Source organism: Nylanderia fulva, unplaced genomic scaffold, assembly GCF_048542155.1.
Source record: "Nylanderia fulva isolate GAGA-0341 unplaced genomic scaffold, ASM4854215v1 Scaffold45, whole genome shotgun sequence".
NCBI classification, from domain to species: Eukaryota; Metazoa; Arthropoda; class Insecta; order Hymenoptera; family Formicidae; genus Nylanderia; species Nylanderia fulva.
In genome coordinates this window covers 117,256-362,108 of record NW_028190532.1, presented here as the reverse complement: position 1 = coordinate 362,108, position 244,853 = coordinate 117,256, and the positions used below count along the sequence as shown (strand labels likewise).

General features: G+C 35.7%; 19 protein-coding genes and 2 long non-coding RNA genes across 37 annotated transcripts; 12 read left to right on the top strand and 9 right to left on the bottom strand.

Annotated features, from left to right (window-relative positions):
* The first annotated feature begins 1,415 nt into the window (after positions 1-1,415).
* Positions 1,416-10,488, top strand: CPR14 (cuticular protein 14). The gene is made up of 4 exons (XM_029306718.2): positions 1,416-1,527; positions 7,211-7,344; positions 8,181-8,461; positions 10,051-10,488. Exons 1-4 carry the CDS (start codon positions 1,513-1,515, stop codon positions 10,053-10,055), a joined length of 435 nt encoding a protein of 144 aa, XP_029162551.1. The 5' UTR covers positions 1,416-1,512; the 3' UTR covers positions 10,056-10,488.
* A 2,404-nt stretch (positions 10,489-12,892) lies between these two features.
* On the top strand, positions 12,893-15,435 carry LOC114934090 (endocuticle structural glycoprotein SgAbd-8). The gene is made up of 2 exons (XM_029306719.2): positions 12,893-13,111; positions 13,571-15,435. The coding sequence occupies exon 2, from the start codon at positions 13,572-13,574 to the stop codon at positions 13,968-13,970; it is 399 nt and encodes a 132-aa protein (XP_029162552.1). The 5' UTR covers positions 12,893-13,111; position 13,571; the 3' UTR covers positions 13,971-15,435.
* Positions 15,436-17,308: 1,873 nt separating this feature from the next.
* Positions 17,309-19,589, bottom strand: LOC146721578 (uncharacterized). Of its 4 annotated transcripts, none has more exons than XM_085486578.1 (3): positions 19,346-19,539; positions 17,959-18,299; positions 17,309-17,643 (listed from the first exon to the last, which is right to left on the bottom strand). In XM_085486578.1, the coding sequence occupies exons 1-2, from the start codon at positions 19,361-19,363 to the stop codon at positions 17,994-17,996; spliced, it is 324 nt and encodes a 107-aa protein (XP_085342704.1). In that variant the 5' UTR covers positions 19,364-19,539; the 3' UTR covers positions 17,309-17,643; positions 17,959-17,993. The 4 variants fall into 4 exon arrangements, with proteins under 4 accessions (XP_085342704.1, XP_085342703.1, XP_085342705.1 ...); XM_085486577.1 differs by lacking the exon at positions 17,309-17,643 and adding an exon at positions 17,650-17,889; XM_085486579.1 differs by lacking the exons at positions 17,309-17,643; positions 19,346-19,539 and adding an exon at positions 19,547-19,589 and having other exon boundaries at positions 17,650-18,299.
* A 1,080-nt stretch (positions 19,590-20,669) lies between these two features.
* LOC114934100 (uncharacterized) lies at positions 20,670-23,304 on the bottom strand. The gene is made up of 3 exons (XM_085486571.1): positions 23,248-23,304; positions 21,633-21,942; positions 20,670-21,217 (listed from the first exon to the last, which is right to left on the bottom strand). The coding sequence occupies exons 1-2, from the start codon at positions 23,260-23,262 to the stop codon at positions 21,643-21,645; spliced, it is 315 nt and encodes a 104-aa protein (XP_085342697.1). The 5' UTR covers positions 23,263-23,304; the 3' UTR covers positions 20,670-21,217; positions 21,633-21,642.
* A 1,070-nt stretch (positions 23,305-24,374) lies between these two features.
* LOC114934099 (endocuticle structural glycoprotein SgAbd-4-like) lies at positions 24,375-28,099 on the bottom strand. 2 transcript variants are annotated; one of them, XM_029306742.2, is made up of 2 exons: positions 28,018-28,099; positions 24,375-25,134 (listed from the first exon to the last, which is right to left on the bottom strand). In XM_029306742.2, the coding sequence occupies exons 1-2, from the start codon at positions 28,030-28,032 to the stop codon at positions 24,754-24,756; spliced, it is 396 nt and encodes a 131-aa protein (XP_029162575.2). In that variant the 5' UTR covers positions 28,033-28,099; the 3' UTR covers positions 24,375-24,753. The 2 variants fall into 2 exon arrangements, with proteins under 2 accessions (XP_029162575.2, XP_085342701.1); XM_085486575.1 differs by lacking the exon at positions 28,018-28,099 and adding an exon at positions 25,785-26,392.
* A 13,165-nt stretch (positions 28,100-41,264) lies between these two features.
* LOC114934103 (endocuticle structural glycoprotein SgAbd-4-like) lies at positions 41,265-49,293 on the bottom strand. Its single transcript, XM_029306746.2, has 3 exons — positions 49,138-49,293; positions 43,050-43,087; positions 41,265-42,387 (listed from the first exon to the last, which is right to left on the bottom strand). The coding sequence occupies exons 1-3, from the start codon at positions 49,178-49,180 to the stop codon at positions 42,004-42,006; spliced, it is 465 nt and encodes a 154-aa protein (XP_029162579.1). The 5' UTR covers positions 49,181-49,293; the 3' UTR covers positions 41,265-42,003.
* A 1,041-nt stretch (positions 49,294-50,334) lies between these two features.
* Positions 50,335-51,973, top strand: LOC114932940 (larval cuticle protein 65Ag1-like). The gene is made up of 2 exons (XM_029305346.2): positions 50,335-50,417; positions 51,274-51,973. Exons 1-2 carry the CDS (start codon positions 50,406-50,408, stop codon positions 51,679-51,681), a joined length of 420 nt encoding a protein of 139 aa, XP_029161179.1. The 5' UTR covers positions 50,335-50,405; the 3' UTR covers positions 51,682-51,973.
* Positions 51,974-55,461: 3,488 nt separating this feature from the next.
* On the top strand, positions 55,462-56,638 carry LOC114932941 (cuticle protein CP14.6-like). Its single transcript, XM_029305347.2, has 2 exons — positions 55,462-55,547; positions 55,936-56,638. The coding sequence occupies exons 1-2, from the start codon at positions 55,536-55,538 to the stop codon at positions 56,362-56,364; spliced, it is 441 nt and encodes a 146-aa protein (XP_029161180.2). The 5' UTR covers positions 55,462-55,535; the 3' UTR covers positions 56,365-56,638.
* A 1,333-nt stretch (positions 56,639-57,971) lies between these two features.
* LOC114934093 (larval cuticle protein 65Ag1-like) lies at positions 57,972-60,766 on the top strand. 2 transcript variants are annotated; one of them, XM_085486572.1, is made up of 3 exons: positions 57,972-58,889; positions 59,638-60,085; positions 60,700-60,766. In XM_085486572.1, the coding sequence occupies exons 1-2, from the start codon at positions 58,878-58,880 to the stop codon at positions 60,079-60,081; spliced, it is 456 nt and encodes a 151-aa protein (XP_085342698.1). In that variant the 5' UTR covers positions 57,972-58,877; the 3' UTR covers positions 60,082-60,085; positions 60,700-60,766. The 2 variants fall into 2 exon arrangements, with proteins under 2 accessions (XP_085342698.1, XP_029162564.1); XM_029306731.2 differs by lacking the exon at positions 60,700-60,766 and having other exon boundaries at positions 57,974-58,889; positions 59,638-60,311.
* A 197-nt stretch (positions 60,767-60,963) lies between these two features.
* Positions 60,964-66,038, top strand: LOC114932939 (larval cuticle protein 65Ag1-like). Its single transcript, XM_085486573.1, has 2 exons — positions 60,964-61,025; positions 65,228-66,038. Exon 2 carries the CDS (start codon positions 65,239-65,241, stop codon positions 65,635-65,637), a length of 399 nt encoding a protein of 132 aa, XP_085342699.1. The 5' UTR covers positions 60,964-61,025; positions 65,228-65,238; the 3' UTR covers positions 65,638-66,038.
* Positions 66,039-71,218: 5,180 nt separating this feature from the next.
* On the bottom strand, positions 71,219-74,835 carry CPR17 (cuticular protein 17). Its single transcript, XM_029306745.2, has 2 exons — positions 74,630-74,835; positions 71,219-71,983 (listed from the first exon to the last, which is right to left on the bottom strand). Exons 1-2 carry the CDS (start codon positions 74,639-74,641, stop codon positions 71,537-71,539), a joined length of 459 nt encoding a protein of 152 aa, XP_029162578.1. The 5' UTR covers positions 74,642-74,835; the 3' UTR covers positions 71,219-71,536.
* Positions 74,836-83,802: 8,967 nt separating this feature from the next.
* Positions 83,803-85,847, top strand: LOC114934096 (endocuticle structural glycoprotein SgAbd-3-like). Of its 3 annotated transcripts, none has more exons than XM_029306738.2 (3): positions 83,803-83,884; positions 84,448-84,934; positions 85,799-85,847. In XM_029306738.2, the coding sequence occupies exons 1-2, from the start codon at positions 83,873-83,875 to the stop codon at positions 84,901-84,903; spliced, it is 468 nt and encodes a 155-aa protein (XP_029162571.1). In that variant the 5' UTR covers positions 83,803-83,872; the 3' UTR covers positions 84,904-84,934; positions 85,799-85,847. The 3 variants fall into 3 exon arrangements, with proteins under 3 accessions (XP_029162571.1, XP_029162570.1, XP_085342677.1); XM_029306737.2 differs by lacking the exon at positions 85,799-85,847 and adding an exon at positions 85,655-85,782; XM_085486551.1 differs by lacking the exon at positions 85,799-85,847 and having other exon boundaries at positions 84,448-85,134.
* Positions 85,844-87,371, top strand: LOC146721577 (endocuticle structural glycoprotein SgAbd-2-like). The gene is made up of 2 exons (XM_029306736.2): positions 85,844-85,899; positions 86,715-87,371. The coding sequence occupies exons 1-2, from the start codon at positions 85,888-85,890 to the stop codon at positions 87,276-87,278; spliced, it is 576 nt and encodes a 191-aa protein (XP_029162569.1). The 5' UTR covers positions 85,844-85,887; the 3' UTR covers positions 87,279-87,371.
* Positions 87,372-88,888: 1,517 nt separating this feature from the next.
* Positions 88,889-90,057, top strand: LOC146721576 (uncharacterized). Its single transcript, XR_014925611.1, has 2 exons — positions 88,889-88,958; positions 89,334-90,057. It is a non-coding gene; the product is annotated as an uncharacterized LOC146721576 (long non-coding RNA).
* Positions 90,058-93,915: 3,858 nt separating this feature from the next.
* On the top strand, positions 93,916-105,802 carry ine (solute carrier family 6 member inebriated). Its single transcript, XM_029306753.2, is given in 12 exon segments — positions 93,916-94,238; positions 94,240-94,779; positions 98,663-98,850; positions 101,927-102,061; positions 102,382-102,607; positions 102,801-103,068; positions 103,141-103,369; positions 103,579-103,691; positions 104,016-104,156; positions 104,248-104,448; positions 104,808-104,984; positions 105,222-105,802. Coding segments are annotated over 12 exon segments (2,646 nt in total). The 5' UTR covers positions 93,916-93,984; the 3' UTR covers positions 105,396-105,802.
* Positions 105,803-107,819: 2,017 nt separating this feature from the next.
* On the top strand, positions 107,820-115,019 carry LOC114934107 (1-phosphatidylinositol 4,5-bisphosphate phosphodiesterase). 2 transcript variants are annotated; one of them, XM_029306749.2, is made up of 19 exons: positions 107,820-108,239; positions 108,342-108,401; positions 108,509-108,649; positions 108,926-109,005; positions 109,167-109,302; positions 109,726-109,826; positions 109,911-110,077; positions 110,176-110,386; positions 110,458-110,716; positions 110,811-111,002; positions 111,127-111,274; positions 111,723-111,880; positions 112,126-112,528; positions 112,702-112,872; positions 112,948-113,088; positions 113,409-113,583; positions 113,677-113,880; positions 114,008-114,272; positions 114,579-115,019. In XM_029306749.2, the coding sequence occupies exons 1-19, from the start codon at positions 108,069-108,071 to the stop codon at positions 114,645-114,647; spliced, it is 3,252 nt and encodes a 1,083-aa protein (XP_029162582.2). In that variant the 5' UTR covers positions 107,820-108,068; the 3' UTR covers positions 114,648-115,019. The 2 variants fall into 2 exon arrangements, with proteins under 2 accessions (XP_029162582.2, XP_029162583.2); XM_029306750.2 differs by having other exon boundaries at positions 107,821-108,239; positions 114,008-114,254.
* Positions 115,020-117,013: 1,994 nt separating this feature from the next.
* Positions 117,014-119,392, bottom strand: AQP (aquaporin). Its single transcript, XM_085486600.1, has 5 exons — positions 119,172-119,392; positions 118,641-118,825; positions 117,989-118,263; positions 117,592-117,730; positions 117,014-117,495 (listed from the first exon to the last, which is right to left on the bottom strand). The coding sequence occupies exons 2-5, from the start codon at positions 118,819-118,821 to the stop codon at positions 117,293-117,295; spliced, it is 798 nt and encodes a 265-aa protein (XP_085342726.1). The 5' UTR covers positions 118,822-118,825; positions 119,172-119,392; the 3' UTR covers positions 117,014-117,292.
* A 352-nt stretch (positions 119,393-119,744) lies between these two features.
* LOC114934091 (uncharacterized) lies at positions 119,745-132,470 on the bottom strand. 7 transcript variants are annotated; one of them, XM_029306725.2, is made up of 21 exons: positions 132,232-132,470; positions 129,490-129,863; positions 127,695-127,813; positions 127,378-127,526; positions 126,703-127,290; positions 126,355-126,609; positions 125,651-125,844; positions 125,538-125,577; positions 124,235-124,390; positions 123,705-123,831; positions 123,429-123,635; positions 123,164-123,322; positions 122,909-123,085; positions 122,671-122,822; positions 122,488-122,576; positions 121,961-122,293; positions 121,382-121,649; positions 121,176-121,252; positions 120,862-121,081; positions 120,336-120,751; positions 119,745-120,020 (listed from the first exon to the last, which is right to left on the bottom strand). In XM_029306725.2, the coding sequence occupies exons 2-21, from the start codon at positions 129,729-129,731 to the stop codon at positions 119,891-119,893; spliced, it is 4,098 nt and encodes a 1,365-aa protein (XP_029162558.2). In that variant the 5' UTR covers positions 129,732-129,863; positions 132,232-132,470; the 3' UTR covers positions 119,745-119,890. The 7 variants fall into 7 exon arrangements, with proteins under 7 accessions (XP_029162558.2, XP_029162554.2, XP_029162555.2 ...); XM_029306721.2 differs by adding an exon at positions 131,912-132,165 and having other exon boundaries at positions 126,355-127,290; positions 132,232-132,469; XM_029306722.2 differs by having other exon boundaries at positions 126,376-127,290.
* On the top strand, positions 131,829-133,189 carry LOC146721574 (uncharacterized). The gene is made up of 2 exons (XR_014925619.1): positions 131,829-132,107; positions 132,395-133,189. It is a non-coding gene; the product is annotated as an uncharacterized LOC146721574 (long non-coding RNA).
* On the bottom strand, positions 133,049-136,046 carry Tif-IA (RNA polymerase I-specific transcription initiation factor RRN3 homolog Tif-IA). 3 transcript variants are annotated; one of them, XM_085486598.1, is made up of 8 exons: positions 135,670-135,959; positions 135,244-135,450; positions 134,874-135,093; positions 134,682-134,787; positions 134,441-134,593; positions 133,888-134,367; positions 133,625-133,800; positions 133,049-133,532 (listed from the first exon to the last, which is right to left on the bottom strand). In XM_085486598.1, exons 2-8 carry the CDS (start codon positions 135,448-135,450, stop codon positions 133,222-133,224), a joined length of 1,653 nt encoding a protein of 550 aa, XP_085342724.1. In that variant the 5' UTR covers positions 135,670-135,959; the 3' UTR covers positions 133,049-133,221. The 3 variants fall into 3 exon arrangements, with proteins under 3 accessions (XP_085342724.1, XP_029162563.2, XP_085342725.1); XM_029306730.2 differs by having other exon boundaries at positions 134,682-134,790; positions 135,670-135,957; XM_085486599.1 differs by lacking the exons at positions 133,049-133,532; positions 133,625-133,800 and having other exon boundaries at positions 133,910-134,028; positions 134,259-134,367; positions 134,682-134,790; positions 135,670-136,046.
* A 399-nt stretch (positions 136,047-136,445) lies between these two features.
* On the bottom strand, positions 136,446-146,661 carry LOC114933239 (diacylglycerol lipase-beta). Its single transcript, XM_085486597.1, has 14 exons — positions 145,681-146,661; positions 141,812-141,910; positions 140,709-140,921; positions 139,632-139,948; positions 138,968-139,111; positions 138,707-138,875; positions 138,340-138,463; positions 138,119-138,262; positions 137,924-138,035; positions 137,762-137,854; positions 137,473-137,627; positions 137,241-137,378; positions 137,019-137,137; positions 136,446-136,676 (listed from the first exon to the last, which is right to left on the bottom strand). The coding sequence occupies exons 2-14, from the start codon at positions 141,904-141,906 to the stop codon at positions 136,499-136,501; spliced, it is 2,001 nt and encodes a 666-aa protein (XP_085342723.1). The 5' UTR covers positions 141,907-141,910; positions 145,681-146,661; the 3' UTR covers positions 136,446-136,498.
* Between the last annotated feature and the right edge of the window lie 98,192 nt (positions 146,662-244,853).

The window sequence follows — 244,853 nt, the reverse complement described above, 5'->3', positions numbered from 1 at the left end:
TCTAAAAGCATTCAATAAATATACAATCATCATTAACTTTTAAGCAAGACAAAAATATGCAAATTGTAATAATAATGTGTAATGAAACTTTCTAGCATGTAATGAGGTGTAATGAAAAAGATATGGAAAAAGGATTTGTGTGTAGATTATGAAAATATATAAAAGATAGAAAAGATGGGAATAAAAATAGTTAATATGCAATTACATTCATTACATTCAAATGTACATATGTTAAATATATACGAATAGACACGAAACGTCGCGTCGTCGCGACGACAGCTGAATTACGCGCGCGGATCGTGTTTAGGATTATCCTAACGTAGGTTAAATTCAACAAGCGGCTTATCAACGACTTGACACGAGCGTATAAAGTATAGGTTTCCCGCATACATGCATTACTCTAATGCGCTATCGGGCTGCGTGTCGCGGTGTTATGAATGGTGTGAGGAAATCGCTGCGACGCCATGCCGATGCAACCGTAATCGACCTAGACATTGCATCCCTAGACACGCATCCAATGCTGGAGCGCGATGCACTTTGATCCACTTCGGAATCGCGATCTTATCAGTCGCGTCGCAAGATTTCGACGCGAGATTTCCATCGCTCATCTCCAATTTGAATAAAGAAAATATTGATCCATTCGCTAATAAAAGCTAAGAATTTAATATGTTGAATGTTGCAATTTTGTTTGATCTCTCTTAACGTTTTTATCGAGGAAAAATTAATTTTAAATTTGATGATCTTTTAGAAAAAAGATCTGTATATGTGAATAAATATTATAATATATTCCAATATTAATAAAAAAAATTTTTTTCAATTAGGAAGAAACTCTGAAAGCAATTGAATTTTATCGTAGATTTGCATGATTCTATAATAAAGAACTGTATTACATGTGCATAGTTTAGAAAGTCTTATACATTCTGTATACCTGGCTAAAATAAAAAATAAATTTTTTCTTATTTTGCTCATTAATAAGAAAATTGACAAATTGAATAACAAACAATAATGACATTCTAAAACAAGAAATATTTCTCTCTACATTGTTTCTATTGAGAATTATGAATTTTTCATTTAATTCTTGATGAGAAAAGAATATATTTATGACTTATGGGGCGGGAAATCCTAAACGATATCTTGTGTATCCCTTCTCGCGAAGGATGTGGACCGGATATCCGATCGCAAGGAATGTACCGGAATCAATCTCCACCGTTTACGTGTCCGGTTGGAGAGGGAAGGGAGGAGACTGACGTGGAGTGAGTGAAAAAAAAACGAACGGAGTCTCGACTCCTGATTCATTCCAGGCATTTTTCCGAAGATGCACTGGCCAGAAGAAGAAGAAGTGTATTGTGAAGAGAGGGCAGGGATGACCCCTTTCACTGCACCACGTTAGCATCGTCGTGTATATAAAGAGCCGAAGCATCTGACGAAGAAGCACAAGTACCACCAACCCATCTGCATCTCAAGCAAGAAGACTCTTCTGATCGTCGGACACCCGTGTGTGACAGAGAGATTATGTATACTATTAAGGTAGGTACAACACACTCGTCGGGCGCGGCTGTCCGCTGTTGAATCACGTCTCGTCAAGATCGCACCGTTTTCCCGCGAGCTGTCAGATATCATCATGTCGTCTTTCACCGTGATGCGATAGTTAGACGTGTGCAAACTAAGGGAAGAGAGCGAGAATTGGGTCTCGGAAATTCCGGGTCATTCATCATGCGCGGAATCGCGTTTGCGTTAAGTAACGACGAATGTCAGGTACCTCGGGCGAGAAGACATTTCGAGATTAGTTTAAGCGGAACCGGACTAGAAACCTTCGAACTTCACGCGCGATTTGTCGCCGGCGATACAGAATGACATTACGACGAGACGTTCAAGTTGCGCAAGTTTCACATCGCAACGTCTTTGACGTTATGCACTTGTATAATTAACCGTCGAGTTGAGAGAGAAAGAGAGAAAGAGAATGGTGTCGCAATAAGTCTGCCGCGATAAGTTTTATCGATTACTAATTACTTAAACTTAAATAAAGTGTCTCGGTCGCGTGTTTCTTATAATCCGGATCGCTAAAAAAATAAACTGCAAACTGCGCATTTACATGCTATATGTTGCAAGATAATGAAAGAAGATTAATATCGGTCATTTATTATAAACATGAGAAAAATATTTTTTATCTTCATTAAAAAATTCGATATCAGCTACAAACGAGAGATGTAAAAATTAAAAAAGAAATGAAAAATTGAAATATTTTTATTATTTTGCAAAGAAATTTATGACAGATAGTAGATAGTCAGTCGAATGATCCGTCAAATCTAAGGAAAAAGTCATCGTGCATTGAACACGATCAATGCTATGACTCGCGTAGATTTCGTTTCGCACTGAATACAAACGCGAAGCGAGCTTATCGATAATGGAGGGAACGTTAGATAGCTTTTTCAGCGAGTTATTATAAGGAAGACTTTCGTGCTTGCATTTACTCCGCTCGGGAAAATAAATTCAAACGCCATTCGGGATCCTCTCTCCTCCGACGCGAGCGTCCGATATCAGCAGAATTTTTCACGAGGAGCCGTTCGCGGAAATGAACCGATAAACTTTGTGCGACTTCGGCAATTTTTCCGACACGCTTTCCGTATATTAATAAATATGAAATACGCGTAGCTGTTAGCTGCTCTCGCGATAGCGAAAGCGACATATTCGTATACGTATGCATCGTGTATCTCGCACAGACGAACCTTCTCCCCCCAGGAAAAAAAATTCTTAAAAACTCTAAAATATCACTGTATCCGAAAATGCGCCCTTGTATCTTATAAGTTACATGCCAGAAACACGCGCGCGTCCCCTTTTGCCGTTTACATAAAAATGTGTTATCTTCTAGTTTTGAAAGTAAGGAACTTCGCTTGTATAGAAGCTTTGATATTCAATACAACGCGTTTATATCGCTCAAGGATGGCGTAAAAGTACAAAGACGTATCGCGAAAACCCGCGAACCTTCGTTCCTATATATAGATACAATAGAGCTTATTCTCACCTTAACGCCAAATCCGGCTGTCTGGTTCTAGATGCCACATGCGATGCACAAAGCGTTAAGATTCATAATGGAATAATACGGACGTTGCAATGCTCTTTGTAATTTCGCTTACATAATGCGAATTATAAATAAAACACGCGTTTTCGTAACAGTAGATTTTTGAAAAATAAAAAGAAATAATTAAACGGGGAAGAAAAATATATTTATTCGTGTCGCGATGCTCTTATGACACTTGCCGCACGTGTCTATTTACAGTTTCTTCATCCTTTTGTAATATCGTTGTGTTTCTTCGTCGTCTAATTCGAGGGTCCGCGTCACTCTGCTAATGATTCTATTTTATGCTAAAACGTCTGCAATGTATTCCCGCGTCTTTGTTTCCTCGCAAGAGGGTTGCTCCGCAACGCTAAAGTATTGTCAAGTATTGTCGGTCAAGGTGAGATAATAATTTTAACGGCCATTTTAAGTATCATTCATATATTACTCGTGACGTAAGTGTCATCTGTGATGCATGTGGTGCATACATACCGAATAAATACAGAATTGCGAATATAATTGTCATAATGAATGGGACACTCCATGAAAATTGCGTCATACGGTGCATACTTGGCGACACTTTTTTCTTTATAAATGATAATGGCACGCACTCTCTCTCTCTCGCAAAGTGCATTCGTCGGTATACGCATATGTATGGATATTATTTTTGATGATCCGTTTCGTTAAGAAAACGAGCTGACACAATTCTGCTGTACGTCATTTGTACGGTTAATGATCTGTTAATTATGATTATTTGCGGGAACGTTACGAAATTCGGAACAGATACAAACTGTTTGCTTATAGATAATTAATGCAAATTTTATTATTTACATCGCATTTACATGTTAAAATGCAAATTTCAAATATGTGTATTTTATATTTGCCGTAGATTATGTAGATAAACGATTTTACGATTTTAAGAGTTTTGAAACATACAATTTAATTCAAATGCAAAAATATTTCGACAAGTTTCGGACATGGGCAAACATTTGTATGGTATATGTACGCGTAAATGTATATTTTCAAGGTAAATCGTTTGATGACTTGAAACGGAAGTGCATATTCTGCTTGCTTGCAGAATGTCATTGAAATTGGAATCCTCAATGTCAGCTCGTCGAGCGCAAGGTATATCGGTTTCCCGGCAATCTTCAATGAATATAACAGCATTGCCTTCATAGAGATGAAAAAAAGAAGATTCCTATCTTATATCTCGTTAATCAAATTTTATTACCGTTCTTTAGCACAATCGGCTCCTCCGAGAGATTGTTTTCAAATTGCAGCATTGCAGCCTTACGTAACGTGAATCTGATTACCGTAGTTACAACGTAATCAAGCTTGTTACAAAGATCAACATTGTTAACAATCTTCCACCTAGAGGTAAATGCGAAACTTCGATCTCGTAGCTAGTTCTCTTTGGTCTTACGAGCAAGATCTAAGGAATACTTACCAACTTGGCATGCAGGGAAATTCGAGTGTCGCTTTTCGAATATTTTTCCTGCCGGCGAACACAATTTAAACGGTCCTATTTATATAGAAAGTCTCTCTTTGGTGAACTCAATTTTCCCCTTGAATTCACATTATCATGTATATATTACAATATACGTAACTACACGATGTTTGCTGTATCCGTTAAACAACATTATATACTGAGAGCTGTTATACAATGTCGTCATTAATATTAAAATCAGCTGGAGAGAATTCAATATCAGACGTTTCGAAGGAAGGTTTCCCTGCGTGATCCTGCGACCTTAGAAGGTATATAGAAGCGTTTCTCCCTCTTTCATAATCCACGTCGCATATTATATGTTACCCAGAACCGGTGCTTCGACACGATGCTGTCATTACATGATAATCCTTGCCGCGTCGTCACTCGCTTCAACAACGAGATTTTCCGCACTTTGTCATTTTTCTCGATGGCTTAATAACAGGCTCGCCGATCAATTAGCATTTTAAATAACAATTCCGTTCGCTGAGGTAACAATTACACGAGCGCGAGGCGTGAAGTAATCATCTCGAGATACTTGTAACCGAGAAGAAAAGGGAGGAGAGGATCTTGCGCGAGAAATTTAGCGCCTCGAAATGCGCCGTTACGATCATTAACGACGCCGACCTTCAGCCTCCCTCAAAATTACACGTATCGAAAGGTAATTAGCAATCTCCGGTTGACTGGTTAACGGGAAAGCAAATGTCGATCTTCGATATACAAGCGTAGGTAGTTTGCATAAGTAGTTTTTTCGATGAAAATGTCTGGCTCGTTTGCGAATATCTCGAATGTATCCTCAAAATGAAAGGTTTAAGCTTTGTTTTTTTTTAACTCTTATATAGTATAGGTATATATACTTTTAATTAGAAACATTTGCAGAGTTTTATTTTTGTTTCGGAGAAGAGCAAAAAATATGGAATATGTTTTGATTTCAAATTTGAATTAAAAGCTTTAATTTTGATATAGTGTGTTTTGCAAGATTTGGGATGACTGAACAAATTTGATAATTCTTTCTTTTGCTTGTTAGGATTAAAATGCACATGATGTCGCACAAAAATCATGATTGTAAATTACACGTGACAGCTTCGTTAATCTACAGGCTTTACTGGGACGGCTCTTTAATCGCTCGTTGCTCGATTAACGGGAAATCAATCGAAACGATTCTCTGATGCGCATTTCATTGCATGACAGTCATGTGTTTGAATTGGAATTCAAAAATCCAGCTCGGTTGAAATTTACATAGGAAACGAGAAAAGGGGACAAAGAGATACGCGCCAACTATTATTAATTGAAATTAACTGCGGGAGCTTGAAATTTACGAATTCGCTTTGCGCGGATATCTTTCGTATATTAAGCTTGAAAATAGTTTGTCAGTCATAGTATTAGCACAAGCCAATTTTGTCACTATTATTTCTAGTAGAAAGTTTAACAAGGTATTATTTTGAAAATTTACAAAAAATTAAAAAAAAATAAAAGTAAAAAATCATGTGCAACACTTATAACATCTATTAATATGTTTTTATCCATCAATTTCAATTCTAAGTAACTCAAGGAGAGATACGTGTGATGTACTATAGGTTTTTAATTTTAATTTTCAAAAACAAAGCAACAATGAGATGAGTAATTAATTAAGACCGGTTGACATTTCTGACACGATGATTTGTGGTCGTTTCCAGCTAGATTGAAGTCTGATGAAGTTCGTGAATGAAATTACACGTTCACTTCGTGTTCGTGTACAGAAAAACGGGCGCGTTGCTCGGCACCACTTTCGTCTTGTCATTACATGCTGTATTTCATAATGTCATTTGCAACTGACGTAACTGCGCCTTGCAATTTCTAAGCATTATCATCCTTAGTTGCCCTTTGCAACCGTGCCCCACATATATACATATACCCTCACACACACACACACACACACACACACACACACATATATATATATATACATGTACAAACAGACACATACACGATCGACCTAATTCGCATATACCTACTTTTACGAATTCTATGAATATTTGAGCGAAACCGAAAGATTTTGCTGACACGCGGTATATCGAGGACTGAAATTCCATTGTCCGAGAATCTTCCCATTTATCTCGCAAAAGTAACCGGGGATTCCGATTACCACAGTTTGGCATCAAAGGGAATCACTGTCATTGCCGAAATTCACATCAATTTTCAGAGGAATTCGCAAATTTAATCCATCAATCGTTTAATAAACTTGGTTTTTGTCGAAAGCGACTAACATAATTACGTTGTAATCGTTTTTTCTTCTTGGTTGGTTAATCTTTTTGCGCGAAAATTCCACCGCGATGCATCGTTATTATGAGATCGTGAAAATTATTTATTCGACGCGATAATAAAATAACACGCTCGCGCATTTACGGTCCGCCGGCATTGAGACATTAAAGCGACATTACGCGCGCAACGTGAGGCAACAGCGAATTTTCCACGCTTGCGAAGCGCGATGAGTTCGAATTCCGCAAGTTCCAAGCTAGCGATGACTTTCAACGAGGCACCGCTTTATCTCACTCACGTATATGTCGTGTCGTTTGACAAAAGTATTCTTTTTTTTTCTTTTGTAGAATACTCCATTCTCTTAATAGATAATAATTTGTATTCTACAAGATTGCGGTATTGTTAAGTCACTGATATAAGATAATTATTGACAGGTGTTGGTGGCAGTCGTACTTTGTACGACGGGCACATTGAGCGCACCACAAAGACCGTCGGGTGGCGCGGACAAAGATGCGGTAATCACATCTCAGCAGCTCGAAGTCGGCTTCGACGGTAATTACATTAACAAGTAAGTTGCGCCGCCAGAATTCTCCATTACGAATTTCTCAAAACAATTTTAATAACTAATGATAATCAAAGGAATATCTTTTCATTCGATATAAAGCAAACGTAAGATGTGTAAAAAAAATTTTTTTTATTGTAACAAGTTCGTCCGTCATAGAAAATCCATGTTTTGGACAAAAATTCTCCACAAACATTCCGCGCAACCCACGCTTGACATTCGCATAGGTATCCTTTTCGCCTACCGATCGCATACACGAGGAAGACAATAGATACGGAGAAGGTCGGCAGATGCCTGCATATATCAGGTACCTGATGACACCGGTTTGCTTGGCACAGCTGCCAATTGTCGCCCACAAATGATCTGCCTTCTGCATAACTCCATTGTTATGCGCGAGTGGGAGCAGTCGCTACTGTGCCGAGGACTTTTCTCCTCTCTCCACGACTGTTTCTATTTTCTTCTTCGTGTATCGTTCTGGGACCATCTGTGGTCGCGTGACGCCTCTCGAATTCACATTTTGCCCTCATGTGAACCGCGCTTACATTCCTCCCTGACGATAACATTTAATTTCTTCTCAACCTAATCGTGTAATTATTTAACTACCTGTTAAACTTATTAGTAAGGATGTAAAATCTGGTAAATTGTAGGGATAAGTTTTCCTGGGTATATTTGCAATTATTAAATTAACAAGGATGTCTTCGTATTTATACATGTCTACACATCTCTACATTTAAAACATGATATTAAGAAAATCGACTTAAATTTTCTGTGAGCATAAATATAAAAAAATTATGTGATATTATTATGACACTATTGTTACGCTAATTGCATTGTCATGTCAGCTTCGAGACGAGCAACGGGATCAGTCATCAGGAAACAGGTCAGCCGAAGAATGTGGACAACGAGACGCCGGTCGTCTCACAGGGTTCGGACGCGTACGTAGCTCCGGACGGCCAACAGGTCAGCATCACGTGGCTGGCGGACGAGAATGGTTTCCAGGTGCAAGGCTCTCACATCCCGACGGCGCCGCCCATCCCTCCAGAGATCCAAAGGGCGCTCGAATGGAACGCCGCTCATCCCGAGGAGGACGACGGAGGTGACCGCCCGAGACCACCACCAAGAGGTAACAGACTCTCGTTGTAAAGTCACTTCAATAGGACGAAGACTTTGGAATTTTTTGTTTGCATGTTTTACCTGCGGATTATCTTGCGGCGATGCATCAATAAAGATGGAGATTATCCTGCGTTTCGGTGATGCAATAAAAACATGATCTTAAATTGCGAATATAACGTATATAATCGTGAACGTTTTAATATTTCGACATTTAATTAAAATTGTAAGATTTAACAGAAATAACTAAATCTGTTAAAATATTTGCGTAAATAAGTTACAGTGCGAAAAAAAGCAATAGATTTTTAATTTGATACGAAGATACGAAATAATACATATATACCTATCGCGAAACGTTCGCATACGAGATTTATCGCGAGCTCGAGAATATAATTAGGGGAGATTAATAATCAAACGTGCGACTTCAAAAGGTACGGGGCGTTTGAAACGGCATTTCTACACCCTCGAGGGATATCACTCGTGTGGCTACGTGACGCTGCGTGGTAGAAATGAAGTTTCTTTGTGTTCCACAACCGGAGGTTTAATTAATTTCATAATTGGAAAAAGCGCCTCTGTCCCAGAGTTTAATCACGCAATTTTCCTTTCTCGTCGCGATCGCATTTCGGCTGAAATTTGATCGTGTGTGCGATTTCTCGTGTACGAAAAACGACAGTAATCGAATTCTGTTCGCAGGACAGAAGACACTTTCGGATAGGTAGAATAAATCGGTGGTAAAAATCCCGCGATGAAATTGATTTACGTCGGACAATCCTGATCATAGTCGGTATAGTGACTCGTTTTGATCAAGCAGCCGTTTAAATTTCTCTTTAATTTAAGCAACGCCTCGTTCTCTGTGTTTCGAACACACCCGGAGTAAATCAGTTTACTCAATCGCGATTCGGCAGTGGTTCACGAGACTCGCTCGTGACATCGTTTAATTCACTTCAGTCCTGAACTCGAAATTGAAATTGGTCTAATTGTAAATCTGGGCGCGTCGGTGAACCAGAAATATATCTTTGTGGCGAGGAACGAAAACAATTTCGGCGTACGTTAATCACTTTTACGGAGCGAAATCTGGTTACTCCGTATGTGGAGATACGCGCCGGAAAAGGCTTCATATTCGCCAATAATAGACCTGTTCAAAACAGACTCATCAAAAGTTACGATGCGGAAATGTAATCGCAAATCGCCATTTTCCATCGCAATTTTCCATAGATTGTTCTCAAATCATTTATCCTATATACTATATACCTATAAAAATCGACCTGGATATATTTGTGTAATTATTTTATTTCTCATTTCAAATTTCTTATTTTAAGTTTCTTATTTATATATTATACATATATTTTTGCTTTATCTATATATATTATTCCGTATTCCCATATTCTAAAAATAAATTTTCTCTATTTTTGATTATATTGTATCATTTCGCCATCTACTGCTATGTCCACGCATACATATATATATTGACCTGGAACACAATAAAGCGTCTACCTATGTATGTGTAACTACGTTAACGTACATGCTACCGTACTCTGTAACTTGCCTCCGTTAAATATTTCAGACACCGTCCTCACGCTCCCGGTTTACCTTCTGTTGCAGGTTAATCAGCTCAACTTTACTTCAAACGTGACCTGATTCCGAGCCAGCTTGCCATGGATAGAACCCGACCCCGAGCTTTCGACGCAAACATAAAAATAAATATAGTGTGGTATATTAATCTAGAGGATACAACGTAACACGAAGACAAGGCATGAGACACCGGTATATAATAAGCAATATACTCTCCCGAGATGATTCTTTATCTTACTTTTGTATAGATGGAAAATAAAGCGCACTGTTCAGCCAGTTTCACCACCCGTGGAGGGACGGCGCCGTGCCGAGATGCACACGCGTCGCCTCCGCACGCAAGAAACGAGAACGAGACGCGCGCGCGCGCGAATCGTTTACGCGCGCGCTCGTCGATCGTTAATTAGTATATACGTATACTTAACTTGTGATTTTTGTATATAAATAAAAGCGTTTTGCCCAAGTTGAAAATCTTGTTGCAATTCTCGATCGCTTTATCCTTCCCATCCTTGGATTCGTATTTTCTTCTTCTGCTAGAAGTTAAACCAAGTTAATGCATGTATGCCATATATATGTGCCGTAAATTGTTCAATAAATAATAAATGCGGCTTCAGCAAATTTTATTTTTCCAGTTATATTTATTTATTATCTCTTTACTAATAAATTGCGATAAAAATATACAAATTTTATCTTACATTAAAGTTGCATTTGTATTATTTTTTTAATGAGATGTTATATTATATCTATATATATATATATAACTACAGGTTTCTTATTGCTTATTGCATGATAGAATAACATGTAGACATATTATATAAAGGTCATGAAAAGTTAGAAGGAATATTAGAAATAGTTCTTAAAGTACATACTTCGATGAATTACTTTTCATCATGTAGATTTTTATTTTTCACAATATTATTTATTTTTCTCATCGCGTTGCAACGAAGATATTCATTTTCCGACTCTGTTATTTAGATATCAAGCCATCAGAGAAGACTTGCGTGCACGCGAATAATTTTATGAGAAGATAGAGAGAAGCATTCTCGCTTTACATACGCATTGGTTATAAACGCAAAACACGCGGCATAAATACAGCGAATGCTAAATAATTGCAGGAGGGCTCGCGTTTATGTCGCTAAAAAATATTTCCTCCTCGTGTCTCGCTCTTCCTTCGTTAAAAAGGTTAAAAACTGCGGATGCATCTTCGACCTCGCGCGTTATTATACGATTTATCGCTTCGTGTACATTTTTAATTTGCCCATTATTTTCGGAGAATGAATGTTGCTTCGCCTAGGGAGCAGTAACCTGGCGTATCTGACAACGAATCCGTTTCAACAATGAGTGCTAAATAAAAAAGATTGATGACTCGCACGCGAACGTATACTATTGTATTACACAGAGCGTCGCGGAAAATCTCCGACTACGATTTCAATGACGCGTCCTTTTACGAAATGCAGTGCTTTGTGATTACTGTATATGCGTGCATACGTATTTCGTCGAGTAAATGCATTTATGGAGATTGACAAGATGATTCAATAGTCAATAATGAAACTGCATTACGCAAGTAAAGCTAGAGAAGCTCACGAAAATGAAATGTCCAATGAACACAATTCTTGGTGTGATGTGACAACATTCGCGCGATGCTATTTACTTATATCACTTGCTAATAAATAAATATATCGATCGCTTTCATCAAGCTGATGTATTTTTTGTTTCAACTGGCTTCGATATATGCCTCATGTTTAAAGATCTGTCTTAATAACATTGATAAAGAAATGGAAAAAATTTTATGCAAAGACTCACTTCCTCGTTAGAGATAGATTTTTATGTACGTTATAAATAATGCTACATATTATAAATAATGGTTTTTACATCCACAGCATTACATGAATTACTTCGTTCATTGCGACATTTTAATCTCTAACTCATTTTAGTCTGATTATATACACTTTTCTATTTAGTTTTTTAATCTCTATCTGCTATTTCCAATCTTTGTATAACTTACGTAATTGTCCTTTTTGAATCCGCATAAATATAATCTTTAAACATAAACTTCAAAGTTAATTGAAGCTTAATCGCGTTTATTTCTAGTAAAATATGACGGGGAGAATCACGTGGGAGGTGAGAAATAAATATTAACTAAATTATATATTTACAAGAACGATGCTTAATAATTTCATCGCGCTATAAATATGCAAGAAAATTTAACATTGGATGCAAACAAAATATATTTGAAAAATGTCAGTTGCGATATCGAATAATTAACGCTTTATAAAAGAGGCATGGCTATAAATGAGCAAAGCTACAAAAAGCTGGACGCGTACATGAAAATTGCCACAAAAGGATTCGAATGGATATAAATGTTCCAACGACCCGTCGTATACGTCGCAGCTGTCGGGCGTTAATAATAAAAAATTACCCGAGTGCAATGCACATCGATCGCGAAAGGAATCCCGAGGAAAAACGAATGGATACACAAAGTGCGTTTCAAAGGTTAAATCACTGTATGTAGTATTTGCAACACATACTTGAACTCTATCCGTTTATCTACTTCTTTACAGAAATGTGCACAGACAACATGGTAGTTATATACTGAATTTTTCATTCCCTTTCACAAAGATTCGCGGATTAAAATTTCAAATAAATTTTACATTCTAATCACACATGCAAGATTTCGTTATATTGCATTTGTGATTTCTTTTCGCGTAGATCTTATATAAAAATAATCGATATTATTCAAACGTTAGTGATAAATATTGATGATAACGAGACAGTTTTGTGTATGTGTCTGCAACGTGTATGTCGAAAGCGCAGTGGCAGAAGTATAAAATTTCCGATACGTATTCGGAATCGTGATATAAAAGTAAAAGAAAGCGTTTCTTTTGTAGCGTGTGCATCAGTCTATAATAAAGTTCGAACCGGTATCATCGAGTGGCATTTGAAGCAACGTCGACGATAGCATAGGATACCTCGATCTATAAAAGGCGAATGCAAAGATAAACGCTCGTCAGTAGCATCGCGTTCGTAATATCTGGAAAACGAAGTATTACTTGAAATAAGAGAGTTCAGAATTGCCTGCCGGTTGAATCTCAAAGTACGTTGTCGCAATTATATATAGTTTGTATAGAATTTATTTTATATTTAAGACATTTTTTATACTAAAAAATGCTTTTTGCTTAATAAATTCCGAAATTATTTAAAACGTATATGCGTATAGGTATATGTACATATTTCTTGCTTATATTATACGTTTATTGCAGCTGTAGTTTTTACAAGAGAAAATTCTATCTGTCAGATAAATGTGCGAGATAAAAGCAAAAGTTATTGAGATCTTTATAAATTACAAATTTGTCATTTTTATATAGTTCTTAATTTTTCCCTATTATATATATACGAATTTTTTAATTAACACTTAATATAAATCCGCTCGATATAAATCGAGTATTGTAGCCGCGAGAATATTTGCATGAAATTACAAATGAACGGCGCAATACGATTGTGATCAGCAGTCAAGCGTTAGACAAGTCCCTAATCCATCTCCTATCCCCCTCAGGATGAATCCGCACGTAATTATCTTGCTGAGCCTGGCGGCAATAATATCAGCGGCGAACGAGCCGATAGCTATCATCAGGCAGGAGCAGGACGTCAGCCCGGACGGTAGCTTCTTCACGAAATGGGAGAGCGCCAACGGGATAACCTTCGAGGAACAGGGGGTGCAAAAGAATTCCGGTCAGAAGGACAAAGAGGCCGAGGAGGTGCGCGGCTCGGTCACGTGGACCGCGCCTGACGGACAGAAGATTAATCTCGGCTGGCTGGCGAACGAGAATGGCGCCACTTTCCAAGGGGCGCATCTGCCGACTCCGCCACCCCCGCCGGAAATTCCGCCTGTCATCCAGCGCGCCCTCGAGTGGATAGCCGCTCACCCTTACAAGGAGGAGATAAACAGAGTGTAATCGCTGATGCGGTTTTGCTACAAACAAGCTTTGACCGATCATGTAGTTGTACATGTTTAACTTGACGTCGTATGTGAATAAAATTAAAAAGAAAAAAAAAGAATTTATTTATAAAAATCTCTTCTGTATACTCTAAACAAACCTGTCATTTCATTCCTTGTGAGTGTATTCAACGACTTGATGAAACAATCACGCGTGCTGTGTACGATTAATTGGAGTAATTGTGATAAACTGGGATAAATATGTGATATTGAAACGTTTCGCCAGAGGGATAAACTCAGTTACAAAATTATTGAAATTGATAACAGCTTGTTTAATATATATTATCAGATTATTAAGAAGTAATTACGCTATCAATTATAACGTTGCAAAATATGACGTTATACACGCAGTGTTTGCTTCGATATAACATAATTATCTTGTTTGACTGTATAATTTAAACGATTCTATCTTCCATCGGCTTACCGCAGAGAATGGAGTATGCAAGGATAAGGGAGGGGGAGGGGGAGAGGAAGAGAGAGAGAGAGAGAGAGAGAGAGAGAGAGTTATTGATTTAAGATCAAAACATCTTGTAAACTTTAGACCTAATAATGCATATGTCTGTACAGGTCCAAGAATATAAATGTATCCATCGGTCACTTCGGATGTATTTTATAGAATAATTATATTATAAAATATTTTATAGATTTGTAATTATAATTATTTATTCTTCTATCTAATGCAATAGAAAGAAAATATTTGCCAATGCATTTGAAAATATATTGCTATCTCTCTCGAAGGTGAAGGCACTTTTGATTGTTAAGTAATTGAAAGCGTAAACAATCGATATTTACCCTTTCGACATACATTCTTCACCTATCTCATTAGAGAATTTGCGTTCTGTGAGAGACTATCTGACGTGAGAATAGCAAACTCATCAAGTTAGGTGTGGACACACGCCTCTGTGGTAATAGAAAAATCCGGGTCAGAAATGGTCATTGCGGCTAAGGAGAAAGACGAATCGTTATGTAAGTGAGTGATAGCGAGAGTTTCTTGCTGCCGCATTGTCAACCACATCGCCTTTTCGAAACCAGATATACAAATAAAGCGGTAGCTCGAGCAATTAGACTGCGGGTGAAATGTGCATCACTGAGAAGAAGAGAGAGAAACAGGTTTGTTAAGTTGATATATTACTAACATTAAAATACGAAGGTAAATGAATAAATAATAAAATAACTAAAAATGAAGAATATAATATTACACAAATGACCAAAAATGTATAAATTGTAGAAAGTATTGTAGGCTTTCTGTTCTACATAGCTTGAAATTATGTTAACAAGATGTACATATATATACATAGGGTTTACTTACGTATAATTAGAATGTTGCATATTATTCTATAGTAATTATACACTAATAGATGTTGCTGTTCATTTTAGTTAAACGAGCAAATATAAATAAATATAAATCAATCTCTTTTTCACAATTTTCCACCGTTTATTTTTTAATTTGCTTCTCCTTCATTTTACTTTTTCTTCTTTAATTTTCTCCCTTTTGGCTAAAATGATTATCATCAAAATGAATGTGAGCGTAAACAAGCACGGATTGCTCGTCTGCGGGAATATTCACATACGCCAATTATTTCGCTAAATTGTTTACGGAGGCACGCGTATATGTGTTACGTTCGTGCGCCACCGCGTTTAATTTGATAATTAATACCAAGCGGCCGCTTCATAATTCGGTTATAAATTCTGCGAATCATGTTTCTTGATTGCGGCAGTAATTTCGATTCGACGGCACGATCATAATCGGTATTTGTTGAATTGCGAGCGCAAATAAGACTGCGATAGGTGGAATTAATCGAGGCCGGATAATCGAATTTATGGAACTATTAATAAACATTATGAGTCGCGTTGGCGGTATCGCGCCGATGTATCGCCGATACATCGCATCCTAATGCATATTCAGATTAATATTTTGTCAAACGTGAAATTGTTATAATATTTGTAAAATACGACGGTACGAATATTATAATATAATACCAATATATATATATATATATATATATATATATAGTAAAAACGACATTCGTTTTGCGCAATGAATGTACTATACATATCGAAATGTATACCGGAGAAAAGAATTTCACTTTCTCTAACCACAGATGATAAAACTCATGTTAAGAGAAATGCTGTTATGTTAATAATATGGAATTAATATCTGATAAGTCAATTTTTATTGAATTTCAAATATCAGAAATAATGTGTAAATATTAATCGTTTTCCTCAATTCTTGAAATACATTTTAACTTTAAAAATATTTATATATTTATCCATCAATTTTTTATCTTAATTCGATCACGATATTAATTCAAGTTCTTCATATCTTATATAAACGTATAATATAATTTAATGTTGCATCAAAAATTTTTATTAAGAAATCAGACTACCAGACAAATTCTTGGGAAACTGCGCTTTTGGGAAATACGAAGCTTGTACACAATTCCTTTCTTCTCTGTGGGAATAAACTTTTCAAGAGATTCAACTACAAAGCTTGTGCGCCAGAAAGATTTATGTAAGTCGCGGTTACGTGATGCTGCAACAAATTTAGAACACGATTCACGCGCTAAACGGCTATACATGACGAATGTCATACCGCCCGCAGTGAAAGTTCAATGAGAGTACCGCGAAATGTAATCGGTTCCGGTTCCTCCACCTCCTTCTTCTCCTCAAACAGCCATCGGGTGTCAACGTTGACAGATCGTCGCTGGATGACCTTTTAGAAAGTCTCCGGATAGATGACCGGTCTGCGAAAAAGACGTCGCATGAAGATTATCGCAGTATCATCGTGACAACTATATGTCCCACTAATCTGATATCGTACGAGTATTATATCGCTCGATAACAAACCTTTTATACAGAGGCATTCATTGATTTGATCGTTAGAGAAGATAAGAGCAATCGAAGATAGAAGAAATGTGTTAACGCTGTGCATTTGTATCCCTCATCTTGGCACGACACGAAGTGACAGCTTCGAAGATTCCATCGCTCGGGACCATTCTTCTTGAGAGATAGCAGATCTCTTTATGTAGACGAATGTTTGATCATCGATAATAACTAATAGCGTAAATCATTCGGGATGAAAAGATTCATGAGGGGAACATCTCGGAGTTAATTTATATTTGTCATGCATCGACGTGAAATGGCAACTCTTGGAAAGAGAATTAAAAAAAAATATTTTTATTAATTTGCACCAACTATAGCCTACTCACTCAAGCAATATTATTAGAAAATATAGAAAGGTATAATCTCTAAATTGCTGTTAAAACTTCTTGAATCAAAAAGTTTATTTATGCATTAAAAATTTTTATCTGCTCTAATAGTCACTTTATTAAAATTTTATTATAACAGAATTATTTAAGAATTAATATAGATTGTTAGATTGGAATAGTCATATATATATATATATATATATATATAAATATTAATTGAGTAATTATATGTGATTATATCGAAAGCGGTTAAATAAGTTGTCCAAGTGCTCATTGAATCAAACGAATGTAAAAGAAAAATACTTGCAGTTTTCATAATTGCATTTTTTCCTTTCTTTCTTTCTTGTTAAAAGTAGACAGCATCATGTAGATATTTTCGCATATATCTCGAAAGGATCTTAATAGGATAACAGTGCCTATCTCCTGCAATGCAATATTTATTCTTAATACACTGTGGCATATACCTGACGATGAGCTGATTACACAGTATAAATATACATGCTCATGTCTTCATACGCTTATATATCGTATATTGATACAATACAATAACAAAATATGTGTATGCATATAATATATATCCGATAAACAAGAAAATAGGAAAACAGAGCAATCCATATTGGCTTTGAGGGCGAAAACAGAGCAAGATGGCACAGCAACATTCCGAGTACCCTATCAAATATATAATGGATCTCTATTCGTGTTAACAAAATAATTACGTGAGAGATAGTGAAATCATACGTATATGTCGGATGGTGATGGTCGTAAACGGATATTTAATTCTCGTTATCCTCGGAAATAGCCTCTGTGTGCTTAATTGCTTTGTCAATCAATAATGAAGGTACTGTGATGTTATAATGGCGCTGAATATCATCGAGGTAATCGAGATAATAGTCGTCAAATTCATCGTATTTCGCCGTTATATGTCGTGCTCCAGCATCCTCCAGGTGATCTTTTTTCTCGGCCTTGTGATTCGATTTGGATCCATCTGAATTGGGATCCTTCTGGTTCTGGCCAACGATTAATGTCACGTTGTCAGCGGGTGCTGTTACAGTGCACGCTACCAACGCGAGCAAAATTATCTGGTAATTAGAAAAGAATGAGGAGTTTAAGAGTGATCAAATCAATGGCGATAACGCGTTTATTTTGGTTACAAAAAGGTATTATATTTAATTTTGAGCTAAAAGAATCGGAGCTTAATTGATGTAATTAATGTTACATCATATTACATAAACATGATATTAAAATATTTTTTAATAATAAAATTGATTATGTTTAAAAAATTATGAAGAATAATGACATTCTTATTCGTTCAATAATTATCATTAAAATAATGAGTGTTGATTCATCATTGGAATATATTGTAGATAATAGAGGTTTATTGTCACAATTATATTTTAAATTGATTTTATTGTCACGATTATATTCTTAATTAATTTTGTTTTTAGGTCAGTATTTAATCAATGTACAATACTTTCTGACTTTATATTTAAATTTTCTTATATTTTCTTTATTATCGTTATTTATTATCACTATTTTTTTGCGCACTGAAGAGGAGCAAGTAGAGCTCGAAACGTTTGTATAATTATTATTTCAAATTAAGAATTTTCTTCTCAATAATAAAATAAGATCGTATTGCTCGTTACACATGACCTTAATTTAATAATTTATCATTGTTTAAATTTTCTTTATATTAAATGTACCTTTTACTCTAAATATTCAGCCGATAAATAGAAATCTTCAATATTGATTAATTGAACTCAAGTTGAACGTGACAATAAGTTACGAAATCATTTAAATATAGCATATTATGGCTATCATTGCATCAGAGTTATAGAATCTACGAATGATTTAACGTAAGTGATGAGTTGAAAGTAAAAGTAATATTTAGCCTTGAAGAGATGACGATCAATTAATTTCGTAAAATTATTGATTGATCTATCCTTCGATATCAGATAGAATTTCGATGACAAAATGACAATTACGTGAATGAGAATGCATCGCGGCTCAAATGTAATTTAATATTAATGTACAATAATATATATATATATATATATATATATATATATATATATATTATGTGATTTATTGCAGTATCACGAGGTAATTAGAAACAATGCTTACATACCGATGTATGTAGAAGCATCTTCAAAGTGTCACTTACAACAATGTAATTCACAGAACGCACACAGAGATTCGCTGTGAAATACACCGCTGAATTCAAGATCTAGCTACGATTGTCAGTATTATCACGCGACTCCATCGGAGTGCATAAATTGACTCTTCTTTACTCTATATTCGGAATTTTTTCTTCTTTATTAACGCTTACCAATGGCGTGTACATGCTGAAGCAATCGTTGATGAACAAGTGTTGATCAAGTCCCGCGACGCTCGTCGTATATATATCCCGGAAGGCATCAATACCGTCGATTTGATTCATCGATGATTAAAATGTCATGGGTAGGATACATAAGAAAAGTACAGAGAGGTCGGGATTATTTAAAAATTAGTAGATTATTAGCGAATGTAATAAATATTTTGAATCGTGATTATATTGAAAGCGATTAAATAAGCAGTAGAAATGCTCATTCCTTATAGAAATTTATCACTAGTAAGTTCAATTAATCACTTATTTCGAGTACTTAAATGACTGATATACAGTAATGTCTAGCAATTGAATTATTGAGCCTTTAGTAATTACAGTATTAAATTTCCATAAGGGATTACAGCAAATCAGCAATCAAAGTGCTCACGATCTTCGTATAACATTCGTTATCACTCTACATAATTGATTGAGATAGCGAGTTAAAACAATTCTATTTTATTTACTTACACTGAAAAAATCCATATAGTTCAATGGAATATTTTTAATCTTGAAAATAAGAATATATTTCATATGGAATTACATATAATCTGTAATCTTCCATATAAATATAATCTTCCATAGCAATATTAAATGATTATGCTTGGTTGGAAAAAACCAAGCATAATCATGTAATTTGCACAAATATTTTTTTCAGTGCATATATATGTGTGCACGTGAATGTATATGTGTGGGTATGTGTATGTATGTAAGAAAGCCACATGCGGCAGTTGTATTGTACTTATTGCAATGTATATAATATTTTATAATAATAGCTGACAAATCAACTTGACTTACTCATGTAATGATCTTAATATCTACAATATCTATTGAATGCTGAATATCTATCTTTAGCTGCTATGTATCTCTAAGATATTAAATTTCGAAAATAATCATGACAAATTCAAAAATATTTTCGAGCAAATTTAATTAAAATAAATGCGAATAACTTTATTATGTGTATGACTTTAAAAAAAATTTGATTTTAAAATTTTAAGATCACATTTAAATTCAACAAGCAAGTAAGAGCCAGGCGTAAATATTAGTGCGTCACTTCCAAGAAAGAATTAATTTTTCATTAAAACTAATGTACAATTTTTTAGTATAATATAAAAAAATTACATAAATGTCAATAATTTGAGATTTTATTTTTAGTAAACCCTAAAGAAGCGTAGACGAGAAAAATATCGGGAAATCGCTAACTCGAAAATGGAACGCGAATCTTTCGCTCTTTTAAATTTTAATTTGCATTTAATTTTAACGCTATTATACTAGCCATAAAATTTCCTGCATCCTTCCTTTCTGAAAATCTCAAGGTAGAGGGAATCTCGCACATATTTCGTCGAAAGGATCGGGCGTCTAATAGGATAACGGCGCCTCTCTCTTGGGATGCAACATCTATTCTTAATGTACCGTGGTTTATACCTAACGACGAGTCGATTGCATAGTCGAATAGGTGCATGCTTTACATATACGTATATATATATATATATCATATATTAATACAATACAATAATAAAATATTTAAATGCATCCGTAATCATAATATATATCCGTAAAGACATACGTAGTAAATATTTACGACAATTTGAATTAGAGCAATTCGTGTTGGCTTATTTGAGGACAGAGCGAGATGCACTGAAAAAAAAATTATTGAATTCGAATAAATATTTATTTCAATACTGTTAAATGAATCATTTATTTGAAACTAATAATATTTATTTGATATGGAAAATATTTTGATATAAGAAAATTCTTTTCAAAACAAATGAATATTTATTTATCGTTTATTTTCAACAAAAAATTAATTTTTGTTGGAGATGTACGCAAGAAACATCCGTGTATGACTCTTAGACCTTTTTTATTTGTATTTAATATTTATTTATTTCAAATAAATAATTCATTTGGCAGTATTGAAATAAATATTTATTAATTTAGTCATTTTTTTCTGGGTGTGACACAGCAACACTCATCGTTCGATATATCATCGAGTATTATCGTGGATCTCAACTTCAATTCACATATATGCTGGACGGCAATGCGAGTCTTTCACCTAGTTATCATCATCCTCGGAAGTAGCCTCTCCAGTCAATTGCACCCTTTACCAATAGCGATGAAGCGTTAGCATTGTCCTCATAGAGAAAATAATCATAATCCGTCTCGCTTTCTTTCGTCTGCGCCTCTTTCTTATTGCTACTGACGTCCTTCCGGTGACTTTTTTCCTCGGTCTCGGTGCCGCTGCCAGCCTCGTGATTCGATTTGGATCCATCCGGATTGGGATCCTTCTGACTCTGACTGACAATCGATGTCACATTGTCAGCAGGCATTGTTACGATGCACGTTGCCAACGCGAACAGAATTACCTGGTGGAAAAGAATGATGAGTTTAAAAATATGATCGGAGACTAATCACGCTAACGTATTAATTTTGATTACAAAAATGTACGTATTTAATTTTAAACTAAAAAAAATTAAGTTTAATTGATGTAATTGATGTTGATTATGTAAATGTGATATATTATAATATTTTCCTAATAATATAACATTAATTGTATTTAGAAAATTATGAAGAATAATGATACCTTTATCCATTCAGTAAGTTATTTATCATTAAAATAATTATTGTTGATTCATCATTGGAATATATTGTAGATGATAGATTTAATCACAATTACATTCTACATTTATTGATCTTATATTGGCACGATTATTCTTAATTATTTTTAGTTTTTTTAATTTAATTTTTAACTATATATTTATATATTTAATTTTTAACTTGTTTTAATACAGTATTTAATAAATGTGCGTTGCTTTCTGCAGTTTATGTTAGATGTATCTTTTATTAAATATGTAATTGATAAATAGAAATCTTCAATATTGATAAATGGAAATCGAGTTAAAACCTGACATAACGTTATGAAATTATTTAAATATTATGGCATCAACCACTGACGTCAATGTTACAGAATCTACGAATAATTTAACGTAAGCGAAGAGTTGAAGGTAAAAGTAATAATTATCCTTGAATATGATGATCAATTAAATCTGTAAAATTATTGATTGATTTATCATTTATGGGTATCAGATAGAATTTTGATTAAAGTGAGAATTACGCGAACGAGAATACAACCGCAACGCGCGAATATAATTTAATATTGATGTGCAACGTTAAAATCTCTATATCCGAACCACTGAAAAACACGCATTATATCACGGTTTAGAGAGACCTAAATAATCTTAATTAATCATCATCCTGTGCAAGTTTCCAGATGCATAAACATCAGACGAACAGACGAACATTAGCCTTTTCGTCACCTTCCTCGTTTGACGTTTGCGTCGTTGTACAAGTATTTATGCGAAATGCATTAATGATCATCGCTTAGATATTCAACCGTCTCTTACGATGCGATTTGCACGACGGTTAGCAAAAACGGTGATTTAGCTACGCCGGTGTCACGAGATAATTAGAAACAATGTGTACACTCCTATATATATAGAAACATCTTCGAAAATAAAGTGTCACTTATAACAATGTAATTCACAGAATGCACACAAAAATTCGCCGTAAAATGCTACGATTGTCTCGCGTATTATCACCAGCTCGGAGTGTATGAGTTGACTCTTTCTTACTCTCCACTCTAAATTTTTTTCCTCCTAATTAACGCTCACCATTGATGCGTACATGTTGCTGGACTAATCGCTGGTGAACAAGTGTTTCAGCCAAGTCCAAAGTCCCGCAGCGCTCGTCGTATATTATATACATATATATATATATATATATATATATATATATATATATCCCGGAAGGTCATCTGGTTGATTCATCTATGATTGAAATACTGTGACCAGGATTAGTAGATTATGTACTAGGGAATGTTACATAAATATAAGTTGACTCGTGATTACATCAAGAGCGATTAAATAAGCCGTCGAATGCTCATTGCACCAAAACGTAATCAAAGTGCTCGCGATTTTCGTATGACACCGTTACTACTCTATGTGATTGATCGCGTGCCAGACAAGTCCACTTTGTATGCATATATACATGCGCGCGCGCGTGCTGTGTAATAAAGACTCACGCGGCAACTGCGTTTATTGCAATATAATATCTTACAGTAATAGCTGACTTTCTATCGTAAATCAGCTCGACTTAATCCTGTAATGACCTTAATATCTACTACATTTATTGAATACTGAATATCAGATCTGTCTTTAGCTGCTATGTATCTCTGAGATATTAAATTTCGGAAACAATCACGAATAAGTTAAAAAGATATTTTTGTCTAAAAATTGATCAGAAGGAATGCGAACAATTTTATTTTGTGTGTTTCTTTAAGAATAGAAATTTGAATTAAAAATTTTAAATTTACATTTAAATTCAACGGGCATATAAGAACCAAACGCGGGTCATCGGTACATCAGTTTCAAAGAAGAATTAATTTTTCGAAATTGATTCGTTGTACAAAGATAACTAATATTTTTTGCTATAAAAAATACATATATATTAAATAAATTTCTATAATTTCAGATTTTATTTTTAATAAATCCTAAAGAAGCGTAAATGAGAAAAATATCAAGAAATTGTTGAATCGAGGATATAATCCGAATCTTTTGCTTCTAAATTTTAATTCATATAACACATACTATAAGATGGAAAAGAGACAACACTATCATGTTAACCGCAAAATTTTCTGTATCCTTCCTTTTTGAAAGGCTCAAGGCAGAGAAAACCTCGCACATATTTTCGCATATATTTCGTCGAAAGGATCGGGCGTCTAATAGGATAACGGCGCCTCTCTCCTGGGATGCAACATTTATTCTTAATGCACCGTGGCATATACCTAACGACGAGTCGATTACATAGTCGTATAGATACATGCTCGTGTTTTCATATACGTATATATCAAATATTAATACAATACAATAATAAAATATATATATATATATATATGCATATAATATATATCCATATAGGCGTATAATAAATATTTACAACAATTTGAATCAGATCAATCCGTGTTGGCTTCGAGGGCGAGGACAGGGCGAGGTGACACAGCAACACTCATCGTCCGGTATATCATCGAGTATATCGTGGGTCTCGTCTTCCATTCGTGTTGGCGTAATAATTACATGAGAGCTCGTGAGATCACATATATGTTGAACGGTGGCGCAGGTCTACACCTGGTTCTCGTCATCCTTGGATGGATGAGCCGCGATCCACTCGAGTGCCTTCTGTATCAGTGGCGGGATTTCCGGTGTAGTGGGTAGATGAGCACCCACCGGTTGGAAACCGTTCCTGTCGGCCTTGTACGTCAGGGAGATCGGTTGACCGTCGTCGCCAGTGTAACTGAATCCGCCCTCCGCCGTCATCGCCTCGTTGTCGGTGCCGGCGTCCTCCAGGTGGCCTTCCTCCTCGGCCTTGATGCTGTTACCAGCCTCGTAACTCCACTTGTAAGATCCATCCGGGTTGGGACCCTCCTGGCTTTGGCTGACGATCGGTACCACGTCATCAGCGGGCGCTGCTGAGGCGCACGCTGCCAACGCGACCAAGATTACCTGATGGTACCGTAGGAAAAGGTATTAATTCAAGAACGAATTGGTCAAACGCGATAATTTTATTGCAAAAACGTACGCATTTAATTTTGAGCTAAAAAATATATTATAAATTTTATTGATGTAATTAACGTCAATGACGTAAAAAATGACATTTTACGATATTTTGTTACAATAAAATTAATTGCGTTTAGAAAATTAGGAAGAATAATAATATTTATTTGATAATTATCATTAAAAATGTTTATGATTATTTTTAATTAATTTTATTTTTAGTTTAATATTTATTAAATGTGTTTTTTGCGTTTTGCATTTGTATTAAATGTATCTTTCACTAAATATACACACGACAAATAGAAAACTTCAATATTGATTAATTGAAATCAAACTGAACGTGACATTACACTACGTTACGAAATCACGTAAATATTATGGCATCGACCATTGCATCAAAGTTATATAGAATCTGCGAATGATTGAATGTAAGCGCTGAGTTGAGATTAAAAGTAATAAATTCATCTTTGAAGATTACGATCATTTAATATCGTAAAATTATTGATTGACCTATCGTTCATCGATATCAGATGGAATTTCGATTAAAGTGGCAATTACGCGAACGAGAATGCATTTGCGGTGCGAATATAATTTAATACCAATGTACAACGATATAAAATGTACATCCAATCCACTGATATAACACACATTACATACAACATATTACATCGCGGTATAAAGAGAACTGAACGATCTTAGTCAACCATCACACTGCGCAAGTTTTCACGTGCATAAACGTCAGACAAACATTAGCCTTTTCGTCAGCTTCCTCGTTTGACGTTCGTGTCGTTGCACAAGTGTTTATGCGAAACGCGCTAATGGCTACCGGCACTTAGATATTCAACCATCTCTCACGACTTGCGATTTGCACGACAGTTAGTAAAAACGGTGATTTAACTACGGCGGTTTCGCGAAGTAATTAGAAACAATGCGTTCACTCTGTAAAGAAACATCTTTGAAAATATTGTTAAAATTTATGAAATTATATGTATAATATACGTTTTTCCGTCGTGATCGATATCGTTAATTCAATTTTAAACAATAGCGTCGTCGCCGTTGTTAAATCGAGCGAGCTGCGGCGGAGAGATAGCTCCACGAGAATCAGTGGAAACGGGCGCCGCAGTAGTGATACCGTTTTGAGTCAGACGCGACAGGAGTCGCGGTAGTAGATCAGCGTTATTAGATCAGACGCCGCGCCTCGAACGAAACGAACGATGTTAACGATTACATATTAATGTAATATTATGCTACAATACAATATATATGAATTATTATTACCTTTATTGTCCCAATTGTGTGACATGTTCAATGATTACAAATAAAATGATATTTCGAGGTAAGCACAAAACAATATATTGTTAGAACGCACGAGATATTATTGCGAGAATGTTAATTATATTATTATTGTTATAAAATTATATACAATTATATTATTATAAATTTAACATATATAAGATAGGCAATAAGAGCCAAATCGCGGATGACAGTGCGTTATTCTAAACGAAACTAAAATTTTTTCGTTAGAATTAAATACCTGTGCACAAGGCACCAAATTTTTACTTGGACACGGCCAAGATATAAAATTGGAATAATCTCTACAAGAGATTTTTAATTCCATGTATCCCCTATTCCCCCTAAAGAAATAAAGTGCGAGAGAAAAATATAGATCCGAAAGTCGCAGAATCGGGAACCGAACCCGAGACCTTTCGCTTGCCGGGCGACTGCTCTTCCAACTGAGCTATTCAGATCCTTGCGATTCTATACTTTTCTCTGTTATATATATTAATGTTGGTAAATAAACGCCTTTAAGCCAGCGTGTATAAATTAAGAGTTTAACTAGGCTCTGTAATATATAAATATAAATTTAACATATATAAGATAGGCAATAAGAGCCAAATCGCGGATGACAGTGCGTTATTCTAAACGAAACTAAAGAGAAGAGAAAGGTCTCGGGTTCGATTCCCGATTCTGCGACTTTCGGATCTATATTTTTCTCTCGCACTTTATTTCTTTAGGGGGAATAGGGGATACATGGAATTAAAAATCTCTTGTAGAGATTATTCCAATTTTATATCTTGGCCGTGTCCAAGTAAAAATTTGGTGCCTTGTGCACAGGTATTTAATTCTAACGAAAAAATTTAGTTTCGTTTAGAATAACGCACTGTCATCCGCGATTTGGCTCTTATTGCCTATCTTATATATGTTAAATTTATATTTATATATTACAGAGCCTAGTTAAACTCTTAAATTATATTATTGTTAAATATTGAAATAATTAGTTCTTGCGCTAAAAATGACACATGAAATTTAAAATCTTTCTTAATTGTTTCTCCCTTTTTCTAATTTCTTATAACGTAAAATTGATTGGTGGCTTAATATTTTTCCGTGAAATGACAAATTATTTTAGTTTAAAACACGTTGCACCGTATTGTTCGCCCAAGGACTTTGCATATATAAAAACGTATGCGCGTTACACGAAGATGACAAATTTCAGAGTGTATCCCCGACGGCAACGATCGATATCCTTACCGCCGATCCTCCGGGAGACGCTACTTACCCTTCCCGGTCTCCCGCCTCGTTCTACCTACCGACATCCTAGTCCCCCGGAGCTCTCCCGGTACGCTATACCGAATAATCGCGGAGTGTCACTTACAACAACGTAATTCACAGAAGGTTCGGGAGAACGCGCACAGGGAATCGCCGTGAAATGCACCGCCAAATTCACACGATCTGACTGCGATTGTCTCGCGCGGCTCTATCGCGGCGTGCACGAGAGTTGGCTCTTCCTTATACCATTCCGAAAATTTGTTTCCTCTTAATTTAAACGCTTACCAATGACGTGTACATGCTGCAGCAGTAATCGCTGATGGGCAAGTGTTTATCAAGCCCCGCAGCGCTCGTCGTATATATACCCCTGAAGGCATCACCAACACCACCGTCGGTTTGATGCACCGATGGCTACCATGTCACAAGTAGGATGCACATAGGATGCACATAGAGGGGCCGCGATTTACACGGATTTACGTTTAACACACGTAGACCTGTATAGATGTATGTTTAGATACGTGTGTATGTTGCCGCCGTAGGGAACTCGTACGGAGGGAACGTGGAGAGACGACACACTCTACATCGACATCGTGGAGAGACCATCTTCCCCGAGATCACTATGTCACATTGCGCTAAATGTCATTGGGTCCCCGTTAGAGAATGCTTGCTTAATTATCATCTTTAACGATGTGCGCGGCAAATCTTTCCTTTCTGTCGATTCTTTTTATCCGGAAATGGATTGTGTGTATGTTTTCTCTGGTACAGTATTCATTAGTACGTTTGAATATACATGTATTTGCTTTATTATTTTATTGATTAATTATAATTAATTGGAAACGTGATTATTTTTTAAAAATTTGACTATTGCGCAAGAGATGTTTAATGCTTATATAACTTTCCTTATGTCTCTTTAAGTTTTCATCTCTTCCACTATTTTTTCTCTTATATCGAATTTAAGAAGGATTCTACTGAATAATGCTTTCAGATATGAAGATTCTATTTTTAATAAATAATTTTCTACATTGTTTCTCAATTATTTTTTTAATTATTTTTAAGTACCGTTAATGTTGCATAGAGATTAAAAGTTCGAGAGTAAAAATTAAATGCTATGTTTAGAAATCTATTTATCATTATCGACAGCTTTATATTATGCATATTTGTAAAATAAAAACAATGTTTTTCACTCGAACAAACGGACACGCGATACAAGTATGGGAATAGTTTAACCTCGTATTTTCTATTGAAGGCTTATTAGATACACTGCTCATCGTTTCGTTATTTTTCTTTAGCAATACACGAATGCAATAAAATTGAATTGTTTTTCCACTATTTCCCAGTCATTAACCGGCAATTCTTCTGTTCCATCATTCGCGTAAATATTGCGTAACGTTACTCGCGCGTCATTATTAACACGCGTTTCGCGATTCTAATCGATAAATCACGGCATCATTAAACAATCAGTCGAACGTTTGTCAAATAGCTATTTACCACGATTTTTCTAATCGTAGTGGAGGCCAAATTACTTGGGCGCTCGCTGGAATTTAGCGAGGCAAAATGAAACTGAACACTCGCGCATCAACGTACGACACATGCAGCTGCATCGCGTCCGTTCTAATCAATCGAAAGCGACCTGACAATCTCTCATTATCGAGTGATAATTATATGGAGTTCGCACTATATCGCATTTACATTGTCATGAATGAACTTTCCGTATAGGAAAATAATGAATTGGGATTACATTTGTTGCGCAATGGAGAAATTTGAAGAAAAACCGAGCGGAAATCTGTGTTTTTAGCGCAATAAATTACTTCAATTTTTTTGCCAATTGTAGAAATGTTATTCTTTGGTACTCAGGTATGCAACAATTTCGTCTCTGCATAGCAAAATAAGATTTTTCTTTTGAATTTTCAACGCGAAACCACGTAACGCGCGATAGTACCTTGTTTCTTATTATGCAACATGATATGCACGATACGTCTTGATACGGCTGATTTAAAGCGATGCATGTGCCGGAAACTGCACGGGATTATGCATGTACCTAACATGCGTATCTAATTAATAATCAATGCTATTCCGTCGGGATGTTTGAGATTGTCAGTAAATATCCTCGATCAGCCATATTAATGTCTCTGCATAATTTCCAAAAGGCTTTATATCTGTCTTGCAAATTCTGTATAAAAATGTGGCTATCGAAAGATACAAAGAGAGAGAAATATAAGATATTAATTTGAAAAGTCAATCTAGGGACATATACACTCAAACGTAGCATAAGACTGCTTAGCTGTCAAACTCTTCAGTGCCAATAAAATGATAAAATAGAGCTGAAATTACGTAAATTAGAGTAGCAGAGCTTATGTCAGAGAATCTTTTTTTTTCTCCTCTTCTTCGGAGGAACTTTGGAAAAGTGGGATGAAGGCCGTCCATTTTCTCCGTACGATTATTGATCGTGGACATTACCGGCGAAGTATACCGATGTAACATTAGACAGAATCCGTCGGGGGGAACAGTGAATAATGCCTCGATAGGCGTTAGTTTTCTTCTTTTACGGGAAATGTAAGAAGCACGTAGCACAACAATAAATTCTCCCGTGTCTCTAGAAATGCCAGCTGCTCGCCGTGTAGCCACGTCGTGTACCAGCGTGATTCACAAAGTCACGTCATCGATATATTTGAATGATTTTCTCGAAGTCTGCGCATTTGCACTTTTAAGTTGCTTTAGAATGCATGAAAAGTCGCGGTTGATTTAAAATAATTCATCAATCGGAGCTAGGAAGGGAAAGGAAACTAGGAAGAGACGAGTGTTGTATGTTTCTCCTGAAAGTCGAGGACGCTCGACATGATAAATGCTAAACTGGCGCCTCGCGATTGTTCATTGAATATTTTAACGTGCCGTGGATAATAATGAAACGTCTCGGTTCACGGTAGAGTAATATATTACACAATATTTTCACGGTAATGTAATATTCACAAAATATTGTGCAGAGACTGTCCAATACGTACAATTGTGTTACGAAATAGTTGATATACATATTCAAATCAAAATTTTTTACTTTGATCAAAAATATTTTTTTCAGATTTTATTAAGAGAAATAAGAAAGAAAAATTTTTTAAATTATACAATTCCTTTTAAATATTCTGGAATAATATTGCTATTATATAAACCTATAAAAGATTGAGCACAAAAATAGTGTAAATCCTTTTATAAAAGAAAATTGTATTTAACTTTTTTCAATTTTTATTTGTGACTCAAGTTCACATTTTTACCGCGAATTTGTAAGATCTTTTGTGGAACGATCGTTTCAAACGCATAAGAAATATTAACTGAGGAACGGATTGTACGGATCGTTATCTGATTGATCACGAGATGACCGTCTGGCAAATATAGGGGAAAGTTAGCGCGATATGCGCGCGCGTTTGGGCATTTAATTAGCTGTATTACATAACGCGACCGCGACGCGAAGGCAGGCACATAGAATGAGCAAATAAATATCAGTCGTGAAAGCGGCTAACTGGGTAACGTCTGCTATCTCGGGATTTACGAGTGCATCTTTTTCCGAAGAGGCTACACCTCGAAGAAATCCCGAAGAGAACACTGCGATTATGCGATCGTAAATGCAATAAATTTTTTTTATCGTCAGATTCACTCTCATCGCATCATTAATTTCTTATATTTCTGAGTAACATTTACCATTTTATCTAATCGTTTATTAACGCGCACATAGAGTCTTTCGAGTCGTTGCGGATGTCACATTGCTTTATAGACATCGATAAAAAAAGAAAAAATAAAAAAAATATATTTTATATATAAGTTTTATCACGTTTTTTTTTTACCTGCGTATTATTAAAAATGGTAATATTATAAAACTTGCAACTTTGCGCTTAATATACTATATATAAATTATTATTTTATTCAGATGAAAAGATATCAACTTTTATATTTTCATGTACTTATTCTTGGACATCATGCAATACGTCTCGTTATTCAGTACAATTTAAAATATTTACAATTGGCAAAACCTGTAATTACGATTTCTCGAGCAACACGTCGCTTCGCTGACCAACATCGCGGACGATGCACTCTCGATGCTTCTCATTTATTATTCACTTGACAGATCAAGTACCATTTCGGTACGGACATATTACAACTGGCCGTATTCCCACCTCACTTTATATTGTGCGAAATTTATAATTATAATACAATTGTCATTTTCTTATACGAGACGAACGCGATAATGAGAAAGTTATATCACATAACAATATTTCATTGCTTTAAAAACGATGCCCTAATATCGTATCGCGTTCTTGAGTCTGGTCGATCGTGCCATAATAGGTTGCGTCTTCAAGATTAATGTTCGATCTCCGGGATCTTTTCGCGAGATCTGAACTCGCGGCTTATAAGACATATCATTCTGACGACCGTGATTCGAATGTATTCAGCGGAGTTTTCTGGTATATGCATCTTCAATTGCTTCACACAATTCCTATATTTACCAGAAACTAAAATAATATATAGATCAAACATTTTTGTGTTAAAAAAAATTGTATCTCAATTTTGTACCTAAAATTAAAAACATTAATTTTTAGAAGATTAAATAATCAAACGAAAAGGTTTTGACATAAATACAAAAATTCAGGTATAAAATGGGGTAATGTAAGAGTCAGGTGCAGACGGTAGGCGCAGCGAATTTTTCTTTAAAATCTTCTTTAATTAACTTGAACATCTCAGTCCTTTCTTTGGACCATCATCTTCAGCAAACTAATTAATAAAAAAATTACAGAAAACATTTATGCATCTTGATCTTCATTTTCGTTTTATGTCTTTAGTAAGTACATATTTAATTAAGCAAACAAAAATAAGATAAAAAATGAAAAGCAAAAAATGACATTCTGATATCCATGCATGATATGCAAAACAGTAACACACATTTATATAATAACTTATTATAAATTTATAATATATATATAATTTCATTTAATTAAATTATAAATAAATTATTAATATATAATCCATAAATAATTAATGTATAAATTAAATAATAAATTATTATATAATAACATATAATAATATGAACAATTTTAGAAAAGTCATTAAATATTGTTTTGCTTATAAAAGAGTAGTGAAAAATGGAGATAATTTTATAAAAAAAAGAATTATAAAATGTAAAAAGGAATGATAAAAAAGAGAGAAAGAAAAATGAAAAATTAAAAAAAAGAAAATGAAGAAATTAAAAAAGATGAAACATTAATGATTTTTAATAAAGTAAATTTTTTAGAGTTTTATATCAAGAATTATTTTATAATTTTATTTGATTACTTAACGCGATAAGATTTCTTTATGATGAAGTTTTAAAATTACAAAACCGATATTGTAATTGTGTGTTGTTATACCGAAAGCTGCCAAGGCCTATGCAAGGATCAATTTTCATAACGACGATAGGCACTGTCGAATATGTACTCTCGCCAAATATTTTAATTGGTGATTAAGTTCGAATCGCACATGTGTCTCGTTATCGTACGGTTCGCTCTTTTCACTTCCTTTTTGGCCGACAATTTTGCACCGAAAAATCGTCTCAGCATATATCAAATTAAGCGTCATGACTTTTTTTTGCTATTTTGCTACTTTTGCTCCACTTCCATAATTAAATATAATTTTCTCAACGTAAATTTAATTATTTCAGATAAAATTGATTGTATTTTTGAAATTTATTATTTTAAAAATTAAAAAAAGATATTATTTAATCTTTTATACATTTTTTGATATTTTAATAAAGTATGCATATACATATTTTTAACATTTTTAAAATTATATTTTATAAATAAATTCTGTAAAATAATATAATCAGTATAATGGAATGAAATCAGTGATAATTATAACAATAATTTTAATGAGAATTTTGTTAATGTGATATTTTCTCGCAAGAATTTAGTTCAACACTAAAATGTTACACGTTTTTTAGATACATTAAGTAACATCGCGCTTTTGTGTGAATGATTCAGTACGTATATAATAATATACTTTATGTGCTCTAACTTGCGCAAGGATTTTACTAAGTGATATCTGAAATATCAAAAACTTGACTATATATGTATGTATAATCCAAAAGGTTATACATATGTGTACAAGTAATCGTATAATACTTGAATGTCCAATGACGATCACTGACGCAATCATTCGAGCATTATCTTGTCTTCTAGCGAGAACACAGACACAAGAATGTACAGAATGATCAAATATACGAGTAATTGCGTCACTATCGGCCGTTTACGCGTTTCATCAGTTCGCATGCTGATATGTGTTTCACGCAATCGGTAAATTACATGCACATGACCATTTTTCGCGATCTTTACAAACAATATAATTAAATTGACATTATAACCGCGCTTTTCTAGCAAGTCGGAAAATTTACATCCTTCTCGCGTATAATCTCTATATTTGCGCGATCAGGAATCGCAAATAAAATGTACAAGTTTTCAGGATGTGTCAATCGTGTAAATGACAAAGCCAGCTTGCAAACATCTTTAAGGGAAGAGAGGATATATATTTTTTGAATAAAAAAACGATATAACGTATAATATACTAGAAAGTCATGCACAAAGATTATTTTACGTTTAATTTGATTTATGGGATCGGCGTCTGACTCCGTTACATTAATCGAGCATTAAACCGATCTTGTTGACCTGTCGATTTCCGGCGCCGCGTTTTTCGCACGAATAAACCTACCGACAAGCTCACGAAACTAACAACGGTACACGAAGTTATTGATCATTACTCGAAATGTCAGCGATAAACGCAGCTACTTCGGCGCCAGGCACTTGGTTTCTTCTGCATGAACGTAAGCGGATAATTTGTATTGTCGACAAGTGTCCTTCGCAGGTTTAAAAAGAAAAATGTACAGACTGCTCCAAAAACTCTCTCCAGTTTTCATTTTTTAACACTCAATATTTTAACAAATATATTACTTATATCTCATAAGAATTCGCGTGGGGCAGATATGAATTAGACAGCTTCATTTAGCTGTCCTAAATATGTGAGATTCTTGTTTTCAAAATCAATCGCCAATAAGTTTGCCTCCTCCATTCACATAGTCGTTTGCGCATCCTCTTCTTTGCTCCATTCTGTCACTTTCGTCTTTCTCCGTCATTTCTCTCTCTCTCTCTCTCTCTCTCTCTCTCTCTCTTCTCTCTCTCTCTCTTTCTCGTGGCCGACAACGTAACCGGCTTTCATTCAAGCGTGCATTCCTCGAGATGCGCCGCGACTGGTAGGCGCATCCGCGTGCAACCTTTCCTTTTCGACACGGCCTTAGGAACAGCCGGTGTGAGACGACGTGCCTCTAGATTGCGACAACTAGTCGTCACTGCTATATCGTACTTATAAGACCACGGATTGCAACGCGTTCTTCTGCCAGATGATATTTCGAGTCTCTTGCGCGAGATGCATCTCCTCATCGTTCGAACCCCTTGTAGATTTTTTGCCCTTAATCTATCCGCCGTCACCATTTCAATTAATCGTCGTCTGACTTTTTCCTATGCAAAAAATTGTTTAACACAGATATTATTATCTATGTAGAATCTTGTAATTTAACAATATTACATATATATTTATTTATCTATTTATTTAATAAAAGAGAATGACTGTGAATTTACATATGTCTCTAAATACAGAATTAATCTTAATGATTTCTTTATAAATTGATAATGATTTTTTAAAGCGTAATAAAGCTATTTAAAGAAAATACGTGTTTCTATTAGATAACAGTTTTTTATCGATTGTTAGTATTTAACAAAAAAAAAACTTAATAGAATTTTATCCAGTGATTAGTTTCTTTTTACTTAGTTAATTGATGCAATTATAGAAAATACTTTAAGTATCGCTACGAATAAAATATTCCAAGCGCAAACAATCTATCTCGTTATAATGTCAATCTGATTATATCTTTCCATTAATAGGCAGTTTCCTCAAAGTTTAATTAATTTTTAATTAATTGCTAGAAACAAAGTTGATGACTTTTTATCGACAATGATTACATTGTATTTTTTATTTTAATTGCATCAAAATCGAGGATATTAAAGATATTATCAATTATATTATCAACGATTAACATGTCTTAATTTTATATATTTGCAAAATAAAGAGAGTAAAGACTAAATATCATTAAAATTATATATCATATCATTATTTATATGAGTACAATTTTTTTAACAATTTTTATTTCTAAATATACTATTTCTTATTTTTAAATATAAAGTCTCAAGATGTTACTCTACGTAATTACATGAAATACATTTAAGTGCGTCTTAGATATGTACGTGATTATTACATCGTTATGAATGATTAATGAATTTTCTTACAACATATTATTTCTACCTTAACCCAAGATGAACTACTAATTGGACCTCTTTATTTTATTTCTTTTCGCGTTATTGCTCGAAGCTATAATTTAAAAAATATCGTTCCAATGACTCATCACCCAATGAACATAATTACTCTAGCAATAATGTTAGTAATAATCCCGAGGTCTCGAAGCAGAGAGGCGGAAGTAATGCTAATATAATTGTTAATTGATCTGTTGTTGTGACCTTGCAACTACTTGCTCAACTTGCTTGAATGTTTTTCGTCCGAAAATGATGTAAGAAAATATATTCTTCGTCGCTCTTCCCAGAATATCCATAATTTCTCTGGCGTTTCGTGCACGAAACAGTCGTCATACAGATTTGTATCGGGCTCGGATGAAGAACAGTACTGTCTCACGAATATCAAACGAGCCACCATCGGGGGATTGAAAAGGCGCGCAAGTACTGGAGGAAGGAACAAGCTGGTGTTCTCATGTTAATCGGACTCCTTAAAAGTCGGTCGCGGGTCGCCTCGCCTCTCACGAGTTGTCAAAGTAATTTTCGCAGAAGAACACGTCTCCGAGAGAACGTTTCGCTCGCGCGAGATGAAAGTAAAATTGAATTTGGCGTGCACACGTTACGTCTTCTCGCCTGCGGGCAGGCGCTCTCTTAGAACGTTCGTGGTATGTACTTATATGTCAAGGTCGCCTTCTATACACGCGCACGCGCCTCTCTTCCACTAGTTTATCGGAATAAGTTCACGCGACCCATTAGCGAGAGATTACTTTCGGAATACTAATACGAAATGAGATGAGTCCGTAATGGAAATCTGATATATATGTATACATTAATAAGCAATATCAATCAATTTCAAATTCGCCGAAGAATCTGACGTTAAATTTTAAATTGATCATTCCGAAACAAACTCTACACTAATCGTACAATTTTTCGTCAAATACATATATCTTATAATTATTTTTTCGCGTTTGAAATATTGGAAAAGGCGAAAATTTGTAATATTTTCTCTATTTTCACGACTAAGTAATTTATTCTTCGTACACAATAATCGAATGATCTATGACGTTATGTCGCAAGAAATGCGTGAAGATCGTCTCGCCTAATCTCATCGAGGCAAAACTTTTGCTGTACAAATTTAATGTTCATAGTTCTTTACGAGCATTGAGACACACGTCGTTTATAATACTTTCGGCATAAAAGATGTGAAATGAGAAATTTATCAGCGATATAATATTATGTTATAATGTCACCGTCGTTAATTAAATGATTAAAAGCATAATAAATTATTTTGCAAATAATATAACTATACATATAAAAGAATTATTTAAAAGAAAGAACATTTTATTTATATACACTATTAAAAAAGGCATGTTAAATTCATTACTCGGATGTATCAAAGTTCTCTCGAAAGTCTCGGAGTTTATCCTTGCTTCTTTTTTCTAATACTCATTGATTTTTTTATTGTAACTGTTATTACATAATTTTATTTTTCTTTTCGAAAATTTATTTTGATAAATATTTATCATTTTGATATGCTTGTGGATTGTTAATAGTAAAAATTAATTTTTATAATAATCTTATTCATTTTTTTATATATTCCTAAAAATAAATTTAAGTTTATTTCTTTAAGTTTATCATTTTGAGATTCTCTCTTTCCTACTTAAATAAGTAAATTAAATAAAGAAATTCCTACTTGAAATAAATAAATTGTGCAAGATATGCGCTTCTATAAAAAATTATTGTTGCGCGTCATTTCACATCAAAAGTTAATAAAGTAATTATAAATTAATCAATGAATAATTACCATAGCAAATTATCACCTATTGTTACATTAATCGATTTCGCGATTCTTGTCTTATTGCGCATGCTCAGTCCGACTAATAAATTACATTTAGATTGATAAAAAGTTTTAAATATATAATATATTTGTTTTCAATTATACTGCTTGAGCGATTAATGACAAGGTCGTGTAAATAATAGCATGTTATATTGATTAAACACAATATATTCGTTATCAAAATATTTGATGTATCATAAAATATATGTATACAAAATACTATGTTTCTTAAATTATTTATAGTAATTATTAATTAAACAATTAATATATTAGAAGAAATTTCATTATTATTTTGATATGATTTTGTTATAATAAAACTTCGAGTTTTTTAATAGCACTTTAATTAATAATATATAGTGAAAAGAGAAATAAATAGCGCGCGTTTTGTAATATTCTAGATTCTAGTACAAATATATATAAATTATATGTATATGTAAATTTAAAAAATTATATTAAACTATTAAACGCGGAAATTATTAAAGTGTATTTTATTTAAATATATTCTAGATATTCTTTTGGCCTGTTGATGTGCTGCATGGCATCATAATTTTCATTCCATCATCATTTCATTATATTTATCGTTTCTTAAGTGCGCGATCGTGACTATGCGATCGCGCAAATCGATATGGGAATCAATCGGGATCGTCAAAAAATCTATAACTAGCACAAAAGGAGCATGCTGAGATGTCGTGACAAAGAAAACTTTCTCCTTGGCGAGGGCGCAAGGCAACGAGAGACGAATGAAACCTGGGAGGAACCGATATAGTGTGGTAATCTCTTGAATTTGATAGTCTAATTTTGCTAGTTGCATAACACACTATATTACATGATTCAACATTAAGATTTAGAGCCGCTCATAAGCATCGAAATTATTGGAAGTCTTGTCATATTAAACAATCTGAAAACAGAGGTACAATTAATTAATTAATTTTTTTAAAGAAAGGTACAATTAATTATTTAATCAATTAATTAATTTTGTCAACTTAAAATAATTTTTGTGTCTATACAGAAAAATAGTATAATTAACGAAAACAGAAATATCAAGTCAAGAATACTTCTTCTTTTATCATATCCGTAATAGACAAACATTTAAAAAAAAGTTTTTACGTAATAGTTCGTTCATAATGGGGTCTCCAGAGGAATCTTGAAATTCATTACTTTGTTTGTTCATTCCAGAAGACGCCATTGGATCGATCTTTAAAACTGTTTGGTCTGCGCGGCAATTTAATCTGTAAATTCCTGCGAATCGCGATAAAATGCGAAAAAGAGAACGGAATGGTGTACGGAGGATGATCGGGATCAGCTGATATCTTTCGAACATGCAGTCAGCTATTGTATCCAGGCGGAGGCGGACTTTAGATTCGTGTAGAGATATTTCGCGCATTTAATTGGCGGTGCTAGTAGACCTTCGTCGACAACAAGACGGTTCTTACAATGAAATATTTGATAGTTGAGTAACGCGATTTCCACACGAGCGACGATTGTTAAAGAATAATTGTCGTTTTGCTCTAAATATAAAAAGAAAGAGATCATTATAGATGAAACGTCAAATTAAATATCGCGTCAACAAATCGTTCACCTTTAGACAGTGCATTCAAATAATTGATCTCGATTATTATATCGCATTATATAAAAAACAGTATAAAAAATACCGTGGCAGTTTCTTGAAGCAATTGTCTTAAATCGGGGAACATCCACGATAATTAATCACGATGCAATTTTTGAAGTGACTACCTCACGGTATCCGAAACATCGATCAATCCAACGTATCTAGAATTGTCAATCGCAAGCAGCAATTCGGTCGGGGCGTGATTTCGTGGCGGAAGTGCGAGAGATCTACGATGATCGGGCTAGCGATTAGATATTTCCAGGTGCATTCAATCGTTGCATCCGCCTGATTGCGAGACTCGTATGCAGATTCCCGCGCGGATATCACGCGATACGGAGACTTTGGGCAATTTTGATCTGCCAATGTATACACAGATCAAAGAACACGAGAGAAAAGTTAAGAAAAATTTAATGAGATTTACATTTAAAAAATGTCATTCTGCGATATTTCCATTTATATAACATATTTATATTTAAATTATGAGTCAAGTGTATTTCTCTTATTATTGTTTTAAAATCAATAATTGGCAGATTATATATAACATGGGATTAAACAAATGCGTTAAGTAGCCGTGAATTGGAGCAAGTGAGTGGAACGAATGCCACATTTTCTCGTCCAACGTGGATTCCTCAAAATACGTCTCTAGGGTAGAGTGATTTACGAGAGAGGAGACGTCAGTCCGAGATTGAAGAGGTTTGTCTTGCGCGAAAAATATTTTCAATTTAACGTAAAGAGAGAGAAAGAGATGGAGACGAAAGTCTTTTCGCTCCGCAATTTCGTACTATTATCCACGCTATTCCTGGAAGCGCGGCATCACCGACGAACTGTGTGATTTAATCGTTCCGACCACGGAGAGATATACACGTTGAATATGGAAAATACCTCAGGAATAAATTAATCTCAAGGACCGCCTCCTCCCGAGTAATTTGTAATCGCACGACGCTCATTTAATTAACACAACGTCGTATTTTACGTTTCTATTAATGCAAATGGATGTAGAGGCATCCGAGGTACGAGGCTCTCCCTCTCTCTCTCTCTCTCTCTGTCGCTCTTTTATGTCGTCGACGCTGGATCGATACGCGATTTTGCGACATAGTATTTATTAATACGCAGGCATCTCTCGTCCTTTTTCGGACGCGCCATATGCATTGTCCTCGAACGCGGCATAAGAGCTTCTGAATGTAACGGACACCAGCTAATGCGATGTCGTAATTCTCGTTTTTATACCCGTGGCACGTCCCGCCGTAAGATGCGCGCATTTATCTTATTTAAATCGCACGCTTTTGTGTATCCGCGAGGATACGTGCCACATGAGGATTGTGTCGCGCGTTTTGGATTAGCACGTGCTCCGTTCCCTATTGTGCTCGCCTAGAGAGTGTTATTTCTCAGTCAGAATTGCGAAAATCTACTTTCGAGGATATTCCCTTGGATAGACTAATTCGGTAATTGTATATATAAGAATAAACGATGCTCATAAAAAAAGTTTTATGTGAGAAATTCTTTTCGAAATTTGCATAGTAATTATACGTAGAATATGTGTATAAAAATACGTACAGCTGAGGAATATATGTATAAATTTTACGCATCACAAGATACTTTCGATATAGCGCTGATAATTACGCATATGTCTCGTTATTTCGCCATGTCCATTATTACGTCATCTACACATGTGGTTTGTCATTAAATATCGCCTCGCGCTATTCGTGAACCAGCCAACCGAATTCATTCACCGACGTATTCAAATCACCAGCGATTTGATGTTTCAATGAGCGGAATAGTCGCGACGTGTTTATGACACAATCAAGTCAGATAAATCTTTCGATCGACAAAAAATATGACTGAATTTACATTTCAGCACTTTCATTTTATTGTTTAGAACAATGTTTAATATAAACATTGTCGTCACAATGATTCTGTACACAGGATTTCTTAATTAACATAATAGTACTAATCAGTTGTACAAATTTGACATCCTGATGTTCTTCGCAACAAAAAGAATTTGTCTAACATAAAACTCGCATTAACTGAATGTAAAAAACTAAAACATAGAATTCGTGAGATATAAAGGCATATAACTTTAATCATATTAAATGGTTTAGTGATTGCTCTTATTTTAAAAAATTTAAGAAAGGAAAACAGGTAGTCCTTTAGAGCAAAGCGAAGATTTTAGATCGCAAGAGTTTTTTATTGCCAATACGTTTATCGCGAACGTTCCGGTCCATTTTTTTAAACCATCTTCAGCAAAAATGTACAAAAAAACCAATTTAGGTCATAAAGTGATCCGAAACGTATTAGTAATAAAAAAAAACTCTTGCGATCTAAAATCTTCGCTTTACTCTGAAGGCCTACCTGTTTTTCTTTCTTCAATTTTTTAATCATATAATTTTCTGGCACTATATAAACTGACGAAAATTTCGAATTCACTATAATTAATTCACTGTAATTAATTCACTGAGCTGAATATAATGATGAATCTGTTACAAATTATCCTCCTCGGGATGCAGAGCGATATACTCCAAAGCCTTTAGGATAGCGGAGGGAACCGGAGGCCCAACCGGTAGATGTTCACCAGCAGGATGGAAACCGTTCTCGTCGGCAACATAGCTCAGGGCGACGAGTCTGCCGTCGGGGTCGGGATAGCTGAAGGATCCCTGAACGAGGAGAGCCTCGTCCTTGCCATCTGCAGTTTTGACGAGCTGTCCCTCTTCGCGCGCCTGAATGCCGTTTCCGGTCTCGTAATTGTAGCTGTACGTACCATCCGGGTTTGGTCCGTAGATAGAGAAGGCCAGATTCGGAATCGGAGTAGTTTGCTGTTGTACAGGAAGCGCAAACACTGCGGACGCGCAGAAAAGTATGGCAGTCTAGAAAAAAATATTACAAGTCAGAGCAAGAGAATTTTATCACAGTTGGAATAATACGGAATATACAGAGTGTATCTAAATAAGTACGACAAATTTTAGCAGATGATTCTTTGCCGAAAATTAAGGAGAGGTTTCTTATATGAAATGGAAAATATCCATCAAGTTTCATTTTTTAAATTTATCTGAAATGTGAGAAAAAAAATAAAAACTTAATTTTTACCTTTTTTAGAAAAATGTAACTCCTCAGGGAGAGATATAAGAGTATAGGTTTATGTAAGAAACTCTCCTTAATTTTCGACAAAGAAAAAATCATTTCCTAAAATTTTTCGCACTTATTTAGATACACCCTGTATAATAGTTTAATTGTAAAACACGTTCAAAATTCAAATTTTATATACTAATATATTTCTGTTTTTATAATCAATATGATATTTAATTGATTTGTTATAATTATTTTTTTTTTTACAATCTGAGACTAAAAATGTTACAGAAATTCGTATATATAGACTATTCTTTTCAACTTTTTATGAACAAATCTGATATTTTTCAAATTATAATAAAAGTACAAAAAAAAAAGAATAATTGTATAGATTAATTTTTTGTATAGATTAAATTGTGTAGATTAATTTTTTATTAATTATATTAAATATATACAGACTCACCAAATAAGCGTTCATGATGCTGATCACTGTTGTTTGTTCTGTTGTAAAGTGAAAAAAATTAAAGAAACGCTTTTTATATATAGTATTGCCCAAACCTTGCTAAAGTATTCTCCCTCTCATTGATAAATTTTTGGCCACCGTTTGGTGACACACATTAATACATATGCGCGTTGTGACATATTTGATGAAACTGATAGTGGGGACGAGATGATTGCAAAATGGCAATAAAGATAAAATCCAGTAAAATATTCATGTTTATCAAGTATTCGTTGATTTTACTCGAAAATCGAGTGTAACGCATATAAAAACATTGGAAATAATTTTTCTATTATTTCAAATTTTTCCAGCTCTTTTTTGCCTAGATTTTTATGACTGATTAAGAGTATGCTTTTTCATTCGTTATAAAAATTAATAATCAATAAATTAATCTCGTTTTTATTCTCTCTTTCATTTCGATGATGAAATTTTTTTAATATTTACTATCTTTTTCTGAGAAATTTCTTACACGTATTTCGCGTGCTATACATGCTCACAAAGTAAGCACGTGTGGCATGCATTTACCTAAGGCTATCAAATTTCAAGATCAGTTTAGCCAAGCTAGCTTGAAGATATAAACATATTTGTGTAGTTAAATTAAACAATCCGTTTACTAAAAATTAAAGACTATCAAAAGACTATGTGGAAAAATTAAGATAAATTCTTTTGTTAAAGAATTTGGAACTTATAAATTATAAAAAAAAATATTAAATCCATATTTGTAAAGTAAAAGCGCGTTTGAAAGATAGCTTCTTTCTTCCGTCCGCGATGTAAAATCGTATCGTGCTGTAAAATATTAAAAGCAACAAAGTAAATATCGTCAAGCAAACACGTTGGTCACGAAGGATTATCCTTCGTGTGTTTCAGAAGAAAAATAAAAGTTTGTCTATGCTAAGTCGATTGTAAATTTTTCTTGGTGAAAGAAACGCAGTACCATCTAAAAGGGCGCATTTTTTGGCCGCATTTTGCGTTGACCCGATGATCCCGTTATGTGAATTTTCGTTACTTTACGCGCGTTATAAATTCAACCAACGTGTAACAAATTCGCAGAGCCTTGGTGAGTACAACGCAAACCGAATACGAAAGTTTATTTATCATTTTTCCTGCGACTTGTCGCACGCGGGATGATGGCGAAAGCTAGTGTTTCTCGACCATTTTCTTGAACCTTAAGAAAGTAAATAATTGAATATTTGAATGTTTAACAATCAGAATATCTCTCAAATACTACAAAAATTGCTCTAGATAATAATATATGTGATATTTTATTATACATGTTGTATAATCATTTTACAACAAATGTAACAAATTATGGATATATATAACAGTATCTTTGTTTTTAAATAATTTGTAATATATCATTTTTAATTTCTAATAATCATTTATTTCAATTGTAAAAAAGATCGAATATCTATCACTTTACTCGAAAAACTTTGCAAGGGAATTATTTAAGGGTTTACCATCAATATAGAGCTTAAGTAATGTAATTTAAATGTCGCATTAAGGAATCAATTACAGAATGATGAAACGCGCACGCGATCTCGTGTCTTCTTCTTTTCGGAGTCTATAAATTTCTCTAACTCTAATATCAACAATTGTAGCGCGCGTCATTAATCTTTCAGTGAGAAAAAGGTTATAAGTCGAAGGACTTGCATCGGCACGATCGTATCCTTTTAGCTGATAGTCCCATTTGAATTCCTTCTTCTAAGATGGATAAACGAAAGTCTCTTTAATGAAACCGATTCTACACAAGCGCACGCAAAGCAATTGCAAAGAAATGTAAATTCAGTAATAGAAATCAATGCCTGCTCCACGACGATGCATTTGGAAAATGTCTGCTGCAACAGAAATTGTATTGGTACATGTAATTAAATAAAAAATCGCTAAATTGTTTATTAATAAACCATAGCTGGAAACGTTTTGCGTATGTATTTCGTGCCTGCTAAACAACGCAATATTTCTCTGTCGAGTGGAAGGACTTTATCTTTTTTTATCTCCGAAAGCAAAACTTATACACAGGCATCATAATTTTTCGCAACTTTTAAGATTTAAACATTAAATTTACCTTGGTAAATACATACACATATAAATTTCTCTACTCAAATCGCGCAAATACATTTGAAATTAACAGGAAATCAAAGTTGTCCTGTCTGTTATCCTTGAAAATTAATTTATGAGAATTTCAAGGTTTATAATTTTTTATGACTCAGGAAACGCGTGTGTCGAGAGATATCAAATTCTTATTCAGAAAAATAATGTATAAATCAAGAATTCGCGAATCAAACCTAAGAACGAAAGTTTTCGAGATCTTTCGTATAGTGTTTTTAGCCCAAATAAAAGAATTTCTCATTAAGATTTTATGACGTGAAATTTTTCCGATACGTCATTATTTTTTCACTTGCAATTATAAATGTTATATTAGTATGTTTAAATGCCAGAGACAAATTATTTCCTCAAAAAATATAAAAATTAATTTATCCTGCTTTTATGTGTTTAATATTTATAAAATCAGGATAAACGAGTAATCTTTAATTAAAAGTAATTTGCACGTTAATTATGTTAATGTTATTTTAGTTGTGTGCAAAAGTTGCAGTGGAAATGTCACTTTGAGTCCTCTAGCTGACTTTGCGCAGGATTCTTCGTCGATTTCTTCTCATACTATCGATAAAGCAGAATTGGGACTTACAATTTTCTCTATGGGGCTTTATTATATTTGAAATAAAAAAATTAATATAGCAAGAATAAGTATAACAAGATAAATAGAATATGTTAAATTATTAATAGAATTTACAAGTTTTTCTTTTTAGAAATGGAATATTATTTGAAAATTCTAATATAAATTATTGTGTTTATCTCTCTCTTTTTCTTGTTTGTAGTACGATTGAGTAAATATTAATGATGTATTATATAAGTATTCAGAGAGTGAATAAAAGATATCATAGATTGCGCTACGAGAAAGAAAATAAAAGACAATTTTAGTGTACATAAATTTTTGCAATAGTAGAAAGCAATAGTTTACAAATAGCTTTAAATATAATTTTGTATATTTAGAATAATGATTCACAATTATCTAGAGTATGCACATCAAGAAAATGTCTAATCTATCTCAAATCAATGAAATAAATATATGTTGAATCGTTTCCTCTAATGATAGATTACGAATTTGATTTTAGTATTTTTAAGTATTTTTAATATTTTTAAATATTTTTAGCATAATTACTATAAATTGAGAAAAATGTTGAAAACAGAATTAAATAGGCAACATTGTATTCATTAAATTGGAAAACTTAATAAATTTACATTTCAGTTTAAGAGGATTATTTTTCTTTTCTTTTCTTTTTTTTTAATTAAACCATAGAGATTCTTTTATTTGTTGTATATATTCAACAAAGATTCAACTATATATTCAGCGAATATTCAACGGTATGTGAAGTGCAATTTTATGAAATGCAAGTTATATGCATAATGCATAGGCGCCGGATTAAAATTGCATCGAATTATTTGAATAACGAGGGACCTTTTCGCGGTACGATTGATTAGCTTGCGGCTTCGCACAAACGGGCTTTATGCCATAGGTATCGGTAATTTCAAGAGGTATCATTTTTCATTTCGATCTCTGTGCGCGCGTTTCCAATGAATACGCATGCTGAACGTGTCTATCCTTCTGCAAAGTACAGGTGATGAATTGTCATAATCTGTCGTTCGCAGTCCGCGGCTCTTTAATCACCGATTGCATAACATTTCGTTGAAGCAACTCAAGCGAGCTGGGCTCATCTGCTACGTGAAAGTAAAAATGCTGTATATAGTGTTCAGACAGAGGGAGGTGGAGGAGTTAGTGGAATGAGATGAGATCTCCATGGGTACGAATTACGGAATTATCTTACTTCATTATCGCAGGAGGCGAACGGGATCATCGAGAGAAATATTGGTCAGTTAAAATTAATAGGCCGTGTAGCGATAATTTTACATAATTTGTGACAATGCTGATAATTATTCAAATATTTCGCAATACATGATTATTTTACATGTACATAGTAATAAAATTATTATAATATATGTACCATATACGCTGGAACTGTTACATTAATTTTAACAAAATTGTAGATTCCATTTTTTTCAATTATTTTTATACATATATAATTTATTCTTTAATTTAAACTTCCGTGCGGTTGAAAATTTTGAATAAAAAATATAAAATGTTATTCATATGAAGAAATATACATATATGTCATTTATACGATTTGAAATTCATTGTAAGCAATCAATACCCAGAGACATGTTGAAGTAATTACACACGTTCGTCGTAGGTTTGCGTTACAATCTACGCCACAATCCACGGGACAATTCCAAATACGGTATTAAATTAATGTAACAAGTGTATCTTGAAATTCGACAAGATAAGATTAACGAGGATACAAGGCGAAGGTGCATAATTAATTTGAAAATTAGAAACCCGTATACGCATGAGTTTAATTTTATTACGAAATATACATATATATACATTGTGTGACGGAAGAGAAGAGAGAAAGAGAGAGAGAAACGGATCGGCTTCTCGAGATTCATTATGAAGTGACGATGTGTCTAACAAAACGCTGCTCGCGGCGGATCCTGACCTTCGGCGATTCAGCGAGATCGGAGGCTTTCGCGTTTCGAACTTGGCTGAAAATTACACGATCGTAAAGTTTTGCCGAGTGCGAATGTCGGATGATGAATGTTTGCCATGTATGACGACCTCGACGTAAATAACTAGGAGATGCAAATAAATAGCAAATATGCGCACAATTTTACTTAGACAGCACAAACTTGTCATCTGACATAACAGCCGATTGATTTAATTTAGACAACTCGTATGTGTTGTTTTCCGCCAATTTTATTACGCGACTCTATTCAATAGGATCGTTCGAGCCTTTGATTTATGTAATTGTTCCTTTTTTCTATTTTTTAATGGAATTTTTGCTGGGTTTTTTGAGATGGCGAAAAGAACGATTTGTTTTCCTTCTCTGTAAATCGAACATGTGTATGTACTACTGTGTAATATCCGTAATACTGCTTAATAAGAACTTGTTACGAAAACTGTTCACACGTGTCCCAAGGTTGCCCGCGAGCGATGTTACTCAAAACCGAAAGTTGCCAACGCAAAATAATATTATTAAATTTACGATACGATATTGGTACATTGTAATTGTATATAATAATGCACGTTGTAAATCTTTCGAGATGAACATATCAATTTGTATATTCAGATAATATAGTTGATTCTTCTCAAGTAACTTCACTTTTAAATTGTCTTTTTTTTTAAACGATTACTATCTGAGTGTTTATCACTCTGTCATATTAATACCAATAAAGTTAATGTGTTCTCCATTATATTATTTCAATTTTCATGTTCTTGTATCGTCGATTTTCTTGGTTCATATGAGTACAGTATATAAATAAATTTTTATATCGTTATTTTATTCTTTTACATACCGCCACTAATTAATTAAAAATACTTCTATTATAATATAACTTATGTAAAATTAAGTATTAAAATAACTCACATATCTTTATTATATAATTTTTATATATTAAATAAGTCCTTAAATAATTATTTACTATAATAATAATAATAACAAATAATTATACAGTTTATAGAATAAATCCAATCCAGATAATTTAATAAAAAATATCAATAATAATTATTAATTTCTATATGAACAATATCAAATATTGATTAATATATTTTTGCATATCTGGGAATATATTTCATGTTTTCAAACAAAATAAATAATATATATTTATTTATTTGCACATGTATATATATTCAAAAAATTATCGTTTTCTGCTATAACTAATTAGCATTCTAATTTATACGAAATATATGCGATCATTAATTCAGCCGCTAAAAAAATGCGCTAAAAAATCATCTAGCATTAACAATCTGTGAAACTAGTGATTAGATAAAATCGTGAACAACTGATTGACAACTGATTTGATAAATCTAATGATTCTTCTTTCATTCATACCAAGCATAAAAAACATGACAGATTATTTGCAAAAAATCAGTGATACTTACTTCTATCTGCGACGATACCCAGAGACAATAATTTGTAAGACATTCGCCGGAGAACTTCAGAAATCCATCCAAGTAAACTCGCGCTGAACAGTGCGATAACTAATATTTGAAGAAAAAGATCACGATGATATAGTGGAAGGTTCGGCGATTCGACTACGATAAACATTACGTCAATCGCATTCGGTATCTTATGCGTTGCTTTTAACATAATATGAATGTTTGTTTCTCTGATGGTGATGAGTTGTCCTTTAGCACAGACATCTGCATCTTCTTTACATCCCGATGACGCGTTTATCGTCGCTACTTCTACATCATTTTCGACAAAAAACAAATCCCGCTGTGATTTAATGTTTTTAAAATTATAATTTTTCCTTTCTTTCTGCTCATTTTATCTTATTTGCTCATTTTTTCATAGTTTAATGGGCGCGATCAAATATCTTTCTTAAAATAACAAAGTTATTATTTTTCATTAATAAAATTTTATTATTTTAAAAAAATAAAAAACTTGTACAATATATTATATAAAGTTTTTATATTACAAACATAATTATTACATAATTATGCAATATATAATAAGATTCTATTTAATATTTACTATATTATATAGATTATCTTTAATCTTTTTTTTCAGTGATACTTTTAGTACTGCTGTGATATATCTTGCACTATGTGTGAATATTTCTGATAGCAAATATATTTACCATATTCTTATATAGTTGAGATTTTATTTAAGATATAGGTCGATGTATTCTGTTATTTAAAATAAGTGGGTGCACTATTTTTATAATAGCTTTTAACATCTCAATCTGCATCAAGTCTAATGCACGTCATTTGTTTGGCTGCGATTTTCACTTGTACTTATTAAACATGGACTGCTAAAAAAAACGTGTTATTTTTTTCCTTTTATATTTATGATATGATTTATAACTTTGTCCATCAGATTTTATATGGGTGAGTTCACTTCTTTATTAAACTCAGATTCATCCGACCTTTTGCAATTTTATAAGCACAAGTATATGACCAAGTGCTATATGCGTGTGCGTGAACGCGCGTTTAACTCATCCGAAAAATTTGGATGTATGGTATTGTTCATTGGAGTGGGGTAACAGGACATAGAAGGTCCGGAGCAAGGGGGGCTTAAATAAGGCATTACCAGAATCTTCGGGTGGCGGATATATAAAGCGGAAGGCATGCACGAGATGTTAAGTCAGTGCAGTGAGAAACTTTCGAGCAGCAGCTAGGAAAAATAATATATATTCCTTTTCAACATGAATTCATTGGTGAGTGTGAGTTTTTGTGCGAGTAAGAGATGTTACGTGACGCAGTGGCATGAGATATTTATATGTGGTCTCGCATCTGCGGCATTTTTGTAAATAGAGTGATTCTTACAAAATCTGTATAAATCATTTATATCGTTGAGACAATCATGTTACATGAGACAATTTTTTTTAACTTAAAATTATAAATTGAACATATTGATATAAAAATCAAATAGTTATGGCAAACTACCTCTAATATTTATATATACCTGTACTATATACATTGATAAAAACGTGTAGTTTAAACATTTTAATTAATTAATAAATAAATCTATACAAAAACAATTATAAGTATTACAAAGTGCATAAATATGTAAGTACATTTTGTTACACACATTAAGCTGTTTCCCCTTGAAAAGTTTTTTTTCCGAAAATATAGAAATACTTTAATTATAAAAGCAGGATATCAGGGTTTTAGATAGATTAATTAATATATTTTATATATTGCGCAATTTATATTTTTAGCACACACTAATTATATAAAAATATAAATTATAATATATACAAGAGAAAATAATATCGTAAAATGTTTCACTATGATCTTAAATTACATATCCTATAACACAAGAGAAAATACCTTGCGTTAGCAATAATTTTTCTTATCAATTGAACTAATTTTGACATTTATCTATTTATAATGACAAATATATTTCCAAATTTATTGATTGCTTAAATAATCTTCTTTGTAGAAATGTTTTGTTATTCGTGAATCTTGTGTCCTCTTTCAGTACAATTTAACCGCGTATTGGGATGTTTAGTACAATTTCAAATGTAAAATATATGATTCAAAATACTACATTATTTACTGTCTTTATAGGCAAGAATATTGTGCGCCCTCGTAGCAGTGGCAGTAACAATCGCAGCACCGGCATCCGAGCCTGTAGTTGTCAACGAGCTAGCTAGATCTCACAATGAAATTCCTATTCTCAAGCAAGCTGTAGATGGGCCCAATCCTGATGGTTCCTATAATTACAACTACGAGACCGGTAATGGCATCCAGGCTCAGGAAGACGGTCACCTGAATAATGCGGGCACCGATCAGGAAATTCTGGAAGCGCGAGGCAGCTACAGCTACACTGATGCGGAAGGAAATACCTTTCAGGTCTCGTACGTAGCCAACGAGAACGGATTCCAACCGGAAGGTGCTCATTTACCTGAGGTGCCGCCACAAATTAAAAGGGCCCTTCAATACATTGCTGAACACCCCGAGGAGAACGGCGAATAAACATACTGAATGTAAATATGGACAAAATCGACAATTCGCAGACGAGTCTTGACAAGATGATATCGAAAAGAACCTAGCGCAGACTCGATCACGGTCACTTTGAGGATTGACAGATACATTCGATCTTCGTAGAGACCGTTAATCTCGAGAATCCGCTATTCCCGTCGTGATTATGTTTGTATTTGTATAATATTGTTAATAAATTTATACAATATTTGCACATAATATTAATTCTATGCCATCGGCACATTGTAAATCTTGCAAAATAAATATATCAATATTTGAATAATAATCAATTAATTCTTTTCAAATAATTCCTCTCAAAAATTACGTGAAGAATGAGCCCTTTATCACATATAATATAATATATTTAACTTTTTATAACATCTATCAGTTAATATTAAATACATGCAGTTATATATATATATATATATATATTATACATGTATAATTACATAAAATTAAAGTATTTTTTATTTAATTATTATATTATTCTATTCTTAATCTTCTTATATTCTTTCTTTCTTTTCAAACTATATAAATATTGTTTATTTTTTCATATATTATTATTATCTTATAAAAAATATTTTATTTATAATATAATTTATATAATTTGTTTCTCGTACTTTCAATCGTTTGACTTTTATATAATTTATAGTTTAATAATTATCGACAGTATTACTAATATAAAGATTTAATTTAATGATATATATTGTAAGTAATTTTAGTTTATTGTTTCAATTTTTGTCATATATTGAATTGCGTATGTTAATAATTATATATTTTATTGTTAGTGTTCACTTGAAAAGGACCACAACCACATGGTCGAAACGTAATGAGTTTAATAACGAAATATACACTAGTTTGGTCGATTATTTCTACTATCCTATTTTAATAACTAGTGACAAGGATTAATAATTTAGGAATTATAATATAATTCGTGTTTTAATATAATTTTACAAAATTAAACATACTTTTTCCTTATATAATTTTGATATACTAAACAAGATATATTGTACAAACTCTTATTACACATATACACAAAATCACATAATGCAAAGATATATCAGTACACTTATATAAAATTAAAATTTTTTTTTATGTAAATATACTAAACAGAAGTTTTTGCTACATGGTTGACTTATGTGAATCATGCAATTATAAATTCAATCGAAAAAAAACATAATGCTATTAGTAAAGCAATTTGTGAAACTAATGAGGTGATTTTACATTTGTAAACGATAGCAATTATTATTATCATTATTCGTTGCAGCTTGTTTAACAAAAAGAAAAGAATTCCGTTGTGACTTTATCTGCTTTTAACGGCAGTAAAATCTTCCTTTCTGCATTTTTAAACAACATTCGATAATTAAGAAATAAATTTTTACGATTAAATGTATTTCTATAAATAATTGAATAATTATTTTGATAAAGAGTATTTAAAAAAACCTGTTTAGAAGAATTATTTGTATAGCATTCTATAGAATTTATTATATATTAAGTAGGCGAATTCACATTTCTTTACTAAATTTAAGTTTAGCTGACTTATTGTGATTATGCACATATAAGATTGATTTCAGATTTAAAATATTGTCAAGGAAATCAAGTTTTACATGTCTGTACGTGCATGTGCATTTGACTCTTTCCACAAACGTGATTCATTGAAATGATAAAAATGACGAGAAGAGAATCTAATTTAATAAGTTCCGAAATCTTTGAATGGCAGATATATAAAGCTTCCACACGATATTAAATCAGTATAGTAAGAAATTTCCGAGCTGTAGCTAGTATATTTTTTTGAAATGCATTTATTAGTGAGTTCAAATTATGTTCAAATTATGAAAAAAATTTATTTGTTAATAAACAAGGCCCGGAAGAGTTCCGTTTAACGAGATGTTTATATATATGCGCACAAATTTCTGCGTAGACGTCTAAATACTCGTTTAACAATTTCCCTGCATGCAAAAAATCCAGGCAAAGGAAAGGATCCAAAAAACAAGATATATATATATGACAAAAAATATACATTAAATGAAAATCAATAAAAATCTCGACAGCAATTGACGTGGCGCAAATATGGGCCGCATTAGAAGTCTGGTCAAATCCAGACTTGCGGCTGTTTAACTTTATAATGAATACTACGCCATTTATATATCAGGCGCAAGGATGGCCCTGATGAAATACAATTGATTATGTGTACATAAAAATGCAATATTGCAAAGCACTTTGCAAGATTATATAAGACAAGAATACATTGTATCAATAATAAATTATTCTTTATTATAAACACATTATAATTTAATTTGAACACATATTTACACTATGATTTTTCAAGAGCAAGCAAAGCCTGCAATCATGAATTCAGCCGAAAAAACATGTGGGTGTCTAATATGTATATAAACAATCTGTGAATCTAATGATTAATATAGCAATTGATTTGATAAACTCTATGATCATTTGTTCACTTATGTCGAGAGCAGCACTTATATTGTTCGACGACACGCAGATGAGACACACAATCGTGATGTCAAGTTTAAAATCCCCTAAGAATGTAGTAAACATGCATTGCATGTACGCATTTGATTCATTTAGAAACTTATATATGATTCATTAGAATGATGTAATAACAAGACTAAAAAGTCTAAGATATTAAAAAGTACTGAAATCTTCGGATGACGGATATATAAAGATTGCAAGATAATAATAATTATATAATGATAATATTCCAAGTTATTATCTTTTTCAACGAACTCGCGCTTTTCGAGAAATATGTATATAAATAGTTTAATTTCGTATTACAATAAGCACATACAATTAAAATAAATGTGCTTTTACATAAAAGTAAGATTTTTAGACATCAATGTTGTAAAATCACACTAAGAATATTTGAAATATAGCTGAATATTATTATACTATTATACTATCTTCATGAACAGAGTCTGTATGTGATACTAATTAGGATCATAATCGGTTCAGAGAATTACTACGTTAAAAAAATGTAATCGCTCGAGTGTTCAAGAAAATTTAAAAAATCGTAAAATATCTTATTGCAAATATTTTCCAATTAATGGCACTTTAGAGTACTAGTTGCATTGATATCATATTTGTGTTCTTGATATTAATTATATCTTATTATTCTGTAAATTTATAGGTTTACTTGCGAAAAGTAAGTCGCACAATTTGTTTTTACAACAATTACATTTAAATACGAAATTGCAATCAAACTATTATACGTCATTATTTGACATGTCATCAAATTTGTTTTTCAATTATTGCAATTTTTATTTTAAAAGTCAAATGTAAGTACACATTATAATATATATTTTTTAAGTATATATATATATTATAAATATATTTTTTATATATTTTTATATATTTTTTATATATTATAATTTTGTCGAATCTTAAATGAACAAATTCATATTTGTTCAATAAATTAAATTTTAGTCAATTTTATGCGATTTGAAACACTTAAGTCTAATCTTCAAGGAGATCAGGTTCTGTATGTGTGTAAATGCATGATTCGTTTAGCTCATCCGCAAACGTGATTGTAATAATGAACAAGTGATTGTAATAATGAAAATGACAAGCAAATAGAAGAGTTTAATGCGGAGTATACAATAGAGTCGTCAAGTTGTAAGTCACAAGAAAATGACCAATTACAGTTGAAGTTTAGAAAAATAATCGACTATGATTGGTTAATTTCTTATGACTTTATGATTCTATTGTAGACGCCGCATAACATATATAAAAAATTCTAGAATCTTATTAGCATGGGTATATAAAGCTTATACAAGATGTAAGGCAGTGTAGTGAGAACATTTCTATCCAACAAAAGTTTATCTTTTCTTAACATGAATTTATTGGTGAGTCCGAGTTTTGTCTGAAATGTTAGAAAATTATACACAAATATAATTAACTGTATATATATATATATATCACGCAAAGAGAAAATATATATAAAATAATAGCAAAATAAAATATTATTATATATATTATTATATGTATTATTTATATTATTTATAATAGTAAAGTGCTTTAACAAATATGTTAAGTATATATGTTGTAAAATATATTGTAGTAATAATAAATTATTCATTAACAATTATATGCATAATTAATAATTAACTGATTTTGTTAATATAAGAATATTCAAAAATCTCTTTTTTATTTTATAATGCAATTAAAAAATCAAATTTACAATATATGATTTATATATTATGTAGTTCTTTATTCAATTCTTTATCTTTCTAGACAATCACTTTGTGCGTTCTACTGGAAGTGCTAATAGCGAAAACGCAAAGATTACCTGCCGATTTTTTCAACACCAATAAACTTGTAGTTAATGGCGCTCCATCTGCTGCGCTACTTCCAGATGTTATTTCAAATGATCCACAACCAAACAGCAAGCCTCTTTATAATTACAGCTATAACACTGATACTGGCATTCGAGTTCAGGAGGACGGTCACATCAACCATATAAATACCGAGCAGGAAGCCTTGGAGGCACGAGGTAGCTATAGCTTTACTGATGCGGAAGGAAATACCTTTCAGGTCTCGTATGTAGCTAATGAGAACGGATTCCAGCCAAAAGGTGCTCACTTGCCTGAAATACCACCACTAATCAAAAAGGCTCTTCAGTACATCGCCGAACATCCTGAGAAGAATGCAGAAAAACACTAGATGTGACAAAAAAGTGAGTAAAATCAGCAAATCATAGGCAACAGCAACCGGTCTTGACAAGATGACAGATCGGAAAAAGCTTAGAGTGGTGCTTAGCTCATCAATGGTAGATGCTTTGAGGATGATTGATATTTTCTTGAAGAACATCTACCAATCTTGAGACTCGACGAGAAAAATAAAAAGTCTAAGATATTAAAAGAGATACTGGAATTTTTAAATGACGGATAAACTATGTGCAAAATGTTAATAAGTGTAATAAGAATTTTCTCTCCAAGTTATTGTATTATCTTTTTATCGACAAACTCGTTTTTTTAGAATAATACATATAAATAATTTGATTTTGTATTACAAACATTCACATATTGTAAATATTGCAATAAATTTGCTTTTATAAAAAAGTAAGATTTCTCGACTTCCAAAACATAAAAATTGTATTACGTATATTCGAGAATATTTTCATACTCTATAAGCGGACTTTGCATATAATAGTAAGTAGAACTATGATCAATTCGCGCAGGAGCATTAAGTAAAAAAACAATGGAAATTACCTAAGCATTTTCAAAGTGTTAAAAATTGTAAAATATTTTAGTGCAATTTTTTCTTAATTAGTAATACTTTAGAATACTAATTGCATTGAACTCATATAATTTCGTTCCTTATTATTGACAATTGTGATTGATAAATTAGTAATTTTGTAACGAAGCACCTTTCCCGACGCCACGGATCGGCTCGTCGGTGCCAGGATTCGGGAAGAGGGGAGACTCAGATTTACAATGACACACGGTTGCTCTGGTAAAAGTAGAGTTTATTCGGGGCCACCTTCCTGTGGTTCTCCCGTGATTCAAATCATTATACACAGCACAGTATAATCGGACGAAACGCGACCAGATGATACAGACGCGTACACGACTTATTGCTAGGATTGACAGATAGAAATATTACGGACGAGACGCGACCAGATTATACGGACGCGGACACGACTTATTGCTAGGATCGACGGATAGAAATATTACGGACGAGACGCGACCAGATTATACGGACGCGGACACGACTTATTGCTAGAGTTTCCAACGCGGACACGCGTACGGGCGCCCTGAGAAGGGCGAGCTCCGTCGGGCGCCGGTGACTTTCAGGTAGGACCCGGTGACCGAGGACGCTCGGCCTGCACGACGAGAACGCTCGTCGGCCGGGGTGATTTACGGACAGGACCCGGTGACCGAGGACGCTCGGCCTGCACGACGAGAACGCTCGTCGGCCGGGGTGATTTACGGACAGGACCCGGTGACCGAGGACGCTCGGCCTGCACGACGAGAACGCTCGTCGGCCGGGGTGATTTACGGACAGGACCCGGTGACCGAGAACGCTCGGCCTGCACGACGAGAACGCTCGTCGGCCGGGGTGATCTACGGACAGGACCCGGTGACCGAGGACGCTCGGCCTGCACGACGAGAACGCTCGTCGGCCGGGGTGAGTTACGGACAGGACCCGGTGACCGAGAACGCTCGGCCTGCACGACGAGAACGCTCGTCGGCCGGGGTGAGTTACGGACAGGACCCGGTGACCGAGAACGCTCGGCCTGCACAACGAGAACGCTCGTCGGCCGGGGTGATTTACGGACAGGACCCGGTGACCGAGGACGCTCGGCCTGCACGACGAGAACGCTCGTCGGCCGGGGTGAGTTACGGACAGGACCCGGTGACCGAGAACGCTCGTCGGCCGGGGTGATTTGGAGTGTGGGAGTTGAGGAGTGATCCCTGAGTACGCTCGAGGGACCAGGACGGGACTGGTGTCGAAGTCTCGGCTGCGCCGCTCTTTATACCCGTCGGCCACCCCACTCTAAGACTAGTTTGGAGGGGGTCGAGTGACGGGTGGGGGCGAAAAGGCGGATTCCCAACGTATTCGTGTGGTGGCCCCGAAAGGGGCCGTTTACACGAGCGCGGGCGACTAGTGACGGCTAATCGGGTCGTCACAATTTAACTGTGCTGGCATAATGTAATTTTATTTGTGATAATCATGTAATTTATTTTTACAACAGTTTTTAAAATATGAAATTGCAATCGAAAATATTTCACGCGTTATTTAACACTCATCAACACAATAATTAATCTTGTAAGCAGCAATTGCTGCAATTTTTGATTATAATTATATTATCAAACGTAGATGCACGTTATTTTTTCTTTTTACAATGATGTGATTAACAATTTTATTTTATTAAATTCTAAATAAATAAATTCACATTTTAAGAATTACTTTATTAAAATCAAATTTAGCCAATTTCTGTGATTTTATACGTATAAGATTGATCCTCACAGATTTAAAATCTTGTCAAGGAAATCAGGTTTTGTATGCGTGTTCATGCATTCGACTCATCCGCAAGATTTATTGAAATGATGAAAATAACAAGGAGTATAATTTCCGGCATCTTTGGATGGCAGATATATAAAGTTTGCAAAGAATGTTAAATCAGTATAGTGAGAAATCTCCAAGTTGTAGCTAGGAATATTCTTTTCGACATGAATTTATCAGTGAGTTTATAAAATTTTATGCAAATAAAATGCATGTTATTTGTGTGATGTAGTGTCACGAGATCTGTACATGAAGTCATACATCTACTACTTTTATAAATCGAATATTTTCGTGAATCGACAAGCAATTTTTCTTAATCAGGCAATTATAATGAGAGAAAAAATTAATTTAATTTAAAACTAATTGATAATAAAATAAATAGATGCAAAAATTAAATAGTTATGCCAAATTATTTAGTGAAGTATTGATACAGTTATAAGTTATAAAATTTAAACATTTTAATTAATAAATAAATAAGTTGTATATATAGAGCAGTGACGCTAACAATAAATGTTAGAAAATGCATTAATAACCTACATATTTTTATAAATTTTCAATTACTTAATTACATGTAGACAACTTAATATTTTATTGTGATTTAATAAATCATAATATATTAATTATTTATAAATATAAAATTAGTTGTTTTGCTCGTCATACAAAGTGTTTTATCAAATTATATACTGTAAGACGAGAATGCACAGTGTAAAACGATAATATATTACTTTTCAGTATTAGATACATTATAATTTATATGTTAACGCGAGCACATTATACTCGTATTTACACTACAGAGATATTTCGATGTTCATATATTGCTTGTTAATCAATTTTATCAATATATAAACAATCAAAAATTCTATTGTATTCCATAATATATAATTTAAATTAAATTTATAATTTTAAAAACTATTCTTGGTTTTTTAGACAATCACATTGTGTGTATTGATAGAAATGACAGTAGTAATAATAGCGAAAGCAGAAAGATTACGTGCAATAAACTCTTCTGAAATAGATGATTATGATGATCTAAATCTTAACAAGTTCATTGATATACGATCTCCAACACTATTACGCCAAAACCATTATCCAAGGCCAAACAAGTCTCTTTACAGTTATAACTATAATACTGATACCGGTATTCAGGCTCAAGAATACGGTTATCTCAATAATGCGGGCACCGATCAGGGGACTTTGAACGTGCGTGGCAACTACAACTATACTGATAACGATGGCAACACTTTCCATATTTCATATATAGCCGATGAAAACGGATTTCAGCCAAAGGGTGCTCACTTGCCCACAATGTCAGCACTGATTAAAAAGATCCTTCAATACATCGCCGAACATCCCGAAGAGAACGGAGAATAAGGACGTAATATGCTAAAAATATGAGTAAAATCGACAAATTGCAAGCAAACTTTGACAAAATAATAGATCATAAAAAGCTTAGTGCATACCGTTGCAGTCGCAGCAAGGTTCGACAGATATTTAATCTTTGTCGAGATCGACTATCTCGGACTCGTCTATTTATGTTGTGATTGTTTTTGTGTTTTTATATTTGTATTTGTATCAGTAAATTATGTACGTAAAACTATTAATTTTTTGATTCTATAGATAAAGGCACATTGCATGTCTTTCGAGATAATCATGTCAATACTTATGTAATCAATTGATTTTTCTCATATATTTTTTTTTCTTTATATTTTTTGTTAAAATAGTCTCTCTTTCACACATTCATTAAACTAATTTTTACTATAATATAATTTATAAATTTATAATTTTGTATAAATTTTAAAAATTATAGTATCGTATTTATACATTTTTATAATGTAATAATGTAATAATTATATATTAAGTAACATTTTTGAATAATAAATTTACAATAATTAATAAAAATTCTATAATTTTTATAATTCAGACCTGTGATCCTAAATAAGAAAGTTATGTCTCTTGTCTAAATTCAATTTCAACTTTCTGCGATTTTAGGCACAGACATCGTCACAGATTTAAAATCTTACCAAGGAGAACAAGTTCTGCATATGTGTGTGTTAATGAGGCTCCATAATTCTCGAAACATGTTATTGCCTGTTAAAATGATTGGCAAGGAGATCTGAGGGATGAAAGATTTCAATAAAATAATTAGGAACAGAAAGAAATATTTAGAAAAAAAATAATTATAGGAAGTTCTACAAACTTCTCGAATGGCAGATATACATATAAAGCCTGCACAAGATGTTAGAAGTCAGTATAGTGATAAATTTCGGAGGAACAGCTATGAAAATAATATATATATTTCCAACATGAATCAATTGGTGAGTTTGAGTTTGACAACCGAAAAATTACATAACGCATTGTCACGACTTATTTATGTACATAAATGTGTAATTTCTTTAAATTGTTCCGATTGTTTAATTTATTATTACAAACAATTACTTTCTATATAAGAGTTTTAACAAGGCTCTGTAATATAAATATAAATTTAACGTATAAGACGGGCAACAAGAGCCAAATCGCGGATGACAATGCGTTATCCTAACGAAACTAAATAATTTTCCGTTAGAATTAAATACCGGTGCACAAGGCACCAAATTTTACTTGGACACGGCCAAGATTTTTAAAATATGAAATAATCTCATATTTGAGATTTAATTTTAATACCCCCTTAAACCCCCCTACGGAAAATAAATAAATGAATGCAAGAGAAAAATATAGATCCGAAAATCGCTGAATCGGGAATTTTTCTCTTGCATTCATTTATTTATTTTCCGTAGGGGGGTTAAAGGGGGTATTGAAATTAAATCTCAAATATGAGATTATTTCATATTTTAAAAATCTTGGCCGTGTCCAAGTAAAATTTGGTGCCTTGTGCACCGGTATTTAATTCTAACGGAAAATTATTTAGTTTCGTTAGGATAACGCATTGTCATCCGCGATTTGGCTCTTGTTGCCCGTCTTATACGTTAAATTACTTTCTAGATCTAGATAATTATAAAGAACTATCTTTAGTTTAAAAGTGTAATTAATAATATTAAAGAATAAAAATATATATTAAATAGCGCTAAATTTATATGGAACAAATATTTATAATAAATGTTACAAAGTACACAAATAAGTCATATATATATATATATATATATTGTTGCGCCCCCGTGTTACGCCCCTGGATCTACATCTTTGTATCGGGTGATACTTTTCGCGGGATCAACTCTTTACGCTTCCGGGAGATCGTCGTCAAGGGAGTTGTTGTTAAACAACTAAGGGTCTTCTTCTGTTTTCGGGAGACATGACAGTTTTGGTCTAGCGGTCGCATCGTGCGGACGTTTTCCGAGACCGGAGCTTCTTTGCATTACGAATGCACTATTTGTTATATTTCATTGGTTTCGTGTATTGGTTCCTCATATTAAAGTTCATTTCCCTATCATGCGAGTGTCTTTATTTCGCGCGCGAGTGAGAGTGACTGTGTGTGAGTGACTGAGCGAGAGGCGTCCCGAGGACGCAACATTTTGGGGGCTCGTCCGGGATCAAAACCGAAAGAATCGCATCTTCCTGAGAGAACGCCAAAATGACGACTCAACATTCGCCGAAAGCGACGCGTTCCCGAACAACGATGAAGGAGATAGACGAGACGGATGCGTTGCAGACCGCACTGCGAGAACTACGAGAAATGCGGGCCGAACGAGAACATCAGCAAGCTCGCTTTGAGACTCTTCTCCGAGAGAAGGACGAACAGCTGCACCAGCTCGAATTGAGGATCTCCTCGCAGCAAACTAACCAGCTAAGTCCTTCTAATATAAGAGCTTCTGGGGATACACGACTGAATTTAGCTTGCGCGAGTACCGCGAGTGCCGCGATAGCCGCGAGTGCCGTGATAAACGCGGGTGAGACGACCGGTGACTTTCGTGCGAAAACGGGCTTAAAACTGAAGCCCGATACATTCGATGGAAGGGTTCCGCTGCGGGAGTTCCTCTCCCAATTTCTTTTGATAGCCGTTGCGAATAATTGGGATGAGAAAGCAAAAATGATTACTCTCGCTGCAAATTTAAGGGGAAAAGCTCGGTCCGTTTTAGAAAATGTCGAGAATTTTGAAGAATTAACATTCGCGGAATTAAAATCAAAATTAGAGTTGCTTTTTGAAGACGGAAACTTGACGCAAAATTATTACTATCTTTTTACGACACGGAAACAAAAATATGGAGAGGATTTCGCTTCCTTTGGAGCCGAACTTGAGAGACTGTCGCGTCTGGCTTACCCCGAATGTCCATATACGGTCCGCGATAAAATAGCATGCGCGCAATTTGTCTCGGCATTAATAGACGGGTTTGTCAAAAGAACCCTTCAACTGGAGGGAATTACATCCTTAAATTTGGCTATAGAAAGAGCTAAGGCCATAAAAATAATTCAGGGGGATAGTTTTGATAGAAAAAGAGACAATTTTAGTAATAAAGGAAATTACGGCAAAATAAGTCAAAATTATCAAAAAGGAGAGAGGAGCGACGCGCGAACCGATTCCGAAAAAAAGAAAAGCGAACGGTTTGACTCGAAAGGGGAAGCGCAAGCGAACAACTTTTCGGCCAAAGAGAAAGAATGTTGGTCTTGCGGGAAGATTGGGCATTTGCGTTTTCAATGTCCTGAGGCGAAGGAAAACTAGAGGTAGTTGAATTTTTCGGGGAAAATTCAATTCTTACAGAAAACGCCCCGACGTCCAATTTTGTTGATCTCATTGATTGTAGTGTTAGAAGGACCTTTCTCTATTGTAAAGAAATTCAACGATGTGGTGTACTGCATTCAGAAGACACCCAGACATCGGAAGAAAGTAGTGCATGCAGATAGATTAGCTCCATTTTTAGATAGAAATATTGATTGTTAATTAGAAATAGTACAAAACTCAAATAAAGATTGCTAGAAATTGGAGAGTTGTGTTTGTGTGTATATTTGTAAGTGCATTTTTTTTAATTGGTGAATTTATTCTGCGTATGGAATGTTTTCTTTTCTAGTTGGAAATTTTTAAGAAGAGGCTTGCCTGAGTTTTTGTTACAAGAGAATTCTCTGAGGAAGTTCCTGCGACCATTACTCATCGAGGGCAACTGGCTCCTTTCAATTGAGAAGACCGTCTTATCTTCAGAAGATTGGTCATTTGGTTCATCACGTTGAAGACTGTCCCTCTCGTGGTTTTTGATCCGTGGTTTTCCCACGAGACTGAGGGCAATTGCCGGGACAGAGACTTAGGGTGTTCACGAGGAACGTTGGGTCCACGGAAGATATTCCTCCCCTTTGTCTGAAGATTTATGGACCATTTCGTTATCCTTCCGGGAGACGGCGAGTATAGTGAAACCGCGAAGACAGCAGGGATATCTTCTATCAACTCGACTGTTATAGGAAAAATCTGGCCAATTTTTCTTCAAAAAAACAGTTCGAGTACGGAGAGGAGGAGGGCGAAGCTCGGTAACCTGTAGCAGCAGCTAAGGGAGAGCAGGATTCGTCCGGACAGTGTAGACGCAAAAAGAGAGGGACCAGGCGTTTCGTTCGGTAACCTGTAGCAGCAGCTAAGGGAGAGCGGAGTATCGTTGGTGCCCTAATAGCAGCGTCAGAGTCCTGGGTCTTCAATCTCCGTGAGAATTGTCGGGACGACAATTTTGAAGAAGGGGGGCAGTGTTGCGCCCCCGTGTTACGCCCCTGGATCTACATCTTTGTATCGGGTGATACTTTTCGCGGGATCAACTCTTTACGCTTCCGGGAGATCGTCGTCAAGGGAGTTGTTGTTAAACAACTAAGGGTCTTCTTCTGTTTTCGGGAGACATGACAGTTTTGGTCTAGCGGTCGCATCGTGCGGACGTTTTCCGAGACCGGAGCTTCTTTGCATTACGAATGCACTATTTGTTATATTTCATTGGTTTCGTGTATTGGTTCCTCATATTAAAGTTCATTTCCCTATCATGCGAGTGTCTTTATTTCGCGCGCGAGTGAGAGTGACTGTGTGTGAGTGACTGAGCGAGAGGCGTCCCGAGGACGCAACAATATATATATATATATATATATGTAGCACTTTACATTTGCTACATATGTTGTCCGTGTTTCTTGAAAATTATTTTATATGGGAAATATAGAGCTACTTTAATTTTTGATTAAAATTTTAAATAGATCAATTAATGTCATATTGCAATTTGTAACATATTATCATAATTACTAATTGTACGAAAATATTATTAGTTATATACAAAAAAAGTATAATTGTAAAGTATTTTAACAAATTATATATATCCTAAGATAAGCTAAGAATAATATTGTACTAATAATAAATTGGTCTTTTATGGTTATATGTCTAATTTGTAGACACATATTTACATTACAAAAATATTTTCGCGTTTGTATTACTTGTTAATTGATTTTTCAATATAAGAATATTTAGAAATCTCTTTTCTTACTATATAGTACAATATGAGTCAGATTTACAATTCATGATTCATGGACCATATATTATATGCGATCTATATAATTCTATATTTTTATATTCCAGGTTATCACTTTATGAGTAAGAAAGCAGTACTGATAATAGCGAAAAGATTACCAGTCAATACTATAAATTACAATAAAATAGCAGTAGAACAATTGACTGCGAGACCAGAAATCTTGGATTATTACCCACCATCAAGCAGTAAGCCTCTTTATAACTACAGCTACAACACTGATAGTGATATTCAAGCTCAGGAGGATGGTTACCTTAATCATATAAACACCGAACAGGAGACTTTGGGGGCACGAGGTAGCTACAGCTATACTGATGCGGAAGGAAATATCTTTCAGGTCTCATATGTAGTCAACGAGAACGAATTCCAACCGGAAGGTGCTCATTTAGCCGTAGCTCCACTAATCAAGAAAGCTCTTCAATATATCGCTCAACATCCCGAAGAGAACGAGGAACAATAAAGACACTGATTTGGAAATATGAGTAGAATCAGTGACGAATCCTAGACAAAATAAAATATCAAGAGAATTCGATGTGTTCGCGATTGCATTAAAACAGGGTACTCAATTTTCGAGATCGATCTCTAAATTTTAAGATGCTGTTTCCTTCTTACAATTATTTTTGTATTTGTACGTATTCATACATTTTTATTTTTTATAAATTAACAGCTGTTGTATAAAAAGAAAATTTTAATGATATTTCCATAAATATATATCATCAATTTAAGCGTATTTTTATAAAGGTAATAATCTATAGAGTTTTTAATTATTGCATTAATTGTTAACAATATTTTTAACGAAAAGAGCATTAATGGTATATTAAAGTATATATAATCTATTAAAAGTTATCGATACGCAAATTTCATGTGTGCATAAGCATTATTTATTTTTAAAAAATGTGATTTATTATCCTATTATCCTCTTATATAAAAAAAAGTCATTGTACTGAGAAGTGTACATTTGGAGTAAATGTATCGCGCGTATTGTTGCAGCTTTTCCGCGTATGATTAGTGGTCGATTCCGAGCGATCAAGACCGCGGTTATGATAATGACAGTACGCACAGCGACAAAATCGTGAAAGAAATTGTATTTTTTAATATAAATATGGGCTACTGGTTATATTATGACAGTTCTGTTTTTTATCAAACAGTTCTCGTGTAGTTCTGGACCTGAACATGTACAATTCTCTTCCAAAAAGTTCTGATAATGGAAATAATTTAAAAAATTTTTAAACAATTATTTTATCCGAAAAACTCATATTTTCGAATAAAAATTTAAGTTGCAGATTGTATTACGACAGTTCTGTTTTTTATTAAAAAGTTCTCGTGTAGTTTTGGGCATGTACAATGCTCTTCCAAAGAATTTTGATAATGGAAATAACTTCAAAATTTTTTAAACAAATATTTTATCGGACCATCAAATACAAATTTAAAATTTTGCATGCTTGTACATGTACAATGTATTTGGCTCATTCGCAAACATAGTTTATTGGAATTATGAAAATGTCAAAGAGATAGGGAAACTCAAGATATTATTAAAAACTTTCGAAATCTTCGGAGGATATATGTATAAATCTTGTACAAGATGCTAAATTGGTAAAATAAAAAATTTCCAAGTTATAACTAAGAAAATAACATATCTTGGGATGAATTCATTAATAAGTTCGAATTTTTATGCGAATAAGATGCGATCCGTAACGCGCAATATCACGATATACTAAAATTTGTATCAATCACGGTATACATAGTTTAAAATCTACAATCTTTTTAAATCAACATTATTTTTATAAATCGAATACTTTTGTAAATCAATACAATTAATTTTTCTTGATTAAGACTATTATAATGAAAATTTTCTTTAATTTAAAACTAATTAATATTAAAGTGTACATATTATAATAAAAGTGTGAATATTAAAGAGACAGTGTAGAAATTTCGCACTTTAGATTATATTGTAAGACAAAAATATATCAATAATATAATTTGCACTTCAATACTATTGTATGTTTAATTTAAACATATATTTACTATATTTTGGTATCCTTATTGCTTGTTAATTGATCTTACAATTAGCAATATTTATGAATATTTAGGAATTTTTTCATATTCAATAATAGAATTTAAAAAATATGCTTTATACAATTTATTAAAAAAATTTATTATTCTTTGATTATCCAGACAATCAGTTTGTACGTGCTGATGGAAGCAACAGTGATAATAACGAAAACAATAAGATTATCTGTAACAAACTCCCCTGATGTAAATCAGAACAAACTCGCAGGTATTATACACTCTACTATTTCAGTACAATTACGTTATTTTAGTTAAGCAAGTCTCTATATAACTACAATAATTACAACTATAACACTGATACCGGCATTCAAATTCAAAAAGATGGTCATCTTAATTATGTGGACACTGATCAGGTCTTGAAAGTATCACACACACTGTATGTGGCTATAATTACACTAACAAGCAATAGTATAATAATAACAGTGGGGAGAAAATCGTTACTTCTAGAAATTCAGATCTGTTGCTCGATGTCTAGAAATACTCGAAATAATATTTCTAAAGAAATATTATTTTGAAATAATATTTATTATGAGTAGAATTTTGATAGTGAGTTTGAACATGAAAAATCAGAAGAATTAAATGCATTTTTGAATGCAATCACATTGAGACATAAACTCGATTCCTGAGTCAACAATGTTTAATTCTTCTTGCAATAATTTTTATGTTTTTGCGCTTATATAGATTTTTATTGTTATTTTTTATATCGATGTAGTCCTTGTGTATAAGAAAAAAATCTTGATTACATGCGCGAAGCGAAGTTATATTATTCTTTGATAAAACCTTTTGATAAAACAATGTAACGCATGTATAAAATTACTATTGCAATGCATGCATAAAAATATATTTATTAATTATGTGGTTCATATAAATTCATTATATAAATTTTTAACAGATGACAAAAAAATAGAATTTTCTACAAGAATCTTTTGATTCAAAATATCTACACTTTCATTAGATTCGCGCGTCTGTGCGCGTCCGCTACGCTGCACGGCTTGTGCCAAACTGACCACGTGATCATCAGTTTCGTACTCGCGATATCTCGCACGAGAATCAGTTCCGCGTGAAATGCGCACCGTGACGGATGTGTGGGATGTGGGCCCGCAAAACTCTGAACAGTAACGGTGTTGCCATCTAACGGCGAAACCTCCCATACGGCACAGGACCTTGCAGCAATATTGCAGCAATATTGCAATCTTGCATATTGCAATATAATATTGCAGCAATATTGCAATCTGAAATATTGCAATGCAATATTTCAGCAACATTGCTGAAATATGAATATAGAACATTGCTATAATAATGTGGTAATAATGTTGCAGCAATATTAAAAATATACTGTTATAATTTTATAAATAGTAAAAATAATATGTATTTTTTGTTCTTACATGATTAAGATACTTTAATGCAATTTAAGTAAATTTTTAGTTTTTATTAGGTTTATAAAAAATTATTATATATCATATGTTGTGCACGTGTACATATACGTGTATATTATATACGCAGATTATTATATATGAATATATAACGTGTTATATATTAACATATTTCGTATATAAAATTTTTATATAATTTGGTTTTTTTATTGCAATATATAATAAGAATAAATTTGAATGTTGCGTATATTTTATTTTATGTAACTCATATATATACATAAATATTAAATTCTGAAATATTCTCTTTTATACTGCATGTAATATATATTTACAAACACGCACATTCTAACAATCTATGAGATATATATATCTCAGATTTAATTAGAATGTAAAAATACTACTTATAGGTCTGTTCGCGTTGACTGAACTCGCTGCATTAGTTCAGAAGTTGTCTTTTTTGCTCGACATTGTTGGAAGGAAAAAGATAACTTCTGAACTAGTGCAGCAAGTTCAGTCAACGCAATCTTACGTCAATACAAAGCATTATAATACATATATATATACATATATTATATTGCAATATTGTTGCACTATTGCATTGTAATATTGCTGCAGTATTGTATTGTAATATTGCTGCAGTATTGTATTGTAATATTGCTACAAGCGGACATTTTACCGTTGCTGCAATATTGCTGCAATGTTGCAGCAACATTTTGCAACATTGCTGCAATGTTGCAAGTTTGCAAATAAATATTGCAGCAACATTGCAGCAATATTTCTGTGCCGTATGGGCTAACTTTACAGCCAAGAATAAACCGGGCCCGACTAAAGCAACTCTCTCTTTCCATTCTTTTCATCAGATTAATACATCCCACACGTCTGTCATGCTGCGCGGCTCGCGCGAGACTGATTTTCGTTTTTCGTGCGGAGTATCGCGAGCGCGGGACCGATGGTCACATGACCAGTGGGCACATGACCAGTAGTCACATGACCAGTGGGTCTACTAGTCACGTGATCTCGGTCTCACGCTCGCGATACTCGCACGAGGCACGAGAATCAGTTTCGCGCGAACCGCGCAGCGTGATGGATATGGGGTATGGAGTTTCGCGCGAATCTAATAAAAGCGTAGATAAGTATTTGATCACAAAAGATTCTTGTAGAAAATTATATTTCTTTGTTCGTTATTTCTGTTAAATATTTAAATATTGAATTTTTATGCGTTGCATAATTAATATATTTTTTATGCATTGATTGCAATAATAATTTTTGCATGCATGCGTCGCAATTTTTGAGATTTTATTATCAAAGAATAATACAACTTCACTTTGCGTGCGTAATTATATTCAGTTAGATTAAATGAAATGATATACATATATGTATATACATATATATGCTACATAAATTTAGTATTTATAAGCAGATTTGTTATTACAGTAGAAAATTACAAATAAATATAATTGTGTCATAAATCAAACTCAATTTTGTTATCAAGTTTAATTATGAGAGCAAATTATTGTTAGTATAGTAAACTGATAGTAGAATACTAATACCAATTTGAGAAATACAATTCAATAACTTTCATTAACAAATAATGCAAGTATAAATGATGCTACAGTATATTACATTAAACAGTTATATTTTAATTTTATGTTTTGTTATATATTTTATATTTTAATTTTAATTCTCAAATGTTAATTTTTTATTACGTAGGTACATAATTTTAATTTGCTGAATTTTAATTATGCATATAATTTTAATTTCTGAATCTTTTTTATGTACCAGACAATACAAACATGCGTTTCGCGCACATTATTGATATTATTTTTATTTTTTATTTTACAATTATCAAACTATTAACCCTTTATAATGGTAGTTGTTTAATGCTATTAATATAATACACAATGTTAATCAAGACAACCCCAATTAGCATTGCGGAAAAGCAGTAACATTATTTGAGGTAATCGACTTTGCATGTCTTTTTTAGAAAGAAATTCATTACTTTATAAAAATACTACAATAATGATATTTAGCGTATGAATGAATTGTCGAATAAATAATAATCATATAATTAATGTCTCAATGTCGAATAATAATTGTGCCTTTTAAATTTTTACTTTCAAGATATATCAAAAAATAAAATTTTTAGTTATACAATTCCACAATTCGAATAGTAATAATTTAATTTATTAGCAAGAATACATTCTATCATTATTCAAGTGTATGAGTGATTATAATAAGGAAAAAAAATTACATGAATAATTTATAATGTGCGTGTAAAAAAAATTGATAAATTGTATGAATATAGTATTTTCATTGCATTGAATATCGATAAGTTCTTAAAGATAGCGTCGTATTTATATAACCGTAGATCAAATTTGTTTAAACTTGTATTACAAAAAGAGATCATTATTTTGTTAGAAAAAGACATATAAAAAAAAAAGAACCATATATATAATTATTTATATATAAATTAAATAATCTCAACGTATATATACTTACTTGTTTATACTATTGCTTGTATATTCGAATATCATATCTAATCGAATATTCATATCAATTTAAAATGACAATAACAAAAAAGTAACAATAAATGAATATCTTAGGTAACATAAAAAAACTGTTTTCTCCCTACTTTTATATTTTAAAGTGTTGTGCTGTTTGCGTTTAATTGTAAGATTATGCGCTATTCGAAGTATAATATATGAAAGAAAAACGAGAAAATATGTTCTTGTCTATCTGTAAAAAGATCACTGGATATCTGTTCTATCATAATCTTTATCATACTCTGCACTCCAAGTCCATCCGAATCATTGAACCAGTAGTCTAGAGGAATTTCTATAAAAATACGAATTTATTGAGTGTCACATTTTACGATGCAGTAAATATATGGAATGTTGCGTGGGCGGACTTAAATCTTTAGTTTCGTTTATTTGCGAATAATCTCTGCGAGCGATTGTCGCGAGGCACCGCGTTCTGCGTCGGATTGTCCTTTCCGATCGGCTCCGGAGTTGTGGGCTGCTTGGCGATCCACTCCAGGGCACGTTGAATCGCTGGTGGGATGGGCGGCGGGGTGGGAAGATGGGAGCCGGCGATCTGGGTACCGAATTCATCGGCGGTCCAGCTTATGGAGATAGGGGTTCCATCCGGCGCGTTGTACTGCACGGAGCCCTGGATCAGCTGAGACTCGTCTTCGGTGCCGGCGTATTTGCGACTGCCAGTCTCTTGTTGGACGATTCCGCCCGCCGTTTCGTAGGCGAAGGAATAGTGTCCGCGGGTGTCACCGAGATCGCGTGAATAGCTCAAAATCCTCTCGGGCTCAGGGGAGAATTGACCGTGAACCAATCCAAGAAGGGCTATTAACAACTGAAAAATTTAAAGGTAAAGTTATCTTTTTTTCACATTCGTCAAATCTTGAAATTGTTACATCCATTTATATATATATATATATATATTTATGTATCTGCCGTTTATTGAAATTTATATTGAAGGAGAAATTTCAAAATAAGCGACTATTATTTGTGGATTGATATGTGTTTAAATGTCACGTCGATAATTGATCGATAATTTTTTTTAAAATTTATATATTCATGCTTTATATTGAAATCTAAAATATCTCATAGTGCTTGATTTATTCGCGAGAATAATGCGTGCGCGATAGTTTGCATAATGGGCCGGTGATTAATAATTCATCATAAATATCGAGTTAATTACATCACCCACCCTAATGGCTATAACGTCGTTTCTGGAATTTAATGGGACGGCAATGACACCGGGCGTCCTTCTCGTAACGAACTCTCGCTTTATCGACTAAATACATTGACTTCGCATGACAAACATTTACGATCGCACTAAATTTGCTTTCATAGACTTTGCAGACTATTAAAAATATTAAAAATATAAGCCGCATTATCGCGCGAATATCTTAATGGACAGATTTAGCGTGTGGTAATCAAGACGATGATGTCTAGGCAGGAGTAATCCATCGAAAGGTTGAAATCGTCTGATTGCATGTTTCTATCGCTGGAGAAGGATGTTTAACGGTCGATATGGCACCAAAACGTGAAGAACTGACTACGCGCTTTGTTAATCCTCGTCTGTCCTATAAAGTGACGCCGGAGAGATACCTTTCCCCGCGAAAGGTCAGCGCAAGATGAATGTGTTGGTAGATATGGTAGGTAGGTCACGGTATATTCATTGCGATCGGTAAGAGAAACGGGAGGGCATCGCACGCTAATGGCACCGTATTACGTTACAATCGCTTCGCGAACGTGACTTTTTCTTATAACCATAGTCTCCAATTAGCATCCAAGACCGATTCGTTTTGTGCCTGTTTAACAGGTGCGCTTGTTGTCACCGTTCACCGTGCAACACCCGACCAATCACATTCGACGTAAATAAACGTATTCTCTTTGATGAAAGAGACAGCAAGAAAGAGAGAAAAATGAGTTTTAAGAAACATTAATATTAATATAATTATAATTTAAATTTAAGTAAAAAAAAAATAGATGGAAATAGTAATTTCTTGCTTTATTTTATGTAGAAATAAAGTATTGTACTCTCTTTTTCGAGAATCTTTGTTTTCAAAACTTTTAACACTTGAATCTCTCTTAATTAATATTTTAACATTATATTCTTTCACAATCTACCTGTTTTATCTGCTATTTTAAAATGTATTCTTTGTGATAACACTATTGATTAATAATAATGTTATTACTAGATATTGAGCAAATTTTGGGGATAGGCGGGACCAGTTTGTTTTTTTTTTATACTTTTTTTATGCGAGAAAAATCAAACGTTTAGAAAAATATATGTATGTAAATTAATGGTTTAGAGCTTGTTGACTATAGTGGACCATGGCTATCCTATATGCAAAGCGCGCGACAATGTTACTGTTATGTAGCTTTATAATTTAATGAAGTTATGTAATTTAATAGATTATGTAATATTGTAATGATCGTTTTGTACCGCGTGACTTTCATGCGATGACGAATAGCCCTACTATGTAACATTAAATCATGCACGATCGTTTATGAATATGTACAGGTGACCAATTTCAATTTCGTAATTTTGAGAAATCAATGATCGGATTGTTTATTGTTATGGAAATTTAATGTACGACTAATATGGAGATATATGTGGAAATTCAATACGTATTCTATTTTTCAGGAATTTTCGCAAGAAAATTTATGCCCGAGTTTTATCGACATTTTTATCAGGATGATTTATCATAACTGCGTAACCGTAAAATAAAGAAATAGATGACATTAATAAATAATTTTTAAATAATAAAATTTATATATTAGTTGATAACATCAATTTAAAATTGCACACGCTAATGTAAAAGCAGTTAATCTATTTTATTTATATTGCTTAAGCTTAATATAATGCTTAATCTTACACCAAAAAACATGTAATAAAATATATAAGTATAAATAAAATATATATTATATATATTATATCTATAATTTATGTGTATTTCTTCTGTCCTAGATACATGAAGCTCGTAAACTTAAAAGTACAATGGCACATCATACTTTATCTGCGTTACACGTAAAAGCTTCTTCCACAAAATAGTTTCCCTTATAAAATTATAACTTATGTTTATATACATATATATATATATATATATATATATATATATATATATACTGCACAAAAGTTATCCTTATATGAGTAGCTGACAAAAACACTTTTTGTTAAACTTTTTTGCATAAAATATATATATATATATTTTTTTTTTAATATCCAAGAATACAAGATAAACTTAAATAAAACAAATTTTAATTAATGTGATTTTACGTTTTAACATTTGCATTATTTATATATAAAAATATTATTGAATCTTTGATTTTCTCTTACTTTTTCTTATACTCTTCCTACATAACTTATGAATTATTTCTACATAATTAATTTTTTATTCATAAAACAAACCCCTTGTTTGTCAGTAATTACTGTAAAATAAATTCTATTCCATTAGCTCGTATAAGATTGAAAGAAGAGCGCACTTACCAGGGTAAGCATGTTGTCGGACGAGAGAGTCGCGCGTTTTACGATGCACGTGGGCCGAGAAAGCAAAGCGCCTCGAGAGGAGTACAGACGCTTTTTAAACGAAGTACTTAATATTGATAAAAGTACAATAAGGACAAACAAACGCGACGGGCAGCGTCACACGTAGAGGGTCGCGCTTGCCTCTCTCGATGATCGTCGGCGTGGAGTTCGCGAGCAACTCTTGGATCGTTGGAGGCAGAGCCGACCTTTATACCGGCGGACTCCACGAAGCGGAGGCGCCGGTCTTTACATAACCCGGGAAAGTTTATTTCGGCGTGGCCGCTGCCCCTGAGAGAACCTCGGAATCGGGAGCACCGTCGCCCGAGCGTCGTCATCCCCGCTCGTGTCATCTTAGTGACACCTTCGCGGTCGTCTTCTCCAGCTGCCACCTGCGACGCCGCATCGCGTACATTCGCGCACCGGGATTTTCCTCCGAGATTCGAAGAGTCGAGACGAGGTCGATGTCGGCTCGTGCAGTTTTCGCGCTTACGTAACGAGACGAGACATGAGGCAAACGACGGTTCCCTTGCGCAACCTGCGAAGGCGACTTCTCTTTTTTGATCGCTGCAGTGGACTCCGGAGATCGTGTTTTGATGCCTGCACATGCGTCGATGAAGAGTCAAAGATGACTCTTCGAGAGAAACCATATGCAGACCTCGTTTCTCTCTCGCGACGTTTCGATGATCAATATTAGAGATTTTAATTGATGCAGTGAGAGTCGAGATTTAATAATATGAACACGTATAATTAATATAATATGTACCTTTGACTGAGAGACATGTCCTGATGCTAAAAGGCGATGATGACTTTATCTTTAATCGTTAACAATTTTATGCGCAAATATCGTAACATACTTGTAAACGTATACATTTATATACTCCGTGTAATATGCAAAAATTCGTGTGTTTATGCATTAGTGATTTTGCGTGTACAAATTAGCATAATTTAATGGACAGCGATTTCATCAATGTTTTATGATCTTGTTTGATTCGAAATAATTAGTTGCAGCGTCTAGTTGTAGCCATGGTTGAAGTAAGTATTTACGAAATACAAACTTGCATAGTTTTGTATCACATATTCTAAAAGATTCTATGAAGAAATTTTCTACAAAGAGACTGGAGAAATGTGGTCACGCGAAAATTCTTGTGCGATATGAGGTTTCAGAAATATCTGAGAAACTCGGAAAAACAAACTTATTTTTACATTAAATGACGTAAGACAGCATTCCGTTGCTCTACGAAAACTAAATGTCGTGACCTTTATTATCATATAAATTTTTAAATGAATAATCGCAAATTTTGGAATGGAGATTTTTATTTTACAATTTAAGTCAGACGTGCGGATGCATTTGCGCAAAGAAGATAATAATTAAAATTATTTGACAAGAAGTTATATAAACATCTATGTGGATTTTAATATCAAATGTAAATGAACGCGTATAATATTTCACTGTGAAAGGTGCGAGTATCTCGCAGGAATCTCGCAGGTTCTGCGATTCTAAAAATTGGAATATCTCCATCGATCAGTATGGAAATAAATTGAGTAACGATTAGTTCTAATGATCGACCCTGACCATCGTGAAACCCATCCTCGTGTCGTTGTTTACGTCATCGTTCATAATTTCTAATTTCACGTGTATATTATGGTAGAGATTTTTTATCCAACTCGACGAACTTGACGCATATTTTGAGCGAGAATTGCTCAAATTATAATCACGCAACTCGTATTTGCGCTGATATATTTCCCTCTTTGCAATAGAGAGAAAAAGATTACATTTGATTGTACGTACCTGTTACTTAACAGAGGATAATGACACCAAGTCTTAAGCACCGGTTACCCAGTCTTCCGTGGGAATTGTGAGCATAATTGCTGCCAAGTTGGTCCTTGGCCCAGTGATCTTACCGCTATATTATGTACGTACTCGCGTAAATGCATGCACGTAAATGAGAGAGTATTACAAGATAATCAATATATTGTATTTATCGCAAAAAGAGAGAGAGAGAAAATGTGAAAGGAAACGGAATCTTACCTATCGTTTTAAACAGGATGTGAGCCTTCCGAATAATTATGAATATAACTGATTGTGAGTCATTCAAGATATCGCTTAATTTTCCTTTTTTTATATATAAGTATATGTAACTAATGTAGCTTGTAAACTTTCGAAAAACAAATTTCTTTTTCTATAATGAGAATTATTTTGTATATAATTTTATTTATTTTTTTGTTAGAGATCGTCCTTCTCTGATTGGATTACGATCTCGAGTGCGTTCGGTAATGACATCTTGCTGTCATTACGCCGTTAGGTGTCGCTATCTTTTGGGAACGGGACGTTCCCCTCTTCTTTTTTGTTTCACTAACGTTGTTACTGTCTGTACCCCGCGACTCGCGTGTGACTGTCTCGTAATTCTTTTCTATTCTTTCTTGTATCTTTGAGCCAGAGTAACAATTAAATAATCTTACTTGAGACTGAAACGCATTCGTTCTCTCGATTAAGTTGAGTACCTGTCCTACTGTCCCTCTCAACAGGTTATGGGCCCAGGACACACGACTTACGTACGCGATTAGTGTGATCGAAGTGGACATTTTTTCTTTTTTTGTGTCTTCGTCCAAGCAACGTTACAATCCGGCAGAAATGATGAGCTCTACCCACGTTTCGCGATTTGAACCTCTTAATCGCGAAAATTACGACACGTGGAGGATTCATATGGAGGCGCTACTCATCAGAAACGACGAATGGGATTACGTGAACGGGACCTGCGTCAAACCCGAGCCCATCGAAAATAACGCCGAAAGAACCACCGCCATTGCAGCCTGGAACAAAGGCGACAGCAAAGCCAGGTCCGACATCGTCTTGTCAATCAGTGCATCGGAACTAAAACCGATCAAAGGATGCAGTACATCGCGAGAGGTCTGGTGTAAGCTACAATCCATATATCTATCTAAGGGACCGGCGAGGAAGGCGACTCTCCTAAAACAACTCATGTCACATCGAATGGAAGAGGGCGACGACGTGCGCGAACACATCGCGAAATTCTTCGACGCGGTCGATAAGTTAGGAGACATGGAGGTAAACGTAAACCCGGATGTGCTCGCGATCGCGCTGCTGTATAGTTTACCATCGAGTTACGAAAACTTCCGTGTCGCGATCGAGTCGCGCGACGAGTTACCCGACCCCGAGTCCCTCCGCATAAAAATCGTCGAGGAGCACGATGCTCATCGTAACGAACGTTCCGCGTCTAGTGCAATGTACATTAACAAAAAGAATCCGTTTTCGAAGAATCAACAAAGTGCGAAATCCGACAGCTCCGGAAACGACAAAGCACAATCTAAGAGGAAAAAGAGGTTACGATGCAATAAGTGCAAGATGTTCGGACATAAATCCCTGGAGTGCCGCAACAAGAGCGTCGCAAGCAACGAACCTACCAAAACGAGCGATCAGGTATCATTATGCGTGAGCCAGGCATTACTCGTTAGATCCGCGGGACGCGAGCAAAAGTGGTGTTTGGACAGCGGTGCTACTTCGCATCTGTGTAACGATTCCGCGTCTTTTTCGAGCATCGATCCTTCGAAACGCGGAAAACTTAACCTCGCAAATAACGAGTCCACTCAAATAGTCGCCGAGGGCATCGCGAGTTTAAAGGCGGACGTGTTCGGTACCACCGCGGACGTATCGTTGAAAAACGTCTTGTACGTCCCCGATTTGCGCACAAATCTTTTGTCTGTGGGAAAGATTACAGAACGAGGTTTCAAGGTCGTGTTCGACAAGAGCAGCGCCACCGTTCTAGATCGCGACGGAAAACTAAAAATCGTCGCGGACAAAATCGACGGACTGTACTTCGTGCGCGAGGGGTCGAGACCCGCGCGTGCTAAACCCGAAGAGGAGGTATCTCTAGCGGCTACATCTAAATCGAACATCTCGTGGCACCGACGTCTCGGACACCTCAACGCATCAGATCTTCGTGAAGCCGAGCGTAACGGAACCGTACACGGCATAACCCGAAAGGACCTAGGAGACGACGTCGAATGCGATGTGTGCGCAAAATCCAAAATGTGTCGAAGCCCCTTTCCTAAGAAATCAACGCGCGAATCAGAACTACTCGACTTAATTCATTCGGACGTGTGCGGCCCCATGTGCGTCGCATCCATCGGCGGAGCGAAATATTATGTCGAGTTTATTGACGACCATTCGCGCTGGTGCGAAGTACGTTTTCTTAAGACAAAAGACGAAGTGTTCAAGGCAACAATGGAATACATCGCTCTCGTCGAAAATCAAAGGAACCGAAAAATTAAATGCCTACAAACCGATAACGGCGGGGAATATCGGAGCAATAAACTCGAAGATTTTCTGAAATCACGCGGGATCGCGAGACGTTTCTCCGTGGCTTACAATCCGCAGCAAAACGGCGTCGCGGAACGTAAGAATCGTACCTTACTCGACACAGCGCGATGTCTCCTTATTCAGGCGGCTCTACCACCCCGTTTTTGGGCCGAGGCGGTAAACGCGGCGAATTATATTAGAAACCGTTGTCCGACGAAGAGTCTCAACGGCAAAACCCCTCACGAAATTTGGACCGGAAAAATTCCCGACGTCGGCCATCTTCGCGATTTCGGTAACCGCGTATTTTGCCTTGACACTAGACCCGACAAATCGAAGCTGGAACCTCGCGGCAAAGAGGGCATCCTAGTAGGCTTCTCTGAAGAATCCAAGGGCTACAGAGTCTGGCTGCCACAGGAGAAAACGGTTGTAATATCTAGAGACGTCAAGTTCTGCAACACGTCTCGTTCAGAAGCCGGCAAATTTCAAGAATTCCTACCGGAAGATTGCGACTTGAATCAACCCGCCGACAAGAACGAACTCGGACAGGATTACGTCGAAGTGACGCTGGACCCTCATATTGATAATATCAACGAGAATGGAGAACCAGCGGAGGATGACGAAGATCCGCCTGACATAGACGAGAATATTCCCAACGCAGAACTGCCAGCCATGAGACGAGGACCGGGAAGACCGAGGATCGTCAGAACCGGACAGCGCGGTCGGCCAAGAAAAGCATACAACGAGGTGGTGCAGCACGCTGATCTGGATTTGATGGAAAGCGCACTGGTCTCCGAAGTACCAATACGGCACGCGCTAGCGGGTGCCGACTCAGAACAGTGGTTCGAGGCCATGTCACAAGAGATTCAATCGATCATCAAAAACGACACTTGGGAGCTGGTCAATCGTCCGGAGGGCGCTCAAATTATAGGAAGCAGAATGGTCTTGCGTAACAAATTCGGACCCGACGGTCACTTGGAGCGGAGAAAGGCTCGGCTTGTAGCGCAAGGATTTGCGCAGAGACCGGGAATCCATTTTACGGATACCTTCGCACCCGTTGCCCGTCTAAGTTCTATCCGTTTGATTTCAGCTTTGGCCGCAAATTACAAGATGACCATAAAACAATTTGACGTAACCACCGCCTATCTCAACGGAGAACTAGAGGAGAAGATTTTGATGGAACCTCCGAATCAACTAAAAAACATCTTAAACGCTATAATCAAGACCGAAGGAGATCACGCAATTAAAATGAAGGCGGAGAACATGCTGAACAAGCTGATCCAAGGCGACAAAGTGTGTCTTCTCAAAAAGTCTATTTATGGGCTACGTCAGGCCGGAAGACGATGGCACGAAAAGCTCCGCGAAGTCTTACTCAGTTTCGGAGCTACGGCATCCAACGGCGACCCGTGCCTATATTACAAAGGGCAAGGGGAAGATACCATCCTGATCGCTGTCTACGTCGACGATCTCCTCGTCGCTTCAAAGGATCCGAAGTCGATTGCAGAATTAGGACAAGTACTCTCCAGTCGCTTCGACATTAAAGATCTCGGATCTGTGAAACACTGCCTGGGAGTGAAGTTTACTCAGGAAGAAAACCGGCTGACACTGAATCAGCGCGGATACATAATGGATCTCCTGAGACGTTTTAACATGACTGACGCCAAACCAGTCAGCACTCCCATGGACATCAACAAGAAATTAACCAAGGAGCCTGAACCGTCCGAGCTTGACGAGGACGTTCCCTACAGAGAACTGGTGGGATGTCTTACGTATTTAGCAATAACAACTCGACCAGACATAAGCTTCGCGGCGAGTTGTCTGGGACAATTCAATAACTCTTACAACCATACCCATTGGATCGCAGCAAAAAGGGTACTCAGGTATCTGAAGGGAACTCTAGACCTTGGCCTGAGCTACACAACCGGAACCGGAACGCTGAAGGGATTCGTCGACTCCGACTGGGGAAATTGCAGCGACGATCGGCGATCTTACTCCGGATTCATATTTTTGCTAGGTGGCTGTCCAATATCCTGGGATTCACGGAAACAGAGGACCGTAGCCTTATCCTCCACCGAGGCAGAGTACATGGGACTCACCGAAGGAGCCAAGGAATCGATCTATTGGACGGCTTTTCTCAAGGAGTTGGGTTTCGGCCACCTGGCCGATACAATCATCTACAGCGATAACTACGGGGCCCTTAGGCTTGCTGACAATCCAGTATTTCATGCTCGTAGTAAACACATTGCAATACGACACCACTTCATCCGAGAGACACTGACAAATAAGCAACTTCGTATCGATCATGTCTCTACCGACGACAACGTGGCCGACATGTTCACTAAGAGCCTCCCCAGACCTAAATTGGAGAAGTGCATACAACTGTCTGGAATGCTGGATGTCAAAAACTAACCATTGACGGTCGTACGCTCTCGTATCGAGGGGAAGTGTTAGAGATCGTCCTTCTCTGATTGGATTACGATCTCGAGTGCGTTCGGTAATGACATCTTGCTGTCATTACGCCGTTAGGTGTCGCTATCTTTTGGGAACGGGACGTTCCCCTCTTCTTTTTTGTTTCACTAACGTTGTTACTGTCTGTACCCCGCGACTCGCGTGTGACTGTCTCGTAATTCTTTTCTATTCTTTCTTGTATCTTTGAGCCAGAGTAACAATTAAATAATCTTACTTGAGACTGAAACGCATTCGTTCTCTCGATTAAGTTGAGTACCTGTCCTACTGTCCCTCTCAACATTTTTAAACATTGTTATAATAGTTATTATAAGTAAATATTAGTTATAAGTAAATCATAATATTTATCTTATAAAAATTATTGCATAAAAAAGTTTATATGATAATTAGAAATGAAAGGTAAATTTTTATTTAGACTAAAGTTAAAAATTTCATATGTTTTATTTTCTCTTGTCAATAGAACTTAAATTATATTATTGTAATATTTATATTTTATATCTTTTTTTAATATCGTGCTGGAAGATACTTTAATTAAAAAAATTAATCAGAAGAAATTTTTTTTAATCTAAATAATTTTTACAACTCTATAGGTGTTTAGAAGCGTCTTTTTACTATCGTATTTTTTAATTATAAGACTATAAAAAACTGGAAAAAATAAAAAAATAGAAAATAAAATAAAGATTAAAATAAAATAATTTTCTGCTTGCGGAAAAGTGCAATTGAAAGATAGAAATAAACGATAGAAATAAATCTCTGTGTTTGTCTCCTGCAGAAACTTTAATCATCGCAGTAGATCCAGTTGCTATTCGCCAGGCAAACGATAACGTTTTACTTGTTGCGTATATTCAAGACAAGACCAATTTGCAATCACTCTCTCTCGGATGATTAAGAAATAAATTTTTGTTGAAGGATATCTTTCTATAAATAATTAAATAATTTTTTTCTAATTATTTTATTCTATAATCTTTATTTTATTTTATTTTTTAATTTTATTCCACTTTTTTATAATCTTATAATTAAATGCGATAGTAAAACGACGCTTCTAAACACCTATAGAGTTATAAAAATTATTTAGATTAATTGTATTTAAAAGAACTGTTCAAAAGAATTATTTGTACATATAGCATTCTGTAGAACTTTTATTCTAAATAAAGTAGAATAATTACTATACATAATTACATTATTATGCATTATATATATGAAAATATTCCATTATATTTGTCAGATTTTAAATTCAATTTTCTTTATTTTTTATTTCTTTATATATTTTCTAAATTCAAATTTAGTTGTTTTCTGATATGTTACACAGATGTGATATTACCTTTAAAATCTCTTATTAAAAACAAAAATACTAGATTTTGAATTATATGTACGTACGCATTTAGCTCATTCGCTTTGTATGATTCATTAAAATGACACAATTGACAAGAGAAATAAAATCCTAAGATATTAAAATTAATGGAATTTTTGGATGAAGGATATATAAAACCTGTACAAGATGTTAGGTTGTAATAAAAATTTTCCAAATTATTATTATTCTTTTTGTGGATAAACTTGCGCTTCTCGAGTAATATGTACAAATAATTTGATTTTATATTACACAAACATATCCAATAACATGTTATTACAATAAAATTGCTTCTACAAATAAGCAAGATATCTAGATATTTCAAAGGTATAAAACTGCATTAAAAATATTTGAGATGTGACTGAATATCACACTAGTCGTAATAAATATCTATTATTGTTATTCTTTTTTAATTAGTGGTACTTTAAAAAAAGAACTGATTGTATTAATAATATAAATCCCAGTAAGAAATGATTGGTCGAATCGTTATCGATTCGACGAATTTGACATCGATTCGACAACGAATCGACGTCGATTCGATCATCATTTCTCACTGGGATGACAACACATCGCAATACATAAACATGTTTGTACCTCATATTAATTATATCTGTCTATGCTTTTACATATTTATAATTTTACTTGCGATAAATGAATTGCATAATCTGTTTTTAAAGCAGTTCTCAAAATACGAAATTGCAATCATATTACACCTGTCGTTATTATTAGACTTAGGTACAAAGCTATTTTCCTTTCTTTTTTCAATGACAGGATTTGTTTGATGATTCTAATAATTATAATGATTCATTTTGTTCTGTTGAATTCTAATCTATTGATTCCAGGTTTATAAAGTTGCCAAGGAGATCAGGTTTTACATATGTGTGCGTTTGCCTATATAATTAAAATTTATTGTAAGGATGAATATAACAAAAAAAATGAAGAGAGTCTAAGATATTTTTCAATATATTGGAATTTTCAGAGGTGTCGGATATATAAAGCTTGCACAAGATGTTGAAGACAGCACAGTGAAAAACTTTTTAGCAGCAGCAGCTAGTAATATATACTATTTTCTAACATGAATTTATTGGTAAGTGAATTTCTGTGAATTTGTGCAAAAAATGTTATGTGATGCAGTAATAGGAGATCCGTGTACATAAATAAGCGATATATTGTCATAAATAAATCATACATTGTCTCTGTTTTACTTGAAAAATATCTTCTGAAAATCTAGAATTTCTAATCGTTAATTATACATATGTAAACAAATTAATATTTTATTAATTTAGTAAATAATTTAACAAATTATAATTACTATTTTTTTAATTACTATTAAAATTTTTATATACTTAGTGTGTATGTACAGCACGCAAAATATTTATTGCAATGCCCTTTATCAGATTATATGTCGAAAAGACGAAGATATATTATATTGATAATAAATTATTCTTTATTACTGTACACATTACAATTTTATTTATTGTTAGACACATTTTTGCACAGAGATATATTTTAGTTAGTGCAAAGATAGTCAGTGTCCCTATAGTATAAATTGTTAATCAATCTTGACAGTACAAGCATATTTATGATTTTTTTCCTATTCTAAAACAGAATCAAATTTATGATTTAAAGAACTGATTCTTTGTTTTTCAGATAATCATTTTCTGTGTTCTAATAAAAACGATGATGATATTAGCGGCAGACAGATTATCAGCAAAGTCAACCACTAATATACAGCAGTATGTTGCGTTCGACCCAACTCCTCCACCAACAACACATCGTTATACAACTTCTTTTTCACCAACAACACGTCGTTATACTACATTACGTGGCCCAAGATCAATCAAGTCTCTTTACAACTACAACTATAATACTGATACCGGTATCCAGGCGCAGGAAGAGGGTCATTTCAATAATGTAGGCTCTGATCAAGAGAACCTGGAAGCGCAAGGCAGCTACACTGACAATAAGGGCAATACCTTCGAGGTTTCATATATAGCCAATGAGAACGGATTTCAGCCAGAGGGTGCTCACTTGCCCACAATACCACCATTAATTAAGAAAGCTTTTCAATACATCGCCGAACATCCTGAAAAGAATACAGAATAAGGACACTGGGACAGAAATATGAATGAAATAGGTAAATCGCAAGCAAACTTTGATAAGATGATAGATTAGACAAAATCTTAATAGAGTTGATCGCAATAACTTTGAAGCTTGACAGATATTCGATCCCTATAGAACAGATATTTCCAATTCGAGGATTGGGCTATTCGCGTCGAAAGTATTTTTATATTTGTATAATATTATTAATAAATTTTATATAAAATTTGCACATAATATTATTAATTTATTTATATTCACATAATATTATTAATTTATTTATATTCATATAATATTATTAATTTATTTATATTCACATAATATTATTAATTTATTTATATTATCGGTAAATACACATAAATATTGCAATCATATATCAACAATTGGATAATATTCGATTAATCATTTTTAATTATTCACAAATTTTCTTTTAATTTATCTCAAGCAATTACTGCACGTATAAATGCGCTTTTCATATATATAACATTATTTAACATTAATTACATGTAGTTATTATGGTTCTCACCTAAAATTTGTGCATTTTAATTATTTTATTCCTTTACACATTTATTGTGTAATTGCTGCAATTTTTGACTGTAATTATCAATGTGAATGCATATGTTATTTTTTTTTATCTCAATAATAGGATTTAAAATTTTGTAGCCTTGTTGGATCCTAATAGGCGAATATACATTTCTTTATTAAATTCAAGTTTAGCCGACTTTCAATGATTTTACGCGTATAAATTTGATTTTAGGTTTAAAAGTCAAGGAGATCAGATTTTATGTGTGTACATGCGTGTTTGTAAATTTATCTATAAATATAGTTACATTATTGTAATGATAAGCATAATAAAAAAATAAAGAACCTAAGATATTTTAAAAAGTGTTGAAATCTTCAGATGTGTCGGATATAAATAGCTGCACAAGATGTTAAAGTCAGTGCAGTGAGAAACTTTTAAACGGCTATCAGCTGGTTACCGTTTTAAATATGAACTTATTGGTGAGTGAGTTTTTATGAATTTCTATATAAGAGATATTATGTGACGCAGTGGCAATATTTATACACATGCAATCAAATTTTTTTGTAATTCCAATATTATTATGAATTATCACAAGTAATATCTTTCAGTAAAGATTGTTTTTAATTTAAAATTAATCGATATCAATATGCAAAAATGAAATGTTTACGCCAAATTATATAATTGATATACAATATTAACACATTATAGATTTAAATTGTTTAATTAAATAATAAAATATAGAAAACAAATTAAAAAAATATATATATAAGTACTTACAATAAATATTCTAAAATACATAAATAAATCAAATGTTCTTATAAATAAATCATATATTGTCTGTTTTACTTGAAAAAATTCTTCTGGAAATCTGGAGCTAGTTGAATCTCTCTAATCATTAATTAATACATATGTAGACGAATTAAAAATAATGTAATTTAACAAATTATAATTACACATTAATTATACATGTAAAAATATAATTAGTGTATATGTACATTACGCAAAAAAGTAATATTACAATGCGTTTATCAGATTATATGCCGAAAAGACGAAGAGATATATTATACTGATAAATTATTCTTTATTACTGTATACATTATAATTTAATTTAGAAACATTAAATTTACACTACAAAGATATTTTAGTTAGATAAGATAGTTAGTATTCCTATAGTATAAATTGTTAAACAATCTTGACAGTATAAGCATATTTGTGAATGTTTTCCTATTCTAAAATAGAATTATGTAAAATCAAATTGATGATTTAAAGAACTTTACAATTCTTTATTTTCCAGATAATTACTTTGTGCGTTCTAATAAAAACGATGATGATATTAGCGATAGACAGATTATCAGCAAAGTCAACCACTAATATACATCAGTATGTTGCGTTTACCTATACAACTCCTATTCCTACTACGCCAACAACACGTCGTTATCACCCTACTATATTACATTACCCAAGATCAACCAATTCTCTTTACAACTACACGTATAATATTGATACCAGTATCGAGGCGCAGGAAGAGGGTCATTTCAATAATGTAGGCTCTAATCAAGAGATCCTGGAAGCGCAAGGAAGCTACAACTACAGTGACAATAAGGGCAATACCTTCGAGGTTTCATATATAGCCAATGAGAACGGATTTCAGCCAGAGGGTGCTCACTTGCCCACAACACCACCATTACCACCATTAATTAAGAAAGCCCTTCAATACATTGTCGAACATCCCGAGAAAGATGGAGAATTAGGACATAATAAAAATATAAATAAAATCGGCAAATTGCAAACAAGTTTCGACACGAAGACAGATCAGGAAAAATCTAACCGATTCGATCACGATCGCTTTAGAGTTTGACAGATATTCGATCCTTCCAAACATTGTCAATTTGAGAGAGAGAGAATTGGGCAATTCACGTTGAGATTATTTTTATATTTATAATATTATCAATTTTATATAATATGTATACACAATGTAATGAATTTTATATCATCAATAAAGGCACACTATAAATCTTAAATAAATGTATTAATATTTGATAATATTCAATAATTTCCTTCTTTTCAAAAAATTCTATTCAAACAATTACTACATATGAATGCTTTAGGAAAAAGCGGTGAACTATCGTGTCGCTTCTTACGATCAGGTACGCGTTTTTATAAACTCTTATGGTTCAACGTGCTCGTTTTGGTCATTTCTCTTTTAGCATAATCCATATATTTGTAAAGCTTCATCCCCGGAGGTGTTTGCCGTATAGGCGGCAGGAAACAGAGCCCTCGTGATAAACCATAAAATTAAAAAAAAAAACTATACGATTCTTTGTTCTTCAGATAATCACTTTGTGCATTCTGTTAAAAACCACGGTGATATTAGTGGCAAGAAGAGCATTCACCTATGCTACATCAACCACTAATAGATTTAAGATACTAACCTTCCCTCCGTATTTCCTACTTCTCTTTACAGCTGTAAGTATAACATTCATACTGGCATCAGGCGCATGAAAATGATTACTTCTCTCATATAGATACTGATAGAGAGCTCTGAACGTGCGAGATAGCTACACTGGCACAATAATATATACGTTCAAGGTCTTATATATAGCCAGTAAGGCCGGATTTCAGGGTGCTCACTTGCCCACATTAATTAGTGGTACCACCACTAATTAATAAGAAGGCTTTTTAGTACATCGTCGAACATTCTGAGAAAAAAATGGAATGAGGACACCGGACATAATAAAAACATGAGTAAAATCGGCAAATCGCAGACCAGCTTTGACAAGAAGATAGATCAAGAAAAATTTAAGGGATTCGATCGCGATAGCTTTAGAGTTTGACAGATATTCTATTCCTATATACAGACATTTTCAATTTGAGAACTGGACGAATCACGTCGAAATTATTTTTATTTTTATAATATTATCAATATATAATATTTGCATACAATATCATTAATTGTATGTTATTGATAAAGACACACTGTAAATCTTGCAAAATAAACGTATCAATATTTGATAATATTCAATAATTTCTTTTCAAAACATTCTTTTCAAACATATTACTGCATGTGAATGAGTGGTTATCACATTATAACATTATTTAACAATTTTAATAGTTTTATATCTAATTATTTTATATGCTTCTCACATAAAATAAATAAGTGCATTTTATATTTATATTAGTTCCTATAAATAAATAAATTTAGATTTCTTTATAAAATTCAAGTATAATCGACTTTTTGATTTTACGCATATAGATTTGATTTCAAGTTTAAAAGTTTGCCAAGAATGTGATAAATACAGGTTTTGTATACGTGTGCGTGCATGAGCATTCAGCAAACATAATTTATTGCTTAATAAGAATGCATGATACAAGGAGAAAGGAAAGCCTAATGTATTTAAAAATATTCCATAATCCTTGGACATATAAACAATATATATAAAGTCTGTACGAGATGTTTATTCAGTGTAGTAAGAGATTTCGAAGTAATAACTTCAAAATAATAAAAAATAGTATATCTATTCTCAACATGAATCCATTGGTGAGTTCAAATTTTGATAAAAAAAATTACGTAATGCATTGTTAGAACGTACTTGTATATGCAATCATAAATTTACAATAGTTTATTTTTCTAAATCGATTGTTTTCAATCGCCACAATTTTTTTGGTTAAACAATCATAGAAAATTTTATTTGATTTAAAATTATAATTATAATAATATTAAAATATAAAAAATTAAAAAATTAAATATAGTTACGTTAAACTCTATTATCTTTATATAATATATTTATTATTTATATATAAAACTATCTATAAGTATATTCACAAATCTTTTTTCTTATTCTACATATAAAATTTAAATTAAATTTACAATATAAGATTCATATAATCTATAAATATATCTTTATTTTTCCAGGCTATCTCTTTGTGCATTTTAATGCAAGCAGTACTGATAGCCAAAACGGACCAATTACCTGACAATACTGTAAATTTCAATAAACATTTTAAGATTAGAGGTATTACTACTAACAATACATTTACTACTACAGAATCGTTATATGATTATCATCAACCAAGCAACAAGCATATTTACAGTAACAATGATTCTGGTATTCAAACTCAAGAGATAACGGTCATCTCAATCATACGAACAGCAATGTAACCAACGAGAACGGATTCTAGCTGGAAGGGTTTTAGTTACCTACAGGACCACTAATTAAGAAAACTCTTTACTACATTGCTAAACATCCCAAAGAGAACGGGGAACAATAAGAAAACTGTACTGGAAAGATGAATATTAATTAGTGATCAGCCTGAACAAAATAAAAGATCAAGACAATTTGTATTCGATCGCGATTAAGATATTGAGATATGATATATGATGAGATATTTAATATCTAAAACCAATTGCGCAATCTTAAGATTCGGTTCTTTTCTTGTGACTATTTTTGTATTTATACTGCATTCATATAAATTTTTATTTTTTTGTACGACATTTCTTGTAAGAAAAAATCTTGATAATATATAATTAAATATCATTGATTTAAACATACATACACACACACACACACACACACACACATATTGTTCAATTGATATTTATTCAAGGTGATGATAAATGATAATGTCTGTTTCTTAAATTATTTAATTACTTTTATAACGAACCGCTTACGATACTTTTAATAAGAAGAACGTTAATGATACAATAAAGCGTCAAAAAGCTATAAAGTTGCAGAAAGTTAGCGTTACATAAATTTCTTCATGCGTGAACGCTGTTTTTTCTTTTTTAAAAACTTTTTGTGATTTTATGATTATTTTATAAAGAAATTGTTATTGCATTATGAAGTAATTAATTACAAAAGAAATTGTACAAATATATTACCAATCTGCGTTTTATCATAAATTTATATCAAAGAACTGGATTTACAAAAACTTAAAAATAATTTGTTTATAAAAATTTGAGTTCAATTAATTTAATTTGAATTAATTTAAACAACATTCTTTTGGATTAGAATGATTTAATTGTTAAGTTTTACATCGTTTATTTAAAAAATCTTTTTATATCTATGGTGTATATAAAACCTTTTAATAATGGATAAAGTTTGTGTTATTCAATGAATCAAATGATCATTAATTATGTTGCTTAATCGGCATTAAGAAATCCTAGAGACACAAAAATGATCTCATTTTTACATTAGATTCTATGCTATCTATAAACTTCATAAATCTCTTTTAGTCTATACTTTTTATGAAAAAAATAAACAATGTGATAACTGTGTGTTTAACTGTGGCTAGATAAATGTTTTAAAATGGATTTAAAAGTGACCTTGTACCGAGAAGAAAAAGAACGAGACTGTCAATCATTTACATTAAAAATTGTTCGATTGTATTAGTATAGTGATATGATATCATTCTCAAGTGCAGAACCTCAGATATCGCATGTTTCCGCAGTCTCAATTGTAAGGTGAAGTAAAATACAATTCTCTTGAAATATTAAGTGTTATTATTTATATGCAAGAATTAACGGCATAGCTTTCCATATTTAAACCCAATATTTTAAATCAAATTTAGATGGAACGAATAAATATAAATGAATATCAATTAACAAACCCGAAGAGGCGTATACTTAATAATAAAATTAATTTATAAAAAAAAAATTTTATAAACTTTTATAATTTTTGTATATTAATTATCAATAATGACTCTACTGATATTTATTCGCTTAATTTTGATTCTGCCTTATGATGTCAATGGTAATTAACATCTGTTCATACAATGGTCCATTAATTTGAAATTTCTGTATCAATTTTTCTCTCTATAATGATTAGTAAATATTGTAATTATCATCGATGTTATCTTAATTTTTATATTTCTCTTTTATTAACACATATTTCTCGTTATTTCTTTACATTCCAGCATAATCCAAGTAAATCTCTAAACTATCTCTGTCGCTCTTAATCTATACATTCTTTCTCTTTCTAATCATATGATTGAGCGTACATTGATACCTCCTCCTACTCGCTAAATACTCATCGATGCGCCTGCTACATGAGAGAAGTGGACACACATCCAGAAGGGGATATCACTGGTTCCAGCTAGAACCGGTCGAATGTGCGAGTCATACATACAATTCACACAAGCTTGGAGTCTCTCTCCTTTTTTCTCAACTATATACACACGTCACGAGTACGGCGCTGACGTCGCAGTGTGCGGTAATAAATGTGTGTCGCGTGTGCGTGATGCTCGTGCGTGTGCGTCACGATTCGCGGGTGATCACCACGCACGGGCGCACATACGAATCTGGATCGTCGTGAAACGCGAGTTGACGACGACGGTGTCGTGGATGCTGCTTCGCAGTTTGAAGATCATCTCGCGCTCGGTCGGAGAAAAAAAAAAGAGATAAGGAAGGAAAGAAGGAAAAAAAATAGTGAAAGTGCATAGAGAACAAATACGCGATCTTTTTACGTCGATAATACACGTGTGCATATAGTGAACACATGTGCGTGTATATATGTATGTGTGTGCATATGTGTGTTTATGTGCGTATCGGTCTCGTTATCACTTGAATGATACGCGGATGAGTTTTGCTCGATTCGTTGAGACTCGCCCGATTTGCTCGAGACACGCCGTGATCTGACAGGTAACATATGACACGTGACGCGCATGGAAGTGTCATTGAATGTGACGTTTACCCGCGACGACGTGCTCCGAAAAGCGCGCGCGTTCCGATCGATCGATCGATCGTTCGAGCAGCCCTGATTGTTCTTTCCTGTTAATCGAAAAAACAAATGCTTTCTGTAATGAGCTTGCGCAGTGATGCTGAGTTTTACAAAATGTTCCATCATGCGCCTTAAATTGATATTTGCTCGACCTCTTAGATAGCCCTCTTAGTACAGTCATGTATCGTGTTTGTAAAGTTAACACAGATGTACATATATCTATCAAAAAATAATGTATTGCTCCTTATGAGTATTACAAGTATTTTTCTAACGTTTGTCGAGACGTCGATTATTAATGATGTGTCGCGAAAAGAACTTTGTAAATTAATGCTGAAGATGGAATATTAATTTGTAAAAAAATATAGGTACAATATATTTCACATGACAATTATTCAAAGTAACAAATTGTATGAAAATTGTTTGAACATCGTAAAACGTGTGCAAATAGCGTTGAGCATAGGAATTTTGTAACAAATATTGAATTGATAGTCGTACACACCTGTGATGACGTTTATCTCCAGCTATCAGAAGAGTTGTAAAAAAAGTCGTAAAGTCGTGCAACGTGATAGATCTATTTGTACGCGTATTGAGCACGTGATCTTTTTCGTCATTGAGACAAAAGAAAGTTGTCTTAGCAAATTTGAATTATTTGAGTTAATAGAAAAAAATTGTAATACAATGATCAAATGAAAAGTATAATAACAGTAAAATTACATAAGAAAAAAATAAAACACTTGAAATAAATTTAAGTGAACTAAGAGACATAGGCTTTTAAAATTTGTTAAATCTTAATACATTCGCTGATCTCAAATTTTACAATATCTATATAATAAAAGAATAATTTTTGAACGTAATACAAACGTTTTACTTTTAATGATGATAAACGTAATAAATATTTACATTTATAAATATTTTCTATTTCACACGCGATTTAAGTTTTATAAGCGATAGTGAATCATTCGTAATAATTTAAATTATCAATTCGTACGATTCTCAAATTGAAATTTATTGCAGGACGATGTCTAATATATCCGACAATTTATGTTAATCAAATGGATACATTATATTGCTATTCGCTATTCAAAGTTACTTCCATCAATAAGCGAACAATAGCGGGTATATGTGTGTAAATTTAATATCTCGAAAATATTGAAACGTAGAATATTTAATGATGTTTTCGCGGGGAATAATCAATCGCAAGTTATAAAACCAAACGTGATAGCTATAGTGGCGTGCGCGCATTCTTCTCGTTTAAAATCCCACGAGTATTCTATCGCGCCTCGCCCGCCCACTATCACCTTCTCGATAAAATCAGCGGAAGCCCGCTCGAACACCGTCGTTTCTCTCTGTGGTCCATTTATATAAAGTTTCGTCATGTCACAAAATCGAGTGTTTCTTCAGCTGCAAACTCCAGAATTAATTTTTCCTTTGTGAAAACTTGATGGATGATAAATTAATCGTTTCCGCGTCTTTCTCTCCCCTCAGGATATGTCTTTGAAAGGCTCACATGTATAGTTACAGTTATATGCATTGAACAAGTTGGATATTTTGACATCTACATTTTTGCGTTGCTCGAGAAGTGTCAGACGAGTTGAGAGATTTAAATGAATTTTTATTCAATATTCTGATAAAGTCTAGCGAGAGTAACTTTAGTCTAAAGTATCAAAGTAGGATGTATACGCACACATATACGAGTCGAGCAAAAAATGGATTTGTATAGAGAAATTAAACATATTATCTACAATTACACACATACTTCCCTCTTCCTATTATTCTAAGACTAATAAAGATCTTCTTTCCCCTCTCAATAATATCTCTTTCTCTGTCTACAGAGGTCGTCATGCGATCATGAACACCGAGAGCGGCAACAACACTGACAGCGGTGTCAGCGGCAGCATCAGTGACGAGCCGCGTGACAGCGCCAAACTCATTCAGCCTAGGCACGGCAATGTCGTCCACGTGCGTAAAATGAGCGCGATGCCGGAAGAGGAGGATGTCGCGTCCGACGACACGGAGCCGGACCGTCAGAGGCCTTCGGAGATCGAGTCCGCCGAGTGGTCCTCGGAGGAGAGAGGTCGCTTGCTGCATTCCGCCGTGCGGAAGGATCGTCGCGTCTACGGAGGGAGCGGACAAAGCTGTCAGAGGGACGACGAGTCGCGATGACAGTCCCGAGCGCGTGCTACGGAACAACGGTGGTCAACATCAGCATCATCACCATCATCATCGGGGGCCGCGATGCCGGCCGTTGATGCTCGACCGGACCGAGTCCGGATCGAGTTCGAGTCGCGACAACGGAACCCCGCAGAGTCCCGGCGGACTCAGCATCAGGAGCATCGATCAGCCGTACCTGGCGCGACATCATCATTGCTTTAACGCGCGTTATTCGCCGAGGATCCCCAGCTCCGTCATGGACGAGAGTCAGCAGCGTTGCTCCTGCTGTCAGCAGTCCTCGCCCACCTGGCAGTCCATCCTGTACGCCGAATCCAACGGGAGTAATCAGCTCGTTAATCGCTCGTTCCCTGATACGGTCTCGATCAAGTCCCTGGCGTCGATCGGCCTGGGCTCCTCGGACGGCCGGAAGCTGACAATACGTAGAGTTCCCACTTCGCCGTCGGAGCTGCTTAACGTGATACATCCGCCGCCGTAAGTGAGACATATTACCTACGATCGTGTGCTCTTTCGAAGAAGCGAAACGCGAATCACACGTGATCGCCCGCAAGCGTGAATCTGTTTTTGCGTGCTCCGAAAGTGGAGTCTTCACTGCAATTAGCACATTCATATTATTCATTGTATCTTTCTTTCATAATGTGATGATGATTTCATCAAATCAGATGTTAAAGTTCGATGACAAGCAAGATGTGACGGATTTATTCTCGTGTCCCTTGAAATTCATTCTCGAGTGCTGAATTGTCTCTTTCATTCTTCGAGAGAACAAAATTACACTTCTGAAAGGTAAATTTAATTTTTAGAGATACAATAGAAGGCTCTTACATCATTTTAATGATCTAATTAAAAATATAAAAGAAAGACGTAAGGGTCCAGTCTTTGTGTTTACACAGTGCCAATAAACACGTACGACAGAAATAATACTAGGTCAAAGATAAGATTTATTACAAGAAAAATTATGGCGTATGCATTTTAATGTAATACACCTGTGCTACTTTAGAATATTAAATGCAACACTTGTGCTACTTCTCGTAGCCAGTAAATCATCGAGACACTGTCTTATCTTCAAACTTGATAAAACAATTAAAGTAGTCGACGACCTTCACGTTTGAAATCTTTTTTGTTACGACTAAATTCTATTTAAATTATTTCTTTGTTCTTTATATTTTCAAATTTGAAAACTTATTATCACATTATAAACTAATCATGATGAAATTGAAATGCATACAAAACTGTATTCGCCATATGTTTTTCTCATGTGCAAGTTAATATGGCGTAAATATCCTAAGCAAACTATACTGCTGAACACATCTGGGATATAAGAAAGCTACATCCCAATGTGATCTTCAGTAGAAAAGATCAACGAGAGCAATTTACCAGCAAGTTATAACTTATATCGATCTTAGTGATTATCTATGAGATAAGATTAACGTAAAACAACATTTTTTAATTAACGCACGTTAATTATATCTCGAGTTACGAAGTTCGAGTTGCATTTAACGCAAATAACGTTGCAAATTTCTTCATATCATCGAAGGTTAATTGCATCGACTAATGCTTAATAATACATCTGTTCCTTTCTAGATCAGAAACTTTTAAGATAATTTGAGAAATTAAAAATGTAGGATAGAATAAGATACACTAAACACACATTAAAAAGGATTTTAAAAAAGTAGAATAAATTGAAATAAATTACATTTCTGTTGTGTAAGTTTTGTCAGATCAATTTATATAAAAGTTCAGGCGTTTGTGTAAACAAAATTAAATTGAATGTGCATAAAAGTCAAACTTTTACTTGAAAATTTTTCTATATCAAAACCTCTTAAATAAACAATTTTTCGAAAGATCGATTGTGCTATTAATTAACGCTGTCATCGATAGAATTTCCTAGCTGTGCATACCTGCATTGTAACCAGGGCTGTGATCTAGAAAGGAGCAGAGGTCAAGTTAGTTAATTAACGACGTCGATGAAATTGGTTCTCAGTTTACCATATGGATAGCTCTAATCGATATTGTTGCGCGGTAGGCTCGATCAAAACTAAATTAGAACCGGGGATCAAAGTCGGCGTAATTTTCGTTAATAATTTGAACAAGTTCACAAATACATCTTAATACATCAGCTGCTTACGCACAAGTGATCACTGTTCGTGCGAATCGCGAAATCGAAAATCCGCCCAAATTAGAATCCGACTTGGATTATCCTGATCAGAAACTTATCCCTTCCGTCGAAGGAACTGCAACGAGTTTCTACGTGACGATGAGAGATGCGTTACGCGTCTAAGCTCGACGCGAAGCCGTCAGGTTTCGTTATCCAGGGTCTGCAATTCCGGCGTATCGTTTCAGAGACGTAAGTGGATAATAGATGCACGTACAAGACCGTGTCGTTGTTCGTGCGAGTGTCGGTGTGTCCGTGCGATACGGCATATTGTTGCAACTCCGCTGTTCCGTTTCTTTCATTGAAACGGCGTTGTCAGACGATCCGTAATCGTCGTCCTACATTTAGACCTCGTTCGCGTTTCATTTTTTTAATCGAACACGTGAAAAAGAACACACCGGAATCACGTCGCCGCTTACGTTTTGTTAATAAAATCGGAGATCTCGAACGTTAAACGTAAATCCGCGCGTAAATCTATTTTCGATTTTAATAATCGATTCTCACGCTCGAAGTGGAAAGAGATTATTGACAAAGCCGTCAACCGAGCGAATCGACACGTTTTCTTTAAATCGCTACGCTTTGTAAAACGTTCATTATTATGTATCTTAGTGCTTATTAATAAAGTTTCATATGTGTAAAGTATTTTTTGTTGGCAAGCTTATCGTGACGTACGACTTTGTTTAAAATGTTCTATACTACGATGAGTTTAAAACAGAAAGTATAGTATTAATATCGCTCATTCTTATAGAGAATTTCATCGTAAAAAAATAGTAGCTTTTAAATTCAAAAATAGTAATTAGCTTGCATTTTTTCTGTTTTATTTAACGCTTTTGAAACTCGCGAATAGTTCAATAGATCAAACTTTTACACAATATTTAGAAAAGATGCGAGAATAATTTGATGCTTGAAAAGTGTAGCGAAGAAAAACGGTTTTGGTTTGTTTTGAGCTCTTCAAAATTCAGAAATAGACGTTTCTCGACCTGATTGACGATAATTGAAATTACACGTGACAATAGATAAGAGATAAAAATTATCATCACATGCTCGATGCTCTTGTTCTCGTCATTATTCGGAGGGAACAAAGTCGCGCGTCGCGCATTTTTAACTTCATTTTATTTTTATTTTTTTTTCTTTTAAAATACAGCGACACTACGACGAGTAACGGCGTGCATTATCGTATCCGCGGTATATTAGTTTTCCGTTGTGAAACGAAACGGGAATGTACACAGGTGCGTCGCGTATATATCTTTCAGCATTGTCGACCACCCCTTTCCTGCCCGTCCGCCCCTCCTCTGGTCTGACACCATTTTTGCGTTCATCGCACCGTAAAGTATGAATTTATGCGATAAACTGCATAAAAATTCCTGCCCCAATCGCGATTCTTATGTAGATAATGCGATACGCAAGACCGATTTTATACTCCGCGACAATTTATTCATGATATATATATATATATATATATATATGTATACGATTCAGATTATATTCTTCCATTTGGATTTATCGGCAGGAGATTTTCCTCTCTTCCCTTTTCCCCGTTCCCGCAAACGAGATCAATCTGTAATTAGCAACGCATGATATCGCGTAATTCAGAATTGCTGTCATCGTTAATCGGTGTCGATGGTAATCGAATTCGATGACTACTGCGTATATTTCGTATTCTATACTATATAACAATAACGATGAATATTTAATAGCTGCTACTGAACTTGCTCGCGAGCGCGTGTCATGCAAATTGCACGTCCACGCGTAATACAGCGACTGACGTATGATCGACTCATGTATGATTTCCCATCAAATAAAATTCACGATGCATCAAATAGTTTCTATACAGATGCGTAAAATGGTTTTCAAAAAATTGAAGAAAATTGGTAACGCGTTAACAGCATCTGTCAATCTATTATTGTTGTCTCGACGAAATTTGGCGACGCTAATATCTTTTGAAGACTTCGCTGTATACCTACCTAGGAATTACAATTATTCGTTCAACGAAATATTTAATAAAATGTTTGTTACACGGTTATTCGCTCTTTCGCTAAAACGTCAAATCTCATAACGTCGTAAATTTGACTCTCGCAACATTTTTCCGGAGGATTTGTCTCAATTTTTCTTTCACATTCTTCTGCACCGTAGATATCTTTCGTTCTTGCTCCGCTTTTATTTGCAATATAAAGGCTTATACGCTCGCGCGTCGCATTTTTGCAGTTTCGAGGATGACGTTTCTACGTGTGCCAGCTATGACGACGGGGATGCGGACGATTCTGGTGATTATCGGCAACCCAGGAGGCCCCATTGGGCGAATAAAGTGCAATTTGTGTTGGCCTGCATAGGTTACTCCGTTGGTCTCGGCAACGTTTGGAGATTTCCTTATCTATGCTACAAGAGTGGCGGTGGTGAGTCTCGCGATAAGAATTAATCTATTAATATTAATCTATTAATTCACATACGTCAATCTTGTATTCGTGTCTACGAAATTAAATGTCTTATATGAGAAGCGGAAGAAAAGATATGAAAGAAAAGAAAAAGAAAAATTCATATATTCGATATACGAATTTAAAATGACCTGTATATACATATATTTAAAATTATGACCAAAAGTAAATTTGTAAATGTCAAACAAGCAGACGGCACAGTTGGAATATGTCGCCGCGATTAGCAAGAGCGTGATAAGAGCACGCGGTTATTTTGCGCGTTGCGAAATACGTCAGTGGCGAAACAGCTGACGAAGCAACGCTCCGAGGTATCGTCCTCTAATTTTTACGAGTATCAGAGACACATTATTATGGAATGATTTAAACCATGAAATGGCTCCTTATGTTTTTTGTTCTTTTTAAAGCGTTTTCAAATTATCTCTTTTTATCCTTCAAGTACATATTTTGTCAGAGATAAAACACACACGACGTTAAAACATAACAACTGTAACGCTTAAATTGTTACACTAGACGGTCAGTTACGTTGAAGAGTATCATTATTGAATAAAAAGCGCGTGCTCTCATAGTGAGGGTAAAATTATTACGTGTCGCGGAAGATCGAATTAAGGCAGATTTTGTAAAAAAAAAAAATAATAATTGCGACGTCTTGCGTAAGTCGAGTTTCGGATTCAGGGCAAGAGCAAAGCTACTCTTACAATCCCTGCAACGTGAGCGCGTATCGTGTTGCCGGCAATTTTCAAAGTCTGGAAGCATCCGGAGCCCGGATGTGTGGCGCAATTCTTCTCGCGGAACTTGATACATGACCTTGTCGGAACGCGACTACTCCACCGGGCATGGTAAATGATTTCAATGACACCGGTGGAAATAATCGGCCGGGAATCACCTTGCCGTACTGCCGGTTTAAATTGAAGAGCCGGAAAACCGACTTGCGCGATCCGATTTACACAATTTAAACGATTCATATCGTTTCGTTCAAAAATAACGTCGACTGGAATCTATGTAAAACATTTAGGAAACAATGAAAAATCGCTGGAGAAGCAATCAAAAAATTAATCCTCGAAAGAACAAATTAGCTGTTTGCTCAGGTTTTATCAATTATTTCAAAATAATTTTAACGCTGGGGGTATTAACTTAAAATTTTCTATGATAGAATTTTTTATTTTGGTTTTAATTAAACTTTCCGTATGTGTAATGATTGCAAAATAAAAATTGCAAAATTAAAATATTTAATAAGAAAACGAAAGAATTTTTTAGGCATTTAAATAAATAAATCAAATTAATTAAATCATACAAAATACATATATCTCTAAAAATTATTTTTAGGATAGGCAACTGAAAATAATAATTTTATTTAATCGTAACTTTGTGTAAACATGATCTCCGCATATACAATATAATGAGTTAGAAACTACTTTATAATTTCAACAATCATGTATGCACAAGTTAATTTGTAAATAACACGCAGAATCGTTGTAAAAATATACGTGTATGTGCGCATGTAATTTTGCAAAATCATATATTAAACAGGGGGACCGGAAAATCAGAGGAAATAATATGGCTCTACTTGCACGAGATGCATGCTCCGATATTCATTGTGCCGCAACGCCAAATTGCATTTTCGTGATAAAGACGACATTGTTGAAAATAACTGTAACAACATTAATGCGAATGCGTGTCATTATCCGCCTTGTAATTCGACGCGATTGGATTTTCGCCAGAAATTAAATCGCTTGCAATCTCCCCATTGATACGTCACGTGAAATCGGCCGATTGTTATCTCTCCGTGCGCATCCCCCGTTTAATATCCGGCGATATAATTTATTTGAAGTATGATCGTAAATATATTATTTGTATCGTCGGTTAAACTAAATGAAAACTGTCATCCGCACGTTGTTCGCTAGATTGAAGCGACGAGGAAACAGATCGGATAACGTCGTATGAATTTATGTGTACGACGCGATATATAGCATTTTGCCGAGTGGGAATTAATTTACATCTTCCCGAAATGTGCGAAACAAATTGCGTACGCATAATCGCGCGCGATTATAAAATAATCTGTATGAATAAAATATATTTCATCTTTCTATAAAAGTAATGCCGCGAGCTAAACTCTATTAAATAAATAAAAAGTACGACTTGTATTTTTGTGAGAAAAATACAAAAATCGATCTTTTTCAAGAGGATATTTTAGCCTATTAACGACCAAATACATATAAAATGTGTCTTTTATTTTAACTTACAATTAGACTACAACCCAATATTTAAAACAGCTTAATATTTAAAACTCATCAAAGTCCAAGAGGGACACTTCCCCACCTTTTCATGTTAGATTAATTTGACTTTTCCTTAATTAAAATAGAAGGAAAGAGAAAGAGAAAATATTAAAAATTTTTATGACACTTTTCGATGAATAATTTCTTTAAAAACATAATAGAGATGCACCTTGGAGGGTATTTTAATTCTATTACTGACGGTTTTATGTTTTTCTATCTGCGCGCATTTTTTTATTATTTAATGACGAATTAAATAATTTATTATTATTTAACTATTTATAATTTTAATTATTGTTAATTATTGTTCTTTACATTATTCCTGTCATTTTAAAAAAGACTTTTACGTAAGCATTGATAAAGATAAAAAAGAATTGCCGTAAATGAACGGACAATTTGACAATTGAGAAAACTTATCAACAGCTGACTAATCGTGGCATTCACTATGCGGTGACTAAATGCTCAAATTAAGTCATAATCCGCGACACTACGATCGTCGTTTATTACGAATAAAGAGTTACATCCAGTGACCTTGTCACTGCCCACAGTATGATTAACATCGATTACGTGCACGCGGGTAACCGTGTTTAGCGAAAACGTATTTGGCAAACCCACGTGAGTCTCGCGTAAACTGGATCAACTTTTTTCTCCTTTTTTATACTAGAGAAGAAAGAGTTCTCGACATTTTCTTCAATAAAAAATTGTACAATTTTAATATCGAACGCTCGATGGGATATTTTGTTTATATGGACCGTTTCATCTTTCAGGTGTGTTCCTCGTGCCTTACTTTTTAATACTCGTAGTATGCGGAGTACCATTGCTGTACATGGAACTCAGCATCGGACAGTTCACTCGTCGCGGCCCAATCGGCGCTCTGGGTCAAGTGTGTCCGTTATTGAAAGGTAAACGAATAAGTCATCGAATGATAGATTGTCGATAAAATCCGATGGTCGTTGAAAGCTTTTGCCCGCTCATTTTTATCGCAAAGCGCTAACTTGAAACATACATTTAATTTGGAAACTATAATTGGAGGACGTTCGAATTGTAAGAAAAATTGGCGTCGTGTTCTATTCATTTATTTATTTTTTAAATAAATGAACGTAAGCGACTTAAATTCTTAATTTTGACTCTTGAGTCTTTTTGAAAAATGTATATTTTAATTAGAGTGAGAAATCTGTCTTTCTCATGCTATTTTCTATGATGTATATTTGTATCTCTGTAGGAGCTGGTCTGTCGTCGGTTGTGATATCGTTTCTGTTGTCTACCTACCATAATGTGATAATAGCCTACGCAATTTATTATTTCTTCGCGGCATTCCGACCGGATCAACCATGGTCGCGTTGCGACAACTCGTGGAATTCGCCGCGCTGCTGGTTGCCCACTTACGGATTCATCGATAATCGAACTCGACCGAATTCGACAAGGACGCCGTCCGAGGACTTCTTCGAGTACTCCTTCAAATTCATTTAAAATTTTTATTCAAAATTTAGACATCAATTTATATGATTTTTTAACAAGTTATCCACGCATTATTTCTATTAAAGAATTGATTGCTATATTATTTACTTATAATAAATTCCATAAAAAATACATATAGCAATTTCAAAATATTTAAAAAAAAAATAGTTATTTTTTACTTAGCAAGAAGGTCCTGCAAATTAGTAGCGGTATCGAAGAGCCAGGAATCGTGAGATGGGAACTTGTAGCGTGCTTGATAACCGCGTGGATCCTGGTATATTTTTCCATTTGGAAATCCATCAAGTCATCAGCACAAGTAAGGTATCTCACAGCAACATTGCCTTTCCTCCTGATCGTCGTCTTCCTCACGCGTTCGCTTACCCTGGAGGGCGCCTCGAAAGGTCTGCAATTCTTTTTTCATCCACGCTGGGAATTGCTCGGTGATGCCAAGGTACTGAAAAAAATGATTAATTTTTCGTTAGAAAAAAATGATATATAGCGTCATTCTATTAATTATATTTAGGTCTGGGTAAACGCTGCGGCGCAAGTCTTCAATTCTATAGGTATCGCCTTCGGATCGATGATATGTTTTGCAAGTTACAACAGATTTCACAACACAGTTTTGGTAGACACCATTGCTGTTTCTTTGATAAACGCCTTCAGCAGTTTACTGGTCGGAATATTCTCTTTCGCCACGATCGGCAATATAGCGTTGGAGCAAAACATGTCTGTCGAAGATGTCCTGACTGACGGTACGTATGTATATAGAAATAGAGAAAATTAAAAGTTTGCGTCGCATTATAAATGTAAAAGTAAAAAAAATCTATACGTCACATTATGTTGCACATTAACTCTTGCGAAGAGTTACATGCATTTTTTTCTATTTTTTTCCCGCCACTTTGCATCGTCAGATTAACTCTCTGCCTGACATTTTATAGATAAATCATAATTTCCGTTCAAGGACCTGGTCTAGTCTTCGTCATCTATCCCCAAGCCCTAGGCAAGATGCCAGCTTCTCAACTCTGGGCTGTACTATTTTTCTTCATGCTGGTCTGCCTTTCGTTGAATAGTCAAGTAAGTATGTACATCGGAAAGTGCAATTTCTTTTTTAAAAACATACGTACATTAACAAATAAACTTAATCGGTATTGCCAAACTATATATTGCTACATAAATCCGTAGAAGTACAAAAATATTATCTAAAAAATATACAATTAATATTAATTAATCTTGCGGCAAAGGAAAAATTTTTGAAATAAAATTTTAGCGTTTTGCTCAATCGCGCTTATTAATAGAGATGCAAATGATATATGTTTACAAACTTTCTACTTGAAAGATCGCAATAATTTATTTTTTGTAATATTTTAATGGTTGTTACGTAAACATTCGGGATTTCAGTTTGCTGTTGTTGAGGTGGTCGTTACGTCGATCCAAGACGGTTTCCCAAAATGGGTGAAGCGTCATCTCCTCTGTCACGAAGTGCTGGTTCTTCTTATATGCGTCGTTTCGTTTTTATGCGGATTACCAAATATTACACAGGTAGGATCAAGCACGTCGAATCGATTCAATTTTTTATAAACGCGAAATTAGATGTTTGCCTCTTACTAAGTTAATTTCTCAACTGCCTCAGGGTGGTATTTATTTCTTCCAACTGATAGATCACTACGCTGCGTCGATGTCCATTATGTTTTTGGCGTTCTTCGAGGTAATCGCTATCTCTTGGCTTTACGGTGTACGACGATTGTGCAATAACGTTAAAGAAATGACCGGACGTTTGCCCTCGATGTACTTTCGGTTCTGTTGGTTCCTCGCTGCACCTCTACTCATAATGGTATGCAAAATTGATATCGCATCGATGAATAGATAATATGATAAAATTGTCCGTTTTCAAACGGAATTGAAACTACGTAGTATATCTGAGTAAAAAGCAAACATTTGAGGCGGATGATTACTGATTGTATCGAGTTGAATACGAGGAAACGCGGATTAAAGACGAGCAATTACTCGCGCGCGATTGAGATCTTCAGAGAAACGTAAAGTGCTTTGTTATTTCTCGGGAATAACGATTGCGTGAATAATTGCCCGCTTTTAACTTCCTACTTCCGTATTTTGCATGCGCGCGACATTTTTGACGCAGTCGGCGATCTTTAAAACACGACCGGCATTTTCATAATTACCTCGTCTCTTTAGGCCGTATGGGTGTTCAGCTTAATTGATTACGAGCCGCCGACCTACCACAATGGTGACTACACATATCCATGGTGGGCAGAGGCAATCGGATGGGGCATCGCGTCTCTCTCCTTAATTTGCATTCCCGCTTTTGCCGTTTACATATTCGTCCGAGCGGATGGTGTCACGTTCGCCGAGGTACGTCGAATTTTGTTGTACATATTATTGGGTAATCATGAGATCAGTTTGCCTACAGAATTCTACGAAGAATCTTCAATCATTTTCTTTTGAAATCTAAAATTACGAAACACAATCTTATACAATAAAAATACGAAATAGTATTTGATAGAAAATAAACATGGAATATACATATTGTATGAAAATTAATGAGATTGTATTTTGCGCTCTATAAAGAAACTGATATTATTTGCGCAGAGACTCAAAAATTCCATCAAGCCGCATTTTGAAGCGTGCAAAGTTTGCGGTCAGGAATACTGCATGGAGCCTATGCACAATCTGGATGAGGATGACATTCTTAAGGAAGCTCAAACAGACGTGAATACTTCCATAAAATTAAATTCGCATTATCTACTAAAGCCTCAGATGTGATAACGTAATGAATATAAGAGCAATTAAATTTTCATAATTACACTTAACTCGTGTCTGCAAGTTGAAATTGTTTCAAGAAGTAATTATTCAACAAAAGATGTCATTTACTCACTTTTATTTTCATCACAAATCATTACAACAGTTGTTGCGCGACAATTAACATTCCACTATTTATAGCTCGTTATAAAGTATAGCAATTATTTGCAAAAGAGTCATTAAGATAAGATTATATATCTGTTACTAATGTTATTTTTATTGTATAAACTATTGTTCTTTGCGCCAATCGTGTGATAAATTATAAACCAGCACTGATTGAAAGTAGGAGCATATACCTGTATACATCGCAATCAATATATGTGAAACATTGTTAACCATATAACTTTAATAAATTATGTATTGTCCAAAAATGTATATATTTTTCGCAATTCAACTCTTTTAAGTATTTATTAGAATTTAATAGCATTTTAACCAATTTAGTGATGACGTATTTATTTTTCTTCTTTTCTTATTTTTGCTTCCTCATAGAGCAAGCTTTGTTTTCTTGAAAATTTTTTTAGATTTTAAAACATTAAAAAATCACATTTTTGAAAAATGTTCGTATGTGCGTGTGTATGTATGTATGAATATATGCATGTAAGGATATGAATTTAGCAAGAATCGGTGAAAGGTTCCATTTTTTATAAAATTTCGAATTTTTCAAAAAACAAAGAGGGAGTACATACATTCATACATGCACATACATATACGTGACAATTTGAAAAATGTTATTTTATGTAAAAAAGTATGTAAATTGGCAGCTTGCACAATGTTTTCTCACCATATTATTTCGCTAATTAGAATGGTTTTCCATTATGGCTTCCTCATAGAGGAAGCGTAACTTGCACATTGCCATAATTTAAAAACTTTCTTAATGAGCGAAATTAAATTGTGATCAAGCAATGTGCAAGTTAAGCTTTCTTTATGAGGAATAAGCCATAATTGGAAAACCATCCTAATTAGCAAAATAATATTGTGAGGAAGCAATAATGTGCAAGTTGCCAATTTGCACACATTTTATTTTTATTTTTCTTTTATATTTCTTTTTATTTTTATTTCAATTATTCTCGCATTGTGTATATTTGACTATTAGGTGCGCAACTAAGTTCTCGCTGTTTTTTTTATGAAAATGCAACTTTATTGTGAAAAAATGGTTACAAATGAATCATTCAAAGTATTGCCCATCGTTAGCCACAACTTTTTCCCATCTTTCTGGCAGAGCTCGAATACCGTTACGGTAAAAGTATTCGTCTTTTGAGGCTATCCACGAATCAAGCCATTTTTTGATGTCTTCATATGAGCGGAACTGCTGATCAGCCAGACCATGTGCCATCGAACGGAACAAGTAATAATCGGACGGCGCAATATCTGGGGAATATGGCGGGTGGGGTAGGACTTCCCATTTGAGCGTTTCCACGTAAGTTTTAACGGGTTTGGCAACATGAGGCCGAGCGTTGTCATGCAGTAGAATCACTTTTTCGTGCCTCTGCTCGTATTGTGGCCGTTTTTCGCGCAGTACTCGGCTCAGTCGCATCAATTGAATTTGATACCGTTCCCCAGTGATGGTTTCGTTCGGTTTCAACAGTTCATAATAAATAACACCGACCTGGTCCCACCAAATACACAGCATAACCTTCGCAGCGTGAATATTCGGCCGAGCCGACGACGTAGAAGCATGACCGGGCAGTCCCCATGACTTTCTTTTCTTTGGGTTGCTGTAATGAATCCATTTTTCATCACCCGTCACGATGCGATGAAGAAAACCCTTCCTTTTTTGCTGCTGGAGCAGTTGTTCACAGGCGAAAAAACGACGCTCAACGTCCCTTGGCTTCAAATCATAAGGAACCCAAGTTCCTTGCTTTTGAATCATTCCCAACGCATGCAATCGCTTGGAAATGGCTTGGCGGGTAACTCCTAATGCTGAAGCAAGCTGTTCTTGCGTTTGGCATGGATCCTCATCGAGCAATGCCTCCAATTCAGCGTCTTCGAAGGTTTTTGGCCTTCCTTCACGCGGACGGTCGTCAACATCGAAATCACCGTCTTTGAAGCGACGGAACCAATCACGGCACGTTGTTTTACTTAGAGCAGCATCTCCGTAAACTTTTTGGAGCTCTCGATGCGCTTCAGCCGCCGTTTTCTTCGAATGAAATAAGAAAATCAACACTTCCCGCAAATGACGATTATTTGGTACAAAATCAGACATTTTCACACAACTAAAAGTATATGACGCCAAAACAAAATCATTAACATGTCAAAGCGGTTTGTTTACCATATGTCTAAGCTTGGCTCGTGACGTTTTGGATATGCCAAAATCGACCAGCACTTACTGCTGGAGCCATCTATAGACAAACAGCGGGAACTTATTGTTAGTTGCGCACCTAATATTAAGCAACCATACAATAATAGAGACAGCGGATTTCGATATAACGGTACGCTTATGTAAGTTTAGACTTCCATTACACAGCGGGTTTCTATCGTATTGAATCCTCATACGTTAAATTAGATATAACTAATTGCATTATATGCGTCTCCGGGACACACCAATGCCACGGCAACACTCTCTCATTCGAGCACTGGCCAAGCTCAAACTCACGTCAAAGTTTACCGTAATAGCGTTCCGCTTAAACTTACCGAAACATGACAAAGAAGTTCGAATTTAATTGGCGCATCGAAGTGCCGGAGCTCTTGACGAAGGGCGCGGTATTCGATCGATGGTTCGAGGACAAAGACACGACTGAATACGAGCCGAATTGCCTATTCAAAGTTGACGAGTACGGGTTCTTCATCTATTGGAAAAGCGACGGCAAGGTAGTCGAGATTTTCTTAGTTGTGTTTGTAAATAGATCAATATTTTACTGTTAATTCTTGACAAATCAGTGCGCGTATAAATTATTATCATTTTTCGGATAGGACGGGGATGTCATAGAGTTGGCTCAAGTAAGCGACATTCGTTATGGAGGCACACCGAAGGTAAAGTTTGAATAGAAAAGCAAATGGCATGAGATTAAAAAATTTTATAATAAATAACAATAATTTGCATAAATAATCGTATAACAATGGACGGTCGGTCTGTTTAGGAGCCAAAGTTATGCAATAAATTAAGTAAACATGGAACGTTGGAGCAGTTGGATGAAAAAAGTTTAACTATATGTTCTGGAGTGGATTATACGAACATTCATTATCAGCATATTGTATGTGAGAATGCGCAAACAGCTAAGGTAATAATGAAAAATTTGAGAAACGTTATTAATACTTAATATATAAATACAATTTTCAAAAAATCTGTAACAAATTGATTATAGTTCTAAACTTTTTGTTTCAAAATCGCGACACAAATTGTGTGTGCGTTCGCATTTAATATTTTACTTAATTACATATGTCTTGTTTCTTTATTTTACGTAGTTATACATGTATTAAAATTATGTTGCTTTATTGCTAATATAATCGATACATCTTATTCTCTATTCTAATGCTAATCTGTGATTAATATTCAGGATTGGCAGACTGCTCTGCGTTTAATTACGCATAACACAAAAGCATCTAATATTTGTCCGACAACACAGCTTATGAAGCAGTATGTATTTATTAATTCGAACTCGATGCAATTTTATAAAAAATATAATAAATATAAATTATAAAATTATAATAAAAAAAAAATATATATATATTTGTTTTCATATTGTTTTTTAAATCACTACATAAAACATGGCTCTGATCATTGATCGAATCTACCAGTTGGATGCGGCTAAGTTTCCAAGTCGATCCGAAGGGAAAGGTCCCTGTGAAAATTATATCAAAGACTTTTGCATCTGGGAAGACCGAGAAACTTGTTTATCAAGGATTATCGGAACTGGGTTTACCCAATGGGAAGGTAAATCATTAAATATGAGACTTTTTTAGAAAGTTTTTAGAAAAAAAGCTCTTAACATTTAAATGCGACCAACAGTTTAGTTAGGAAAATTTCAAAATTATTTCCAATTAATAACGCAATTTTTTCTACATATTACTTTAGTAACTTAACAGTAAACATACATATTTTATTCTTAAATATTTTTTTGTGTAAATCTGTTCATAAAAATAAGTTTGTAAAAATTTTATGTAATACCTCGTATATATGTGTAAAATTCACTTTTTGTTTAACTATTCTTATAACGTTATTTAATCTTTGAAAATATTAGTGTTTACTAGAAAGAATTATTAGAAAAAAATTTATACGAAAAATTATATTAAATTGTTCAAATATATAACTAATAAAAAAAATATATTTTGCAAACTTTAATCTTTTACATTTTAGAACGACAAAATAGAACCTGAAGCTTTCACGTTCGACAAGTTCTGTAGTTTATACTTTAAAATTTGTCCTAGAAATGATATAGAAGAACTTTTTCAATCAATGTAAGTACTCACAATTGGATGATAATTATCAATATCACACATTACGAATAAAATAAACGTTATTATTTTTATATCGCTTTACAGCACAAAAGGACAGGCCGATGCTATAAATTTAATGCAGCTCGTAGATTTTATGAACACGAAGCAGAGAGATCCGCGACTCAACGAGATCTTATATCCTTTGTACACTGAGAAGAGATGCACGGAAATCATTAATGACTACGAGACGGACGAGAAGATGAAAGCGGAAAGTGAGCTTCTCTGACAAGCTTAATTTTATTTTATCGCTATTAATTTTGATATCAAAAATAAAAGAATATAATATTCCTCAATTTAACTTTTTACGCAGAAAAATTGACGAAAGATGGCTTTATACGGTATTTAATGTCGGATGAGAACGCACCGGTGTTTCTGGACAAATTAGATGAATGGATGGAGATGGACCAACCGCTTTCGCATTATTATATTAATTCGAGTCACAACACTTATCTTAGCGGCCGCCAAATCGGTGGCAAGAGTACCGTTGAAATGTATCGACAAGTTCTGCTTGCTGGTTGCAGGTAATTTGTTAGAACGATAAAATGACGATAATGTTGACCGAAAAATAAAAGAAAATTGAATTCCATCTTAGATGCGTGGAGTTGGATTGTTGGGACGGCAAGGGCGAAGACGAAGAACCCATCATAACTCACGGCAAAGCTATGTGCACCGATATCCTCTTTAAAGATGTGATCTACGCCATAAGAGACACCGCATTTGTCACTTCCGAGTATCCTCTTATTTTAAGTTTCGAGAATCATTGTTGCATGAAGCAGCAATATAAACTGGCCAAGTACTGCGACGAAATATTCGGCGATTTGTTGCTAAAGGAACCCCTGAAAGATTATCCTGTAAGCGATACGTGAGAAAAACGATTATAACGATTATCGATATCAGTTAATTAATGAATTAATATTCAATATCTCATAAATATATTTTTCTCAGCTCGAGCCAGGGTGTCTTCTCCCTCCACCATGCGAATTGAAACGCAAGATATTGATAAAAAACAAGCGGTTGAAGCCGGAAGTGGAGAAAGTCGAGCTCGAGCTCTTTCGTGCCGGACAATTCGAAGCCAAGGACGAAGATGTAGAAGATGCAAGCGCGCCTGCAGCTGCTCCACCTCCCGAGCCGCCAAAGGTCATTAATTACATTAATGAACTTTTAGAGAAGCGAAAATTAAGTAGCACTTCTCTTCCTCTCCGTCTCTCTGAAAAATTAAAAAATTTCTGGAATTGTCTTCAATATATTTGCTGTCGTGTAGGAAAACGAAGCTCCTGCCGGAGGCGAGGGAACCGAGGAAGTACAAGCGACTCAATATACTGGCAGCACTATGCGGGTTCACCCTTTACTTTCTTCGATGATAAATTACGCGCAACCCATAAAGTTTCAGAGCTTCGAAGCTGCAGAGAGTACGTGGTATATCGACACGATAAAAATTTCTATGCCTTCTTTTCTCTTTAATATAATCATTTCATTTTTAAAATACTATATTTCCTTAGAATTAATACTAATAGATCTAATAAACTAACAAATCTGTAATCGTTTCAAAAACCCCTTAATTGTATTACTTTTCAAATACTGTCTTTAACCCTTTTTAGGAAGCATTCTTCTAAATTTTACGAAAGCACAAAAAAAATTGTTAATAAATATGTAAATTTAAAAATGGATAAGGAGTTTTATACTACGTCTTTTTGTAAAATTTTATGTACGAAAGTAGATTTGATGTTAACCGAAATGGGCTAATGGCAAAGCATATATATCCTGACTTAAGAAGGGTTAAATGAATGAGCGTATACAAGAGCGTGTGCACGAGTCGCATGCGCGACACGTACTAATGTCTCAACCCCGACGTTCTAGGCAAGAATATACATCATAATATGTCTTCGTTCTCCGAGACTGCCGCTCTTAACTATCTGAAAACTCACTCCGTGGAGTTCGTTAATTACAACAAGCGGCAAATGAGTCGAATATATCCAAAGGGCACGAGGGCTGATTCCTCGAATTACATGCCTCAGGTAACTGCAATAATAACACAAACGCGCTCAAATTCCCCGTAGAGTTATTACTCATGTATCCCCGTTATCTAACTATAGATATACAGGCAATATCAAAAGTCTTTTATATCATACTCTTTTACTACGAACTATTCTTCATATTTAACGATCTCCGATATCTATATAAATTGAAAGAAAATAAATGATTTTTTCAATATATTTTATAATTATACCTTTTCAATGCAATACGCTCGCAATTTATGTAGGTCTTCTGGAATGCTGGCTGCCAGATGGTAGCTTTGAATTTCCAAACACCGGATCTGCCGATGCAACTCAATCAAGGGAAATTCGAGTACAACGGGACTACGGGCTATTTACTGAAGCCCGACTTCATGCGTAGACCTGATCGAAGCTTCGATCCTTTTTCCGAGGACGTCGACGGTATCATCACCGCGCAGTGCTCGGTCCAAGTCATAGCCGGGCAATTCTTGTCTGACAAGAAGGTGGGCACGTACGTGGAAGTTGATATGTACGGTTTACCAGCGGATACAATTAAGAAAGAATTCAGAACGCGAATGGTGCCGGCGAACGGTCTGAATCCGGTCTACAACGAGGAACCATTCTTATTTCGGAAGGTCGTGCTTCCCGACCTGGCAATGCTCAGATTTGGTAGTCTATGAGACTCTTTTTTTCTTCAATTTTTTATTAATATAAAGAAGTTTGAAGTAATTCCTAAATACACAAATATTCATTTGAAACTTTGTAAATAGATCAATATTGAATATCTGTCTGATCTATAAATAGGACATACTTTTTAATCACGTTTCGTTTTTATTACGCAGGCGTGTATGAAGAGAGCGGCAAATTGCTTGGGCAACGAATCTTACCTTTAGATGGTCTTCAGGCCGGCTACAGACACATCTCCTTGAAAACTGAAGCAAACTTCCCGATGGCGTTGCCGATGCTCTTCTGCAACATAGAACTGAAGATTTATGTCCCCGATGGATTCGAAGGTAACGTTTGAAGTGCGGCTCGAAAATAGTAGTATTCCTAGCGGCGCTTTCGTTCAAGCCAGCTTCCAATTTCAGATTTTATGGCCGCCTTGTCGGATCCGGGTGGTTTTAGCAAGGCTGCGGAGAAGCAGAGCGAAACGATGAAAGGACTTGGAATAGAACAGACGGATGCCAAGGCGGAAGCTAAAAAGAAGAAGGAAGAGGAGACAAAGAGGGGTAGGTATAACATCATATATAAGATACGATTGCGTCTTTTTTTTCTATATCGGTTTAAAAAAGAATATCAATTGAACAACAAAAGGACGATAAAAAAATTATGTCATTTATTATACACTCTTCAAAATAATTAAGGGATCAAAAGAAATTGTCCAAAATAGACAAATTTTAAATAGTTGAAACTTTGTTTCGAAAAATGAGAATTAAAACTAGTTAAAATTTGCCTACTTTTTGGACAATTCTTTTGATCCTTTAATTATTTTGAAGAGTGTATGTTATTTTAAATACATGTGTGCAGTTTTTATATTACACAATTTCAGAGGAGTTGAAACTAGAACCCATCACACTAAAATCCTTAAAGAAAGAGAAAGGTTTTAAAATTGGTAAGAAGCATCAGAAAGAGTTGGATGCCATGAAAAAGAAGCATATGAAGGAAAGACAAGCCATGCAAAAGAATCATTGCAGTAGCATCGAGAAGCTAACTAAAGGGAAAGAGTATGTTCTTGTTGACATTTTCTACATTAATTATTTCGTGTTGAGAAGAAGAGATGAGGGAAATATATGAGTTCATATCCTCAACATTTTTAGCAAAAATTCTTTGGCGCAAGACGCTAATGTGAAGAAAGTTATAAGCGAACAAACGACTCAATGGTCCGCTATGATGGAGAAGCAGAGGAAGGAGGAGTGGGAATTATTGAAAAATCAAACGCAGAGCTCTCGCGATGAATTAAAGAGGTTGATTGAGATCGTGCAAGCCACGCAAGTTAAACAGATGCAGGCAAAGCACGACAAGTTGGTTCATGCCACTTAATTGATTATATATGTATAAGTATAATATTCGCTGATTGATGCTCGCAATGATATAAATTCTGATTTGCCACGATCTTGTTTTATGTGAAATTACGCGTTGATTTTGCAGAGACGCTAAGGAAATGAATACCAATCAAGCAAAAGCATCCGTAGAAACGGCGAAGGAGGTAATGAACGACAAGACTTTGAAAACGAAAGGTGAGAAGGATAGACGTCTTCGTGAAAAGAAGCAACAGAACACGAAGAAGTTTATGGAGGAGAGAAAGACTATGGAAATCAAGCAGGGTCGTGAGAAAGAAAAGCTGAAGGTTACACACGAAAAACAAGTAGCAGACTTGGACAATAACATCGACGGGGTAAGCTTCTGTGTAGAGGTAAAAATTAGCATTTAATTTTTTTTTAGTTTTAGAGTAAGCATTTCCGGTTATAGTTTCATATTCTGAAATATGATTCTATATTTTACATTGCAAATGAGGAAAAAAATTATTATTATTAAATATTTTATTCTTATCTAACAATATTTTACGAAAACAGAAAAGATAAATAATAAAGTTAGTGTAAGATAATAAGTTATGGTAGATAATAAATAATTGAAAAAATTATAAAGAAATAAAAAATTGTGCAATTTTTATTTATGTAATTAATATGACTTTAAAATAATACTATTGATCATGTTGCAGAGTATTGAAATGTACAAGAATGAAGCGATTGAATATGATTTATCGTCTAAGGCAGAACTCTATATATAACTTCTTCAATATCTCTTGCTTATTATACTTATCATTGTTATAATATCGTTATCTTATATACATGGAGAAAACATTATAATAAAAAATGACAATATAATTTTTATAACAGTATAGAATACATTAAAAAAAAAAAAATATATATATATATATATATATATATATGTATAAGAGAAATTACAATATTTTTATTCAATAATATTATATATATATTATATTTTATAAAGGAATATAGTTAGACACAACATATTTTTAAAACAAAAACTGCATAATTAACAAACAAAAATACAAATGCATGATTTACAAAATTTTTATAGTAATAAATATCTTAATGTCGTTATATTCCAGCAATAAATGTAAAACTGCAAAAGGAAATACATTTTTTATATAACTAGAACAACACAATTGCGTGCTACGCGCACACCATCCCTCGATTTTATATAAAAAATTGATATTAAAAGAAATAATATAAAATTTTATTTAGTTTCAAACTGCAATAAAACTGCTTTTTGATAGAAATCAGCTGATGACTGTTAAAAATATGCGCTCAAACATGAGTTATCTAGTGATTAAAACATATTGAAAAATGCGTAAGGGTGCGTTTAAAAATATAGAGAAACATATGAATAAAATGATCCTCAGTTCAAAATAAAAAAATATCAAATAACACACATGTCAATACCTAAAATGTAATAATATCTAAATCGCGACTCTAAAATTTTGAGAAAATAATTATCGACTCAAATAATTTAAATTTATTAAAATTTATTAAAAAATTAAAGAGCACGTACGAGAAAACATAAATAAAAAAGACTGCGCAAGCAAAATTAAAATATCTTAAAGTGGCGGGTGCTGGTCATTTAAAAATTTTTTCTTTTTAAAATATAAAACGAATATAAACAAAACAAACGAACAAAATTATTGTTAAGTACTACAAATAACTACAAACGATTCTAAAAAGCAGCGCAAGCGGATTTTAAATATCATTAAGTAGGGTATATTTATCCGATAATAAAAAATAAAAAATATTTAAAAATACTTAACACGTGACATAAAAATATACTCGATTCTAAAATTATGAAGAAATTAATTATTGCTGCTAATGCTTTAAAGCCTTTAAATTATGAAAGAACGTGAAGCTGAACGTGACACGATACAAACTGTCTTTATTACAACCGTGTAGATTCGATCCGTTGAATTCGACCACCAAAATTACATGTGCGCATGATTATATAAATAACATCAAACACTGTATATACATAGGTTATTTTTAGAGGGTATATATATATACTAGCTTTTCGGACCGCGCTTCGCGCGGTCCTCAAAGCCAGCCTTTCTATTCGGACCGCGCTTTGCGCGGTCCTCATATAGTCTATATTAAATCCGTTTTAACACAAAATTATTCTTTTTGTATACCGCGAACTACTTCCACATTTGTTGTTCGACTTCACGAATTTATACCAAATAAATGTTTAAATTTTTGTGGATGACTACAGTTATCTATTTCTTTCCCAGATTTATTTCTTTTTTTAAGACACGCTTTCTCTCTCTCTCACTCTAAAACACACGCGCTCCCTCTCTCTCTCTTTAAGACACATGCTCTCTCTCTCCTTATCTCTCTCCCTCCCTCTTTCTTTAAGACACACGCTCTCTCTCTCTCTCTCTCTCTCTCTCTCTCTCTCTCTCTCTCTGTGTGTATGTGTGTGGGGTTTTAAGTTTACGCTTTCACCTACGCATCCACCCACACAATCGCATATTTATGAACGGATTTTTTAAAAAATTGGTACCAAAATGTTGCAAATTTTTGGCGACGATGTGGTTTTTTCAAGTGTTACACCTCCACCCACACGCATGCGCATTTATGGACCAATTTTCACGAAATTAGTACCAAAATGTTGCAAATTTTTTGAAGATGGCGACGATGTGGTTTTTTCAATTGTTACATCTCCACCCACGCATTCATCCACGCGCGTGCGCATTTATGGACCAATATTTTTACGAAATTGGTACAAAAATGTTGCAAATTTTTTTGAGAAAGCTGCTGTGTGGAAAGCTGCATATATGTATATATGTATGTGTGTGATTCGTCATAAAGTTTATTAATTATTGCTAATATCTATATATTTTGATCAATATATCTTTTTCAATAAAAAAAAATAATTCAAAAAATATTTTATCAAATAGCCTTTTAATTCTGTTCTATTACATTTTAAAATAATGTTCAAAAAATTTATCAAAATATCTCTTGAATTCTATTCGATTAAAATATCCCCTTTGAATCCTGTTTAATTAATATTAAACATATTGAATTTCATTTTTAAAATTTTTCAGAAGTTGCAAAAGTAGGACGGTTTTTCAACAACATATAATATTTTTAGAATATTTATTAACATTGTTAACATTTATATACAGTTCAACAAACTTTTAAGGCATATTTTTTCCAAAATTGTGCGTAGCTCTATAATTATTAACGATAATCACAATGGGAATGTATATAATATTATCGTTTGGCACGTATAATTTTGTACACTCTGTTAGACATTTTTGTACGTTATTGGAAAGCAAGATTTACATGTTATTAAATAAAAAGTCCTATATAAATACCGAACACCTATGAAACTTTTTCTTCAGATCCTTTGAAATTTTATTTAGTATACAGTATCCGTACTCTCTTGCAATTGAATGTAGTTTTGAACAAATGGCATACGATACACGCGCAAAGAGGCAATAGATCCGAGACACGCTCCAATCCAATAAACTATCATATGTTCCGTGGATGTAGTTCCCAAACAGCCGTATTTTAGAGAAGTCGCCAAAGCGGGATTGAAGTAACCACCAGTATAATTGAATGCTGAAATGCATCGCGTCGAAACAATATTGTAAAGATAAATTGACATTTTTTTATATATAGTGAGATATCTATTATATTATGATATAATTCGCCAACCTGCAACCACCAAAGCCGTTCCTACGAAAGCATCAATGACCGTACAAAACCTCGGATTCAAATCACTCAATACACGGGATACCACTCTACATATGCATGTTGCAATGCATTCCACAAATGCTCCAATTATAGCAGATACCTAAAAATCGTATTGCATTTTCATTGATTCAATAATAAAAATATTCTGACTATATATAAGCACACACTACATATTACGTAACAATACCGCATAAATTATAATATAAATAAATAATTTATAAAATATTTGAAAGAGTATATTAATTTTGTGTGATATCTAAAAATGTGGCGCATGAAAGTAAATATTTTACTTATAATGGCAATAATATATTATATGCAAATGAGATGCTGCTGTGGAATCAAACGCGATTGCTCTTGCCTGTAAATCAGTAGTGCACTCTTCGTAGGCCCTGTTCTTGTGCGTAGAAACAAGTTGAAACGCCCACAACATTTGAATATATTTGAATATGATGAGACCGCCAGCCAATTCTGCACATATCGACAGAAAAGCAATGCCCAAAGGTTTTTTACCTACAACTACATCCTCCATATGTGTATAAGGACAGGCTGAAGCTTCATCCCAGTTCAATGACCACCAAATTGTTAATAAGAATAGGTAAAACGCGTACATCCATACTCCCCAATTGTCCGCAACTGTTTAGAGAAAAGTTTAACACTTTCGAAGGAAAATAAGGCACATAAAATAAGATAAGTTGCTACTGTAATGTATAATAATAAAATAGAAAATAATTTTAAAAAATTTAATCAAACAATTAAAAATACATACCAAAAATAATTAAATTAGACTAACAATAATCACTAAATACTAACAAAAATTGTATAACTATATATACAACATAAAGATAAATACACAAAATATAATAAATGCAGTCTATAAGTAAATATTTAACTTATATTTTGAAATACCTAAGTTTATCTATCTACTGTCAAAAATTAATCTTACAATGTCGCGCGGCTTTATTATTGATATAAAGGAAGTAATTATATATTATAGAGTCGCGCGAACTTACTTATAATGAGTTCGAAACATGCCCCACAAAGTTCTGCCGTAGCTATAAATTCTAGGGCGAGAATCCTCGTGAGAGGATAAGAATTAAGATAGAATAGTGCATAGAGCCTTAGCCAATATGCTATCCAAATCGTAACTCCAATGTATGCTGTAGATACTACCAAATCTATTGATCCAGGCATTATCCTATTAAAGTACGTGACGTTTAAATAAATGCGGCCTCATCAAAATGTACGAGGGCAATAAAACACATCCGATATAACTCTATGCACACTAGAGATAGTTTACATCTAATATAGTGTTATGTAATTAAATCTTAAAACATAATTTTTCTATCCTCATTATTATTATAAATTATTATCAAAACGAATTAATGAACATATCGTTGTTAATAATAATTATCGAATACATTCTCTTGATATATAATTATGTATAATTAAATAATAAAAGCGCACGTTATATAATTAATCAATCATAATTCTACAGATTATTCTTTTTTAACTTCAAGTGACATAGAATGTAAAAAACTTACAAAATATGTTTGCCAATTATCACGCTGGCTATTTTTTATTTCAGAGCTTCTGTTATTTATTTTGATTTTCATAAATACCTCACACAAGAAATGTTCACATTGAGAGTAGAATTCCTCGTAGCGGTTATTTAAAACTACGAGTACCGAATATATCTACGCGGGTATGTCGCGCAGCTTTAAATATAGCCTTCGCTGAAATTGTCTCAAAGCATATAGTAGTGTTGTCCAACAATGAATTGCTGCTATTGGTCCGACGTGAGGAATTAAAAATAATCGGCTCCCAAAAAATATATCAAAAAATAAGATTGTATACATCACAAAATATATTTCAATCACAAATTTAATTTTAAAACGCATTTTTTATATTTTTGCGAATACAAATCGATAGAAATTCATAAAAACTGAGTGGCGCGATGCACCAATGACGTTGTAGATGCTGCGGAACGTTTGTTAAAATTTGATATACATTTTGTTATTACATAGATATATAAAATTTTAAAGAAATATATTACGTCTAATAATCCGTTACAAAATATGTGTAAAAGATTAGTCGCATAAAGAAATACTAAGATGTACAATCTGAAATCAATTTGTAGTTTTATTCGTCTTATTCGAAAAAATTAACTACATATTTTATTATATATATGTTGAAATAAATGATTTCATGTATTTCGTGAATGAGGATTAACATTAATCTTATCACTGTAGAAAAAAACTTTTTATTTACAGGAATTGAAGGACTCCCCTTTGTGTTTTTTAGTAGTAGGAGAATCATCTTGATTCTGTGTTCTTGATACTAACCTAGGAATTCGTTTAGCTTTTAAATAGGACATCGTTTCACTCGATGATCTAAAAATTAACAAAATATTTGATACATTAAAATATGACTGTTATATTTAATTATACGAAAAAAAAAATAATTTATAAAAAAATTGCATATAATTCTTTTATATAGAATTAATAGTAATTCATAACATTTTGATTGGTATACGTTTTGGAAGAAAGCGTTTCTGGAAAATTTATCCATGGAGAATTGCAGTGAGTGGAAGTCGAATCAGGAAAACGGTTCATAACAGTTGGTGTATGGTCGTATTTTGGTAGTGCAAAAAATAAATATTTTATCAATTATATAAAAATTACTATAAAAGATATAATGTGTTATACCTCGTAGTTTTTTGTTCAGTCAAATTCATTTCCGTTGTATTACTCTCGGTCGAGTTAGAACTTAAACAAGGAATGATCTGGTAAGTTCTATTACTAATAAATTCATTAGACGATTCAGTATTTTCTGCCACAATCGACACAATGCGTGTTTCTGCCTCTACATTTGTAGACTTTCTCTTATTTTCCCCTTCCGGCTTTGCAGCTTTTGCGTCTGTCTGTGTTTCACTCTTCGGTTTTAATTTACCGTCTTGCGTGGGGAAATTAACAGTTGGCAAACTAATAGTTTTGTCTCCTTTGGTGTTATTCATTAATCTAATTAATAGTTTTGATAACTCTTCTCTTTTTCTTGTCACAATAATTTCCTCGAACCACATTTTCAAAGTTTTAATTGGCAAAGTATAATCTTTAATTGGATCCTAATGAAGGAACACAAAAGTTCATAATTATATTAATAATATATGCATAATCAGAGAAATATAGAATAATTAAAAATGTTTTTTGTTTTTAATGTTGTATATACTCTTACCTTAAAAAAACTTTCGACATACTGTAATACATACAATCCACAATCAGTAAAATTTGATTGTTGGGGTACTTTCGGGCATGCTCCCTTAATCGTATCTTTTGAGAATGTCTTTTCTGCACCAAGTTTAGCAACATATTCGCAACTTAAATAATCCCTTAACGTAGCGACTACTCGTGCTCTACTGGCGCCAGCAAGCGAATCAAATATCAATATGCAGGGACTGTAAATAAAATTTCAAACACTCAAATATTCAATTCACGACAAATTGCATGAATGATACATTATTTATGTGTATGTATTATGCATATACCTACATTTTGACAATTTCCTTTTGCTGTTCCAGTTTAACCTGAGTTTGGATTGTATTTTCCTCTGGTTGTTCCGTCTCATCCTATATAAACAAAATATGTTAGTCTATGATCAACTATTTCAGAGTAGAAAAAATATAATATAATAAAAAATATATAATAAAAATATAATAATAATATAATGAAAATATAATTAATAAAATTAATTTTACCTCTTCGTCGCTGTCCATTTCCATCTCATCATCATCGCCTTCAGCTTCATCCCTCTCAGATCCATCATCCGGCTGATCTATCGTTATCGTTGTAGGTACAGGAGTGATAGTTGTAGAACCAATTGTAACAGCTTTTGTTTTCAATTCTTTCAACTTTTTACTCTTTTTTACAATCTTTTGAACGTCATTTTCGATTGTTTTCTTAGCAGGCGTGGAAATTTTGCCAACTAATCCAGGAAAACAAATAATAGCCAAGAACCAATGTGCGCTACAAATAATTATATTATTTATAAAAGAAAATAGTATTTTTACTGCTTATGGCTCTTAGGTTCTTGCCATATTAAATTGTGACGTCAGAGGCGAGAAAGCACACGCAAAAAAATTCTTAGATGCCATTTTTAGATAAAAAAATATTTCGATAAAATACAGGTACTATTTCAGATAGCTTTAGCATATTTTTAAAATATCTTTTTATTTCGAAATAGCATATAAAAATTTGTAGCGTTTTTTCGCCTCTGACGTCATAATTCTAACATGGTCGGCGAGGAGTCAGGAATCAAAAAATTTAGGATTACTTACTGCTCGTTGATAGGAATTATAATAAAATCTTTCTCAAATATATTGACATTCTTTGTCCATTTCTGTACTCTCGCGTGTCGTTTGGCAGCAGGCGTCATTGGCACAACGCTTTCAGCAGCTTGAGCATGTGGACTGGTCAAGCGTTTATAAAAGTACGAACTGAACACATGAGTCCTGTGTTGATCAGATTCTGATAATATTTCTAAAGTTAGATATTTTAAATAAAAATCTATAATCACGTCATTTAAAAACTGATCTTCCGCTAGGCATAAGTAATCTTCAGTGTTGATGGCTATTCCCCCTTTCGCAGGAGGTGGTGGATATACAGTTATTCTGTAAAAAAAAAAGCAACATTTGTATTTAAAAATTTAACTGACATAAAAAAGAAGAAAAAAAATTAGATAAATAAAATTACAAAATATACTTTATCATATATATTGGCGCACACATGATTAAATATTAAATTATTAAAAAATTAAAAATTAATTGTTAATAACGAATATCAATCATTTGAATAAAATTCTTACGTTTGTATGTTGTCATTAACACCGACAGTATTTGGTACAGAGCTTTGATTCTGTTTTCGTGTAACAACAATATTTTGTGGTTGACGATTCTGTAAAGATTAAGTAAATATATAAATAAATAAATAAATATATATATATATATATATATATATATATAACAAATTAATTTAGTCAAATACATACATCCCTCGGCGATGCTCGTACAAGTATATCATTCGCCTCTTTAGGATTTAATTCATCTATTTTATTTCCACGTGCAAATAAACTGGTTAATTTGGGTTTCGAATCGTCCGGTAATTTATCTGATAATAATGTAATACGTCTATGTGTATGATCTACAAAACAATAAAGCAAAAAATATATTAATTATTTACTCGTTAAAAATCTTATATTATTTAAAATTTTTATGTATATTGCATACCCTTTCCAGTAGGATCATAATATGGTCCTTTTGGATCTTGCATTCCTAATAACTCACGTATCATAGCGCCTGAACTTGAAGATGTATAAAAAAATAATACCGGCATTGTCTTCCCAAAATGAATCAACAGCTTAACTATATCCTTATATTTCACGTCCAGAGTAACAAAACTTGTAGCTATAAAATATTGAAATATTTTAAAATATTTTTTAAACGTTTACAAATGTCTTTTTGCAATGAGTAAAATAAACTTACCATCTTCTAATAAAGGTACGTTAAATCGTACACCAGTATGGGAAATCATTACATTTTCCCTAGGAATATATTTATAAGAACCTATTCTGACCGTTCGACACTCTATAGCAATCTGTTGTAATTGTTCATTATCTAACAAGCTCTGATTATCACATATTCCTGAAATTTTTTATCACTTCGTTATTATGTATGCTTATATTACTTTATAGAATCAATTAATGACTGAAGTATTCAATATTATTTATATTTTTTAATGAAACATTACCTGTACTACTTTGTTCATTATTTGCTACATAATCCTTATATGAATTAAAAACAGAAGTGCTTGTAATTACTGGTTCCTTTTCTAGAATGGTGTCCATATCTTCGATAAAAGTGTTACTTGCATTGTTTAATGGTGCATTATTATTAACGCTTTCAATTTTTTTAGTCCTATTTTCTTCTTCTTCATCAGATGATATTGTCAAACATTCTAAAAATAAATAATAAAATAAACATTAGTGTTGCACATATATTTCGGGTATCAAATACATTCTCATACCTGGCTCTTTATGAATAAGCTTTGGTCTTGCTCTACTCTTTGCCTTGAGTCGTTTAGATGTAGGACCATCTTGCTCCATTTTCTCCATTTTTGTGGCATTTCGTTCATTGTTTTTCTTATAGAACATCTGTAAAGAAATACAATTGTAATATATATCTACAGATGACACAAAAATATTGATGAAAAATATTACAGACAATAAATAGAAATATATGATATATTAAGATGATCGTTGTAAACTGCTGTCGATATGACCTGTAATGATATGACAATAATACAGAATATTTTTAATTCTAATATTATTAATTCTTCTAAGATTCTTCTATTCTCAAACACTTCTTAATGACTATGTGCTGAAATAAGAGCGCTTTAAACTTGTTACATTAAGAAATGCTATTGTTAATACACGAGTCTTAAATAATCTAAATTTGTTAGTCATTCATCAGTCACACAATCGATCATTATAACAGATGAGCAATTGCATAATAAGTATAATATCGGTCTTCTGGCACCGCAGTCATTATCCTTACATCGACAGACATCCCAGTCTCCTTCCGTTTTGCTATGGGTATTGACTTGACTTCCTCAGATAATTTTGTATTACAGCGTTCACATCGGTTGAAGTGGAGTGAACTGTAGCCGCAGTGTGGACAGACAGCAAACATTCCTTTGACCAAAATAGGCTCCTAGCAATAATACAGTATACTTCGTACTTAGAGCATACTTTGTTTTGAATAATGTGTTAAGTGTACTTCCTTAATTTATTACAAAATTCTTATGCATTGTAGCAATGTAACATTATCATACTTGTATTAAATATTATTATTAGCTATATTATATAGTGTCTATTTCACTTTAACTTCGGTTTCTATTAAATATAAATATATATATTTATATATAGTGTAATATCTATCTTTTTATATATCTCATTCATACAAATATATCAACTAAATATACATATAATATATATTCTTATCTATTATTATTATTATTATTATAACATTAAAACAAAGAAATTGGCATAGTTGTAAAAAAAATATCACAATAAATATAAATTACAAAAATATATGTTTTTATATATTAAATCAGACTGATACAAAACTCATTAAGTAAATAATTAGTTTTTATCGTGCAGTCCAATATTTAAGGCTTGTGTGTCCTCATTGCATGTATATTGAATTATAACATCAGAAATAATAAGTTTTATTCTTGCAAAATATATCAAAATAAATAAGTATTTTTGAATATTGTATTCAATAACATGGAATAGTAAAATACACTGAAACGTCTTTTTTAATTCGTGAATTAATAAATAGCTGTAAATCTCGGTCAATTATTGTAATAAAAGTTTCCAAAGCAAAAATACACTTTAAAATAATTGCTCAAGCTATTTATTAATTCATGAATCAAAATAAGTTTTCAATATATTTTATTAATCCATTATTATTAAACATAGTATTAAAAAATATTTATTTTGATATATCTTGCAAGAATAAAACTCATTTCTCATAATTTCTGACGTTATAATTCATATTATTTAACTATATATTGAATTGCACAAACACCAGTGTTTACAAACTCATTAGCTTAAATATACTCTCATTTAAATTATTCTAAAAAAATAAGTCAATTTATTATATTTCTCTGTTTTATGAATATTATTAACGTTTCAAAACTAATATTTTTTAAAAATATTTTTAAATTAAAAAAGAAGATTTTGTCATTTCAAATTAATTTGCAACATATGAAAAAATAGAATTATAAAATTAATATAATTTTTATGCCAATGTCTTTTTTTCTTCTAGACTTTTTATAATAAATTTGTGATCTTACCTCAGTGGATAGAGATGCATTACTGTTTTCATCTGAAGCACTAAAAATATTATCATTTTAGTATTCTAGTAATTGAACATAAAAAGATTAACATATAAAGCAAGATATCGTACTTGGTATTTTGGGATAAATTTTCAATTGTAGTGGAGGTTACAACTTCCTGAATATAATTATTATGATCATCACTATGATCACTGCCATCAAAAGATGTAACTGATCCAACACCTTCTTCCACTATGTAATTTATACCCAGTGTGGGATCATCTACCAATGAAACTGTTGTTTTACCAGAGAATGTAATGCTTATCTAAAAAATATTTCATATAATACATGAGATAATTATAAAGATTTATTATAACTAAATACATTAATAACATAATTACTACTATACACATTGATAACTTCACAATTTATATACATCAAAATAACATGCAATTGAGAAAAAAAAATTTTAAACAAATTTTGTGATATAAAAAAATATTTCATATAATATATGAAATAAACACAAAAGATTCATTGTTATTAATACACTAATAAAAAAATATAATTACTGCCATATACATACCAACTTCAAAAGCCTTATAATACATAGATATCACACATATACATCAAAATAACAAATGTGATTTAAAAAAATAAAAAAAATAAAAAAACACTTTAAAATTTTTCTTTCTCTCTCTCACTCTCAATCCTGTGATAATATATTTATTTTAATAATCTAAAATCTCCTTCTGTTTCTTTCTTCCAGCTGCATAGCAATTTATCAATCACTCTATACTATTTTTCAAATATACATATCATCAACCCATAGACATACCTGACCCAAGACTGCACGTACCTGATCCAATAGGTCGTGTACAGTGCAGTCCTCGTTCGGTATTTCGAATGTGATTAATCTCTGTTCTCCCGTGGTTAACATCACTAACATTTTTGCTTCATTCCCTTGAATTTGATGTTGAACTATGGCAGTTGATGGATCATTAATAATCTTTTGTAGGTAAGCGACGCTCTCGCTTGAATTGTTCTCGTGTTCTGATCGTGGCGAAGACTGCTGCATTACGTGTACCTTTTCCTGCATGCATTCCAGAGACTCGACTTCCATACTAGTACTACTAACGTACATGCTATGTTCATCTGAGGAGGGGGACGAGGGAGAAGACGTTACCATGGATGATTGTTGTTGCACTTGTTGCTTCTGAGAAGAGATTAAAACTTGTTGCGTTCTTTGTTGTACAGAATTTGCGGTTGTCAAACGACGTGTGGAATTATTCGACGGACATTGAATTGGATGCTGAACAGTAGCATTAGGATTTTGCCGTTGTGCGTTATTTTGTTGAAACCTTAGTTTTTCGGTATGCTGTCTCTGTTGCGATTGCATTTGCTTGAATTTCGCTTGCTTAATATGCTCATTTAAATGCTCCATATCAGGAGGTTGTACCCTCGTCGGCGTTTTAGAGATTTCGGGAGGAACTATGGCTACGGGTCGTAAATGCGACGTATTCGGATTAGAAGCACGAATTGGCCTTACAGTCTGTCCTGATGAATTAACAGCTTTGTTGCAGGCAGGCATCACAGATTTGGGATTTCCTGTCGAATTTTGAATTCGATTTTCTGTCGAAATTCTTGCATTCACTCCATCTGGATTTTGAGTTGCCGTACCCACTTGTACGTTATTTGACAATTGTTGACTTTTATTCTGATGAGATTTGGCTAGTTTTTTATCTGTTTGTCCAGAATTTATATAAAGAGGTGGCTGAAAATGAAAGTATTTGTTAGATAATAAATATGAAAAAGTTAAATTAAAGTTTTGTTTAAAAATTATTCCAATACATAAACTTACTGATGTTGCAATGTTATTTTGTATGTTACTTTTAGTTATAACGGCAGTTAAATTTTTTTCTTGCAACGTTTGTTTCGTCGTTGTAGCAACATTTTGCATCTTTACCCACTGTACTTGTTGTCCTTCGTTTTTACATTCCGCCTTAGTACCTGGAAAACAAGATTTATGTTTATAATATGCAAAATAAATCTCAAAGAATTGTTGTATAAATAATTAATGTTATACATATATACTAAGATATATAACAAAACAGCTTCATAGACTTAACATTTTATAAAATATATTATTATAGCATAAATATACTTGATGATATTTACCTGTGTTATCTGTAATGTTCACAATATTTTCATTAACAAGATGTGCATTTACGGGATTAGATTTTAATATGGCCTGTGTTGTAGTTACATCGTTTGTTTTGATTATAAAAACATTTTGTCTGAAAAAATAAACACAATTACTATTATATAATATTTCACAAATATCACAATCTTATTCTAGTTATAACATGCAAATTATGTTAATTATATTAAATGTATATGTTAAAATATATAATATTAATATAAAAAAATGATTTTAATAACAACATATAATTGAATGTTATTTTATTGAAAAGAATCTTTTTTTTATTTGCATACTACTTATAATGAATGATTGATGAAGATAATGAGAAGAGTGCATTGAGATAAAAGCTTTTCAAAACGTTTTATTATTATTTGTATTTGGATATAAAAAAAGACACAACTTTATATTACTTATATAAATATTTGATAAAAGTTTATACAAATTATTTCATAAAAGTTCTTCTTTTAGTTTAGAAAAAAATTAGTAAGTTTTCATTATTTTTTATAATTTTCATCATCATTAATTTAACATAGAGATTATCATTACTTTAACATGCTATTATTCTTTTTTTATACATATAGTTCTTATATATTATAATGGTTTCATATAATAATATATAAGGTTAAATAAAGCAAGAAATTAAGATTTTAGAATAAAAGCAAGATATTAGAATTAAATTAAAATGTTTAAAATTGATACAAAAGATTGCTCATAGGCCACACATATTAAGAAAATGAATCGCATAAAACTACGCACAATATATTGTTCCAATATCATTTAAAAAGACATCCAATTTCCATATATATCACATATTAAATTTGATAATTGTATTATTTAATTTTTTGAGATTAATATAAATTTATTATACAACACACATACATACAGGCATACAATACATTCATAATCAATGCATTAGTAGGCAGGCTCTTATGATAAAACTTTGGTAATATATTCTTTGAGGCACACGCGTACAAGAGACTTTGAAATCCCTTTATGTAAATCCTATTCTTTTCAACGAAAAAAAAATCATAACCAAATCTTTAAAAAAAATCGACAACTGGCAAACAGTACAAAAGTGTGGGTGTAGAATTTTAAACTCTAAATAAAATAAATGTTTGTAATAAAAGGAAAACAAATATTATAACCAGAATTATTTAATAAACATTATTACGAGGCATTATGTTTTAGCCTATAAAAATACATTATATAGTAACATTTCATTATTATTATTATCACTATATACATATTTAAAGACATTTTATAAATGTAATTCATATATGGCATATAAAGCATACAAAAGACAGTGCAATAGAAGACTACTTTAAGAAGCATCTATTGTATCAATGTCTCTGTCGTGTTATGCCTGATATGTATATGTATTAATTCTAATATAAAAATCAATTTTTTCTCATATTGAATAATATTAATGTATGTAAAATATTATTCAAATCTTTTAATTGTGTTCTTTATACATATTCATAAAGTTATGCATATTAAGAACCAAAATAACATTTTTATGAAAATGTATGGCCCATATTGTATAAGAATTAAATATTTTAAAATCATTGATATATTTCTCAGAATGTAAACTAGTAACGCCATATCACACAACATCCTAAATTTATTTCTTCTAAGATAAGCACCATATTTAAAATTCTCAAATCGTAAAATCGTGAAATATCAAGAGAGAAACTTAGAGAGAAACTGAATTATTTTACTATATTTGAGTACATTCAAAAAGTAATTGAAAATGCATGCCATATGAGTTACCCTTGCTCCAATCGTGTTGCAGCTATTTGATTCCCTAAATTAATAGTTTGCGGGGAGAATATTGCCTGCCTGTTTTGTGATGCAGCGGTATAAGTCACAAGCTGTTGTGAACCATTACCGCTGTTATTAACATCTTCAACAACTAACTGAACCCGTTGCCCGGTTACAGTGCATAGTCTCGGTACTTCCTCAAATGTAAAAGTACCACTGGCATTGGTCACAACATTAAAATATTGTGCCATATTATTCGACACTTAACCTCTGACAATTATGATCTTTTCTCAATTAATAAAGATCAAGATGGGATTGTCGCTAATACAGTGAGTTAGACCAATCCGTCACTATCATGTCTGCTAGAATTTGTGCGGTAAAACCTATGGAAAATAATTACGAATTATGTTCGACTTTCGCGGGTATATTTCGTATGATTTTAAATATAATTTCTTTAATATTTTTCTCACAAAAAGATTAGTAAATAATGAAAAAAAAATTATTGAGAAAGTATCGAAAATTAAACATAGAAATGTAAACATAAATCTAATAGTGTGTACTCAGCAATATGTAGAAAATTATACAGTGTTGTAATATAAACTTCAAATACATCACAAACTTTATTAAAATGCATATAGAAAATTGTATCTATAATATAAAATTATATATCTGCTTTGTAATTTAAATTTAACTGCATTTAATTATATTTAAGTAAGTATTTCATGTAATATGAATACACAAAATACATAGTATATTACATTTTTAAAACCTGCTTTTCTTTTAAATAAAGCCTAAATGTCTTTAATGTCTAAAAATAAAATCTTTCATGGAAAATATAAATTTTTACATTTAACAAAACATTGTTCATCTTTTAAAGTAGTCTTCTCTATAGATATTTCCCTCAACAAATTTTAAGCACAAATTCCATTAATAACAAAAAAGTAGAATATATATTGTACTTATATTATTCTAGCATTCATCTAGATATTTTTTCCCATTATAAGTAAATTATTTTACTGTAATAAATTTTATTTTTGTACAACATGTGCTTCAAAGACTTTATATTATTATTGAAAAATAAATTAATATAAATATGATAATATTGTATATATGTGTTTTAATCTGGTTATGCAATGTGTTGATTTGTTCATCAAACATTTTGCAAATTATAACAGCATGCAATAGAAGATATATATGAAATAATTATGCAATAAAATTTAATACATTGTGAAAAAACTTTTTTGTGCAAAAATGCAATACAACTATAATGGACATGAATGTACAGCGCAGAACTTTTTAGATTGACAAATTGTACTTATATACAAAATCTCTGACTATTATAGCAATTATTAAGAATTAATCTGATAAATTTTAAAATAATCTGTATATTGTGTTAATTTATTCTTTTTAAAAAAGTTTTTCACAATTACTTATTATCAAATATACATATGCGTTGCAAGAAAAAATACATATATGGTATAAGAAATATGACAAATTATATCACAAGTTACGTTCCAATAAATTTTGGATAAAATACATATCTTGTGATAAGTAAAATAAAAAGAAAATGTACTATGTAAATATTTGTAATATTTGTGTCTTTCTAATAAAATTTATAATCAACAACTTAATCTCTGAAATAAAAACTAAGTTTTTAAGAAAAATAGCATCTACATTCAAATTAATATATTAACTATTAACAGATCAGTGTCTTATTAAAATAAATTTTAGTTAATACAAAAAGAAAAAAGTTAATAGGTTGATCAAGTAATTAAAATAATCTGATGCAATTATATATAATGATTTGTTAATAAGTTTTGATATGCAACAATAAATCAATATTGATTTTTTATATTATGTTACATGTAATCATGACATAAAACTGAATAAATCTATGATAAAATATATAAATAATAGATTATATGTATATCTTTAGACCCTCAAACACACAAAAGATGTAAAGATATAAGAAACTGTTCTAGTCCATCATTGTCAAACTGTACTATATATATTGTTAAAAAATATATAATATTTAATATTGATAATATTTCAAAAGCTGGTCGCAAGTGTAATTAGAGCAAGATAATTAACTGACCAGACACTTGTCAGAGAAAGCTGTGCAACGAATTCTAACGCTCGACTCTAATCTTTCGTGGAAGTTAACACAAGATTTTATTCCGAGGTGCACCTCGTAGTAATAATGAAAAGCCAGGAGTTTCGATCGCCCGAATTGAATCCAAGCAAAGGGAACCCAAGTCCCAACCCCGCACCGATTCATAACCTAAAAAATCAACGGACAAAGACAGCCGCGTTTCTACCTTGCCTTCGCGTCACGTCACCAGGTTCGATCGATCGAAATTTCCAAGCGAGGACGCGAAGCGAATGCTAAATCGGCAGAAGAAGCGAGAAGTAGATGGACGATTTTACTCACGATTTTGGGCGAGGAATCAGTCGCGAGATCTTCCGTTACGAAGGACTCTCCTAACCTCGTTGCGTGGATCACCGGGGGGGATTAATCACGCCGTGGGGGCCGGTATACCGTCACGTTATCTCGCGGGCGAGGAACGCCGCGGCGACTCGAGATCACGGAGGAACACGTGGTTTTATTCCGCGCGTCCGCACGAGAGGCACGTAACGAACCACCCCGAGGCGATCTCTCTCTTTCTTCGTGCACGCGCGCTCGTACTATAACCGTTTCGATTATTCCAAAATAATCGTGGTGGTGCATGTAAAATTAGCAGGGATACTCACGATCGCCTGCGTTTTGCCAGTTTCGTGCAACACGTGAATCCGAGCTTTGACAAGCGTGACGACGCGACGTGTTGCGAGACTCTTGATTCGCTTCTCTCCGCTCTCGCTCTCACTTCGCTTTATGCGGACGCGAGTAAATAACAACTGTATTTCGCCATTTTAGACGTTCCACTTGTATGTACGAGCGAATCGCGCTACGACCGCTGCGATTGACCAAGAAACGGACGGATGGACGAACCAGCGAGGCGCACGGGAGATCGCGCCACTGCGCAAATTCTCTTCTACGCCTGCGGACTTCCGGGACGCCGCTCGACCGCTAAATTTGAACTCGTTGAAACTGAATCAACCAAGTATTATTGATAGTTCCGAAATATTATTAAGAGTTGTAATATATAATTAATATATTATTTTTATTATTATATTTTATACTAAATACTATATATATATATATATTTATATAATATCGTATAACAGAGGATCATATAACAATGGATAATTTTTAATACCTATACAAATTCACATATAATTTTTACATGCACATAGAAAAATCAATTACACATCTCATTTAGAGAATATGCATCATACTGTCATATTTGATGAAGATATGAGTTTAATTATCTTTTATCTAAAATGGGATAATCATTATCTGCAAAAAAAAGATCTGGATGGATTTTGATAAGAGAGATTGTACCTTCACACACACACACACACACAAATGTAACTTCAAAATATATTTAGTTATATACTTATTCAATCAATATTCTGATTATTATCTGTAACTATTAAAAATTAATATTAAAATAAATACACAAATACATACTTTCTTATATATATTCTGAAGTATTTAAATTATTTTATGATATACATTATTCTTGTACATATTTTATTCAGAAATAGTGGAAATTTTAGAAAATTAATATTATATATGTATAAATATATTCTACTATATGCGATTAAATATAGCACCATAATTTATTTCCATATTTTTATTCATATTTTTTTACTGTCAGCATCTACTACATTACTATGAAATAGAGAAACTATTCTCTGTCTGCTATGTTGTAATGTATAAGATTCAAAGGGGAAAAAATTAGAAACTAAAACAGGCAAATGGGTTTTCACACCGAAAATAGGCAACTGATTACGTTCATTGCTTTCAATTATAGTATAACAATAGGCGAGTTGATATTCACTTGTAATATCCGCAAAACTTTGAACTATCTGGGTGTTGCACATTTTCAAAGGATTTAATCTACAAGTAACGATCCTTGGTATATCAAGTTCTTGAAGAAATAACATGTCTGAAACATGAAGAAAGAAAACAAATATCGAATTTCCACAGCTGTTATTACTAAATCTATAATATATATGTGCAGAATAAATTTTTCCTCACCATTTTTTGAACTAAATTCCTTGTGTCTCGCGATAAATAAATGAAAGAAAGCTTGACATACAGAATAAAATACAGCATGTGGTTTTGTATCATCATCGACATATTTCGAATATTCTTGCATACTGATATAACTATGTATCCATTTGACCAATTTGGACATTGTCACCTGCATTAATCTGAAAAAATGTTATAATGTTAGATATGCAAATTCAGCATACTATTGTTATAACTAATTACTGCAATAAATATATTACAATAATTACCCAGGAGAAATAAATGATGCGGTAGCAAACAAACTAGAAATGTAACAAACAGCTGATTGTCTTAAAACTGGTGCTACATTTGGATCAATTACTTTATGCCATAACCAATCTGTAAAAGTTTCCGCGACTGTGGCTTTGAAACTGCAAATGTAGAATGCGATATATTGCACATATTGACTGGCGTGCGTGGGTAATATTATTGTTTCGAATGCTCGGCGAATGTCAAAATATAACATTTTCAGGGATTCTATTTGTAGAACGCCATTTCTAAAACAGAACTCGTGCATGTATTTAAGAAACAATTCCATGCATGTGTCCATTGTATGCACAATTAAAGGGACAGTTTTTATTTTGTCTGAATCATTATTTACTGTTGTCAGATTGTCACCCTTAGTTTCATTGGTACAATCATTCATTACATCATCTTCCTCATCATTAGTTGCTTCTTTACGAGGTATATTGACATCTAACAGTGTCAGCCTAAAATAGAAATATTTATTTATCAACTAAATCTAAAGACTCATGTTTTTAACTATTACATATATATATTTACCTATTAATTATTAAAGATAGAATGTCTGATCTCAGCTGAGGTGCATAATTCAATATTTGTAATAAAGCATAGATATAAATTTCATGTGTATAAGTGCCATGTGCAATATATGGAAATTGTGATGCAAGAGATTGTAGTAAAACTTGGCTTGACCTGCAAAAAATTTATAATATACATAAACATAATAATACATACATAATAATAAAAAAAAATGTTTTGTTTTCAATTTTTTGCATCTTACATTGGTACTACTTCCAAAATTTTATGTAATATGTCATGTATATGATTTAGCCTTCCTATATCTGTATCTTTGAATTCTCCAGGCTTACGTTCTGCATTGTTATCTTCTACTGCAAAGAAATAAATATTGTAACATATATATGTATATATAAATATATGAATATTTTGGAAGTATATTAAATACAATTTTTACCTGATTTAAATAACTGAACTAAAGAATTTATTACAGTTTTTATATAGAGTGTTTGCATACACACTAAATCTTGTAAAAAGAGTTTATAAGTAGAAATGACTTCTGGTGATTTAGTTGTCCATTGGATTCGAAGAAGAATTTGAATAAACAATTCGTATTTAATATCTAATAAGGATATACATTGCCTTGCCTCAGATAAGAACTCTGCTAAATCACTATCCTAAGGACCAAAAAGAGAATTCTAAATAAATTATCTTACATCATAATATGCAATTGATCAAGTCTTATATAAAGCATACGAGATTGTTCGTCATACATTAAGAGATTGTAAAAGATTATTTGCATTTTATAGATTTTTGATTATATTTACCTTTACAGCATCTTCTTTAAGTATATATATCAATTTTTCATATTCTTTAATTCCACTGCCTGCCTTAAAATTATATAATATACTTTTAATATCTTTAGGGAGTTTAAGATAGTGTATCCTGTTGGACTGTTTATTGAGTTGTGATCTAATTCCAGTAGCTTTTATTATAGACGACACACTGCTAACTCTTGAAGATACCACAGACATCTGTCAACCGTAAATAATCATTAAATTCTCTTGGTTATTTAATGACAAATCCATCTTGCAAAGTGCTGCTGCTTTAAATTAATAGCAATTGAGAAGTTTGGACTCCTCTTTCTTTAATATAAATAGAATATTGCGTTATAACATGCAAAATGCCGAACGTAACATATGCAGAAACAAGGTTATACACATGTTAAAATGAATTACACTTTAATTATTCACCTTGATAAATATATAGTTTTTACTCTATATAATATTTACAATTTCGACGATCGCTGTGTATATCTGTTTTATATTTTAAACACGTATTATTTCACCATCAATGTACAATTAAAGTTTCCACGCGGCCACATGTTCTTACAAAGTACAGGATATTCGCGGATTTGCGTAAAAATATAGATCGCCTCACACACATTTATATAATAAAGAAGGGAATCAACATCGGCATTTCGTATCGCGACGTATCTAGATATTCATGTATCATGACTATTCGTTCTGATTCGTTCACGATTGCATGAGATGGTAGAGATCTCTACCAATCAGTCGTAAATTACGGAATCTTATTTTTTTACATTTTGATCATAAATGTCAAACAGAGAGAAACCTGAGAGCAGTCATCGCGATTCAATGGACGCGTGTACTAATGCGGTTTTTAATTTGATTCTTATCTGAATAGTTCGGACATGAACCGTATCACGGAATCGAACCATTTACCCTGCTTTTTACCGAGTTTCACGACGTAGTTCACGTCTACTTTCTCAGGGAGCGCATTAGTACACGCGTCCACTGAATTGCGGTAGTCGCTCTCAGGTTTCAAATAAAGTCTCTGATGTCAAACAATTTCTTATTGTGCAATTTCTAAATTACATTCAATGTAATTGCTATGCAGCTACATATTTTTATAATTTTTTTTCTATTTTATGCATATGTTATTGTAAAAGAAGTATATTATTGATAAATCAATTTTTTCAAGGAAGTATATATATATATCCTCGGGATAATTTTTTAATTTTTTTTTATTAAAATTATAAAATCATTTTATTAGATTATACTAAGGATCGAAGTAAAAGGGTATATCATTTTGTTGCTCCAATAACGTGGCTAATGCCAGTTCTATGTTTTCTGGCAGATGGTCTAGAAGCATACGTGGCATCACTGATAATTTCGTAAATTCTTCTGCTTGCGCCCATCGCATCTCGTATTTCCTTTCTTTCGCGAGCTGTTTCTTGCTATAATATACGAATATAAATATAATATATAAAAATATAAATATAAATATAAATTATCAATATTATATAAAATCTTGGAAAACTTTTTCCTTCGATTAATTTTCATTAAAAACATTTGCATCTACACTTAAAATATATTTTTTAGAGAATTCTATCTAAAGTATATACATCAATATATCTAAAAAAATATATATTTATTTTTGTATAATTATATAGATATTGATGTACACACACACACACACATATATATATATATATATATATATATGCATATACTTTAGATGAAATTCCTTGTAAAAAATCATTATTCAAATAACAAAATAATAAATAAGAGCAATGCACCTCTTTCTCTCCGTTTTTTCTAGCTTGCATCTTGTTATATGAAGAATACGGCCAGCATTAAACAATTGTTCTTTCGAATATCTTCTTTTCGTTATGTCACGTTCTATAATTTTATTATCCTGCAAAAAAATAGATGCAACATACTCGTAAATTCACATATGCATACGAAATGTAGTATTTATATATAATTTCTGAATTTTTATAAATATATTTTTGTCTAACCGCGTCACTAGACTTGGCAAGTAAAGGTGATTGGCCCGGAATTGTGCTAATTATATTATAGTTGGTCCACGTTTTACTCAAATCATTCTCAGGAACTCCAAACAAAGCGTATCCAAATCCATTCAGAACCACTCTGTACTAAAGATAAAATATTTTTTTGTATTAGAATAGAGTTTAATTTTATCTGGATATATTCCAAATTTTTGAGAATTACGTATTCCCATTAAAATACCTTAGGTAATCGACAAGCCCGAAGAGTTGTCAATAATGAAGTCCTTAAATTTTCTATACTGTCCACGCTGAGTCTCATTACAAGATCATCACCGAGTCCAATGGTCAACGCAAACTCTTCCGTGATCCTGGCAGCATCTCTGCTAAGTAGCCCAGCTTTTCGGTAGATTAAATTAAAGATTATTAATTAAGTTAATGTTTGCGAAATTAACAAAATTAGCAATTTTAATAATTATATTTTTAATAAGTAGAGTTATCGTATAACATTAATTATATAAACAAGCAATTACCAGGCGTAGCAAAAGCATAGACTCTCAAATCCGGATAACGGGGACGTATCAATAATCCCAAAAGAATCGCTAAACCGGCTCCTAAACTATGACCTATAAAAAATAATGCGCATTATTTCATTACGAAATTTTTAACTTTATTAAAAGTATGAACATATTTACCTGTGATTGTTAGATTGTAATTGGGATATGTGGCAAACGCTCTTTCCAGAACTTTATAGTTTTCCAATTGCTTCATGATTACTTTCACTCCTATTATCATGCCTTTATGTGCCTATAAATTTTCCTTCGATTTAGAATTTAGGATCGAATTACTTTCATGTATCTGTGCGAAGAAAATAGAGCAATTAAACTAACTGTGCTATCTGGAGGAACGCCAGGACATTCGAATGTATCGGACGCAGCTGCAATATCAGTGATTAAATCTCGCAAGGATAACGATCCTCGTATAGTTATGACGATACTAGCAGTTTTGTGATCCGCAATTACGCAGAACGGTATCTACAAGATTTCAAAGATTAATACTAAAAAACGTCAGACACAGGAGCGTAGAAAGAGTTTAAGAGCAATATACCAACTTCGCATAAATGATTCTTTAGAGAAGCGAATAAAATATCCTCCTCGGGCAGCTTCGATAGATATTTAATGCCAGAAAGATAACAGAGACAACAATTATCATCTAGAATAATGTTACGCTTTCGTCTAAAAAAAATATATACATATATATATTTTTTTAATATTATAAAATTAATTTTCATATTATTATAAAATAATTATTATATATATGTATATATAACTATATACATTATCTCATAGTAGTAATAATTATTTTATAATTACACATATATATATATATATATATATATATATATATATGAAATAAATATTTTATATTATAATTGATTATAATAAAATCATATAATTTTTTATATTATATTCTTTTACCGGAAACAAGCGCAGCACGTCATGCCCCGTATTAAACGAAAACATCCAGTACATAGATGCTGATATATTACAAAGAGCCAGCCGTAAGAAGCGATCGATAATTGCAGGTAGTGATGAGCAGCTTCCAAGGACATCCAACTAGGTGTGTCCGAAAAGATCGCGCTGCTGTCTAAAAAAATATAGGCAGCAAATATTTGATAATCAACAAATATTGACATTTGTGATATATATGTCATATTCTTTCTGATGTAAATAACGTACCTGAAGTATATTTTGGGCGCGTGATTAGGTTTAACTTTCGCAATTCATGAGTTTCTCGTTTCTGTCGGACTCTCAGTAAGATGCATCCCGCTATTACGTCCGAAGGGACCAAATTGGTACCGCGGAATAATGCACTTAAAAGACCTACGAAAATATTTCTATTAGCACAAAATTTAAAAATATCAAGAAATTATATTTAAAAAATAGATAAACTGTTCTCTCTCTGTTTCCTCTCTCTTTCTCTCTCTCTCTCTCTCTCTCTCTCTCTCTCTCTCTCTCTTAATTTCTCTTATAATTACAGACATTAATTTTAAGATGTGCAGATTAATTATCAATAACTATCAGCGCAATCCTTCAATATTTAAAATGCTTTCGTAACTTTACTGCGAATTAAAATTCATTTCCTCTTACATATCGAGGTAATTGCGTATGTTACGAAGTGATCGCGTAATCGCTATCTTTAAAAGAGCGATGGATGAGAGAGCGATGCGCGTCGAGAAGAGAATCCCACCGGCGCCCAAACTAGAACAGAGATTAGCGATTTGATTTATCGTCGAGCATCCCGGACGACTCTTTTGCGCTCCGGGTTTCGCGATTTGGCCCGCGTTCCAGTTTCCGGCATGCGGCAGGACCTCTTCGTAGGTCAGCCGTACCTATGTCTCACCAGCGACATGTTGAAAGGTCTCGCTCGCGCTCTCGTCCTTGCGCATCCACCACAGGAATTTGAATCTGCGTAGCCAGATGCGCGAGATCTTGCCGTGCTCCACGGAACTCTCCAACTGTCGTCTCTCCAGGGAACCGATCGGGTCGAACACCAGAGCGAGACCGAAAATGCTGAGACCGATCAGGATCCAGTCGAAGAACACCAGGGCTTCAACGACGGTAATGGAATAGGATGCATGATTGCATTCTACGCTTTGTCCGAAAATCCACATGGTGCCTAGGACATTCCATCCGATTTCCGGTAGCAGCATAGATATCCTGAATTAAATTTAAAAAAGGTTTTTTTTTTTTACATTGAAATTGTTTTATATTAGTGACAATTAGTAGATGTTTATAATATTGCAATAATATAAAATTAAGATTGATATATTCTAATCGATCGTATAATTAGAAGCAAAATAATTATATTGGCAATATATTGTATGTATGTATATAGATATATTTAGAGAGAAAAAGAGAATTTATGTACATATTAAACTGCTGTACTTTGGCATATTTTATAATTTACATATATTTATACATATTTGCATGTTATTGGTACTGTAGTTTGTTTCATGAGAAAATTGCATCTTTACATAACATAGCAAAATAATAGAAAATTGCTCGTAACAATTTGAATTTTTTTTTCAATGTCTGTTTATACACAGGATGCATTTTTTGCTTTTCTTTGTGCAATCAGATTTGTATTCTATGTAAATTCGATTATAATTTTTGTGTAATTAGTGATGAAAAATAAAAGAATTTTAACAAATATACGTTCGAGAGAAAAAATATATGAGAAAATTATTCATTTTCGACCAAATTAACATTTAATAAAATTTATAAAATTTAGTTATAAGAATATATAAATTACGATAAACAAAATGGCAACTTCTATTTTCTGATAAAAAAAAATCGAACATTTGCTGTTAAAAAAAATAATGCGACAAAAGTATATAAAATTTCTTTTATGTGCACCTTTATATGAAGGTTGGCTTAGAAAGCTGGCTGACGTGACGCTAGTTTATTTATTGCTTACTTGATTATTAGAAGCGGTTCGACGTATCGTCGGGCATGCGTATCCATGATAGTCCCTCTCGCGCTATGCCTAATGATAACGAGTATCAAGAGCGTGACGATGCTGAGCATGACCGCTTCGCCGAGAAGATACACGCGCACTAATTCACCTCCCAACCGACAATTCCACGTATCGTCGTAATACCTTACGCAGGCGATCCCTATAAGAATCAACCTGTAAAACGCATAGTCGATTACGAGAAACAAACTAACAAAATGATCCGTGCGATTTCGATCGAGCGATATGCAACAATTTCACATTAAGAAGAAATTCAAAAATGCCGAAAGTTCGTATCTAAAAGCGAGATCTCGTTAAATTTTTCATCGAAATTATTGCACCTTAATCGACTTGATTTCTGACAGAATGTGGTTTTTAAATTAATAATTCGTATCAGGTATATGCGGCTTTCTATCAGTGATGGGTAAGATACACTTAAAATGTATCTCAATACAAATACGGATACGTGTAAAAAATATATCTAGATACAGATACAGATACATAAATTAAAATGTACGTAGATACAGATACTCAGATACTTAAAAGTATCTCAGATACATATCAGATATATACTTGTAAATTATATTTTATCATAATAATTGTAATATGTACAAAATGTACTGAATAATTCTTTTATCTTTATTCATATTTTTGTTTATATTACGACTTTATTTGTTAGTCTTAACACGTAAAAAATGCCTCAAAGATATTGTCACTCAAACTATTTCGCCATGGTACTAAAATTTGACCAATGCTTAATAATCGCTCGACCGGTGTTGATGACGATATGTTAATAACTTGCAGTCTTGATCGTTTAAAAATTTAAAGAATCGGGCTATTTAAAAAATATGTGAAAATGTATCTGCAAATGTATCTGAAAAAAGCAATTCAGATATCATGTTTTGTATCTAGATACGCAGATATAGATACTTCAATTCGAATATATCTCAGATACACAAAATGTATCTAGATACTACCTAACACTGCTTTCTATTCTATAATATTCTATACAATAATATTCCGACGATTAGTCAACTGATTACTTGCAGTCTAATGACAATACTTACCATACAATACGAATAAATAATTCGAACAAGCCTGGATACACAAGGTCGTCGGTTGCGGCCAACCATTTTCGCCCAAAGAGCTTCAACGCAGGCATTTCCCTGTAGAAAGAGATTGTACTGTCAATTCTACAAGTTCAGTATTAGTCATCGAGAGAGTTAACAGTGAAATATATGTGGCATATTTGTTAATGGCAGAATATTTTTATCTAGATTTTGGTATCTTCATATTTATGATATTTAAACTAGATTCGGTCACGATTCGTAAAGATCTTGCGAGGATTCGCGAAACGCGCGACGCGGAAAGTTTACTTAACGAGGCGCTCTTACGAATTTCGCAATATTATTACAGAATAAAGTAGATGCGGCTTTCTATGATCATAAATATCTCCAAAGATTCGGGCGATGAAATATCTCCTTGATCGCGAACCTCCGCCCGGAGAAAGCGTCGGGAGAAAGTCTCTGTGTCCATCCCACATTCGAGACCGTATTGACACAACTTTCCGACATTCTTTTAAATGGACCGTGAATCTAACAATTTCAATCGCTCGTAGAAATAACTGAGAGCACAGCTGATTATGCTAGCGGTGATTACGTTCATAAGCAATCTCCATGAACGTTATTGAGAACATTTATATGTCGTTCTTTCGGTATAATACTAATCACGACCAACTGTTTCACAATTATTTTCGTGTCAAAGGAAGAGAATTGTCTGACAATTATCTTTGTATACAAACGGAAAAACAAAACAGGCAATATTGTGAATAATATTGACCTTCGCGATTCAAAAAAATAGCTTATTTTTCAACATAAGTTCTTTTAAAGAAGATGAAAAGCTCAAATTTATTTTTAAGAAATACTAATATATATTTTTCCGCGAATATATTCTTCTTTATTAATATATTTTAAAAAAATTCTTTCAACGCGCGTTGTATCTCTCTTTTAATATCGTCTGTAATTTTTAACAGTTTGAATGTTTCGTTTCTGATCTTCTTTGACACTTTTAAACTTGTATGCGAATTAACGTTCCCTAACTAGTTGCGTAAATAACTTTCATAGTGTTTAATTGCGGGAAAGCACGCAGTTTACATCATAACGCATGTACTTTTTGAACGCGTCAATTAGTTGCAGATATATTGCTTAACTACTTTCTTTCGTAAAGAACCTGATTACAAGAGAACGCGGAAATTATATCGCGTTATTATCGTATAAAACGATGGAGTAGAGAAAATTGATATTAATATTTAAGTAATTTCGTTATACCACTAACGACTACAAAAACTCGAATAAGAACTCGAAATCTCGAGTTATATCAAATTGTATAACTACTTATCGATGTCAAGATACAAATTATTTCTCGTTACAAAATTCCGATTATTACAGTCTTGTATGACACCGTTTAAATAAACCCGATATCAAGAAATGTAAAATTTTTTTACACATTCCCACGATTAAAGTAAGAAAAAGACTCCTGGAAGATTACAAATCTACAAAAAAATTATAAATGCAACCGCACAATTATACTGACAGTAATCAACAGCTTCTTTGAAACACGTCATTATCTTACATTTGCTATTATCTGACACAGCGTAGTGTGGAAAATAGTAAAGAAGCTTATGTTAGATATATATTATCAAGCTTGTGAAAATTTATGATATAAAATAGCATTATTTACTATTCATGAAAATTGTTATTCATGAGTATTTTTTCTAATTGCAAGTTGTATAACTATTAATAATGATTGTATAACTATGTTTAAACAATCACGTATAATTTTGATATTTAATTTTAGCAAAAAATTGAATAAAATAAAAATACACTTTAAAATAAAAATTCCTTTACAATTGTAATTGCAGATGCATAAACGCATTATTCAAGGTTAATGGGTCGAATTACGCAAAATTAAATACGTTGTATACATTTTGTAACTTGAAATGTGTGTCGTGAACTTGGACGAAACATATCAATCGGAAATACTCATTTAACGCTTGTATTCATTAACTCATTTCGTTGAAATTTTTTGTTTAGTGGCGAAAGTTATGTATTTAATCTCGTAGATGTGATAATGAATATTTTCAACGAACTTGATATCATAATTGGAGAATGTTTAATGTGACAGGAGAGAGCAACTTATTATCTCGATACAAATAGTTAATTATTAGCAAACAATTTTTATAACTATATGTAGCTTCTAGAAACTGCATGTAACATTGAATAGTTGATATTTCGAGAAGAAATGTATATACAATTTATATATTTATCAATGACAAAAAATCTATAAGATGATATATATTTGGAATATTGCATTTATCAAAATTATATTACTTGGAATATCACTTATAATTCGTACACTAAAAAAAATATTAACTATATATAAATATAGCAAATTCGGTTGGATGCACTAGTGCACACTGAGTGCACATAAAGGTTATCGCACACAATTTTACAATGACTTCAGTAATTAAAAAATTAAAATAATTATTAGTAAGAGCTATTATTATCATTATTCACATTGAACAACAATAATAATAGCTCTTACAATTAATTATTTTCCTTTTTTAATTACTTGTATCATTGTGAACTTGTGTGTGATAAACCTTTACATGCATTCAGTGTGCACTAGTGCATCCAATCGAATTCGCTGTTATAACTAAATTGTTCAGGTAATTTACTATTTTTTAATTGAACATATATAAGTATTTAAGTTAAATATACGTTTTGCTTAGATTTAATATGTTATATTTATTTTAAATATTTCTTATGTTCAATTAACAAAATAGTATTTAGTTGAACAATTTAGTCAAATTAACCATTTTTTCAGTGTTATAAAGCAAGGTAATATCTTTTTATATTAAATTATATTATAAAACTTCTAATTATCATAATGATATTAAAATGAAGTCTTTTAGTTTTCCTCGTGTTCTATATATATGTGTCCAATGTGTTCTCTATTAATTTCAAAAACTGACATAACAACATTCTATTTATATAATGCATATAATATCTTTCTCAATAAATAACAATAAACAGTTTTATATAATGCTATTTTTCTTCCAATTAGTATGTTTATTTAAAAAAATATTAGAAAATTAGTAGAAAAATTCTTATATAAGAATAGTAGATGTTTACGTTATATAATATTTAAAATATATCACTCATAACATTTAAAAACTATCATCGACAACAAAGATTTCAACTTTTACTCAAGTCTACCTCAATCAAAGATTGATTATCTTCAGAAGCACAAATACCTAACTACGTCTAACGGTTCATTTTGGTTTAAACATCCTTATTTAGATTTCTGTAGTATGATAAACCGATATTTAGTTTATTTTTATATAAATAATGCAAATACTATTAAATACCTTTTAAACAATAATTTATCTTTTTTCAATAAATATTACATATACAATAATTTTATTATAAATGCAAGAAATAAAATCCTCTTCTAAGATTACTTGAAAACTCTTCATTATAGATCTCGAAAACAGTTAATCGCTTCTATACTACATATTTGATATTTTATAGCATAACTAATGAAGAGTTTTCAAATAATCTTAGAAGAGAATTTTATTTCTTGAATTTATAATAAAATTATTGTATATATGTAATATTTATTGAAAAAAGATACGTTATTGTTTAAAAGGTACTTAATAGTATTTGCATTATTTATATATTTAGATAATACAATTATATATTTAGATAATACGATACCCCAGTGCTTTGTAAACATGAAACATTTTATTTCGACTAATTGTGATGAGGAAGATTAGCTATAACTTTGACAAATATCCCACGATACATGATGTTTTATTACACCCATATTGCTGGGTCGCTAATAAAGGTGTATTATGTGTAAATGATGTTCTTACCTACGAGTAGGCGCGAATCGATATCCGGTGAATCCGCCTTACACACGCGTTGAAATCTCCCTTGGAAACAAATCTGCCGCGAACGCGGCGGCACTCTACTTGGCGCACTTTGTGCTCTCTTCACTTGCTCGCTTTCACGGGAATTCTACCGCCCGGTTCCACAAGAGCTCGAAGGAATCTAACCGGAATTTCCGCCTAATCGTCGGACTCTGCGCCTTTCTCCGAGCACTCGCGCGCCCGCTCGCGCGCGCGCGCGCGCGCGTTGCAAATCTCAAACAAAACTGGAGCACTTCCTGCGGCTCTATGCGCACTCTGCGTTCCCGTTAAACGCGCGTCACGGAAAACCGATTTTCGTGATCGCGCACCGGAGAGACCGATCTTCTTCTCGAAGTCACGCGAATCGCGCCGTGCAAATCCTTCTACCCTTCCTTGCTCGGCCGCTGTTTGATCCTGTTCTCCGATCGACGCGCATGCAACAGCCGCCTCGATATCTGATTAACCGTTCGTTGCACACGCCGCCGATTTTAGCACCACGATTTTAGGAAATCACACTTATCGCACGTATGGAGATATGCATATCGTACGCGACACGGGCACCTTTCGGCAACCGGTACCAACTCTGTCCTTGAAACACTATCGTGTAAATCGCGATATCACGTCAATGGCAACAGTATATGCCGAATCAAAAGAATCTCGATCCCCGGTGGATATATATAATACGCAATATTTTTTGCGACGTCAAAAAAAATTACCCAATATAGGGGACCATCACATATTGTGCACTATACACGACTCGTTCACCTTGCGGCACTTCGCGCGAGCGTCCGAATCTCACGATCCTGTTGACCGCGACTGTCCGGTACCACTGCAGATACTGTAGAGAACTTTCCCTCTCTGCGCGCATACGACGAGATATCGCGCGCGGTGTTCTGGCCGCGAGGAGGAAAAATGCTGCGAAAAAGGAGAAAAGGAAGGAACAGACTAGGGATAAACGACCGCCGAGTCGAAGGTGGGAGCGACGAATCGACCGCGCACCTGGCGAACGTACCTGGCCGTTCCTCTCGCGGGAATAGGAGATGCAGTGAATGCCGATATCCGGTGATGGATCTAGAAAGGAGGACTGATCGAGGAGGGGACATACACCGTGATGTTTTTATTAGCCAGCATCAAATTTATATGTTACACGCAAGACAAATCCCGTTCGATCCCGTTAATATCCCGTTCAATTTAATTTATCATTTCAATTCCTCAAAATGTCGAAATTTTTGCCTTATTGCGTGTAATCAAATATCTCTGATTTAGTCTTCGTCGATATTACTCACATTCGCAATTTGCAATTACAACTGTACTTTATGTATATCACGGAGAGAATTTTCTCTTAGAATTTGCCCTGAAAATCACAGTAATCGTGGGGCAATATGATGTTAGAAGAATTTTATAAAAATTTCTCTAATATTAATATTTACCACAATAAAAATATTAATATGGACATAGTAAATTTTACTATGTATGTACGGGGTAAAATTAATCGAACATTGTTTCTATCTTATTATGTATATATTAATATTTTCCATTGTGGCAAATATTAATCAAAGAAACTCTTAAAAAAAATAAAATAATAAAATTCTTCCAATATCATATTGTCTCATGATTACCATGATTTTCAGGATAAATTCTGAAGGAAAATTCTCTCTGCGTATATTATACATATTTAGAATATACGTAAGACGTATTTTTTTCTTACTGTGTTCTTTATCGCTTGAATAATATATGGTTCATCAGTATTAATTGAATTTATATAAGCTGAAACTCGATCTTATAACCGCGTAGTACTATTCAACTAAAATAATAAGTATTGACTACATATACATATTTAATGATCGTATATATGAATTCTGCATACATCAGTTTCTTAATTAGACATGTGTAATTGCAATTAGCGTGTATTACAACAGGTTTCCATACATTACGAAGCAAATTGAATATGCTGAATATATTTCACAACTATATGAGTTCGACAGGAAATGACAATATGTTCTTGGAACATATTATATGGTAATATTGAAAATATTGAAGATATTTAACTTTAAAGACTAAATCCAAACTAAATATAGGTATATACATAAAATGACCGAAGCAGTTGTAATAGTGATCTGAGGGGAAATGTCTATATAATCGAAGTATTTTTATTTACAATAAATGAAAAAAATAAGAAATGCAACGTTACACATTTGATATTTTTTCGTCTCTTTACGCAATCGACGGCATTATTTATGCAAAGGTCGGACTAATATAGCTTGCGTATATGCACAAAGTGCCTGCCTAAGTTTATAAAGTTTGATTTTACTCGAGAATTTTTTGCTCTATTAGTGATATATATGTATCTAGCGACTTTAATAAAATTTTGACTAATTATAAATAATTTTTCAATGTCATGTTCGAATAATTCTATATCTCATAATATTAATGCAATCCTAAAATAAGCTGGCATACATATGTCTAACAATAAATTATGACTTTTATATGTAAACGTAATTTTACATATTAAAATAAATTTATATATTAAAATAAAATTCAAAATTATTGTATATTTATATCTTTATTTTTCATCACTCGTTTGGGATTACACAATTCGCACGATATTTACGGAAGAAAAAATATAACACAAAATCTCCTGGAGTTTAATCATATTATGCAACATATATATATGTATGTTAATAATGGCGACGTGTCATGGGAATAAACATTTAGGAAGAATGACTTGTTTGGACATTCCATCGCGATTTTATAGATATCGAAATTAGTTCCGCTTCAAGACGTGCTCGACAGAACAAAATAACGTTCACGAAAAGATGCGTTATATGTTCTTTTCTTCTTTTTCGAGAAAAGAACATATCTGCGTTCACCAACCGGAAAGTTGAGCACCTTTTTTTATATATTTGTGCATCCGGCTCGAGATGTAATTCCTTTTTCCTTTAACCACAGCCTCGCGCGAGTTCGTAGAATGATGTCATAATCATCTTTTATGCAGAAAAGTTGTGCTACTATCCTTCCAAGACTTTATATGTCGATCTCTTGTCGCTGCGAAATATGATATAACATAACGATTAAATAAAATCAGCAGAATAAAAATGAGAGCGTTTGCAATTTATAACCCGCTCTTAGAATCGATATGTCTCGAAAAAACCGTGTTTTATTTCGTTAGTTTAATGTAAATAAATTATTTTTTTTACATATATCTTTTGGTTTTACTCAAGAATTTTTTTCTCTATTAATGATATATGTATTTAGCGACTTTATAAAAACTTAACTAATTATAAATAATTTTTCAATGTCATGTTCGGTTAATTATATATCTTGCTTTTTTTAATATTAACGTAATCCTAAAAAAACTGGCATATATGTCTAATTACCATATAAATCTACTTTTTCATAAAATATGATAATTTAATTTGCAGCAAGTTTCGTAAAGCAATTTAGAATAATATTAAATCCATTTTGAAAAGATACCACTCTTTTCTTTTTTGCATAGATCAACAAAGAATCAACCGATGCTTGGAATCGTTCATTAAAGTGAGGATTACCGTCATGTACATTTGGTGGGAGATCTCGTGTTTGTTTATACTCGTAGCCGTATATGAACATAACGTGTGTGCCGGATTCAGTCACATTCCACTTTATTATCGTCTAGTCAAGTCTAGTGTATGCACAGTGATAGAGTCAGAGACGAAACTTTTCTCGTTCTTGCATCTTATACATTAACCGAAAAACTTTGATTAAAGATCGAACCGAAAAACAATGTTAAAGAATTGATATTGCGAAAGGTGCATATTATTGAAATACACGGTGATGAAATGCTTAATTTATAAACACAACCGGTTTGCCTTGCCTAGCATTATAACAATCACAAAACAGCAGCAAATTTGTAGCACGAGTCATAATGTAAATCGTGTATTCGACAAGCAAATTTGACTCTTTTCGACAAGATTTGCCGAGAGACAACGATGTGTACTTTCACTTGCGTATGCCGAAACCACGACGGATTCCCTAGATTCTATGTTGCATACACGTGTGTAAAAAAGCGTGCTCGCATAATTGTTGTCGCGACGAATTGCAACACCAGCAAGTCCGAAGGATAAATAATTAGCTAACCGCGAATTCTCGACTTGTCCGGTTACAAAAATATAAATTTCAAAAAATGAGTCAGGGTTATTAAAATTCTGAAATGCTGGCGTATTAAAAATATTTAAAGTTGAAACGCGAACGACACAGAAACTACGCGATAGAGTTGAATAAAAAAATTGAAGTTGTCGATAAATATTCAAATTAAATTGATCTTAATTTAATATCGAAATTTATCGCACACAAGATATATTTAAAACGTAATTATTAAAATTATTATATGGTGACTATTAATACCTACTTGATTAATTCAAAATAATTAATACTTGATTCATCAATTTGTAGAATATATATAGAAAATTATGTTGCACAGTATTGATGGTCCTTCAAAAAAAAATGTTTCTTACTAATATTTATTACGTAACAAAAATAAATTAAAATATGACATTTTTACTGAAAGAAAACAATTCGATTTTAATGAACGTGTCCCGTGCTAGTAACACAGATTTTTTTCCAGTTTAAAAATATACTTTTTATAATTGGATAATAGCATATAATATCACATCAATTTTAGAAAAAAAGAATATCTCAACGTAATATCTCCTCATAACAGTTTTGTTACGTCTTGCAAATTACATGTTACTGCAACTGTGTTGTAATTGATTAATAATTTTGCAGCGACATTCATAATTCTTTTTATTATGCATATTGCTGTACAAGCATAAATTATTCTGTCTCCAACGTATTGTCATATGGATATATTATAGTTAGTAATAATAACAAATTATACATATATTTTGCAATATTTGAATGAAATTATTTCGTATCAATTTCGTGCTCCAGTTGCCTAATCCCTTAAACAAATTCAAATTTCTACATTTTTTAAATTCTGTGAAGATATGCACACAAGGCAGAAAATTACACATAAGCACTAATTATTATTACACTCTTAATCGAATGTTCGGAGTATACATAAGCAATGCAGTAATAAGAGTTGTATATTAATAAGTTATTTTCTGTGAGTGATTTGTATATTATATATATTTATTATGTTTTATAATATATATATATTTTTAAACATGTATATATCGTAATATTTGAAGTAGAGAGCCCCTTTCCAATTTTGCGAAATTTTACAATATTGTGTACTTTTGTGTGTAAAACACAAATCTGTAAATTAAAATTGTCACTCTTAAATAGGAAAAATTACAGTGAATCCTGCCCCCCCCCCTCCCAGGAGGGAAGATACAGGTTTTAATTTACATAGATTTATGTTTCACGCATAAAAATACTATACAATATTGTGAAGTTTCGGGAAAATCGGAGATAATTTTCACCAAATTATTACCCAAAATTTGAGTAAAAATTGATGAGACTCACCGATACGATACATTTTCGTGTCGTGCCATTTTTTTCAAGGTCCATTTATCAAAGGACCTCATCAATGATTGACGATAGCAATAATTAACTTCTGCGATGTACTAGAGAAGTCGGCGATATTCCCAAATTGACCACTACATTATTACACACATCATGATCGGTACACGCGATGCGACCGGATTTATATAATAATTAACGATAATTAGCGTAAAGACACTTCAATAATTAATATATTCACACTCGTACTTTCGCACCTTTCTCGAATCTCGAACCTTCTTCTTCTTCTTCTTCTTATTCTTATTTGGCTGTTTGAGCTTTTATTAACTCATACACCATTTATTTCGAATCTCGAACCGGCGACAAGCGCATGAACAATGTGAAAATGCATCAGAGGGTAGCAACGTTTTAGATTATGTTTATATATTTCGGTCCGAGAATCTCTTTGTCCTGATTGGTCGAGCGCTTCACCCTAAATATATAATATATATTTGCAAACACCATCTAGAATGCGCTGCTACCCACAGGTGGCCAATTTCGCGCCAAGTCATATCGCGAGGGAAGTCGCCATCGTCGTTCCATGAAAGTCCCTCAGATATAAGTGGACTTAAAAAACGCGGCGACGCCAAAAATGATGCGGAGCATCGGTTTTATTCGCGTGCGAAGAATCTCTCGCGTTTTACCGAAACGCATCGAAGATTGTGATAATTGAAAGCCGGGCGTCGCGGACGAAAAAAAAAATAACGCGAGTGCAAGTGTTTCGAAGTTTCTACGAGAGAAGGAGGAGGCCATGGCGGCTACACGGTAAATTATTTATTATTTATTATATTTAATTTTTTTACTTAAATTTAAATATTTTTTTTTTAAGTTTAATTAAACATCTCGTATTTGCATGGTATATTTTTGTGCATTATTTTGTAAGATAAAATATTATATATAATATTTCTTATTGTTTTATTTTTACAAAAGCAGGGAATAAAGAGAAACTGGAAGGAAGAAGCAGAGAGGAAGAAAGAATGAGATCCGGAATGACATCGGGCAACGGCGAAGTAACTATAAGGTGAAATATTTATTTATTATTTTTTATTTAAGTTTAATTAAATATTTAATTAAATATTAAATATATCTCACATTTGCAAGTATATAATTTCCATGTATTTATATTTTACAGTTTACAATGCCGCTGCTGCGCATCGTATCGGTGAGTCTCAGTAATTTTTATTTTGGGTAATACTTTTGTGAAAATCCTCTCTGATTTTGCCGGAACTTTACAATATTGTATACTTTTGTGCGTAAAACATGAATCTGTAAATTAAAATTACAACACAAAAATACACAATATTGTAGTTTCGACAAAATCGGAGAACACGAAGCTCTTCTTCAGTATTACCTTATATATTTTTTATTATGGTATTTTATATATGTTCTTGCATGTGTGCTAATGTTTGCTATTAAATAAATAGCAACGTTTATATTTTCTCGCGTTTGTGATCTCATAATATCTATCGTGCAATAAAAATTATAGCAAACCGTTTTACGATCTCGTATTAATCTCATCTTTATTAAATAATCTTGCAATTAAAAAATGTAAATTGATAAATACGAAGATGTTTTCTTGCTTGCACATAAAATAATAAATTAATAAAAATGCGACTTTATTAATTATTAACTTGTTATTACATAGACGATAGAAAAATTATCGTGTTAATATAAAAGTAAAAGATATTTCGAATTTATTTGAAAAAAATTAAATAATTAAAGAAATATATTTATTACTTATATTCTCTTATCACAGCTCGATAAGTAAGTGAGTACCTATATAAATCATTTTTGTTGAATTATAAAATGGAATTTTAAAAAATAGTTACAATTTAGTCTATTTTCAAAATTAATTCGTGTATATTATAATTAATTATATATTTCCGCATTTTTTCTTTCTAAAGTCAAAGTGTTCTTTAGATAATATCATAAGAGAAAACGTTGTACTTTTAGCATTGTACAGTCAGTAATTTCTGCGTTAGATGGAGTCACCGATGTTGCAAACAATTTTACAATAATTAGAATCTGAAACAATAAATTTGCATGCGAACATGGAGAGAGAATTTTTTATTACTAATTACATTTGCAATACTAATGAGATAAATATTCGTATATTATTATGACAAGATTTTACTTGATTTATTTTAACATTTTGTGTACATGTAAAGTTAAAAATCTAAATACAGATTATTTAGTATTAAACCTATTAATTTAAATACATGAGAATATGTTTAATGTGCAAACTGCTATCTACTAGATCTATTTAAAGATATGCATAATTTTTATACAAAATATGAATTGTTACGTCTAAATGCTTCCGCAGTTATTAGAATATTTAAAAAATAATTTTTATAAATATTCTGAATAATTCCCACATATATTTTGAAATATTTTTCTTATTAATTCTTTATAATGCAATATATCAATATGACATTTTAATTATTTATACCATTTTTCTCCATATGTAAAGTTCGAGATTAATGTATATATGGAACTTGGTAATCTAGAAGAATTAATTTTTCGCGCTTGGGCTCTGTTGGCCAATTTAAAATTCATGTATTATTAATTATTTATATTTATGATCATCATTATATATGATATATACCAAGCATTTATTTATATATAATACATTATATATACCTATATATTAACATAACTAAAACAAATATTTTTATTTACTTACTTGTTTATATAATTTATTTATTAATTTATATCAAATAAATATCAAACGTGTACACAAATAAAAAATAAAAATAATGGAAATTCTTAATAGAACGTTCCTCTTTCTTGTACATACATATATGTATATATTTTTATATTATATATATTATAATATAAAAAAATATATACATATATGTACAAGAAAGAGGAAAGTTTTGTTAAGAATCCATCATTTCTATCTTTAATACATGCTTAATATTCATTCGATATAAATAAATATAAGCAATTGAATAAATAATATTTTTCTTTTTATTATTAATATACTCAGATGAAATTATAATATTCTTTCCTATTTTGTGTATTATATCACGTTTATTATCTTTTACATATGTACATATATGTGTATATGTGTCTGCCAACAATAAGTCGTACAATTAATCTTTACATCTAATACATTTTCTCGTATAATTGATCGCACACCACTAATCAACACCATATGCAACGTTATGTTTATCGTATGAAATATATTACTAAAAAAAAAATGAGAAAAATGTCATTTTTAGCAAGCGTTATTTTAAATATTGGAAATATTTAAAACTTTATCTATATCCGCATCATTCGTCGCGGTCGAATGACAAAAATAAATAACGAAGAAAGACGGATTTTTCGCTAGAGCTACTCACTTTTAATCGGTCCATATGGAGTTGGACATTCGCGTATATTTCCGTTACGCGCATTTACGGTAATAGAATTTCTATTCTGATCTACCACGCGATGCCGGGATTCGCAATATACAAGATGAATTAATCGACTTGGACTCTATCGCTCGTGTCGGTCGAAAAGAAACCGATCGCATTCTTCGGCTACTCTCTTTTGCATCTCACGAAGAGACGTCCCGAGTCTCCGCCGCGTACGTCTCATTTCCGTCGTCGCAGTCACGTCCTTCGAGGGTAGAAACGAGAAAGGAGGACGGCGAATTTACAAGAGAAAGGAAGAATGAGCTTAAAAGATGGAAAGAAGGGGGACGGGGAACGAAACGAGAGGATAGCGGTCGGGAGTGGCGAGAAAGACGCGGGGGGTGGCCGTGGGGATGGCGGAGGTACGCGCGGGGTGGCTCCGCGAAGGAAAAGGGGGCGCACGGCCGGTGGGTCGTTATTTTTGTGCCTGCTTCGTCTTTAATTTCTCCCCACCTTGGCGCGCCGCGGCGCTGACGCCGCGCCGCGCCGCGACGCCGGGCAGAGGAGCCGTGGCGCTGGTTGGTGTGCGGTTGTCTTAGTTCGTATGCATATCTCAGTGCCTCACATATTGATTCAGGGCGTCATTACGCGTCTTAGCTCGGCCCACTCCCACCACTGCTTAAACCACCCTCCGCCACCCTCTCTTCCACCCCCTCTCGCTCACGGCCCGTCGCCCTCCTCCACCTTCTTCACCACCACCGCGCGCGTCCTCCTGTGGCTCTCCTTCGCCGACCCGACCACCCCGATCTACCCTGCACACGAACCTTTACTACCCCCCAGCTGGAAGAATCTTCTTGCAGACCGGTCCTTCCCTATCCCTCTTCCTCTCGCCCTCCTGGTTTAAGCGACACGCAAGTCTCGTCTCTCTTTCCCTTTCTATTCACCCTACCACCCTGTTTCGTGTGTGTTCGCGAGCGTGCTCGCTTTGGGGGACACGTGGGGCCGCGGCGCGTGTATTCGCGTGTATTGTGTACATCGTCGTCTCTCGCGCGCCAACTCGCATAATCGATACGAGATTCATTTCGATCGCGATGAAACGCTTTGTTTCTTAGCGACGACGAACGCGAGCGTTTTTTTTTTTTTTTTTTTTTTTTTTTTTTACGAGATCAGACGTTCGAAGAAACTTGCCGATTTCTTGCATTTTGACGCATTAGTCGCTTCGGTTTTTGTATCAATTATTTCAAGCGACTGTTCAATTTTTTCGTTTGTCATTTCAATTAATTAATCATTCCATTGCATATTTGGTGATATATGAAATTTAATCTCAAGTAATTTATTTAGAATTAGTGTAGCAAAGAAAATCTGCGTTTCATTAATCTTTTATATCGCGAGACTTTTTTTTTCGATAGAATAACGCGATTCTTGGCTTTGTAGCAGAATTCTAGTTGGCCGTACGAGTTTTGATTCAGGACCTTCGACTTTAAGGAGACTTTCGTGAATTATTGTCGAGCGCAGTAAAGAGCACGATTAACGACGACGCGCAAATGATAATGCAATCCTTTCGAACATAAACGTGTTGCTATCATATATATATAAGAAGGCTTTTCTTTCGTAGAGTAAAGTAGATTCGGAGTACATCGAAGGGATAGAACTCTGAAATCTGCTTACGATCAAGCTGTAGATAAGGCAACTCGGTAGCGACTTTAAGAACTTATGATATTCATTCTTATCGCATAGTTGGTTTAAATTTGATCAAAGTTGAAGACGAACGATCTTGCAGATCCTTTAGAGCTTGTCGATATATTTATATTTCGAAAATTGTACACATGAAAATAAATTACAGATATATAATTATGTATATATATATATATATACTTTTTTATATATAAATATTTACATTCAATAATATAAGATAATAATAGAGTGCATGAGATTGTTATAAGATTGTTTGAAAGCTGAGAATGCATGTCACCACCTGTTGCAATTTCTAAAAAGAACGATCATGATAACATTTATCATGTGATAACATGCTAAGAATTTGGAAATTGACTTTAGATCGAATTGACAATTACATGGTTTCCGTAATTTAAATTTTAAATAATTTATAGAGGAAATAAAATAAATTTTATATAATGGTATTTTTGTCGACACGCCACAAGCATTAATTACATAAATATCAAGTGTATCGAAAGAAATAATATAATTGTATATTATTATGCGTACCGGACTCTATATGTATGTATTTTAATCAATGCCATAAGACTAAAATCGTAGGAAACGGTCGTAAAATATTGTTGAATAATTTGTAGATTATGCATTTGCATTTGATCTATATTTCACCGTTGTGGATTATACATCGCGACACTATTATATATGTGTATCTATACATTCTAATTATTGCAACCGGACTTTTCAAATACAAATATTTGTCGATCAATTCGAAAAGAGGGAGAATCAGTTTTGAATTCTCCATTAATTTTTTTTCTTCCAAGAGACACGGGTTCTTTATCTTTAACATATAACGCAACATGTATTTTTTCCCCACAAACTATACTTTCTTCGTAATTACGCAAAGTATTAATTGTTATAATTGACACCTCGGAATTTTTCACTTTCTACAAATTTCATGTGTACATTGTGCACGGAGCGACCGGCGCACACCATCTCACTGGTTTACATAAGTGAAGTTCCTTGGCCACCACCCTCAGTCACCACCTCTTATATACCCCTCTGTCCTCCCACGCCACCCCCCGACCGCCCTTACCTTCTCATCCTCCTCTTCCTTCTGCTGCTCCTCCTTCTCCCGTTTTCTGCCCAAGCGTTTCTAATTTGCATTCCCCTCCGTTGGCACTCCTCACCCCCCCTCGGCTCTCCATCCGTCGTCTCCTTCGCGTCCTCATCCCCCAACGACGCCATCCGCCCAACAACCCCGTTGTCCGTCTTGCGAGGTTTCACGCACACGCATGTCCCTCGTCCGTGTATCACGCGTACGACGCCAGGATCGCGAAGATTGGGGGGAAGGAGAGACAAAGAGAGAGAGAGGGAGAGAGACTACCCTTAACTTTGGCTCACGGAGTAAGACGACCACGGGATACGAAATGAGAGTAAGAGGAAGATAGAGAGGGAGAAAGAGAAAGACGAGGATGACGATCGGTCCAGGGGCTGCTGCAGTTAGGTTAGGGTTGCCTGTACCTTCTTAATACCTTTTGTCGACGGACCCTGTGTATATACTCCACGTCGTGGCCCTACGGTCGTTAAGGGCGGCGAGCGATCGCGCGAGAATGCACCCTCGAGCGTAGAATACGTATAACTCGCATAAGTTTCGATCGCCTTACGAGGAAAAAATGCGCCATCGATCGCGATATCGCGTTTTCATTCACTGTCCGAGGATCGCGGCGGAAAGTGGTACACTCGCGTATTCGATGTAGCAACGAAAGCATTAGACGTCAAAAGCAACGGATCTGACGAGTTTCGGATAATTAGACATTTTTATGGAATGTTAGGATCGGAAGAACTATACTCGCAAGAATTAATTACCACTTTGATATGAATTACCACTTTTATAATTTTTTTTTTTATATATTTATTAGGTTTCTTATCTAAAGGCAGTACGTTACAAGGGAGAATTAAGAGTTAACCATTCCTCTCGTTATGAAACAAACTTTCTCCTCTTTGAATTTAAATATTGATACTAGTATAAAAGCTAACATCTTCAGATAGACTGTTTCACGAGTAAATGCACGTGTGAACAAGAACTATGCATTATCTGGAAAATTAGTAAATATTAAGATAAAATGTGACTGTTTGACTACATTCGATATAAAAATTTATTTCAAATTAATAGAGGATGTTAAATAAACAACACTATTTTCTAGAAGAAATGTATAATCAAACGCTTATTACACATTTTTTTATGTTTTAAATAAATGTTTATATCAAATGTATAAAAAAAAAATGACATATACACATATGTACGCAATGTTAACGATATTGTATTATACGCATACATGTATATATAATATCATTAACATCGCGTATTATTGCTCGAATGAAATTTTGGATCGGTTCGTTTATCGTTATTATATGTACTAATCCTTCTACCTTCCCTCGACAAAGCTTCCTTAGGAATAATTAATAAAAACGCGGCAGGTTCTGTGCAACTCGCGGGCGACTTCTAAGAAAAGAACTCAAAGTAAGATGGTCCCGATCAGTGGAAACTTTTCCTCTAATTAAGAAGACAATGTACGAGTCGGTACAACGCAGCGGGCTAAAGACGTCGCGCTTTTCCCGGCAGGACAATGCCGGCAATGAAGATAAAGAAGGGTCGTGGCAGGCATAATTCCGAAGTGCGTTAAGAGATCCGACTGACTGACGGATCTGTCGGGGATGGATGGCAGTAAGGGTTACGAGCATCACTCATCAGTAGCGGCCATATTGCCTCCCTGGTACCCCCCTACGGCACCCCCTCACGCGCGCGAGGAGAACGCGAGCCCTGATAATTCCCCAACCCCCCTGGCACTCTATCTCCCTTGCGTTCCCTCTTTTCACCCTTCTTCCACCCTCTGTATCCCTCGACGCTTCCTCTTCGCGCTTACGCTCGCGCTCGTTTGCTCACTCGCCACCCTTCCACCCTTGTGTCTTAGTCTTACTGGTTTCTTCTCCTTTTCTCCCTTCTTCTTCCAACGGCGCTTCTTCTTCTTATTTGAACCCCCGACGCGCGGTGCCCGGGCTGCTTAATGAGAACCTCCACCTCTTCGTGCCACCACCACTACCACTACCACCACTTCTACCACCACTTCTACCGCCGCCACCGCTCACTCTTGGCCATCCCCTGGCATCCCCTCGCCAAGCCTGCCCGTTCTCCACCGTCCTTTCCTTCCAACCAGCAACGTGGGGTTCAGCCGACTCCCGCCAACGAACTGCGACCCCTTACACGCGAGCCACATACGCGAGACATTTCAGATTTTTAATATTGATTACACTGCGGAGATGAAGCTTTCTTCTTGGCGACTATGGGCATCTTCATGCGTGAGTTTTCAGAAAATTATCTCGTCCGATGAAATTATTCTCTCTCTTTGTCGATGAAATAGAAATAATGTCAAGAATATGATACGAGTAGCAGGACACTCAGTTTCGAAAAATACATTTTTTTATTTTTTTTTATATTTCGTGATGAATAACATTTTTCGCATTTGTGCGTTACACGTAATCACAACATATATATATATACACGCACGTGCATTCGAGAATATTATTTGTTACTATTTAATTTTATTATTTTGTTTTTTTTTTTTTTTATCCGAATATTTGAATGTTTGCCAGCTTTACAAATAGAGCATGATATATTTATATATTTATTGTTTGCGACGCTTTCCGGATATATATATTTTTATATGCAGATTGTATAAAATAATAAGAAAGAGAGTAAGATTTACGAGCTCGCGCCGCAGTAAATGGAAATAATTTTTGTTACTTGTGTGAAGGTAGATACGTGGCGTTGGATACATATCGCCGAAACTTGTCTGAACTTCGGGGCGCGAATGCATGTGCCGAGATAGTTCGAGTCTGTAATTAACCCTTGCCAACTTAGCGGTGCCATGTGGAATCATATAGTGTCCTATTCATTCGGGATAAATTTATGAAACAAAGCTATTTATATGGTGTTGTGTGTCGTTCAGAAAAATCGAAAAGTGACTTTTGATCAATGAATATTTTAAAATTCATTTACCTCGCAAAAAAAACATATTATTTAATAAATTTGACGCATACACGTAATGCAGTTAATCTTTCTTTAGAAAACTATTAAAATTAATGTCGGCTATGCTAGTTCAGAGTATCGCCAACTTTGAAACTTTTTTATTGAATATTATCTAGAGAAATGTGTTATGCGTGAAAACTTGGAAATTGTCAAGCATGATAAATCCAATTTAGCATTACAATAGCGACAATCTTTGACATCGGATCACATTATATATAACATCCGCGCAGCGCAACGCGACCTCATTGCCGAGCGCTGCAGGGTGACGCATATTTAAAATGGACACGATCGTTGACTTTCGACCTCCGTGATCAATACAGGTTCCCTTGTACATAAAATTTAGTCTACGAGGGGGAGTTATTACCGTTTCGTGTGTAGTTAACCAAATCGGAGTTCCAATCTGATTCGTATGTCCTGACCATTGATTACATCCGGACGAATTAGGTCACATGTAAATGAAAGTCGTAAATCTGTCCCTACCCTTTTCCAATTCTTTTTTCGGGGGAGGAGGATTGTTCATTGACATACTCTCTGAAATTAAAACGTTGCGCGATACGGGAACGGGTTGCGCGTGAAATTAATGAGCCGAAAACGCAAGTATGTGTACAATTCTAGCCGCGTGTTTATATATACGCTGCGTTTTGCGTGTGGATGTAACGATAGCGTAACCCGGTTGCGTGTGTTGTATATATCGATTGCCGACCAAGTCATCCCCGTTCTCTCTCCCCTGTGCGGATGGTGCACCCATCTCCACTATACCTATAGTAATTATTGTGCTCCTCCACACATGCGTGTATTTGTCGTGAGATTTCGCGCAGGATGGTATGCGTGCAGCCACATGGACGCGTGTTTGTGTGTATCCGAGTTCCTTACATGCCTCGTCCGATAGTCTCCGCACCAGGGAGCTCCGGCATTTAACGGGTGTCATCCTGTAAAGCGTATATATTCGCGCGGGTTTTCGCCGCTCGCGAATACTGTCGATCCGTCGTATCGATCGCTCGCGCGACGACTCTGTTGCGACGTGTTCTTTTTCCGAGGAACTTTGCCGCGTTCGGTTTCCTGCGAAAGGAAGACGTCTTCACGGACGTGGATTGCTCGAGTTATCGCCTCGCAGATAAAATCATGGCAGCGACGGTTATTGCGGATTTACTTGTTTAAGAAAAAAAAAAAAAGGCCGAAGAGTTTCTTACGATGGTGGCTGTGATGAAAAATCATGATATGCGACGTAGAAATTGATTCGGGACTTGTAAGATTAATGCTGTCTCATTCTTCTATAAACAATGATCGATCTTTATTATATTTTTTGCTGCGCGCACACTCTTTTTTTCTTTGTAAAATTTTTCGCTTATAAATATAACGTTTAACGTTTATATAAAGTTTTTTAATTTTTTTTTTTTAAATATATTATAAATATATCCCAGGAAAAGGTTGCGTTCAAGAATAGATACAAGCACTTCAAGATTTTTTTTTATCATATTTGTAAATTCTCTATCTTTAGTTCTGTAAAATACGTTTAATATTATATAACTTTAAGTCATTTAAGTGTTTAATTAACTTAACCATAATTTTAGATCTTTATCTAATTGTAAGTTATGCTAAGTTTGGAATCGGTTACTTTTTAGCTTCGTGCCACTGTGTGTTTTGCAATATCAATACATAAAAGCCTTACTTTTATACATTTTTGACTTTTATACATATTTCTAAAAATAATACACATGCTAGGCACCATTCGTACGAATATGTAAACTATGATCTGGCAAGTCACTGAATTAACACACGGTGTCTAAGTAGTCGCGCCACCTGATAGATCAGCACGGCGTTAATGCTCTTGTTCGAAATAAATGGTCAGGCGAATGAGCGCGCGCGTGTACACACACACCCACACACACACATATACGTTACACGAACGATGGTGGTTTCCAACTCCTTAGCCGAGTCTCAGAGCCCTCCACGCATACACACATACACACATACAAGTATACACACGCACGTGACGTGGCGAGCTACCCCTATACAGCGTATGTTGGTCCGTATCTTGGCCCGCACGCGCACACGTATGATATTCACTCACACAATGCGCGTGTGGGTTCACACACAATTTCACCAAGTCGATGATACACGCGAGAGTCTAAGCTACTAGCGAGCGCAAGAACATCTCCCGGAACCCTTCGCGCGCACCACCCTCGCGCGCGCAACCACCTCGTCCATCCTCCCCCTCGGACCTTAAAGGAAGAGCGGGTGAAGTGGTTAGAAGCCGGAGCGGACGAGAAACTAACGGACCGACGGACGCAGGACAGAACGCGCGATATATAGCGAACCCTATCTTGCGACACACAACCACAAGTCATCCTCCTTCACTTCTCCCTCCCCCCACCCTCTCTTTCTCCTCCTTACTCTGTCCTTCCCCGCGCGTACCTTGGTCGCATTCTCAACCCTACGGTTCACCCTTGAGTCACCCCTTCGCCACTTCGACTCTACTCGGGTCTCCCTTACTTGCTCTTTCGGTCTCTCTTTGGTCTCTCCTCGTTTCCTTCTTCTCCCTCCCTCCGTCTTTCTGTCTCGTTCCGTCTCCCACACTGTGCCACTTCATCGTGAAACCTCGAAGGCAATCAATCCTCCGCCTTACAGCACACTGACCACCTTCCAGGAAACTTCCGTCGTTGCGGCGGGGCGAGCCTCCAAAAGAAACAGACGCTGAATTTTTTGTGCGATTTGCCCTCATCGACTGGTTAGATGAATTATTCCCTGGGATAATTAATGCCCTGATAACGTCGTTTTGTCGCTTTAATTATGCGCATGTAATTTTAATCATTACCTCAATGGCAATTGATATATTTTATGAATCACAGTACCTGAAGTAGAAAGAACTGAAAGTTCATTTTCTAAAAATCGCAATTAAAAGGATTATTTTCAATTTTATATAACTTCCTCTTTCTTTCTCTTCTTATTTTTGATAAAAGGAAAATCGAACATCAGCTTGACTTTTTTATTTCTACGTACGAAAGATCAATCATTGAAAATGCTTATATGCGGTATCTTGAACTAAAAAAAAAAATAAAAAAAATGACGATTTTACGGTTGCAATTTTTTTGACTGGAAGCGCGACGCGACTGTCACCTAGTTAAAAAAGCAACATTTTCGCTGTTGCACTTTCTTACTCGAGTCTTGCATCCGGTGCATTTATTTTCTTAACTCCGCGTACTGCGCTCCAGTATTTGCCGCTCTCTTTCTCTCCTCGTGCCTCGGAGGCAATCGATTCAACGTCTTACAACGTGCTAACCATCCTCCGAGAAAATTCCAGCAGCCGCTTGCAACTGCGGGGTAGATGTAACGAAAAAGAATCGCGAATGCTTAATCGTGCGTTCTACGGATACGACGAATTTGCATTATTTCGCTCCTCCGGCATTGTTTTAATCGATCTACCGTCTCACGACTACACGTTTCGCGAAAGTTTCACCGGAGAGATGAATCTGTGAGCGAGAAGTCGTGAAATGTTAATCGTAATTCTACCGACTGTTTCACTGTTGACGATGCATTGTATTGGGAAACTCGCTGTTCCATTCGGTGCCAAAGTATCGAGACGAGGGAATGTGAGTATCGTTTTTCCAATTTTTCCATATTTCCCTGCAGCGTCACTTTGCATTATCTTCGCACCGTCTCGCGGTTAAAAGTTTCGCAGGCAATTAATCTTTGGCTGTACAGTATACTGACCACGTTTACAAGAGAACTTTCACTATATTACAACGTACCGACTATGCTCCCAGAAACTTCCACCCGGTTGCGCGTGATGGCTTGATCCGAAGAACAAAATCGTGAATGGTTAATCGTTGGTTGCGCCAGCGATAAATTTATATTACATGGTGCTCTCAACGTCATTCCGACACGAAAGTTTCAAGTTACGGGCCAAGTTGTATTTTTCAAAATTATATCCGTTTAAATAATTGCGCCGAGACACGCATCACATATCTCTGTAGTTTTATTCTAATAATATATAATCCGTATTATACACACAAAGTACTCTGAAATTTCTATTATAATAACATCTAGCATTATACGAGAAAGTAAATTAAAAATAATATTTAAATGACAAATTTTATCGATATATAAATTATGTTTCGCTATATCAGAATTTTAATATATGATATTTCTCTTACATAGCTGAAATTATATATTTTACAAATATAGGATTATTAATGCATTTTAATCGACGATTAAATTAAGATTTAACGATCCGCTTTTCCTCTTTTCTTCGGAAAAGATGTATTTTCTTACGATAATTTTCGAGCAATATGCATACAAGGACCAGCATTGAAAATCGTCGATTCATAATTTAAAACAAGACAGTCCTTCAATCCGAACTCACGGCAAATCGCGGACAGTTAATTCGTTCGGCTACTCCAGCTTCTTGCGGTTATTTCTGCGGTCATTTCCATCTCGCCGCCAAAGGCTACGAAGTCAAATCGGGAACCAATCAATACCGATAATTAATTAGAAAAATTGAAAAGAGAAAAAAAAGAAAGTCACGAGAAACTGGAGAGCTCGAGCGCCGCCGTTGGAAAAATTGCCGGAGGCTTCCGTTTGACTCCGCATCGCTCTCTTTCCAACCCTCGACCTTTCGTCCTTCTCGCGTCCAATCCTCCCTTTCTGTATCCGCGGTATCCTTCGCGCGCTCTTCCACTCCATTCTTCCTCATCGTCGGGCTCAACTCTTACGGCGCACTCGTGTCTTCATGCCCTTTTGATATTGAATAAATTAACGTTTTCAGTTTGTCGATATTCCGCGAGAAGACCGAGAGCATCGACGAATGCTATATCTTTCGTTCTATTGGAATGAATGAACTTCTTTTTCTTTCAAAGCCAAGTCGAGTCGGTCGGTATGGCCATCGAGCCCATTCATCCGCTAAAATTCTGGAGGAATTTTAATAACTTGGATTCGTGCTGATTAAAACGGAAGTCGCGTCTACTGCCGAGCCGACGCGACGGCAGCAACTTCGGGTTCTACGATATTTCGCTTTTGTCGTACATTTACGCCCTATGGAGTATACCGAGGTTCTTTTACACGCATTTAACAAGAGTTTGTTTTTGTCTCCCGTCGGATTAAGTTCGCTTTACTCGTGGATTTCGTTTGTTTGGTCTAGTATATAACATAATAATCAACTTTCGCAACACATAATGTCGTTGTAATATCAATGCACACATGTATTTGAACCGATACTGCCTTCAAAATCGCCTCCATAGATTTATTACTTTGTTCGAATGTAATTTTTGTGTTAATAATTCTGCCTGTTACTCTCTTATTCAATGAAATATTTTGTTAAATTAATATCGGTAGAAATATTATTATTATTATCTCTTATTTTCAGGTTCTTAGTATCTTATTTCTCAATATATATACATAATATTCTATTCGCATCAATAATGACAGGAAAATATTAACTTTAACAATATATTTATTTTCTCGATAGAAATATACTTTATATTTCCTAATATATTCGCATCTTATATGCAGAGTAATTTCATACATATACAAAATCTGTTTATATACATATACTCTTCAGGTTTTCGCGATTAGAATTTTCTGTTTGACCCAGTGTCATTGGGTAAATCCCCCACCGTCCTCGTATTCCACGATCCATAATGGACTACGTGACTTTACGACCGCATTAACCATTTAATTCCACTCTACAAGTAGTATCAGCAGCACTACCGCCACCGACTGGCACTTCGGGGTGAGGGTGTCATTCGGTCTGCTGGTCTGTCGGTCTGTCGGTCGGACTAGGGGGCGAGGAAAAAGCGAGAGAGAAAGAGAGGAGGCGCATGGCGCACGTCCACTATCAATTTATCACCCAACCCTCGGCAACTTTCCCTCTCAGACCTCATTCTCGTTTTCCCTCTTTTCTCGGGTCGTCTACCCCCTCCCTCCATCTTCTCGCGATCCACTCGAGAGGTAGCGGGGAGGCAGAGGGGGCGAAAGCAAGCGAGATGGAGGAGAAGACAGAGCGAGAGGAAAAGAAAGGACGACAAGGGGAACAAGAGAAAAAGAGAGAAATGAGTCGAAACGACCATGACCAGCGCAACGTAGCGATGGTCAGTTCGGGGCCATAGGATCTCGCGGTTTCTACAGCGTCTTACAACGAGCGGTGCATTCACGTTTCTCTTCTCTCTCTCTCTCTCTCTCTCTCTCTCTCTCTCTCTCTTCTGCAGTCCTCACGTGCACGCTACGAATGCAACCTGCTACACGCGCGCGCAAGTGCACGTGCAACGCACGGCGGATGTGTCTATAAGTCAATGTCTTTCAATCGAAGAGATGCTCATTAGGCCGGAATATTAATTCACTACATTCGACCTGTCAGTGGATCGGCGTATGTCTATCGGATGCGATTTCTCGCGTCAGAGAGAGGATGCGTGCGCGTGTGATTGAGAGTCGGGTAACTGACAATGAATATATACACTGTAAAAAAATTTGGTAAAATTACACATTAAAATATGTAAAATTACATAAATAATAAATGTAAAATTACATGATAAATAATGAAAAGGTAATCATTTCCATTATTTATCGTGTAATTTTACACTTATTATTTATGTAATTTTACATATTTTTGTGTAATATATTACATATTTTTTTACAGTGTATTTAACAATATAATAATTAAATGCTCTTAAATTCAATTAAAGTATTACACATATAAAAGGCTAATAAGAGAGCAGAAGTAATATTACGGTTAAAAACTAATTTATTACATCATAAATATATGTAAGTTTTTATTAGCATTTTTTTATACCATTTGTTAGATTATTGTTTCATAACGCACTTGATTGTGGATCTTATAATTAGTGAGATGTAATGAGAAAATTATTTTAATTTATAGGATGCGATTAATATTTTATATTTTAACACCTGCCAACCTCGTAGTCAAAAAACTAGAGAGGATCGCTTCAGTAACGTAAATGTGATGGCATAGTGAGAGTTATATTAATCTTACGGCGTTTTATTTCGTTTACTAATGTAACCGCGTTTAAATATGTTTATTAGACGTTTATACGTTAAAAACATTTAGACTTTGGTGATTTTAATTTGCTTTTTGTACTGCGCTAAAGAAGATCCGAAAAATTGGATCGAAACGTTCGCTTTCTCATTTGTTTTAACTTTCGAGTTTGTTTTTATAATTTTAGATTAATTTAAACTTTATTGTTTCTATCAGTAGATATTGATTAAATGTAATAAATTAGTTTTTATAACCGTAATATTACTTCTGCTCTTATTAGCCTTTTATATGTGTAATACTTTAATATATATTTAAGTCACGCAAATTGATATTATATCCCGTAATAATCTTTAAGCGAACGGTGCAATTACATTCTTCACACGCGCGTTTCAAATTTTTCTGGATATGCACAGGTGAAATGTGTGAACATTTCAAAGCACGAAAATCTCCATATTAATATTGTACTTTAATTTTTAAATCTTACTTTAAATATATAATAGTGCATTTAGAATGGATCTTTTTCTCATAAATTATGATCTTGAATCGTGCTTTAAACATATGAAAAAAAATGCGAGAATAAGCTCAGGAAATATAAAAATTCAAATTATAACATATTTTAGTGCATAGCACGTTTATTAGAAATTTATCTGTGCTTTATATACTGCATCGGATTTTGTCTTCTCATTTTTGTATTATATTACATTGTTATGCAATACTAATGATGATTAATAGTAAAGAGAAGTCACGTTGCCTTGTTGACCTTTATAGCATAGACAGCTTACAAATGTATATAAGTAACATAAGATGCATATGCAGATGATCAAAGTATATCCAAATAGCATTTCTAAATATATTCGCCGTTTTTCTAAACAAATGTCACAATTTTTATTTATTTATAGATGATACGGATTTGCTCAAAATTCAATAGCTTCTAAATCATCCATATAATATTTAACAAGCTCGAATATATAAGTAAAAAAATTTCGATTTAATTAATGTGATTAAATCCACAACGAAGAAAAGCAAAGTAAGTCTCTGTAGGGAAGTGTGCCTTGAATTTTTCGTACGTAATGCAGCACTTTGTTATTTTTACCGCAACAGACACATAATAATTATATACTCCTCTCAATGTTACACCACACATGCACATACATATATCACTTTCAAGTAACTTCTCCTCCAACGCAACTGTTTATTCAGACATCAGTATATGAAATGTGTTAAAGTTGGCTCCCGCGATTTACCAACGTAATGCTAATTAATTACCCCAACGGAAAAGAAAATGAGATCTCGTAAGCCTCGACCCTCTGGCAGCGAGCAAGATTACGACTCAACTCCGACGGAAGGGTTGCAGCCCTAGTGCTTGATTTTATTGCTCGCCCCCTTCCTCCCCCGACCTCTTTCCCACACCGTTCCTCATCGCCCAGGATCCTCATACTTTCGTCATATCCTCGCTTTCTTTTTCCTTTCTTCTTCTTCCCCGGCTATCCTCCAGAGTTGAAAAGTTTCTCACAGTATCCGGTTTATATATATATATATATGTGTGTATACCATATATATTTTGTGTGTATATATATATATATATATATATATGTATGTCCTGTACGTTTTATATATCGTTCAAGGTCAAACTGACCCCGCGCAACGATGACTGAGAGAAAGCACTTCCTTCCATCAAGGTCAAGATCAGTTTTTTCTTGCATCGCTCTGATATTTTTGATATTACCCAATTTGGCGAGAATTTGAAACTTGTATATCTATAATGTGGCATTAAAAATGAAAATTTAAATACTTCGATGGATCAGGAAATACAAAAAAAAAATATGATTTTTGTTTTTAGAGAAATAATTATTTAACTGATTGTGAGTTTATTAAAATTCAAAATAATTATAAGAGAAAATCTCAGCGTATATACAATTTTTTAGTTTGACTTGAGTGGACACATTATATGCAATTACATTTTCCATAAGGTATAGCAATACCTTTCTATTTTCAGATTAATGCGCCTAATCGCCTTATTAGAGCGTCCTTTGCACATTCTTTGCACATTCTTTGCGCCCTTTGCATCTTTAAGCTTTGCTTTTACGTTTGAGTTAACATGTCCTCGTATTAATGCAAGCTCTCTCCAAGCTATAAAAAAGTACGGATCGAAGCCAGATATTAATTATTAATAATTCAACATTAGTGTCGATAATTATAATCGTTATTACATACACTTTTTACTTAAAACATAGCAAATATTATATCAACGATCTAGTAATTACTTCTACGCACGATGGAAGAACGAAGCTTATCTTTTTAGTGTCATTTTATTTTGCACTTGTATATCGATATACAATCGTCGTTTCCTTCGAGTGTACGATTTATATTTTTCTAACTGTAATTACTCGGTTCTCCAATAACCATTTAGAAATGCGCGATTGCGCGGCTCGATTATAAATAATTCCGATCTATTTTTACCCGTAGCGAAATCATTAGTACATGGAAGCGTAGCCGTTCGTCCTTCCTCGTCCATTTTTAATGGCGGATTTTCTCCTTTAACATCTACAAACGTTTCCGTATCCCACCGCGTAATTGCAGGACCTACCGAAGGTATGGTAAATGCGCACGTGAATGCAACGAAATCGAAATCCGTCGTCCGATGGAAAAAGAATTTCCGTCCAAGGATTGGCGGAGGATGGGTGATGAGGAGATGTGGGGGATGAGGGAGGGGATAGACGGCGTACTGCGCTGGTTGCTCCAAGAAAATTAAGTACCGCCTGGTAATTTGAGGTATTGATTTTTATAGCCTCTCTCGGTAGGCATACATTAAAGTTCTCCCTCTTTGTCTTCCACCCCACGACATCCACCCCTTCGCGAGCTACCCTTCCATGCGGAGGCGACACGAACGCGGCAGTGCCTGGCGATCGTCCGATTCTCTCTTTCTCTTTCTTCACTTCCCCAACCTCCTTTTCCATCCTGTTCATGAAAATTCGCGACGATACGTGCTCCTTGCGCGATGTCGTCTACGTCCCTCACGTCAATTAAGCGATTCTATACGAGGAAACATTAATTTACGTAATAAAGCACGATCCGCTAGCAATTAAGCAAATTCGCGTTCTATTCGCGGGGCTTCGAAAAAGAAAGAATTCATGATTATGTAAGCTCTCGAAGTAGTTGATACTTCTTTTTCCACTTTGCCGAGTAATTTAATGGTCTCGATATGTATGAAGATATACATATATATATATATGTATGAAGCGCAATCTATGCAATTTGCAAGCATCGATTAAAAACGACCCTCTGCTTATTCATATTCTTATACGCTAAATATATGCATCGAGGATTTATATCTTCTACGTGTATTATAAATTCATAAAACATCAAGATTTAATCTTTACCTTTGATAAAATATCTCTGTTAAATCTTGTAAAAAAAAAAAAGGAAGAAACAAAATTATTCCTCATATACGACGATCGTGGCGCAAGAAGAAAGAGCCTGCGAAATGAAATGTATGACGATGAAGTTGCGGTAGAGGGAATATGAAGAAGGTCAGGGGTGAGAGAAGAGTTCGATGGAAAAATGGTCAGACGACACGTGATCCGGTGTTAAAAGACGGGGAAAAGGTCGCGCGCGGAAAGCCACAAGTAGAGGCTGTATACGGTCCGTTTACTCTTCCTCCGTCTCGATGTCGGTATATAGAAGCAAAAAGGAACAGAGAGAGGAGGGAACCTCTCTCCCATTCCCAGTTCATATGTGAGCGTCGATTTCGCGGTCCGCTGCGCCGCGTGAGTGGTTTAGCCTGCCGCTTAAAAGATCCGAGACACGGTCGTAGCGATGGGTACTCGGCACCGCGCAAATCCACTCGAACAACTCGACGAACGATAAATCGAACTTGTAGACACGATCGTTACGAACACGTCTTGAGTAATCAAAATTTTACGTGCGATCAAATTTTCAAAAAAAAAAAAAAAAAATATATATGTATATAAATTAAATTAATTCATTCACGAAGGAAGGATATATTTTTGCAAATTAAAGCTTTCTTTATATTATTTATATTTGATCGTATAAATACTTTTTGTATTCGTTAATAATTGAATGTGTCGGTAAAAAATAATTTTTATAACTCGAGTACTTTAATATTATGAAAAATAATTTTCTTCGCGTTTCTATATTCGTTTCCCGTCGATTGACAGCTTTGGATCGAACGGTACTTTCTTGCGGCGCTGGAAAAAAAAATGCAAGAATCTGTGATCCCGGTGTTTGACGCATATCTCGCGAACCGCGCGCGCTTCTTCCCGCGATTTGCCGCGATTAAGAAGTCGCGGTTTACCGAGGCCGGTTTCACTGGTTTGATCTCAGTTGCAGATTCCCCGTATAATTGAAACGCGCGATTCGTGTGTTCTGGCTGGCCCCGCGCGCGTTTTATGCAATCCCCTACGCGATATATCTCAATTATGTCACCGACACGAGTCTTCACGCGAGGAGTAAATAATAATCTCGTGGACGTCGGTCGCGCGACAAAGACCGGGGCGGCGCGCTAATTACGACACCCTTAGTTAGCGTGCTTATCGCCGGACGACATTAATCGCTCGCGTGCCGAGTCTCTCTCTCTCTCTTTTTTTCCCTTCACGATCATTAATAAGGCACAGCGCCCACGGAGGTACGACTGTTTTATTCGTGCGAGTTCTCCGTTAAATCCGAAGTGTCCGGGTTCCTGAAGCGTGCATAAGCCCGGACCTCACGCTGGCCTGGCATCAACATTTTTTATCCTCTCGTCCCGTAGAATAGGCACGCCGTACGGAGCTCGGGTAATGATGGATTCGAACAAACGCTCATTCCGTATCAACGCGAACCATTCTCCTCGCGACATTAAACTCAGATTTCATCTCTTAAATATCTTCCAATTTTTTTACATATAATACATATAACTTCTGATGAAATAAAAATTATATAGCCACATATCTCAGGTTTACATTTTTTTCCCTCTTTTTGATTTAATAGTTAAGCAAAATATTTAAATATTATGAAGAAGAATAACGAAATATTGAATTACGTAAATATATAAATTATGCTACGCGTAAATAAAAAATGTGCTATTAATTATAATATCGCATCGATAGAGTATGGCGGATTTGAGGAAGTTAGGGTGAAATCAAAGCGGCAAGTAAATCTGAAAATCGTGTCTTCCTTGTTATACGCACGTGTGTACATCGCGTGAAAATACATAACGCGCGCAAACTGTGTGCGAACGCTTCCACTTTATGAAATTCCATTTTATAGTATCTCGTCGGAGCCGAGGTCTTCGATTTGGTGCTGAGAACTGAAGCAACAGGTGTGACGCTCTAGCCTTTACGTCGCTGCCTTTAGAAGCTCAGGTAATACATACGTTGTCGGGGCAAATCATTTTAAGAAATCTTTTATTCACCTTGCCACTATACCTATGTATCCGGTATCCCTTTATGCCAGTATATACATTACGCTTCGCGCACCATGACTATAAACGTCCTATCTCTCTTCAAAATTGTACATTCCGCCTACAGATAGACTCTACGTGAATGAAATTGTGATCTTCCAGCATACAACTATATATGTATATATTGAATATGAAATGGCAAAAAAAAAAAGGGAAGAAAAAAATGAAAGTAGAGAGTTTTCCCGACGGACCTTTCCAACATTTCGTTTATACAACTTTCAGACTCTTGGTTTAACTTTTATCTCAAATATTTTTCTCTCCGCGCGTTTATACGCAAAGTAGCGATAGTGCCGCTCTTTTGATCTTGAGGTTAGGTGTCGCACCTTTAAAGGGCAATTGGTCACGAATAAAGCGTACCATTATTCATGTCTTGAGTCACTGTGTTTACAGAGTTGCCTCCAAATTGATGGCTTCGAATCGCTTGTGTTCCCTTGCTAAATCGGCTATCTCCGTTAAATTCTCACGTTTTGAATCAATCGTGCAGTCGCTCTAATCTCGCGTGCGACAGCCGTTTTCGATCCTGTCGATTATCGCCGCGCGGTCGCTCGCTCGAGAAGAGAATTTCGTCGTCGTTTCTCCCGATTCCTCGAAAAATGGCCAGAGTCATTAATAGCGCGACGTGCAACAGGAAATCCGCGTTCTTGGCGACGAAAAAACCCGTCATCAGGCGACGGTACACATAACCGCGAAAGAAATTGCCGTCATTCGCAAGTAGTAATCTCTCCGCCGAGGCAATATATCCATTATTTGCCGACGTGGTATTTTGTACCGAACTGCGTGGTGCGCGACTTTCGCAGCTTCCTTCTAGTCTCTCTCTCCCATCCCATCTCACGCCCATTCTCATCGGGAAAACAAGCGTATATCTCGTGTAAGAAAATTTCTCACGCGAGTGAGAAAGTGCATACGAGATTTATCGCGAAAGTGACATATCTAAGTGACATTTGAGAAATCTTCAAGTAAATATGTATTCAAAATTTTCTCTATATATTTCTTATCGAATATATCTTCAAGTTTCAACGATTTTTAAACCCCACTCTTAGAGTAAAGCGCTAACGTGCATATAAATAATATCAAAAAGAAGAAAATGTTCTTTATTACAATATATAACGGGTGTTATATTTTTCCCCTTTAAAACGCTCATTTTATTCTCTCTATCTATTGAAAAAAAAAAAAAAACATTCAAATTAAATTTACATTGAGCCGCCAACACGTGGTTTATTAAGGATTAAAATGCTCGTTAACACATGAGCATGGAAGGATTTCGTCGCGCGAACTGGCCATGTAGTTTGCATATATACAGGCACACACATACTTAAACACTCATGTATTTGTACATATAGGGGGAGGTGGCGCAGAGCAGGTTTTCGAGCTTCATATCATTTATATCTCCCGCGGCCACGACCCGGAGGCCTCTCGCACCTCGGCATTCCCTCTCTCATCCCCCTCGCGGCTCGCTTATCCAGGGGGATCGTCTACGTGATATTTATTTCGCATATACGCTTCCCTCTGATTTTATATTTGGATATCGCGCGCGCGCCCGTCCTTCGGGTGTATCTCATCGAGATGTTACGCGCCGGTTTACATGCCGGTAAAAAGCACACCATATTTATGTACCAGCGATATGTGCGAGACGAACCACGAACCGGGATAATTTATTAACACCTGAAACCGAGTATGTGCGCGCGTGCGACGTGGTAATTATAGCACTCGCGTGTACGTAGACACGCCAAATGTTATAGTACAGTACACCGGTGCATAGTATGCAGTCGAACGAGCGGTGGAAAGAGAAGGAAGGAGAAGGCTGTGTTTCACCGACAAATCTTTTTTTACGTCAAGAATCGATTCTTTCTTACAAATCAGTGTGTTTCTTTCTAAACACCCGATGATATATATATTTAGCACTTTATTTTCTCCTAGTTTTCGTCAGTACTTTATTTCCTGCAGACCGCATGATTCACTCTTCAGCTGTCTTTTCACCGCAACTTTCACGATTCTGCAATTGTGTTTTTTTTTTTTCTAGATTCATAACGTGAATAATATTGAAACTTATGTACAAATCACAAACGCGATACTTTAAGGATATTTAATTGAATCGGAGTTAAATTATATACCGACAATTTTTCTTTATACTTCAATACATATTTTTTATATTATATAGTTCAATAATAAAGAATCCTTTATTTTTTTAACACCGTTACGATTCACTCGAGCATTTCGTCATCCGAGTTGTTCTCCTCGAGAGAAGCCTACCGGATGTAGCTCAACTCTAATTTTATTCGAGCGTTAGAGTATCACACGATTGCAGCGCATCCGATATGCAACAGTATTTTTAACTGCGATAAGCGCGCTAGTTGGGCTTTTAACTTGGGTAACGTAACACCTGAAACCCTCTTTATATACGCGTTTCACGTGTGCACAAACATTCATGCGCGCACAATAAGCCGCAGGCTTTAAAGAAGCCAGGGCTGGGTGCATCTCGCGAATCTCGAGGAGAAAACAATATATACAATAGAAGTAGGATCGCGTCTGCAGGGTCGGTAAGTAACTTTTAGACAGAACGTTAAAGATTATAGGATATATAAGATATCAAATTTTGTTGCTAAAAAAAAAAAAGAATAATTGTTTTCTAGTAAAACGTTTCGAGGCAGTAAGCTAATATAAGTAACACGACCGTAGCTGAATTTTGGAGCAAAGTGTAAGAAGCGCGAAATGTTCCGATCGGGATCTTTTCTAGTAAAAACTCACGATTCGAAAAATCACGGCGCACCCAGAGATTACAGTCCATTTAGCCTAATGGTTAAGGCAGCCCTGCACGTAGGGCGAGCCGCGGGAGAAAGATGAGGCCGTGTCCGCGATCGTGACTGCCCGTGACATACACGCTCACGTTATACATACATCTCTCCCCGTTGCTGCCGCGCCACGGATCTTCAATGAGAAAGAGAGAGAGAGAGAGAGAGAATTAGGGGGGTGAATGAAGGGAGATAAAAGAAGAAAGAGGAAGAGACGAGGCATTCGGTTACTATACACGATCGCACTGCCGATGAACATCGTCCTCGTTCGGCCAACGAATCCGCCTTGCACGACTGCGCTGATAAAAGTCCTTATCCGGATATCATCATCGTCCTCGAGCGTGCGCGAAGTGACGATAAAAATTATTATTACGGGGTGTGTATACGTGCGAATCTCTATCCTCGCGTGATTTTCGATAATTAATTAACGTCTGACTTGCGTTACGCACTGACCCACAATCTTTGAAATATTGTCTGGCAGATTAAATCAAACGCGTTGATATCATATCCGTGTTATATTCGATTTCATATATTTATATATGACTAGAAAAATAGCACATACTTGGAACATAGTGAGAGAGAGAGAGAAATAGAGCATTTCTCTTTTCTCGAGTTATTATCGCTATAAAGGCTCTTCCGTTGGCCAACGAGCTATCGACATCTAAACATCTCGCGCGAGCAGATGATAAAGAGAATTATTACTCGAACGATCGTGATGCCTGAGGCATAAATCATACATCGTGCGACTATCGAGATAAAAATCTGGCACTCCCAGCACAAGAAATGTATTCGAATATATGGCATAATTAAGTACTAATTTATTGCTAATTTGTTTTTAATCGGGAATTTATTGCTTTTATCAATTCGAATTTTATCAATTATTATTCAACATATTAAAAATGAGAGTTTTGATTTTATATCACGCTTTCATTTGAAAAAACTTGTAGTTAATCGTAAACAAAAAGCACTACATACTATAATTACTAATTTGTTACTCAAATAAATATTATAAATACTTATAAAAATACTAAATTTTTTTAGATGCACTAACACGGAATATTATAATTTATAATTATCTAACAGTAAAAGAATTAAAAATAGAAATTTGACAATATACCATAAGTTTGATATTAAATTGTGTTTATAGAATTATTACCGAAAGCTCCTTTATAGTTCTCAAAATTTAATTTAAGTTCTGAATTTAAAAAAAGTGATAGATTAGTATTTAATTTTTTATACATTCAAATTTGAAGTGCTAAACTAACGACAGTGAGACAAAAATTATAAATGCAATGTTCCTCGCTTTCTTTGAGCACAGGGAAATCTCGCGTCTTCGCAATCCCTTACTTCTTTTCACGATTGTGACGATAAAAATTACTAAGTCCTGGACACGCGACTTCTGCAAAGATCTTAACTTTATACAAACTGTTGATGCATATTGTGAATCTTTGGTGACCCTCTCGCAATTTGTAACTTTTCTGTTATCCGCAATAATGAGGTAATGAGTTATCTGAATGAGCTTGTCTCTCGTCGTGTGTTTCATAACATTCCATATAGCATCCCGAATTTAATCAAACTTTTTATGCAATTATATAGCAATTTAAACTGCATATTATAAAGTTATACATTAATATTGAGATATCTTTATCAGTATTCTTTCTTTACATTATATTATATTATTTCGATGGTTAATGTAATCAATGTTATGCGATGACTCGCTAATAGAAGACTATAACTATTTTAAAAAATGGTAATAATTCAATCGACCAAATCTGGCAAATAAGTAAATTTATTGAATTTTCACAACGTTTCGGCCCTTATCAAGTGCTATGTTCTTAAATCAAAGTAAATCACAACCTTTTTAAAAAACAAAAATTCGATCTTAGAATATGACATCATATAATAACATGATAGTATAAAACGAAATAACTATTTTAATATTTTGATTTTAAAATAAAGTGTAAGCGCGGCTTTAACATTTTAAATTTGCACAATATCGGAGCGAAAACAAATTTAACATTGAGATACATACGCGAGGGTGTAATTTTGCAATCGCATTGATCACGATAGTGCCACCGCATGTAGCTTCTGATCGAATTGCAACTTCCGACTGCAGCCAATACGAAACCACGTGTCACGTATTATCCGCGATGCGTTTTCTCACGCGGCCGATGGAATCGAGCGAGGCGAGAGGCATCGGAGCAATCGGGACGGACAGGCGGGGAAGATGAAGCCGGACGTGGGTAGGAGTAACACAAGATCTTCATCTGTAACATCGCAAATTGAACGAGGGTTTGCTGCGACCACCGTTCCATACCGCAAGTCAATGCATATCTATGGCGTGATATTGGTCGGTAATACGTAACGTATCGACTTGATTTAAATTACTTTGGGTTCCCCTGTTATTTGCAACTCGGTCCTCTTTGCCAGCGATAAATTAGACGCGTACGTGCGGATCTCCGTTGATTTCGAACATTGTGGCCCTCGTCGCTTTTTCATCGTCGGCGCGAATTATATTTGTATAGAGATTTCCCATTAATTTTACAATAATTAATGTACATCATAGTTCCTCATTCGAGGGTTACGTCATCGAGAGTAGTACGTACAACGACATCAGATTGAAAGGTCGGGTAGATCGCGCACGTACGTATGCTACATCGAAGCGTGTAAGATTCCCTTAATGGAACTTACTGCGATCTAGCGAGGGCGTGATTCTATTTCAATATCAGCCTGCCTGCGGTTCTTCGTATACATCATTCCCTACCGTTCAAGATCCTTCGACAATGAACTACATTCCATCGTCACGCGCAAGGTTTCGCCGATAGAATAAGATCACGCAGAGTAGCTTTATGTTAAAAATGATTAGTGCGCTGATTGCGTGCAAAATTACTAATATTATTTGAGACATAATGCTCGATAGTCGTGATTTTCCTTAGGTAGCGTAAAGGAGATTTTCTTGTAGAATTTACATTTTTTCCAGATATTTCCAATACATCATCTCAATCAAATTTCAAAATAATTTTTGCGGACTCGATGTTCAATGTAACATATATCTACTTTGCTATTTTTTAAACACTTACAATTTATTTTAAAACTGATTTATCTATAATTACTGTTTATTCGAGATACAAAGTGTAGAAGCTCGATACAATAAAACTTCTACATAAATGAAACATGAAATTTCTCCAGAAAATCTATAAGCACGAAGAAATAGAAGTTGAGAGATTGAAGAGAAGCAAAATTTTCTGACTCGAAAGTTATCGTAGGGAATCTATTTGTTGCTTCCTGTGAGATTTTCGCGAATTCTTTCACGTGGAGATTGCGCCTGAAGTGCTTAACAGGTGTGTTTCGCTTCGTAAAGCAAGGGATGGGCACCGTGCACGTGTATATTGCGGTCGCTCGTCTTCCTTTATTGTTTTTCTTTACCTCCCTAGTTCGTGTTATCGACGTAACCTCGACGTACTCTTTTGTTCCGTCACACGCATGTGCTACAATAGGCGTCGCTTTCGAGAGGTAAAGGCGAACGTACTAAACATTCGCAAATAGCAAATAGGCAGGTAGAGGCGCAGTGCCTTAATTGTCCTCTTCCTCCTCGAGATTGTATAGCATGCCAACCATGAAGTAATGCCTGCTCGTATGGAGAGTCACCGCGGAAGATGCGGAACGCTTCCCCCGACTCGCCGCAAGAGTTAAATGCCTCATTAGCGCCTTTCCAATCGACTTTCGAATGCGCAATTGAAAGCGCACACGCGGTTCCCCTCGAAATCGATTGCGTTCGACTTGCACACAAGAAATCACAGATCAGTGCATAGAAAAAGAGGTACGATCCGAGTCTCGAAATTTTGCTTCTATTTTCAATCTCGATTTTTTCACGTTTTTATGGATAATTTTGATAGGTTTTATTTATATAGATTTTATTATAATTGTATTATATTGAGCTCCTACTTTGTACTCCAAATAGTAAACAGTTTTCCACTTTAGAAGTTTGAAAGAGGAACTTTTGATCAAACTATAGATTAAATATAATAAAACGAAAAGAATCTGGTATATATAAATACAAATGCAGATAGAATTGGGCTATTGAGAGTCAGATGGTTCAAATTAAATAAAAAAGAATTTAAAACAAGCTTATTACGCCTAATTTCTGCGCCTAACTCTTAATAGTCCAGTTCTTATCTGAATTTGTATATATAGATTAAATAATATTTGAAGTAGATATTAGATTAAATGTTGAAGTCAAAAGTAGAAGAAAAATGTTAACTCTTGGAGAGTTATATTTCTGTTACAAATTATTTTTACCTCATTATTTTGTGTCGTGTAATTAACTCTTTTACACGCGGCTATTACGGTAGAAACCTCGGATATCTCTTCTTTTAATGATAGAAGAATGCGAATTTCGGCGTCATTGAAAGTCGCTCTAGAAATTTTTCAAGATGCCACGCTAGCTCTCGTCAGACGCAGACCGTGACATAGAACTTGCGTGCCGATCGAAGGCATGGTCGCTTTCCTTACAGAGGGCAGAAGGCGCGGCGTCTGTCAGGTACGTTTAAAGACAAGTTAAAGACTGAAATTACATAGCGAGGCGCAATCTATCTCTAGTCTTGCAAAATTCCTTCCCACGTTTAAAGATCCACCGTCCATCAATCTATATGTAACAGAGAGAGAGGGAAGATCTTTGCATCTATATAAACGCGTTTGTACATTCTCTTTCTCTGAATAATCCGCAAAAAGCAATTAAAGTTATCTCGCGTAGTAAGAATTTCATTCGGATCATAATTTTTTTAAACAAAAAGATTAACCCTTTCGCGTTCTCGACCAATATATCGCATCGTACAGAACGGAGTAAATCGGTGGCGAATATAGGTAGCGGTGGAGTAGCAAGAGAGCGAACACGTGAGGAAGAAACGTAGAAACAGGGGAGAGACAGGAAGAGCAGAGCGAGGCACAAGCACAAGTGCCTCGCTCGGGGTGACGGAAGGTTGAGGGAAGAGAGCGGAAGAGAGGGTGGGTGGTTCTCCTCTCCACAGGCCCGCCGCCACCGTCGTCACCGCGGCGCGTTAAGTCCAGTAGATACGGCCTAAGTCGTCGGACGCGGACAACGGACGTTCAAGCGGAGAGCTCAGTGATTACGAGGCTGATTGGCCGCCGCCGAGATGAGACGGCGGCGTCCGTTCTGTCGACCGCAGCTCGTGACGGAACAAGCGCGCGCTCTCCAGAGAGAAAGAGAGCTTTTTTCTTTCTTTCTTTTTTTTTTTCCTTTTTCTTTTCTTTTTTTTCTATTTATACCGCGCCATGCGCTGCCGGCCGCGACTGCAGCCGGAATACGGTGCGGCCGTACGCGAGGGAGGCGATCTCGGGGGAAAGAAAGGAAGAAAGAGGAATATACCCTCTACACCGCGATGTCCGTATATAATTTCATATCGCGGCGACCCGGTGCGCCGCGTAGGGATAGGCGCCACGCCCACCTGTGTGTCTCTTGGGCGCCAGCCCAAGTTGCGTCTTCTTTCCCTGTACCGCAGCGTGCTTGATGTTGCTGCTGCTGCTATTGCTCCCGCTATTCCTGCCCACGACTCGGGTCTTTGTGTCGTTTCTTCCTTGCCGGCCTGTTTGCCGCGGACAAGTCATCCGTAGAATGGGCACTCGGGAGGATCGGATGTGTAATTTCCCGTGTAATTTTCGGCCAAAAGTAACACATCGCAAAGAATATGTCTTGGATAAAAAAAAAAAAAAAAAAAAAAAAAAAAAAAAAAAAAAAAAAAATACTGGGGTGAAAAGACAGAAGACACACCGAGAAGGATGCTTCTTCTGTAAATGTAAAAAGGTAGACAATGGAACAACAGGAACGGATGGATAGAAATGGGTCTCGAGATCTCATCTTAATATCGAATACATTAACGCACTCCACCTATTCTCTCCGTTATTTATTTACTATTATATCGGTTCTTTGATTTTGCGCTTTTCTAACTTTTCTAACCGTCGCCGCTCTATCAACTTTGTTCTATTCCACCCGTCACTTGAACCCGCTCAATTTCCGCCGCGAATCTGCTAAACCGCAACGCGTGACGACCTAACTGCTTTTCGTTTGAAGCCTTAAGGCCGATCTCCGCGAAGTCAAATGGACCTCCTCCCCCTCGCCACCCCCTTCGGCCCCACTTTACTCCCTCTTATTCGCCGCCCGCGCGATTCCACTTAGCGCGTCCCGCAAAACGCGCGAGTACGATGCCCCCGTCTTTTTCTACCTGTTTTTCTTTCCTTTTTGCCATTGTATGGAGTGCCATTGTCTTTTCTTGAGTCGCAAGCGCGCGTTTTAGTAATTGCACAATTTCTATGCGATTCTACGTTGCGTACTCTTATTTTAATGTTTGTCATATAAGTTATTCATCCCTCTAATAACTTTGTGGGCGATTGTATCATTTTTTTTTTTTTATATTTTTTGTACCCTCGATCTATAATTACAAATGCGTAAACACGAGGAACATACATGAAACTATTTTTTCGAGGATTTTTTACATTGAATTTTTGTTTCATCTATTTTTGTACGTCACAGAAAATTAATGCATTTTCTAATAACAAAAAAAGGGAACATATAGAAAATGAAATTAATATTGTTGCATCAAGGTTTATTGTATTATTATTTTTTATTGCTCTCCTGTATCTTTTCTTTCGTTCACTACGCATTTTTGCATAGAAAAGTTTGACTACAAATCTCAACGCGAATAACGTTATTCGAATTCGACTTACAAAATGGACCTGCAAATTTGGCATATCGTGTGCTGACCGATCTCGACTAAACGATCTCATTAATATTTTGCTGCATACCACTTTCACTCTTCGGCTCTTCGTGTTTGCCGTCGCGGCGGATGGCTTCGGGAACAGAGTCTTCATTTCCATCTATTAAACGAACCCTTTAATCAATATTTTTCATCTACTCCTCGGAGAACTCGTGCTTCGATCAGTTGCTTCCGCATTATTTTCGAAATTCGCTAATCACCTGATTATACGCTCGTAACCTGCTTAGATACACTGTTCGTCTATTATATCTTGAGAACAGAAGATGTATCTTCTAACAATAAATCTTGAGTAGATTTAGTGATTGATGGTATGTAAATATATTTAACAACCACGCTATTAATTTTATAACAAATTTTCTCTATTTATATAAATATATATCATGATGAATATTAATTGGAATGGTATTTCTACTGTAATAGGATTATTCAATTACTATCCAATACATGACAAATTAAATGTGATATAATTTTAAATCTAGACTCGACGAAATATGTAACGAATTAATCAGATTTTATGGGGCATCTAACGATAAATTACTCCTCATGCGTGACTTAAGTTTTCGCACAGAGGTACAGTGATCTCTCTTCTGATATTTCTGTCTTCGATCTCCTTTTCAAGATATTTAACTTGCATTATATATTCAAAGAATTCTCGTTTTAACACAAATTGCTATTATAGCACTTTATAGACTTTCTGATCTTTCCTCGAGAGAGACTTTCAAGATTTTGACGATGGTCTTTGGTCTTTGAACACTATCTCATTCCATCTTCTATCCTTTCTTACACTTCTGCATGTTTTCTTTATTTTGTTCTCGGAATTATAATGAATGAATAAGATGCCTTCCTCCCTCCTATCTATATATATACAATATATATTCTCAGCCCCTGATTTATTTATTAATACATATTCTTTTTTCTGAGACGAAAAAATATATTCTTTAAATAAAAAGATAAATTAAAATGAGAAGTTTTGCATGCTAGAAAACCCATTAATTTATTTAATAAATTCGGCAAAGAGCATGCGTATTGAATAATTAAATGCATTAGACATTGAATTCGTAATGAATAAATTGCAAAACACAACGATAAAAAAATTTGCCTTTGTGAGAAAGGATTGCTGTCGCGATGATAATCTCAGATAAATCTTTCGCTCAATATCAAAGAGCGTTAAGCGACTGTTTTCTTCACGTCCAAGTCGAACGAAGACGTTGAAGGCGACGGCCTCCTGTGTCGCTTTTTTCATGTCCACGCTTCTTAAAGGCCCTGACTGATCAGAAGCTAGCCGATGTCCGGAGTCCTGCGCTTCCCACACTCGGCTCGCACGACCCCACATTAACTTCATTCGTAGCCCGGACCAGGCCGAGATGCGCGACTGATGCGTGTCCGGGAGATAGAAGCCGAGGAGGGAGGATGAGGGAGTAAACCATGCCCGAGTGTATTACGAGAATCGATCGGCTTCCCTCCGGCATCCACCTTTTTCTTCTTCTTGCTCGGCTTCTTCTCCTCTTTTTAACTCACGTCTCCGGCTGAATGAACGCAGCTCGCCGCATGAGCTTCTTCCAAGGGCCTCTTCCCGTCTCTCTCATCCAGTTGATACCGTATACGAATCTTTAACGCGATTGCGAAGTTTATCTCCGGGACTGATAGACAAGCAATTGCGTGAAGTGTAGAGTTTTAGCGATAGCTTTGCAGACCGGAAGGATTAAGGCGATTTTGCAGGGAGGGAAAGTACGTATTCTTTTCTATGCTCGATATATACTTTGTGTATAAAAAAATTTATAGAATACAAATTATTTTGAATAAATAATTTTAATGACAAATTTGAACTCGCGTATGTCTCTTGCTTAAAATTTATTAAAATTTTTAATCCAAATTTTTCAGAACATTCATTCTGTAAAATTCAACGGTTCGGGTTTTAACCGCAAATACTTACGGACGAGATACTTTGAATTTTCTGATCCTTTAACCTTATTATGCAGAAAGCTTTGGTTCCCCGCCTCTTTGATCCTTACACGATTCGCTTAGCTGACCCGAATGATTGAGCGTGTCGAATATTTAACATATCGATATCCACGACGATAGGTATGTAAAATAATGTAACTCTCTTAACCTTTCATTCTTTCATTAATCGATATTGTTTTTATTTATTCTAGACTATAATTGTACATATATACAATCTCGGATGGGAAATATTAAATTTCATTTTATTTATTTACTTATTTATTTTACGCAAAAAGAACTTGATATTGCCCTTTTTCAAAGATATGTAGTTGCATTATCTCTTTTTCGTCTAGTCTACAATTTTTTATATTCTTGTCGGTCAGCAGCTTAACAACGTAACAAATATTCATAGTGCAATGACGACGACATGGCATCTTATGTAATCGATATCCCGATAGTTTCTTAAACTCTCGCTAACGGAAAAATTAAATTAATGATTCTCCAACTGACACGTTAAAAATAAGGTGTGAGGAGAAGCGAAGTCGATATTCAGCCGTAGCACGTGCTTTCGTTTCGCGTGTACAGAGTTAAAAGTTATCGTGTTAACGCGATTAAACGACGAGATCCTGGCCCCCGACGAGGAGAGAGGAGCGCTAGAAGGCTAAAACAAGGTATCTCTCGTTCTCTTCCAGGAAGACGCCGCGCGAGATGGTGAAACGCGATGCGCGGGGATGTTTCAGGCGTTCGTAGACCGATCTCTGCCACGACCCGTCAGCGGCGCAGAAAATTGCGCTCACGTGACGCCCGGATAGCATAAGTACACCGTGAGCATCGCGTCGGGATTTGTGGGGTCGACGGAACAGAATGGAGCAGGGGTGAAGAGGGTTGCAGAAGAAAACGAAGGGAACAAGAGAGATGAAAAAGGTGAACGAAACAAAGACCAGCTCCAGGAAAAGCCTTAAATCCTTGAATGAGCTGGTCAAACTGGCCGATTGGAATGAATGGTTGGCGGTAGTAGTTTCAGACCTTCGCGCGCAGTTTGGGTTCTCGAGCGGTTCCTCTTTTCCTTACTTCTGATACCGCCTCTCTTCTCTGTGTAGAGCAGAGTGCACATGGGCGTCCGCAGAAAGAAGGGCATTAACCCCATTTTGGAATCTGTAAAAAAATTAAGAATTTGCTCTCCATTTCTATAAATACTGATATTTATTTGCATATTTATAATAGAAAAAAATGAAAATAACAAAATAAAACAATTCCCGATTCAGCGACTTTCGGATCTATATTTTTCTCTTGCATTTATTTATTTCCGTAGGGGGGTTAAAGGATTATTGAAATTAAATCTCAAAAATATATGAGATTATTTCATATTTTAAATCTTGGCCGTGACCAAGTATTAAAATTTGGTGCCCTGTCCACAAGATATTTAATTCTAACGAGAAAATTTAGTATCGTTAGGATAACGCACTGTCTTTCGCGATTGGCTCTTATTGCCTGTCTTACACTTTAAAATTTATTAAAAATAAAATAATTTTTTTTAATATACTTGTGCTCCCTCCTGGAAAAAATCCTGCGGACGCCCATGAGTATGCATCTATATACCATTCGAATTGCCCCTAATTATGTCATAACAATTTGTACGACTGGGTTTTTCGTCTTTCGAGAGATTCTCTCCTGCTCTCGCTTCTCCTTTCCTTCATTTTGACATCGTAAAGCAAACCGCATTTTCAGCGTTCTCTATGTTTCCGTCCGTATATACTCGTTCTTCCTTGGCATCCGGCAGGAAGGAGATTTCGGTCCGATCGTTTTCACGAATCTTCCCGCGCGATGCGCTCGATCGATGAATTTCACGCGTCGACGCGATCGTCTCTCGCGCCGCTCTGTTTCCCGACAATGGGATCGATTTTAGACGCGAGAATGTTTCTTGCATGAGAACACTTCGTTCCTTATTTGCAATGTAATAAATCGGAAAATTGTTCACGATTAAATTGCGAGCTTGCAAGAGAAATAAGTTTAAAAACAAAAGTAACTCGATTTGAAAAAACGATTTTGGAGCTGCATAAATGAACTTTAAATTTTTCCACAAATATCGAAATAGAGTACTCAATAAATAACGTCGTTTAGTTTAAAAATATAGAGTTCCTCCACTTCGCGCGACTTCGAGTTTACGTCGATTTAATTTATCATATCTTTCCTCTTGTATAAAAAATCAGTCTAAAAATGCATATTTTCGATCCGGGTCTAGATAGTCTGACGCATGAGAAATAAGTAAGAATTGATTAATCCCCTCTGGCCCGAGGTGGAGGAAATACGAATGACGGAAACGACCGTGTAGCTTCCTCTCGCAGAAACCGCGACTCGTCATCATCCGCCCCCAATCTCCATTTCCTCCTTCGCACCCAAACTTAGCAATGCCCGGTCTTTTACCACTCTTCATATCCTGTGTAAATATTAAATTTGTGTCTCGATAAACTCGTAGGATGCAGTCGCGCCCGCGGCTCGATTCTCGCGCGTACTTGCTGAGCGATTGCTAATTTCACGCCTCGATCTTTCGATCTGCCTTCGCATTCGGACGAACGTTCCGCTCCTGACGTCTTCGTAATTATTTTCCATTCTACAAGAGCTTGCTTTTCTGGACGCAGAGAACTACTTTTCGGTGACAACGATTTATTCTTTTGTGCCCTCAGCGTGCCTTTGGGTATCATAGGCGTACCTTTGTCGAAGAGAAACTGACCGCTCGAGCGTTGAAAAGCAAGGGCGTAGACAAAAATCAATCTGCTACGTCAAAAAAAAAAAAAAAAAAAAAATATGACAGATCTCAAAATAATCTTAATTAAGAGATCTCTTAATTAAGAAGTCTCTCCGACATATCTCGTTTCTTATATCGCGTGCGCTAAATGATAATCTACAAAGAAAAGGGTGAACGATCCTACAATTCCTTTAACTATTTCGGTCGAGCTTTGTACATGCACTTGACTGTTTTGCACTTAATCTCGTTATTTTGTTACGCGCGCACGTAAATTTAATCTAACTTATTTTCCGGGGGAAAAAAGGGTCGGTCGGCTTTCATAAAACCGCGACATACTTTCCTCGTCCATTTGCCTCTCTAATTAGTCTCCGGCGACGGGGAAAAGGGTTTCGAGCTCGAATGAGTCGCCGTAGGTGGACAGCGGCGTGTCCAACGTGTTCTCGTGGGCGGTACCAACGAGAGAAGCAGGAAAAAGTAGCCTCGCCCCGCTCTCGTACGTCTATATCGATGCATTTTACCCCGCATTCCCGCGAGTTAACAGCTGGGGAGAATGAAGTTACAATACTGTCAAGATAAAATGCGCAGTGAGATATCACCCTTCTCTCTTTCTCTTTCGCTATCTAGTTTTTTCTCGATTGTCACGGACTCGTTTTTATGGCATTACGGTTTTCAACGGGGGTTGACAAAATTGACGTTGATATAACGTCGCGCTTAACATGTTAATCATCGACGCGAGGTTCTTCCTCGCGCACTGACGTTCTAATTAACAGCAGTTTCTATTAGGCTCGGCGCGATATTTTCTGTTATCGGACGCCGCATCGAAAAGTATTATAATGCGAGAGGACGTTATCGGGCGCGTTTAACGAGTTTCTTGCTGGTCATCGTTTCGTGAGAGAGAAGTCGAGAGGGAGTCCCTCCCTATCTCTCGTCGTCGCGAAATTAAGCACACGTTCTCACACGAGCGAAATGAATTAAGATCGCGACGCGATACTTGTTCCCTCTTATGCCGCGTCATTGATTTCACCGCGGGACGCTTCTACTTTGCTCTACGTCGGAATAGGTTTATATACGTCCTCGACACACACAATGCCTCGACGTCGAACAATCGGACCGCGTCTTCGCTACACGTGCGTCGAATCACGCGTGCGCTCGAGCACGAGAGACAGAGAGCATACACGGCCGGCCGATTTAATCGCGATCGTACCCTATATAGTCCCGTCTCTTCTTTTCTTTTCTCCTACGAGCCTGTCGTCAAGTCTCGTCTTTGAAACTGCCATGTTATATATAGGTCTTCCTCTCTCTCTTTCTTTCTCTCTGCGTCACGTTGCCATTCGTTAGCATCGAGCGCCGTTTAAAAAGACCGAAACTCAGACTGACTGGAACTATGTCGGGGTTGAGATTTGCTTTCGACTAAGTTGCGCGAAAGACTCGTGCCAAGTTTAATCGCGTTGAACATCGAACGGAATATCCGAGACTGAACATCCACCCTAGTATAGCTTCCCCTCTTCGAAAATAGTCTTTCTCATTCTCACTACGATTCTTTTTTTACCTTATATAGTTATATTTTTTTTTCGCGTCGCGCAATTTTTTCTAGCGAAAAGTAATACGCCTAATCTCCTTTAATGATATTTCTTTAATGGTATATATTTTAAATGCTTTCACGACTTAATTACTTTACTCTAAATTTAAATTTGTTTTCTTTCTTCTTTTACGGGAAATCGATATCGACATCCCCAGTTTCGTATCATTATTTCAATATCATTAAATGAGATATCATATTCTCTTCATCATAAAAGTTTTTCTCTTCCCCAGTAATTATTTTTCAATTTAAAGTTATTTCTAAGATTGTAACGAATCTATTTCCGGGTCTATTTTTTCTCGTAAGTAAATAGAGAAGATGAATGGAGAGACCTGACTGAAAATTGCTCCCAGTGTTATATATTACTCGGGATGTTACTCTCTATTTTAGGAATTATTCATCAAGAATTAAAGACAAATCTTATAATATGGTACGAATCTTATACCTTGTCGTCCCTAAATAAATGAATCCATCGCGAATCGTGACGCCGAAAATACACGCGTGCAGTCACGAATGAGCACGTCACGCGTCAGCTGTTCGCGTAGCACGACTTAAAGAGGGCTTTGCTGCAGTCCTTTTAAATCAATTACCGCGATAACATTCCATGCGTCTACATATGTATATATGTACGTTCGGTCATACATGACGTGGGTGCATGCGTGCGTGACACATCCGTAAAAGATACAGTCGATTACATGCGTCTCGTATCTTGTACCTTCCTTTCATCTTCTTTTTTATCTCTTTTTTTTCCTCTCTCTCTATATATCTCTTCTCCCATTCTCCTACCGTCCCAGATTTCTTCAACTTGGACCATTCGCCTTCTTCCTTTACGGAGCCAGCCCTTTGCTCCTTCTCGCTCGTTTTCTCGTGCTTCCCCTGTTCACTCACTCTTTCTCTCTATCTCTCTCACACTATCTCGGATCTGATTCGATTTGTCGTACAATGCTGTTCACGATGTGATTACATGCCGGAGGTCCCTTGCAGTCTCGGCGCGATGCCGGAGCTTAGGCGGCGTGTAAGTTTACAAAGTACGACGCTTCTTGAGCACCGACTTTCGCGGATGATCGGAGCATCTAGTCGAATAATGATGTTGCCGTGTATAAATGATCGCGGTGTAGTTTCTCGCGTTCGCAATGATGGAAGGACAAATTAGTAAATATATTATAGTTTTATTCATATATATATAATTTTAAAACAAGATTGAAGATTTAATCAAGATATCTCCCTTGACCAGTAAATCAGAAAGTCTATACTCATAAGTGATTGCATGGTACGGTCGCTCGAACTCAGTATATGTATCAGTAATGGTGGTTGTTATACACGATGACTTGTTTAGCAACATATGTAACGAAATCTAAAGCTGACTTTATATATATATATATTATCTTGACATTGTTGATAACCGTCTTTAATGTTTTGTATTACAATTCAATTTATAATTAAAATATTTTTATTGCGCTGAAGAAGGCTTGAAATGTCAGCCGAAACGTTCGTAAAATGTTTATTTCTTATGTATTTATTATTTGGTTTAATGAATTTTATTAATATCAACTATCAACTGTATTACGTTTAATAGCTCTTATAGCCCTTCTTTGTTTACAATTATTAAGTTTAACAGAGCTAATTACTATTTTTATTTAATTTTAAAACATTTCACATCTCTCACGAGGGGTAATCATTAATAATTAATTACGCACACCGGAGTTATATATATATTATTTTAGAAATATTTCTTTAGCATAATTTATCATAATATGAAAATTGTGTTACACTATACAACATCTCTTGTATCTTATTAAGCGTGAAATGGCGGAGAATCTTATAAACGTCTTTTAACTTCGTTAAAAACGAGATCATACTTGCGACAGATCTTATAGATCTTTTATGCGCGGTTTATTTCATCGTTAAATTAAGTAAATGGATATAAAACATAGTTAAACAGCTAACACGATTTTTTTTTATTTTTTCTTAAAATATTTCGTACGCGTCTACGTTAATTATCGTAGACAGCAGATGTCACTATTAAAAAAAATTCGGTCGGTAGGTGTCTTCTAATCGAGACGCACAAGACACGGATTCGTGAAGGCACTGAATCGTGAAGACAGAAGCGCGAACTGATGATCGGGACGGAAACCACACTATGGTCTCGATCTATATGAACGTCAGCTTTTTTCTGTACGGGTTAGAATATGTTCCGTGCAGAGAGGCGACAGGAGGAGCGAGACGGTACGGCTGTCCGTGATGCGTTAAATTAAAGTTTAACTCCGAGGCAGCTGATGGCCCGGGCCGCGGCGATGGGTTAGAGATGAAATTCGTGATTTCCTCCGTCTCTCACCATCGGTGCGCGCATGCTTTCGAAATGATTTCGTTTGATAAAGCAGCGCGGCAGATGCGGAAAAGTACACCCGCGAGTTTCAATCCCATTCATTTTCCCTTTTCGTACCTCAACGAAGAATATTTGTCTTACGAAATTTATCATTTATTCTAATTGTTGATCGATAAATGTAGGAAACTTTGTATAAATTCAGGTAGACGTGTATTTTGAAAAAAAAAAAAAAAATGAAAATATAACCCCATCGTTAAATCAGCATTTTTCAGATGAGAAAATGAGTATCGTTGATCACTTCAAGAAAGACGACTCGATGGCTAGTTGCTATTAAAAAAGCTAGAGAGCAATAATATTCTTTGATAATTTTTCTCTTTCTTTCAATGAAAGATAATTCTTAGCTGCAATTTTTTTTTTTTTTTTTTTTTTTTACCGAAAGTACGATATCGCTGGCGAAGCGTTTTCGAGGACTGTCTACTGATTTTGAACGATTACCTCGTGCAGGTCAGTTGATTCCTATGAAAGCGTCATTATACATATATAGTGTTTCGCCAATCATTTCCGCGAATGAGATCTCTCTTTCCTTTTTGTCGCAAGCCCGCGATGGCGCACCAGCGCCTCTATTAATCCGCCACTTTGATCGTAAAATTTACATTCGTGTACCTTCCGGGTTCCTTCCGTATATGCGTTCGCCATCTCGGCGAACCCTTTAGGCTACCTCCCTCCCATCTTCCCTCGCTTCGACCCCCAATGTGTCTTACAACCCTTTCCTTAAATCCAAATAAAGGTCGAGATTCTTGGGTCTCCTTGCCTCTCGCGTCCACCCTCGTCGAAGGCGCCGTTTCTCAAACCCTCTCGGATTGGAGCCGCGCCTCTCTGTCTCTCTTGGTCGCATTTGCTTTACAGACCTTCCTCGTTCTTCTTTTTCATCTCTCCCTCGTCTTGTATTCCTCATCCTCGTCTCGCGGTCTCCTGCTTCCACGTCGCGACTTCCACCTCGTCTGTCTCTCGCGACCATATAGATCACCCTCTCCTTCTCTCTCACCCTTTTTCTCCCTAGCAATTGCTCTCTTTCTTCCGCCATGCGTCCTTCTCACTCGTTCGGCTTTTATCTCTCCTTTACCTCGACTCGACTCGCTCGCTCTCCGGTAACGAGAGGAGAAACACCCTCGCTACTTTTAATCGACCCGCGCTTTCTTCTGCTTATACATACCTAGCCGGCTCTGCGCCCCTCTATCCACGCCCTCGTCCTCATCTCCATCCTCCCCCCTCCCCCTCATACCACCCTCGACCATCTCCCGCACAGCCCCGACCTCCCGCTTCTTACTTCTCATCTTTACCACCAACATCGTATATAAATACCTAAGGGCGTTGTCTTTGGTCTTTCGCGCGTTTTGCTACGCTCGTCTCTCGCTGTTCTCTTTTTTTCTAGTTTTTCGTCTTCAAATTTTTATAAGACAGAAATTGGCGAGACGTCGCGCGATTTCACCAATCGACTGATCCTCGGCCTTTTTTTGTATCAATTGATTTGTTGTCAAGGGAGAGACAGTCTTAAGTGTTTTGCAGACACGGAGGTGTCAGGAGGCTGGTTTGGGGTGTTAATTTTGAATGAGGTCGTTAAATGTTGATTAAACAGAGGCGCTTCGTATAGTTTGATGTTGCTCGCTAGAGATGTAGTTACAATAGAATCAACCTACGGGAAAATTAATCGCCGGCTAGAACAATCGATCCTTATTAGCTCTGTGTGCAACGAGTCTTATTCGCGATTCTAAGACTTTTATTCTATTATCACAGCGACAGTTTATTCAACATAAAGAAACTAGGAACACAATGCGTGAGGAAATAGTGGACGTATTTTGATCAGCGATACTTCGGTATAAGGAGCATTATTTGGAATCGAGTTGAACGACTTCGAGTCTCAATTAATTCGTCATCGATCTCATAAATTCGCGGTTATAAAAAGATCTAACGTCGAACTTTGTTTTTGCGATTCGCTCGAGATATGCGCGCGCGTCTTCCCGCGTGCAGCATATCTTGTCCATTTTCCCGAGTATTCGCGGGAGCTGAGACGATTCCGATAGACAAAGAAGATTGAGTGCAGGTGCATGACTAAGAAGGGGAAGAGGGAAAAGAACAGTCCAGCGCTGGATGTAAGGATAGTTTCGCGGTTTATGGGCAATTACTATGGAGGTCGTAACGTCCTCTATATATATATATATATATATATATACCACGTACGCGTGTATAGTACATATGTAACAACGACGTACAAGCCTTTCGTGCCACACACAGATGAACATTCCGCGGCCGCACGTGCGTGCGTATCTCTCTCTCTCTCTCTCTCTCTCTATCTGTATCTCTTGCCTCACGACGCATACGGGAGAAGACGGTAAGGGGATACATCACCTTGCTTACCACACGGCCCGTACACCTCAAATACACTGTACGAGTCAGTCAGTTAACTCCGAGTCAGACCTTTCACTTCGTGGTCCAGAGAGCACGCCATGGCGCGCACGATGGTTCCCACAAGTGGAAGCCCTCGCCGGTCGGGTCTGATGCTACAGTTTGTTTCTCGTTTCCACGGTGGGCCGTGGAGAGATGGGACGCGCGCGGGCAACAGGACTCTCGGCGCGAACAGCGTGTCGGGCGCGGACTTCTCGTATCCGGAAGATCGCTCTCGATTTTTGCGCGGACCCCTCGCGGGCTTGGCATCAGATTCTCCCATCCCCGTTCTCTTCGATTCGCTAAATTAATATCCCTTTTTTCTTTTAATTCTGAAAATTCGCTCATATATTATTACTCTACCTTCTGCTATTTTGCCTTTTATCATTTACATTTGTTCAATTAATTATTTTTCGATGCACTCGATTTCGTATGATATGTCAATTCGATGTTTGTCTTGGATTGAAAATTGGATGGAAAGGACGTATTAAAATTTAAATGTCTATATATCAAAAGTTATTATCGGCTGACTTACTCGATAAACTATTAGATCTTTGCTCGATAGAAATGCATGTACGATTCATGTCGATTTTACAAATGGAACAGATATCCATAATATTAGTCAGAGATCACAATATTGGATAATAAATGACAAATTACGCTGATAATACTCTACACGCCTACTCAGTACCACGCTATCAAAGCTTGACTTATCTCGGCTATTACTTAGTGCACGTTAATACCATAGTATTAAGTACATCGGCCATGATACTTGTTAATGTTAGCGACAGAAGTTCAGATGGTGTGACCTCACTCGATATTACGCGGCAGCACTATTACCGGTAAATATCGATCTCGCGCATTTATCTGACAACAGTGTAGGTATATTAAATATCATTTGCCGCAGCAAAAACGACGTAGGTACATTAATTATTATTTGACGTATCAAACTAAGGGGAAGATGTGAATACATGATCGATATGATTATTTATGATTACAATATTTCAATGCAACTCTTTTGTGCTTAGCTGCGTAAATGCCAAATAACATTTCTTCAGAGAGAGAGAGAGAGAATATTTCTTTCTATTTCTTAAATAATGAAAATTACATTGTAAATAGATTGATCACATAAGTAAATCCCTCGAAAATCAGATTATGCAGAATTCGTATACGACAAAGGGAGGAGAAACGGGCGTCTACCAATCGATTATTTACTTTTTTCTATAACAACTCCATATCGACAACTGTCGGGGTGAATATACTTCAAAGGCATTTAATATTCCGATTGCCACTGTGAACTCGTCCGGATCTGTTTCACACAACCGCGGACAAAAGTATAATGGCATCCGCTACGCTTTGTTTCGTCGTCCAATCAAGGCGGGCATCGCGATACCCTGTTCGATGAAAGATTTATTATCGCCGTGATCGTATCGATTTAATTTCTATTTGATGTCTCAAGCATGTTCTAGAAATGTGTAATGCCTTGAAATGTAAAAATAAGTACTGGCCGCAAGACTGCATATAATCCAGCGCTCGTTAATCTCATAAGTTTAAAGGAAAATATAAGAGAACTCTTTCTGTAAATAATCCCTTATGGAAGCAAATGCTTTAACATCGAATACATACCATATATGAGTAGTTACTGTCTTTATGTCATTTTTCGAAAAGTTTCCTTCTATAAATGAGGAAAAACTTACATATTTGCTCTTCTTTTGAATATGGTAAACACTAAAATTTATTTACATATTTAATATGAAGAAATGAAAATGAAACAAAGTGACAAAAAAAAATAAATTTTAAGAAATTAAGAAATAACAAAAATTAAAAAACAACAAATTAATTGTGCTCCCTTCTGGAAAAATCCTGCTCATGGCTCTGCTTGTGTATAGCCACGCTTTCCGCAAGAATGCCAGCTCGTAAAAAGCTTTATCGAATTGGAGCAATGAAATAACAATAACGTATTCCGTATCTCTCGAGCAGTGTAGTTGCTTTCTTTTTAAAATGCAACGTGTAATGTGCGCACATACACACGACAGTGTCGCGTTCGTATATACGCGGGATCATAAACATAATTGGCGAAGCTGTGATTATTCGAGTAGAATTTTATGGAATGGAGCTAAATGGGTTTGGAGAAGCAAACAATTTGCGCGCCAGCTGATTGCTCGTAAAGCCATGTAAGTACAAAGTATCGGTGGATGTTTGTTCTTCTCTGGTGGACTCGACGCAATCACGACGCTGCTGCACTTTTGATCCTCACGGTCGCATCGATGCATATACGACCATATATATATTGTTCCGAGTTAGTGCATAGAGTAAGATCTTCTCTCGTATTTGCCGGACGAAGGACCTCGATGTGACATTTCGCGACAATTATATATATATATATATATATATATATATATATTATGTTTTTTTTTTTTTTTTAAGAAAGAGATTTGCAATTTTTTTCATACACTGACGACTGAACAAATGTAATAAATAATTGATGATGCGACCGTAAAAGGACGAACGTCCGAGATTATTGCATCTTGTCCTTTCGATACGACGCGCGCGGCTGATCATATACACACATATATATACATTCACATGTACTTGGCCTGTTTCACGTCATGCGTGACGGAAAGGTCACGTTCGAGTCGAAATCTCGCGCAGAGGAATATACCGAGCGACGCATTAAAAACGACCGGCACGTAGTTACATCGTAATATAAACGCGAGCGACCGAGCCGTAAAGGAGGACGCAGCTTCCCCTTCATTGTCATTTGCGTATACACGCGTATACATCTCGTCTTCGTGACGAGCGACAACAATCCGAAGGGAGCATAAACGCGCCGAATGTTCCAGGTCGCGATGATGATACCGCGTCTACGTGGACGCAATTAGATGTCAGCCGAGGTAGTAAAAACGATCGTTCCTTCGTCGGAAACAATTGAGCCATCAACGGAATAAGTCCGTCTCTCGTTCCGGCATCGTCGAAGCATCACTGGTTAATCCCCGCCGAGTCGTTAAATTCTCGCCAAGTACAAAAATATCCCCTGCTCATCTTCCTTAATCAATTAGAGAATCCGTTATACTCGGAAATTCCTTTACGCAAGACATTTTCTTCATTTAAATTAAAATAAGTCAAATTACTCGAACGACAAATATTTTACAACGTTGGCAGCGCACACACGTGTAATGATGATGACCTGAAATGATTTGGAGACGATTTTTCCTCTGCAAAAATGTCAAAAAAAAGGTATCATTATCGTGCATCTTTATAACTAAGATTTAAATGAAAATTCTATGAAAATAAACTCTATCTTTATTAACTAATGAATTTGTTAATATTTTATTTTCACCAGGCTCTTATAGTTTGCGAAAATTATTGGGTTTTCGACATTTTCGCTGAGGAAAAATCATCTTCAAATCACCTCAGGAATCTCCCATGGATGAGATTGCGGTAAGTCTGGGACACCCTGTATATAATTAAAAACCGGAATAGGATAGGAAAAAGAAGTGAAAAACAAAGACTATTAAAAACAAATGTACGTTTTTAGCGCACATTGTTAGTTTAACTTTTGCACATTTCACTTGCGAGAAGAGTGATGGCAAGGAACTTTGCGGAGCCACATGTTGACTTGATACGAAAGCGAGAGAAAGAGAGACTATATTATCGATAACCGAAAGGCGTCGCTCCGAAAATACCTGTTAACCGTGGAAACGCGCCGGATTGGGAACGAGGAAGGGACGAGCCGCGGAAAAGAGAGGAGCGCGCGGGTGTCCCGGCGCAGGTGGGGGTGGGAACGGAAGGGTGAAAGGAAACGGAGATCGGGAGAAAGAGAGAAAGAGGGAGAGAGATAGAGAGATAAGAAAAGAGGAGCTGTCGCGCATTGAAGTCTCCGAAACGCCGCGCCGCGCCGGGGTGAGACTCCCGGCAAGAGTAACACGAACGAACGAAGGAACGAACAAACGAACGAACGAGGTGAGGCGAAGCGCTGTACACGGTGCGGAGAAAAGAGACGAGAAAGTGGAGAGGGCGAACCGATCGGCGCGGGATGAGGCTGCACCGGTGCAGATCGGAGCGAAACCAAGGCAGCGAAGCCATTGACCCGTGGTGAACCAGGGGGTAAGAAGAAGAGAGCATATGCGTGATGCATGTATGCATGCTGCGTGGTGATGTGTATCCCGCATGTGCTCTTCTTGCCTTTTGGTACCGGCACATCCAACTTCGATTTCGATCCCCTTCTTTTCGTCGCCACCCGGTATGTCTATATCTTTGTTTCCTATGCATCTGGGGATTATCGTGACGTGCACCACGTATGTACGAGCCCATACGAGGCGCATATACATATGTAAGCGGGCGCGCGCACGCTGCCTCCCAACAGATATTACGGTACAGATAGATCGAGAGCGATTAAGAAATCCGTGACGGGCATTGTGTTTGCTCGGTTCTCATAACGCCTGTATCTGCGCCCGGCCGCGCTGGACCGCTTGTGCTCCTCTTGTATCCCGCGAAAGAGCAACGCCGAACATCGCTGATTCAGAGTACGGTTCGTATTATTTTATTTCGCGAGCGTTTCGTCATCGGGAACACGTGCAACAATCACGAACGTGTATAAATATACAGCTAATGTATTTATATAAATATAAATTATATTAATATAGTAACATTTTGGACATAAAAATGATAATTAATATAATATGTTATATAAATATGTCACAATTAGTCGATGATATATAAAATTTTGTATAATATTGACAATGCAAATAATATTTCATATCGCGATGCATTAATTATAAAATAGCTAAATAGCTAAATAGCTCTCTTCTCTATGGAAAGTAGGTCTACGAGATTTCTTGCCGCAAATAATTCAACATAAAATTTTCATAGCTGTTAATTTTTTCTGATTGCATTTGTAAATGTTTATGATTCATGCGCATTATTTTTATATGTTTCTCATCAATTTCTAATCATAACTATTATATACAGAGACAAAACGATTGATATACTTTCAACGGTTCAAATTTTTCACTCTAATATGCACTTTCTTTTAATTCGTATTACGAATTACTACAAGTATAATATTGGTATAATAGAGTATAACTATTCGTATGTATTACATGACCTAAAATTTCTATAATGCATCTATGTGGGATTCAAAATTAAATCAACATCGAATCCGATAAATGGAATCAAACTTGGAGTGAATGTTGCCTACATACCTCGATCTGTGTAAATACCATAGATATTTAGGGCTACAGATATATCTCCATTTACGATGAGAGATAGACTGCATCATCGAAACAATCCATTTCGACTACATCGATCGCGATTAAGTTTAAAAGTACATAAAAATATTTCACATCCATTCTTCCTCCTCATATATATATATATACACATCTACAAGAATTGAATCTAATCTAAAATTGCCTGCATTTTCAAGAAAATACATCGGCTTCTTCAATCGACTCGCGTATACGTCGGCTATGAATCGAATGTTACGGGATGATCGACACCTGTCGAATCGGCGAATCGGAGCCGCGATTATCCGCGCCGACATCGGCTAGATTGAGAGCGATTAAGAGTATACCTCGTGACGATGTTTTCTCGCTCTCTCTCTCTCTCTCTCTCTCACGAAGGGCAAGCATTGCAGCCTCGCATGTTCCTTCGCGGTTGCATCTCCCGCGTCGGGATCTCCCGTGCTGCGCGCACACATGACCGCATATCACGTCACGTGCGCGCACACACGTGTAGATATATATACACGCGGCGGATAGACGCGGATCGGCGATCCGAAGGCTCCGGTACCGATCCTCTTCGTGGCCGCCCAGGGTCATGCCCTACCCTCTCGCGCTACACAATAATCTTCTTCGTCGTGTGTGCTCTGGTATCTCCGCGAGAACGTTACCGCCCCCTCCCCTCCCCCCCCCTCGATCCCCCTTCCCCACCCTTTTGTCTCTTGATCGGTGTTGCGGCTGTGTATTTCGTCCTTCTTTTATCCGCGTCTCTTCGCCCTTCGTGAACTCTCTCGACGGCCGTAGGAGTTTCTTCTTCCCGCTCCGTTCCTTCCGTCGGCGATTTGTTTGCCTACTCACTCGATGTACCGCATCGCGGCCACGTATGCACTGTATATGTTGTTCTTCTCCGCCCAATCGGATCATTTATAAGGATGATATTTTCTACTGAGAGAACGCATCTTTCTGATAAAAAAAATTATCATTTCAATTGGTGACGTAATATCGGTCCTTCGAAATTATATATACCTATGTGTATCGCTATAAAAAATATTTCAATCTTCCAAATAAAAAAAAAATGTTTTTTGTGATATTCTTTATTTTAATCCCACACGAACGTTTTCTATTCTCGGACGTTTCGAACTACGCGGATCATTTATAAGGATGATATTTTCTACTGAGAGAACGCATCTTTCTGATAAAAAAAATTATCATTTCAATTGGTGACGTAATATCGGTCCTTCGAAATTATATATACCTATGTGTATCGCTATAAAAAAATATTTAAATCTTCCAAATAAAAAAAAAATCCCACACGAACGTTTTCTATTCTCGGACGTTTCGAACTACGCGGATCATTTATAAGGATGATATTTTCTACTGAGAGAACGCATCTTCCTGATAAAAAAATTATCATTTCAATTGGTACGTAATATCGGTCCTTCGAAATTATATATACCTATGTGTATCGCTATAAAAAAATATTTCAATCTTCCAAATAAAAAAAAAATGTTTCGTGATATTCTTTATTTTAATTCCACACGAACGTTTTCTATTCTCGGACGTTTCGAACTACGCGAATACCTTGAAGAGACTCGTAATGACAGATGCTGAAATAACTCAATCTATCGGAGATGTCTGTATTGCGGATATCGGCATTCTCTTCGCATGCAGAATCTTCTCGCATGATTTTCACGGCTCGTTCAGTAACGATCATGCGCGACCGCGTTGATTCGCGCGAGGGCGTACACACAAACGCCGACGACTTTCTTGTCACTTGGAATGAACTAACTCGAAGCCTCCGAGTCATTGACTCCGCTTCCAGTTCGGCTCTCTATCGCTCGCATTGTTATCTCCGACAGCTCTCTCCTCGTCTTCTTCTCCGTTCCCACCGGCTCTCTGTTCTATCTCCACCACCGTGTCCGTCTTTTATTCGCGTATCTTTGCTCTCTTCTCTCCTCTCGTTTCTCTCTTTCCACGGATTCGCGTTGACTCTTTCGATGCAAGATTACCTGCAATATGAAGATTTCTTAATTCAAAGTTCATGAAATGTCAAAGTTCGACATTTTGAATTATTCCATTTTTTTCAATCTTCTTTCCTATATAGATTGCTATCTTTTTTATATAAAATAATTGTATTCTTAAGACGTAACATATTCATGAGCGTCCGCAAGATTTGCCCCTCTTGGAATCAGTAAAAAAATTTGCTCTCCTTTTGAATAAACGCTCAAATTTATTTAATAAACATATTTAATATAATAAAAACATTAAATTAAAAAGAATTAAGGAATAAAAAAATTTTATTATGCTCCATTCTGGAAAAAATCGTGCGGACATCCATGAATATATTATGTACAAAATATTAAAAGAGATTAGAATATATTGTATGTTGAAAGTAATAAGAATCTCTCGATAGGTTTTATCAAGAAACAATTAAATTTTTAAATCGCTAGTAGAACAATCAAAGGATAAATTTAAGCGACCAAATCTAGCACAAATCGAATATATTAAACTCAACTAAATTATAAGCATCCTATCGGTATGAAACTTTGTTACGAAAAGGAAATTGGAGCAAATTACTTCGGCAACAGTAATTTATACGCACGATTTATACACTCGTCAATCTTCTGATTACTCTTTATCTTGACTACGCTGCGCTCTATCTTTCTTTAGGTGTCTCGGCAGCGTTAATTCTAGAGTTATACTGTTACCGAGATTGTATAATAGAGCACCGAGAGAAGAGGAGAGGAGGAGGAAGAGGCCTTGGTTGATTTCCCGCGTCCGTCCACGTCCGGTGGCCGACGATGAATGGATACGTTTCAGGGGCTGCTGAATTAGTAACGCGATACCTGCCACCACGATTTACCCCATGTTCTCTCGCCTCCGGTATCATCTCATACCGGAGAGAATCGACTTTTCCCCCACCGATTATCGCCGCGGCGGCGCTCGTCGCACCTCGATATTCCTCCTTCGCGCGGAGATCCGAACGTTACGTACGATTTTCTGTTGCCTCCCTTTATATTCGGATATTATATTAATGTGTTTATATGACGTTTTATGAGCAATTTTTCATGCAAATCTGGTGATTTAGTCAGCTGCGATAAATTTCCATCTAATAGATTCTCGGAAAGCATATACATAAACTAAAGTGATCTTAACGATCCAGGTAATATCGAATTTTCTTACTAGCTTACAGTATACGATACTCTCGTAAATATTTTTTAAACAATTTTATTTGAAACTTTCAATTTCAATTTTGTCTGCGTTTTTATTGTTCACGTTGTTTTTTATTACTAAAAATTTCCTCTATTTCTTTTTTTATTATTAAATTAATTAATTTGATACTAAATTCGTGATACATGAATTGATGAAGTGGTTACATAAACTGTGTAATTTAAGATTGATTTCATCGTCGATGATGATATAGTGATGTGCGAAAATCTCGATTTGTTTTCTCATCAATCGTCGCTCATATAAAGCTTATAAAATGTTATCGATTCGCTATACACATTTCCTTCTCGTATATACAATCTTTCATAAAAGATGTATAATATTTCTCATCGACCGGCAAAGGTCATACGTTTCTTACCGCGGCCACATTGTGCGCAATAAATTCGCCACGCTCTTTAAACGTACATGGATTTTTTGCGCAACGACCGATTGATAGAACGTGATGCATAAACATAAGTTATGCTTCATGCGCAGTTTGTGGTCAAAACTGCTACATTAAACTCGCGAAAAATTATCGCATTGAGAGCGCGCATGCACTTTCCTATACCGATTACTATAACTTACCCGACTCTTTCATGCTTGCATCCACAGTATGATAATTATAGTACCGGTGATCGTTCATAATTCTCTTATCGCGCTAGGAAAATTCTTATCATTTTGGTCTTCATTTATAATAGCTTATAAGTAGCATAATTATTCGCGATTTTTTGTTCCGAGGAGAGATCCACGAGCTACTATCGCTCCCACGCGCACCATAATTCCTCCGTCTCTCCCGCGATTTGTAACATTGCCGTTTATCGTAGAAATGATCATCTTGCGCTCTGCCGCAGCCTGCAGAGGACTGCGTACCAGGGTTCTCTTTTTCTCGTCTTTCGTTTTCCTGATATATCCCAACGCGGAATAGATGCTGCAGGTATGCGAGTGTCATGAGTGGAACAATGTGGCGTTTTTTGTTTTTTTATTCATTCGTTGCGCGGGATATACGTATAACAGTACACGAGGAAGCCTAGCCCATCGGTTTTATGACCGTGTAATGGGCCCCTTAGCTTCTCTGTTAGGCAGGCTTCATGCAGAAATACGGAGCAAGGAGTTGCGATACTCCAAGACTCGCTGGCATTTTCTCAGTCGTTACGCATATAACGTTACACATTTCCATGTACGAAAACCTCGAAGCGAACCTCGCCGCTTACTCATTCTTCTCCATTTTCTTGGAGCACGGTTTATACGGCGGACCTTGATCAATATTATTTGTAATTGGCGGTTCTAAATAATTACAATTTGTTTTTCTGTCTCGATTGAGTTGCCACGCGACGATATTCTTGAGTATTACAGTAGCGTATATAAATATAATATTCATTCTATTAAAACTTTTAATATTTATTATATCTCTCTTTTATTTGTGGGAAGTTGATTAATTTTCTCGGAAAATTTTTATTAAGAAAATTGATTCCATATTTTCTATTCGGATTTTCATTAAAATCGCATCAAGCAACTATGTACCTTCGAGATTGACGCATGTCTCGCAATCATTGCGACTGCGATAAAAAATTTATCCGCGATTCGCATTGCATCGCTGTGCATCTACAATAGCATCGCGTACACCGGATGCATGAAATAATTATGCGCGCGTTTATCTCATATTCGACAAATGACATTTTGCGATTCTGCGCATCGTATAAATGCCAGCATGTTTTGGGACGAGAAAAATCGGCGCGGTTATTCCTGGAAAAGCAGGTTGTTTTCGAAGGACAAGCGAATAAGCGGATGCGACGGGGGTTTTTACTTATGTATCGGATTTCCGTTGACGAAACGCGAAGAGACGGTGAGCCAGCGCGACATTCGTAACATTGTTATACAATTGCTTTTACACGATTAGAGCCGAGCGACGTGTTCGGTATATCGGCGAAATTTTCGCGATTGCGATATTATATTCCTGGGTATCTCGCGGCTTTCTGAATGAACAGAGAGAGAGAGAGAGACACTTCCCTATAAAAATATCATAATGTTTCGAACGATAACGTTGCAACCGCGCACCGAGAAACGGACTGCTGAGAAAGAATGAGCGCCGAAGCTAACGATAGCGATGTTCTCGTGCCTCGTTATTTCTTCGTAAAATGAGGAGCCGCACATGAATCAGAAATACGAATCGAGCGACGAGCAAGTATAAGAAAATTTTGCACTGGCAAACTACGACGCGATTAACATAAAACAGAGAAGCTTTATTTTCGCGATAAATTATTTTCACAATTTATTTTCATGATAAATAAGGTAACGCTGCTCTTTCCACAATTCGTGCGAGAATTTTTGTCATCGTAACATGTTTATAAATAAATGATGCTTGACAATTTTCGGACAAGTAATTTTTCACGATCAGAGAGATGTCAAAAGAATTTATTTGTGGAAAGATTTAGGTATTAAATGTGGCACACATATGATATTTGTCCTCTGTCAGCAATAATTTTTTTTTATTAACGCCATCAATAAATTGGATCTTTTAAATTCATCGTATATACTTTTGTATTAGATTTTCAAAAAATCTAAAAAAATTTTGACAGATTTCAAAGTCAAATTAAAGCCGAATTATTTCTACATATACCAATTTGGGAAGAAAATACACGGAGAGAATTATTTTCTCTTAAAATTTATCCTGAAAATCATCATAAATATTAATCAGTAAATTAAAAAAAAAAATAATCAGGTAAATATTAATCATAGAAACTCTTATAAGATTCTGCCAATACCATATTGTCGCACATATACCATGATTTTCAGGGTAAATTCTAAGAGAAAATTCTCTCCGTGTGGAAATTTGCTTAGAGTAACACATACATATCAATATCTCAATGTCAAATCGCGTGAGCGTTGTACATACATCTGAAGAACGATTTTGTTCTGTATCGTTAAATGCGACAAACGTCATTTATCAAGTTTCTCTAACGCGCGTCCACTCTGCCCTTTACGCGCCTAGACTCGTATGTGCGAGTGCCCGAGAACACTCGTACGAAAGTTTCCCTGCGAGAGCGTGCGCCGAGAAACGTTTCTTCGGTAATAATCGTAAGAGCGCGAGAGGCATTTCGCGGTAACGGTAATAACAGTAGGTTCGAAAGTTCGACGTCATTATCCGCCTTCGACGAAAGAGCGCACGCGCGATCGCTTTGCACGAGAATCGACTTATCGGCGACGACGTGGGGACGAGAGAGTTCGGATCGTGAAGGACCAGCCGATCATAAGTGCACCGAGAGCTCCGCTCCTGATTTTCCGCACCACGAGCTTGTAGGTGTATGTATATATGTGTGTGCGCGCATTTACGTGGGTGGGTTGGAAGGAGGTCGGAGGTTGGTCGTTAAGCCTCAGCCTCCAGATTAGTACTGGCGAGACCGAAACTTTAAACGAGATCATTTCTTAGCTTAACCCCTTCCCGCCGTCCTCTAAATCCTCGATTTAAATCCGCTAATTGAAGACCGGTCCAAACACCAGTGGATTCTTACTCCGCCGCGATAATTTCGACGATGCCGTGAGCATCAGCAGGAGACAAACATCCGAAAACGTAACTTTCGGTGCGCGAGTACTTTTTAACTGAGTTAGCTAATGAAGATTCACGAATCTTCTAATTATCCCACGTGCAAATTGTTCGACGTGGGATCGGAAAAATTGCACCGAACGCGAGACAAGTTCAAAGTTATAAGACGGATCTCGTTGATGTACGGCGATTATAGCCAGGCTGTTGAATTTCTTCCACCTTATTTCCTGTTTCGCTCAGAGAAAGAGAAACGCGCGTAAGAAACGACGCGACGTCTTCCGTCTGCCATCTCGAGTCTGCGAGCAGTCACAGTTCCTTCCGCGGTTCTTTGTGTGTGAATGTGCCCCGATTAACCGGTCGACCATCGGCCGCCGATCCAGTCCAGATTCGAAGCAACCGTATAGCGCTTAGTCACGCTCGACGTTCCCAGGCGAGCGGCGGCGACCAGTGGAACATGCACGTACACACATATTGTACAGATCGAGTCGTAAAACCTTAATCTTCATCTCCTAAAATCTTCATCTTTATCTTAAGCTTCATTCCGTCGTCTGCAATTTTTTCCCTCGCATATATGTTTTCTATTTAGCATTAAATAAGCTCGGCAATTGAATTCTAGGGAGAGAGTAAAGTTTATTTAAATTTATACAGAAACATGAACAACGGAATATTGTTATTTAAATGCGCAGCCCTGTTAGTTTGCCAGGTACTCTTCGTTTTCTATCTTTTTGTTTAATTTGCGAGAGCAAATAAAAATTATTTATATATAATAAAATAAAATTTTTCATATATCTCATTTTTTACGAAGAAAAAATGCGAGTATCAAATAGTTTACCATTAAAACTGATCGCTTTGGAACACGTTGTACGGTATATACATGGGTACATTTATGTACACACATTGGAACGCGTAAAAGTGCAAATATAGAGGAGGATCGGCAATGTATATATACGCGCGCGCGGATGTGCATTCGAGCAGACCGAAGCGGGACGGAAACTAAGAAATGAGAGTTAGAGGGAGGGAGAAGAAGAAGAAGAAGAAAAGGAGGAGAGATGGATGCAAGAACCGGGAGATATTCAGAGGATATAGTCAGAGGGGTCAGGTGAGATGCCGCGCGGCGGGAGGACGACCACAGCGGCGTGCCGGAAGCGAGCAGGTGACTGGTAGTTCCGCTCCATCGAGCGCTGTTCCGCGCCATGGCCACTCAAGATCGGTTCTCGGTGGATGGCGATTCCATATGGATTCTCAGACATCCGAGCTTTCGACTTTTTAATCCATCGCAAATTCGGTGTATGCATATATCGTATACGGTCGTTTCACTCATCCGAGACGGTAATCAGCTGACTGCTCTCGTGTACATATTGCGAGCGATTGAAAATAGAATTTCGACGCAAGGAAATAATAATATACGTTTTCATCGCGAGAGTGGGTATCATTGTCGCGTCTTTCGGACGTTGATTTCTGTCAGCTCGCGACCGAATCTCTCTCTATGCGCATCGACATTAGACCCGATGCCGACTCGCGTCAGCAGACCGGCAGTTGCCAAGCGAATTTATCGCACAACGGCAACTCGCGGCGAAGGGTGTCCGGGAAAGGAGGCGGAAGGGGAGAGACGCGTATAGTTCCATCGTTAAGGAGCCAGCCCGGCGGTGGACTGGATAGGGAGATGGTTTAGGGTCCATACATAGAAGGAGCCGGCACCAGCACGTATAAGGATGGAACGTGTGGGGTATTGACTAGCCGGCTGGTCCTGGCAAGGGTTGCGGCTAAGACGGAGAGAGCAACGGGAGGGTGGAGGAGGGCGGGAAGGAAGAGGAGAACGGGAATACTCGAAGGGAGATGTGGCGCACGGAGGGCGGCGTGAGGGAAAAGGACGGAGGCCCCGCGGTATGGTGAGGAACGAGCTCTCTCTCTCTCTCTCTCATTGCTAAAGGTAGTTCCAGGACGGTGGGACGAGAGGCGGAGGGAAGACGGCAGGGTGGACTACCTAAGACTGATATGGATTGTAGATTATTCTGGACCTCGGGGTGCGGCTTGGCCAAGGGTTAGTATCTCAGAACCCTTGGCGCGCGCTCACCTCCGTCTCCCTCTTCTTCTCTGCCTGCGGAGCTCTCGTACTCGACCCGCGTTACCAAACCTCTCTCGAGCGTCCACCCTTTCCCTCCCTCTACCCTCCTTCGTTTCCTGACCGGCTGCTCGCCTCTTACTCGCGGTTCCTTCTCGCGGAGAGAAGTTCGTCCGTTCCGACTAGGCGGCTAGGCCTGCGGCCGATTACATGCCTTCCCGTAATCCGATGTTGCGCGAATCTCCCGTCTCTATCCCCCATCGCGCTCTCTCGTCTCGCGGGCCAATTCCCTCTGTGTTCTCGAAGACTCGAAACCTGGAGAATCCCCGACGTCGGAGAGAATTTGCAATAATCACCGGCCGCATAATCGGCCGACGTATAATCGATTGTTATATTTCGCGCTGTGATGAATCTCGCCTTTTCAGTTTGATCCGCTTTCGTGAAAGAGACATCCTTCCCGTAAAGTAGAACGCGAATAAGTAGCGATCGATCGATCGATCGATATCTTTCGATCGTGTCGAGAAAGTACCTTGGAAATTTCTTCAAGGATCTTTCGCCTCCGTCATCGCGAAACTTTGTTGGATTTGCCCCGTCGACGAACACTGTTTACATGTTCTCCCTTTACTCAACGTTGCAAGCATCGCGTCTTTAGAGGCAATCTCGGTTACGAAGATTCAAGGGTTTAAGATCTCGATGTTTGTGAACGACCTTCTTCCGGAAGCGTATTGTCCCTCGTTTCTGTCGAATTAAGAAATTTGATAAATGATTACACGCATTAACGGTCACACACTCTCTCTCTCTCGTTTCAGTTTGTAATTTCAACAAAAAAGTATATATATATATACCAACAATTCTATCATTTATTATTGAAAGAGAAATATTAAGAAAATTACTTTGTTTTTGACATTCTATGAATTTTTTATGAAAAATTTAGTAGCACGTATAATTTTCTTCAAAAAGTAAAAAAAGAAATTTTTTAAATAAAATTGTTATTTAAAAAAGACTATAAAAAAATTTGGAAAACAATTTATTGTGCTAATATAAAACTTTATATTTTACTTATAGTATTAGAATAATAATTAATATAATTATTAATTATAATAATAATTGAAATAATAATAATTTTTTTCCATTATTTTTCTAGCGCGTCTTATTTTGACTTCTTATTCCCGCGATACGAAGAAATAACCAACTTGTAATTTTTTATCAATAATGCTATATATGTACGTTAGTTTCCTATTTGTAATGAAAGAGTAAGAAGACGAGTCACAGAATCAGCTGATCACAATCATCTCGATATTGATTTCTCTCGCCGATTGAACATCGCGTTCCCGCTGCCCTTCTCTTTTCTCCCCCGTTGATCTTGCAAGGTAGCGATGCGTCGTTAATGACTGTTAATGACAGTTGTTACGACTCGGCGACTATTAGTTTCCCATGTACCTGGTACGCCGCGGCACACGCTTCATAATTACGTATACGTTCCATCGACCGACGTCGTCAGGCTTCTGCAAAGTAAAACTAGCACAGAACCGCCTTCAGTGATCGTGTTTGCGTCATACGTCGTTGTGTTAAAGCAAGACTTATGCAATAATTACCGGTTTTCGGTGACATCACTGTGTCGATCGGCGGAGATCCGCTATCGATAGATCCGATTTTCAATTTTCGGTTATCTCGACACATCGCAGCTTTACATTCTCAACTTTGACGATTAATGCTGATAATATATTTAGTTTTCTTCTTTTTATGTATCTGTGAATTTTAATTTCTTACGAAATAATAAAATGTAATAGAATTATTATAATCCTTTGGTCGGTTGAAATATAATTAGAACATTAGATTAACAATAAATTTCACCACAAAAAAGTGTTTAATTTGATAATCTCTTACAGACATCTCTAATTATAATAATCTTTATCGTAAAACATGTATTTCATATTTTATTTTTCCGAGCTCTTTATCCATATGGCGGTATGACGTAAACTCATACATCATCATAGAAATCTAATTGCAGCAGTCTCTCTCACTTGTCTGGATCATCGATCGGGTGGGCGACGACGAGAGAGAATCACGATAACGGCCGAGCCGGGACAGAACGATGTCCCAGGTAGCGAAACGATATCTCTCGCTTAAACCCCATCAATAGAGAGAGAGGGACTCCAAAGTCCCGTTCCATTTCTAGCTCACTCTGACGGGGCAATCTTTCACATTCTACGCATACTTGCGTTCACCCGAGCCATTCTGTTGGATAAGATAGGTGGTATAAACCAAGGTGAGCCCGCGCACCGTAGGAGTCTCGGCAGTTTCGCGGAAGCAACAAGCTGTTTATGGCTGCTCCATGCCGCCTCTCTCTCGGTTCTCTCTTAACCCACCTAACCCATCTCTCTCTCTCCCTTCTGTCTGTCTAACCCGCTCGCCTGCCGCCACCGCCGTCGTTCTTCCCTTGCAACAGCCGTTGCTGTTACTTCTCGTCGCATCATCGGTCCTTACGCGTTCGTACCCGTGCTCTCTTCTCCGCAACAAAAGGATAAACACGTAGCTTAGGGGGAGGGAAAAGTGTGTGAGAGAGAGAGAGAGAGGGTGATAAAAGAGGGAGACGTCGGGAGACCCTCCTGGGAGCAACCATCGGCGCGAAGAGCGTGCCAAGTGGCTGTTTACATCAATTTTATCGCCGATTTCTGAACCCCGCTGTCAGAACAGATTTCGCGCGTCCGCGTTTAGACTCTGTCGTATGATGTATGTCGAAAGAGTGAGAGTGAGAGAGAGAGGGAGAAAGATGATCTCGACAGAGTCGAGGTTTTATGAAGTATTATCTCGGCGTGCGGTCACAGATTTACTACCAACACGAGTTATTTACTAATTTAAAAAAAAAAAATGGTAATATATCAAACAACCAACTCTGGCAAATAAGTAAATTTATTGAATTTTCACAACGTTTCGGCCCTTATCAAGTGCTATGTTCTTAAATCAAAGTAAATCACAATTTTTTTAAAAAACAAAAATTCGATCTTAGAATATGACATCGTATAATAACACGATAGTATAAAACGAAATAACTAAGTTGCGATTTACTTTGATTTAAGAACATAGCACTTGATAAGGGCCGAAACGTTGTGAAAATTCAATAAATTATTATTTATTTGCCAGAGTTGATCGATTGAATTATTACCATTTTTTAATTATCATCTGGTGACTTCATAGTTTTGTATCATTAATTTTTTTTAATTATCTCTCTCTTATTGTAGCTAAAGAGATCATCTGGTATACGATCAAAGTAAAATATGTAAATACGTAAATTATTGTATTTAATCCACTTCATTAATTTTGCATCGATCGATCGACAGAACCGATCGCATGGGTGGCTCGAATTAAACGAATGGGATGAATTTGAGTTTATTCTCGATATACAGTATTCGTCCCCACGCAATATCCGGTAGCGCATACGAAGCTACGTGCAGCAAATAGTCGCAAAGTCTTTGTCTAACCGGATTATTACGTATAATATTCGGCCTTGAGGATAAACGGGCGCGCGCAATCCGCCGTTCCTAATAAGCATGGTGCATTAATCGAATCCCCCAATGATGCAACCGACAGCGCTTTCTTTTCGAACGGTAAATCGTGCAGCCGTTGACGGAAACAACCACGAATAATAATAATGTAGGACAATCTGCAGGTAAATTGGTGATAATTGAATTTGCGGCTATTGCCGTTCGTTATTTGCGTCTCTTCTAAACTCATCCCATTCTGTTAATTAGTTAGCATTCTCTAATTTTACGATATGTTTTCAAGCATATATAAATCCGTCTAATCCTTTTCAATCTCAGATCTAAGGCAAGATTAGACGTATAAAAATATCGATACATGTTACAAATATCGTTTGATGAATTTTGGACGTTACGAGATTGAATCTCACACTTGCGTGAAAAATAGTCAATTCCTCAGCGTCTAATAAAATCGTCTCGAACACGCTCGTGCGACACGATCTTTCGAAAAACTCTTTCGTTCCTACTATATCGCGATACAATGTTACGGCAATGAATTCAGTGGCGGACACGGAGAGAGCTTGACCACCACTTTGTTCGTCCGGATGATGGAAGGACGTGTCCATGGTGGACGAAAGAGCGCGCAGAGAGAGCCGGGGGTGGACTTAGGTGTGTATGCGCGCATCCTCAAGCCGTTGCATCCCTCTATCCGGGCAATAGCGGCTCCTCGCCCCGCGGCTGTACACACCGGTACCGGATAGAGGGTTGCTCGATCTGGGACGTGTGCTGGGCAGGCGAATACGAAGGTGGTCGTGAGAAGCCGTGAGGAGGGGACGAGAGTTGTAAGACGGCGAGCTTGAGGGTGGTCGGGAGGGGTGAGACAGAAAGACGTGCAGATATACATGCGCGCGTACATATAATAGAGAGACAGAGAGGGATGGAGTTGGAAAGATGGCAAGGGATTCGAGGGAGTCGCGGTGTAACGGGAGGAGAAAGGACGAGAGGGAGCGAGAGAAAGCGGTAGTGGTTGAGGGGTGTCGGGGGTTGGGAGGGCGGGGAGTACCGTTAATTCCCCGATACAATGCTCATATCACCTTCCCCCCTCTCCCTGACCACCCTCTCCGTGCCTGCTTGCTTGCCTGCCAGAGCCTGCCCTGGCTTCGCCTCGCGGACGTTCCTTGTCTTACTGGCAAACTTAATCGATATTTCACAGTTTCTTACCCCCCTCCCCGTCTACCGCCGTCCTCCTCCGTCTTCCTTTCTCCCTTTCCCGCTCTCGCGCTCTTCGTGTCCGGCCGCAGAGGGTGGGACGAGGAGGGCGAGAGTTGAGAGAAGAGAGGCATCTTCCTTCCCTCCAATCGCACTTCCGAGAGAGCGGCACGACGAGCCGCGCCAAGCTGGCTGTGCTGTCTCGCACTCTCTCACTCGATGCGCGGGTTGCAAATATCTATCTGCATATTATATTACACGTCACGATAATGTAGACCCCCCGGGTCTCTCTCTCTCTCTCTCTCTCTATCCATCTCTTACATCGGCCCGGTCGTTCTCGCCTTCTACCTTGCGGACGCTGATCGCCTCCCATCCCCTTCTCGTTTTCGGACGGGTATTGTGTGACGCCTCGCAACGCCAGGAGCATCGTCCAGGCCGGTGAGAGATGAACCCTTCCATTTTTCATGGACGGTCGCGAGCACGCCGGTATCTCATTATTGTAATTGGGTGACGACGCGCGCGTGCCTCGGCGGAAAAGAAGATCGGTTCTGGGTGCTGCTGCTATATATACGTTGATGAGTTAACCTCGTCGAGAGAGTCTGTCGAGCGTTCGTCATGGGGAAAAAAAAGGGAAAAAACACGAGATTATGTAATTTGCCGTTGCGCCGTCTTTGGAAAACTATTAAGCGCAGATGGGGATAGACAGGTCAGCATCTGCATTAAAATTTACTTACCCCGAGTTATTTTTTGTTTTCTCCATATACTATATATATATATATATATATATATATATAAAATTTAATCCTTTCTTTATCGTCTTGTTTACTTTAACTGTGGATTGCCAGTTATGAGAAAAATATTTGCGAGATATACCAAACATGTACTTAACGACAGGGTTTCTAACTCTCGAATTCTACCTACAATTTTCTCCGTTCATTATTATGTCTTTACATTATTATCAGTAATATCGCACGCTTTGCAAAACCGCAAAGTTTGCCGACTATATAGATGTTTTCATCATCCTATACACTCTCATTCCGAGATCGCGTGTAGATATTTTTACCGAGACACCACGCGATCGATTGCGTAGCAATTCGACAAAAGCGATATATTGACGATAACAAAGTAATTGCACAATAATCATTGATAATAATTTTATTAATGATTATTAACATTATTTAACGTATGTAAAAATGATGAACTTTTTGATCGCGTCAATCGCTACATTAACAGATTTGTATAACGCAAACAATCTCGCGGAGTTCGTCAGAAAATCATCGAGCATTCTGCTGAGTAATACTTTGAAGGCGGATAACTGGCGAGATATCGCAGTGGCAAGAACGAATTGAAGAGTAACGGAATAAGAGGGTGTGAGTCAGGGTTTTGTAGAAGCGCTTGGTGATACTCGTACATTTAGTATAACGTTTATACGATTTACCGCTCCTGTTGCATGTTACTTTCGAATTGGCGAACAGACTTCGATCACGAACGTGTATGATTATGCGAACAGGGAGAATTACGATTTCATGAACGTATCTTGTTCCAGCGATTGCGCGATCGTTGTACAACATGGTCGCTTTAAATCATCTTTGCTCAACTTTAATCGTATAACACTATATATGTATACATAACTAATACCTATAATATATATTATATTAATTAATAAATATCTTATATATATAATTATACATCTATATAATATTTATGTTAGATATAATTCTATATGATTATATTTAATATTTACATGTGTCAAGTGAGCAAATTGTGGAACATATATGTAAACGCACATACAATCGAAATACATTTAATTTTTAACGAAGAATATATGCTGTTATCACTTGGATTTAATAGAATGTAAAAAGTCATATTATTCCAATGTTTCATTAATATAAAAACAATATTAACGGATAAGACAAGTATCTTGAATTGTCCGAGTGTCTCTATCGAACGGCGGTTTCGCGAAGTAGTGCCGAATCGAGTTTTTTTTTTTTGTTTTCTCGTCGATCCGGAAAGAAAGTACCGATAGCCGTATCCGTGTGGGTATCTTCTCGCAAAGAGGAGGGAGATCCGTTACTGTCAAACAGTGGCGGTCGTCGCTGCTGTCCTCTGCCCAAGCACCTTGTGCACGTGAATCAATAGCATTAACCCATTCCACCCTATCAAAAGGAGCCGGGGTGGGTGGCTGTTGGTCTGACGAAGGAGGAGGAGGGTGTAAAGGGGTGGCAATAGTAACAATCCTGAGGTATTTAGCCGCTCGCCCCCAGGACAGCGAGGGAGCCAAGATACCGCTAAGACCGTCCGCGTACTGTGCAGCAGCATCCATCCCATCGCGCACACCCCTTTCTCTATGCTCCTCTCTCTCTCTCTCTATCTATCTATCTATACATCCATTTATCTCTCTTTCTCTCTCCCTCTGTCTCTCCCTCCGACACTCTCTTCCTCCGCGCTCCTTCCTCAGCGCACTCACCACACTCTCGAATGTATCGTAGTGTATTCTCATACGGACTCGTCTCTCGCCCCGGCAAGCGAGTGTGGATGCTCGTAAGTGTGTCCATACCGGGTGATCACCCGGAAAGCTGCCTGGCTCGGCGAGGCCCCCAGGTCAACGCTTCCGAATTCGCGAATCCGCCGTTGGATCCGCATTGTCGAAATCCCGGACCGCCGTATTGTTTTGCGCGATCTCGCGCTATAGCGTCGGCCTGTCCACTAATAGCAGTCGTCGAGGAGATGATTACGGGAGCTCCGGCATCGTATATATACTAGTTATTATATGTATACATACATATATATATATATATATATATATATATATATATATATTGTATACGTATGTATATTTAGGGCGTTGGATGCGCGGCCGTGATACACCGCGCAAATGAGACGACGATGGATGGATCCTCGCGAGAAAAAGCTGGCGCGAAGGATTCTCTCTCGTACGGATTTCAGTTAAGCCTCCTGTTAGATCATTTTCACTCGTCTTTCCGCTCGTTTGAACTTTCGCGATGGAATTATATAATATTTCGCTGGTAATTTTCGTACGACTACTGTCTTTCATTGTCGTTATCGAAATACGCCTCATATATATACTAGCTGTTTCATTATATATTAGTAATTCAGACGAGGTTACTATTATTTTTTTCTCTTTTTATATTTGGAATTTATTATTATCTTATATAAGTACTGGACGTTTAAGGAAAAGTTTTGGTTCTGAAACAAAATAAATGATGCTCTTTCTCATTCTTTTATCTTCGCAAACACTGGTTGGCATTTTGTACATTTTCTAAAATGTCACTAAAGTTTCTTCTTTTTGTATCTTGGTATACATTTTCCGACAAACGTGATTAACAAATATAATAAATTTGCGTATAAGAATCGATACTGATAATTAATTGAACAAATACAGATAATGGTATATATATATATGAAATGACCGGGCGTTGAGAGAAAGATCGGAGCAGCTTCGAATTTTAAGCTATCGAGAATAGGGAAGAAACGCATGGAATGCCGAGCCACTTCGTTAAATATTCATTGAGAGATTATTGTTGATAGAAAGATGATCGAGTTAAGTCTTATCCTAATCGATATTTTCGCTTCATCTTATCCATACCGCCGTGGTGGCGCGCGTTATTCGATTTGCTGATACGGAAATACGCTTGTCGCCCGATTTCAGAGCAACCCGCGCTCCTTCAGGCAGGACTATTTTGCGACTTTATTTAATATGCGTATTTCACGCTTCCGTATTTTCACGATCTAATTCGGACGTCTATCGCGAGACGTAAAGGAGGAGACCTAATCCAAACGAATATCAGTCTATGTCTATAGATAGATACTTTAGTGGAATATGTTTATACAAAGATCGCGTTAACAATACCATGCAATTGAAGCATCGTTATGATATATTTTTTCTTTCTTCGTACATGGAATATCTCACGAGAGAATATTTTATTTATTCAACAGATTCAACAGCTAAGTAATGAGCTAAATAATGAACAGTTACAGGAAACGAACAGGAAAACCTCGGAATCTGCAATTATTGTTATTTGGTATAGGTCTGCCCATTATTTAACTTCAAAACTGTCGCATTTCGGTCAGCGGGTCAATATATGGGAAGACATAAGCTACACATATGAGACAATCACCATTCAATATAGGATTAGTGCGGTCTTTTTTACTTCTTTAAAATATTGCTAAATAGCATTAATGGCTGCGATGATATCTGTGACATTGTTATATGAATGTTAACATATGTACGGTGGCAATCTGAATAGACCACTCTGAAACCGATCATTTTAAACTTTACCAATGTCTTCCTTATGTTTTGGAAAAGTGGAGTGCTCCAGCAGAGCGCAGTAAAACGCATTCGGCTATATCTAACCACTCGAGTATGACACAAATCACTATGTTCCCTCTTTTTTTTTTTTTTTTCTATCGCGTTTTATATCGCAACTCGTTAGAATAATCACAATCTGTATATTCTAAAAATCTCTCGATTCTCTCTAATTTTATGCATCATGCATATTTACGTGTGTATTCTCATTACTCGTTCAAGACTCTATTAGAGTAAGTTACGTCATTTTCCGATGTATACGAGAAAGTTGCGAAAAAGCGAGACGGCGATGCTTTCCACTTTTGATTCTTGCGAATCCGACACGTTCCGTTGATTTTATTTGTTATTTACTATTTGCTCGGACGGCTTCTCTCGAACTTCGTACGAGGACTTAAAGTGTACCCTTCGGCTCGCGCCGGTATTCGAGTTTTCAAGTGTTTTTAGGAAAAGGCAACTTTCTCGACGGTGACACTTTTCTTTGCGTCTTGTGGGCAACGAATTACACGAGCGTCCCCGTCGCTACTCGAGCTCGTCGTATACGTCGAACGCCCATAAACTGCACTTATTTTCTACTCTCTTTCCTACCTCCTTTCTATCCTGTACCACGAACATCCCCTTACATTTGTAACGAATCTGTGTCGCTTCGCGTAAAATTTCTACTTGTCTGGAATATCGTGGCTATTTATTACCGCATAATTAATATAAGTAAATCAAATATTGTGAACGCTTAAAACAGATTAGAAATGAGGAATCTTTTACTAGGATAAACTAATGTAATATCTATATAAAGATTTGCATTTTGTAAAATCTGTAGCTCAGAAATAAAGTAGTTTTTCCCCTTAATTCGAAAAACTACTTGAAAAAATCAATTATCATTGAATTGCAAATAAGATCTTCACATTTTTAAGAAGAGATTATTTGTCAATAGATATATTATTAAACATTATAATACATTGCAAAATACGAATAACTAAAAAATGTATATAAATTTAATTAGAATTTATTAAAAATAGATATTTAGAATAATGTGAATATGGAACACACACACACACACAGTAACGATTCGATATGTGAGTGGCACGATGATAACGTTTGAGTATTAAAGTATAAAAGCCAGAGAAAAAGAAAAGAAAGACAAGTGCAAAGGGCTTCGTTGACGTAACGCTCGGAGGCGAGCAGATGATAGCTGAACGGAGATGAAGGGTAAAACGTCTACCGTGGCCGGTCGATGATGCCGGATGTGGACTGCGGTCTGTGTCATGCATCAGCAATTCACATCTCTCTTCGGCCTTATTGTCTGTATCAAGGAAATCCTGGAATCTCGCGTCGCTAGTTGCTAATATACGAGCAATACGTGTGTTCTTCTTGCAAACCGGAAATTCGTTTTTACATTTCGATCTTCGCGTATTATCTCTCGCCACCATTCTTTTGCTACTCGAAAAAGATATGATCATAATCGAAAAGAATAACTAAACATTCGCAGTATTAATTTCTCGATAATATATGTACTTTAACAAAAATCTTTGAGATCAATCAAAATTAATATTAGACGCTAGTGGTGAAAATAAACTTGGCAAAATTGATTTCGACGTAACTAGCAATTTTATTCAATACTTTCACGACGTTTCGACCATTTGGTTGTGGTCTTTATCAAGTGAGAATTCTATAACACAATATTACACAATAGTTTTTAACAATGTTGAAACATACAAGAACATATTTAAATGTTAAGTTATGACCACAAATACAAACATACTCATCAATTAAAATGAGATTAACGCAATATAAAACCGATCTTATTTAAAATTAATAGTTAAAAGAGGAACATGATGTTTCGTCAACGACTAAATTTGAAACGCACCACTAAACAATCTTTATTATTTTGTCGTAAATATTTGTCGAATTCTCAGTGTCTTCCTGTAGGTTAACAGTATTATCGTGCTTCTTTATGAAGAACATTTCAGCAATCTCTCTCTTTCTTACATGTTTCTCATTATGTAAAATGGTCGGCCAAAATCACATCTGTGTTTACTCAAAACCGAATGATTAGACTCGTGTAATTTAATATCGCTAATGTATGAGGCATTACAATTTTCACAATTAATCTTGTATACTACATTCGTTTTTATATCATTAGTTATTAAATCTTTACCTCGTTTTATCAGCCTATTCAACTTTTTTGGCAAACTATAAACGACATTTAAGTTGGCATTTTTAAGTGACCTTTTAATACTGTCGCTAACGTCTTTAACACATGGAAGTGGAATCACATAATTTTTATCTCGAGTCGAATTCGCATTGTCGTTATTATCCGCATTGTGACGGTTAACATTCCTATTATTATTTAGTACATTAATTTTTTTATTTACATATTTATTAATAATACGATCCGCGGAGAGCAATTATTAATTAAAATGTTCTTTACAATCTCAATATTCGCATTACGAAATTGTTCGTTTGAAAGTAAAATTGCATGGTCTACTAAATTATAAATCGTATTAATTTTATACTTAATAGGATGACTCGAAAGAAAATTGATGTATCTGCCAGAACATGTAGGTTTCCCGTAAAAATCTTTAATTTCACAGTGATTTTTTGTAATCGCAATTTTTTTCAATTTTCACAACTGTGAAAAGATCGTAAATTACCACTAAAAAGATTTTAGATAAAATAGTTTACTCGGATAAAATAGTTTAAAATAGTTTACTCGGATTTTTAAGATTTCTCTCTCTCTCTCCCTCCTTGCGGTTTAGATCTGCAACATTCTCAGCACTTCAAATACACCGAAACGAATCGACTTTATCCCTCTGCACACTTTTCCGAGAGTGAGGAAGTTTCAGTTCGACGCGCGAAGTGCTTTGTTAGGAAATCGAAGTCGGCGGCGAGGTTAATGGCGTAGTATGTATGGCTAGGGTGTGTTGCGCGTCGATCGCGGAATCTCTTCGGGGTAGCGGAAGAGTCGTCGTCGCGCCTACGCGTAATCGAAGGGAGATGAAATTACACGCGAGACACATATCGGGGCACGGCAGCGGTCACACGTTGCGTGCTCGTGTCGTACGAGTTGAAAATCTATACAGCCCTATCGCGCGCTATATCGCGCACCGACTCGATTACCCTCGATAACGCCCGCGCTGTTCTGATTCTTATCGATACCTCGCGAGCTATCGTACGTGAAACACATTGATCACTTTTGAAATGTTTTCGGGCGCGGCTGTAATAATACGCAGTTATATGTTACGTAAGCAGGTGCGACTCGTATTATATGCGGAGAAGAAATTACTCGAGAGACGTATTATCAGATTCGTAAAAAAAAAATGAACAGCCGAGGTCGCGTAATCTTTATTTCAGAATCGCACGATTAATGACATGTGATTTAACGAATCCGGAATTACAATATATTTTGATAATTCGAATGAAAATAGGATACGTTGTTAAAGAGTAAAGTTTATTTAAATTTATAAAAAGTTACAAGAAATTATTCCGGAGACATATTATCAGATTCGTAAAAAAGAACGATTCTTCATCGAGGTCGCATAAATACAATCTTCAGTTTCAGAATCGGACGATTAATGACGTGTGATTTAACGAATCCGGAATTACAATATATTTTGATAATTCGAATGAATAAAGTTTATTTAAATTCATTTTAAAAATTTTTAAAAAGTTACACCTTCTCATTCTTTGATCGTAATAAGCGATCAATTTGCAATAACCGAGGAAAATAAATATGCGCGATCGTACGAGACCAGCTTAATCGTTGTGCGCCGCAAATCGTGCGAGTCATCAAAATTCACGTGTCAAAACAAAATAAAACCAACACGTGTACTTCACCTCCCCCTCCCTCCCCCCTCCGTACCTGCTCTCCGACGTTTACGTAACGCTCACGTGTATCATGTTGTAAGTATATCCGTAACATGCCATTCTACCCGAGCCATAATGCAACGTGGAAAAGGTAATAGCACAGGACAAACCTGCACGTGATGCGTTGCATACTTACGAAATCGCCTTCTCTTGTTCCTTGCTCTTCGAACGGACCGAGGGAGAATCACGTTCTCTCTCTCTCTCTATCTATCTCGTGTCTCTGTGTGGGTGTCGGCGCGCGGATACGTATGCGTGAGTTTCCGGGGGGATAGAAACTCGGTAGGAGCGCGCGGGGGTGGGTGGTGAGGAAGGAGGCGGCCGAAGGCAGAAATGGTAAGGGTGGATCGGGGGTGCGAGGGAGGCGGCGGGCTGCTTGGCATGAGGAGCGTTCATCAGCCCCGAGGTTTTAAATACGAAGCGTGGAAGGGAACTAAGGAAGAAACCACCCCGTCTCTACCCTACCAGTGACGGATTGATTAAAAATCTAAGGGGCGAAAATAACATCGGGCGACGACTCGTTCGGACGATTTCTCGAATCTCTCTTTCGCGGCTCTCGCCTTTTCTTTTTCTCGCCGCGCAAAGTTGCGGATTGTAAAATAGAGAGAGAGAGTTCCGCGAAGAATGTTCAATCAGACATGCAAGCGCGATGATTACGTTTGTTAATTACACTGGACGAGATGTCATTTTTTTTTTTGAGAAAAAAATGCGGTCGTAATATTTTTTTTTTTAACGCGCAGTTGTCTCACTTGATGTTCGAATCGGTTTTTCGTCAGCTATTCGTGCCTGTCGAATAATGTCTTAATTTGTACTTGGTTCAAGATACCATGAAATTTCCTCGATGATTAATACGACGTTTATTACTTCATTGCTAAAAATATTATAGCGGGTTTTAAACTGCATGAAATTAAGCTGTCTCTTTAATAAAATTAAGTATGTAATAAAATTATTACCGCAGTCGATGTCTCGGTTCTGTCGTCTAATCGGGGGTTTATCTTAAAAAGTAAACTCCAAACATACAAACACACACATATGTCACGTAGGTAACACGTGTAAACGGTATAAAGAGCTATACACGTGCGTATAAGAATATATATATTTTTAAAATTGCTACAGATGAAATTGTAATAAATAGCTTTGCATATATTATTTTCCTCATTTCCAATTTCTTAATTACAAAATATCAATTATTATTCGAACATCGATATTTCGGCGAAAGAGAATCGTTTGTCGCGGTAATGTTTACCACGTCGTACGCGAATATGCATGGCGATGTAGAAATTGGAAAAGAAATTTGCGAGACGAGCTCCTCTCGGCCCTGAGCCGAGCCAGTTCGTCGTCTTACGCATTGGCTATGTGTAGTTTTAAATAGTCCGCCGAGGGGTGGACCGGGGTGCTCTCTCGCTCTCTCGACGAATGGGGTTGATGTGGGTGAGGTGGATGAGGTAGTCGAGGACGAAGAGGGTAGAGACAGTGGAGAGAGAGAGAGAGAGAGAACGGGGACGAGCGAGGGGCGACCGGTCGAGAGAGAAACGAAGAGAAGAAAAAGCGGGGGGGAGGGGAAGGGACGGGGGATAAAGAGCGGAGAGTAGACGACGAGGGCCGTCGGAGATAAGACGCAAACGAACCCCCTTTCGCGTGTCTCGATCGATAGCTCTACGCGGAAAATTCGAAAGTAAGATGCAATTAAACAGCGAGCGAGGGTAAGCAAGAAAAGGGGTGAGTTTTCCAGCCCCGTAGGCCCTCGCCCCTCGCGTCTTACCTCATTCCACTCACCCTTCCTCCCTCCCTCCCCCTTCTCCCCCTGGCCCCGGTACCGCCACCCGGCCAAGCAGCCCTTCGACGCCGCTACCCACCTCGTCCTCGACCCTCCTCGATCCACCACCTTTCCATCGCGTAGCCTTCCTCCGTCCACCTCCCCCTGTCTTTCTTCCGCCACGCTTTTCCTTCCACCTCCCACCGATGGACTTTCGTCTTCTCGTTTTCTCGCGCGCACCTCGCTTTTCTCTCCCTCATCGCTGCGAACCTCTCTTTTCTCCACCCCTTACCGAAGACCGTGCACGCTCCGGCCGGCGTCGTCGGCCCGAAGGGAAGCAACCCTTTTTCTCAACCCCCTCTAGTATTTATATTGAGCGTCTTAAAGCATCTCCTTACCGTCCCTCTCCCCTTCTATCCGTGCTCCTTTGCCATTTCTCTCTCTCTCTCTTCTCTTTTTCCATCTCTCTTCCTATCTGTTCGTCGCCTGCTACAAATCCTCGCGAACCCCCCCCCCCCCCACTTTTTCCTCTTTCCTCTTCTTCTTCTTTTTCGCTTTCCTCTCATTCGCGCGCTTCGTTTTGCACCCACACTCTCGCGTGACGTCAGCGCTCTGACGTTTAAATACTCTTTTCGTGGGCGATAGGTACAATGGAATTGGTAGTCACTGTCTTTGCGGAAAAAACTCGGACCATTTCCATAGCATTCTTTCTCTGTATCTCCATCCCGATCTGTCCTTCTTTGTGTTCTTGCCCCATTCACGTTTCTCTCTTTATCCTCTTCCTGTTCTTGCACGTTACTTTCCATCATCTCTCCTTCTCGCTACCTCTTTCGCGAAAATTGTTCAACCGGCGTGCGATGTTATTTCTGCCGCACAATAAGAATTAATATATATTTTTGATAGTCTGGTGACTGTAATGCGGACAGTACGTATGTTCCTTACACGACACCGGAAATTTGCAATTTTTTTATGACGTTGTTAAAGATACGCGAGTTTATTTGATTTTCTGTGTTGCCTTGGCACTTCTTATTTCGCGCGCTAAAAAAAAACGGAAGGAAAATGAGATATTCGAAGGTTTTTCAAAACTAGGTATAGCCGTGTAAGTGTAGGCCGGATGAAATATTTGCTCCGATTCAAACTTTCGCGATTTTAGTTTATTTTAAAAAAAACACACTTGTTTATAATCATCAAACTTGAAACATTTATATATATACGCACGCTAGAAATAATCGTGCTAATAATTCTTCGGCATTTAATTCAAAATTGAATTGTAATTATCGAAGGAAAATCAATAAAAATTACAATCTTAATTTTTTTATTAATAAAAATTGGTTCTTTGAACTTGCTAAATCGAATTAATAAAGTATAAAAAATTCTTATACGTAAATGCGCAATAATACATCTACTTTCATTCAGTTATTAGAAATTGAAAATGAAAGGGCGCGCTGTTATTAACTTTTCGTATTTTAATAAATTTTTAGTACGTGATAAAATGCAGAAAATATATCTACTCTCGAAAGCAATGACAGCGATACTAAAAGCGTGTGATTTTATTTCGGCAGCTGCTTTCTTCCGACGCGTATTTACCGAAATCCCGCTACCTCTATTCTGTTTCATCGTTGTAACGAAGAGCTGCTTTCCCCCAAAGTTAAAAAGCAACGCGCACAGCCTGGAACATATTTGCCATGAGTTTTTATTACCATCCAGCAACAACGACGCAAACAGCATGCTTTGATTCCACGCATCTCGACCGCTAGACTATTAACAGAAATAGCTTTTATTGTTGTGGAAATGATGGAGAGAAAAAAACATTCTCAGATTTAATAGAGAACTTGAAGATATTTAAAATAAATTAATATATATGAACTACGTTGAAAGTGGCTTCACCGTTACATTCGATAGAAAGACTATAAATTTCCCTTGTCTTTATTACTTCTTAATTTTTTCTCAAATTCTTACATTATTACAGAGTAACATGCTATATTTCCCGTTCATATTTCCTATGCATCTTTTTCGAGAATCTTCGTAGCGTACTATTCTTTTCGAAAGTAAACCTAGATACGGAACCTTGCTGCTTATAATTTCTATATTTTTTTTTCGCCGACGTTTCATCGATTCTCGCACAATGCAACATTCGCAGTTCGCGAAGCGTGATGAAGTTACGTGGGGCGGCGTGGCGCGTCAAGACTCCGAAGAATCGTAATTTATGAAAGTAATTAAAAAGCGACGGCGGAGAGCTTAGAAACGGGAATATACTCTTCTGGCGAAGGGTGTAATACAGGACGGTGCCGCTCCTTACAGGCGGAAGTGCGCGACTTTCCTTCGTGGAAAACGCGCATATCGTTAAAGACACACGGTTTCATTTAGCCGCGCGGCTCCTCCGCGTCTTAATTTCTTCGTCGCGGTACGCTGGCTGGTAACAACTCGCGAAGTTAAAAAGCCAGTAACGGCGGTGTCTAAAGATAGCCATATTACGTTTTTTTTACATCTGCCTTTTTTTTATTATTATATTCCGAGCGCGACCAAAACTTCTCTCTGTTTCTTCCTCCGCGTATATAACAACCATCGTAATGAAACAGATGCTGTTGAAAAAAATAAAAATAATACCTATATATATTTGTATAAGTATATTTGTTATAATAAATTTTTTGTATAAGTTGTGTGCCGGGACGCATGTATAATGCCGGAGTGTATTCGAGATTTTCTATTGTAACACAATAAGCTCTTTAGGGAGAAAGGATGTAGGAATTTATTTAAATCGTTTCTTTCCTTCTGACAAACTTTTATTTTGTCGATATTTCGCTCAATTTTCATTACGATACACGATACATCAGTATTACGCGATAGGTTCACTAATCATTAAGCCGGTCCATTGGGCAACACAACTATGCAATCAAGTCATAATTATGAAAGAAGTGCAGAATAAATATTCGTAAGACCCGGTCACTTCTTTAACAGACAATAGCGGAGCTATTTTATAAGGACCGAGTCTGTCTTCCACGGCGAAGTGCATATCATTAAAGACACACGACTTCATTGCTCTGGCATGCTTCGCTCGAGACTTAATTTCTTCGCCGTAGAACCGACTGGATAATAGTAGACCCTTCCTAAAGTTCACAAACGTGAGTATACATCGTGACAGCGACATTCGCGCACAAAGATACCGAATGACGTTTTTTTTTACACTTTTTACCACAGCTTGGAGAACTGCCAAAGTTCGTTCATATCGCACAGTTGTAATTATAAAATATGCACGAGATAAATGTTCTCGCCGGGCCGTGGAAACCCTAGTAAAGCAATATGTCTTGGTGTAGTAACCTTTTTCCGAGCAAATGTTCGAGACTCTTTTTTGAGATATCGCATTTTGTTTTTGTTATTTCGTTAATCGTATTTCAGGCTGTCGCGTTTTTATAAGGGCACAAATTTAATTTTAACGCGTTCGGATGTATTAAAAGCGCGAATTAAAAAATTTAAAAATTATATAAAGAAATGTAAATGATATAGTCTCAAATGTTTGAAAGATAAATATATAAATTTTAATATATATTTGAATAGATATAAAGTTGAGCTATATACAATAATATTGTCTAGTCGTTCGCTGATGCGTCAATAATTTTAAAATTGCCCCGAATCAGAATAATTATACGGCGATTATTCTCCTGTGTTTCACTCTTTCCGAAAATTTCGATTCCGTTGGCGGCGAGCGGACTGGATAATGAGAAATTTCCCCCGACTCGTAAGCGGAAGCACGCGAGTTCGCATAGAGTTCGTGCACGAAGATACTAACTTTTTTCTATTTTTCACAACCGCCCCCTGCGCGAACTTCGTCCAGGGACTCCGCAGTACTCGCGTCTGGAATAGTAATTACAAGATATGTATGAGGCAACTATATATATATATATATACATATACATATATACAACTTATATATAGTCCGAACCGAAGGAAAGGTACGCGTGATAGAGTCGGATAATCCAGGACAAGTATGATCGATGCAAGAGATAAGGAGCCACCGGGTTTTACGACATCCTGCGCGCAGTTTCCTGCACATTGCGAGGGAAGAAATGAAGAGGGAGAGGAGAAGGGTAAATTCTTCGTAACACATTCCGCCGCCGAAGGGAGTCTTGAAACATTTTTTCCGACCGGAAAAATCATCTAGCGTTTTCTCGTACGTTGAAACGATGGGAGAGCTCCTTCTTCCTTCTCGCGCGCAAAAGATATATCCGTGGTAGTTCCACGCTCTTTTACCCGGCACACGTAATTTATTCATTCTACATACATAATCGTTCATCCATAAAGCGAACGGCAGATACCTTCTGCTCGGTTGCGCATATACGTACGAGTATCTGTAGCAAATCCTCGCGAGTTTCTCTCGTGATTTATATTTACAGCCGCCGTAACTTGGCATCTTTTCGCGCATCTTTCCCTCTAATTTCGCATAATTAGCCTTCAGCCGTTGATCGCTTCTCGGCTTCCCTCGAAGAAGAATTATCATCCTATTCGCGATCGACCTTTCTTCTTCTTCTTCTCGCATGTATAAAGTTCGATGGAAACCCGACCGTATAATTTGATCGAGTTCCATTTGCGACATAGTGTGTGATGAAAGGAACACGTATATACTTTACGCCAATCGTCGTGCTTCCATATCTGCATAATAAACACAGAGATCTCGTCGAGAATTCGTGCTCGGCCGAAATTATACGACGATATTTCGATTCGTGGAAGGGAGAGGACCGCGAGAGGAATCGTCCCTATGTCTCCTATCTTATATCGATTGTTAAGGTTCGCGCGGCATTTTCACGACCGTGATCCATGGATCCTATTGGTACACAGAAAGAAACGCTTGGTCCCACATTCGATATCGACTCGAGCTCGTTCGACACGAGAAACGAAATAGATCGCGCGGGAGACCGCTCCCACATCAATCATCTTTTGCAGTTTCGTGGTAGAAAGGATTGCGGAGCAAATCGTTCCATTGGGGGGTCAATCTCGGTTGCGCAACGAGTCAACGTCGGGGCCCGAATAGAGGAGAGGAATACACCGAGCGCGCGTATAACTGGTCTTGTTGACTTAACGGATCAATTTGATGCAAATCACTCGTTTGCGATATACACTGGCCCCGTCGGCGGCGCTGGGTATCCTCCGTAATGCCAGCCGAGACTTCACTCTCGTGCGCCTCTCTCTCTCTGTCGTCGTCGTCGTGTCCGTTTACGGCGCAGCATTTGAAAATTAGCGAATGGGTCAATTATGGGCCAATGGAACGCTATAGAGGCGACGCAGGGGGAAGGGTAGCGATTGCGCGAACTGGAAGAAGGGTCACGGGGTGACTGTGGGAATCCTCGTGACGCGTCCTGATTGTTTACCGCGGTTACGTGGCGACCCGCGAAATTCTCTTTTCGTTTTCCTCGTTGCGAAAAGACCGACTGATAAATTTACAAACCGCTCGCGAGGTATCTTACTTCGCGATGACACGTGGCGCGCCTTCTATATCTGGTCCATTTTATCGTCCTTACGATACTTTATATGAGTGCGCGTAATTATGCAAAAAGTAATACAATAATAATTGAAGAGCTTTAAGACGCGCTCCTTGCTGGGTCTGTCATTAATGACTTACTTATTTTCTCTATATCGAATGCTTTATTGCAGAAACAAGATATAAGATTGATTTTATTTTGTTCTCTTGATCGTGGGTCGAACGTTGAAATGAATAATCTATTTATCGCATTGCCATTTCAAGATACATTATTCCTGTTTACTGAAGCTGTAACATTAGGCGAAGATGCGCGTGTGGATATAATAATTTTTTTTCTATGCTTTACATTCGTTACAAGTCTCGCTACTACTCGCGCTTCATTCCCAGTGTACCTCGAATTTCCTGCCTCTTGATATTGTGCGCTAGAATATAAGGAGCGATTGTGAGCGGAATTTCAATTATCTAGCCCCAATTTAACTTTGTTGAAATTTAAAAATTATGTACGATCCTATAGTGTTTCTCGCTACCGATTGCAGAGATTGTTGCTTCCATTAAAAGGTAATTAAATTACTGTTCGCGCTATATATCGATTGCAAGAGAGAGAAAGAGAGAGAGGGAGAGACGCGGTGGGTCATGAGGTAACTATAGGAATCTCTTCCGCGGCGCGGCTGTTTATCGTTCACCCAAGTTGTAACAATGCGAATGTCTTCTACTCCTTTTAATCGACGTTATGAACGAGGCGCTCGGGGCAATAAACACGCCGAGGCATGTATAACGGCTGTGCAATATTAATTACCGACGACGCCGTATCGATTATCGATCCTTGATGAACTTGGCGATATCACGATAAAAGATGATCGGCCGCGCTTCTGATTGCGTGTCCTTTTTTTTCCGCTCTTTCGTGAAGAATGCATTAGAGCACTAGAACGCACGATTCTAAGGAGCGAAAGTAAATTTGCATCGACAATCTATTTCAACTAGCAGAATCTATCGGCGAGGCGTATATATATATATATATATATATATATATATAGAACGGAGGTGTCTATTCCCGATGTAATGCGAAACGCCTGGAGTCACGAATGTACGTACAGGAATATCGCGGAGGAGTAAGTCTAGAAATGGACGATTAGGTTATCCGAGTTAAACGGGCAAACGACTGTCCTGCATTATTAAAGAGCTTTCGGTGGAGAACGGCGGGATGGCGAGAGCGAGAGCGGGAAACGAGCGGCGGATCCTAGCATGGGGAGCAGCCAGTAGACGAGGTATTTATTATGGCACCACTTCCTGGCATACAGCTATTTCAGTCTTCATTCATACTTAGAGGCAACGACGGGGATTCAGCTTCTCTCTTCGCTGCGTAGGAATAGTTAGATTCATTCACGGTCTCGACACTCTCGCGAGGTTGTGCGAGAGGGTTCATTCAGGATCTAACCATAAGTTCGATAGTACACTTTTCTACTTGCGCGGCAAAATTAATCGAGTACTTGTAGCTGTCGAGAGAAAAAAATGAGATTTTTTTAGAATCTACACGGTAGGAAAATTTGTAGATTCTTGTTAAGAATGATCTACGTGAAAATTTTTATGGTAAATTATTAACACATTGTGTTAATCGCGTGTTAATTTAAGATGCTGAACTGAAATGTTAAATTATTAAAACAACTGAAAAAAATGTAAAAATAACACAATGTACATTTATTTTTTATTTTACGCAATAAATATGTTTTGTTTTATCAGTGACAAGATTTATCTGTTCAAATTTACAGAAAAAAAATGTTGATTTTTTTATCTTATAATGTAAGTGGGGATGATAAAATTTATTTTAAATTACTTGAAGTTTTGCATTTATTTTGTGTTAAAATATTAACACAAAAATTTCTGTGGACCATTTTGGACATACGATATCTGTTAAATTAAAACATAAATTTTTCAACTGTGTATATTGTTCTTGAAATCTAACATCTACGCTAGCAAATGATCTCGAACGTTAAAGGAACGATCTCGTCATTTATAGCAATTGTAAAAATATTGAAGATTTTTTAAATTAAACATAAATGCTGGCTATGTAGAATTGTTAATATATATTATCTTTTTAGTCCTCTTCAGGTGTATAGTTAAATATTTAAAAAGAGAGAAAAGGAAAGAACACTGTTGTGTCGATGACACTTGTCATCATTTGTTTGTGTTTATCAACACTTGTTACAAACACCACGTTTCGACAAAAATTATGGTCAAAACGTGGTGTTTGTAAGATTGATTTAATAAATATAAATAACCAGCATTGGTTGTAATTATTTATTTTCTTATATATTGCTTATTTTATGAACTTTATGATACTAACATAAGTCATCTCCATCATGCTGAGCGAACGAATCTCCTTATTTGAATAAACTTTACCTTTCGGCCGGTAGGTGGGAAAATTTATAAAATAGCTCTGAAAAAAAGATATGTAGCTCTGCTGTTTTTTACTTGATGACAATGGCCAGTCTAAAACACGATATGTGATATTGAATATTGTAATAATTAAATTAAACACGTTATTAATTTATTGAAAATTCATCGAATATTTTATCGATGTTCCTCGATTTAACTAAATATATATATATATATATATATATTCGCGTTGGCAATGTAATTTAATGATCTCTATACTCTAAAAGAAAAAATATTTTTATTAACTAATAACTCATTTTCTAAAAAGCTACATGTTGATTAACGCTTTATTAGAAAAAAAAAACATTTTAAACATTTTCTATTTTTAAACTCTCACATAACATTGGCATCGAATATTTGATTAAAAATAAGAGCATAATACAACATTTTTACGATGTCATAAATGTATATCTATGCTGCAGTTATATATTTATGTCTTCGTATATAACAATAATAATACAAATACAAATAACTTTACTAACAGAGAAACTGCTATATATGTATATCATTCTTTGTAACAGGTCAACAAAAATGTACTGTTTCTCTTTAGAATGTAGGAAACAAAACATTCTCGGATATGTAGACTCACATTTATTCATAATCCGCATCTCTCTCATAATTTATAAGTTATCTCTACAAGTTGTGTAGAACTAAAACAGAAAAAAATTATTTTTTGTTGAACTTTTTGTTTAATCCTTTAACAAAATAAAAAAAGCTAGATCTATAAACTGAAAATTCACTCGCTATATTTGATGCAACTATATTTTTATCATTATTAAAAACACGATCTACACTTCATTCCTCTCAGCCAATAGAGCCACACGCGATGTTATTGCGACAATTAAGAAAGAAAATTTGGAAACTAAGGAATTTGTTCCTCTCTTAACTTCCCCTGTAAAGAAATAGGCGAGAAAAATATTGGTCCGAAAGTCGGCTGAATCGGGAATTTATCATTATTATTAACGATTTCGTATATCAATTAAAAAATAAATATTTACCGCTATGTAAATATACGATTAAAATAATCCCAAAATAATAAAAATTATAATAAGTTGGAAAGATTACCAAATTATTATAAACTGTTTAAAATTGACACGTTTATAAGATATTTATAAAATAACATTTGTTCATTTTTTTTCACATAAATGCGTACACAATTGAGAGTTATAGCTCTCAATTTATGTCAATTTATATTAATTTGATTTTTAAGATAAATAAAATATTTTAGATTTCGAAGCTTGGACTATCGGAATTTGAATAGTTAACAAACGAAAAAATGTGAGCACAATAGGAGACACACGTTTCTTAGCCTCTTAGAAAGAGCAGGTATAGGTATTCTTTTGACAGGTATATCACCAAAATGCATTTGCTGAGCCCAACGGCTTGTTCACATACTATATATCTACATGGAATGTATATTTTAGTGCGAATTTCCAGAGGACTTTGACCATATATTGGTTTTGTTAGAAATTCTTAGGTGTATCCATACAGACGTCCAGCTGAGGTAAGAGTGCTATTGCTCACAATGAGCAGTCCATTAAAACTTAATATGTGAGAATGCGCAGCAAAACTAATCCCTCAAGAACCGTAGGAAAGGCGCGTAAGGTGCGTCTTCTCAAAAGATTTTGTGAAGCATGTGCCTATGTTCTTCAGATTTTACCTGTCGTATCTATTGTATGTACGACGACCGTGTTTCCGTAGTTCTACGTTAGAACTAATTTTTCATCCCATAAGTAGGTACATTTCTTTTATTATAGAACCATATATGGATTTATATGTGTCTCGAATATCCTTGGAGATTTGGTTCACCATTCTTTTCATCTTCAATCAGGAATCTAACGGCGACACGAAGTCGGCACGAAATTTTGTATGTGAATGGATTTTCGGTTTCTTTCATCTATATTCTTATGCAAACATGTACATTCCCAAGTTAACTATTTTTATAAGATGCAAAATATATTGTCATATATATATGCATAGTTCCGAAATATTTTTTTCGTTGAATATTCGATAAATTCTCATATCTAAAAATATAATAATTTGATTTTTGGTTTAGAATCTCTTGATAAAGGAGGAAGATTTATTTTACGTTTTAAATAAAACTTAAATTATTAATATAAAATACTAACTAATTACGTTCTAAATTATTTATAGTCATGTATTGATCTCGTTAATAAATTTTATTAATAATCAGAATTATTCGCGATGATTGTGGGCCGGTTGTTCCGCAAACAAAGTTACATGAAGAGATTGGTAAATTTTATCTGCCAGATAGCATATATGTTCGTCTTTTTTTAAAAACTTATCTGAAAAAAAAGACGAAAATATACCATTTGTCAGGTAAAATTTACCAAGAGCCAAGAGGTTGGACCAATCGGCCCTTAATCTCTTCTGGAGCAGCGCGATTTTATTTTTAGAGGCATAATTATTAGCAAAAACGAGAACGTTCGCATATTATGTGTTCGGTATTTGATTACCTTTTTCCAATTCCTCTCAATTGACCCGCACTTCTCTAAAGCCGACTCTTTTTTTCACGATTCAGCATTTTTCCTTACAATCCAGTCAAACCCTCTTCGAAGGAACACTCTTTCTTCTATGCGTATTATGTGTTTATTCTTTCTTATGCAAATTTTTTTTATTCGACCTTTTCGCAAGATTTCTCATCTCATCGTTTTTTTTTTTTTTTTTTTAATTTGACCATTACCGACGAATAAATAGTTGTGACCCATCCAGGACGGATTCGGATCATTAATATAAATACTTAGTTTCTGCGTGAACTGGAAAAATCCAAACTATAAATCAGTATTGCAGAATCGAAAACGAGTATTTTTTACTTTCACAAAATTGATAAGTATAATTAAAAAATGCAAATAGATGGACATGTGAATTACAAAAATAAATGATCAGGTTTCTTCATCTCTCGCGTGTCATTGTCAGAGCATAAAGTAGCGAATCAAAATGTATTTGCTCTCTTCACAAATCATCTCGATGTATCTTTCGACGCAAATTTTTTTTATTCGACCATTTCGCAAGATTTCTCATCTAATCGTTTTTTTTTTTTTTTTTAACTTGACCATTACCGACGAATAAATAGTTGTGACCCATCCAGGACGGATTCGGATCATTAATATAAATACTTAGCTTCTGCGTGAACTGGAAAAATCCAAACTATAAATCAGTATTGCAGAATCGAAAATGAGTATTTTTTACTTTCACAAAATTGATAAGTATAATTAAAAAATGCAAATAGATGGACATGTGAATTACAAAAATAAATGATCAGGTTTCTTCATCTCTCGCGTGTCATTGTCAGAGCATAAAGTAGCTAATCGAAATATATTTGCTCTCTTCACAAATCATCTCGATGTATCTTTCGACGAAGCGCGTTCTAGCATTTCACGCGACTATATATACTTTACATCGTCCGCTCTTCCGATTATCCCTCGGAACGAAAATCGTTTCCTCACTTAGCGCCTTTTTAATCATCCTTTGCATATCGCGGCGCATATCTCCGTTTAGCGTACGTGCACACGGACAGTTATCTGCCCGGCATCCTGTTTTTCGTCCGTGAGTCCTCCCTCAAGAAAGTGTCCTCTCGTGGTCTTGAGACGCGCAAGGTACATACTTTTACCTCTTGGCGCACGACCGCGGCGCACCTTCCAGCTACGCTAATCTCTCGCAGATCTCCCACGGAATCTCATTAGAAATTCATAACCGTCGTCCCCTCCGTGCCCCGCCGTTCCCCTGTCCCGCCGGCCGCCGGAGGCGCGGGGGAAAAAACCCATGATACGAAAGAAATAAGCAAGCAAAGTACATTAAAAATTAATTACTTTGCTGATGGAAGCTAGAAGTGCCTAGGTGCGCTCTACACCTTCCCCCTCTGGCTACCCTTCTCGCTCAGCCCCGAATAGCCTGCTTACCTTCGCATTCACCCGTCCGGGAACGAGGTGCTGCATTCCGCCTCCTTATTTCAAATACCTTAAGGCGCCGCGTATTTGTTAGCGCGTGCTTTAGAAATCAAATCGCCGTTACCTCCTTGGCGAATTATGTTTTTTTTTTTTTTTTTTTTTTTTTTTTTCATTTTTGTTGGAATAAGTTTCGGTTTTTGCGAGTGGCTCTTAATACTTGAGTAGTTCTGACGGCTATTGTTATCTTCGCGATGAGTAATAATTTTCAAACTTTTTCTTCTAATCGCATCCACGTGCGAGAAGATTTCCATTGTTATAGTAGCTTTTTCTACATATACACCCTAATAGCACAACATATCCAAAAGATATTCAGAGGACGTTTGAACATCCTCAAGATGTTCTCTGAACGTCTTCGGGATATGTGTGCCGTTAGTTACGGGTTAAATAGTAATCTTAAATTATCGCAATTTGGAGAATATCTTTCTTCTTAATACTTCAGTAGTTCTGACGGCTATTGTTATCTTCGTGATGAGTAATAATTCTCAAACTTTTTTTTCTAATCACATCCACGCGCGAGAAGATTTCCATTGTTATAGTAGCTCTTTCTACATATGCACCCTAATAGCACAACATATCCAAAAGATATTCAGAGGACGTTCGAACATCCTCAGGATGTTCTTTGAACGTCTTCGGGATATGTGTGGCGTTAGTTACGGGTTAAATAGTAATCTTAAATTATCGCAATTTGGAGAATATCTTTCTTCTTAATACTTGAGTAGTTCTGACGGCTATTGTTATCTTCGTGATGAGTAATAATTCTCATACTTTTTCTTCTAATCGCATCCACGCGCGAGAAGAATTCCATTGTTATAGTAGCTTTTTCTACATATGCACCCTATTAGCACAACATATCCAAAAGATATTCAGAGGACGTTCGAACATCCTTAGGATGTTCTCTGAACGTCTTCGGGATGTGTGCCGTTAGTTACGGGTTAATTAGTAATCTTAAATTATCGCAATTTGGAGAATATCTTTCTTCTTAATACTTGAGTAGTTCTGACGGCTATTGTTATCTTCGCGATGAGTAATAATTCTCAAACTTTTTCTTCTAATCACATCCACGCGCGAGAAGATTTCCATTGTTATAGTAGCTCTTTCTACATATGCACTCTAATAGCATAACATATCCAAAAGATATTCAGAGGACGTTCGAACATCCTCAGGATGTTCTCTGAACGTCTTCGGGATATGTGTAGCGTTAGTTACGGGTTAATAGTAATCTTAAATTATCGCAATTTGGAGAATATCTTTCTTCTTAATACTTGAGTAGTTCTGACGGCTATTGTTATCTTCGCGATGAGTAATAATTTTCAAACTTTTTCTTCTAATCGCATCCACGCGCGAGAAGATTTCCATTGTTATAGTAGCTCTTTCTACATATGCACCCTAATAGCACAACATATCCAAAAGATATTCAGAGGACATTCGAACATCCTCAGGATGTTCTCTGAACGTTTTCGGGATATGTGTGGCGTTAGTTACGGGTTAAATAGTAATCTTCTTCAAATTACATTAAATTTCGCATAATGGCCCTCGAGACCTAAACGTGAACGATGATCAGAGATTAATAAACTCGCAGGGTTCGATCTGATTGCAAGATATACATGCATGGTGCCAATCGACCTTACAGCTCGACGGGGAAACATCGGTCAGGCCGAGCAAGCGGCAGTGGCCATTCGTTTATTTTAATATCGGCTTATTACCTCTCTCTAGGCCAAGATAAATAGATAAATAGATTCCGCGGAAAGGCCTCGATCGGATTTGCCGAGCGGCGAGGCACTTAACTCGCGACCCTCTTCCGCGACTTCGTTGAGAGAGATAGAGAGAGAGAGAGGAATCATGTAAGAGAGAGAGAGAGTGAAAGAGTGACGTAGAGGGAGGCAAGGAGACGCTCTCCTTCCGTTCTCCGCGTCTACATCAAATTCCGCCAGTCACTCCCACGTCCATCGTCCTTCGCAGAGCGGCAGGACCCGGGACTCCAGGAGTAATTAACTCCTTAACGAAGTAAACACGACGCCATCTTAGCTCCAGCTACCTACCCACCTACCTCCAGCCGCCCCCTTGAGCATCCCCCCCGTCTTACTCACCCCCCGTCTACCTCACCCAACCCCCTTGCGCAGCGTGGTTGTTGGCCGTAAATAAAGTATACCTGCCTGCTCGCAGGAAGCCCGTAAGGGGGTCGCGAGGCGATCGCGCGCTTTTTTTCCCCCGTTAAATCCTCCCTTCTTTTCCTCCCCGCTTCATCGAGATTGCGTCGGCGATTTTATTTGCCGTATATTAATGCGATTCGCGAGATCTCAGGAACTCGGAGCCGATGAGATCTCCCGGGCCCACTACGACTCACCTAATTGCATTTCGGTCCTTGCGCGTAGATTTTATTTTACAAGTGACGCAAAACCATCGAGACATCGCTAGGCACGATTACGGATTACAAATTTGCAAACCTAAGATAGATAGATGGGTTTCTTTCAATGGTTATTTTTTCAGCGCTAGTAAAGTATTGCCGATTAAATATAGCGTAGATGGGAAATTTTGTTTTAAATTTTATTGCTTTTAATATTATCTTCCTAAGTTTTAATTTTTTTCATAAAGTACAAGTATATTTACATAATAATCTTCTGTTATAAAGGGTAGATTAATGTTGAAAAGGACAGGGAAATCAAAGATCATAAAATATAAAAGATACGTTAAATATAATAAAATAAAAAAGCTGTACTGCTTGTTGGTTCAGACTATTTTTTATTACTTGATATAAAAGGAAGGATCGTTTAAATTAAATAAAAATATTTAAAAGAAATGTGATTAATAATGCTGATTTGAAAATCGCGGATCAAATTTCTCCCTCTGTTAAGAGAAAAAATTTTTATAATTTAACAATATGATAATTTTTTTGGTGTAAGAAACTTTTTTAAAATATGTAAATAATATTTAATTTATTAGTCTCTAAAGAAAAAAACTACACTTTTATAAATTGCATTATTTATCGTATTATTATTTACTCATCGAAATAATTGAAACTTTCTGTTTTATAAATAAACGTACCAGATCTTTGTTTATCAAAAAGAAAGAGGGATGTTGTATTATTAATTTTGGTGAAGATAAATGTCAAATTTTATTACATTGAAACATACATATGTACATATAACATAAGATAAAATCAGTAGATATTATCTTAGTGGAGTCAAATTAGACGAAAAACGAGCGTTATCTCGGAACCGGTTCAACCAACTCGGATCTTAATGTGATTTATGGCTTAAAATTTCACAAATTAAATATACTAACCTTTATAGATAAAAAATCCCGCTTTTTTACAGGGAATATGAAGAAATGCGAAAAAATTGAAATTGAACATTTTGAATAAAAGCGGCAATTTTCGAATAAAATGTTTAGAAATCCCAAAATATTGCGTTAAATTCTAAATAAATTAAATGTTTAATAATAATGCAAATTATAATTACACGTAAAAAAAATAAATAAAATTTAAAAGTAATAAAGTTACTATGTTAAATGAACTGTATGTAAAGTTCTTTTCTATCCGATGAATGTCTTCTCAAGATCGATGGAGACTCAAACTATGTCTTCTGGTTAAATCTTTATTTGTTGAAACCAGGCATGTTCATTACACACACACACACACACAAGCAAAAATGAAATGCCATTTTAAGATACAAAATATATTGTAAATGCGATCCATGACAAACTTACTCCTTACCTAAGAATTAACGACACAAGTAAGAACAATTCACAATAATAACATGCATATAAATAATTAAATCGCATAAAATATACAATACATGGAATGAGACATATACCTGAAATATTATTTGACAAAATTGGATAAATATCACTGTACAAATATACGAATAATTATTAATACCTTATTAACTAAAGATAATCAGCAATATTATAAGAATAAAGTATGCGTCAAATCAAATTATTATATATAAAGTATATCTACAAGTTCAGTTATGGATTGGAAATGATTTATCGCCAATGGACTGGCGATGGAAATCCGGTGAATGTTTAATGCCAAATCCAATGTGTCAACAACCTGCTCCTGAAAATTGATTAAAAATCATTTTTTGCAAATGCAAATCAGGATGCGGCGGAAATTGTGGCTGCAGAAAAACCGGATTATTTTGTACCGAAGCATGTTTTCATTGTAATGGACAAACCTGCACCAACTGCGCGCCCATCATTTTTGAGGAAGACGAATTGGAAGATGTAGATGTTTGAAAATCTTTGTATATTATGAATAAAATTATATTTCATTACAGCTAAACTTCTGGTAAATAACTATTTACAGTTTACAAAGAATAGAATACAAGGAAGCACATCTCAAAAAATCATTTATCGTTCAATTTCAATTTTTTCTCATTTTTTCATATTCCCTGTAAAAATTGGCAAGTTTTAACCTATAAAGGTTTTAGTATATTTAATTTGTGAACTTTTAAGCCATAAATCATTAAGATCCGAGTTGGTTGAACCGAGATAAAAACCTAATTTGACTTCACTATCTATATTGCGCAAACATATGTACTACTATAAAAAAAGTATGGAGCCATAAATGGAAAAGACATCGGTATCTTGGTTTAAAATGCTGGTGGAACTCTTTCTACCGATACGACTTTCTCTACACACGTTGATTTTACGCGGCGAACCCCTCTGCGTTCTCTCCCGTCCCATCGCCTGATACGTATTCCCGCCAGATGAAGCAAGCGCGCGCAGTTTTGTACAATATTAAATAATCAGACGAGCCTGTACCAGCCCCTTTTATCCCTCCGGAGGATTGAATCGCGTGTTACATAACCACCCCCGTCTGTAATTCGTGAATAGAAAAAATTCGAGGCCGCGCCGTTTCGTCTAATTGCGATCCACAGCGATTGTACGTAATTTTTTCTCGATCTTAACCGATATCGCCGCAAGAATTATATAATTTATCGACAAAGTTGATGAAATGTTGATGTTCAATATTACAATTTAATTTATTATTAAAATATTTGTATTGCGCTGAAGAAGGCTTGAAATGTCAGCCGAAACGTTCGCATAAATGTTTAATTCTTATGTATTTATTATTTCGTTTTAAATGAATTTTATTAATATCATCTGACAACTGTATTGTGTTTAATAGCTCTTATAGCCCTTCTTTGTTTACAATCATTAAGTTTAACAGAGCTTAATTATTATTTTTATTTGATGAAATGACTTATTCGTTATCATTTTGAGAGATGTAGATCGATCGTATATAATTATAAACAACTATAAATATATGTTATAATATTTAATACATGACTTGTACGTTCAATGCATATAAGAATTTAATTTCATCTCTAAGAATGATTAAGAAAATGAATTTCAACGTTTATTTAGAACTTGCAGGGATTTTATATTTCTTTACACCCTCTCTCGCGTAATCTCACCCTCGCGCTACGGACAAAATCAGCGTGAGACAACTAACGACCAACGCCATTCGCATTGTCGGTAGTGGAGCGCAGCATCCTAATCTTCCATCTCGCCTATAAACAAACCGGCCCCTCTTGTGGAATACGCGAACACGGCACGTTATTATATATCGGGAGGGGCAGAAGAAGAGAAAGGGGATGGGAGCGAGAAGCCACGCGGAGGAGGCTTTGCTTGATCTAGAGTCACTACGAGCGATAAATTCTGCTGACGAATAAAATAGATCTCGACTAATTGTGGGAGATGCACTCACTCGCTCCCTCCTAAGACACTCTTCTCTCCCATCAGGACTCTGTTGCCATCTCTCCTTTAGTTTATTCCTCTCTAGATCTCTTTCTTCGCGTTTGATCTCTCTCTCTCTCTTTCTTGTTTGCATTTGCCTCCCCTTGGAATTAGTAAAAAAAATTAAGCATTTGCTCTTCTTGTGAACAAACACTGGAATTTGTTTGCAATTTTATTTAATATAAAAGTATTAAAAGAATAAAAAATTAAGAAAAAATAATAATAAGAAAGAAAAAAAACTTTAATCATGCCCTTCCCTGGAAAGAATCCTGCGGACATCCATGCTTGTTTGTACAGATCTTTCTAGGTAGGTCGTTCCTCACGTGCTCCGGAACGTGGCATGCACTCTTTATATTTTGCGACGTCCTGCATGGGGTGAATGGCAGCGGGGAGACGATACGAGGGAGAAACAGGAGAAGGTAGGCACCGGTGCCTGGTTAAACCTCTAGTAGATCGGGTTATGCACACCGCAAGTTCGTTCGCGGATTTAGCGAGTGATGGGTATGAACTTGAACGAGATGTTACGGCCGAAAACTCACTCGACTACTATATACCACTGGTAATATTCCGTGATTTATCGGAAACAGTGTCCGCCCGTCGTCTCTCGACTACTAACTTCTCAAAACGAGAAGATAATTGATAGTCCCCGCCATGAACTTTGTACACAAGCGTGAATGCGAAATCTTGATCGATCGTAATTTTTCAATTTTGCCATTTTTCCCAAATTATGATTTATTTATAACTTTTTTAACGGATGAAAAAAAAATTAGCGATTCTTTTTACTCTTTATATCACCAGCATAGCTTTTCTACCTGAAATTGTTTCTGTTGTATCGATAATTTTCGGATCACCGATTTGCGCCCATATCGGAGATTTTGTCGTCTCGACGGAGCACTTGATACGATACCGCGGCCCTTAATTACTCTGACAATTAATCACTTTCCGGTGCAAACGGACCGACGCAATCGTGTCAATTTGCCGCGTCAAAATTTCTCGCTTGAATTCATTGACCACCGATCTTTCTCGAGCAATCCATCTTCAAAATATTGTGTACATTTTTACAAAAATATATATATATGTATATTATTTTTTTATTTCATTGTAGAAGTTAATTCGGATAACCGATTCTTTAATTATCCATACGCGAAAGCGTTACCGTTTCACGCTGCCGCAGCAGTTTGTTGTTATCGGTGGAAGTTCAATTGAACGAACAGCAAAGACTAATTATTATTATTACAATATTAGTTAAATAATAGACTTTAAGAACAAAAGATTATTATGAGAATATAAAATCGTAATTTTAACCTTGAAATAATAAGAGAACAAGGAAATACGCTCTAATAAATCAAACCCATCGACTTTGACATATTTCGATATACCGAACTCGAGTATACGAGCGAGAAAAAAAAAAAAGAGGGAGAAGTGCTCGTACATCGCATGATTTTCGCGAACAAAAACGGGGTCGCTCGTAGCCTTCGGTAGAGGGGGCGCCCCATGAAGAACGAGCAATCGCACGAGCGCGCAAAGATCAAGCAGGATCGTGCGACCCGGACCCCTCGACCTGTGTACGGCCAGGAACGAAGGAATGGAGAAACGAACCTTCTCTCTTCCTTACCTCCTTCTCCCTCCCTCACTTTGGTCACTTTCCCCACCGCTCCCGCCTCACGTGGCGAAGATGTGATCCACGCCTGTGATGCAACTCGGATTGTGTTACCTCACCAGCGCATCGGAGTCGAATTATGTCGGATACAGTCGCGGCCTCGTATACATTTGTCGGCGATCACGTGTCCGCTCGTACAAGACGAAGAAGAAGAAGAAGAAGAAGAGGAGGCGAACTCGGGATTGGCGTCCGATCGGGTCGTGCATGGGGATTGGGATCGCCGATAGGGGATCTCGCGAACACGGTTCGACGATGCACACCGGCCCGTTTATTAATCACGGTTTTCGCATTTTTTCACACCGCTGAACTCGCCGCCGTGTTCGACTCGAGATGTCTGACAAAGAGTCGTGAACGGATGACGGGGGAATGCGACGAGATGACAAAAACCGAGATAGTTACGTTTCCCCGATCTCCTCTTCGTTCGCTCCAGGCTCTCTCTCTCTCTTCCTCTTTTTGCTCCACATTTATTTCTTTCTTTCTCCCCGTTTACGACCTCCTATCTCGATAGTTTGCGAATATCTCGCGCCCCTGTTCTCTCTCATTTTTTTTATTCTTCTCTTTTCGATCCAGGTTGATATTGTATCATTTTATCTATGCGAGATAAGACATCGCGCGTGCATTTATTTCAACACGATATCGGCGAAGCGCATTTGATGCTCCTGAATGCAAACATTTTCAGCCGTATTAAAAGCCATTTCTTCGATATGAAATAATTAACATTCGTATAATCGGGGCGCGTGTTTCGATTAGAATTTTAATCTTAAACGAGACTTTGAAAAAGCAGCGTGAATCAAATTCAATCGCGCGGAAAAGAAAATATATCGTCATAGACAATAGCGAAGCTCGAGTGTTTGCGACGAACACTTAAAATCGGTCACCGGTTCTTAGCGCTTTCTTTTATCAAACCCTGTCAAAGCCTAGGGGGTGAAAAAAAAAAAAAAAAAAAGACTCGTCGGTCGCATGGCGAGAACGAGCCGAAAACTATCCTCGAGGCTTAAAATCCGCGGAAACGGAAAATAAGAGCCGAGGCGAAAACGAGTTCGTCGCTCGGGATATATCGAAGAAGGACGAGTTCTCGAGAAGTTCCCTCTCTTTTGCCTCGTTTTCTCTCGCGTTTCTTCTTCTTCCGCTTCTTCATCTTCGCCCGTGTCTTTTCCGCCACTCCGCGATCGTCCCCAGGCACGAGGGAAATATTCGTAAGAATTAAAGCGCCGGGAATTAACATTCCTCGGAGTCGAGAGGGGGTTGACTGGAAGGATGGTAGGTCGAGCGAGAGGGAGGGAGGGTGCGTGCGTGCCTCCCTCGCTCGCGAAACAACGGGAGCATTACCGCTCCTTCGCCTCCCCGACTCCATCACCTCTCGAAACTCACCCCCGCGCACTCTTTCTTCGTCCTCTCTCTCTCTTCTTCTCGCACGGCGAGTTCCGTTCCTTCTCTCCCGCGACCCCCTTCTTTCCTATATACGATGTCGTTCGCCGTCGTAGGGGAGGGCGAGACTCCCGCTTTCGCAGTAGGGGAGGCTGTCTTATTCTTTCCACTCATTAAGGCGGATCGATGTGGCAGTGGATGCCGCGACGACGGGACGGAACGGAGGGCTGCGAGCGGGCGGGAGGTATATATACCGGGAGGGTGCGCGAGGAGACAGAGACGATGGGTTGAGGTGGTTGGAAGAAGGTGGAGGAGGCGAGCCAGGCACAGCATGACATGTCGTGTACCCACTCTCCCGTTGACTCACCCCTCGCGCGTCTCGACGTCCCCCAATCCCTCCTCGTTTCTCCTCCCCCTTTATGGAGGATGCGTGTGTGTGTATATGGAAAATACTCGCGCGCGTCCGCCCTCTAATAAGCCGACGCGCGCGAGGTACACTTATCCTCTTCTTATATGAGGCATTCGTGCCCGCGTGTCTGGAAAGCAGACGTTCCGGCGATCGCACGCGCGTTCCCGCGTGCACGAGAACGTATTGAGTAACCCCTCAGAAGTGTATCAGACTTTCGCTTAATTACACGCACCAGCGGACGTAAACAGGACCTGTTATTAGGTACCGGCGAAAAAGATTCGTGCGATTCTGAATATCGAGAATCGAGTCGAGGCCAAAGTTTTTCATCGAGTTTTCGCCTCCGCGGACGAATTATCGCGCTTAATCTAGATTTTAGATTATAAATCTAATCTTGAAAATGACTTTTCGAAATGTGTTTCTTTTTAAATATATACGCACCAAGTTTCTTATTTATCTGATATAATTAATATTTTAATTTTTTTCGATTACAATTATATCTTATTCAAAATTATGTGTACTTGTCAGTTTAAAATGATGTAAGGATAAGACTCTATTCTACACATAAATGAATGATTTACGTATATGTATATAGTGGTGTATGTAACATTACATATGTTTGTTATTCTTATCTTTTTTATGTACATTCGCTTCTCTCCTGCGTATATCACTCGTAAATGACGTCGACTTTTTGCGAGCTATTCGCTCCGCGCGTAATTTAATTCGTACGTCTACGTGTTCTTTTAACTTTAATCCGCGAAGAACGGAGGGACGTATCGCCCCTTATGCCAAATTGTACACGGACGCACACAGCGACGATGGGGTCCCTAAGACCGCCAATATTGAACGCCTCCTGCGGAATATCTGCGCTAATCCAAAGCAATTTTGACGTTAACACCTGGTACCCATAGCAACGCGTTCTTGCTTTTTCCTATCGCGCTTACTTTATTCCCCTTAATTTCTCACTAGAAAGACCGTATGTTTCTCCCTCCACTACTCTTGTATCGCCTATCGGCCGCCGATGCATACGTATATGTACACGTCTATTTTCCGTAGATGCACCCGCGACCTTATATACAGCATCCTTCCTCGTCATAGCGCCTCATAATTCGCATGACACATGCCCGAGTGTTAAAACTTGGCGATGTGTCTTCCGTGTCTTCGTCATCCCCTCGACGTGTAAGAGAGCGAGAAGCGGCTTTATATATATACGCTTGTAACTCGTCGAAAGAGACTGCGAGAATACGTCGGCGGAGGATATTATCACCGAGGATCTCGCATTCTCTCGAAGAAAATTCGGGGAAATCAAATCCCGATGGCTCCGAAATCAAAGTATCAGAGGCATACTGGGGATGGTTTAATCATTGAAGTTTGATGTGATAAATTAAGAGTTTAACAAGGCTCTGTAATATAAATATAAATTTAAAGTGTAAAACTAAAATTTTTTCTTACTTGGTCACGGTATACATTCCCCCATTGAATTCTAACGAAAAAATTTAGTTTCTTATTGCCTGTCTTACACTTTAAATTTATATTTGATGTGATAATTTTCAAGAGCGATGAAAAAACTGGATAAAGAAACGCAGACTCTTGTATATAATCTACTTCTCTTTAGAAATTATTTTTAAATATTCACAGTAATATTTAAATACGTTTCTGCCTTGCTCAGTTAATTTTGTCAAATTTTTCTTAAACTAAATTAATTTTTTTCTCATCTTTATATCAATTATTATTCTCTGGTAAATATAATTAAATTCGACATTATTTTAAC

Bases quoted from the DNA above. Each gene is read 5' to 3' on its own strand.
- CPR14 (XM_029306718.2), top strand. The intron at 7,345-8,180 runs GTAAGTTGCGCC...TTGTCATGTCAG, and splicing joins GACGGTAATTACATTAACAA to CTTCGAGACGAGCAACGGGA.
- LOC114934090 (XM_029306719.2), top strand. From the start codon at position 13,572: ATGAATCCGCACGTAATTATCTTGCTGAGCCTGGCGGCAATAATATCA.
- LOC114934099 (XM_085486575.1), bottom strand. From the start codon at position 25,847: ATGTTGTATGTAATGTGTGTTATATCAGTGGATTGGATGTACATTTTA. The intron at 25,135-25,784 runs GTATTAAATTAT...CGGTACCATCAG, and splicing joins TTTTATATCGTTGTACATTG to GTAATCTTGGTCGCGTTGGC.
- LOC114934103 (XM_029306746.2), bottom strand. From the start codon at position 49,180: ATGTCTTACAAATTATTGTCTCTGGGTATCGTCGCAGATAGAA. The intron at 43,088-49,137 runs GTAAGTATCACT...ACTTTACAACAG, and splicing joins GGGTATCGTCGCAGATAGAA to AACAAACAACAGTGATCAGC. The intron at 42,388-43,049 runs GTGAGTCTGTAT...ATTTTTTTCTAG, and splicing joins GCATCATGAACGCTTATTTG to ACTGCCATACTTTTCTGCGC.
- LOC114932939 (XM_085486573.1), top strand. From the start codon at position 65,239: ATGAGTAAGAAAGCAGTACTGATAATAGCGAAAAGATTACCAGTCAAT.
- LOC114934107 (XM_029306749.2), top strand. From the start codon at position 108,069: ATGACAAAGAAGTTCGAATTTAATTGGCGCATCGAAGTGCCGGAGCTC. The intron at 110,078-110,175 runs GTGAGCTTCTCT...CTTTTTACGCAG, and splicing joins CGAGAAGATGAAAGCGGAAA to AAAAATTGACGAAAGATGGC. The intron at 111,881-112,125 runs GTAACTGCAATA...CAATTTATGTAG, and splicing joins CCTCGAATTACATGCCTCAG to GTCTTCTGGAATGCTGGCTG.
- AQP (XM_085486600.1), bottom strand. From the start codon at position 118,821: ATGCCTGGATCAATAGATTTGGTAGTATCTACAGCATACATTGGAGTT. The intron at 118,264-118,640 runs GTAAGTTCGCGC...TTCTCTAAACAG, and splicing joins ATGTTTCGAACTCATTATAA to TTGCGGACAATTGGGGAGTA. The intron at 117,496-117,591 runs GTTGGCGAATTA...GATGCATTTCAG, and splicing joins AACGGCTTTGGTGGTTGCAG to CATTCAATTATACTGGTGGT.
- LOC114934091 (XM_029306721.2), bottom strand. From the start codon at position 129,731: ATGGCACAATATTTTAATGTTGTGACCAATGCCAGTGGTACTTTTACA. The intron at 125,845-126,354 runs GTATGTCTATGG...AATATTTTTTAG, and splicing joins TACGTGCAGTCTTGGGTCAG to ATAAGCATTACATTCTCTGG. The intron at 122,823-122,908 runs GTATGCAATATA...ATTGTTTTGTAG, and splicing joins TTATGATCCTACTGGAAAGG to ATCATACACATAGACGTATT.
- Tif-IA (XM_029306730.2), bottom strand. From the start codon at position 135,450: ATGTCTGTGGTATCTTCAAGAGTTAGCAGTGTGTCGTCTATAATAAAA. The intron at 133,801-133,887 runs GTAATTATTGTA...ACATTTTTTCAG, and splicing joins GCATCATTTATTTCTCCTGG to ATTAATGCAGGTGACAATGT. The intron at 133,533-133,624 runs GTGAGGAAAAAT...TTCATGTTTCAG, and splicing joins GGAATTTAGTTCAAAAAATG to ACATGTTATTTCTTCAAGAA.
- LOC114933239 (XM_085486597.1), bottom strand. From the start codon at position 141,906: ATGCCTGCGTTGAAGCTCTTTGGGCGAAAATGGTTGGCCGCAACCGAC. The intron at 138,464-138,706 runs GTAAAAGAATAT...TATTTTTTTTAG, and splicing joins ACGTGCTGCGCTTGTTTCCG to ACGAAAGCGTAACATTATTC. The intron at 136,677-137,018 runs GTGCATTGCTCT...CGTATATTATAG, and splicing joins GAAAAAACGGAGAGAAAGAG to CAAGAAACAGCTCGCGAAAG.